This window comes from Lagenorhynchus albirostris, chromosome 2, assembly GCF_949774975.1.
Source record: "Lagenorhynchus albirostris chromosome 2, mLagAlb1.1, whole genome shotgun sequence".
Classification (NCBI taxonomy): Eukaryota; Metazoa; Chordata; class Mammalia; order Artiodactyla; family Delphinidae; genus Lagenorhynchus; species Lagenorhynchus albirostris.
The window spans coordinates 45760713-46018397 of NC_083096.1; the positions used below are offsets into that span (position 1 = coordinate 45760713).

Genomic DNA, 257685 nt, shown 5'->3' on the forward strand with positions numbered 1-257685 from the left:
GGCTGGGTCACTGATTGCCCTGGCCACATCCCTCTCTTCTCCCTCCTCAACTCCTAACGCCAGCTGCTTCTCTGCACACAGGCCCTGACAACCCACACTGTCCCTCCTTTGGCTGAGTCCCATGCTGTCCCCTCAGCCTGGAAGGCCCCTTGCAATGCTCTCCCTCAGGCCTCTGACAACCTTGAGCTTTGATGTCCCCTCTTTTAGGAAGCCCCCGATTTCCAAAGCTGGGCGGCTGCCCCTCTGAGAGCCTCCCGCGGCACCCAGTAATTCCCTGCAGTGCACTTCCCACACTGTCTGCCCCACTAACGGTGGGCTCCTTGAGGGCGGGAGCTGGGCTTGGGTCAACCGTGTATTGCTGGGGATTAGCTCAGTGCCTGGAGTATATACTAGGTGCTCCATATAATCTGTTGAATGAGTGAGTCCCCGACACTGGAAGAGGCAATGCTAAAAATGTTACCTCTGGGCCAACCTAGACGAAGGGGCCCCAACCCCAGCCGCTGGTGTCCCAGTGGAGCTGCTGAAGTGCTACAGTCAGGGACATACTGGCTGTGTGGGAGAGTGTGTGAGAAATGCTGGGGTATATGGCGAGACCTGGCACGTGTCCTGAGGGATGGGTCCTATATGTGCCTGGGGTTGGGAAAGGCTGCCAGAGTCCAGGTTAAAACCCAGGTGAGTGAAAGATGCTAGTGGCAGGCATCCTGGCACAGAGAGGGCACAAGACCAGACGACCAGCAGACCTTCATCCTCCTATTCGAGTCTAATTCAAACTTTCGTGAGAGTGATCACCAGGTTTTCCTAGTTTGGTATTATTATAATTACACTAATGCTTTCCTAGGCATTATCTTAGAGATTACAATACGGCAAAATGCAGCTCTTCCTTGAAGTACTTCAATGATAAAGTAGTTATATACTTTTTCTCCATGTATCTTTCTGTGGGGTGTGTGTGTGTTAGGAAATTGATCCAAATTTAGAGTCCTATAAGGCAGCTGCCTTGTTCTGCTCTAGGAAAATAGATACAGAAAAGCTGGCTTGCAATCTACTGCGAAACTTCCCTTGCTCACTTGACTGTCAAGAGAGAACAGTCCCTGAAGATCTGGACTGAAATGCCAGAAACCAGGGGCTGTTCTATCACTTCTGGGTCTAAGCCCAGGGGTCTCCGAGGTTCTAGAGTTATTCTCAACCCTAGGGACCCTAAGGCAGTTCTGGCTGAGTTCACGGTGTTCTTTTTACTGCCTCTAAGTCTTAGCCAATCAGATGCAACGCCTTGGGCTAAAAACAACCCCTGGAAAGGAAAGAAGGGAGAATTCAGAGTAGAGAGGGAAGACAGTATTAGAATAGGGCCTTTGGTTTAGGGGTGAGTCTTGGTGAATTAAAGCAATTTCTCTGGCTTCGAAGAGATAAGAGCCATTTCCTACATCATCTTGAAGGAATTTGACAGCTACCATGTTAGAAAGAGGCAGGAATCTTGGCAACGGTTTTCATAAGAAAACTGGACATAGCACCCCCTTGACACAGGAAATTCTTTTGATTCTTTCAAGCTAAGTAAGTGAGGGCGGAGGTGGGTCCCCTCTAGGCAGCACCTTTAACAGTTGCCATGGAGACATGAGTCATCTTCTTTAGAGGTTGTGCCTTTAGAAGCAAAGAGAGAAACTGGGGAATTCTTGGGCTCTTCTGACCTTGGAACAAATTAGTTAAATGCCTATCCAAGTCACTACCTGACTATCTAAAACATTTAAGGTCTTGAAAGAGATTCACATCTAGTTTCAATGCTTAAACTAGCCTGGAAAATACAGAGGCCCCAGTCCAAAGATCAAAAAGAGATGTCAAACCCTAGCTCACAAGAAAGGATTTCAAGTTAATGGTCCAGGCATTGTCTTTCCTCCACCTTTGGAGATCAGATTCTCCTAAACTTCTCTGGAGGTTAAGGCTTTTCACCTTAAAAAGATGCATCCTGGGATGAAACAAGCCTTGGGACCCAGGAAAGAAATCAGAGTACTCAAAAGCCTGTTCTGGTCACATCTGATACCTAACTGCAGATACCAGCCTCCTTTTCCACGTGCGGAAAGGATTCCAAGGAAAGAGATATGCGCCTAAAATCCCAAAGCCGTTCCCTTCTGGGCACTAACACCCTGCTAGCCTCTCCTGGTTTGTGTGTAGCTTATCAGATATAGGAAGGCCAAGTAAAACACTCCCCATGAGGAAACCAAGCTGGTGGTGAGCCAAGGAGAGATTCTGGAAAAGGGAGATGCCCCCAAAGGGTTGTTTTCACAGTGTCGCGTTGCAAAGGGCATAGTAGTAATAAAAAAAATTAGGAAAACACTTGAGTGACATCTTTCCTTCTTTCAACATGGCCATTTATGTTGGATATATGAATTCTACACTTAAGATACACAACTTAGAACACGGGGGTAATAAATACACTTCCCAGGACTATTGTGACAAGACAATTATAAAAATGCCTAGCACAGTATCTGACACAGAGTGAGTTTAAAAAATAAATGTTCGTTCCTTTTCCTCTTTCCCCAAGATTAGATTAGATCCCAGATAAGGTACAAGAGTCTTCTGAAAAGCATGGCATAGCTAGTGAGCGAGTCCTAAGGTCTGTCACAAAAGTAAATCTGTTTACCCACAATCCTCATTTTCTTCCACAGCTTTCGACCCTCTTCCAGAGACATACAAAAAGGTGACTGAAGTCAAGGGCATTTTTTTCCCCCTTGGAAAAACATGTCCATTCATTGGTTAAAGGCAATTCATACACCTTATCCATGAAATTCCAAAGGTCTACGGCAGGGACATATTTGCAGGGTGGAAGCCAACTGCCTCACCCGGCTTTATACAAGCGCCGGGAGTGGAGGTGGGGAGGTTCAGTAATCCACCCATGACATTGAGAAGCCATGTTCCTGCTTCGAGCCACCCTTTCATTATGCCCTTAAATATATAGTCCCTGTCCCCAACCAGGGCTTATTCTTCTACTAGGGTTTTAAGCAAAACTTAGCAAAAAGTTTAATTTCTGAGACGTACAAAGAAATAAAGCTCTGAGCATGTCTTCCGGGGGAAAAGCATGCAGGGCAGATTTTATGTAAAACTATAGAGTGCAATCTGATACCTTTTTTTTTATGAGGGAGTTGGGAGGAGGAAGGAGAGAGCCTTAGATACCAATTGTTTTGCCTTTCATAAAAAATACATCAGAGTCCCGGAGTCCAAGATTCAGAGTCAGTATTTTCCTAGATTAAGAATTTGATAATTTTTCTTCCTATGATACTGACAAGACCAATAGACATGGAAACGCTCTTTTAAATTCTTGCCCAGTGTCTAAGCAGGACTTGTAATCAATATGCCAACGGGCCTCATAGGCTGCTGAGGTAAACTGCATAAGAGGTATAACCTCTGTTCTTAGCAGGCTTATGGGGAGAGTGTGGCCCTAAGAGAAAATAAGTCTCAACGAGACTGTGAGGGAGACAAAGTTATAACTCAAACTGGGACCGAAAGGGGGGGCGTCATCATCCCTGGACCCGCTCCCGGGGGCTGTCAGGTTGCAGCTATGGCCGCTTCTGACCCTGGGTGAGCCCCTGACACGGAGGTGCAGGAGGCTGGCACCAGCACGGAGGACTAAGGAGCCAAGGCTCCTCAATCAGGGCATCAAAGCTCCGTCTCAGACCCTGGGCACTGCAGACGGGGAGAGACCTGTCTCCCAGCAGGCTGGTGGGTGGCCGCTGCTATGTCTGAGGGCCGACCTAGTTTTCTGTCTCCAGACTTTGTACCTTCTTTGTCCTAAATAGACCGTAACACCACCCTACGCTCCAGCCTGGGGCTAGGAGGCACCGTGAGGTAAAAGCCTCTTTCAGGCTTCTCTGCCAGTAACAAACACGCATTCAATTATGACAGCAGTACTCCGTGATCCTGAATCTCTGCCAACCAAAAGAAAGCTACGCACATACTGCTGAACTTGTACAATTCTACAACTCAGAGCCCATAAGGCGTGTGTAATCTAGCTGTAAATCTTGCCTACAGTCTGCCCCACCCACTGGCCACTAAAGCAGCTGGATTTTGAATCGCACCGGGCACACAGCCATTGCCCTTCTCTGTCCTAAATGCTTCTCGGTCCGTTGCTCATTCTTTTTCTATACCTCCATCCGCCAGACCATTTCCCTCCCTCCTTCCTTCATCTCCCTGAGTCCTCAGAGATGACAGCCAGCAGAAGCACCAGCTTCTGGATTATTCTTTCACTGTATCTGAGACAACGGGCTTCATGTTCAGATACACAGGGGGAAAAAAAAGGCAAATGTTTTTGCATTAGACCTTTTCAGAAGGCATAAAAAAATAAAGTACAAACACAGATCCCTTGACAATTTTATGATTAAATCCAACAAATGGAAAACAGACAGTTTTGAGCGTTGCTAACATAGTCAAGTATTTCACGCCAACTGGCTCCGTCACCCCATTTCTCAGATCTGTTTCTACATGTACCGAATGTGTCTGCAGATGACATCACTTTTGCCCATCAAAGAGGTACCCCGTGTTAAACCCGGGAGACAGAACTCCAGGTGAAAAGCCACTGGCTCACGGGCACAACACTTCAGGTTTCACGAAACCCCCAAAAATCAGATTCCCCAGAGACACGTGGTTCTGTGGACAAGTGTATCATGTCAAAATGTTAAACGTGACCGTCAGAAAAATGATGTGAGCCTGTTTCATCTCCACGTGGAAGGTGGTGATTTTCTGGGAAGACACTATCTGAGACACCAAATAGAGGAGCGAAATGGAAGACATTTAGTGTTTGCTTCATCCTTGCTGGATAAGAACAAGGAATCTCGGGAAAAGGTCACCCTCGGAACAGTGAACAAGTCACTGGCGCACAAGTTTAAGGTGGGGCTTGGCAGTTCGTTTACAGTTGGGGAAAACTATTTTAGTCACTTGGCCAAAAACCATAGAAAAGGAGGGGACATAAAACCCTAGGCGACTCGAACTCTCCCTGCGTTTTTTCTGCTCGAAGCTGGATAAAAAGCCTGAAATTTTGGCTGCGTCTCTATTTATGTAACAACCACAGCTGCTCCCCCAAATAGCTGCTGCTGCCGGCTGAAAGAAGGAAGGGCTTTTGTTGCCAACGTTTGAGTCCATTTTCTCTAGTGCCTGACTGAGTTTCCTTCCTCTCACTTTCGGCGTGTGCCGGGTCTAAAAGGAGATAAGGAATCTCCCCCTGAACACGTTACTGGTGCCACCAGCTCCGTGGATGGATTTTCAGGTCAAGGCTCATTTTCACAGCAAGAACACACTAAGCTTCTTATTCTGTTCTGTGGCAGGTGATCTCTCAACTACCCAGAGCGTTATTAACTACCCACCTTCGGAGGGTGGCAGTGTGGCTGACGCTGAGGCCTTTCGCGTCCACAACCCTGCAAACAGAGAAACACACAGTGCTTTTGCTGTGTTTCTTTTTGTGGGCCAAACCCACACCTGGACTGCTGGCGTGGCACTGAATAGGGTGCCCTCCCGTGAAAGTAACAAAGAGAACCCTCGTCAAAGCTATCGAACGTGTTAAAAAAATACAAAGGTTATTTTCTCCTTTTGATTGCTATTTACTTGTGACAACATTTGTTAAAAATATTATTTCTGTCTTTGAGAAGAGACCATTCTCTTCATAGAATATGGAAAAATAAACTCTACCAAACCCACAGTTCATGTTCCCCACGACTGCCCGGGGCTTTGGCTTTCGCATCTCCGAATATCATCACCAGTGTCCATGTACTAAGTTTTCTAGTCGGCAAACGCTTTTCACCACACCATCCAGTGCTGCAAGTAAGGGAAAGGAAGTGGCAAGGCCCACGTGCCATTTTGAAGGGAAGTAGGGTGGCTTATTTGCTAACAGGATGAAAGCTAACAGGGTGGTTTCAGGCCCTCCTAAAAAGCCGTGGGACGTCCCCTCGCCTCCTCTGACCACTGTCAGCACTGCGAATGCTTGGTGGGTTATAAATGGGACGGTAGGGAGCCACTAAGGAGTCATTGCTAAGGAGGGCTCGTCTTCCGCACCCAGGATCATCATAAAACACTGAGCTGGATGAATGGGAGAAGACAAGGAAACATAAAAACAGTAAAATGTTTATTTTCTTAGAAAAAAAAGTAGGCAAGAGGGATTCAAAATGATTGTGATCACACTTCCGTCTGCATCGGAGCAAAACTGACGCTGCAAGCTTGATCTTTGATTAAGAGACCCAGGAAATGAAACCACCTGCCGTTCGCTCCTATGTCACTTCCAGGAGTCATGTCACAACATGCTTTTAATCGACAACAGCGTCTCTACTTCTTCTTCACAGAGAAACAAGGCTTTTGCCATAGCAACCGTCCCCTCTCCAAAGCGCGACACTGCCAGTGAGAAGCAAGGCTTTGGACTGCTCAGGGGAAGGCAGGGAAGGAGGAGAGAGGGAAGGAGGCGCTTGTCTTAGAAGCGGAACCGGTCTAGGACAGAAGTTGGATATCTGAGTTCACCACTACCTTATCTTATAGAAAATAGGTTGGAGAGCATCTGTAAAACCAACAGTATCTTTAAGGTGAAATTGCAGAATTTTGCTGCAGACCTGGACACTGAGAGAAGTGAAAAGTTGCAACAAGTTTTAACTAGCAGCAACAAAGAAAGTTCGATAACAGTTTTTTTTTTGTTTGTTTTTAGCAATATTCCTTTGCAAGTTCATTAAGAAACATTGTAATTTAATGGGGCATACGATATGGAACGATCTTCTTTTGCTATAGTGCTGTTCGCTGAAGAGAACCGACCTTTGCAAAGATTTCAACGTGGGGTGTAACCTATTTACACAGTAGTAGCTCCCAGTTTGAGTGGTAGAATTGGTGCTATGTGATATCTTCTTCTTCCGAACAGTAATCTCGACCCTTGAGAGGAAAAGAAAAGAATAAGATGTGACTGAGAATCCAAAGCAAGGCTTGAGATAGTTACTTGCAATCGGTTTTCTCTCAGTATATGTCTCCCTGCAACAGGAGCCAGGCTCCGTCATTGACTACTGAGCACCAGGAAGGTTAAGTCATAAATACGTGCTGGCTGATTTATAAACTGTATATACCTCATAGCATGGAAGTTTTACCAAGCCCCCAATAAGCCCTTATTTTGTATTGGTAAGAACTTATACTAGGCACAGGAAAGACTCAGCCTTTCACCAAGTCATTACCAAATGGATTATCCATTCTGGAGACCAATTTGTCATGAACAGGAGAAACCAAAATGAACAGTGAACCGAGTCCCTTTCTGCTCGGGCTGTTCACACTCCACAGCTATATCTCCAAGCCCAGAACTTATTACACTTCTACAGAGGAGGATGGCATAATCTAGGGATGTCTTAGTTTTTTTTTTTTTGGATGTCTTAGTTTTAATCCACCCTAATGTGGTGGTTTTTTTTTTTTTTGGCCACACTGTGTGGCATGTGGGATCTTAGTTCTCCGACCAGGGATCAAACCCTTGCCCCCCGCAGTGGAAGTGCAGAGTCTTAACCACTGGACCACCAGGGAAGTCCCTTAATCCATTCTAGGTTAAAACAGGGATTAAAAAACAAAGATTCACTGAATATGTATAACATATCTAGGACTATGTTTGGTATGTGTGGGATGCACAAGGAAGGCAAAAATGCTTTTAATGCATCCATCCCCTAACAAAACAGGTTACTTGAGGGCTTAAGAACTATATCCAGCCGTTACTTTTGAACATATTTCATCCTCTCTCCAGCAGGTTATATACTCTATGAAGGCACAGTTAGGCCTGGGATTTAAGCTCCATGTCTGACATCACCGGGCTGTCTTGGTCAAAGCACATGGCTCCTTGGTCTGTAGTCTCTCACAGAGAGCACGGAAACAAGTCCCTGTCCTGCCTGTGTCACAGATAAAGGCTTTGTGTAAAGTCATGTATTCATACTATTTATATCCTTTGACCACTTTCTTTTTTTTTTTTTTAAAGAAAAAAAAAAGAGGAATGTATTGGAAAGATACAAAGGTATCCCAAAGAAGTGAAGGTTCAGTAACCAAGGTTGGAAAGGACAGATGTGGGAACAACATGGACCTTACCTCCTGAGAGTGGCTATTAATGTGCTCTAGTTCCAGTGACTTCCAGTCTCTGTGTCTGTTTGTTGTTTCAAATTTCCTGGAGTGACAATCATACTGGCTCAACTGGACTGAGCCCTCTACTCCTGGATCACACAAGTGTGAACAGGTAACATCCCACGATGCTCAAGTTTGCCGAATGCTCTCTCCATGTTGGGTACTGTGCTTAGCACTTTTCAAGTATTGCTGATTCTGCCACCACAGCCCTATGTCTTATGTACTGTTGTGTCTCCCATTCCTCAGATGAGAAAAACAAAGCCCAGAGAGGCCCAGAAGTTTTCCGAAGTCATAAAGCTTTTACCCGACATCCAATCTTTGGCATGCCATGCACATATCTTTAACTTTCTGACTAGACAGCATAGGTGGTATTTGGAGTTGGTCTCTGCAAACATCCCATGTTAATACCTTAGGGTTTTGCATGAGTGATCAAAGTCCACATCTTCTTTCCAACAGAAGTCAGAGCCATGTCCTGACTGTCTAAAGCGCTTGGCATCTAAGCCTCCCCACGACCTAGACAAGGGCGGGAGAAACATGTGGAGAGTAGGCTTGACCATGGCTATGGGCAGGAGCAAAAACAGCTAGCTCAGCAGCAGTGGAAGGGGAGGGGGCTGACTTCTTTCTTTTTTTTTCTTTCTCGTGATTTTTTTTTTTTTTTTTTTTGCAGTACGCGGGCCTCTCACTGTTGTGGCCTCTCCCGTTGCGGAGCACAGGCTCCGGACGCCCAAGCTCAGCGGCCATGGCTCACGGGCCCAGCTGCTCCGCGGCATGTGGGATCTTCCTGGACCGGGGCACGAACCCATGTCCCCTGCATTGGCAGGCGGACTCCCAACCACTGCGCCACCAGGGAAGCCCCGACTTCTTTCTTTTTAAATACACACTACATGTTTCAATTCTGGGGGGAAAGTTCCTTTAAAAATAAAATTTTCTTTATAACTGGGACTTATTACTAAAAGTATCTAAAACATAAAGAAAATAATAATTTTGCATACAACTACTTCTCAAATGTATGACATGTTTCTTTGTCACAGTATCTGCATATTGGAAGCAGCTCACATTCTCCTAATATTTCAGCATCATTCTAATGCATGACGGTACCACCTGGCTGGGCAGTCATCCTGGCTCTGTGACTCACTAGCTCTGGGATTTTGATCAAGTTACCTCTCTGTGTCTCACTTTCCCCATCTGTACAACGAAGATAACAACAGTACCAACTTCATGTGGTTGCTGAAGATTAAGTGAGTTAATAGTAGTAAAGTGATTAAATCGGGCCTGGCACATAATTTTATACATGTATGTGTGTACACATGTGTACATGTGTGTCTGACAAATAAAAAAGTGCTGCCACACCAAGAAGTCTTCGTGGCCTGCAAAAGCACGAGGGTGGCCCATTCCCGTGCTAACCGGCCCCAGATTGCGTGTTCTCTTTGAATGATTACCAATTAGCAGATTTTGGTTTCTTCTGCTATCACATTGCCAACTCTCACCCCTGCTCCTTGCGGAGTTTTTGAGCCTGGTGTCATCTCCAGGCTTGTTTTACTTGCTGCAAAAAAAAGTCTCCTGGGCAGGGAAGCTGGGTGAGCAATCTTCCTGACAAGAGAAGTGTGTCCCCAATGACACCTCCCTGGTGACAGTGTCCAAGCAGATGGCAGCTGTTGCCTTGGCCCAGACCACCCAGGAGACACTCCCTGAGCCACATGGTGGAGAGCTAGAAAGGAGACCCTCGTGGACCCTGACCGTTGGGAGTTTATTCTCCATTGTGGGCAACAGGACACATCCAAACCTATCAGAAATGTATCAGATGGTGCTCTCCACGTATCCTCAACTCATGGGGCTCAGACAGTAGACCTGCGAGTGGCCTCTGAGCGTCTGGCTGGAGGGAAAGGTGGGCTCATGGAGTTTACGTTAGGAAAGGAGAGGACTTCTCCAGTGTATATGTGGACACACACTGTTGTGAGACACTGGGCAAATCTTCGGGCTTTGGTTTCCTGGGGAGAATCATGGTCTCTGTTTCATAGGGTTGTGATCAGGATTACATGGGAAAAATACCGTTTCTAGCAGGTGGTCAATAAATATTAGCTGCTGCTATTATTACTACTACTGCTATTAAACCCCCTGTTTGTCCAGGCCCTGGCAGGAGAATAAGGACCACCTGCCTTATGGCGGTTGGGTGGGTGAGAACTGTCGTCACAAATGGTACTCTGCCAGGTGTCAGGGAGCCCTTCCTTCCACCTCAGCCTTGCACCCCAGACGGGCCAGAACCCCATGTGCTCAAATAAAGCTTCTATGGCAGACACCTCAATCCCTTCCCTTCTTAAGAAGCCTCAATCAAAGCAAAGGCCTAGGTGGCCAATGTTGGGGTTCAGAGGGCATCTTATCCACAAGGAAGAACTTGGATGCAGTGACAGACAGACACACACACACGTGAACTGGTGCACTCGCTGATAAAGCGGTGTCTCCGACTCTGTAAATGAGTTATAGGGTTAAACAGACCCTCCAGGTTTACTGTCACCATAGGGAAGCGCCCTCTTTTGAGGGACAAATCTCTTGTAAACGCTCTGCGTCAACCCAAACTGCAACTTCCATTTCTCAAGCATTTGCGCCTCTGAAATTATTATAATTACTATGAGAAGGAGAAGGAAAATTGCATCAGCTGCTTTGCAGACACTATTTCATTGGTTACTCACACCAACCCTGCAAAGTAGGTAGGAGTCCTGCGTCCTGTTACTTGTGGGCAAACCTCAGAGAAGCCCAGAACACAGGGCTAATCCTTGCCTCTTTTGTTATGACTGTAGTGAGTTGATAACTGAATTCAAATCAGTTTTATTTTTGTTATTATCACCTGTCAGCAGCTCTGAGAAGCAATTATTTTACGAACAGAAAACTTGGAAATCAAAAACAAGGAGAGTAAGAGCTCCCATGTGGCCAGTGTCATTTTAAGGGGAACCCAAGAAAACGTACTGAAGCAGCCCCATCTCAGCATCACAAGGGCCCCACCTGCACACAGGCTCTACTGGGCCAGATAGGGAGCTTGTTTCTATAATATGACTTCACGTCTCATTGAAATTTTTAAAGAACTATGCTAAAAAGAGAACCTTAAAACCTGCAGCTGTCAGACGGCAGGAAGCGGGAGTGAGCTGGGTTTGGGAGCTACACAGCAATTCTCTTAGTCCAAAGCATGCCCTTTCCCCTTAAAGGGACTACAAAATGGAAGTCTTTGTAAAGACACTGTATGCAGCCAGCATTAGGGACTGTTAGACACAATTCCACCCTTGTGCAAAGGACACACTGAAAGCTACAGACAGCCAGGTCCCCACGAGACCCCACGTGTGGGAAGAATGGAAACGCACGAGGACGCTGACAAGGAAGGGTCGTATGAAGAACCACAGAGGCGTTTTGGTGTAGACTCAGACTCAAAAAATCTCAAGGAGCTTTTTGCCTACCAGTTTCCCTGACCACAGCCCTACTCTGTAGAGTTTCCATGCCCTCTTCCATGTCTGCATTGTTTTCTTGGAAACTGGAAGTTTATGTCAACTCATACATTTCTGAGGTTCTAGGGTCAGGATTTTTTTGTTTGTTGAAATGTCTAGGCTTAGAATTAGCAATATTAAGGTGTAGCAAAGGAAAGGACATTGTCCTAATTCTGCTAGTTTAAAGAGGAACAGATCAAAGAGTGACTTCAAATAAAGGAATTATTCCTCCAAAGTGCCTACAGTACTTCTTCTCCTCAAGCTTACGCAGGCAAATAGTCTAGGGCTGGCTGTCCAGTTTCAGGGGTGAGTTTATCACAGGAGTCTCTAGTACTTCTCTGTAGATGTGTGTGCATCTGGCCTAATACATACACCTCAAGCATGTAAGAGTCAGCTGTGAACTGAGTATTTCCCCAATGGAGTAGACTAGAACAAGATGAAAGTTCCAGAGAGGAAGCAGTGAGCTCCAGTTTCCCCATCTGTAAAATGGGGACAGTAAGACCTAACTTGCAGTGCTGTTGGGAGACTTAGGAGTAATACACATAGGTGTTTGGCAAAGCTTGGCACATGGTACATAATAAATTATAGCTCTTATGATGATATTGAAAAATGAGGTCAACAGATCCAACTGTTAATAAACTGACTATGTGAGAAATTGGGCCACCACTGGATTACTCATCTACATCCAGGCCCTCAAACAAGCTGGCACCTCAGGGCCTGGATGCTTGTCCTTCCTCCAACTTCCTGGCTGGCTCCTCCTGCCTGCAGCCCTCACCCCATCCATCACTTCACATTTTCTAGACCTCTGCTCAAATGTCACCTCACTGTCTTCCCTGAGCTCCTTATATACAATAGCACTTCTTACTCTGTTTCATTTTTATTTATATTACTTATCATTACCTGACATCATTAATGTATTGCTTTATTCCTTTATTGGCTGTCTTCCCCCTTGAATAGATGCATCCAGTGGGCTGAAAGTGTTTTCTGCACTGATGCATCCCTAGGACTTAGACTAGTGCTGGCGACATATTAGATGATCACTAAATATTTGCTGAATAAACGAAAGGAGGAACAGTATCTAGAGAGTTCTGAGATTTTGGAGTTGGAAGGGGACCCAGAGGTCTTCCTCCCCTACCTTGCATCTAATGTAGAACAGACCTCCACTGACCATATTATAGGCAGGGAGCCTTCTCTTTACGACTGGAACATGTCAGATACTTTTCCAGCTACTCATGAAATTGTTCACAGCTGAGCCCAAACCCTGCCTCTCTGTAACTCCCACAGAATGGCACGGTCAGGGCCTTTGTAACCAGAGGCTAGGTCTTCCCAGACTGATAGCATCCTTCGGTCCATTACCTGTGAATAACGAGGTTTCCACCTAGGTCTTACTCCCTTGCATGTGTGTCACTTTTCTCATGTTCTTTTTAAAGTGGAGCCGTCAAAAACATCACCAGTACAGAATAAGATATCCTGGTAATATGGCCTAAGATATGTAAGAATTAAGTATTTGACAAAGAGGGTCACCAGAAATGACAGATTCCAAGAGAAATGATGTGCTAAATCTTAATAATAATACAAAACAGACCATAAAACTGAGCTTCTGTCAAAGCTCTGGAGAAGGAAATAACCCTTAGCCTCAAAGGCATAAAAAAGATCACGTAGAAAATAAAAAGATGAACATATTTCATCATGTAAAAATGAAACTTTGCATACCAAAAGAAAAAGAATAAAACAAAATAAAAAGGCAAACCTCAATGGGAAAAATACCTGCAGCATACAATGTGTAAGTGACAAGTTACATGAGAAGCTCATATCAATAAAAAAAGTTAATGTAAGAGGATTTCAACAAGAGGGAAGGGCACAGAGTGGAAATTCATTTAGAACAAATAAAGTCAGCAAACACACAAATAGAAAAACGGTCTGCTTCAGTAATAAAAAAAATCCAAATGAAGACAATTAGATATTATTTAAAAATAGCGATACCCAATTCTTGGGAGTGTACAATGAAGCGCAGCTCTCATACACTGCTGGCAGCCTGGTAAAGTGGTGGGGCTGCTTTGGAAAGTAATTTGGTAATATGTATTATGAGTCATAAGAATGTTCATACCCTTATTATAGCAATCATAGACATCAATATTAATGATAAACTCCCAAATATATGTTTTTAAAAATATATGCATTTATTCCCTGGGGCTGGAGATGGGAAAGGGGATTGGCTGTATGCTGGCAGGAGGGATCTTACTGATGTGATGAAAATGTTCTAAAACTGGAATGTGGTGATAGTCATGCAGTTTGGTAAATTTACTAAAAATCATTGAATTGTACGTATAAAATAAGTAAATTTTATGGCATGTAAACTATACCTTTATAAAATTCTTAGAAGTGTACAAATATTTTCATTGCAGCATTTTTCTTAGGCATGGAAAAAAACCATCTAATATCCCAAAGAAAAAATGGTTAAAACATATAAAAGACGAACAAAACAACAGGATCGGTCATCCACTGTGTCCGAAACTGGCAGATCCTTCTTGTATATCCTGCATTTCCACATATATTGCTTTCTTCTCTCATACTCCCTCCTCCCCAGACTTCTCTTAGTGGTTACTTAGTCTTACGATCTTGTTCAACATCATAATTTCAAGTGAAAGCTCTAGGGAGAATTGGTCTCTTCCCCTCAGTCATCCTTCCATCCCACCACGTATTAAAAGTAATTTTAGCCAAAATGTTTGCTTCCCTTACTATAGGGGGCAGAACAGAACACGTCTCTTATTCCCCTTTGCCTTTTTTTGTTTTTTTTTTTTGCTGATAAAGCAAAAGACTTTATTGGGAAGGGGCACCCGGGTGGAGAGGAGCAGGGTAAGGGAACCCATGAGAACTGCTCTCTCCTCTTCGTCTTTTTGACACTCAATGGAATCCTTGTGTGGCCCACAGAAGTGTGCTTTAATAAGGCTTATTTCTGCCGGAAGTGTGCCCTGTTATACTCATCATACAGCAGGCTAACTGACAAATGAAGACTTCCCCCTCCTCTCCTGAACCTCTCTGGATGACTGGGAAGCTCCATAGGTTTCTGACCTGTGCATTATTTGAATTCTCCTACCACCTGTCTGCTTCCTTTACATGATTCACCTTCCTCCTCTCTCTTCCTAACTGTGGGCTTAGTGAGTCTGTTTCTTGACTTAGTCGCGCCTCTTTGGTAGCCTTCTACCCTGCACTGTGGGGCAGTCTGGCTTTCTGGGCACCAAAGAACATCTTGATTAATGAAACACAATTATCCCAACAGTATTTGGTACAGACACTTAATGGGCCGTCTTGCTTCTCTGCCCACCTAACGTCTTTTTCCCCAAAACTTTTCCTGCAGGTATCACCAACCAGCGGCAACCTCGGATCTAAGTTTCTATGGGAGCCTGAACATTTAAACTCTGTCGAACCAGGAATACAGGGGCACGAGAGCTGCATTCCACAGCTTGAGCATCTGTGAACCACCAGCCAGAATCCAGAACAAAGATGACGAGGAGGAGGCGGGAAGAGGGTGGAAAAGTGAAATGAAGGACACCCCCCAGGGGCTGCTGTTGAATCCTCCTCCTGTAGGGCTGTGGGCCAGGAGTCAGGCGCCCTCCACTGCTTCCTCGGGGCTGCAAGTGTCAGAGCCTCTTCAGTCAGGGAGTGTTTCAGCAGCATTTTCATTACAGCACAATCACAATTTATAACAAGTTTTGAGGCAATGCCGAAGAAAAGCAAAAATAATTAGCAGTGCTGTTCAAGTCTCCTCCCCTGGCTTATTTCATTAGAAAAATCAATCAAGGCATTAATGGCCAAGCCTGTTTCTAATGAGCTTTATTCTAATTAGACTTGTGCGTTATCATTTCAGTTGGAAAAAGGAATCGTTCGTAATGACCAGTAGGGGTATGACAGCCTCTGACTGTTTTGTTGACCATGTAGAGGAATGATCACCACGGTAACAACCACAGTGACAAGAACCCTAGTATACTGGCCTTTTCCTTTCCAAGAGAGAATGTATTGACTAAACAGCTTTAAAACTCCCATGAAGCGTTTATTATACCCAAATCCTCATTCTACTGATTCTATCCTTCTAAAAAGGATATTTTAGAAGCTTCAAGGGACCTATTTCTCAAGGTCCTGCTTTGCCTGATGTTGGCACTCAGATGACTTCGATGATGCTCCTTTCCCCACGAGGAGGCGAGCAGGAGTGAGGACAGGGAAGAGCAGGGATGGGACTTCCTTGGCGGTCCAGTGGTTAAGACTCTGTGCTTCCAATGTAGAGGGCACAGGTTTGATCCCTGGTCGGGGAACTAAGATCTCACAAGCCACCACATGGCAAGGCCAAAAAAAGAAAAGAAAAAAAAAAAAGCAGGGATACAGAATGCAGGATGCCCATGTCTCTGGGCCATATTGAACCGATGTCCTAGAGCAGGGTTGGTGACTTTCTCTGTGAAGGACCAAAGAGTAAATAATTTAGGCTTTGCATTCTAAAGGGTCTCTGTTGCAACTCAGCTCTAGCTATAAGCATGAAGGCAGCCACAGAGAAAAGTAAAAGAACGAGTATGGCTGTGTTCCAACAAAACTTTATTTGTGGACCCTTAAGTTGGAATTTCACATGATTTTTCCCATGTCAGAAAATATTATTTGGCCTTTTGTTTCCCCCAACCATTTAAACACATAAAAACTATTCTTGTCTGGCAGGCTAGATTTGGCCCATGGGCTGTATTCTGCCCACTTCTGTCACAGAAAATACAATTACCATCTGTAGGTTCAGAGGCTAACTGTCACGGGTTCGGGCCCTCTTCCTAAGAGCTCACACAGCAGAGATAAATTCCACCTTGAGAGACATTTCTCTCAAGATGGGGCCAGGGTTCTTCTCCAAAAGATTGTTTTATAAAATTGTTCTTATAAACCAAAAAACCATCGATCAAAATCAAAATTAAATTAAAACGTTTTCTTACAACCCTGTCTTGCTAATAAATTAGAAAGTTTTCAAGTTTCATTTAAATCTCTGTCCGTATGTATGTCACTTTTATATAGTTTCAATCCTATGATAGACAACAAATTTTTTAATTTTATTTTTTTTACTTGATATTATCTTATAAAAAAATTTCCCTGTTATACCCGATTCCTTATAATGATAAAGAGATACACCATAAAATTTTGCGTAATTCTTTGCAGAAGATTTCCAGGTCATTTGATGGACTTAATTCAAAGAGATGTCTTAAATTAGTCTATTCTCAGGTATAAGAGTTAAGATTTAAATACCACCCCTCACCCCTAAGCCAGGAGAACCCACTTGGTGGACTGGAGCCTCATGGGTCTCCCCTAGGATTCACTTCCTCTAGGACATGAAGCTTCATGGGTCTCCTCTAAGACTCACTTCCTTCAGGACAATGGCTTTAGCAGGCCTGGGATTTCAATCCATATGCCTCTTGACAAAGATGTGCCTTCCAGACAAACTCTTTAGAGCTCTTTGTTCTGAACTAATTGCTTATACCCTAGAATTTATTTTGAACATGGCTGGAGGTTTGGGGAGACTAAGAACACACCTCCTTTCCTTATAGTTTTTAACTGAGAACAGTCAGATGAGAATCAGCGTTCTTGCTGGATTACAGAACCCAGCAGGCTCTCCTTATCCCCTCTCCTCCCACCCCCCTGAGGCCTTCTGGATGGTGACTGACTCACCCAGCCACAGGTGGAGAGAGTAGAGAATGCTGGGTTTGCCCGTCTTAATGCTCCATGGGCTAGCCTACCAGACAGGGGAGAATGTGACAAGTTGGTTCCTTTCCCTCCTGCCTACACCGAGGAGCAACACTGTTTGCTGGACCACAGCGCTCACCTTCCCTTTCCTTCTTCTTTGCTTTCAGAATAGGAAGCACATGCATTTGGCCAGGGAGAGGACTGCAGCTACTGATGGGATGTCCCTGCCCGCAGAAGGCACAGAAGAGTGAACTAGCTAGATACGAGGGAGAAAAGGCCCAGAGAGCAGCGAGGAGTGGGTGTCCTGGGCCCATGGTTGGGGAGAACATGTCCGTTTGGCTTCCTTCCTCTTCCAGGACATGGCTAAGGTGGGCAAGCTGCACCCTAAAAAGAGGAAGAAAAGCAGGGTCCATGGGATTTCATGATGGATCCTGAGGTTTCCATTGGCCTGATGAATCTAATACATTTCCTGGGAATTAACACTTTGGGAGGATAACAACTGGGGGAGGCCCAGAGGACATATGAGAAGCTGGGCAAAGAGAACTAACTGAATTTGTGGGGACTGTTTAGCCTAATAAGTTATGAAGCTCTGATTATATTAAGGCTTGTCACACATTTGATCAACTGGCCAATAAGAACAGCAATGAATAGAGGTTAACTCCATCTGCGGCCATGACTATCAGAGCCCTTGGAAATGGGAGCAGTTTCAAATGAAATTAAAACAGGAGCACTGGGCTTCCCTGGTAGTGCAGTGGTTAAGAATCCGCCTGCCAATGCAGGGGACACGGGTTCGAGCCCTGGTCCAGGAAGATCCCCGTGCTGCGGATCAACTAAGCCCAGGTGCCACAACTACTGAGCCTGCGCTCTAGAGCCCACGAGCCACAACTACTGAAGCCTGCGTGCCACAACTACTGAAGCCTGCGCACCTAGAGCCTGTGCTTCACAACAAGAGAAGCCACCGCAATGAGAAGCCCATGCACCGCAAGGAAGAGTAGCCCCCGCTCACCACAGCTAGAGAAAGCCAGCAACGAAGACCCAATGCAGCCATCAATCAATCAATCAATCAATCAAAACAACAACAACAACAACAACAAAAACCCAGAAGAACTTCAGGTGACTTAGAGCATGGCTTGGTGCCCGTGTATTAGTTCCTCCTGAAGGTTTTCTTCCACCAAACTGTACATATGTGGATGCAGTGGAAGGTGTGAGCAACGCCAGTGACTACTGTGTAATCTGCTTGTTTTCCACCTGACATTTTGTCATACACATATTCCTCTTTTCATAGACTTCTCTGAATTTTGAGAAATTTAAAAGATACAGAAAAGTATAATGAATGTAACAAGCACTGCATTTCAATCACAGGCATAAGAACTAGTAACATTTTATAACATTGCTTCTAGCTGCCACTCTCTCCCTGAAGAAATGAAACTACCATCCCAGTCCCATTCCCCTTCCCCCATCCCCAGGTACAACAATGATCATGGGTTTGGTATGATCATTTTGATACTTTAATAATTGTATAATATTCATAATATACCAAATAAACTATACATCTTATATATGAATGTTTACGTATAAAACAGATATAAATACATGCCATTTATAAATATATCATATCAAAACGTACTATAGTAATGTGTGCACGCACACGTGTATGTATAACTGGTGTTTAATAAATATTTGTTGAATGTCCATCTAAAAACAGTGTATGGTTTTTTAATTTGTATGGTGTCATACAATTCTTTATCATTCTGCTCTATTCCTCTATTCATTTAATAATATGATTTGAGATCTATAATTGTGGAGATATATATGCGCCTGGGTCATTTCTTTTAACTGCTGCATGATACTGTACTGTGGGTCTATAAAGGATTTTATTTATTCATTCCTCTAGCGCTAGGTGCTTAAACTGCTTCCAGGTTTTAAAAATTTTTTTTGCGACTGAGCACAGTATGTATGCTTCAGTGAACTTTATTGCACACATGTAAGAGAATTTCAAGGATATAGACTCATAACTTTAATTGATGGTTTTTATTGGTTAGCATTAATAGTACTTCCTTATATATGCTGGCTACAGATCCTTTTCATGTTTTAAGTATTGCAAATATATTCCAAACTTAGTTTACTAGAAGCTCTGCGTTTGGGAATTATGAGACTTATTAATAAGATAGATACTGACCCATGATACTCACCTGACTCTCTGTGTCTATTTTAAATTTGTTAAGAACCCAGAAGGGAGGCAGAATATGATTAAACATCTCCAAACCTCCAACAACCAATTTCGATAATATGAGCTTAAAGTATTTGGTACTCCTCTTTTGACTCTATTTAGAAAAATGGGATTAAAATGAGGGCAATCTAGAAGTGTCTACCCCAAGAATGCTTTCTCTAGGAATTCTCCACAGAATTTCAAAGAGAGGAATAAGTATCCCACAAATAACAAGATATATCAGAATAAACATTTCAAGAAATGTACAAAACATAATATGTTTTATAATTCCTTCCCAATTGATATAAAGGGGCATGCCTCATTCTTTGCTACAGAGGGTTCTGTTTAGTGGGAGTTTGGAAAGTTGCGGGTAAATCAGATAAGATACTCTCTGAAGTTCCTCCCAACTGAAAACTTTATGCTGCTAGATTAGAAGCTCCCTAAAGGCAAGGACCCAATTTCCTAATTCCTCATGGTGCAGCTCCATGGCCCTGGCTCATTTCTGCGTCCAGAGAACACATTCCAGATAAGCTTGTTAAATGAATCAAAGAAGTTAGTCTTACTGCTTTAATGATCTTGTTAGGGATCCCCTTTCCTAACTTTTTGTTGTTGTTATAAACATTTTAAGACTAGTATTAATGAATATTTGCAAAAGCAGGTTTTAAGCAACCCACAAGAATTAAAAAAGAATGAACCCTCCAAACAGCAAAAATACAGATAGGGATTCAGCTGTACCCGGGCCACTGACTCATGGACTCATTCTGTCATCAGCTCAAAAGCTGGTACAGGTTATTTAATGGCTCTATAAATGTTCACACGAATCTAATTCCTTAACATGTTTATACCACACAGGAGGGAGGTGGGCCAGTACACCGGAAAATATCCTGTTCTAATTCTCTGTCTACAAGGAGACATCTATACCACAGGAAGGCACTTGCTCAAGCAAGGTTCAATCTGATAAGTTCTGCATGTTCAGTTTCAGTCACCACCTCCCCCAAATCCTTCCTCTACAAATGGCCTTTATGATGTGGATACAGGCAACTTCAACCAAAATAAAAGCTACCAATCACAGAGCACATACAACATCAAACACTCTGCTATAGACTCTACATGAATTTTCTTTAATTTCCCGGACAAGTTAGTATTACTATCCAAATTTTTTGGTGAGGAAACTGAGGATCAGAAAGGTTAAACAATTAGCCTGAGGTCACACAGCTACTACTGGAGTGGGTCTTCGGATTTGCCTGGGGTTTGAAGCACAGGCTCCTTCACTTGCTCCGTGCTGCCTCTTTTCTTGACTTTTCTCAGTTCTGTTTCTTGGCACTGTACCTACTACATACCTGCCATGGGGCTCCTAACTGTTAAGAGCCCCTCCTATCACGCTGAGCCCTCTGCTACAGGAGTCTGCCCCATCACACCTCCTTCCTTCGTGTGCTTCTGCTTCTGCTAAGCCCAGTGGTCTTATTTGCCCTATTCCCTCATTCAACAAGTTTATTAAGCCTCTGTTCTGTCCCAGGCCCTGTGCTAGGTTCTAGGCAAACAAAGAGACCCAACTTTTATCCTTAGGGAACCGTCTATGTAATGCTTCGAGTTCTTTTAGAGATTCTTAAATAATAAATTAGCAGTGACAGAGGCTGGTACCCTCTGTCCCCAAGGGCCCTCTGTAGGGCTAAAACAATGCCCCTGGATGCTAAGCGTGAAGAGTGGAAAGGCCATGGGGAGGAGAGGAAACAGATAGCCCAGGAAGAGGAAGGGAAGGAGAAACCGAATGGGAACAAGACAAAAAAACGACACAAGCCAGCATCACTGTCTCTCTGCTCTGAGTGGTACCTTGGGCCACCTTCTTTTGCCCAAGTACTACACCCATGGCAAAATGACACCATTCACCGATTGTGCCCCAGGTTGCTGTTGAGTTCAGAGCACTGTCGGCCTCACTGCATTCACAAAAATGGCATGGTTTTTATTTGTATTCATGAACCTGGACTCTTCTCCTTTGCTACTCCCTGAGGCACCAGGCTGATAGAACCTCAAGAATTCTCTGAAAATCAAGCCCTCCAGAAAAAAGAAAGTGAGCAGAGACTGGGTGTGTTGCATTCTTCTAGGTTTGCTGCCTCCTTTATTTTCCTTGGCTGCATGACCCATGACTAGTCGCTACATGGAATGCTGGGGAACGCTAGGATCCTCAAAGTCCACAGTGTGCACGCACTTCGCCAGTGGCTCCTGCACCAATGTTATCACAGTAACTATTAAGAAGCTATGCGGTAGGGAGAGAAACAAAACAGGGCTGAGTCACAGCCTTACCCTTGTAATTACAGCTTTACTTTGACCAGCGAATGAGGAAAGGTACGTACAGGAGAGAGAGCAGGCAAGGCAGGGGGATGGAGGGGAAGGAGACACAAGGCAGGGTTTGGTTATTAGCAAAATTAAGGCCCTGCTGTGTTTCCCATGGAGCAAGGAGCTGTTTAATGGAATAACGGCAGCCCAGCGCAGTTCCAAAACACACGTGTCAGCAAGAGCATCTCTCTGCCAGTGCTGAAGGCCCTGGTTGTTACGGAAATTGACAAGCTAGTGGGAGGGACATGCTATGACTTCCTCTGTACACATGGAGCAGGCCGGGTGACACTCTTCAGGATCTGATACAACAGTCCCATGTTTCTCATCACTAGTGGCACTGAGGAGACCTTGAAACGCACCACCAGAAAGTAAAACCTATCATCAACTGCAGGTGCCAAATATTATATTCGATTCTATAGCAGCTCTGCAGTTAAACAGTCTACTTCAGGAAGAGTTTATATATAGAACCAAAAATCACGGCTCATAATTACACACAAGTCACTCTCTTTACCAGATGAAAAGCAAACACCTTCGGATCTCTGACACACTGATTCATAGCGTAGTTCAGACTGATCTGACATAATATTAAGAAAAGGAGCCCTTGAAATAAATTTATAAATGCAGACTTACCATGTTTCTCACCAACTAGGTTAGTTCTGGGGCCAAGGAAATCAGGCCACTTCAGGAACCCAAACATTTTCTAAGTGTAAATGATTTTTCAACAGATGTAAAGGTCTATAGATAAACATATTAAAATCAGCTGATTTTAAATCCATCCGCTGCTCTTTCTAAGACATTTCCTCAAAAGGTCACATTGAATAATTCCAGTCAGCAGAGGCGGAGTCTCAAAATCGTACAGGAACATGCGAGTCATGGTGGCACGCTGATAGCTCACCCTCGGGGGGTGAAGTACTATGAGCTATTCTCAAAGAGGAGAAGGGAGCGATGAAAGGAAGGAGAATGGGTTTTCTTGGAGTTATCTGTGCTTACTTTCCTAATTTTCTTTACAGTCAGAGATACATATGGATAAGATCAGACCCTGACGAGACTCGTGGGTGCTCATGGGTATAGCTGGGCCCTGGATCTGAGCAAAGCCCATAAGTGAAATGCACGGGTTCTTTGCCTGGGGCCCGAGGACAGGCTCCAGACAGTTAAAAAACTCTAAAATTTTACTTAAGAATTTTGTGTATATGATATCATGTGCATTTTTATAGGGAGAGTCTTTCTAACTTTTACAACATTCCAAAAAAATGCCCATGACCCAACAGAGCTTAAGATGCTTTTCACGAGGAAAACTAACCAGATGCAACTGGCATTGCACTGAGACATTCTTTAACATTCAGGGCTCTCTCTGAGAGAGCAAAAGACTTCTCAGTTGTCAGCTGTTCTTACATCTTCCTAAAGCAAAATATAAATCCCTGCGTTTGCCTGGGAAAGACAGTATTAATGCAGATACTTAAAAAATGTATTTACTTTTTCTGCTTCTTACAAGTACACAAATATACCGCAGAAAGCACATCTTAAAATCTGATGTGATCTGTCTTTGGTATGATATTCAGAAACTCCTCCACAGGGCCAAGTTTTAATCATCTAGATCTCTTCTTTCTCCTCTAAATACAGTGAAAGATGAGAGTTTAAAATCATTATCTTGCTCTGCAGTAAACTGTCATTTTCTTTAAGCTGTAAAATTAGGCAAATGTCACCACTTCACATAAAGTTCAGGAGCCTGTGAATTGTCAGGGACAACAACTATAGATTGTAATGGAATAATGGTTAGGTAACCAAGTGAAAAAGAATGAGGTAAAGATAAATGAGGTGCTCCCATTGTTTCACAGCATTGTTTTACTCTCCAAAAGGAAAAGCAAAAGTAGATCAGAGCTTACAATGCTCTTTTGAACTCTCACTGCTCTCCTGACAAAAATCTCTCTCGTGGTCATCTCCAGATGCAGCTCAGTGTCCTGGCTTTCTTCACGCCAGTATAGTGAAATGGTGTCAAGTGTCCAAGGATGTCCCAACTGCCTGGTTCACGGACCTCAAGTTTCAGCACTTGACCCCTGAAACACCTACGTTCAATACAGGAGGACCTGACTCACGGTGATAATGGTGTGAGGGGTGATGGAAGAAGGACGCCTCCATTGGTAAAATAATTACCTTTTCAAAGAAATCTGCATTTAAAACTGAGCTCCTCAAGTCAAGGGACTCTTTCCTACTTATTCTGTATCCCTTAGTTCCTATCTGTTTTTCTATCCTGAGTCACAGCATAATGCCTGGCATGCTAAATAATTAAACGATGCTAAATAATTTAGCATCAAAAGCGCTAAATACTTTGTTAATGCATTTTTGCTACTTGCTTTTCTTTGACACCAGTAACTTCTTAGAAAACTGCTTGCCCAGCTGTGGTGCAAAAGTACACTGCAGCTCGGCACCATGATCATTTTTGATTAGAGTAGTCCACATTAAGTTTCACTGTAAGTATTAAACCACCTAGCAGTCCACGTTTCCTTATATTAATGGTACGTTTGCATATATCTTGAGAGAGACAGAACAGAGATTTCTCTTAGTATGGAGAGGAGAGTTGAAAGGTAAATCAAACTATGCCCCGTAGACATTCAATAAATACAAAGGATGAATCAAGGAACGGCAGGTTTAAATCTCTACAGATTCACTCAATTTTGCTTCTTACCAACTTAAGGAAGAAAAGAGGAATTCCTGGACATTTCTGAGAAAGATTATATCTCAAAACTCAAGGCCTCTCAGAATGACTCCAATTTGCAGCATGAAGCTCTGAGTTTAGTTTTTTTAAATCAATCCTATATAACCTAAAGAATAGATGTGAATTGCATTTATGGTTGTCTAAATATTAGTTGGACCAAAGAAATATTTGGCAATGGTAAAAAGTCAGGAAAATGATTCATAAGAATCCAACTTCCAATTTTGATTATATAAACTATCGTGAAGACTATATTAAGCTGAACACATATATTAAAAAGGAACATTTTAATTTGGGGAGGCTTAATGTTTAGATGATACATAGGATAGCATATTCACAAAATTCAGAAGGATGAACTTCAGGTAAGAGAGCAGAAATAGGAAAGTTTGGTTCAGAGAAGATACAAAATTCCCTTAGAAATCTGTAACTGGGCACGTATCACAGATTTAACAGCTCATTTTTGAATATAAATATATTCAATATATAGTGGGAACACTGTATCCTGAATCTACAATGCTCCTTTGTCCAAGGAAAGTTTCATCCAATAAATGATCAAGTTATAAACTTTGCTTTTGTTGTGCTAAACACATCACAGTCTACATCCTGGATGCAAAGTAAGAAGGGAAGTAGAATTTCAGATGGGAACAATGAATTTCAGTTTTGAGTAACAAGAGGTAGAATTTCAATTATGGAAACACACCAGAAAGAGATTAGATCACTTAAAACACCTTGTCAGGGTCTGTAAATGTTTAAAAAGATAACTTACAATTCAGGTCTCAATTTTTACAGACTACCTCTGACTACTAAGCAAATATTTTTGTTGCCAAAAAGCTAGTGGAGGAGAAATAATCCAGAGAAAGAAAAGATCTTCACCATTACAGTAGGAACAAAATATTGCTTTTTATGCTTCTCTTTACTGAAAACAAAATGTTACTGGCAAGTTGAACAGCTTTTGAACCAATATGTGAAACCTGGTAATTATTCCTAGATGATGTTTTCAATCTAAAAAGTCATGCATAAGCTAAAATTTCACTAAAAGTAAAAAATATATATATATATACTCAAATGAGAATGTAAGCATAGCCAAGGAACACTATAGATTAAACTATTACTTTAGTTCATTACCCATTTCTATTTTTCACATTGGTAATAGATGCTGGTCTTTTAATGGTGCATTAGAAGATTATATAATGATTCTTTCAGGAGAGGTCCACCTCAGAGAGGAGTCTGTTACTGAAGTACGGATGAACTTAAGACCTCCTTCACTATCTTCCATTGACTGATATACACATAACCTAGGACTTCATGAAGAAATGCTCAAGGGCCACAAAAAGTAAAAAAAGAAGTAAAAATTAAAGTGGAAAAATTTCAAAGGTAAAATTGGCCCGTGATGCCTTAACCATAGTCGTGATATGTTCTGAATTTAGAATTTAACTCTTCTTCAGAATAAGGTTTTCAAATTATAATTCTCAGATGTATAACTTTAGTATTTAAAATTCACTCCCTGCAGTGATAAATTTAAATTCTCTAAGCACGTAAGCCTTTAATGGTTACCATATTGAACCCTTCATTCAGTTAATTCTCATATGGCACTCTGAGATCATAAGTATGGGTTAAATTTCCACATGAATCAACTTTGTGTCTTACTGTCACTGTAAAAACCACACACTTTTAGAGAAGCAACCTGGAGACTCTGCTTTGGAGTCAGACAGACGTGGGCTGGAATTCCAACACGACGGCTATTAGCCTTGCAAACCTGGGTAAGTTACTCAAGCATGAGCCTCAATTTCCTTATCTGTAAAATGCAAATATTACCTGTCTCATGGCCACTTCCCTGAGGTAAGGTATTGATTGCAACATGTTTGCAACATTTGTCAATAACTCAGAGCAACATTGGGTATGTAGTAGACTAAGGACCTCCCTGCTTGCAGTCTGAGGTCCGAGCAGGGCACCAGGTGCAGACAATACACAGTGATAGATAGCAACGCTCTGTTTCTAGGCAAAGGCTCTTACCAGTCTCTACCTGACTTTCCACACTTTAATGAAAGATCAATGGTAGCCCAGGATCCTGGGAAGCTCTGTTATACATTAAATATTCTCCTAGCCACGCTGTGATGTGTGGACGTTTGTTTTAACTCTAACCATCCCCTTGTAAGAAAAGCTTTGTAACAGAAACCAGAATACCGTTACTCTAACTCATGAGGCAATATTTCCCTTGAAACATGTAATTTTACTTCTTACCTTTTCAATTTTTTCATCCAGCATTCTGAAGAATTCTTGCTGGCTTTCAGAGATGTGCATGCTGAAAAACAGAGAGTAGGTAAGTGCGTATTTCAGTGTTTTCTTAAACCTAGCTCCCTCAGATGAAAAATGCCGAGTCCCTAAACTTCGGGGCAGTCATTTATTTCTTGCAGACTTTTCCACTGAAGTACTCTGAAGTCATACTAAGGATAAATGTCATTACAGTAACCCTGCAAACGTGTTTCCTAACAGTCTATCAGTTCCTATGATTTAAGGAACGCAATTTCCTTTCAACGTACACGTTATTTATAGTGGTGTTACTCGGAGGTGTGTGCCCAATTTTTGCCTTGTACTTAAAACAAAAAGCACAGGCAAGCAGTACATGGCATATTTCAACCCTGTAACCATAACAAGAAAATATATCCTAGTTATTATATTAAAATGTGTATTTTACACGGGCTGTCAGCATCAGCATGGTATTCAGCTGACTGTATAGGTGTGGGCTGGCAGCAAACGAGCCGAGAACTTGACCTGAATATCTCCTGTACTGGTGACAGCACATGCACCTCTTTGGAACTGAAATCCACTGGAACGTGAGAGTAAGTGAGGAGGCAAGTCTGAGTAGCCCTCGCCCTGTGTGCTTACCTGTTCTTTGCTATTTAACAGCATACTTAATGAGATGGACGTGGTTGGTGAGGACAAAACTAAGAAGGTAAGGAGAGCAGAGAGGATTCACGGACAGGAGGGAAAGGGTCTTGAATGGAAGGGTGACTTATGTATTCTCAAATCCCGATGCACTAACTGAGCTCTTTCAGATAAACTGTTGTCCCTGGAGGTGCAGCAGACCCCGCCAGATGGAGCAAACGCCCACCACGGAGATCCTCGTTACCTGTGTGTTGTCTTAGAGATGGTGTAACCAGACAGCGTGAGGCTTACTCTGCTGTTCTTCATGCGCTCCTTTCAGAGAGAAGCCCTAAATCTCTTCCATAGGGACAGAGACAGAACTTTCACTCTGATGAAGTAAATTACCCCCTATCGACTGACTCCCGCCTAGGTAAACGGGGATGCCCTCCTCTCACGTGGAAACTATCAACACAGTGGCATTAATAATAGTTCTTACCTACGAGGGTACACATCGCACTGTGAGAAACAGTCCCTAGGTAACAACTTGATTCTTAAACCCCTTCTGATGGACAAGTTGATGATTGTTGAGTGAGGGGAGGAGACAGAAAAGCATGCTGGGCTGGCTTTACTGTCTTTCTTCAAGATTTAGGATGGGATAATTGGATTGTTTCTCATTTAGTTTATAAAGTATGAATACTAAGGGCTTCACTCGTGGTGCGGTGGTTGAGAGTCCGCCTGCCGATGCAGGGGACACGGGTTCGTGCCCCGGTCCAGGAGGATCCCACGTGCTGCGGAGCCGCTAGGCCCGTGAGCCATGGCCGCTGAGCCTGCACGTCTGGAGCCTGTGCTCCCCAACGGGAGAGGCCACAACAGTGAGAGGCCCGCGTACCGCAAAACAAAACAAAACAAAACAAAATAAAGTATGAATACTTGATGCTAAGATTAATTAGATCTAAAAGTCTTTTCTAAAAGCCTGTATGTTGGGATTTAACTACTACAGCTTAACAATTTCGGCTATTCCTATTTCTCTCTAATTACTAAAATTCCACCTTGGAAAACACAACGCTCCCCTGGAACATTTCTTTTCTATTGAGGTATAGTTGATTTGCAATATTATATTAGTTTCGGGTATACAACACAGTGACTCAAAATTTTGATAGATTATACTCCATTTATACCCTGGAGCATTCTTGTGGCTCCCCGGGGTCCCAGCAAAGCTCTTCTGAGTTAACCCTGCCATCAGAGGCTCTTCTTTCTGTGACTTGTCAGTTTCCTGAGACTAGGGTGATGATGTTATGGAATCTTAATGACAAGTAATCAAACGAAGGAAAGGTGGACAAAATGAGCTCTAGAGCTGAAAGATACACGGCTCCCATTTTAAGTCACTTAAAAAAATAAGCTTCCAAACAATAAACACCTAAGCTGCGAAAGTATAAGAAGGCAAGGTCTTAATTCCCAAACACTTCACCTGCAAAAATGAAATTCCATTACTCCTGACAAATCTTAGCCTAAACACAGTTCTTTCTTTTTTTTTTTTTTTTTTTTTTTGCGGTACGCGGGCCTCTCACTGTCGTAGCCTCTCCTGTTGTGGAGCACAGGCTCCGGACGCGCAGGCTCAGCGGCCATGGCTCACGGGCCCAGCTGCTCCGCGGCATGTGGGATCCTCCCGGACCGGGGCACGAACCTGCGTCCCCTGCATCGGCAGGCGGACCCTCAACCACTGCGCCACAAGGGAAGCCCCACAGTCATTTCTTCATGATCATCATTACTACTTTTCAATTGCACCTCAGGGGAGTGGGGTAATCCTAATCCTCACAGCAGGACACACCCTGGCTAGTAGTTCATGGCTCACTTTTATTTAGTTATTTTTAAAAATAACAGTATAATAAGCACCCATGAAACCAAAACAAAAAACCAAAGCTGCGATTTTTATTTATTTATTTTTTAACATCTTTATTGGAGTATAATTGCTTTACAATGGTGTGTTAGTTTCTGCTTTATAACAAAGTGAATCAGCTATACATATACATATGTTCCCATATCTCTTCCCTCTTGCGTCTCCCTCCCACCCTCCCTATCCCACCCCTCTAGGTGGTCACAAAGCACCGAGCTGATCTCCCTGTGCTATGCGGCTGCTTCCAACTAGCTATCTATTTTAAATTTGGTAGTTTATATATGTCCATGCCACTCTCACTTTGTCCCAGCTTACCCTTCCCCCTCTCTGTGTTCTCAAGTCCATTCTCTAGTAGGTCTGCGTCTTTATTCCCGTCTTGCCCCTAGGTTCTTCATGACCATTTTTTTTTAGATTCCATACATATGTGTTAGCATACGGTATTTGTTTTTTTCTTTCTGACTTACTTCACTTTGTATGACAGACTCTAGGTCCATCCACCTCACTGCAAATAACTCAATTCTGTTTCTTTTTATGGCTGAGTAATATTCCATTGTATATATGTGCCACATCTTCTTTATCCATTCATCTGTCGATGGACACTTAGGTTGCTTCCATGTCCTGGCTATTGTAAATAGAGCTGCAGTGAACATTGTGGTACATGACTCTTTTTGAATTATGGTTTTTTCAGGGTATATGTCCAGCAGTGGGTTTGCTGGGTCGTATGGTAATTCTATTTTAAGTTTTTTAAGGAACCTCCATACTGTTCTCCATAGTGACTGTATTAATTTGCATTCCCACCAACAGTGCAAGAGGGTTCCCTTTTCTCCACACCCTCTCCAGCATTTATTGTTTGTAGATTTTTTGATGATGGCCATTCTGACTGGTATGAGGTGATACCTCATTGTAGTTTTGATTTGCATTTTTCTAATGATTAGTGATGTTGAGCATCCTTTCATTTGTTTGTTGGCAATCTGTATATCTTCTTTGGAGAAATGTCTGTTTAGGTCTTCTGCCCATTTTTGGATTGGGTTTTTTTTTTTTTGATATTGAGCTGCATGAGCTGCTTGTAAATTTTGGAGATTAATCCTTTGTCAGTTGCTTCATTTGAAAATATTTTCTCCCATTCTGAGGGTTGTCTTTTCATCTTATTTATGTTTTCCTTTGCTGTGCAAAAGCTTTGAAGTTTCATTAGGTCCCATTTGTTTATTTTTATTTCCATTTCTCTAGGAGGTGGGTCAAAAAGGATCTTGCTGTGATTTATGTCATAGAGTGTTCTGCCTATATTTTCCTCTAAGAGTTTGATAGTGTCTGGCCTTACATTTAAGTCTTTAATCCATTTTGAGTTTATTTTTGTGGATGGTGTTAGGAGGTGTTCTAATTTCATTCTTTTACATGTAGCTATCCAGTTTTCCCAGCACCACTTATTGAAGAGGCTGTCTTTTCCCCACTGTAAATTCTTGCCTCCTTTATCAAAAATAAGGTGACCATATGTGTGTTGGTTTATCTCTGGGCTTTCTATCCTGTTCCATTGATCTATATTTCTGTTTTTGTGCCAGTACCATATGGTCTTGATTACTGTAGCTTTGTAGTATAGTCTGAAGTCTGGGAGCCTGATTCCTCCAGCTCCGTTTTTCTTTCTCAAGATTACTTTGGCTATTCGGGGTCTTTTGTGTTTCCATACAAATTGTGAAATTTTTTGTTCTAGTTCTGTGAAAAATGCCATTGGTAGTTTGATAGGGATCACACTGAATCTGTCGATTGCTTTGGGTAGTATAGTCATTTTCACAATGTTGATTCTTCCAATCCAAGAACATGGTATATCTCTCCATCTGTTTATATCATCTTTAATTTCTTTCATCAATGTCTTACAGTTTTCTGCATACAGGTCTTTTGTCTCCTTAGGTTTATTCTTAGGTATTTTATTCTTTTCGTTGCAATGGTAAATGGGAGTGTTTTCATAATTTCTCTTTCAGATTTTTCATCATTAGTGTATAGGAATCCAAGAGATTTCTGTGCATTAATTTTGTATCCTACTACTTTACCAAATTCACTGATCAGCTCTAGTAGTTTTCTGGTAGCATCTTTAGGATTCTCTATGTATAGTATCATGTCATCTGTAAACTGTGACAGCTTTACTTCTTCTTTTCCAATTTGGATTTCTTTTTCTTCTCTGATTGCTGTGGCTAAAACTTCCAAAACTATGTTGAATAATAGTGGTGAGTGTGGACAACCTTGTCTTGCTCCTGATCTTAGAGGAAATGGTTTCAGTTTTTCACCACTGAGAACAATGTTGGCTGTAGGTTTGTCATATATGGCCCTTAATATGTTGAGGTTAAGTTCCCTCTACAAAGCTGCGATCTTAACAAGAACCTAGAGGTTACTTACGTCCCACCCATGTGTGTTACTCCCAACTCAAGGGAACCATCATGCCCCTGCTTTCCTTTTACATAGCTTTACTCTATCTCTCTATGTGCTTAAAAAGCAGATGATTTATTTTAGTTGTTTTTAACTTTATAGAGTGCATTATGCTCTGTGTAATGTTGCAGGACTTACTCTTTGTTCTAGTGCTATTCTGCTAGGGTCCATCCAGCGTTGTGCATTGTTGCAGTGCATTCGTTTTAACTGCTAATATTCCACTGTGTGAATACAGTGTTGTTCATCTATCCAATTTCCTGTCAAAGGGCATTTGGGTTTTTTTCTAATTGTTAAGGTGTTCTTACCAAGTGTCAGACACTGCGATAAGAACCAGGCATACGTTATTTCATTTAAGCCCCAGCCCTATAAGACAGGATTGTTCACCAACATTTTTCTTGGAGAAAACTGAAGCTCACAGACATAAGGTCACTGGCCTGAGATTACAAAGTCAGTAGGAATGTGCTCTACGTGGTGCATCAAATGAAGATGTGAGCATTATCTGCCTTCATTATTAATAAATCTGCCATTATCAGGTATGGGATTGTCCTTCCACTCATGGGGAAAAAGCCTCATGTTATTTTATACAGCTGCATAATAAAGAATAATTTCCTGGAACCTATATTATGTCAACGAGTAGAAAAAGTAAAATCCTTCTCTTAGCCCTCCAGAAATATTTCTTAGTTGAATTCCAGAAACCCAATGATCTGACTCACAGTTTAAAATACACACACACGCGCACACACACACACACGCACACACACACACACACACGAGCATTATGCTGTGTGAAGAACAGGGGATTTTCTTCATAATTTTAATGTAAACACATGAGCCAATTTAATCAACTTCTCTGAAAGCTTCAGCACATGTGTGTCTGCAAAGCATGCTATTTCAATGTGTCAAAGTTAAGTAAGTATTTGCTTTAAAGGAAAAAAGAAATTCTCAATAGAGTCTTTTTCTAGAAGCATTTAAAAGGACCATACATCTAATGGCTTGGATGAAAAGATGATTTGGTAGTGTTATCAGGTATCTGCTATCCTCAGAGGCAGATAAAATTAGTGTAGATAAAAGTGATTACAAGTGAAGTGGATCAGGTAGGTTGTGATTATAGCATGACATTTACCCGAGGGTGAAAAAAATCAGTTGTCCCATTATACTGACACTGTAAATGATAAATGGATTTTAAAATGTCCAGTTTTCTTTGGAAGTAAAAAATTCAATCCCTGAGATCATTCACCACCCCTTGAAGAGTCCTAACCACCATATCACAGTAGCCATGGCTGCAGCAGTTCCAGACACTCAGCCAGGTTAAAGTGATTATGTTATTTTTGTCTCAACCTCCTGGGAAGAACCAAAGAACACAACTTTTTCCACTTATGATATTGATTTACATATATGTCATAGTTAAAATTATTTGGGGATGGTGGTGACTGTGTCAGATGTACTTGTGTGATCAGCACCCTTAGGGAATTTGTTCATATTTAGGCAGAACAACACAAAAGAGGTTTGCAGCCTCTGGGATTACAGCTTCTTTGAAGAAAGGGCAGGTAGCTTCAAAGTCACACAAGTGCATTTTATCACCAAGGTAGACTCAGTTTTAGAACAATATAGAAACTACTCATTGTTCTCTTTAGCATTTTAATTTTAATTTAGCATTAATTTTAATTTGGCATTTTAACTGTGAAATACTTAACACATAGAAAAGGAAACATATAATGTTATTTACACATTTTCAAATAATAATAATTAAAGGAACATGCATGTAACCACCACTCAGATTAAGAGATAGAACCTCTGGCCCCATTGTCTTCTATCCAGTAGAAAGAACCACTATTCTGAATTTAATGCCTCTTCATTTCCTTGCTTGCCTTTATTGTTTTACCACGTACATATATATAATATATGGCTTAGCTCTGCCTGTTTTTGCACTTTATATGCATGAAACTGTACATAGGCAGGTACTTCCACTTACCTTACTGGTACAACCTTACATTTCGTGAGATTCCTCTATCTTGATCTGGGTAGCTATTGGTCATTCATTTTCACTGATATGTAGCATTCCCATCGTAAGAATATATCACAGTTTTGTTATCCATTACATGTCTGATGGACATTTGGGTTTTATTTCCAAGAGCTTTGTTTTTTTGTTTTGTTTTTTTTTTTTGGCCATGTCACCGCCACGAGGCACGCAGCATCTTAGTTCCCCGACCAGGGATGGAACCCACGCCCTGTGCAGTGGAAGCGTGGAGTCTTAACCACTGACTGCCAGGAAAGTCCCATATCTTCAAGAGCTTTAAGAGCTCATGTAAACAGTGCTGCTATGGACATTTCAAAATATGCCTGCTGGCTCACATGCACAAGAGTTTCTCTAGGGTATACACCTGAGAGTGGAGCTGTTTTCCAAAGTAATTGTACCAGTTTATATCCCTACATTCTGGTCAACATTTTAGTATCATTAGCCTTCTAAATTTTTGCCAGTCTTGTGGTGTGAAATGGTATTTTTTCATATGCATTAGCTATTCATGCTTCCTCTTCAGTCAAGTGGTTGTTTACGTCTTTAGCCTGCTTTTCTATGAGTTCTGTCTTTTACTTATTGATTCACAGAATTACTTGATATATTCTGAAAACCCAAGTATTGTTAATTATATGTATTGTAAATATATTCCATCATTTTGTGGCCTTTTACTCTCCTATAGTATATTTTGATAAACAGAAGGTCTTAATTTTAATGTACTCACAAAAATTAATCATTTTTCTTAAGATTTGCATCCTTTGCGACTTATTCAAAGTTTTTCCCTACCCCACGGCTATAAAGATATTCCCCTTCATTTTCTTCTAACTGATGTGAAGTGTCAGCTCTGTCATGTATTGTGGGTCTGTTTTGGGTCTCTCTATTTTGTTCCATTAGACTAAATCACACTGTCTCAATTACTGAGGCTTTATCATAAGGCTTGGTTACACGGCAAGCAAAATGGAGCTCACTCTAGAAACATCTTTAGCTTTAAAGACAATATAGGAAAATAGGAACTAGAACTTACTTTGCTCTGGGTTGATGAACTAATCCCGGAATCTCTTTATTAGTTTTAAGTCTTACATTTGAACTGGCACTTTTTTCCTGAAACACATAAACGCACATGTAAACGACAAGATGAGAATCAGCAATTAAACAAGAGCATAAATTTTCATCAACAAAACGTTAGATTTGTTTGGGAGCCTCTGAGGTTGGGGAGGACAGAAGTCCTTACAAAGATGTCACACAGTACAAGGAGAACTGCCGAATATTTGAACAGGGAACGTTGTCATGAAAAGAGCAATTAACTTTTATAAGAGCTATGGCTCCTTTTAGAAAATAACGTGTGAGTAATATTTGCTTTTTAGGTGGAGTTACTGAAAACAGTAAGAGAATCAAAGAACAGAAGATTCTAGTGAAAAAGAACAGCGGTAGTTCAACCACAGCCATTGTTTGCTTGCCCAGGTTAAGTGACTTTGTGCATTTTATTTGTGAGAGACAACTGCAGTTACTGACACATAAAGTTTGCATAAGGCCCTAGCAGTGACAGGGACAAGAACATGACTAAAAATAGCCAATATTTTCCATGTATAATGAATATTGAGATTGAATTTAATTAAATTAATGAAATCAATACTAGCCTGTATTCCAGAAATACTTCTTTGGCTTTTAGCCTGATCTGATTTCTTATTCCCAGTAAACCAGCCACATAGGAAAGAAATACTCTCAAATCTTAAAATACAAGTATATCAGTAAGCACACTGTCTCAATACTACTACTGCTTTTACATTATCTTTAAAAAAATATTTAAGGTGCTCTAAAATTTGCTCTCTAAATATACCCCCGAAAATGAAAGGAAGGACTATTCTAAACCTACTTAACAGGTGACTATATACACTCAAGGAACCTGAGGTGTGGCAATAATTAAAGACCTGGGGTAGGTAGGGGTAAGGAATAAAAAGTCCTGTGGGCCGACCCACCATTCTCACCACAGGCAGACTGATGTGGGATGGCACATAAACAGATGGTCCCCAAATGAGCTCTTTCAAGAGCTCATTATTTCTCCTACGATAGCAGAAGCCACGTAAATCAGTGAAACTGCAACGACGTACATGCCTGGTCGTTTGCTATTTACCATCAAACATGAGCATATCTGTATAACGTCAGTCCTCCAAAATAGACAGTAATTTTGTTTGTGATCTTCCAGGAGAAGAAACAATCATTACAGTTCTTTTGCAGTCTAGCTTACCTTATTTACCTCACACTAAACTCGAGAATGTTTTCATGAACATTTAAAAAGTATAAAATATATACTGTTCCCTCTGCTGATGTAGTCAGTGAACAACAGATGAACCACCTTATTTTTTTACAAAGAAAGTGGGAGAACAATTAGAAAACTTTAATGCACTAAGTCCAGGAGGGCGGGACCCACATCCCTTCTTTACAACTGGGACAACAGTGCCTGGCTAGGGGCCTGGCACTCCATGGGAGTCACTCATCGAATACTGGTAGAACAAATAAATGATGTCAGCACATAATTAACTTTTCTAAACATAGATAAAAATAGCTCAGCTGTAGTCTCTCTGCAGGGCTGAAGATGTAGGTTCCCTCCAAATGAGTCATTTTCTCCCTTAAACTTTATGTGTGCTTGGATTAAGCACTGAAAATGGATGTATTTGATGTGACAGAACCTTATACTTTTTCTCTATTCACATAATTTGCTAAACTCTTTGAACTTAAATGATGCATCATAATTTTAAACATTGCTAAGGCAGGAAAGAGACTTCTAATTCTAAGAATGCAAAGACATATAATTATATTCTGTTTCTATTCAATTTATTAAACTGTACCCTTCATAACTATACTGTCTCACCAAATCTTCCTTAAAAACACATTGTGTGGTTGCTAAAAAAAGAAGGAACTGCCCCAAACAGAGACTCAGTAGATGGGGAGGACACTTTAGGATATCTCAATAGATGGCGAGGACACTTTAGGACATCAGGCACAGACGTGCCCTTCCAGGAAGTGAGAGTACCCAAGGTGAGGCAGAGATGGGGGGGTGAGGGCATGGGGGATGGGGAGGAAGCAGCTGGGGATTTCCTGGTTACAAATATATATATAATTACATAGAGATTTCTATCTGTTTTGTACTTATAATGTATTTGTTTTTACAAATTACCACTCATCAAGATCAGTAACAACTCACCACGTTATTCTAACTGGTTGCATACATCAACTCATTTTAACGTTCACAAGTACATATATATTAATTTACTTTTATGCCCACATACCTCTCTGAGATAGGTATCATTATTTTCCCCATTTTATAAATGAGGAAGCTGAGGCATGGAGAGGTGAAACACTTACTGGGATTCTACAAGTAATAAGTAATAGCGTTGGGATTTGAATCCATGCAGAATGGCCCCAGAGTTCATGCTATTAGCCACTAGGCCAGTAGTCCTCAAAGTTTTTAGTATCAAGACCTCTTACCTATATTCTGCAAATTTTGATACACTTCATTACACAATATGAAAAAAATCACATTTGTTAAAATCAGCATCAATCTCATGAGAAAAATCTTTCCTTTTTTTAATTTTTATTTTTGGCTGCACTGCGCAGCATGTGGGATCTTAGTTCCCCAACCAGGGATCGAACCCGTGCCGCCTGCATTGGAAGTGCAGAGTCTTAACCACTGGACCGCCAGGGAAGTCCCTCATGAGAAAAGTCTTGACAAAAGGTCAAGCTCATAGTGGTGGATACAAGTTTTCCAAAATTCTAATTTTTGTTTAATATTCGAATTTTATGACCAGCAACAAACACTGACAATTGTTTTCTTTGGAGTAACGGGCTCTATTTGGTCATTTTTGAGAAACTCTTTGCCAAATACCCAAGTCTGAATATCCATAATTTGTCTGCCAGGCACTTTTTTTCTACAGTAGAGATGGTGTCCCACAAAAAAACAGCTGCAAGTTCAGCTTGCAACTCAATCAACTGCAGAAGTGCTTTTCCTTGAGATAAAGATCTTATTAAAAAATAAAAAGATATGCATCTAAGATCTAAGAGTTAAAAACTTCAATAATTTCTACTGCTTCATTAAGGGCATTCTTTTTTTTAAGAATCAATTTTATTTATTTATGGTTGTGTTGGGTCTTCGTTGCTGCCCACGGGCTTTCTTTAGTTGTGGCGAGCGGGCTTCTCATTGCAGTGGCTTCTCTTGCTGCGGAGCACGGACTCTAGGGCATGTGGGCTTCAGCAGTTGTGGCTCGCAGGCTCTAGAGCGCAGGCTCAGTAGTTGTGGCGCATGGGCCTCAGTAGCTGTGGCTTGCGGGGTGTAGAGCACAAGCTCAGTAGTTGTGGCACATGGGCTTAGTTACTCCGTGGCATCTTCCTGGACCAGGGATTGAACCCGTGTCCCCTGCATTGGCAGGTGGATTCTTAACCCCTGCGCCACCAGGGAAGTCCCCATCAAGGGCATTCTTAAGTGAAAATAGAATATATTCTTCCACTATGCTTGGTGGTGGTGACTACTAATAACTACTATTAGTACTACTAATAATAGTACTAATATGACTACTAATAAGGTGTGGTGCCAATGCCTGGATTTGTGCTAAGGCACAGGCAGTTTTACCCACCATTGCTTTTGCACCATCACTACAAATGTCAACAGCTATTTGCCTTCAAAAAGGCAAATAGCTTCTTTATTATTAGGAAAATGACTTTGAAGACTCCCTGAGAATATCTCAGGAACCTCCAGGGGTCTGCAGGCCACACCTGAATTATATATAGTGCCTTTCTATTTCTTTTGCATAGAAAAGAACTTTCAATTATTTAATTGTGGTATACGCTTTAAGAAAAAATATTTAACTGCCTTATTGAGATAAAATCTATATTCCATACAATTCCCCCATTATAAATGTATGATTAAATGATTTTAGTAAATTTATAGAGCTGTGCAATTATCACCACAATCCAGTTTTAGAACAGTTAGATCAGCCCCCAAAGTTTCATCATACCCATTTGTTCTCATCTGTAGGCCCCGGCCACCACAGATCTGCTTTCTGTCTCTACAAATTTGCTTTGTCTAGATTCACATAAATGGAATCATACAATATATAGCCTTTTGCATCTGGCATTTTTCACTTAGCATCATGTTTTCGAGGTTCATCTATACTTCAGCATACTTCAGTGTTTCATTTATTTTAATTGCTAGATAATATTCCAATGTATGGATATACTTTATTTTGTTTATCCATGCATAACGTGATGAACATATGGACTGTTTCCAGTTTGTGGCTATTATGAATAATGCTGCTATGAACATTTGTATACAAGTCTTTGTGTGAACATACATTTTCATTTCTCTTGGGTAGACTCTAAGGAGTGGAACTGCTAGATTATATGATAAGTTTATATTTGACTATTTAAGATGTCACCAAACTGTTTTCCAAAGTGGCTGTGTCATTTTACATTCCCACCAGCAGTGCATGATGGTTCCAGTTTCTCTACCTCCCTGTCAACACTTGGTATTGTCTTTTCAATTACAGTCATTCAAGTGGGTGTCTCATTGTGGGCTTTATTTATTTTACAAATTTTATTTATTTGGATTTGTTCTTATATGTCTTTCTATCAGAACACCTAGCACCTTGCTACATGGGAGCATATGTATGCTTACTGGCTCGCTGTATTTACATCAAGAAGTCAGTTTTATATTTGTTTACAAACACCAATTAACTTCTGCTTTGGGTTTGTTTGTTGGGGAAGGAGAAGTTTAAACAGACCTGTCTTTAAAAAAAGAAACAACAGGGCTTCCCTGGTGGCACGGTGGTTGGGAGTCTGCCTGCCGATGCAGGGGACACGGGTTCGTGCCCGGGCCGGGAAGATCCCACATGCCGCAGAGCGCCTGGGCCCATGAGCCATGGCCACTGAGCCTGCGCGTCCGGAGCCTGTGCTCCGCAACGGGAGAGGCCACAACAGCGAGAGGCCCGCGTACCGCAAAAAGAAAAAAAGAAAAAAAGAAACAACAAGCAAACAAACAAAACCAAGAAAGGTGAGAGGAAGGATGAGACTGATGGGAGTCTCAGATGGAGCAGATCCAACAGAGAGGGCTGAGAGCCATGCCACATTTGGGGTACTCCAGGAATAGAAACAGAGAACTAAATTGGGAGATGACGGAAGAGGTAACTAAGGTATTATTTCCCTTGGCAAGAAAAAACTATTTTAATGGCATTTGACACTCATAAAATAAGTACTAAAATAAACTGGGACCAAGCGGGATTAAGATGAAGCCACTGAAAGGGCCCTCAGCAGGCAGTTTGTAGAGCTGTGTTTTTATGATCCATCCATATTGGTATCAGAATCATCTAGGATGCTTGTCAAAATACAGATTCCAAGGCCCTACACAATACCTCCTAAGTGTCAGATTCTGGGATTGCGCCCAGGAATCTGCATTTTAAACAAGAGTCCTAGGTGACTCTTAACTCAAAAAAGTTTGAGGACTTTTATTTCAGAGAAAAGGTACCTTTGTACCTTAGAATTCTCCCTCTTGGCCTTCCACAGAGCAGTTTTCAAACTGAGCCCTGGGGTTCTGCAGAGCTGCCTCAGGGGTCAATAACAAGGTCTCTCAGAGCAGCAATCCCTTGAACTGTACATTCAGGGCCTTTCAACTGATGCTGGACAAAAACATCCATTTCTCAAAAATGTTTGCAAACTAATGCCAGGTAGTGACAGGTTTATTTAAACAGCAAATCAAACAACTTCTCCTTTGCTTGCAATTTTATTTCTTTATGAACAGAACACACTTGTCAGTGTCTAGAGTAAACTTATCATTCTCTTCTTAGCTTCTCTCATGTTGAAGACAGTCAAACCAAAATATATTTATTCTGCTGCTTCCAATCTCGGGGGGCATTTCCTAAAGGGAAAGTCAGAATTCCAAGAGAAACTGACAGCTTCTTTACAAAGTCCTCTTGAACTTCAACTCCTTAATTCTGAAGGAAGCAGCACAACGCATTCAGGGAGTTGAAGAAAGTACCCCACTCCCTGTTGGTGAAGGAAGGAGCTTCTTTCCTCCTATCACTTCTTTGCCTGTGTCGTCCCACTGAGTCTGGGTCCTGGGAGGTTCCCAGAGTTGGTCTGGGTTGGAAGTGTGAGGAGGAATTTCATTTTTTTTTTTCTGGGCCCAACGGCAGGAAGTTCTGTCTTATAAAGAAATCTCAGGGGCCAGATGGATGGAGGAAGCTGGAGGCCTAGAGAAAAATAGTGGGAGTTGGAGTACTAGCTTCTGGAACCTGCTAATGAGGGGCCACACAGAGAAAAGATACAAAAGCACTAAACACGAACTCTCAGTGGGTTTTCCTCTATACAAAGACTCTGTGTGTATGTGCATTTTAACCACTGCATTTCAGAAAGTACCTGAAAACGAGAAAAGGTAAATACTTTAACTAGAATTAGGAGACTTTTGGGGGGTACACACACATTTAAAAATAAGAACACGTTCAGCTATAACATAAATAATGAGTAATCATTCCAGCTTCTGGGGAGTGTCCCATACGATATACTCTCTGAGAAAACAATCTCATTTGATGTTGTACAAATTTGTGTGATTTCCTAAGTAGTATTAACACAAGTAGGACACCACCTCCTTCAAATATAAAGGAATAGTATCTTCTATCTTCAGAGAGATGGTGATTAGCTGAGCCACATTTATTCTACCAGAATTTCTGGATGCTAGCCAATGGCAAGGCCCAAGCTACACAATGCAACTGTTGACTTGGGCCCACCGGTATCATGATTACGTGAGGTCAACATAATTACAATTACCTGTCCATGGAGATTATTAGAATTATTAGTATTTTGTTAGAATTATTTAGTAGTGATGAAATTGGCATGGGAAGTCTCAACTTCATGGAAATTCTTTCTATAAATTAAAATATAACCATGTACCTCATTTTATATCAAGTAAATGTTAAGTGGAGCAAATCAGTTGTAAAGCATCGAGTATTTTTCACATAGTTGTTTCACAAGGTAGATTGGAAACATTTAAAATAATCTTTAAAAAGTAAACAGAGTTTTAAGAAATTGCTCAGAACAGATTTGTTTACCAACAAACCTAGAACCAAGTCTTTAAGTTACTATGTCAGGAATTAAAAGAAACAAGCTACATTCACAGAAAGATAGACAAGATGAAAAGACAGAGGGCTACATACCAGATGAAGGAACAAGATAAAACCCCAGAAAAACAACTAAATGAAGTGGAGATAGGCAACCTTCCAGAAAAAGAATTCAGAATAATGATAGTGAAGATGATCCAGGACCTTGGAAAAACAATGGAGGCAAAGACTGGGAAGATGCAAGAAATGTTTAACAAAGACCTAGAAGAATTAAAGAACAAACAAACAGAGATGAACAATACAATAACTGAAATGAAAACTACACTAGAAGGAATCAATAGCAGAAAAACGGAGGCAGAAGAACGGATAAGTGACCTGGAAGACAGAATGGTGGAATTCACTGCTGTGGAACAGAATAAAGAAAAACAAATGAAAAGAAATGAAGACAGCCTAAGAGACCTCAGGGACAACATTAAACACAACAACATTCACATTATAGGGGTCCCAGAATGAGAAGAGAGAGAGAAAGGACCCGAGAAAATATTTGAAGAGATTATAGTCGAAAACTTCCCTAACACGGGAAAGGGAATAGCCACATAAGTCCAGAAACGCAGCGATCCCCATACAGGATAAACCCAAGGAGAAACACACCAAGACACATAGTAATCAAACTGGCAAAAATTAAAGACAAAGAAAAATTATTGAAAGCAGAAAGGGAAAAACAAAAAGTAACATACAAGGGAACTCACATAAGGTTAACAGCTGATTTCTCAACAGAAACTCTACAAGCCAGAAGGGAGTGTCATGATATACTTAAAGTGATGAAAGGGAAGAACCTACAACCAAGATAACTCTACCCAGCAAGGATCTCATTCAGATTTGATGGAGAAATCAAAAGCTTTACAGTCAAGCAAAAGCTAAGAGAATTCAGCACCAGCAAACCTCCTGTACAACAAATACTAAAGGAACTTCTCTAAGTGCGAAACACACGAGAAGAAAAGGACCTACAAAAAAAACCCCAAAACAATTAAGAAAATGGTCATAGGAAAATACATATCGATAATTACCTTAAACGTGAATGGATTAAACGCTCCAACAGGCTTGCTGAATGGATACAAAAACAAGACCCATATATATGCTGTCTACCAGAGACCCATTTCAGACCTAGGGACACATACAGACTGAAAGTGAGGGGATGGAAAAAGATACTCCATGCAAATGGAAATCAAAAAAAGCTAGAGTAGCTATACTCATATCAGATAAAATAGACTTTAAAATAAACAATGTTACAAGAGACAAGGAAGGACACTACATAATGATCAATGGATCAATCCAAGAAGATACAACAATTATAAATATATATGCACCCAACACAGGAGCACCTCAATACATAAGGCAACTGCTAACAGCTATAAAAGAGGAAATCGATAGTAACACAGTAATAGTAGGGGACTTTAGCACCTCACTTACACCAATGGACAGATCATCCAAAATGAAAATAAATAAGGAAACAGAAGCTTTAAATGACACAATAGACCAGATAGATTTAATTGATATTTATAGAACATTCCATCCAAAAACAGCAGATTACACTTTCTTCTCAAGGGCACAAGGAACATTCTCCAGGATAGATCACATCTTGGGTCACAAATCAAGCCTCAGTAAATTTAAGAAAATTGAAATTATGTCAAGCATCTTTTCTGACCACAACACTATGAGATTAGAAATGAATTACAGGGAAAAAAATGTGAAAAACACAAACACAAGGAGGCTAAACAATACGTTACTAAATAACCAAGAGATCACTGAAGAAATCAAACAGGAAATCGAAAAATACCTAGAGACAAATGACAATGAAAACACGACGATCCAAAACCTATGGGATGCAGCAAAAGCAGTTCTAAGAGGGATGTTTATAGCTATATAAGCCTACCTCGAGAAACAAGAAAAATCTCAAATAACAATCTAACGTTACACCTAAAGGAACTAGAGAAAGAAGAACAAACAAAACCCAAAGTTAGTGGAAGGAAAGAAATCATAAAGATCAGAGCAGAAATAAATGAAATAGAAACAAACAAAACAATAGCAAAGATCAATAAAAGTAAAAGCTGGTTCTTTGAGAAGATAAACAAAATTGATAAACCATCAGCCAGATTCATCAAGAAAAAGAGGGAGAGGACTCAAATCAATAAAATTAGAAATGAAAAAGGAGAAGTTACAACAGACACTGCAGAAATACAAAGCATCCTAAGACACTACTACAAGCAACTCTATGCCAGTAAAATGGACAACATGGTAAAAAATGGACAAATTCTTAGAAATGTATAACCTTCCAAGACTGAACAAGGAAGAAATAGAAAATGTGAACAGACCAATCATAGGTAATGAAATTGAAACTGTGATTAAAAAACTTCCAACAATAAAAGTCCAGGACCAGATGGCTTCACAGGTGAATTCTATCAAACATTTAGAGAAGAGCTAACACCCATCCTTCTCAAACTCTTCCAAAAAATTGCAGAGGAAGGAACACTCCCAAACTCATTCTATGAGGCCACCATCACCCTGATACTAAAACCAGACCAAGATACTACAAAAAAAGAAAATTACAGACCAATATCACTGATGAATATCGATGCAAAAATCCTCAACAAAATACTAGCAAACAGAATCCAACAACATATTAAAAGAATCGTACACCATGATCAAGTGGGATTTATCCCAGGGATGCAAGGATTCTTCAATATATGCAAATCAATCAATGTGATACACCATATTAACAAACTGAAGAATAAAAACCATATGATCATCTCAATAGATGCAGAGAAAGCTTTTGACAAAATTCAACACCCATTTATGAGAAAAACTCTCCAGAAAGTGGGCACAGAGGGAACCTACCTCAACATAATAAAGGCCATATATGACAAACCCACAGCCAACATCATTCTCAATGGTGAAAAACTGAAAGCATTTCCTTTAAGATCAGGAATGAGACAAGGATGTCCACTCTCACCACTCTTATTCAATATAGTTTTGGAAGTCCTAGCCATGCCAATCAGAGAAGAAAAAGAAATAAAAGGAATACAAATTGGAAAAGAAGAAGTAAAACTGTCACTGTTTGCAGATGACATGATACTATACATAGAGAATCCTAAAAATGCCACCAGAAAACTACTAGAGCTAATCAATGAATTTGGTAAAGTTGCAGGATACAAAATTAATGCACAGAAATCTCTTGCATTCCTATACACTAATGATGAAAAAATCTGAAACAGAAATTATGGAAACACTCCCATTTACCACTACAACAAAAAGAATAAAATACCTAGGAATAAACCTACCTAGGGAGACAAAAGACCCGTATGCAGAAAACTATAAGACACTGATGAAAGAAATTAAAGATGATACCATCAGATGGAGAGATATACCATGTTCTTCGATTGGAAGAATCAATATAGTGAAAATGACTATACTACCCAAAGCAATCTACAGATTCAATGCAATCCCTATCAAATTACCTATGGCATTTTTTATGGAAGTAGAACAAATCATCTTAAAATTTGTATGGAGACACAAAAGACCCCAAATAGCCAAAGCAGTCTTGAGAGAAAAAAACGGAGCTGAAGGAATCAAACTCCCTGACTTCAGACTACACTACAAAGCTACAGTAATCAAGACAATATGCTATGGGCACAAAAACAGAAACATAGATCAATGGAAGAAGATAGAAAGCCCAGAGATAAACCCACGCACCTATGGTCAACTAATCTATGACGAAGGAGGCAAAGACATACAATGGAGAAAAGACAGTTTCCTCAATAAGTAGTGCTGGGAAAACTGGACAGCTACATGTAAAAGAATGAAATTAGAACACTCCCTAACACCATACACAAAAATAAACTCAAAATGTATTCGAGACCTAAATGTAAGACCAGACGCTATAAAATTCTTAGAGGAAAACATAGGAAGAACACTCTATGACATAAATCACAGCAAGATCTTTTTTGACCCACCTCCTAGAGTAATGGAAATAAAAACAAAAATAAACAAATGGGACCTAATGCAACTTCAAATTTTTGCACAGCAAAGGGAACCATAAACTAGACAAAAAGACAACCCTCAGAATGGGAGAAAATATTTGCAAACGAATGAACGGACAAAGGATTAATCTCCAAAATATATAAACAGCTCATGCAGCTCAATATTAAAGAAACAAACAACCCAATCCAAAAATGGGCAGATGACCTAAATAGACATTTCTCCAAAGAAGACATACAGATGGCCAAGAAGCACATGAAAAGCTGCTAACATCACTAATTAATAGAGAAATGTGAATCAAAACTACAATGAGGTATCACCTCACACCAGTTAGAATGGGCATTATCAGAAAATCTACAAACAACAAATGCTGGAGAGGGTGTGGAGAAAAGGGAACCCTCTTGCACTGTTGGTGGGAATGTAAATTGATACAGCCACTATGGAGAACAGTATGGAGGTTCCTCAAAGAACTAAAAATGGAATTACCATATGACCTGGCAATCCCACTACTGGGCATATACCCAGAGAAAACCGTAATTCAAAAAGACACATGCACCCCAATGTTCATTGCAGCACTATTTACAATAGCCAGGCCATGGAAGCAACATAAATGCCCATCGACAGACGAATGCATAAAGAAGCTGTGGTACATATATACAATGGAGTATTACTCAGCCATAAAAAGGAATGAAATTGAGTCATTTGTTGAGACGTGGAGGGATCTAGAGACTGTCATACAGAGTGAGGTAAGTCAGAAAGAGAAAAACAAATATTGTATATTAACGCATGTATGTGGAACCTAGAAAAATGGCACAGATGAACCAGTTTGCAGGGCAGAAGTTGAGACACAGATGTAGAGAACAAACGTATGGACATCGATGGGGGGAAAACTGTGGTGGGGGTGGGGATGGTGGTGTGCTTATTTGGGTGATTGGGATTGACATGTATACACTGATGTGTATAAAAGTGATGACTAATAAGAACCTGCAGTATAAAAAAACAAAGAAACAAAAAAACAACTAATACTAAACTTTCTTTGGGTTATTTGCATGGAAATATGTTAATATAAATGTTTCAGACATTACATGAAATTTCTAAAAATCTTATATGTTCTGGTATAATGTTATAAGTCATAATTCTAGTTATTACTTTAAAATGTATATCTCAGAAATAACTAAATTTCCTTGTCAATTGCATTATTATGAACTTTCATCAAATCTTTAACCGTGGTCATTTCTAAGTCTTTTGTCATTTACAGACAGTTCTGGGTGTACTCTGATGCTTTTGCAAAAATGTTCCTATAAAAAGGTTTCGTCTTCAAGGAATTCATGGAGAGACTCTGACAAGTACAGGTTTCTGGTAACTGATTTTACTGCTGAACTGAATGAGTAAGCATTTTCAGAACTCTAACAGAAAACTGATGAATTCATAAAAGTGCTAACAAAAGATCAAGATGAAAAAAGAATTAATTACATGGGACTGAGTGAACTGATGAGGATGATTATATTATTTGTGACTTTCTGTTTGAATAAAAAAAAATCCCACAAGGACTCAGAGGCAAAAAATATACAAATCAGTTTTCACTGCAAAGTAAAGGAGCTGTTACAGTGGAGGATTACTGGACTGAATGTCAATATTATGACACAGTATGCGTGTGTTTCGTGTTTGGTAATTGCAGTCGTTGTTGCTTTTGTTGTGGTCATCCATTTACAATGCTTGGTGTCAGTTTATCTTTGTAAAAATAAAATAGAGAGTGTGTGTGTGAGTTGTGGAAAAAATAAAAAAAACAAGCTATAATGTTATAAATCACACTGAGAATTATAAGTTAAGGATGTTTTCCACAAGATGATGTATCTCCAGGTTTTTCTAATTTCTAAGATGCCGAAAACTTAGGACAGGGTAGGTTATGCTGCAGTAAAAAACAACCCCTGATATCAGTAGTTTAATAATATACAAGTTTATGTCTTACACCTTCTGCATGTCCAGTGCAGGCTGGCAGGAGAGCTCTGCTCATCCTCATCACTCAGGGACTCAGGCCAGTGGAGGCCACGTGTTTACATGTGCTCTCATAATCACCGCGGCAGGGGAGGGGAGGATAGAGTTGAGCAAGGTTAAGTGCTCATATATACTCAGCCAAAGCATGTCACAGGACCACAGTAGTCAAGAGACTGGAGAAAGTACAATCCCACTTTTTTTTTTTCCGGTATGCAGGCCTCTCACTGCTGTGGCCTCTCCCGTTGCGGAGCACAGGCTCCGGACGCGCAGGCCCAGCGGCCATGGCTCACGGGCCCAGGCGCTCCGCGGCATGTGGGATCCTCCCAGATCGGGGAACGAACCCACGTCCCCTGCACTGGCAGGCGGACTCTCAATCACTGCGCCACCAGGGAAGCACAATCCTACTTTTTTGATTAGAAGGAGCAGAACTGGAATATTTACAAATAGCCCTAATGATGACCATAATGCTAATTTTTTTGAAAAGTATATTTTCTTAATCAAGAACTACCTAACATTAACCATTGTGATCTTCCTTTCTCAACAGTCTCATGTGTAAATCCATCAAGTATCTTATTTGTACTAAACATGGAAAACAATTATTGAAACTTCTTGAAATTACTGAAAGGGCCACAATGCCATGCAGAGTTTAGATTTCAAAACAAAGCTGAAAGTAGTTGGTTAGCTGACATTAATAAATTATGTTAAATGCCACCTAGACACAGTAAGACAGAATGGAGACAAAAATCTGTGGTTTATTCCCCCACTCGGAAAATTGCACCGACACCCACACCTACACGTCTCTTGATTTTTCCATTTTTCACTTCTCCTCTCCACCCATCAAATAAAACAAAACACAGGAATGTGAATCATAATCATTGTGATCCATAATAAGAAGACCAAAGATTTTAAGAGTCCAACTATCAATGGATTATGGTCCCTAAAAGATTGCATTTAAGAGCTGACTAGCCCCAAATAAACATGATTTATGCTAGATTTTTCTGGTAGGTAAAAACATAGGCAGAAAAATCAAAATCAAAGTTAACAAAATCTTAGAACAAAGAACTGTATCATCCATCACGCCTTTAATATTTTAACAAATAAAAAGCCATCATTTGTGCAGAATTCCTAACCTTTTCCTGTGGTAAACCAAAATCTTGCAGGTTTTCCTAAGTTGGGAAACTGTAAATGTCAAAGCTAAAAACGAAAACTTTAAATAATCCAGTTTTTCCTACAGGCATGAGCTTTTTTCTTGCATTCACTGTGCTAAGCCAGCCCAAAATCAGACTCCAGCCTTCCTGATCTAGCTGGACATACCCACAACTCTAATTCCAAATATGTCAGTGTCCAGAAAACCTGGTGTATTAACTTCCTATTGCTGCTATAGAAAATGAACACAAATTTAGTGGCTTAAAAGAGCACAAATTTATGATCTTACATTTCTGGAGGGCAAGAGTCTAAAAACAGTTCACAGAGCTGCCTTCCTTCTGAGGCTCTAGGAAACAACCTGTTTCCTTTCCTCTTCCAGCTCCTAGACTTCACCTACATTCCTGGGCTCACGGTCCCTTCCTCCATCTTCAAAGCAGCAGTGAAGCATCGTCTCTCCTCTATGACCTCTGCTTCTTACACCTTCTTTTTCTAACTCTGACACTCCTGCCTTACTCTTCTTTTTTTTTTTTTTTTTTTGCGGTACGCGGGCCTCTCACTGCTGCGGCCTCTCCCGTTGCAGAGCACAGGCTCCGGACGTGCAGGCTCCGCGGCACGTGGGATCTTCCCGGACCGGGGCACGAACCCGTGTCCCCTGCATCGGCAGGCGTACTCTCAACCACTGCGCCACCAGGGAAGCCCTCCTGCCTTACTCTTATAAGGATCCTTGTGATTATATTGGGCCTACTCAAATAATTCAAAATAATTTTTACAGGTCAAGATCCTTAATCTCTTTTCCCATGAAGGTAATATATTTACAGGTTCCATGGATTAGGATGCAGACATCTTTGTGGGGAGGTATTATGCAGCCTACCACTGTTCCCCGTGGCTCCAAAGATTCACACCCATCCCACATGCAAAATACATTCACTCCATCCCTAGGTACCTAAGTCTCAGCCCATTACAGTATCAACTCAAGTCTCAAGTCTTACTTAAATTTCATCAGCTTAAAAGTCCCATTATGTAATTATCTCATTACCTAAATGATCTGTGGTTTAAGACTCTGCCCTCTCGGCCTGTGGCTCCATCTTTGTAGTCTTTCTTCCTTTTTCTTGAAGGGTAGCACGGGTTTGCAGCTGAGTTGTTTTATCAGATTGTTTCCTGCCTACAGAAGTTTGGGAGTGCAACAACCTTCTTTCATTTCACCCTCTCTCTGTTCTTTTCAGTTCAAAGAAGCAGTATTTCTGTTGGTATAACTTCCTTGAGATCCTCATGGGTCTCCTGTGTATGCCATGGGTATTCACTCCATAGCACAGGATGTTCCTCCACAGATCTTTCCTGAATAATCCTATCTCTATTCCTGGCTTCTGCTGAGATGGCTGAGGGAATTCATGCCTAAATCACATGCCTAATCTATTCAAAGAGACATCTGTGTGATTAAATGCTCTGACTTTTTAATCCTTTCCAGAAACTAGCAACATATTGTTCAGCTACACTCTTGGTTTTCTTTCCAGAGCATGCTTTCCAGAGAGTGAATCTCTTAGCTTTAGTGTCTTTTGCAATCTGGGTAGGCTGAGAATTTCCCAAATCATCAAGTCCTGGTTCCTTTTTGATTAAGGAACAGCTCTTCCCTCAATTTACCTCTTTTCTTTTGCATTTTACTATAAGCAGCAAGAAGAAACTACGCTGTGACTTGAACACTCTGCTTGGAAATCTTAGCTAAATAATCAAGTTCACTGTTTATAAATTCTGCTTGCCACAATGCTGTAGGACACAATTCAGCTAAGCTTTTTGCTAGTATATGACAGTGGTCCCCTTTTCTCCAGTTTCAAATAACATCTTCCTTATTTCCTTCTAAACCCTCACCAGCAGATTCTTTTTATTTTTATTTTTTTTTGCGGTACGCAGGCCTCTCACTGCTGTGGCCTCTCCCGTTGTGGAGCACAGGCTCCGGACGCGCAGGCCCAGTGGCCATGGCTCACGGGCCCAGCCGCTCCGCGGCATGTGGGATCTTCCCGGACCGGGGCACGAAGCCATGTCCCCTGCATCGGCAGGCGGACTCTCAACCACTGCACCACCAGGGAAGCCCTGCGGCAGATTCTTGAATAACCATATTTCTACTAGCTGTTCCGTGCAATCTCGGCTTTTTCTATTATGCTCTTTAAAATTCTTCTAGTCTCTGTCCACTACCCAATTTCATAGTCACTTCCACATTTTTAGGTATTTATTACAGCACTGCCATGTTTCAAGGTAACAAAATCTATATTGGTTTCCTACCGCTGCTTAACAAATTACCACAGACTTTTAGATTAAAACATAAATTTGGAGGTCAAAAGTCTAAAATCGGTGTTCAAGTCTTTCTTCCTTCTGGAGGCTCTAGGAGAGTATTTGCTTTCCAACTTCTAGAGGCTGCTTACCTTGACTCATGGCTCCTTGATCCATTTTCAAAGTCAGCAGCTTAGCATCTCTCTTCTCTGACCTCTGCTTCCATCCTTATATCTTCTTTTTCTAATGCTTATCCTCCTGCATCCCTCTTTAAGGATCCTTGGGATAATCCAGGATAATCTCTTCAGGTCAAGATCCTTAGTTTTATCAAAGTTCCTTTTCCCATGTAGGGGAACATATTCACAGGTTCCAGGGATTAGGGCGTGGCCAAATTGGGAGGTGTGGGGGGGGTCATTATTCAGCCTGTCACATCTGCAAAACTCAGTCAGTCATCTCAGGCCAAACAAATATCAAAACCCAGGTTCATGGCTCACAATGAAAAGTCAAACAGGGATAGAAACATATATTAAAAAATACTAGTAGAAAACTATAGTGGAGAAACCCAATGGCCCATTCTTCACTAAATCACTATTTAATGGTACCTATGTGCCAGGCTGTACTAGAGAATCAAAGGTATGATCTTCACCTACTAAAAACAAAGTGAACAGACATTTAAAAAAATAGAAGTTAAAAAGAAGATACAAGTATGCGTGGTGGAAGCACTTGCAATGACACAACCCGGAGGAGGAGATCAGGGAAGCTTCCTGCAGACGGAAAGGCAGGACTGGGTCTTGAAGAACGTATACCTGGCAGGGAGAGAAGAGAACCAGGCATGTATAGCTGTATGGAGCCCGGGAGATCCACAGAGAGCATGGGGTGCCAGGAAGCTGTGTGAAAGATAGGGTGGTGAGGTGGGCACAGGCTGACCCGTGAACGGTTCATGTTGGGCATTTAGATTTTCCTTTGACATAAGGTGGAACTACTGCAGGAGTTTATGAAGCTTCTGTCACGTCAGAATTGTGTTTCAAAGATGGAATCAGAGAGGGCTCGGGGGGTGGGGGAAAATAGGGGAAGAGGATTAAGAGGTACAAACTACTAGGCATAAAATAAGATACAAGGGTATAATGTACAGCACAGGGAATATAGCCGATATTTTATAATAGCTTTACATGGAGTATAATCTATAAAAATATTGAATCACTATGTCATACACCTGAAACTAATATAATATTGTAAATCAACTATACTCCATTGAAAAAAAGATGGAATCAGAGAGCTGCTCAGGAAGCTGTCCCTGTAAGTCAGAAGAGATTCTCTGAGAAGCTAGCAAGACAACAGGGGACAGCACAGCAGATAACAAGAGTATGGGTTCTGCAGTCGGACTTCCTCTTCACTTTCTACTTGTGTCACCTTGAGCAGATTATGTAACCTCTGTGCTTCAGTTTCCTTACCTATGAAATGGGGATAAAAGTTGTACCTACTTCACTGGGTTGCCTGTTGTATAGAAAGTGCATACCAAATGCTAGCTAGCTAGTGCATACCAAATGCTAGTGTTGATAAGATAGCTAATTACTCTGGGAATTAGAGACCAGGGAACAGATTTGAGAGTTATCAAGAAAATTACTGAGTGTCCACTATGTACTAGGCACCTTGCTAAGCTTTGAGGGTAACAACAAGAAAAGACCAATGAGATCCCTGCCCTCAGGAAGCAACTGCAAATATTTGAGAAAAAACTCCAAATGCAAAATGATAATATAAGAATAGAGAAGACTTGAGGTTAACTGAGTGTATACAGGAGATGGAAGAGGAAAAGTATAGTGAAAGATGACAGCCAGATTTTTGGCTTCGCTGACATCAGGAAATGGTGGTGACTAAATGGGAAATAAAGGAGGTTTAGGGTTACTGATTAAAAGGGTGAAATATGGATATAAACAAGTGCTTTTACTTTCTTGCTACAAATGCATAATGGGTGGGTTGACATTTCAAGTAAAGGTATCTTTTTGGGCAAGCAACGGAAAGCTGACACGTCTGTTAATGCAGAAATGATCTGGGCAGTGGTGCGTTTTTCTGGAAGGGAATGAGACGGAGGCTTGAGGGCCTGTTCCTAGATGTCCTAAAGAATCAGAATAAATGAGGAAACAATGCTGTCTTTCTGAATGGGTATATTAGAATGCAATTATTTTTTAGATAAATCCTTTACTTATTACACGTAGTCTATCCATGTGGATCCTAAGCGACATTCACGTAGGAGCAAAGGCAGATGAGAGTGGGGTCACATCTGTATCAGAGGGATGGCAGAGAAGTACTACAGACGGACAGAACACCTGTCTGAAGGCCCAGAATTTACTGGCTTACTTCACAGGGGTGAATCTGACCTCAGACCGAAAGGGATCTAGGTGGTCAAGCAATGCTCCCTCTCTCCCTGGCTCTCATCTCTGCTTATCACCTTGGTTTCATTTTTCAAGACCCTATGGCACTCTGTAATGACCTATATGAGAAAAGAATCTTAAAAAGAGTAGATATATGTATATGTATACCTGATTCACTCTGCTCTACAGCAGAAACTAACACAGCATTGTAAATCAACTATACTCCAATAAAAATTAAAAAGAAGAAAGACCCTATGGCAACCCCAGATTCAATCCTTCCAACTCTGTGACCCAACAGGCAAGAGGGACCCCTGTTAGCTCCAGTTACAAGGATCCCAAGGAAACACTGCTGAGCCTGCCTTTCCTGGCTGCCGACCACTAGGAAAGTGGGGTGGGGTCTCTTAGCAGGAGTCAGGGGGCTTGCTGGGGGAAGAGAAGCAATAGAGACCACAACATCTTTTACTCTTCTGCCTATGAACTCTTTGTATGAATTTCTTTAGAATTTCAATAGAAATTCTCTGTTGCATGTATTATGACTTTTTTTGGTTTGTTTTTTGTGGTATGCAGGCCTCTCACTGTTTTGGCCTTTATGACTTTTTTAAAGTATGCTTAAAAAAATCTTTTTATGTTTTCACATACAGATGTTTTAAGTTTCTGATTGGTGGAAAAGAACTGATTTCTTTTTTTCATTTATTATCTCTTCCTTCACTTCTATGATGAATCCTGGCTAATTCTAAATTTAGCTCCCAGCCCGTACACTCTCTCCTTTACCCTTCTGTAACCTCTTTCCACCAGAAGTCAGAGGAAATGAGGGCAAGTCGTTGTTTCAATAGTACCCCCAGCTGTCTTGCTACTACAAGCATTAGTTCTGCCATGGTACGATTATTTTACAATGTGGACACAGTCACTAGATTTTTATACAGAGACTTGACAGTCAATAATCAAAGCTGGTGTTGTTCCATTAATTGACGTACTTTTAGCCCAGAGCTAGGAAAAGAATGATTGGTCGCAGCTAGCATCTGGATTGAAAAAGCTCTTTAAAATTGAAATATAGTACTTAGGGCAATGAAGAGTAATAAGCACATCCTTTTTTTTTTTTTTCCTTTTGGAGAAATGTGCCGCTAGAAATATCTTCATTCTAAATGTCACAAATAGAATTGATCCTGAGATGCTTTAAAAAGGAGTGTGTTTGACCATGACTGTCTTTATTTGCTTATCTTCTCAGTCTTTCGGAAGCTTTCTAGAGAAGCTCTCATTTTGATCCTTCTCCACATTTGCCCTCAACTTGGGTGTCCATTCCCATCAAACGTCAGAGCCAAGCACCTTGTTATTGACGTGGGACCATGATGGGACTGGGCCCCCTTCGGCAGCCTGCCACCAAGCTGGGGAGAAAAGGTAAGAACAAGCGACCTACGTCCCCAGCTGCTGTCATTTCATATCTCTCTGAGGTTCTTTTATTATGAGGCTTTCAAATTAGGGTTTATTAATGGTGCAATAAGCCTTAGTTTACTAAGTCTACCTTATGTAAAATGGTTTCTGATTGTTCGATCTATTTTCTCCATTCTTCTTACTCTCTAGATCCTCCTACGCAAATAAGTCTTTTTAAAAAAAAAAAAATTTTTTTTTTTTTGGCCGTGCTGCATGCCGGATCTTAGTTCCCCAACCAGGAATCGAACTCACCCCCCTTGCAGTGGAAGCGCAGAGTCTTAACCACTCGACCACCAGGGAAGTCCCACAAATAAGTCTTAAGAGCCAGTTTGCTTGTTCCCTCATTCTTAGCCTCTTATTTAGGTGAAAATCTTTCCCTATCTGAGTATTAGGGAAAAAAAGGTAACTGGCAACGGGAGAAAAATATGTTAAAATACATGTTTAAGAGCTTTAATGAACAACACAGGCCTAAATATAAGGTGATCCCCGTTCTTCCAAATAAAATATCCTCAGAAGTGTGTCTTGGAAGCTTAAATTTATAATCTTTTAGGTATGTGGTTGGAACCTTCAGGTGACTACTTGTAATATATAATTTATTAATTCGGCTACACATATATATTTAAAATCACATACTGTGTAAAAAATCATATTAATTTAGAAATACTACTTTTTTCACACTAATATCTCAGGAATTAATTTAAACTTTTCAGGTGCATCGGACATCGGTGTTTTCACAATCAGAGTCACTAACTTTTTGAGTCTTCTAATGTTTCCATCTTCACTTCTAATTTGTTTGAAATAAAATGCATTTTGAATTTTTGTATGCTGTTGCCTTGGAAATTTAATTCCAAGCCATAAATAAACATTTAGGAGTGGTGATCGCCACATTGTTCACCACTTACTGCATGGTTCTTTCAAAATCACTGTTAAAAGGCTGTTTACAATGACACAGTGATTTTTTTCTCACTTAGAAGCAAAACTGATTCTGTCAGAAGATCTCTAAAAGCATCTAAAGTGATCCCTAACTAATAAAGTCAAGTGTTTTAGGCTAATATGTCTCTCTCAAACTCGGCGTTTACAACAAGAGAGCCCTGTACCACGTGACTCAAATACAAGGTGGCATCACTTTTCTGAAGGATAATTTAAAAAACAAAACAAACAACCCTGTTTGTACCCTGGCATATACCACAGCACTGTGGAAACACCACGTGAAGGCGATTTAAAGGATATCTTTGACCAAAATCCAAGGTTTCCTGCATTAAAGACTTTATGGGATACTGACATAAAATCTCAAATGTGAACCGATATTTTATAAGTTGCCCAAGGTTAGAGTGTTATTGGCTGAAAGGGGATAAGAACTCCGCATATACATCTTTCAATAAGTATTTCACATTCTTAAAAAAGCCAAATCTATATGAATTAAAGAAGGTGGGAGTAACAGTAGCTCATGCAACCTCAAACTTCCCCTTTATGTTCTAATACCTAAAGATGAGACACAGGCCTGGAAGGCACATACAATTTTAAAGACATAGGTAAGAACCTTGGCAATCCTCCCACGGCCGTGACTGAGAAACAGCATCTGCACCTCCCAGACCAAAGCAAGTCAAGGCCAGGCAAGTAATGAGAGGGGAGGGAGGCCTTGAGTAAACAAGAGGGAACAGAGGGAGCAGGTACCACTGGTAAGAACAGTCATCAGTGAGTGCCTGTCCAAAGGCACTCAAACATACATTTTTAAAAATGGTTATTTACGCGCATAATACACACATCCAGTGGTATGCTGGAGCTGGCTCTTACTAGGGAGTGCCAACTGTTAAATATTCAGGAATTCTGTGAGTGAACTGCTGGTGGTTTGAAATCAGCCTTTGTGGGTGTATTTACACTATGGAAATTCACAAATGGTATAAATCAGGACTTTTTTCACCCAGAGACCTGGTTTACCAGCACTGTGTGTGTGTATGCATGTGTGCATATGTGTGTGTATTTTCCCCCTAAAATAAATACACTTTATATGTGGTCAAGAGGAAACCCCAATCCAGGGGAATGTTTTAGATGGACCAGACTGGAGTGTCATCAGGCTATTTTTTAAAAATTGGGTTAAGAGGACCTAAATTCTTGGCTTTCTTAGGACAATGCCATGGCCCTCTCCACAGCATACGACCTCTTCCTGTACTGATGGCAGTGAGATCCTTCTCCATCCCTATATCCCTGTTCTGTCACCTTGGGTCCCAATCTCCAATTACCACCTAAGCAAGACCCGTTTCTATCATCATGCCTTGTAGAAAGCTCTACTTGCCCTCCCCCAAATCAGGCAGCTGTCTATTCAGGAATTTTCTCTGAGAGAACACTTTAACCTGGATATGAATTAGTGTTCTCTGTTTAACCTTCTAAAGAAAAGTTCAGCTCCAGCGAAATGTGAGGCGAATAACAGAATTCAGCTAATGCATGCACAATAGGACATTCAACCCTGCTCTAGAAAATTCTTACACTTCCATTCAATGACTGAGGAGGATGGAAATGCTGCTTCCCTGTCCAAATGAATGAACCACCACCTAGTCTTCTGCTTCTGTGTCTTCCAGACAACTCCAAATCTATCTGGAGACCATGAACAGGAGCTGCAGAAGCAAGTCAAGTTGCATGGTATACTGCAACAGCCTTGTGAAGAAAGGCCAAAAGGCCAAAGAAAACACCATGACGACACCCTCACCCTTCTGGGTGGAAGCACTTCCTCTCCCAGTGTTGTTGGCACAGACTTCTGTGATGGCGCCTTGGCTTACCCGTTCACACATCTCTCTCTTCTTACCACACGAGTTCTAAATGCTTCAACGTAATAGAATGTAAGCCCCTTGCTAGTGTCTTGTCTATCCTTGCACGCAGTAAGCGACAGTGGTAGGTGTTCAATAAAGGTCTGTTTTAGGAAAGAATGAATGAACATTTGCCCTCCTTTACTTGCGTGCTACACTGTTTCGCAACATTAATCCCACTCAGAATATGAGGCTGGGCCCTGAAAAGACAGGAGGATCTCAGGAATGAACTTTGGAGCGGGGGCATGGGGCTGGGGGGACCAAAGGGAAGAAGGAATGGTGCTTTTATTGTAGTTTTCACTAAAATTGTGGTTGGGGCCCCATGGGAGAAAAGAGCAAGGGATAACACCTGTCTGAGCACATGGGCATCATCACTTTTAAGAAGCTGAGTTATAAGAACCTCAGGAGTTTAAAAACAAATAGTTCATTACTTATTTCAAAGAAGGATAAAGAGCTTAACATATGTCATTTCACTCTAAATACCTTTGAAATATTTTCACCATAAACCTTTTGGGTACCAACACACGTCAGCTGTTACTCTCTTAATTATAATACTGATCATGTCACGTAAGACCTACAAAATGCACAGCAAACTAGAGTAGTCAAATTCATGGAGACAGAAAGCATAGGGTTGTTGCCAGGGGCTAGGGGGAGGGGAGAATGGGGAGTTAAGCGTTTAACAGGTACAGAGTTTCGGTTTTGCGAGATGAAAAAAGTTCTGGAAATAGATGATGGTGATGGTTGCACAAAAATGTGAGTGTATTTAATGCCACTGAACTGTCCACTTAAAAATAGTTAAAATAGCTAACTTTAAGTATCTTTTACCCAACTGAAAAAAATGCACAGCCAAGTTTGGAGGGAGTTCTCACCTCCAGCCGCCCCCAAACTTCTTTAAAAGATTTTCCTGTTTGCTTCATCAAATCTATTTTATGTTCTCTCCTTATTTTTATACACTTCAAAATCAACATTAAACAGAAAACAGATTTATGTACCAAGATCTGTTAAAATATTTCCTTGTACGTTTATATAGTCTGCAATCTCAAAGGGCAACTGATATGTCACATAATCCACTGAAAAACAATGAATCTGCCAGTTTGCCCGCACTGGGAGAAACTACACATCCTATAGAAGTTCAGCTATGCAGAAATTTTAACATTGTGTTATTTCACACATGCAGAACATTTTTTCTTTGGCCACACAGTGCAGCTTGTGGGATCTTAGTTCCCCGATGACCAGGGATCGAATCTGCGCCCCCTGCAGTGGAAGTGAGGCGTCTTAACCACTGGACCACCAGGGAAGTCCCACACACAGGCAGAACATTTTAAATGCCCTTGGACTTTGAGAACTCAGAGCAAACTAACTTTTTTTTTTTTTGGTTTTTTTTTTTTGCAGTACGCGGGCCTCTCACTGCTGTGGCCTCTCCCGTTGCGGAGCCCAGGCTCCGGACGGGCAGGCTCAGCAGCCATGGCTCATGGGCCCAGCCGCTCCACGGCATGTGGGATCTTCCTGGACAGGGGCACGAACCCGTGTCCTCTGCATCGGCAGGCGAACTCTCAACCACTGCGCCACCAGGGAAGCCCCGAGAGCAAACTAACTTTGTGAAAGGTCTGTAGGTCTTGATTTGTTTATGATTCCAATGCCAGTCAACTTTAGGGGGAAACATATAACTTTCCAGGGAAAGGCAATAAAGCCAGACTAAAAACGGACAGCAGTTGAGAGGGAACCAGAATGAGTGTAATGATCTTACTGGGGAAGCACCAAACAGAGTTCAGAAAAGAGGTGCATGGTGAGGTTTGGAGAACTGGGTCTCTAGATGTGGCCACATCTTCAAAATCCAGACTGTGCCACATACTGTCTGTAAATTTTGTACGTAAAAATTCTTAGAGCCTCAGTTACTTTCTCTGCAAAATGGGGTAACAGAATGTCTTTTATAAAGCACTAGTGTCTCATGAAATGAGATTAAATATGATAATGCAAGCATCTGGAACATGGTAGATATTGGATCATTTTTTATTACTTTTTATCTTCATGATTTAAAGTTATTTATTACTACAGATACATTTTTTTATAATTATAGTAGTATGCATGTACACTTCTGAAAAGTAACCAGGTCAGCCTCAAAGACTTGTTCTGAAACACTTTTTGGCCTGATACTGTGGGGTATTTGGGAGCAAGGAAGCCGTGTCTAAAGGTGGTCTAATCTGTCCCCTTTACATTGGTGGTAACCATGGTCTAGAGAGATCAGAGGATTTCGTGAAGGTCATACTATTAGTGGCAGAATTAAAAACCTGTTCTTTAATCCAGGGTTTCTTCCTCTCTGCTGTGGAACTTCCACAAGTGGCAGAGTTATAAAAGCAGGTGAATGTTCAAATCATATCTTCTAATTCTGGAAGTAGGTGAAATAAGTGGAAGGTGACTTGCTCTGCCCTGTGATGGCTGAATGCGTAACGATGCCAGCTGACAGTCACTGAGTGCCAGCTAGGTATGAGGTATACCTGAAGACAAATCCAGGGGTACGCTTGGAACATGCTAGGATTGAAGCAATGAATGGATCCTAAAACCTAAACAAACATACCTAAGAGGCCTGAATGGCACGAGCAAATGATCTGCCTCGTGTACACCCCACTACGATGCACCCGCGGGGGACTGTGGTCTGGGATCCCTGACTCTCCGTCCCAGTGAAGCGTGGGACGCTAGTCCGCCGACTGGAAGCCCCGTGCACACAGGCTGGGCATGTGGACTGTGGGCTTCAGGGATATGACAGGGCTTTTTAGCTCAATAACCTCCAAGGGCAGCGTCCTTGGATCTATTTACTTGGGCTGGTAGGGATCCCAGAGAAGGCGCATCTCATCTCATCTTGGAGAGTCTAAACCTCCTTGCCAGCACCCTGGGAACCAGATAGGGGAAGACAACCAAGGACCTTGGCATTCAGAATGCAGACTTTCACTTAAAAGCCCTGATTTCATTTTGGCATCCTAGCCCTCAATAGTACCCGGCTGGAAGGAATGTAGAAGGGGACCTGGGAATCTGCTTTTTACACTGACTTTCAATGAATCCTCTTGTTTTCAGCCCCACTTTCCCCTCCATTTCCAGAGATATCTCTGCTAGCAATTCCTGAGCCTTTTGTTCATTCTACAGTGTAACTGGCTTTCTTGGGTTTGCTAAGTCAGTTTCCTGACTTAGCTTTCCATCTTACAGAATGTTGGTATTTTTTCCTGTTCTTAGTCATAGAGGATTATTGCTATTCTGTAGAGTTCTTTAACTGTTGCTTTATCAGTGTTTCAGAAGGAAATAATGGGTAACAGCTATGATCCACCTGTCCTACCTAGTCTAACGTAGGCACCTTGCATACGTTGTCTAATTCGACAACTCTATGAAGTAGTTGTTATTATCATGCCCACTTAGAGGTGATGAATTGAGTTTCAGCAACTTGCTCAAGGACTCTCAGAGGGTTTGAACTCAGGTCTTTCTGATGTCAGGGCCCAAACTGTAGATCATGACCACATCCAAGCATTCATGGTGAAATAATGATAACAATGACCGTCGATCATCACTGAGCACTCATTAGGAGCTAGGTTTCCAAAGTGTTTGTATTAACTGTGGCAGCTCCCTGAGACAGGTACTATTACTATTAACCCATTTTACACAGGAGGAAACTAAGTCATGGAGCGGTTAAGTAGCCTGCCCAAGATCACAAAACTCAGAGAGTCTGGCTCCAGAGGCTGTGTTCTTAACACTTACCAAAGGCAATTAAACATACTACGTCTACCTCGTGGATTTCCACGATCTGTTTTAGGAACCTCCCCCAGCTATGCTTTTCCTCTTTCCTAGATGACTGACTCCAAAAGAAAACAAAAATCTCTTTACATCAGCCAACCAAAGCAGAGACAATGAATAGAAGACAGCCACAGTTAAAGTAAAATCATTTTGAAAATATTTGCACAAGAAATTATTCTACTAGATTACACTACCCTCTGTTTATAGTTACCTTCAGACATTCAATTCAGGAATAATGTGAAGAATGCACCAATATAACTAGACATGTATAAAAGACATATACTTTTTAGATAGGACATGAGAACTAGAATTTGCTTCCTAGACTGACAACCTAAAATTATATATGCTAGGGGGTGCTGCTGAACAAGTTTAGGGTTTACGTCCATTTGGTGTTCTTAGATTTGCATGCAGTAGTGCTATGGGCTTGTAATTTCTAATTAAAGTCTGTTTAACCTCAGTCTGGTAACTGTTAACCAACACAATATTTCACTGCAGAAGAAATTTTAAAATAAGTTATATTCTTTATATGTACAGTTAGCTCTTATTCATGGCCGAAGCATTAATCACCCATTATTTTCTTTTCCATTTGTATGTCCAAGAACCCAATTAAAAGATAATGAGATGTAGGTGTTAAACCAAAAGAAGGTGGAAATGTCTCTAGGGCATTACGCATGGTGTAAAGACTTGTGTCTTGGGGTAGTTAATGGAATCTGTGAGCTAAAGGAAGCACAAGATCAAACTAGTGGAACCAAAACACTAGAAATCAGGAAATCTTAGTTCTAACTACCTTTGCTCCACAATTAAGCTAAATGAGCTAAATACTTGTTAAATAAATCATGATACAGGAAATACACAGGATTAGGAAGGTTAGCAAGCACAGCAGTGCTTGTGCTGAACTGATACAATTTTGGCCACATGAGCTCAGGTCTAAAATAGAAAATGTGATGTAGTTAATTAAACACATAAAAGGCCAAAGAGCATGCAGAACCACCCCCAAAGGCCACACAATTAGGAATTAAGCATATGTATAGATATATATCTTTCTCTGAACTTTCAATTGTGGTCTAAAACATTATTTATTCTAGACTTGTGCCAAGTTCTACACAAAATAATTTTAGTAGTGGATGTTTAAATTTTTTTGAATGAATAACAATTATCCATTAACTCCAGCACATCACGCCCCCTTATGGAGTAAATGAATTGTTCTGATATTTTATGCAGCTGCTAGAGCAGTGCTAGGCAAAAGGAACCCAGTGAACACTTGCTGATGGACAAATTGTATGGACAGAAATGTGGGCTAGTTCCTATGGAGTTTATCCACGTTGATGGGAGCATTCCTACAGCTCAGGGAGAGCTATTACTCGATCACTGCGGTTTAAAGTTGGCAGTGAACAGCCTAACACCCTTTTGCTAAAAGGACCATTTATTTACCTTCTTGGAAATTACTAAGACAAATGTAATTTTTTTTCCTTTCGGTTCTCAAGATAATTACTGCTCCTGATCAGAAGACCTGACAGATTTTAGAGCACGGAGGCCAAGTGGTTTTTCCTGCTAGACACGAAACCACGTGAGATACTCCATGTACTAGTATTTTAAAACTATTTAGTTTGTGCTTGAAAATAGCTTCCAGCAGCATACACAACACACAGGTCCTTTTTCAGTTGGCAACTCTGAAGCTACTATTCTGGAATATAGACTAAAAAAAGAAAACTCGAAAAGGCTTTTAGTGGGTGAAAACTGATTCTAGGGTGATTTTTTAAAAAAAGAAACTGGGGGAAATACCCAAGTGTTATATTTAAAAACATCCTAAAAATATATCTATTAATAGGCAACATCGGACTTTTGGAACCAAAAGTTACTTCTCAGGGAGCAATTTCAAGAATTTAGGAGAGAAAACATTTTGAATATGATATTGGGGCTAAGACAAGTGATCTGATTATGTCCTCTAACTAACTCACATCTATTGATCCCAAAATGCCAAACTGTGGCTTCATCTTGTCATTGAAAGTGTGCTGTCACCTGGGTAACATCTTATCAGACCAAGGTATACCAAAGTATAGCCCTGCTCAAGGTGGTTTGGCAAGGTTTACCGCGGATCTGCACTCCCTACCCCTGCAGCCATGGAAATTGGGGGGCGCACTCGTGTGTCTTTGAGGAGAGCAGAGGGTTGGGAGATGGAGGCAGCTCTGACTTACATGCAAGTGCCTTCTTGTTCTGCACTGGTAGACTCCCCTTGGACTAGGCAAACCCACTGCCTGGCAATGTATTCTAAATATGGTAAATGTTCTTGTCGAGATGATCTCCACTAAAATTGGATTAGTCCACAAAGGCTGGAAATGATCTCTACTTAAAAGATTTCTCACAGAGAACAAAAATAGCATTGCAAACAAGCCATGCTTAACAAAATTAGGGAAATGAACGTTTTTCAAAAGGCCCTTAAGCAAATCAGAGGGCATCGTTTACATAGACAACTGAAGCACTAATTAAAAATAATTCCCGTTTATTCATTAAAACAGGCAATGTAAAAGCTGCCCTTAGTCACCATCTCTTTAATCTACAATCAAAGATCATTCAAGGTAAAGAGAACAATTAATGTCACGGGGGCATCTTTGCCAGGAACTGGCTCCTTTTAGAGGTGGTGAGTCAGGGATCACAGCATTATATTTGAGGATTCTGGAGGTCATGACTTGTTGGTCTGGGGTGTCTGGAGTTGATGGTGGGGAAGAGGTTGGTTGCACCAGCTGGGATCTCCTTTACCTGCAGAAAAGACACCTAACAAAGACTCTTTCAGCTGGATTCTCCAGAAAGGGGGGTTACTGTAATACTTGAAAGGAAAAAGCCTGAATTTCCTTAAAAGTATTCTAATCTGCCTTTTCTTTTGGCTCACATGAACCAGTGTAGCTTTGCTATCAGTGAAGAGAAATATTACTAGAAACTCTGAGCTTATACACATCAGAGAATCTTATACATTCTAATAGGTTAATGTAACAGGTTTTTCATTTCTAGGTTTGCAAAAATCTTTCACGTCCTTTCTTCGGTTCTTAGAAGCTCCAAACCTGAATTACTCTTCAATTTCATCTTTATTCTCCTTTATTTACTCCTTTGAGCAAAATACTCCAATATCTATTAGGCACTAATGTGACAAGCACAGTGCTATACTGTCTCCTAAGGCAAAGCAAACAGAACCTTCTTTTTTGGCCTCTTCAACTAAGCAGGAAATGTGACGAATCATGATTGTTTAATGTATGTCTACCCTGTATCAGGCAACTTACAGGAATTCTCGCTAACCCTTTAAAGCACTTGGCATTTGACTGACTGCCTGCTACATCAAGTACATGCCAGGGACTCCTTATCCACATGTTACACAGAAGGAAATCCAAGCTCAGAAAACATTAAGCATGTTCACAGAGCTAGGTACTGGCAGAGTCTGAGCTCTCACCAGTCAGACTGACTCTCACCCCTCCTCTCTCTGCTACTCCAGGGTTCCACCTACAGAGGCAGCATTACCCACAAGCAGCGATTGTGCACTAGCTCTTGCCAGGCACTGTCCACAGGTTTTATGTGTGTTAATTGATTTAACACACTCAACAATTCTATGAGGAAATAACTGCTATTATTACAGTCACCATTTCATATGAAGAAACAGAGAGCTTAAGATCCTGGCCTCAGCTCACACAAAGCATCTGACAACCCAGCAACCAGAGTGTACAGCCTGGTGATTGGGAGTTTTCTCCCCTCACAGGGGTGGCAGGTGGCCGCCAAAGGACCCTGTGTTGGGGGTACTGGAGATAGGTCCCTGTACTGCAGTAGATGGTTACACTTGACCTCAGACTGTCTTCCTGCTAGATGCTTCTGTATATTTTGACTTTGGAATTCCTGGCATAGAAAATGGATGTTAAAAAAAAAATCCTAGTGGCTATCCCAGGAAATAAAAGAAATAATCTACAACTTGTCACCTTGCCAAGATCAAATGTTTGGTGAGCCTGAGTGAAATTAGCAGTCATTATTCACACAAATCAGGGCCACAGAAATCATTTACTGATGAACGTTAAGGACTGTGTTCTGCGACACACGTGCTGAAAGTTTCTTATTGGTGAGTGTTGGGGAAGCTGTGAAGTGGTAGCTGAAGAGGAAAACAGAAAGCTAAGGTGAAAACTGTAAGCTAAGCTTCCACTTTAATGACTGCTAATGAATTAGTGAGAAGGGAAGGAAGAGGAGACAGGAAATGGGCTGGAACGGCCTGGCCCTGAGATAGCTGGACCTGGGCACTGCAGCCAGTGGCCCTTAGCTCTTAGCATTCCGAAAACCAAGCGGGTAAAGCAGGACATGTGTTAGATTTTGTATATAGACTTATGCCTGAATTCGTTTAACAAACAGGGGCTTATCCTGATGTCCTTTTAGGACAACTGCACGTTGGTGAAGTTCCACTGCCATTCCCCACTTCATGAGTGAATGGCTGGACCCAAATCACAGTGGGGTTATTGAAAACAATGTTCCTCACTCAGAACATTCTGTGGTAGTACTGCCAAGCTACTGGTGGTGGTTTTTTAAAGTTAAAACAAAATTACTTTAAAATAATCCAAACTAATATATAATCAATGAGCACCAGAATTAATCTAAATACTTCCTAAGTGGAGATTAAAACTGCATGGGAATGATGTTGCAAATGGGGCTTCTTAGGCTAACTCAATACTATAAGAACAATAATAGATCAATTCATGACCCCCAAACTGATATTCTTGAGAGTCAGGGGGCCAAGGCATTTGGTTAAGAATTCCAATTGGATAGTGCAAAGATGGGAGCAGACGGCAGCTCACATACATGCCAAAAAAAAAAAAATCAGTGATAATTCATAAACTGATGTAATGTTTGTCTATGAGGAGAAGCTACTGTTTGAAGCAAGAGAAAGGCTGATAGAAAAAAAAAACCACTAACATTTTCGGGAACAGAGTGGGACGGGAGATGACAAAAGGTTAGCAAATCTTGTGATGCTCAGGCCACTTTTATCACAGTGACTCAGTTGAACAAAAAAAAGAAATAGATTTTCTAAGCCAAGACAGTCTTCCATTCATCTCTTCCTTTCTAATATTATAGCCATCCTCCTTAATAGTAAGGACCATGTTTTTACAAAGCGTGGAGTATGGTTTTTCCCCATAGGAAAGGTCTGGTCCTGTTGGGCCCTGTCACTATTCCAGGATTTCTAAGGCTGGTTCTGTCTTCCCTTCCTTCATCTTCTTCAACATATTAAATTGTTTCAAAATAAAACATAATAGCCTTTTCCGGTTAAAAGCATTATATGGGTATACAAACCTGAAAAAATAGTGAGCAGTGGTCACAGTGGTGGTGATGGTGGAAGCTTCCTTCTTTCTTGTTTTCTTTAAATAAATAGGGGGTATAGCCCCCCGATTCCCTTTCTTTGGGTTGGCCTAGCCTCTGGCAGAAGGCCCCTGCCCTCCCCTCTGCCCAGATCCACAAGAGGCACCAGCCTTCTTAGAACAAAACCTCCTTTACTAGCAGAGGCTCTGTGACTCTCTGCGCTGGAAGCTAGAACAGGTTTCTGGATACGCTTTAAATTGCAAGACGCATGCATGGAACAAGGTCATGCCTGTCAACAGGCACTGCATGTTCCTTTTCTTAGGTCGGGAGACTCAAATCCTACCACTGTGGCTGACCTACCCCATGGCTTATCCAGCTCTCACCTGCCTTGGTTTATTTGTCCAAGAAGCCAAATAAAACTCCGTAAGAATATATACTGTGGTGAACACTGTGAATGTCTCTGTGTGTGTGTGTGTGTGTGTGTGTGTGTGTGTCTGTGTGTGTGTGTCTGTGTGTGTTGGGGAGTGAAGGAGTGGAGTGGGCAATTACTAATAAGAAATACCATTTCTTACGTATCTTTCTAGAGTGCAGTCCAAAATGAAGCAGAAAGGAAGCAGCTAAGCTTTATCTCCCTCTAGCAGCCGTCCTAGCCGGGGCTGAAGTGAGTTCATCTCAGGGGTCCATTGTATCCCGATGGCCTGGAGGGTCAGCGGGCTGTTCCACACAGTGACAATCTGCAGGAGGTACCACGTGGCCTGCAGGGAAGTTATTTCTCCTGCCGGAGGCTCGTTAGCTAATGCCTCAGTGTTGAAGTGGAGCTGTGATGAATTTTTCCTCACTCAGGACTTCTGATCGAGTCAAGCCTCCCACCCCGCCTCACAATAATCTCTCCCCTTAGTCCCAATCCCTGCCCTAGGGATAAAAATAGAAAGGGAGGTTTCACCAGAACCTGAAAGAATTCAGGAGCACAAGGTAGCTCTGGTCCAGAACTTTGGGACAGGAAGGTAACAGGTGTCTCTGCAATGTGGGTGTGAGTGTGTGTGCGCTCATTCCCACACCAGCAGAGAAGACTCACAGCACAGTTCCACGACATGGTGGACTTTGGTGAGGATTCTTCCATAATGCAAGAAGCAGCCTCTGGCTGTGGACATCAGTGCCCTCCGCTTGGGCCCTGAGGGGCTGCGTAGGTGCAGGAAGCAGCAGCAGCTCATGGGGGCTTTGCCTGGCACTGATGGCTTCCTGGGTTTAGGGCTCCAGCAGCAGGTTCCACAGGAAGTCAGAGCAGAGTGAGGGGTAGGGGGAATGGTGCTGCCACATGGTAGTGTTGGGAAAAGTCCCCCATCAGGTATCTCCTGGAAAGCCCTGGTACAGCTTAGAAACCTCAAAATGGTGGGGGTGGGGGGAGTCCTCTGCTCCAACATAGCAGATACAGGCAGAGAAACTCATTCATCCATCTATTCATTCATTGATTCTGCATAAATGGAACCGAGTAGCTCTGAGCAAGTACGGGGAAAAAAAAAAAGACAAAAACCTGGTGCCCTAACAGAACTTTCATTGTAGTGAAGCAAGGGGCAATGCAAATGAGCAAACACATGGATAATATCAAGTCAGGTAGTGAGAAGTAGTAAGAAGAAAATACAACAGGATAATAGAGAGTGGGGGTTGGTGGAGAAGACTACTCTTTAGCTAGAGGTCGCAGTCTCCACAGTTAGAAAAAATGTTTATGTTGTCCTTAGACACACACACATAACATACACTTTTGAATTTAATAGTAAACAATAAAAAAGCTTCAATTTTTGTGTCCATTTCCAACCATCACAATTTAAAGAATTTATTATAGGCCAATTTAAGTTACAAGAAATGATTAAGGGACTGTTCATAATTTTTATTATACTTTTTTATTATACTTTTATTATATTTTTATTATAGATATTATTTTATAAATTATGATACAAAGGAAGTGGACCATAAAGTTTAAAAATCTTTGCTTTACACGGACTTCCTTGAATTGATGTGTTTTATTCATTGGATGAGTGAATAAATGAATGAATGAATGACGCATGATAGCCCGGTTAAGCAGACAGGTTCAAAGCCATCACTTATTAACTTGACTTTGAAACCTCTATTTCTGAAAAGAGGAGTAAAAACCATAAACATAGGATTGTGAGGATAAGATAGCGCCTTTAGAGTGTGTAGCACAGAGCCAGGCAAACAGTAAACGGGCACTGATTTAAGAATAAACAGCAGGATGTCATGTTTGTGAATTCTAAACTATGAATAGTTTTTTAAAATAAAAATTTATTTAAAGACAGACTGTGAAATAACTACTGAGCCTAGGATTATTAATAGAAATCCAGCAGTCATTCTCAAGAAAAAAAATGGCATTAGTTTATTTCTCTTGGATTTATTTTTAAAGTTAACTGTTCTTTCCTAACCTAAAATAATAAAATACATCTTCCTTCATCCTGGTACCTGTGAAAAGTCACATCCAGATTGCATGAAGAATCAAGGAGATATACACAGCAGTCTTTGGGCTCTCTGCACATGTATGAATAGAGATTTGAGATCTGAATGTACAGTGGACATTTTCTAAGTACTATGATGAGTACCAGGCATGGACCTAGATCTTTAGAGATGGATTCACTAATTTAATCCTTTTAAACTAATATGCCAGGAATATATGGAAACAACTTTCCTGAACAGGTATGTCCCTTCTCTAGGCCAAATGATAAAAATGTCTATCTTACTTTTGATACAAATATCAAATACGTCATTGCTGTTGTTTTTCTGATAACCAAAGTAACATTTTCTTTTCTTTTTTTGAAATATTCCCAAATTTCAGCCCTTTATTTTTTTTCATCTTTTAATTCCTATGGGGTTCATCAATTCTTTATCAGTTAACATTCTCATTGACAAAGACCAATTTATGTTAACTATAGTTATATATAACATATCAAGGGAAAATCAGAACACAAGACTTCATCAGCTAAATAGAGTTCAACTCAGTTTGCTGTTATGGAGACAAGATAAATACATTGAAGCATAAACAAAATATTAACGCTCAGAATAACAGCATTCCAGAAGAAAACGGAAAGCTGAAGATACAATAAAGGTCTCTAATTTACAATATGTATAATTATGTAATTTATTAAAATCAACACAATTCATGTACAAAATATTAACATGGCAGCCATTAAGTTTGTTAAGCACTTCAAATACTGAAATGTTAAAACAGCAAAACTACACTAAGCAACTTTTGCATCAAGGGGCCTAATCTAGCTCACTAGTTCAGGCTGAACATTCACTCCGAAGTATTTCTTCAGGCATGCAAAAAACAGGGCTAACAGGTTTAATCTGTTCTTCTCCCAAAAGTGACAATCCAGCAATTCCAAATAGAGTATGAAAAGGATCTACCATATCTCCTGGCCTGTCCGCAAATCCTCCCGTCTCTTCATCTTGACATGCTAAAATGAAACTGCGCAGTTTCTCTCTGTCAATCTAATGAAGCCTTCCAATTATCTTTAGGGAAGCCAACACCCACCAAGAATAGCATACATCTGGTAACTTCTGTGGCCTTCCATTGAGTCCACCTGATGGAAGCTGTCGTTCACAAAGCCACCAACCAAGTAAATCAGAATTTACTCGAAGCAACTGACTAGTAATAGCCAGGAATCCTGCCCAGCATGGGATTCAGAACCTGGCCTGCAACCAAATCCACCATCAAAGTTCATACATGATAAAACAAACTCGATTGCCTTTTCCACATTAATAGCATCCAGCTTCCCCAATAGAGCCAAAGTTGCCACGGCACAAGAGGAGAATCTTGTGTCGATTTCTCCCTATTATATAAAAGTAGATTTTCACATCCCATGAAGCAGCTGGTCTCTCCTGCCTGCACTGTATTCAGCCCTTATCATTTAGACTGGCCCCCTCTGTTCCAGTACTCCTGTACGCTGGTATAACTAGCACAGTGCATGCTGGAACTTCCAGCAGACCATTAACTCCAGGTAGACCAGCTGCTTAGTGGGACCCCAAATATCTCCAGTGAAAGAACCATCTTCTTTCTGTAGACTCTGAACATATTCCACAACTTTATTTACATCAATAACATTACTACTGTCATAGAGAGTAAGAATCTGGACAGCACTAAGAGTGTACAAAAGATGAGGATCATGTCCAATACTAGCACTTATTCCACCACACTCGTGTTGACAAGACTTAATAAATGTCAGAATTTCTTCTCTATTCATGCGAGGTAGCTGTCCCGTGAGATCCATTACAGTATAGATGCCACTCATTCTCAAATATTCAGACATACAGTATTCATAATCATCTTTCTTTGAGTCATAGGATGCTATATAATCTGCATGCTTCTCCACTAATAGGGTGTCGGGTGCATCTGACTTGATAATAACATCCTTCTGCGGTGTGCCCATGTCTGAGACCGAAAAGAGGTAACATTTTCATTGTAGGAAACAAATACCTTGCCCTACCAAGTGCCTTAACAATTTGGAATATTTTCTTTGTTGGTTTTACATCTCTTTGTTTCTGTTTTTTTCTCTCTCTCTTCTGTTTATCTACAAAATTGGAATTATGTAAATAACATTCTTTGAACAAATGATTTTTAATGGCTTACACTATTTCATTTATTTCATTATATGGATAAACTATCAAGTAACCATTAGGTAATATTGGGGATTTAGGTTATTTCCAGATTTCTACCATTACACATAATGCTACAATAGCTATCTTTATACATATCTTTGACAGCCTTTTTCTTCGAAGAATTATTTGATCAATTTGAACATGAGCACCTATTTTCATGGCTTAAAATATTTTCATCCAGAAAGGCTGTAACAATTTACACTCTCAGCAGAAGGATATGAGTGTCTAGCCCACTCTACCCTTGCCAGAATTGACAGCATGATTTTAAAAACACGAAAAAAAAAGGCATAAAAAAAGTCAATTTCCTAGAGCCAAAAATGTATCTTATTGTTTTCTTAAATCTGCTCCCCCTTTTTTTTTGCTACTAATAAGGTTAATCTTCTTTTTCCATGTATACTACACTATTTTCTTTTCTTCTCTTTTTTTTTTTGCAAACTGTCTATTCATGTCCTCTGCCCATTTGAAAAACTGGATTGTTCAGGATATCCTTATTATCTGACAAAACCCCTTTCTATGTTAAAGATATTAATATTTTGGGGGGTAATATTTGTTGCATTTTTTTTTTTTTTTACTGGGTGGTATTTATCTTTTAAACGTTTGCTGTATTTTTTGTTCTAAGGAGTTTCAAATTTGCATATATTAGGCATGCATCATCCCTGCCCTGCTCTGAGCCCTTTTCTGTCCAACTCACATTCTCTCTTCTCAGAGAACTTGCTCCTGTCCAGAGAAGGCAGTGGGTCCTCCCTCCTGCTGGCCTTGGTTGGAATAGCTGGTCCAGGGTGGAACAGCTAGCCAGAAAGAAGCAGACATTGGTTGTGTAACTGAGCCCAGGTCCAGTGCTCAGATCCCTGGTCCTTCTAGAGTAGCTTCTCTGTATTAGCCTTGGGAAGGCCCAGCCCAATCACTGTCCTTCCCTGTGGATTAATCCAAGATCCCTTTCTAGTAAACCCTCCATTTACTTGTGGTATTCTTGGTTTAGTTCCTCACTCTCATAACTATTATATCTTTAATGAAACATGGTGAAATAAAGTAATTCTTTCACTTGTGGTTTCTTCCACTGCTCTTACATTTCAAAATATGTTCCCATCCCAGTATTGGTTAAATAGTCACCTATTTTTTTCTCCTAGATTAAAAAAAAATTTTTTTTAAACCCCACATAATTCTCTATTTCTCTGGAGTGTATTTTGGTATGTGGTTTGCTGAATAATCCATTTCTTCCCCTACTGGTTTGCTGTGTTCCAAGTGATCACCAACTTTGTGTGTGTGTGTGCGTGTGTGTGTGTGTATGTGTCTTTCTGTGTATTTCAGGGCTATTTATTCTGTTGCATTGATTCTTATGCCTGCAGTACATTGTTTTAATTATTGCAGATTTACTATGTATTTTGATATTTGAGATACCAAGTTCCTTTTCGTTGCTCTTTTAAAATTTTTCATAGCCACCCTGTCCAGAATTATTTGGGTTATCAGAATGTATCTTTTGTGGAGGGCTGTGGGGTGGCGGTAATGGGGAGATGTTGGTCAAGGGGACAAACTCTCAGAAGATGAACAAGTTCTGGGGATCTACTGTTCAGCATGGCGACTATAGTGAATACTACTATACAATAGAGTATTGTATACTCGAAATTTGCTAAGAGAGTAGTTCTTAAGTGTTCTCACTACAAAAAAAAAAGTAACTGTGAGGTGATGGATGTATTAATTAACTTGACTGTGGTATTTCACAATGGATACATATATTAAATCACCTTGTATACCTAAGTATAGACACATCAAATATACGTCAATAGAGCTGAAAAAATCCATTAAAAAATACATGTCCTGGTCTTTCGTCATGTCACTGACTAGACTAGACTATCTCAAGCTCTCAACAGCCAGTTATGGTTTAACCAAGTCCAATAAGTCCATCTTCACAAAACTAGAAGAAACTTGACTTCTGGACGGCCAGGTTTACTGCCACAAATTCTGCTCATCAGTCCTGCAGATTAAATCCAGAAGGTAGCTAAGAGAGATTTAGGTAGCAAACGTGCTGTGGGCAGCATTACAATTTGCCTCTTTTTAAAAAGTTGGGTGAAGAAAATTGGGTAGTTGACAAAATTAAAACAAATTAATGTACTTTCCTTTCAAAAGGTTTTTAAAAACAGACGTTAACAGGCCTTACAATCTGATCTAGCACAAAATGCTTTCCTTGATACTTAAATCTTTTTGATACTTAAACATCTATTTATACCATTTGTTTTTATACAACAACATACAATAGTTACTGGTACATTAAAGAAAAATAACCATTAACATCTCCAAGCAACTACTACATTTTGCTTTTTAACTATCATTCTAAAGGCACTTTCTATATATAATTAGGTTTTTTGGTGACGTATATACTTATCTAAAATTAGCACTATATGAATACATAAAACAGAATAATTTTGGGACTTTACTGATAAATTTTTCATTAGAAAGAAAAGTGATGGACTAGGGAAAAAACACCTGCCAGGAACGTCCCAGAACTGCCTAGTTGGCAGTACCATCCCTGCTGCTCCACACCTGAATTTCTACACATCACAAAAGCAATCAAACAAAAAGGCCGACAAAGATACTATCTTACACGCAGAGAATGGGTAGGGAATCCAATGTTATTTCTTTAACAGAAAAAGAGAGACTAAAATATTTTAAAATGCAACAACTAAAATGGTAGAAATGTTAGTATATATGATACTTTCCCTGACTTTATATATTTAATACATATATTTAAATACAGGTTTATTATATTTTAAAACACTGCTGTTAAGAGAGAAAACAAAAGGCAAAGAAAACAGATTTGAGGATTTTAAGTGATTTCTTAGTGATTCTACTTTATCAATTTAAAAGCAGAGTACTCTAAACAAGGCCTCACACTTTTTAGTATATAACTAGAGGGAAAAGAATAAGTCCTCTCCTTAACTGAGATTTTTACCTACTTTACCTACATCATCACTATTATTAAACCATTTTGCAGATAATGAAACTGAGGCTCAGAAGTTACTATTCTAAGGTTACACAGCTAGGGGACTGAGCAGGATTTAAGCCTGGAGCTCAAGTGCTTTCCACCACATGGGGTTCAGAACCTTTTTGTGCCATGGACCCCTCTGGCAGTCTGGTAAAGCCAATGTACCTTTTCTTGGAATTGTGTTCTGAGATTCCTAAAATAAACACATGGGATTATAAAGGACAAAAATTATAACAAAATAGAGTTATCAAAATATTTTTAGGAAAAAAATATGTGATATAGCAATATATATTCTTTATTAATGTATTAAATAAGAAGATACACTATAGTATCTGATAACTATGGTAATTTTGAAGCAGTGATGAGCATTAATATTTCAACGACTTTAACAAATAATAATATCTACAATAACTTTAAAGTACTATGAAAACATCTGATTTCTATTGTTGAAAAGTCACAGGTAGTGCTACTGGTTTGTTGCCTACGTTCATAATTACTGTGTTGTTTTCCTAGACACCTTATTTCCTTCTCCAAAGGAAGGTACCCTACCTATTTGTCCTAATCAGAAATCTAAATTTTCATCAGAGGTTAGTGAAAATAAAGATGTTAATTTGTTTCCCTCAATCATGTCACAGACTTCCTGAATTCTGTCTACAGACCCCTTAGGAACTAGTTAAGTACTCAACGTAGATTCCATGTATACAGCACGAAGACACCTACAATGAAACTGTGATGAGGATGAGTCAAACAAATGAACGTCCCCACCAGAACACTGAGCAGGGTCAGGCAGTATAGGTTGCTGGCCCACTTCTTTCAGGGCCAATGTAACCAGCCTCGCCTTCCCGACTAGTGTGGGCTTGTGCGTGCACATGGGTGTCTGTGTGTGTGTGTGTGTGTGTGTGTGTGTGTGTGTGTGTGTGTGTGTGTGTGTGTGTGTGTGTGTGAGTGTGAGTGTGTGTGTGTGTGTGTTGGAGATGGGAGATGTGAGTTACTACACTTCCAAAAGGCACCTTTACTGTCCTGCCTGACCAGTGTCTGGTACCTGCCGACTCTCTCCTTCACAGTGTGCAGCTGAGGTACCACCACCAGGAGGTGTCAGCAGGTCTTTGGGAAGCACACCTTATTAGGGTACCTGGAGAAGGAGGGAGGGGGAGGAAGAGGAGGAGGGAGGGAGGAGGGAGGAGGGAGGGGGATGGAAGAGGAGGGAGGAAGGAGGGAGGAGGGAGGGGGAGGAGGATGGGGAGGAGGGGGGAGGAGGGGGAGGAGGAGGGAGGAGGATGGGGAGGAGGAGGGGGAGGAGGAGGGGGGAGGAGGAGGAGGGAGGAGGAGGGGGGAGGAGGGGGGAGGAGGGGGGAGGAGGGGGGAGGTGAGGCCCACCAGAGAGTAATGGCCTTCATAGGGCTGTAGCAACCTCCAGCAGTGGTCACGAGGGGTAGCAGTCAGTGGAGTGGGTGCCAGAGGAGGCAGCAGGGGGCAGGTATCTGTTTCCAATCACCTGATTCGCCTGCCTTGCAGCTGCATATTCTGATGCCCGAGGTCAATATTTCAGATGGTCGTCGTGAATGTCAAACAATGTCTGATATTCACCCGCACCACGTTCCTAGAGAACAGCATATTCATTTTGATTGTTCTCCTCATAACTGATAGGATATGTTCACTTAACATATTCAAGTTGAATTAATTTAAGATGTTATCTAAAAATTTAAATACCTGAAATGCTGCCAGAGTAAAAGAGACAAACACATTTGGCTTTATTTTCTCGACTTGGTACGTCGCAGAGAACATTCCTGTGGTTGCGTGCATGTGTGTATGTGTGTGTGGGAGCCGGTCATGGGGGAAGGCACAGACTTTCCTCGTAATTTCCTTACATTTCCTCCTTGGGGTTCTCAGAAACCATGTGCCCAGCAGCAAGCCCAAGAACCTGCCTTGAGCATGCATGCCATTTGCAGTTCTTTGGGAGAGAAAGAAGCATTTATGTGCCTTTAATTGGCAAGGAAGGAGGATCATAAACACAAATTTATACAAGCAAAGAAGGATTATACTTAAAGACAAAAAGGAGGCAGAATAATTCAGACCCTCTGCAAATAAAAGAATGGTACTCCAGTCCAAATTTCCTAGCTTGGCATTTGGGGCCATCCTCAATCTGGGCCTCCTGACTGGTCCAGGAAGACCCTGCCCTGCGTGGTGTGGCCTTTTCTGGCTGCTCCGTCTTCGGCTCAACCTACCCTTCCGCTCACTCTCCTTCTCTAGTCTCTGTTCCTGGAATAGCCTAGGCTCTCTTGTACTTTGGGGGCCTTAGCGGGCAGTTTTCTCTGCCTGGAAGGCTCTGGCTTGTCTTCCTCATCACTCCGCCCCCCTCCCCTTTGTCTGGTTAACTTAGCCTTTAGGCCTTACCCAATCCTCCAGATCAGCCAGCTCCCCTTTGGTTGGGCAGACTGTGTTCGAAATAAGGGTTCCTGATAAAGGTGGGCGAGGGGAACGCTGCTCTACTGGCCAAGTCACATGCCCTGGTACTGGGCTACACACGCCTGGAAAAAATGATTCCTTTGTGTGAACTAGAAACAGGCTCCCTCTGTTGCCGAACTCTGTGCCTATACGCTTGCATATACCTGAAGGAGCTGCCTTTTAATTTGTCCACAGAGAGGGGATGGCTTTTTCTAACTTGCACAAAGACACTGTATATCCTATCATTGGCTCTGCAAGTCTGCCTACTTGACATATGCAACTGGGCTTTTCATTCATAGCACTTATCATCAGTCTGTAGTCATCGATCTGTATGCTTAATTCGGTAGTATCCGTCACTCCCACTCAACAGTAAGGTCGGTTTGGGGAGGGGACGTGGCTTTTTGCTTACGATTCTCTCTCCAGTCCCTAACACAGTGTCCTGGCATAGAGTCGAGGCTAACTGCATATTTGTGGAATGAAGTAATGAAAAGGAGAGCCATGGAGATGCTGTAATGGAAGAAATAACCAGGCTCTGGGCACAATGGAAGTACCTAGCAAATTTACTTACTCTTACTGAATAAATGAGGATTTGAAAGATAGTAAGAAGCAGAAGCTGGCAAGACCAAAACACTGAGTTCGTAACTTCACAACTGAAAGCAGAATTTTCATTGAAGCATTTCACCCCAGGGCTAGAAAGAAACATGCTGCTTCTAGAAGAAAGCAGTCAGGCCAGTCGTGCCTCAAGAGCCTGCCTCCGAAGAAAAGGAGTTTTAAGGCAGGATAGCCAGCTGGGAGGAAACCTCCGTGAGACAAAAACCCAATGATTCATGAGATTCCAGGTAGACCAGGCATCTTGGAACTCGCAAAACTTGTTCAAACAAAAATTCTTGCCCAGTTGGCTGAAGACGCTGAGGCAGAAAGTGTCCACGTGTCACCCAGTCCGTGCGCCACAGGAAAAACGGGCTGCGAATGAACAGCTGGGGCCAGTGTAGGAACAGTCACAGCCCAGCAACTCCTGCCGCCCTCAGGGACTTGGAAAAGAAAGATCAGTGTGGGGCAGGGCTGAGGCACTGAGGGTAAAGGGGCAGGACAACAGCAGTGTTAGGGCAGACGTCTGTACCCCAATTCCAAATTTTAAAAAATTACTCATTGGGAAAATGGAGAGAGGGAAAAAGATGAAAGGTCCATCACCAGTAACAGTTTCTCATTCTAGAAAAAAAAGTATGCTCTGCCAGGTCACATACATACGTTTAAAACATTCATATAAAATATATCATCCTATAAAGCTTCCTCTACGTGAACTCTTTATTTACCTAATAGCATATTTTAAAGATTTTTATAGCTACACAGAGATCTTTTTCCTTTGTTTAACACCTGCAACACATCCTACAGTATAATGTATATTGTAATTTACGTAACATAGAGACGACCATTCAGGCTGGTGATATAGTTCTAGTTTTTGTTTGTTTTAAAGTAGCCACATGTGGTTAGCAGCCTCCAAGGGGGCCCCTGAGAATCTCCACCTCCTGGTTTTCGCACCTTGCATCGCCCCCTCCCACACTGTACCAGTGTTGGTCTATGTGACCCAGAGTCTACTGCAGAAATGAGGGTATGTCACTTCCAAGATTAGGTTATAAAAGACTGTGCCTTCCCTCTTGGGCTTCTCTCACATGCTCGCTCTGTTTCTCTTGGTTCATTTGTTCTGGGGGAAGCCAGCACCCATGGTATGAAGACACTCAGGTAGCCTGTAGGGTGGCCCATGTGATGAGGAACCGAGGTCTCCAACAACCAGGAGAGTGAGCTTGGAGAAGAACCCTCCAGCCCCAGGCGAGCCCTGGGGTGACTGTAGCCCCTGCCAACAGTTTGATGGAAACGTCAGGAGAGACCTTGAACCAGAACCACACAGCTAAACTGCCCCCAATTCCTGAACTCAGAAACTGTGCGAGATAATAGATGTTTGTTGTTTTAAGCTGTTAAGATTTGTGGTAATTCGTTATGCAGTAACAGATGACTAATACACCACATACAGTAAAGTCCTAGCAGTGGACTACTTAGAAAAAAGGTATATGCATTCAAAAATCTGAAAGATATTGCCAAATTGTCTATCAAAGAGTAGTAGCAATTTATAATCCGCCAACAAAGCACAAGAGTGTTGGTTTCTTCAAACCTCAGCAGCACCAGATATGGTCAAACTAAAGCAATTTTGCTAGATTAATGGGTGAAAAATGGCATCTGGTTACTTTGTTTCCTGAATTTCAAAAGTTTTTTGGACACATACCACGCATCATCAGAAATGAAAAGGAAAGGGTGCATTGCAGAGTTCTAAATGATTTCTTACAAAATGACAGAGCGAGCCACCATGCCTCAAGCTCTAAGCCACTATCTTATCATTTAAATTTCTATTAAATGATTAATTTTATAAAGGAAATAACCACTGAAGTTTGAGTCTGGCAGTAGAAGTCAACATCTCGTTTTTGACTGCTTTCTCAAAAACGCACAGAACATTAAGTGATTTCAAGACGTGTGACCTTGAACCTTAAAGCTATCAGCCTTAAATCAGAAGTGATCTAAATCCAAATATTAATTCCCTTTAATGTTGCTGAACCAGAAGTTTAAAAACAAAAATAGAGTGAGTGATGGGGATCAAATGTATCTGTATTTTCCAAAACTACTTAAAGGAAACATCATAATAGTCTCAAACCAAATATGAACTCAACTAATTCCTTCCTTATTTGGCTTCAATTCCTGGGAAGAATAAATGGTTCTGGAAAAACCTCTTATCTTTTACAAAAAACTATACAGAGGACTAGAAGTCAGTGGTGCTTGAGAAGAGCAAAAATAATCCTCCTTACTAGAGAAAAGCATTTGAAATCACTACAGGTCTTCCACCACCAGCAAACTTTGAGTTTCAAAATAATGAAGACAAATATATATTTAGTTATTTTTTTAAATAAATGATATTCCTGATGACATTTCACCAAATTATTAAATACATCTATCTGTTTCTACTGCCAGAAGTCATAAAAAATTTTTTTAGAAAAAAAAATCTACTTCTTGTAACAATACAGTGGACATACTATACCAGGGGAATTCTAGAAAGCTAGAATTCCCCTGGTACAGTATGTCTAGAGCCAAAATATCCAGGTGTCTAGAGCCAAAAACCAAGACAAATTGGTTACAGATGATATCAAATGATCACTTTAAGCACATAAATGAGCAACTCAGAAGGCCCTGAATGGTTATTAAACCAACCAGTTGACTTCTCACTTAGTACATGACAAGTAAGTGATAATATAATTTGATTATCATTGTTGCTTCCCAGGCTACACTGGTCTGAGGAAGGAAAACCCAAGGATGTGAGTAAAAACATGGCCTCCTCTCAGGAGAGGCTCTGGGACCCCCCCCAGGACTCCTCCCAGTTTTCCTGGCAGGGAAACCCGGGGCGGGTATTAGGGCACTAAGGTCTCCTTGCTGCCCTGCCCTGCTCCGGAGTCACCTCTAATGGGCAGCCCCTGCCCCAGCTGGCCCTGACCCGGGTCAGCCTAGGTGCTCCTGCCATGGCTGTTGGCTTCTGTCCGGCTCCAGCCATTCCTCCCCATCCACCACCCCCTCTGTCAGCACTCAGGTCTGTCCTTCCTGAGGTGAGGGAGGGCTCCCTCCCCAGCAGTGGTGCATCTGGGCCACTGCCCAATGGGACCTTGCTCTTTCAGTGAGCCTCAGCCCTCATCTTCAGCTCCCACAGTAAGGTGGATGCGATGCTCTCAGTTCTCCATGGTTTGGGTGCGAGAATGTTCCAGTCATACTCCGTAGCATCATCCTTAACGCATTCTTCCCTGTTCACAGTCTAAGAGTTTTGGATAAGGCCATGGAACTGCAACTTTTTCTTTCCTCCCTAAGTATGCTGTGGCCGTGGAGGCCGGCAGTCTCTGAGCTCTGCAGGACCTCGGGGTCCACTACAGGGGACATTACTCCTTCTCCCCAAAGGTTTGCTGGATCCTCAGGCAAACACAAAGACCACCAGTGCTGTCTCGTCATTGCTACATGATCCCCACACGTACTCTGTAGAGATTTTCTAATGAGCTACCTATGCATAAGCTCACTAGGGCTTACACATAACTCTCTGTTATGCAACAACTCTCTGTTATTATACCCACAAAACTCCACTAACTCTGCATATAGAGGGGATAAAAGATTCTCCTACATGAAACTGTCTCATCCAATAGCAGCTCAGAATTCTGACCTGCTTGTCTGGTAAATCTATAACCTTCTGCTGATAACAAGTAACATGTTCTGCTGAAATACTTCCTTCCGTCCTCTGCATCACTATTGATCCTATACTTTACCATCCTCTAGTGAACACTACTGTGAACTGTGATTGGGTCATTTCAGCTACTAGAGCCAGACTGCCTGGGTGTGAATCCAGGTCCAACTTTTACTGATTGCATGACCCCAGGCAAGTTCCCTAAGTACTTAAAATTCCTTTATCCGTAAAGTAGAGACAGTAAAAGAATCTTCTCTATAGGTTGTTATTAGTAAGAAATGAGTTAAGGCATGTAAAGTGTCTAGAACTGGGCCCGGCACACAGTGTTCGCTATTAGCATTACTATATGAATCGCCTTGTGCTGTACTATACCGCAGGATCCCTAGTGAGATCTGCAGGTGAAATCATGCAGAAGGGATGGGGTTTTCACTCCATCACTTGCCTAGCTGTAAGTGGCTAAGCTGATGAGCCTCCCAACATGTTGTGACAATAACGTGCTGACAAGCTAAAGATGACTGCACCCTGTATGGAGGAGGAATTTGCCTGAAACCAAAAACAAGAGCAGAGTTCAGGCAATTAATCACCCTCATTCCTTTTCCCCCAGAACATTCAACTTTAGCAAATTCAGCAATTACTGCACAAGAGATTGTAAAAGGATGGCTGGCCACGTGGACACGCCACACTTGCCAGAAGCCACGTGGAATGCTGTCACCTTTCCACTCAAGCTCAGACAGTTCTGACTCAGTAACTCTGCACACCAGCCTGTGACACCCGCTGGCTTCCAGATCATTAAACGGAGACACACTCCTCGGCACACCTTTCTCAAAAAGTCAACCAAGATCATGCACTTCCCAGCTGGACTGCCAAGTCTGCTATGCTTATCACGCAAAAGAAGGAATCCAGGGCCCTGCCTTTAAAGTTTTAACTGGAGAACGCGCTGAGCAATTTAGGCTCTCTGGATCTGCAGTGTCATCAGGGGACCACAATGAGATCCCTAAGTAAATATTTAAGGATCTGATATTTTCTTCCTATCATTTTTGCTAGGGTCTGAGCACAAGATTTATATCCTTATTCTGTCACCTGAAGAGATCCAGATAATGTAAATGTCCTAGTCTAGGACCTACTGAAGTGAAGTCATGATTCTACCTGCTGAGATGAGAAGGGCCGGCCAGATGCACAGCAGATCACCAGGTCAAGGCTTATTCTAATAACAATGGAAGCATATTCACTTAGGATGATGCTGTAAGTTAGTCCTTTAGAGAGCTTTACTTAAAATAAATAAACAAAAACCAAACAAATAAAACTAGTATTTCTGGGAGGTGGGGGGTGGTGATCACATACTGGTTGTAATTGGAAAATGAGGAAAGAAGTGTAATCAATATTTCATTTGCGCTGCTACTTACACAGTTGGGCAAAATCAACAATAGACAGGAGGACTTTGGGGATTCCCAACACTCCCGCCCCCAGAGGAGGCACTGTGGATATAAATGGAGGCTCGGGGGCCAAATGACATGGGTTCAAACCAGCTCCTTCACCATGGCAACCATGGCAACTACATGGGCTTCAGTAAATTTCTTAGTTTTTCTGTGCCTCAATTTTCTTACGTATAAGAGGACTGTTATGAAGATTTAAAGAGATAATTTGTGGAATCACTTAGAATACCTGGTGGATAGTAAACATGCAATGAATGTTAGCTATTATTATTTGTTTTTGGAGTTGGCTTTCAAATAAAATAATTTTTTTAAAGTTATCTGAAAATTTACAAGTATACTTTGATACTTGTTTTAAATGGTTAAAAAATGCTAAATATTTGGGGGAAAAACTGGTATGATGGCATTTATGTTGTTCATGGCACTACCATTCACAGGTTACAAATCAAAAAGTCACCATTTCTGCTCCAAGGTACAGGGCCTCAGAACTACAAACAGAACTTTATAGCATAAAAAGCTTTTTTCCAAAACTAGATTACAAGTCTCTATAACTCAAAATACTGAAAACTGCCAGACTCAAGGATATATATACTATGTCTGTCAATTTCTTTTAAAACCTTGGTATATCATATACCCTAAAAATTGTTAAGATGAGAGTTTAGGAATTGGCATTTACTTAAAATATTGTCACTAACTACTATGAAAAGACAACTAAATTGACTTAATAATTTGAGCACTAGTTATTAGTATTTGGGTAAAAGCTTTTAGAAGGGACAAAGAGATGTGTGCATTATACACTGGATTTTTTTGGCACTTATTAACAATAATGGGTTTTTGTTTAATGATTTCACTTTCATGAATAGAGTAGTAACTGTCCCCCACCCCCATCAGAGGTGGGGGCATTTTTTAGTTTCTATTTGTATCAGCCAGGGGGTTATGCTGTGGTAACAAACATCCCCCAAACTCAGTGGCTTATAAACAAGGTTACTTTCTATTCATGCTACATGCCCTTCACAGGTCAGCAGGGGAGCTGTTCCATGTCACCATGTCATGTCCTCACTCAGGGATGCAGAGGCAAAGTGACCAGTAAGCAAGAACTTTGTCGGTCGCCATCAGGCAGAATAGAATATGTAGAATTCTACACTGGCTCTTAAGGTTTTCCCTTAAATGTGACACGTATCATCTCCAACTCATATTCCCTTAGGAAAAGCAAGTCACATGGTCCCATGGGCAAAGAGGTGCCCCATGGACTCAGAAGGAGGAGATTTAGCGAACATCCCCAGTGGTAAACATACACAATGTTAAAAGGAGTTCTGCAGGATCCTTTTACCTTTAAAGGTTAAACATGCAGCTGTAGCTAATTCAAACATCAGCCATAACACGTCTACCTTTACAATGCCCCCTTGCTCTATCCAGCCATATCCTGGGCTGGGCAAAGGAGGAAATCAGTAATTTGTATCCAACAGAAACTAACTTGATTCTCCCTTCTAACTGGAAACAAAACTTGGATATGAAAGTAGTACGAAGAAATTAAGGTCTCAGTTAATTTGTTTCTTGTTGAGTGATAAGGGAAGTATAGAGAGGAACAAATATGTTTCTTTGTTTTCAAGTAATCAGTTTTTTTCACACAGAGAATGTGCTCCATCGGGCTACTCTCCACGGGCTTTACAATGTCACCCTCTGCTGGGCTTTTCTCCGCCTGCCTCCCCTGTTACCAGCACTTTCAAACAGCTACTTGCAGGAAACAGACATGGTCTGAATTTTTTTCACAGGCAGATGAGAAATTAGACCTGGGACTTGCACTTGTTATCATTTATTTTAAAAATGGAAAGGACCTCAAATGTCGTGCCAGGAGACCGTTAGTTGTCCTCAGACATCTGCCCCCCTCCTCCCATATGGAGAGGTATAGATGACAACTATGTGATAGGACAGCACCTCACACCTCTCACAGCTAGCTGTGACCACATGACTAGCTGGCTGAGTGGAAGCTAGATCACGCCTTTTAGATCACGCCTTTGAAGGAATGGATGCGTCTTCCCCTTGGCCCTTTCTCTCTTCTCATTGGCTGGTATGTGGACATGATGGCAGGCGCTAGGGCAGCATTTTTAACCACCAGAGTTAAAAAGCTAATGGGAAGCTGTGTGTTGAACATAGCACAGCAACAGGAGAGAAGGACTCTGAGTCTCTGAAACTATGAAGCTTCTGTGACAGCCCTGGAGTGTGTATGCAAGGACTATATGTAAGAGAAATACATGTTTATAATAAAGTGCCAACTATTTCCATGTCAGCTGGTTCAAATCTCCTGTTTTCTGATGAAGAAACTGAGGCCAGAGAGATTAAAAGACGTGTCCATGGACATACAGCTATCCCCTCTGTAGACTGTACATTAAAATGATGGAAAATGTCTCATCTCTCATGTTAATGGCCATGAGAGTAAAATTTCTTACAATTTCTTTTCTAATGATTTAATGTCATATTCAGCAGAGGGAACAATAGAACTTAATGCTAATAACTACATCACTTCAAGTTTCCTAGGATAATCAACATGTCCTATTAATAGAAATTATTTAATTCAATGTAGATTGCCAGGGTTCAAAGCTAATGGGAAATTCTGAAGATTGAGGAAGCAGTCAAACTCTTGGAAAATATTCTCGAAATACATTTCCCAAAGTCTACCGGAACACAATCAGTGGGTTGTATTGCATTTGTCCTTCCTTCCGAGAAGGGATAGTAAGGCTTCAGATGGAATTTGAATTTGGCTTTGATCGTGTAAGCACCCAGCTTTTAGTACACATACAAGAAACCACAAACTTAATTACCTAAACTGAAGTCCACCCATTGAACCACAGTTGCTTTCAGTTAACTTTTTCATAAGAAAGGAGGAAAAAAATGGTTCTCAATTCACCATTTCTTTGACATCTCATTTGCTGTTTTAAAGTGCCACTCAACAGAAATTATGCTGTTTGACGTGGTTTGAGCATCTGATGCTGTAAAGAGTTGCGAAATGACTGGGAACTGTTTCAAAGAGCAAAATCATCTGACCTTGTTGGTTTAAGCTTTGGATAGTTTATGGAAAATGAGGATTCTTTTTCTCCTTTGGAATATACTTTTAGGAATATACTTTTAGGAATATACTTTTGGAGTTTCTTTTAGGTTCTACTTAGTTGTCCTCGTGTTTGGATGGCTGATAGTGAGTCCTAACATCACAACTAAGACCTCAAGGGACCAGCCAAAGCCATATGGTTCGATTTTATCCACTCCTCTTTCTGATCTCCCACACAGCTGTCCTGAGTCATTTTCGCTGCTAGCAGAAATGACAGCTAGTGTAAGTGGGGTTCACTTTCCCACAACAAATCATTGCTTTTTGCTTCACTTCACTTCTTGCTCTCAAAATCTCTAATTTGGAACTCAGAATTGCTAGAAGGGAACACGTTAATATCAGTTATTTTTTAAAAATCTGATGTCACATACCTGCTTTAAAAAATATCAAGTGCTCCCTGTTACCTAGAGAATGCCTGAGCTTTACCATCATAAGACCTTCAAGTCTACCCATCCTGCCTCTCAAGCCCTATCGTCGCCCATTGCTCCTCTTTGCTACAACTACCTTGGACTATTCTCCACATCAGGGACCCATCCTTCTGTACTTTCTGCCTGGGGTGATCCCCTCTGCCCCCCCACCCATTTTTTTCTCTGAGAAGTTATCTTTTTGCTTGGCCTCTCTCCTAGTTTTTCCTACCTCTACAATATCACTGGTTTACCTGTATTTTAATTATTTATGTATCTGCACCCCCTGCTAAGTTGTGAGCAACTCAAAGAGAGGAATCATATCCTAATTTTACTCCAAACATCTGGTACAGTTCTTGGCACATAGAAGATGTTCAATATATGCTTGCTGAATCAATAGATACTTGGCAATAAAAGGAACAGAAAAGTTCCTGAACTATAGAGTCTAAATCATTAAAATGAAAAAAAACCCTAAATGTGTAAAAGAAATCATAATTTATAATAGTGTCTCTTTATTCCATCTTTTATGTTGAGAGAAAGAAGCAAAAAATTTATGGAGCAGAAAAGTTGCATGAGAGGCAATGGATGTCTTTACCCTAGGAATTAGAAGGCAGAGAGTTTTTGAGTTTCAGCCCCTTAACTCTAGGCAGTTTACAGTTATAAAATTAAAATATAAATCCCACCTCATTCTTAAAAAAACACAAAGTAACTCTCAGGCAACAGTTGGCAAGGAATACTCCTCTGATATTTTCTTTTCCTTTTTAAAATCAGTTTAGAATGGAGATGAAAATACCTGCCGTACTTTCCTCACGGCATGCAAGCTTCCAATGAGCTGGTGGCCGTGAAAGCACTCTATAAACTATAGAATGAGATGTAAATGAAAGGCGTCATTATCCATAGACGGGAAAGAAAGGGAAACAAGTACCGGGCTTCCCTGGTGGCGCAGTGGTTGAGAGTCCGCCTGCCGATACAGGGGACATGGGTTCGTGCCCCGGTCCGGGAGGATCCCACGTGCCGCGGAGCGGCTGGGCCCGTGGGCCGTGGCCGCTGAGCCTGCGCGTCCGGAGCCTGTGCTCCACGGCGGGAGAGGCCACAGCAGTGAGAGGCCCGCGTACCACAAAAAAAAAAAAAAAAAAAAAAAAAAAAAAGGAAACAAGTACCTTTCACTCAACAATCCTCTTCAGAGTGGTTACTGTGGACTAGGCAAGGTAGCAGGTATTAGGGATTCAAAGAAAATATGGAGATCAGGACTGCTCTGGCAGGTTCTCCCCCAGACAGATCTCACCTATTCTCAGGTGTACTCACTCTATAACTGATTCAGTCCCCATGGGTCTGGGTGTCATGGTCTGAGGGAAGGTCTGGATACAGCAAAGGAACAGATGCACCTCCAAGGCCAAGACATGCACCAAATACAGAAGAAAAGGCTCCACGATGAACCACCACCAAGCACCCCTCACTTCGCAATTTGAAAGGGTATAGCAGAGCTGGTCACTTCTTACTGGAACTGAGGACTGAAATAGAAATTAATTTTGCATTTTTCTAATGTGAAAGAACCAACAGCTCCAAATATCACGTTAGCACATTTTTCTAAAATTAATTAATTTATTTTTGGCTGCATTGGGTCTTCGTTGCTGCATGCGGGCTTTCTCTAGTTGTGGCAAGCAGGGACTGCTCTTCGTTGTGGTGCATGGGCTTCTCATTGTGGTGGCTTCTCTTGTTGAGGAGGACGGGCTCTAGGAACGCGGGCTTCAGTAGTTGTGGCTCGCAGGCTCTACAGAGCAGGCTCAGTAGTTGTGGCGCATGGGCTTAGTTGCTCCGTGACATGTGGGATGTTACCAGAGCAGGGCTCGAACCCGTGTCCCCTGCACTGGCAGGCGGATTCTTAAGCAATTTATTTTTAAAATTGTTTATGAAGCATTCGTTCTTCCCTCGCACCCAACCTGGCTAAGTCTTGGATCTACAGGAAGTATTAAAAATCAAAGACTTTGCCTCTTTTAGCATTATGTTAAAGATTACGTTTATTCGTTTATCCATTCATTCATCCTACCAATATTTATTTAGCACTTATAACATGCTAGGCAGTAAGTGAGGTACTGGGGAAACAGCCATTAACAACCAGAGGTGGCCTACAGCAAATATTACGCAAGTAACTTTAATTACCATTGTGGTAAGCATTACAAAAGAGCTGTACGGGGTTCCAAGCGGTACAGTGAAATCTGTGGGGAGGAAGGAAAGATGGTGGAGGGGTAAGAGGATGCTTTCCTGAGGCAAGGACCTCAGGCCTGAGACAAGGGTAGGTGGAGCTGGTCAGGGTAAGTGGGAGAGAAAGCAATCAGGGGTGGGAACTGCAGGACTGCAGGCTCCGGGTGGGAAGGAGTTTGGCCAAAGTGTGTGTGGTGGGGAGGAACCCAGAGAGGCAGCGGGGGGGTCAACCCCTCCTCAGGTCAGAACCTGAGAGCAACACAAAGCCACTGGAGGAAGGGCGTTAAACAGTAACATGATCAGATATGCAGTAAAAAGCAAAAACAAAAGGCGACTTTCATACCTAGGAGAGTGGTAAGAAGCATAGAGAATTTGGACAGAGTTGAGAGTCCGGAGCTATCATGGCTGCAGGGCCCCTTCATTTTATGCATGAAGACACAGCCCCAAAAGTGAAGTCACTTCACCAAGAACACAGAGGGAGAGATACTGGCAGAACTTCCTTTTTATGACTCTTGGTCCAATGGGGTTTTTGTTGGTTTGTTTAATTTTCTCTATAAGAGCAACCTCCACCCTTTAACTGTGAATGTGGAGTCATAGCTTTCCTACCCTTCGAGTCACATCTACATCATCATAGCACTGACTGCTTTCTCGCCACTTTAAACGTCATGATACTACTAAAAAGAGCAGCAGTCATTTATTAGAAACCTGCCCTGTGCCAGGCAACCTGTTAGGTGCTTTCCATATTTAATTTTCATAACAATCTTGTAAGGTGGGTATGATTTTTTACTGTTTTACAGTTGAAAAAACCTGAGGTTCAGAAATATTTTTTAAATTGCCAAGGTCACACAGGTAGTGAAGTGTGATCAGGGTCCACATCCATTTTCCTCTGGCTCCGAACCAATGCTACTATGCCACACACACTCTAGACTGTATCATTATCTGATGCCCAATTCTTGTCTTTTGCGAAACATCAGAATGGGAAGGAAAAGATTTCCTGGTATAAATTTTAAAAAGTAAAAACACCTACAGGAAATTTTCTGAAAAGTTAACTGAGTACATAAATAAATCAAATATATACAGCTAAATACAAGGAGTAGTAAGAACTGAAAAACTTCAGAAGAAAATTTTTATTTTTAATCTACCACACTAACGGCACATTTTAAAAATGCTCCATCGGCCTGTTTCAGGAGATACATATTGGCAACAACCACATGCCGGAACAAGATGAAAAGAGACCCTTCAAATGGTCTGGTCTACAGGCTCAACTAGAATTGCAACGCTGCTTATTGAATAGCAAATGGGATAATGGAGAACAAAAGAGCACCTCTGACAGACCTGATCCCAACCTCCGAACAGGTAGAAATGAAATTTAAAATTAGCTTCCTTATAGTAAACACTCCAAAAATTGAAGAGGAAGTATAAGAAAACAGAAAAAAAAAATCTGGCCCTAATGAGAAAGCTATGTACCCAGAAAAAAAATGAAAAACAAGAAAAGTCTTAGAAGCAATTATCAACGCCCTGAAATAAGTCTTGCACACCACGCGAGAAATTTTCAGGGAACAGCTGTTATTCATTCTCAGGGAAAGAAAAAGAAACATCCCTATAAAGAAACAGGAACGGCAGGATGCACTCACTCCATGACAGAAGCAATAAGATCATCATTGCATAAATATTAAAATCAGTGCTGCAGAAAATTGGGTTAGTCAATCAGAAATAGATAAAAGAGGTACATATATGGAGGCTTGAAAAAGTAATTAGACATTGAAAAAGAGGGTAAGAGAAGATGGCATAAAAGAGGGCATTACAAATTAGGTGACAACCCATTTCAAAAAATAAAAATAATCAAAACATGCAAAAGAATAAACTGGCCTTGGGGTATCATTTTTATTCTTAACTAAATTAGCAAGAGTTTAAAAAAATAAAACACTCATTGCTAGAGAGGTCATCAATTCTGTCCCTTTATCTCGGTGTTGAAATTGGCAGTCTCCATTCACTGCTGGTGGAAGGCACCAGGTTATGTATGTCAAAAACAATAAAACTATTCATAATGGTCAACCCAATGATCCCACCCCTGGAAACTTATGTAAGGAAATAAATCAACAGAAGAAAATGGCTGTATTTAGGGATACGCTTACAGTGGCATCAGGTACTATATGATAATGAAAAACAGGAAATAGACTAATACCCAACAGCAGGATAAAAGCTAAGGAAAATCAATTTGAAGTACTTTTACACATCCATTAAAATTTAACACGATGACTATAAAGGAAAATGGAAAATGATATGATGCTAAGAAAAAACTGGAATGCAAAGTTACACGCTGGCTATGACTCCTGCTCTGTAAAACAACTATTACTTGTACCTGAGTGAAGACAGAAAGCACCTGACAAGAATTCACAAAATTTAAAAACGTGTTGTGATGGTCAGACTTTACATCTTTTTAAATCAAATTTTAAGATGCAATTGCTATAATATGAAATGAAACACAGGTTCCGCACTTTATTAGCTGTACTACCTTAGGCAAGAAGTTTAACTTCCCTGAAATTAGCTTACTCACGTATAAAATCAGAAAACCATATTTCTATCCCTTAGCAGATTAAATTATGTAATAAACACTTACATAGCACTTACTATGATCCTGGCACTGTTCTAAGCACTTTACAAATATTACCTTTTAAAATCATCAAAACAACATTTTAAGATGAAGCAAAAAGAGGTTCAGTAATCCACAGTGACAATAGCAAGAGAACAATAACTTTCACTAGCTTTCTGATGTCCAGGGGATCAAATCCAGCAGTAAAAGCAACTGCTAACATTGACTGAGTGTCTGCTAATGTGAAATGTGTTGTGCTAAGTGCTTTCCTTGCATTGTCTTCTATAACCCTTACAACAGCCCCTTAGGTAGGTACTATAAGTGTGTCCTCAGGATATTCAGGCTCAGAGAGGTTACGTAACATGCTCGTGAGCGAGAGAGCAAAGATTTGAACATGGGTCTGTGGGAGTTCAGAGGCTTCGTCACTACATGACAGTTCGTTCCTTTTTGTTATGATGGTGTACAGTCTTTCAGACCCTGAACCTTGCCACACTTACCTCACTCCAGATCTGAGAGAGTTCTGAGTTGACACCAAGACCTTTTAAGCCCCTGGCCTCTGCTCCTACTTTTCCTCACCTGGTCTTCCTCAAAACTCCTATTCATCCCTCAAGGCTCCTACCTTCCCGGACCTCCAGAGGCACAGTTAACTGTTCCCTTATCTGCTGCTCTTTCAGTTAGAAATTTATGCTTGTAAGTCACCACGTACCATATTGTTTCTACATTTCTTTACCAGCTTGTTTCTTACAGATTATGACTTTCACAAAGGCAAAGACCATGTTTTATACAATTTGGTATACATTGTATTCCTGGCTCTCAGCACAATTTCCAGAACATGACAAGGACCAAACAACCACTTGCTGAATTAACACACACTTCCGGCGCAAAGGATATTCCCAAGAACCACCTGTAACATCAAAGCACCATATGCTATGTAAAAAGGATGGAGAATCAAGAGCCCATATTTCTCAATACTCTTTTTTCACAGAGCTTTGATGCTGAAGGTAGTTTAGCTAAATGAGAATATAAAAGGGACCTCTCTTGATAGAAGAAGGTCTTCTTCTGGGAAGAAGACTTCCAGATGTAGTAAGTTTGGGTTCAGTGTGCATGGTACCATGTGTTTACTCATTAGGCCTGTTAGCCTGCTGCTTGGAAACTGCATGTTCACTGGCTTACCTTCTCCTTCTAGACAGTAAGCTCCTCAAGGACAGAAATGTGGGTATTCCTCATAATCTCCAAATCCAAGGACAGTAACTGTCATGTAACTGACTAAGGAATATTTGTCGAGTGACTGATTGAATGAATGGGGTTGAGACATTTTCTTTCCTTAATCTTGACAAGACAGTTCAACCTGTAGCATGCTCTATTATACCAGTGCCAGACTTTAAAAAAAATCTTCAATTTCCTGATATTCCTAAAATTTTGTGAAAAAATTAAATGAACTAAAAAGGATAAACTACTTGTCCATCTATGTTGAATCTTTCTGTACTCTCTTCAATGATTGGAAAATCACTGCGAACTCTAACCCCATAAAGGATTTATTTTTTTCTCTAAAAAATGCTTCCCACTTGAACCTTCTTTAAAGACACACAAAACAAAAAGATTCATTTGGTGGACATGTTCCCTCCTTATCCTGAGATCAGTTCAGGGCTGAGGAACTATTATTGGAAAGCTCCCAGTTGAAGAAGATGCCTTCAAAAAGGAAAACAAGATGTGGGATACTGTGTGTTCAAAGCTAATTTTAATTATACAGGCTACTAGGGTTACTGAGATATGCCAAACATTTAGCTAATTAGCAGACTCTTGAGACAAGAGAGCTGCCTAGAGCTACACAGTTTTTCCTCATTATGCGTGAGGACAAATTCTAGTTAAACACCCATTATAAATTCACTTTATTTGTTCTTTCTTAAATTCCAATAACATGAGCTAATTTAAACTTGAAAATTAGTCATTAAGACTAAAATGGAGATCTTCCACTTTAAACCCAATGATCCAACATCAGCCACCACATGGGAAACGTTTTTAGGAAAGTAAAAAATTATTAATGTTGATTTTGATACTAATAAGTTCAAAGACCTGAAATTGAAATTAATTAGAAAACTTCACGAAAAAATTCTATGGATGATGTTCAACAGAAGAGTAAAACCTAAGTCAGTAAACACTGAAGTGCCTGGAACTCTCTAGGAGCTGGTTTTGAGGGCATATGAAACACATAGAAATCAGGAAGATAGACATAAGAGGAAAACAGCTATCTTTCGTTAAGTGCTTAACGGTGTGCTGCAGCATACTAGGCGTTTTACAAAAATCACCTAATTCCTCAAATCAACCTGGGGAAATCATTCTTCCTACTTTACAGATGAGAGACCAAGGCTCATGCGGTCTGAGGAAGGTCATCCAGTTAGAAAGTAGCCTGGGCTAGGTTTGATGCCGAAGGTTGCTTTTCTTAGGCTTGTTTCGATGTCATCTTATATCTGAGAAGACTTAGGAATGATGTAATTAGATACATTTAGCCTTTGGGGTATCTGGTACTTATAGAGGTGTTTTGCTCAGGACCCAAGCATGAGGTAGATGTGTCTCTGTCAGCTTTTCTTTTAAAATAGAAAGTAGATCCAAGGACACAATCCAGGTTTCTGAAGTCAGTGGGATTTCCCACAAGGCTTTTCACATAAAGTGGTCCCTACCCATGGAAACATCTGAACAGGCTGGTGGTTGTAGCAGATGGCAGTTCCCAAAGACGGCTGCTATAGTATCTCCCATGCCCTGTGCTCTGCAATATAACCTTGCCACTCCCACATCAAGAGGCAGAGCCTATAATTTCAACCCCTTGAATCTGGGCAGGCTCTGTGACTGCCCTGACAAATAGAATGGGAAGAAGGGCCGCTGCCTCTGGGAAGCCAGTTATCTGGTGAGAAGCATGATTACCCTCAGACCACCATGCTGTGAGAAGCCCAAGCCATGTGGAAAAGTCATATATAGGTACTTGTCAACGGCCCCAGCTGACCTCAGGGCCAACATCCATTGCCAGCCCTGTGACGAAGCCCAGTTGAACCTTAGGATGACTGCAACCCCAGCCAACAACTAAGTGCAAGTGCGTGAGGGACCCTAAGCAGGAACTGTCTAGCTAAACCCAGTTGCTCCACAGAACCATGAGATAATAATAACTTCCTATTTTACAACACTACATTTTTCAGTGGTTTGTGATGCAACAATAATAGATAATCAGAACAGTGGTGGTATTGGTTTCCTTCTATGGGGTGAAGCAACTATTTCTTTTAAGCAACTGGGAGTAGATATTTGGGGGTATATATTAAAATATCATACATCCCTGCCATGGTAGCTAAGCAAATTCTCCTGTTGAGGGTTATTCCTTTAAAGAATTGAGAGACTATGAAAATGTACCTATGTGAACATTCTTAAACACAGTGGGTTCACAGCAAAATTAGATATATTTTGAGTTAGTTTACCATATGGCTGCCAAACAATTCTCATTTTTTTAAAGCAGTAATCAAACACAATTTAGTCCCTGAACAACTTCAGGATGCCAATAACCTGATTTATGTTTGTATTACCTGCCAAATTCCACCTGAGCTGATAAGAGAGAATTCAGCACTAATGATTCTAAAGTAAAAAAATAAAATTTTGGAAACAGAAGGATACTCCAAAAATACTTGTAGGTTAAGTATAAGAGAAAATAATGTTTAGATAAAAACTAAACTCTTTTCTAGGGGATGTCAGAAGGCTAGCACAGATTTAGCCAAATCTCCTCAGCCTCTGGATATATTGTTCAGTTTTTGGTGTTTTTAACAACAACCTTAAGGCCAGGGCAAGATAGTGAATCATGAAAGAAAAATTTACTAATACTCAAAATCCTGTACTTACTAACAAAAAGAGGGCAAATAAAATATATTTCAAAAAACTTTCAATAACAAGGCAAGAATAAAGGAATGATGGTGCTTGATCGATATACTCTAAAACCTGGGCAGTTTGGTTAACTCAAGTTTTCTTTCATTAACTCCAACAATAAAAATTTTAAATCATTGCCACTTTGCTAAATAATGGGAATAGTTTCACAACATTACTTTCATTGGATCTTTTAAAGAATTCCTAAAAAGTAAAGCAATTTGTCCACATGGACAAATTGTTTTTCCCTTCCTAGTTTACAAAGCCCTGAAAAGTTATAGGGCTGCATTCATTCATTTACCACACCACCTATAGCAGAAAGACGTTTCCACTGGTTCTCAACTGAGATGGAAATTGGATGAACGGTCCTTTTCCCTTTTCTCACAGAGATGTGCATTTCCAGAAAAAAAGCAACTAATATTTGTGGTAGCATGAATTTTGTTCTGCTGTGAATCCTTGTGTTTTAAATGCTTTTTGTATAATTTCCTTTCCCTGAGTTGTAAAAGTAATAAATGTTCATTAAGGAGGAAAACAGAAAGGAATTTTTAAAAAAGAAGAATCTTCCATAACCCTGCAACCCAGAGATACCCTGCCCCCATAACTTTTTTTGTTTTTTTGGTCAGTTGACACAAGCAAACTTCTCTTGTGGATTCTTCAGATGCATTTCATGATCTGATCACAAAATTCCTGTGTATGTCACAACACTGATATGGCTTCTGCTTACACAATCAGAACCATAAGCCAATCTTTCTTAATGCTGATATGATTTCTTGGTTTAAAAAAAACCCACAAAATCAAATGATGGAAAAGAAAGATGTCATGAAACAAAGGAATAAAATTATGATCCAACCACACTGAAGAGTACACTGCATATATTTTATGAAAATTTGATGACAAATTAAGATGTTACACTGGAAGTTAATTTTCCATGGAAACCAATGGTATGAAAATAATTATTATAATAACCAAAATTTATACAAAAATAAAACAAAGGAGGTGTTAATAGCTAATGTTAAGTTTAAAATAAAAGCTATTTTTTTCCATTCATCTCTGCAGGTACATGTATCTTTGCCTTAAAACAAAGTAAAATATCACTGTACTACAGAAACGTAGATGCAGAACTATTTAAGGAGTAAAAAAATTCACCATTGCTCCAACTCAGAAAATACTGTTATTGTTAGCAGGTAATGTCAATGTACTCCCCAAACTGAGAGATACCTTAAGAAGTAACTTTTGAGCATATTTTCTATCACTAAGTGAGTAAGACCAATAATATCCAGTTCAAAGAGTTCATCTCAGTTCAGTTAGCGGGAATCACATAAGTTTTTGTTTGTTTGTTTTTGTTTTTTTTTGCGGTACACGGGCCTCTCACTGCCACGGCCTCTCCCATTGCGGAGCGCAGGCTCAGCGGCCATGGCTCACGGGCCCAGCCGCTCCGCGGCACGTGGGATCCTCCCGGACCGGGACACGAACCCGCATCCCCTGCATCGGCAGGCGGACCCTCAACCACTGCGCCACCAGGGAAGCCCCACATTAAGTTTTGATTCTCTCAGTGTGCAACACTGGGTAAGGGCACTCTTCTTCAGGAGTATGAAACCTATTGAATGACCTAAATCTCTCAGCAGTCAGGGAAGCGATGCTGCCTAACCATATTTATATGTTTAATTCAGCACTACTGGAATAACTGATGAATATTTCGAACCTGTTTAAAAAATACTGCTGTCCCAGTTCTTTATCCCAATTGACTGGAAAGAGGTACAGATGGATGGGTGGATGACTGATTCTAGAAGAAGATTTTAATCTGGGATTAATTTCACCTAATGTCATGATTCCCCAAAGGTCACGATTGTTCCCATCTTATGCAATGTTCTTATTGCAATAGCCAGGATCTTGGGTAAAACTCAAACGCAGAATAATAAAGGATGGGCCAACTTAACTGAATAAGATCCAAGGAGGCCATTACTTAGGAATTCCTCATGAAGATATCCAGTTTTATAGTTTCATATTCACGTGTAAGAATAAAATTAACAAATTCTTTTCTCCTGCCTTTTTACCCCTAGGGTCCAATGAAAGGAAAACGTTCAATTCCAGCAAAAATGAAACATAAGAAATATGATTTATTCATTAAATGTTTATTAGTATTATTAGTATTAATATTAGGTCCTGAATAAAACAAATAGGATCTCATCCTTGTGGACCTTGCATTCTAAGTTATAAACACATTTTTAAAAGTGTCAACTCGTTAGTAACCAAAAAAAAGCAAATCAAAACAAAAAGATACAGGGTAGCAACAACTAAAAGTTATAAAGTTCCCCACGTGGTAAAGGGTCAAGAAAAATGGACACTCATACTTTGGTGATGGGAAGATAAGTTGGTAAAAGATTGTTTTTGGAGAGAGGGTAATTTGGAATACATATATAAAAAAATCTCTTTGTCTCAGTCATCTTACACATAGGGATTTATGCTAAGGGAATGACTGGAGATACAAAGTATTATGAAAAATTGTTCAGACGAGAGCACTGGAATCACAAGTAAGTGCTGAACAATCATCGACAGGAAGACACTGGAACTCACCAAAAAAAGATACCCTACATCCAAAGACAAAGCAGAAGCCGCAATGAGACAGTAGAAGGGGAGCAATCACAATAAAATCAAATCCCATAACCGCTGGGTGGGTGACTCACAAACTAGAGAATACTTATACCACAGAAGTCCACCCACTGAAGGTTCTGAGCCCCACATCAGGCTTTGCAACTTGGGGGTCCGGCACTGGGAGGAGGATTTCCAGAGAATGAGACTATGAAGGCTAGTGGGATTCGATTTCAGGACTTCGACAGGACTGGGGGAAACAGAGACTCCACTCTTGGAGGGCACACACAAAGTAGTGGGTGCATCAGGACCCAGGCGGAAGGAGCAGTGACCCCAGAGGAGACTGAACCAGACCTACCTGCTAGTGTTGCAGGGTCTCCTGCAGAGGCGGGGGGTGACTGTCTCTCACTGCGGGGACAAGGACCCTGGCAGCAGAAGTTCTGGGAAGTACTCCTTGGTATGAGGCCTCCTGGAGTCCGCATTAGCCCCACCAAACAGTCTATAGAGCTGGGTCGCCTCAGGTCAAACAACCACCAAAGAGGGAACTCAGCCCCAACCATCAGCAGACAAGCAGATTAAAGTTTCACTGAGCTCTGCCCAACAGAGCAACACCCAGCTCTATCCACCACCAGTCCCTCCCATCAAGAAGTTTGCACAAGCCTCTTAGATAGCCTCATCCACCAGAGGGCAGACAGCAGAAACAAGAAGAATTACAATCCTGCAGCCTGTGGAGCGAAAACCACATTCACAGAAAGATAGACAAAATGAAAAGGCAGAGGACTATGTACATGATGAAGGAACAAGATACAACCCCAGAAAAACAACTAAACAAAGTGGAGCTAGGCAACCTTCCAGAAAAAGAATTCAGAATAATGATAGTGAAGATGACCCAGGACCTCAGAAAAAGAATGCAGTCAAAGATCAAGAAGATGCAAGAAGTGTTTAACAAAGACCTAGAAGAATTAAAGAACAAACAAACAGAGATGAACAATACAATAACTGAAATGAAAAATACACTAGAAGGAATCAATAGCAGAATAACTGAGGCAGAAGAACAGATAAGTGACCTGGAAGACAGAATGGTGGAATTCACTGCCACAGAACAGAATAAAAAAAAAAGAATGAAAACAAATGAAGACAGCCTAAGAGACCTCTGGGACAACATTAAACATAATACAAATGCACAAACATTCACATTATAGAGGTCCCAGAAGCAGAAGAGAGAGAAAGGACCCCAGAAAATATTTGAAGCAATTATAGTTGAAAACTTCCCTAACATGGGAAAGGAAATAGCCACCCAAGTCCAGGAAGTGCAGAAAGTCCCAGGCAGAATAAACCCAAGGAGAAACATGCCAAGACACATAGTAATCAAACTGGCAAAAATTAAAGACAAAGAAAAATTATTAAAAGTAAAAAGGGAAAAACGACAAATAACATACAAGGGTACCCCCATAAGGTTAACAGCTGATTTCTCAGCAGAAACTCCACAAGCCAGGAGGCAGTGGCAGAATATATTTAAAGTGACAAAAGGGAAGAAGCTACAACCAAGACTACTCTACCTGGCAAGGATCTCATTCAGATTCGATGAAGAAATCAAAAGCCTTACAGACAAGCAAAAGTTAAGAGAATTCAGCACCACCAAACCAGCTTTACAACAAATGCTAAAGGGACTTCTTTAGGCAGGAAACACAAGAGAAGAAAAAGACCACAAAAACAATCCTAAAACAATTAAGAAAATGGTAATAGGAACATACATATCGATAATTACCTTAAATGTGAATGGATTAAAGGCTCCAACCAAAAGACACAGGCTTGCTGAATGGACACAAAAACAAGACTCATATATATGCTGCCTATAAGCAACCCACTTCAGACCTAGGCATACACACAGATTGAAAGTGAGGGGATGGAAAAAGATATGCCATGCAAATGGAAATCAAAAGAAAGCTGGAGTAGCTATATACTCATATCAGATAAAATAGACTTTAAAATAAAGAATGTTACAAGAGACAAGGAAGGACACTAAATAATGATCAAGGAATCAATCCAAGAAGAACATATAACAATTATAAATATATATGCACACAAAATAGGAGCTCCTCCATACAAAAGGCAAATGCTAACAGCTACAAAAGAGGAAATCAACAGTAATGCAATAATAATGGGGGACTTTACCACCTCACTTACACCAATGGACAGATCATCCAGACAGTAAAGTAATAAGGAAACACAAGCCTTAAGTGACACAATAGACCAGAGAGATTTAATTGATATTTATAGGACCTTCTGTCTGAAAACAGCAGATTACACTTTCTTCTCACGTGCACATGGAACATTCTCCAGGATAGATCACATCTTGGGTCAGGATAGATCACATCTTGGGTCACAAATCAAGCCTCAGTATATTTAAGAAAACTGAAATCGTATCAAGCATCTTTTCTGATCACAACCCTATGAGATTATAAATAAATTACAGGGAAAAAAACATAAAAAACACAAACACGTGGAGGCTGAACAATACGTTACTAAATAACCAAGAGATCACTGAAGAAATCCAAGATGAAATAAAAAATATACCTGGAGACAAATGACAATGAAAACACCATGATCCAAAACCTATGGGGTGCAGCAAAAGCAGTTCTAAGAGGGAAGTTTATAGCGATACAATCCTACCTCAGAAACAAGAAAAATCTCAAATAAACAATCTAACCGTACACCTCAAGGAACTAGAGAAAGAAGAACAAACAACCCAAAGTCAGTAGAAGGAAAGAAATCATAAAGATCAGAACAGAAATAAATGAAACAGAAACAAAGAAAACAGTAGCAAAGATCAATAAAACTAAAAGCTGTTTTTTGAGAAGATAAACAAAATTGATAAACCTTTAGCCAGACTCATCAAGAAAAAGAGGGAGAGGACTCAAATGAATAAAATTAGAAATTAAAAGGAAGTTACAATGGACACTGCAAAGAGTAGCCCCTGCTCGCCACAACTAGAGAAAGCCCGCACACAGCAACGAAGACCCAACACAGCCAAAAAATTAAAAAAAAAAAAATTTAACAAAAAGAAATGAAAAAGGAGAAGTTAAAACGGACACTGAAGAAATACAAAGCATCACAAGAGGCTACTACAAGCAACTCTATGCCAATAAAATGGACAACCTGGAAGAAATGGACAAATTTTTAGAAAGGTATAAACTTCCAGGACTGAACCAGGAAGAAAAAGAAAATATGAACAGACCAATCACAAGTAATGAAATTGAAACTGATTCAAAATCTTCCAACAAAAGTCCAGGACCAAATGGAAAGCTATACCATGTTCCTGGACTGGAAGAATCAATATTGTAAAAATGACTATACTATCCAAAGCAATCTACAGATTCAGTGCAATCCCTATCAAATTACCATGACATTTTTTTTTTTTACAGAACTAAAACAAAAAATCGTAAAATTTGTATGGAGACAAAAAAGATCCCGAAGAGCCAAAGCAATCTTGAGCGAAAAAAAACGGAGCTGGAGGAATCAGACTCCCAGACTTCAGACTACAGTACAAAGCTGCAGTAATCAAGGCAATATGGTACTGGCACAATAACAGAAATATAGATGAATGGAATAGGATAGAAAGCCCAGAGATAAACCCACGCACCTATGGTCAACTAATCTATGACAAAGGAGGCAAGGATATACAATGGAGAAAAGATAGTCTCTTCAATAAGTGGTGGTGGGAAAACTGGACAGCTACATGTAAAAGAATGAAATTAGAACACTCCCTAAACACCATACACAGGAATAAACTCAAACTGGATTAAAGACCTAAATGTAAGACCAGACACTCTAAAACTCTTAGAGGAAAACATAGGAAAAACATTCTTTGACATATATCACAGCAAGATCTTTTTTGAATCACCTCCTACAGTAATGGAAATAAAAAACAAAATAGACAAATGGGAGCTAATGAAACTTAAAAGTTTTTGCACAGCAAAGGAAACCATAAACAAGACGAAAAGACAACCCTCAGAATGGGAGAAAATATTTGCTAATGAATCAATGGACAAAGGATTAATCTCCAAAATATATAAACAGCTCGTGAAGCTCATTATTAAAAAAACAAACAACCTAATCAAAAAATGGGCAGAAGACCTAAATAGACATTTCTCCAAAAAAGACATACAGATGGCCAAGTAGCACATGAAAAGCTGCTCAACCTCACTAATTATTAGAGAAATGCAAATCAGAACTACAATGAGGTATCACCTCACACGGGTTAGAATGGGCATCATCAGAAAATCTACAAACAATAAACGCTGGAGAGGGTGTGGAGAAAAGGGAACCCTCTTGCACTGTTGGTGGGAATGTAAATTGATACAGCCACTATAGAGTACAGTATGGAGGTTCCTTAAAAAACTAAAAATAGAGTTACTCTATGATGCAGCAATCCCACTACTGGGCATATACTCAGAGAAAACCATAATTCAAAAAGACACATGCACCCCCATGATCACTGCAGCACTATTTACAACAGTTAGGTCATGGAAGTGACCTAAATGCCCATCGACAGACAAATGGATAAAGAAGATGTGGTTCATGTATACATGAAATATTACTCAGCCATAAAAAGGAATGAAATTGAGTCATTTGTAGAGACGTGGATGGACCTAGAGACTGTCATACAGGGTGAAGTAAGTCAGAAAGAGAAAAACAAATATCGTATATTAACACATATATTTGGAATCTAGAAAAATAGTACAGATGAAACGGTTTGCAAGGCAGAAATAGAGACATATATGCAGAGAACAAACATATGGACACCAGCGGGGGAAAGTGGGGGGAGGGGTGATGGTGGTGTGATGAATTCGGAGACTGGGATTGACATCTATACACTAATACAAATAAAACAGATAACTAATAAAAACCTGCTATATAAAAAAAAATAAAATTAAAAAAATTGTTTTATAAAGTATTAGTTAAATTATGGCATATTCAAACAGTATATTCATAGTGTGTATAGGACAGGTCCATTATTTTATACTTAAATTTTATAAGTTAGAATGGTTTAACATTTACAGAGAAGTTGTGAGAATAGTAAAGAGTTCCCATATACCTTTACATCCAGTTTCCTCTACTGGTAAAATCTTAGATTAGGATGGTTCATTTGTCACAATTAATGAACCAAACATTGAAACGATATTCAGATTTCCATCGTTAGGACATCGTTAGTGTCCTTTTCCTGTTACAGGAGTACATCTAGGACACTACATTACATTTAGTTGTCATGTCTCCTTAGGCTCCTCTCGACTGTGACAGTTTCTCAGATTATTTTTTGGTTTTGATGACCCTGAAAGTTTTGAGGAGTACTGGCCAGGTATTTTGTAGACTGTCCCTCAATTGGGATTTGTCTAATTTTTTTCTCATGATTATACTGAGGTCATGGGTGTTGGGGAGGAAGACCACAGAGGTCATTCTCATCACATCATAACAAGGGTACATGCTATCAACATAAACTTAACACTGTCACTGTTAATTTTGATCACCTGGCTGGGGTAGTGTTTGTCAGTTTTCTCCACTCTAACGTTACCTTTCTTGCTCCACATTCACAATGTTCTCTCTCTAAGGAAGTCACTGCGCACAGCCCATACTTAAGAAGTGGGAAGTTACGCTCCGCCCCCTTGAGGGTAGAGTAATACATAAATGATTTGGAATTATTCTGCATAGGAGATTTATCAATTCTTCTCTATTTATTCAATCATTTATGTGTATCAGTATGGACTCATGGGTATTTATTTTTATAATTTGTATAAAGTAAATGCATTGTGCGCTATTCCATATTTATAGCACAATCTAATACTGTATGATTAATTTTCTTGCTTCAATTCTTTCAGCTTTGACCGCTCGGAGCTCTTTCAGTTGGCTCCTGTGTCCCTGTGACATACCCCATCATGTGTGTATATATTGTTAGCACTTCCTAATTTGAGCACCACAAAATACTCTAGGATCATCTTACATATTCTCCAGCCCTATAATCAGCCATTTGTCCAAAAAGTCTTGGTTCCTTTTTTTGGAGAATGGTACTAGAAACAAGATCCAGGTGCTGGGTATGTTTGTTGCTACTGGAGTGTCATTGACTCTAGGTCCTCTCAGCTGAGAGAGCAAGAAAGTGGTGTGTGTGTGTACATGCATATCTACACCTGTGCATACATATACTACAAATACAGGTATCAACACATGTATGTACACACATGTATACAAATATATGCATGCCCATACATGTGTCTATGTTTACACATGTATTTACACATATCTATCAATATTTCTACATGTATCCATCTATATCTATATTTGGCTAAACATTAATTCACACTGATATCACCAACTCTATACCACTGCCACCGGATGCTTCTAGACACCTCTCACTCCAACAGTGAGAAACCTGCCTCCACCATCCAGCATCCACAAATTCATTAATTACAGTGTTTTCAGAATTGTTAACTCTTAGCTCCACTGCAAAAAAGGGTACAGTGCTTATGTAAAGTTCCTTTTACTTTTACAGTCTCCATCCATCATTTCCAAAGTTACTTAGGTCACCCTCTTCAGTGAGGTTATTTCATATACTTGTAATACTGTTAGATTCTTTCATCAGTCTACATTCCATCTTGGGATCCCCTGACCTCTTAAATTTTTTTTTTAAATTTACAAACATTAAAATTCACTCTCTTTGTTGTAAAGTTCTATGCATTCTAACAAATGCATAGTGCATTTTAACAAATGCATGGTGTCATGTATCTACCATTACAGTCTCATACAGAATAGTTTCACTCCCCTAAAAATTCCCTGTGTTTCTCCTATTCAGCCCTCCTTTTCCCACAAACCTTTGGAAACCACTTATCTGTTTACCATCTGGATGGTTTTGCCTTTTTCAGATGTCGTATAAATAGAATCATATCGTATGTATTGTACCTTTTTTTTTTTTTTTTTTTTTTGCGGTACGCGGGCCTCTCACTGCTGTGGCCTCTCCCGTTGCGGAGCACAGGCTCCGGACGCGCAGGCCCAGCGGCCATGGCTCACGGGCCCAGCCGCTCCGCGGCATGCGGGATCCTCCCGGACCGGGGCACGAACCCGCGTCCCCTGCATCGGCAGGCGGACTCCCAACCACTGCGCCACCAGGGAAGCCCTGTATTGTACCTTTTTGACTATATTCTTTCACTGAGCAATGTACACTTAAGACTCATCTATGTTTTTTCATGGCTTAGTAGCTCATTTCTTTTTATCACTAAATAATACCCCATTGTATATAGTTTGTTCATTCACCAGTGAAGGACATCTTACATGCTTCCAGTTTTTTGGTGATTGTGAATAAAGCTACTATCAACACTCACATGAAGATATTTGTGGGATCACAGTTTTTCAATATCCTAGAAGTATGGCTGTTGGACATATGGTAAGAAATACCATACATAGCTCTGTAAGAAATTCAGGTCCACTTCTGTTCAGAAAAAAATTATATTTCTATGTATTTAGGCATAAAACATAAACAGCTGTGATGGGATTTATGACCAATTTTATTTATTTTTTACTCACTTCTGTATTTTCCCAGGATGTTTTTAAGTAATTCAAGCAAGCAGTACATTTATAATCAGGGGAAAATTAATTTAAAACGTACAATTAAGTAAGAGAGTAACAGGAGTAAACCAAATCCAATGGCTCTGTGTTGTTTATCTTGTTTCACTAGACCACCAGCTCCTGGCCAGCAGGGATTCTCTGATACGAGCTTACGCACTGTGACTGTTAAGGCATCACACGGCCTGTGAAGCATTTCACTGTAAAGAGATTCTCTGTTCTTTGTCTACAGCTGGTGTTTCCTGACATTCGTTTTAGGCTCTGTGTTATCTCAGACTCAGGAGAAGTAATGGAACCCTGGTCAGCATTTGGGAGACCCAGATTCCTGTCAGTGTGCCTGGACTCCACTTCTAATAAGGAACGTTCTGTTCTGTTTCTATTTTTATTTATTTTTAAATTTATAAAACCTCTTAGTTTCAGGTATACAGATAAGTGATTCAGTGATGTGTGTGTGTGTGTGTGTGTGTATATATATATATATATATACACACACACACACATTCTTTTTTAGATTCTTTTCTATTATAGGTTATTATAAGATACCAAATATATTAATAGTTCCCTGTGCTATACAGCAGGTCCTTGAATTGTTTATCTATTTTATATATAGTAGTGTGTGTATTTTAATCCCAAATCCTAATTTATCCCTCCTCCCCTTTTCCCCCTTGGTAACCATAAGTTTGTTTTCTATGTCTGTGAGTCTTTTTCTGTTTTCATTTGTATCATGTTTTTAGATTGCACATATAAGTGGTATCATGTGATACTTGTCTTTCTTCTGCCTTGTTTCTGAGACCAACCTTTAAACCTCATCTTCCAGTTTTAGTCACTAGATTCCTGTCTTGTTTCTGGTCTAAGTGCCCTCAACTGTACAAATCCATAACGTATTAAAAAAAAAAAATAGGTTTGCCTCCAATCAAGCAAGCCCTCAAATAATCTACTTATGAGCAGATGTTTTGTCAGTAAATGAAAATCTGCAGTATAACATCACACTCTGACATGAACAAAAAAATGAAACCAGCTCATTAAGTTTTAGACAATATATCTGTCATTATCAGTTGTTTTAATTTTCAAAGAAGGAGGAACTTTGGCACCTATTATCATAGAGTAAATAAATTAGATCTATTGTGAATGTGAAGTAGGCAGTTACAATGGCATCTTCATGTATCTATTATAATGTTGACAAGCTAAACAATACATCCCCCCCTTTCAAAGAAGATGTATGAATTTTTTATGCCTGGTTATTTATTTCTATCTTTTCGGAATGACAGGTATAGAATCCATTGTCAAAATTACCAAGAACCTTTTAGAAACAAATCATGAGGCTGTTGAGTACTATACCTCTGTTAATACTAAGTGTTAATTACTCACAAATAAAGTCTATAAGAAGAGACACTACTCAAAGCCCAGACTCTTGGAAACATTACCACAGTTTTTGATATTCTCACCTCCAGGGCATAAATTATTAATTTTGGGTGAAGCTACCTCACTGAGTTTGCGAATCGATGAGTGAAACTTATATGCTTTGGTTTTATTTTTAGCATCACAGGGGAGATAAGAGAGAAATACGAACAACCTGCAGAAAAGGCACATGACTGTGTTATTGTTCTAGATACTCTAATCGGTGGTGAGCCTTAGGTGGCCCTCTCACTTGTCACTCATTTCCCCCACTCCACTGTTGTATCTGGGCCACTTGGGTAAAAAATACCTAGGCTAAAACAGCGAGACGAATAAATCCAATATCTAAAATGACCATGTGGATCCAACAGAATCAAGGTTTGAAAAGGGCTTCTTTCCATTGTCTATTTAAATATCATGGTATGGCTCTTGGAGAAGAGGCCAAAATTTTAAATATAAGGTATACCTTATACCTTAATATTTAAATATAAGGTATAATTTTAAATATAAGGTTTGTGTTTGCTGTACTTCCCAAAGTTAAACAGGGAAGGTTCTGGAGGATAAATAAGAAGCTATGCTTTACAGGGCAGAGGAGATCAAGGGTTACTATGTTCAGCAAATTTTAGAAAACACTTTGCATCCAAGGAAGGCATATTTAAAAGCAATCACATTTTGCAACAATGCTGGGAAAAGGGAAGTCATTATCAACACCCTCAACCTTTAAATTAGATGAGCAGAGATCTGTTCTATTTATTCTGTAGCTGTAAACTGGCTAAAGAATGTGGCTATCTGTATACCAGAAATTAATGTGCTCGTTTGGAAAAAAACAGCTAAAACACACTAACTACCCAATGAACACTTCACAATGTGCTCCATCAGCCTCCCCATCCACTCACTATTCATGTCACGTCTCTGTGCTTGGCTTCCACTACCCCTTCTGCTTGAAATCCCTTTCCCCTCCTCATTTGCCAATGCAAACTGCTTTCGTTCAAGGCCCTGCTGCAGTGCTAGCTCTCTGTGAATCTCCTCAGATCTCCCAATCAGGGTCCACCATTCCATTCCCATTCTCCCAAAAGACTGCATTAGACCCTTTACTGGAGACATCCTGTGTACGTATCTGTCGCCCCTTGAGTTTCCTGAGTTACACTGGTGCCTCGTTAATCCTTTTTTTCCCGTCAGCACCCAGACAATACTTAGCTGACAGTGAGAACTGAGTACACTGAAATAGGAATTTATTCAAGAGATATACTGTAAAAAAAACTAAAAATAGAGTTATCACATGATCCTGCAATCCACTCCTGGGCATGCATCCGGAGAAAACTATAATTCAAAAAGATACATGTACCCCAATGCTCATAGCAGCACAGCTTACAATAGCCAAGACATGGAAGCAACCTAAATGTCCCTCAACAGATGAATGGATAGAAAGAAGATGTGGTGTGTATACCCCCCCCCACACACACAATGGAATATTACTCAGCCATAGAAAAGAATGAAACAATGCCATTTGCAGCAACGTGGATGGACCTAGAGATTACCATATTAAGTGAAGTAGTCAGAAAAAAACAAATATCATATGATATCACTTATATGTGGAATCTAAATTCCACAAATGAACTTATTTTATAAAACAGAAATAGATTTACAGACATGAAAGACAAACTTATGGTTACCAAAGGGGAAAGGGGAGGAGAGAGACAAATCAGGAGTTTGGGATTAACATATACAAACTACTATTTATAAAATAAACAACAAAGACCTACTGTATAGCACAGGGAACTATATTCAATATCTTATAATAACTTATAATGGAAAAGAATCTGAAAAAATATATATACATGCATATATAACTCAATCACTTTGCTGTATACCTGAAACTAACACAACATTGCAAATTAACTATACGTCAACTTAAAAAATAGTTATGGGAAAAAAGAGAGACGCTGTACCAGGACCCTAACACCGTGTTCACCTGCATAAGGTCGTGTCAGTGTATTAGCATGGAAAAGAGAAAAAGCTATTTGAAATAGGGTTTCAGTCATGTTCTGCTATGCCTAGCTTTTGGGATGATTATAGTAGTTGCTCCAAAAACCACCTTCGATTCATTGATTTCTGTATCTGTTGGGTACAGGTATCCCCTGCTTTTTCAAAGTTCGCTTTACACCACTTTGCTTTTACAAAAGAATTAGTACCTGTTTTCGCTAACCGAAAGAAATGTGAAGAGGATTTTTGCTTTTAGGAAAGAAGGCAAAAAGCGAAAATAGCATTCAGTGTTTGTTCTGCAGGAGCCATTATAAAGGCAGTGCATTCCCCCAGCAGTGAGAGTGGCACTACCACGGCTCCTTCCCCAGAAACTACACTCAGCATCTCAGCATGAAGCTGCTGTACCTGTGAACTGTGTCTGTGCTTTACCTCAATTTATTTTGTGCATCCGTTAGCAAGACGTGTCCGAAGGTAATTGCTTCTTCACTTTGCACCATTCCAGGTTACAGGAACCTTCCTAGTAACACTACTTTCGGATAGCGGGGGGAACCTGTGTACACTTTAATATTGCCCTTTCTCCGAGAGAGAATGAAGTGTGCTATGATGATATATAAGTCTTTCTTCGAGGGGACTAGGTATTAACTCTTACTTAGAACCAGAAGAATGCTGTTCCTTAACTTTGTTTCCACCATGAAATAGCAACTAATCTCAGAAACGAATCTAAGTGGCCTTTTAACTAGTGACAACAATAACCACTATAATTCGTGTTGGACTTTATGTTTACAAAGCACTTTGTGGGTATTCTTTTATTCTCATAACATTCTGTTCCTGAATTAGGAACTCTGCTTCTGTTGAACACTTAAAATTTAGAGGGTTGATTCAACAAATCCCTCCTTCTTAGTGAATTAAACTCTACTCCTGTTCTACTCTAAAATAAACTACCACAGTGCCAGGAGAAACTGTAAGACCTTGAATGTGCCTGGCTCAAGTAACACAAAAATACTAGTTGGATGAAGAATGTTTTCCAAGATCAGTGAAGAGACAGAATTCTTCCCTCCTGTTCCATCTGTGCTGCAACAAAAGAGAAAGATGCTGCCAGAACTAAAGCTCACATGCGCTGTTTTTCTCCCCAGAAACTAAACGGTTCTGGTCAGGTAGCTCGTGTCTGAGATCCTGATGCTGTTTCTCTAATTATCTGGAAGAACCCGAGGCTGGTGCCCATGTCCTATGCATGCGAGAACAGGAAATGAGAATGAGACCACTGAGTTAGAAGCAGGGAATCTTGGGGATGAGTCTTGGGCTAAAGTGATGTTTATGAAGCTGCTCTAGGAAGAGGTTTCTCTTGTCTAAAACAGATGCTCTCAGGAGCATCTTCACCCCCTATCTTCACCTTGGTTTGGGAACCCTCAACCCAAACCAAACCAGAATGTCTGCAAACCAGGAAGTAACTCCTTCAAGTCCAAATCCCACTTCTTCCCACCTCCACAATTCATTCCAGCCCCAGCCTGAGCTCAAATCCAACCTGCACCTTGAAGGAGGGAGGGGAGGGGAAAGGAGGTGCTTTGTAGAGCTTGATCCTTTGTCTGTAATATCAGCTTTACCCTTGTCAGTTTATTTTACCTTATTCTCAAGAGTGCTAGGAATGTATAAATGACTTGGGAAACTGGGACGATTCAAAGTCATGGTCTTTTGCATTATCTGGTTTCCAAAAATAATTACTTGACCTTCCATGTGAGACGAGCACTCAAAGATAAACAGTCACTCCTAAGATCACCAAGAACAACCTTTAAACCAAAAAGTCAGTTTGCTATTATATTAGTTGCTCTGCAGAGTCATAGGATAAGTAAACATGGTCGTATCTGTTAAAAAGAAGAGTTTAAATTGACCCTTAAGAGGGTTCCTCATTAGAGAACACCTGGACGGTAATTATATATCTTAGCATAATAAACACTATTGAGTCAAAGTTTACAATGTTCATTCACATGACTTGTTCCTCACCGGCATATTCTAGAAAGAGTGATATGGTGACTGTAGTCTTGAGCACTTAGCTTTCCTACTGACCTACAGGTAATGAGTGAAATTGCAGACTGTTCTCTGGTTTGCTTCAGGCTGTCAATCACTCCAATGCTTTGGAGAACATTAGCCCCCCTCCAGGGGACTGCTTCAACCACAGCACATTCCGTGGGTCAGAGCCACTTCCCAGTTTTCACCAGCTGAATGCCACTGCTCCAAAGAGAGCTCTGGTAGGTTGCTGGAAATTTTCCTCTTATCAAAGATGTCTCCTAATCTCTAAGTCTTCATTTCTGCAACTGGATGTCCTGACATTTACTGGAAATGTAACGTACCGGAGATGGGTATAGGAGCTCTCACAAACTCAACAGGCGGGAAGAGGGTGTACCTAGAGCTTGATTCATTCTCCTTTTCCACTAAAGCCCATTAGAATGCTCTATTTCTTATCCTGTCACTTGATTGTCCTCAGGAATTGGTGAGTTAGACAAGCATGTTTCAACTCAGTCTTCAACTCTCTGGATAATGCTAAAATCAAAAGCTCACCCAACCATGATATGTCTCATTTGACAGAAAAGTGCCTTCTCATTTATACAAAGATATCTGGAAATAGTGAGTCAAAAACTATTATAATACGTGTAAATCTAGGAAATACATACAAAACCCTAAACTCAAACGCCAAAACCCCCCAAAACAAAAAACCAGCATCAAATGATTCATTAACTCCTAAGGGAGGACAGCTTAAGAATGACAAATGTTAATCAAGGAAAAAATGACAATGTCTTAGCGTGTAGTGAGAGGGAGCACTTCAAAACTATGTCTTTTATTCGTCTTTCGAGAGGGAAGGGGACTGAATAGTGCCAAGACTGGAGTAATTTACCCTTAAATTACTTATATGCAGAACTATTAACCTACATAAAATGAAGCTGGATGATCCTTGAGCTTCCTTGAGCTCCTTGAGCTTGCCTGCTGTTAATCAGATATCAGAGAATGGTGAAAACCTGAGGGTATTTAAGATAATGAGAAAATGACAATCCTACTTACATTACAGATCCCCAGGTATGCAAGTAGTTACTGGAGTTTTGTTATTATTATCCCCTTTAAAAATAAATTTTAAATCACACAAATAATATACTCATATTTTCCTTAAAAAATTAAAATTTTAAAATATTTTTATAAGGATAAAAATCCCCTAACCACCACACCCAATCTAACTCCACTGTTGACAACAGCCAACATCTGCATTTTCTATGCCAGAAACCGTGCTAAGAGTTTACAGGAATATCTTTTTAATTTTCACAAATTCCTGCTACAGTGGGTTCAATTATTATCCCCATTTTGCAGAGGAGGAAACTGAGGCATGGCACACTTATGTCCCCCATTAACTCAGGTGTCCACTCTTTTTTTTTTTTTTTTTTTTTTTGCGGTACGCGGGCCTCTCACTGCTGCGGCCTCTCCCGCCGCGGAGCACAGGCTCCAGACGCGCAGGCCCAGCGGCCACGGCCCACGCGACCAGCCGCTCTGCGGCATGCCGGATCCTCCCGGACCGGGGCACGAACCCACGTCCCCTGCATCGGCAGGCGGACTCCCAACCACTGCGCCACCAGGGAAGCCCCAGGTGCCCACTCTTAGCAGTTAGGGACACATCCATCCAGGCTTTTCTATGGATCCCTGTACATTTATGAGTACTCATAGCACATGTAGGGTGTTGCTGTTTTGTTTCATTAAAAAACCTTAAATGGTATCATACTATACATATCCAATCTACAATTTGCATTTCTCCCTGACAGTTCATCAATTCTAACTCATTCTTTTTAATTGCTGTCTAGTGTACTACAGCTGTAGCATTCTCCTAGTGACAAGCATGAAGGTTATTTTTGATTTTTCACTTATAGAAACAATGCTGTAGTGAAAGTCTTGTGCAAGCTTTCTCATTCACAAGGGCAGCTGCTTGGGTGGATATCAAGATATGGAAGTGCTGGGTGATGCTGAGTGCATGTTTAAATTTCAATAGATACTGCTAAATTGTCCTCCAAGATATGTACCACTAGTATGTAAATACATATTTTCCTATTACCATGCCAAAATCTGATATTATCAATCTTCAAATTTTTGCCAAGCTAAGGAATCATGTTTTAATATGCATTTCCCTGATTACAATAAACGTTGTGTTAGGCAACACCATCTGGACTGGTAATTAAATGATAAAGTGAGTTAAAGTAGGGCAACATAAAAAATGTATATATACATTAAGCATATTATTTATTTTAAAATACACAGATGTGCATTCCCCCTCCCATCTTTTGACACAGGAACAAGGCTTCTCAAGTAAGGGGTCACTGACTGGGGCTCTACATATACTTTCTGCATTAACCACACCCTTATAATGTACATCTAAGATTCCCTGGTTTGGTTTCTTAAGTGAAGTGAGAACGTAAAAGCCTTGTGAAATAATCTGAGTGCAGAATTTAATTTAATTTAACCGTAAGTCTTTAGTAATTGGCTTCATCAAGATTTTCCAAAGCATTTAATTTAATTTTCACAAAACCAGCTCTCTTTCCACACTTGTGTTTCATTGGTTTATATATTACCTAACTAAATTACATAATTACAATGTCATTCACTCAGTATAAGCAGGTTTGGAAACCATCACACTGGCGCTTGGAAAACACCCATTTAACTGAGAGAGCAAAAGCACAGAGGTATTCTAGAGAGTAGCCCACCAGCCATTCTGTGAGCCCACCCTAGACTGAAGTCAGCATTTTTCAGAGGGGTTTGGGAGAGCCTTCTAACGCAGCAGGTTGGGTAAGAGAGTAGCCACTGTACTAGTGATGTGGAACATCTTTTCATATGCTTATTACCCAATATCCTCTACTGTGAACCATCTGTTCATTTCATTTACCTATTTTTCTAGTGGATTAGCCTTTTCTTAATTATTTACAAGTGTTCTTTAGAAATCCCAGTACTAATCCTTTGTCTTTTATGTCATAAATATTTTCTCCCAGGATGTTGCCTATCTATTAACTACTTTTCTGTAGTTATTCTGTCTTGCAGAAGTACTTAATTTTGATCTAATGAAATAAACTATTTTTCTTTCTTTTTTTAATATATTTATTTATTTATTTTTAGCTGCATTGGGTCTTCGTTGCTGAGTGTGGGCTTTCTCTAGTTGCGGTGAGTGGAGACAACTCTTCGTTGCGATGCATGTGTTTCTCATTGCAGTGGCTTCTCTTGTTGTGGAGCACGGGCTCTAGGGCGTGGGCTTCAGTAGTAGTGGCACACGGGCTCAGGAGTTGTGGCTCGTGGGCTCTAGAGCGCAGGCTCAGAAGTTCTGGCCCATGGGTTTAGCTGCTCTGCGGCATGTGGGATCTTCCTGGACCAGGGCTCGAACCCATGTCCCCTGCATTGGCAGGTGGACTCTTAACCACTGCGCCACCAGGGAAGTCCCACTATTTTTCTTTCTTCATAGCTTTTGCTTTCTATGTCTTAAGAAAGCCTCCCCTGCTTTGCTAAGATTCTAAACATATTCTCCTATGTTTTCTTCTAATACTTCAATAATTTTATAATTCCCAGATCCCAGATGAGGAACTTGAAGTTCAGAAGTTTCAGATATTTGACGAAAATTATAAAGCTAGAAATAACCCGGGATCCATATTGATATATATTTATATATAATCTCCAAAGCCAATGCTACTACTTTATACTACTTTCCTGAAGAAGGAATTAAAGTCTGAGAGAAGTAAAGTGAAATACATGGATGTCCAACAGTGGTAAAAATTGGATGAATGCACGTTTGTACTGAGTACATAAATGGTTGACATATAAATGACTCATCAACAGCCACAGAAAACCAGCACAACCTCTTCCACCCACAGAAACTGTGGTCAATAGAATTTAGATGTCCCAAGTGACTGGAAGGGACACGAGGGAAGCCCCAGGTGTCCACTCTTAGTAGTTAGGGACACATCCATCCAGGCTTTTCTATGGATCCCTGTACATTTATGAGTACTCATAGCACATGTAGGGTGTTGCTGTTTTGTTTCATTAAAAAACCTTAAATGGTATCATACTATACATACCCAATACTATTGAGCAACTACCAGGTACAAAATAATAGTTGGACCTCGAGGTCCAACTTCTCTTATTCATACATTCCTCCATCCACATTCAAGCAAACAAAAATATACCGAACACCTAGCACGTCCCAGGTAACAAGCGCCACACACTCATAGATGTGGACTTTGCTAGACTCCTTCGCATGGATAGTCCGCAAGTTCCTAAAGCTTTGCTTGCTCAAAACCAACCTCTGCGTTCGCAATGTACCTTGAGCTGGGGTCATTTAGGTCACATGCCTTCTATCTGCTACCAGAAAGTGAGCCCACTAGGGTGATGAGCTTTACATTATGCTCCTCTGCATCCCCCAAAGCACAGAGCCTAAGGCCCTGACAGTACAGGTGTTCTGTTACTGCAGTTCCTACACTGTCGTGTGATGGACGCTTCACTCCCTCTCTTGTGGACCACATTTGATCTTTTAAGGGTGGGCAAGAATGAGTAATGAATAATGAATGAATGAACACTTTGTATTTTCATCAAAGCCTTCTTAGTGATTTTACCTTTTCATTGAGGTCACTATTTATTCTCACCACTACCGGTCATCTTTCCAGGGGTCACAGTCTTGTTATTACCATTATCTCCTGAGTCCTCTGTCTTCCTTTAATACCTATAATAAGCTGTCAAATCTTGTTGCTTCTGTGGCAACCTTGCCTAAACCTTTTCTATTCTCCCTGCCACTAGCTTGGTTCAGGTTCACTATCTCTTGCAAAAACTATGATGAATGACCTCCCACCCAGGCTCCCCATACTACTCCATAGTACACCTGCTGATTCCACATAAACTTTCCTGAATCGTAATCTCATTCTGACAACCCCTAGCTTAAAAACTTCAAAGGCTCCCATTAATCCACTGAATTGATTTTGGACCTCTCAGCTGGACATCAAAGCTCTGTGTATGACCCCATCTACGTTTTGCCTCTAATTTCCCGCTGCTCTCCTACTGATGCCTTCTCCTGACCCCTCCCGCTCCCCAATCAAACAGGACCATGTGCTTTTTATTAAATACGTGTTAGGTTTTCCATCTCTGTTACTTCAGCCTGGGGCACTCTCCCTCATTCCATCCTTTGAGGCCCATTGTAAACACCAGCTCTTTCATCCAGTAGGTCCTGATGCCACAACAGACAAGATATCTGCCTTCTTTGATATCGGCAGCTCTTTGTGTTGTCTTCTTGGAATCAATCTTGTTTTATTTATCTAACCTTGCTTTATTTATAGTCATTTGGTACATACTTTGTTTACTGCAATACAAGCGCCTTGTGGTAAGAGTCAGTGGTTTCCTTATTTTTGTGTTTATCTGCAGAGTTTGGGACAGAGCCTTGTACACAGAGGCACCCAGTAAGCTACTGGTTGACCTGAACAGTTCCCTCAACTTTACTGTAAGCTCCTTAAGGACAGTGACTTTAAGTACACAGTGTCTCTCAACCCAGGTAAGGGCCTTGTGCATAACAGGTACTCAAAACATACTTGTTTAAGTAATTTCATGGTTCCAGAGCAAGATTTTTCAAAACAGATGTAACACTGGCATTAACCTAAAACATTCACTTAAATCTCTCTCACCAATTACCGTAAAAGAAAAAGAAAAGGAACACTGACTCCAATGTTCATTATTCTTTCCTTTCGTTTTATGTGATAATGCCTAACTCTTATTAGGTGCTTATCACGTACCAGGCACTGCACTCAAAGTTTTACAACAATCACCTCGTGTAATCCTCCCAAGAGCACCATGATGCACTGTCTTTTTCCCCAGTGGATGGGCAGGAGGTTTAGAGAAGTGAAGTAACTTGATCCTGCAATGAGTAAGTGGCAGAGCTGAGATCTGAATCCAGGCAGTTTCTGCCTCCAAAAACCCATGGTTGTCACCATCATGCCATATGCCTTGGTTATGTTTGCCAACCCTCTTAATTTCAACAGTTTGCGTAAAAAAAACATCTTTTAAAAAGTACTTCAAGCCACATCTTAAAATCATTCTTTGAAACATAAGAACATCTTGACTCTCAGATTATTTTAATGGACATAAAAATAAAGAATTGTTAAGTCTATCTCATCCACCTTCCAACGTAAGCTTCAAATTTAGGAGGCTGTTTTCTCAAATGGTATGCATGGTCAGTACCTGATTATGCATCCCCCCAAATGGAGGTGACAAAGGTAACATACTTCCAAATAACTGAAAATCATTTAATTTTGGAACGCAGTCTAGAAATTTCAGAACCAAAAATAACCATTTAGTCCCCATTCTCCCTGTAAGTCTTCATATACTTGAAAACTCCTCTTGGTGGCCTGGACTCTGATTTGCTGGCAGAGTAAAGGGGTGTAGGGTTGACATAGATAATCCATGAGTAAATAGGCCAGAATTTCTCTCTTTTTGAATCTCCATTCAGTCTGCATGGAAACAGTAGCACCAATTCTGACCACAGTGCTGAAAAAGAATACACTAGCACCAAGGAACTGATAGCCTGTGAATCTGAGAGAGAAGGAAAAACGCTGTACTGGCCCTAAATACGATGAGAGCAACACTGAGGAAAAACTCACAAGCTGTAAGATAAAAGTCATTGCCTTCCTTAGGATTTCAGAGATACAAGCATGTGAAGTAGAGATGGACACTAGTAGTTACATCTAAGAAAGAGCCACCAGCGGACTGGTCACCAAAGTCTCTTTAGCCTCCAATGGAAATACTATTACTAAAGATGAGATTCATAACTTAAGATGAAATTATATCAAGCAAGGACAAACTCTGTTCAATAAAATACAGGAGAAAACTGACTACTGATGTTTCAACTACTCAGATCTTCTATTTATCTATTCAAAGCAAAAAAAACAATTCATGTAAAAAGTCTGATAATATTAACTTCACTATTGAGTCATAGCTACCTTTTCTGGAGTTAAGTATTGATGTTAAAATATACCACAGGTATGATGAACCTCTGTGACTTAAGGGATACCTTAAAATCCAAATCCCATTTATAAAGCAAAATTTTATCAGAGTATTTTTCACTCCTTTAAAATGATCTAAAATACTCAGTTGTTGATACTTGAGTTTTTCAAGTTGTAGATCATATGTTCAGAAAAGAACAGAGGAAAAAGAGTGAGCCTGTTATGTTCATTAGTGTATCATGGAAAAATGACAGCCTTAAATACTCATGAGCGCTGGTGAATATTCTGCTGACTCCCTCTGCTGTAGCAGAAATCAGAAAAACAAAGCACATAACGGAAAAAGGAGTTTAAGTCAAGTGAAAATATTTTATGACATTGCAAACTTCTTAAAAATACATTCACTCAAACATGAAAAAAATAGCAAGCAATTAATCCCAAAGCAAAAGAGAAAAACAATTCTGCTCCAACATAACTGAATAAATGCATATTCTTAACAATCTGTAATCTCTTAAGAAATCAGCTAATATGATAACTTACTGTTTGTTTAAGAGTTGGAATATTAAGGTGGAACATGTATATTGATTTGTATTAGAGAAAGAGGTTCCTAATTATCTGTTTCAGATCATTAGAATTCTCACGTTAACTCAAAACCCACAATACCTTAACAGCGTGAATGTGAAGTACAAATTTGATAAAGACCTGCCTTCAAAGTACCTTATTTTCCTTTGAAAGGCAACTTCCTTAACAACACTACGAGAATAATGAAACTTAGCCATTCACTGTGATCTGGACACGAGTTAAAGGATGCAGAGAAAAAGAAAAAAGGTAATGCCCCCACCCCCATAAAACTCATTCCTACTTTATGCTTTTTCCTTTAAATTTAACCATTCTGAAATGCTAATAATTTTGCTACATTTCCCCTGAAACATTCTCTATGAAGACTAAAGAAGGGCTTGTTCAGAAACAAACAGGATACAGGAGTACTGGTACAGCTTCCAGGCAAGCTATAAATAGCAACGGCATTTTCAAGAAATCTCATGCCAGTGTGTAAGCTGCAGTTTAAACATGCAGTGAGGATTTTATTATAATGCTGTCACCAAAATTCATTGTTACATGAGAAATTCAATGCTTACCAAGTTTTCTTGGTTCCTGGCTGCTATTTTTTGCTCCTCTTCTGCCCCATTTTTCATGTATTTGACCTCTTCCACCGGTTTGATCCTATACTCATCTGAGTGCCAAAAAAGAAAAGACATTTTATAACTTTTTTCACAATGGGAGAAAAGTGTCAGTAAGAAAAGTCCAACAGCATAACTTGTTAGAGCCCTTTTTCCCTGCGGCCTTTCTATGTGGTTCATTTGAAACAATCTGGAAGAAGCTTCACCAGCCTCTTTTTATGAGGCGCTCTCCTCTGTCTACTGGGCAAAGCTCAGCACCACGAAGGCAGCTAATGAAAGTGGCACTGCCTGGTCCTTTCACAGAGAGCGGATGGTGGCAGCAGAAACGGAGGTTATTCCATACCTAAAGCCTATTTGGAATTTATACGCATTAGGGCATATCGCATAATGGTTTAAGGAGATTTTTCTCCTTGAGAATATTCGTTCAAAATGCCTGTGGCAGCAACGTTATGCAGTATGTTCACACCTGAATTTCTTTCTTTTGGAAAAACAAAGTAAGACTGAAGAGCTTAACTGATCAACAAATAGATATAAACAATTGGGAACTGAAATTTTCCTGTTGGTGATCCCCATATTAAATGTGGAACAGTCTGCAACGATTTCATAGGATTCATGCAGACTTTAATCTCTCTGTAAAGTCACACACATGAAGAGCCATAATATCACATGGCTCTAACTGGTAGGTATATCTATCACTCAAGGCGGGACAGTATAGTGGACCATGGACGGGACCTGGACTTTGCAACAGCCAGAGAGAGAGTACAACAAACTCCAATATCAAAACACATCATAGAACAAACTTGGGAAAACTTGCAATTAAAGTTCCTCTCCAGGGTAGAGGTTTGGTGATGCCAGTGATGACATTTTCACCAGATTTCTGTCAATAGGAAATGACTTGGGCACACTAAGGTCAAAAACAGGTGTGACTTTGAGTCACCTTTAGTCCAGTGTGTAGGAAAAATCCCAGACATTATGGAATTAGAAAATTTCATCAACCAACAAACTGATGATTGCCTAGCATATGACATGGAATAATGTCTATAAAAGGCTACCTAATAGATGTCTATCACTAGGAAGTTGCAATATATTTTCTTATTGCCTGTGGTTAATTTGCTACAATGACTATATGCTTATATAATTTCTTGCCTTACTATTTATAATACCATTTCCTATATAGTTTCAGGCTTCCTCATACCATCCCTTAACACGCTACCCCCAAAGATGTTTGCTACAGTTAATATTTCTTCAAGTAATTATGCTGTTCCAATGTTTCTCAAAATTATCATCCTTATGAAAGTAATACATTTGCATATATCTGAATAAAGACTCCATGTTCACAGCTGAGCCAATTGTTTTTTCCATCTGACAATTCAAGGTAGTTATTGATTCTGCTTCTTTCTAAAGAAATTAGAAAGACTGGTATGAGGTTACAGTAATGAGTCCTTTAGGAATACCACGTCCTAAATGTATTAACAAGTTAATCAATGGGTTCTGATCCACAATTACAAAATACAGAATTTCACATTCCAATTTGGTACTCAGAAGAGAAAAAAATAAGAGAAAATTAATAAATTTGGCACATTTAATTAAGGATTATTTACTCAGAAGTTGGGAAAGCACTTGTTAATTGAAAAAGAAAAGATACTGCCTAATTATGCCTCCCATACAATTAAACAGAGACAAAAAATAAAGGAAAAAAATAATAGCTAAAGATGGGTCTCCCTAACTTCAGTTTGGAACATTAATATTTATAAATGATGGTTCACTGGGATAATTACTAACATTGAACTGATCTAAATTGTGATCTTAATTACTTACAGTGAGTCTCTAGTTATTTAAATATAAACACACATACATACATTATTTGTTTTGAACACAATTCCAGTGGACTCTATCATTTTGTCTAGAGGACACAAAACCTCACATGATGAGATGGGGAAAGCATAACATTTTAGGACCTAAGCAGAACCTCCTGAAAGAGCCTTCCAAAAGACGGTCCTTTGCCTGCGGCACAGCAAAAGGTTTCGTCTAGAGGAGACCCACCCTTGCCTTGCCCGCTGTCCTCTCCCACCCCTAAGCCACAGCCCACAGTAGACACTCTCTAAACAGCTGAGTGATATTCAATCTTCATTCTCTTTTTATCCCTACAGGAAACACAGCTGAATTCAAAGTATCAATAGTAGACAAACTATTAATATTTTTCTAATATTTTTCTTCAATGAAGAAAAGCTGCTGGCTACATGTCTTTCAAAGCAGTGTTACCCCACATACAGACTTTTTATAATATCACCAATTTAGAAAGAGGATAGGTTTTAGCGTGTCATTAACAAACACGCCTGGCTAGCCAATGCTGTCTTTGTGGAACACGCTATAACTGGATAAAAAAGAAAAACAAACAGCCACGACTGCAAAGCCAGACCTATCATTATTACTTACATAACACACTGCACAGAATCCATCGTGGTATGAAACAAAAAAGCCAGCAAGACCCTTAGATAAACCACAATTTGTATAAAGCAAATACTTAAAAACGGTCTGTCAAGTCTCTCAAAGGCTGGTGCTGGGGATGAAGATGCCCATCTGGAAACAGACAACTCGCCAAACAACGTGTCACACATTTCCATGGCGATGCAGCCGTCAGGAACGGCACTCTGTGTGGACCAATGGAGCATTTCGGGTTATGGCAGTGACACAACCACTACGGAAATCCATTTTTCCTTTTGGTGAGGGCACAGGGGAATCCGTGTGGGACTTTAGCCCCTTCATCAGATCACACACTGGAGGCAACTGCAAGTAGCAGAGCCACTGTTACAAGCCAGAGAGCCCCGCCCGGCAACAGAACCACCTGCCAACTTAATTAAGAGGAGCCACAAGCAGACTGTCTTCCTCTGGCTCCCTCACACCTGTTCACAATTTTTCTTTTCTTCCTGTTGATCTTGTCAGGTGGCTTCTTAAAATGCACGTCAGGAGCTGTAGGCTAACACCCGGTTTCGAACCTGCTCCCCTTTTTCCCTATGTAAACAGTTGCAGGCTGTGCCAGTCAAAATAGATCTGGGGTAAAAGCACTGCTGTGGTGATATTTTTAGCATTTTATTCCTCAGATTCCATCAGAAAGGGCTACACTTTCTGTGGCAGCTCTATCATGCTAAAGACACACTGTTGCCCACCAAATCTCTGTGCCTCACGTTTGACGTAAAGTGCCTCATATATACATATATAAAATTAGGTTTTTAGAACTAGAAGGTGATCAGTTGGTTGGACTTGCTTCAGATGTTATGGAATCATCCCCATTTTCAGGATCCTGTCAATTCTTCCATGGTCAACAACTCACTGGCCCCTATCCTGTCCTCCCAAGTTTTGCAGATGGAAGATCTGCTACAAGGTTACATTTATAAACAACGGAACTGACTTCAAAATGAGTGAATTAGAAGATGAGTGCTGGAGTGAGTTCATAATGCCATAACTATTAAAAGGTTAACAATTCTCATAAAAGTACATATTAGATGGGGAAGGAGGAAGACAGGCAAGGGTTCTAGAAATGCTACTCTTTGAGGTAGGAAGGGATCTTTTTTTTTTTTTTTTTGCGGTATGCGGGCGTCTCACCGCTGCGGCCTCTTCCGTCGCGGAGCACAGGCTCCGGACGCGCAGGCTCAGCGGCCATGGCTCACCGGCCCAGCCGCTCCGCGGCACGTGGGACCCTCCCGGACCGGGGCACAAACCCGCGTCCCCTGCCTCGACAGGCGGACTCCCAACCACTGCGCCACCAGGGAAGCCCGTAGGAAGGGATCTTACAGTTCTTTCCTAGAACGGTGAAATTCGTATCTATTGATACTTTCACACTCAAGTCTTCTTCTGATCAATGACATATGTACCAGAATGAACCTTTCCCAGGACTGTTCCGATTTCAAAAACTCTGCGCTAATGTCCTCATACCAAAACAATCCAACATCTGGGCATCTTCACTGGATTGCTTCATCATCCAAATTTTGCGTGAAGATTCTCTAGTAGACTTATTATTATTATATGCTCAGGAAAATATGAGGACTTGGAACAAGAGGTAAAAGAAGTATTTATAAAAATAAACAAACCAGGGCTTCCCTGGTGGTGCAGTGGTTGAGAGTCCGCCTGCCGATGCAGGGGACACGGGTGCGTGCCCCGGTCCGGGAGGATCCCACGTGCCGCGGAGCGGCTGGGCCCGTGAGCCATGGCTGCTGAGCCTGCGCGTCTGGAGCCTGTGCTCCTCAACGGGAGAGACCACAACAGTGAGAGGCCCGCGTACCGCAAAAATATAAATAAACAAACCAATTAAAAGACCAAACTATTTTTTAGTGTAAACTCAGTTCCCTTGGGTTTCTCCCACTGAACATCCTGTCCTCCATGCTAACTAAATTCAAGTCCCCAAATCCTGGTACGACTTCAAATTCTTGCCTAGGATCTTTCTTTCTTTACTTGGTGAGATTTTTTTCAAGAGGTGAGTATTCACGGTGGCTAAGAGCTTAGCCTCTAGAGCTTGAATGACTAGCCATATGGCCTTGGGCAACTTACTCATGCTTTCTGTGCCTTGGTTTCTTCATTTGTAAAATGGGAATATTTATAGTACCTAATCTCACACATAGAGTCACATGAATTAATATATGAATACACTTAAAACAGTGCCTAGCCCATAATAAATGCTCAATAAACGTCGGCTGCTGTTTTAGAAAAACTGTGCTGGTTCTGCAGGGAACACTATTTCTAAAGCACAAAATCCATCAAGGTATAAAAACAAAAAGCATAATGTAAACATCAAAAATTAATTTAACTGAAAATTCTGACTTAACTATGCTAACAAATAAAGTGAGAAGGGAATATTATCGTCCAGGATAAGCCTTTAGCATTTTTTAACTAAATGCATATAGTGCTTTAATTAAAATAAAACATAATTTTAAAAGAACAATAAATAACTTTTATGACAGGAAAAAGAAAAGTGATCATTATTTGAGTGAAACCAGGGTTACAAGAAAATAATGTTCCTCTATCTTCCTTTATATCCTAACTCAATTATTGCCATTGGCACAGCTCCTAGTCTCGGCCTTCCCTGAGGGCACAAGAGTGAATGGGTGAGGTTCAGGAGAGTCTGAGAACCTACCATGGGCTGGGCTCTGTGATAAGCAATGGAGGGGGTGTGGAGGGGGGAGACAGTGCCCGGGGAAAACCACTGTCTTGGGGGGAGGCTTATGCTGAGAACCCTTCTGCTACCTGGAGCACGTTCCTCAGGCTAGACCGACCGCACGAGTAGGCTGACCCTATTCCACTCCGCCACAGTCCACCAAGACAGACTAACTCTGGAAAACCTTATGCACAAAGTAGAGACTCAGCTGAAGGACCTCACAGACCCGTATCAATTCCCTGAGTCAGGCAGTCCCTTCACGATAATTACTATATCCTCACTTGCAGAAAGTGATTTCGCCCTTTCCAATGTAATAGTTATCATTAAGCAATTTCTAGGGTAATTATGAACTGCTCGTTCTAAATGTTTTGAATATTTCTAAAATAAGGCTTTGGTGCATTTAACACAAAATGCTCTCAGTTTTTTTCAGAGTGTGTCTCAAATCAACCTAATAAAGGAAAACTAATTTCAAAATAAGATTGTCTAATACATGAAGTGCTCATGGCCTAAAAATATAAACTGTTAAAAAATAACAAGCAGGGAAATTATGTTTTCAGACTTCATATCTGTGGAAGATTAAACCCTGGCCACTGGGTTTCCACTAGGGGAATTAGGAAAACTGTACATATTTGTACATATCCCCCTTTATGATATCTCATAATTGAAAACTGTTAATATCACTAAGAGGGCAAGTCTCATATGTCTACTGTATCCTTATTCACTAGTGAAACCTAATGCTTGGATATATTTGAAAATCAGAGATAGCTAAAACATATAGTCTTGCTTCAGTCATGTAAAACTCATTTCAGCACACCCTCACTAATAAGGGGTATTATGCTTTTTAAAAATATGCAATGAATTGAAGGGTGAAAATGGTATCTAATTTTTATTTTAGTTTGATGTTTCAAAATTTACTAGTGATACTGAATACTTCCCCCCGTTTTGATCATTCATGTGTGCCCTTTGTGATATATCTCTTCATATCCTTTGCCTCTTTTCTCTAATTGGAGTTGTAGCATTTTTCCTATTGACTGTGATATGAGCTCTCTGTAAACTATACCAATTTATGGACATACTTCTGGCCCCAAAAGGTCTGGGCGAAAACGCCTCTTGATTTTCATTCAGACATGAGGTGGTGGAAGGAACTAGCTGCTTTCTGTCTTTGAGGCAAGTGCTGGGCTATCCCCTGCTGTCTTTTCTGTGTTTCTTTCCTTCTTCATTTCAGCAATATTCATTGAGCACCTACTGCATGCCAGAGAACGTAGTACTCAGTCCTGGGGTTATGCCTAGGGAAGGGAAGCAGATCCTGTTCTCAAGGAGCTCACAGCTAGTAGGGGAAGATTTAAGAAAATGAGCAAATAGAGTGCAGAGTGTCTGCAGCCATGAGGCAGATGTGTGGGGTGACTGTAATAAGAACAGAAGGGAGGGACCCCCCTAAGCAAGGATGGGGAGAGTCTTGGAGGAGGTGACGTTATCTCACTGGAGCGCTGAGGAACACTAGTGTGTGTGTGGGAAGGACAGGTCTAGGCAAGGGGACGGTGAGTTCAACAACCAGAGGCAGACAGGAACAACTGCAAGTGGTCTAGTACGGCCAACACGCAGATTCCAGGGGGCCTCGAGGGATGTAGAGAGCAGAAGCTGCCAGGGCCAGTGCAGGAAGACCTGGTATGTGAATCCCACCAGAGGCAGGCTCCATTCTGGGGGGATATGGTCTCCCCAACCAGGGCCCAGACTGAAGCCACCGTTACAGGCTAAGCTTCTGTCCTCTGGCCTGTCCTCAACCATCTCCTCTGGAGAGACCCCCAACCATCGTAATCCAAGGCTTTCTCCCTCTCTCTGAAAGAAGGTGTAGCAAAGGTGGAACTTACATGGAGCAGTGGAGGTGGACCAGTCAGGTGAGGAAGGTGAGGAAGAACACACGGAGAAGACTGGCCAAGAGCCAGAGAAAGCAGCCGCAAAGAGTCTCACGAGGGTGGAGTTTTACCTGGAGTCAGCTGGTGGGGCACTGGTGGGGCTGGAGCTTAAGACACAACATCTGCCAGAACCTGTTTCCCGCCTCCCCGACAGGTATGCCTTCAACTGGTGATGGGGAGATATCACAGCATGCAGAACAGGGAGTGGCTGGGATGGGGTGTGATCCATCCTAGGGGCAAAGAAGCTGCCACTGAACCTGATCCCAGCTCCTTCCCCTTTGGCGGGACAGCAGTGAACCACAAGGGACAGAGCACCGGCTTCAAAGGGCCTTTCTCTTCTGGACCTGGCTTGGTGACTTCCCAGCCGTGTGCCGTGGAGGCAGGAGATAGACTTCTCTGGGTGAACGGAGCGCGTTGCGATGCTTGTGCACGGCTGCTATGGCCTCTTAGCATTCTTAGGGTCTTGTCCATGCCTCCGAAGAGGACGAGCTGAGAGGTGTCCACAGCTGCAAGGATGAGAGGGTGGTAAAGCTTCCCTCATTACAGCACCCTTAATAATGAAGACTGGATCTGCAGGCCTCATTCCTGAATCATTGCATCATTTCAGAGGCCAGATAGCACATCTCCTCCATTCATCTGAGGCTCACTCAGTGACCAGGGAACTACTGGCCAGTCGGAACATGCATCTTCTGACACGCTCTGACAAAAGACATGCAATCCGAGGCAAATCCAGCCTGGACTCCTTTAGGAAAGCACATGCAACCAAGGCTTTCCCATGGAGAGGGGGTTTAATGTTTGTATCATACAGTAATAATTCCTAACCAAGAAAGAGAATGAGTGGCGAGCCACTCGCAGAGAGGGAGGGCATGCATGGTGGCTCTGACAGCCATTTACCCAGCTTCTCAAGAGTCCCGCTCTGACTCTTACGGAGTGCTGGTTTTCCACCAACCACAGAAAAGCTGGAGGCCAGCTAAGTCCTCTCTACTATTCTTGGTGCGGTTCCTCTTATCCTTGATAACCGTTCAAGAGAAAGCCTGCCCAGCTGTCTGTCCTCTCCCCTGGTTTGATTTAATCCTCATGTCGGCCCTATGAGGCTGGTATTATAACCCATTTTCCAGTTGCAGAGATTAGTCCTTGATTGGCTGGTCAAGTGGCAGTGCTGGTTCTAACCCAGGTTGGTTGGAATCCAGGGCCAGGCTCCTAACCACGAAGCCAGTTCTTTTTTTAAACCGCAAAGCACAGGAAATAATTACTCTGAGAAATGGTACAGGCATGATGTATGAATGGATTCAGAAAGGATTTGGACATATTTGCAAATCACAGTGACATAAATAAAAGTTATAAAGCAACTAACATTCATGGGTAACATCAGGAAAACTATCAGAGCCTCCCTTGTCAGGCGTCTGGAGCTTCTGTCGGTGGAAGATACCATCCCTGTGCTGCTTAAGTTAGGAATTAATATACCAATCAAAGTAAGGGTTGTGAGACTTTTCATTACAATGGCGATTTGACCACCACTGCATCTAATGGAAGAAAACGGAAGCTATTCTACAGTATACAGTAAATATTGCAATGTCTTTACAAAAACTTTGTATTCTGAAAGATAATTTCCTTTTAAGCCTTCTGTTATACACTACAATTTTGATATATGATCTTAGCATTAAGACCAAGCAACAAATCTAGGATGTCTTCCTTCACTGGAGGTGGAGGAAGAGGAGGAGGATGAGAGCTTTCGTTTATAGATCCCTTTTTTTTTTTTTTTTGCGGTACGCAGGCCTCTCACTGTTGTGGCCTCTCCCGTTGCGGAGCACAGGCTCCAGACGCGCAGGCTCAGCGGCCATGGCTCACGGGCCCAGCCGCTCCGCGGCACGTGGGATCTTCCCGGACCGGGGCACGAACCCGTGTCCCCTGCATCGGCAGGCGGACTCCCAACCACTGCGCCATCAGGGAAGCCCCCTATAGAGCCCATTAAATGTCCCAGATCCAGTTCAGAAAAGCTGTTATACAACAGCCCATTTATGCTCACAGGGCTCTAAGAAAGAGAACCGTCAATGTCTCCATCCTAAGGAAATGTTCACTCATCCAGCTAGCTATACCATCCAGTAAGTGGTGGGACTGGGGCCAGGCCTTGAACCAGGCAGTCTGACTCAGATCCCAGGCTCTTACTTGACTTTCCCACAAACGTGTAGTAAAGTTAATTTCTGATAAAAACAAAAATTCTCTTTGTTTGCTGATTTCCATTACAGAACTATTAGAAAATGTTATCACTATATGGATCCTCTCCCCCAATGGAAGTCACCTTTAAGATAAAGATAAACCTTTTCAGGTCAGGCATTAAAAAATGCATTATGATAAAATAAGATCTAAAATAAATGCAAACAGTTATTTTCTTTTTAGGGGTAAACTATAAGGCACTAACAGCAATTACGAACAGATACTAAGAGAGGGGCTCACATGCCTTCCTCTGTACATGAAGTCGATAAAACTCCAATGTCATTCCACTGTCAAGAGGGCTTGAAAGGAGAGGTGCTTTTCTAGGACTGGCAATAAATTTCTGCTGATTCATTCACAGTTAATCCTTCACTGCTGCCCAAGATCAAGGGTCATGAATTTGCAGGATGGCTGGTCAGGATTAGGAAATTCTATGATCATTCCAGAAACTCTTCCCATTTAATGTGGCTGCCATAGAGTTAACCAAAACATCGAACAATTTGGCCAATGGGGGTGTGTGTGTGTGTGTGTGTGTGTGTGTGTGTGTGTGTGTGTGTGTGTGTGTGTGTGTGTGTGTGTGTGTGTGTGTGTGTGTGTGTGTGTGTGTGTGTGTGTGTGTGTGTGTGTGTTAAGGAGGAAGGACATTTTAATGTTGATCTGATGTAATTCCTTTAACGGGGTTCTGACTTAAGTGGATTTCTGTTAAGGAAAAGATTCTCAGATAATACTCCGGATGCTTAAGCATCCTAGTCCCCTCCCCCTCTCCCAAGGCACCTCACCAGCAGGCCAGACGTGCTTGTGCTCTTTTGTGATGCAGTCTGGCGATGGGGTGAGGAGGTTAGCGGGAAACTGCAGCAGCCTGGATTTACACCAGAAAGAGCAGAGCTAATGAGAAGAATTGGGCTGGAGTGGAAAGTTTTGCAGAAGATTAGAGAGGGGAGATTTTGGAGGTAGTCCAAAGAAAGACAGACAAAAAGTCACCAGAGTGACAGAGAGCTAGAGATTCACGGGAATAGATTTCAGTACATTGTGAAGTAGGTTTATGAATGAGATGCCTCTGGGATTCTTTATTCAGTAAAAATTTAAATTGCTTTTCAGTGATCTTTGGTGATTCTTTTAATATGCCTCTGGACTGAAGCTCACTTCTGGGTGCTACAGCCATTAGAAATAATTTAATGGCAGCAAAATCATTAGCAAGAATAGGAAGAAATTGGATAGAGTTGTTTTCAGTTAAAGTAATTCCCAAGGCTACAAGCACTGCCACTGAATTTTTAAAATGGAAAAGCACAGCTAAAATACAATTTGTGATAAAAGAGTACAGCTTCCCTACTTATAAAAAATATTCATGACTCGACGTTCACTGCGGGTCTCACGAAGAAAGGCCCCAGAAGGCGAGGAGAGAGCTCGTTCACATGTGCATATGAGGGGCGAGGAGGGCTCTCGCCCTCTTCCTCTCTCTCCTGCCAAGTCTCTACCTCTTCTCACAAGAGATTCATTCACATAGAACAAAAGATCACTTCCAGTTGCCATGAATCGCCAAGTTAGATTCCCCTCAGAGACTAAAGTGTGTTCTGACGGCGACAAAGAATAGCTCTTTAGGGATAACGTGTCTGGGTGAGTGGGGGGAACAGCATATTCGAGGACACTTTAATGGCTAGCAGCACAGTAAACAAGAACACACCATCTTCCACACCCTGGTCGGTTTGCACGAGACTATTTTAGTAACACATTCTGCTCAATTTGTTTGTAAGAGATGGCAGCTGTTTTTTATTATTTATCTTTCGGGAAGGATTCATAAGGGCATTTGAGTGGTTCAATTAAATCCAAATTGTGCAGTATCGCAATTGCGAGGTAGGCTCTGTACTGCGAGCCTGAGGACACAGAGCTGACGGGCAAGTGGTCCTCAGTGACCCTCACCCACCATCTATATGTAAGCTACTTAAATGTAGATTACGATAGTGAAAGTTCTCCACGGTCCATTTTGCTTCCTCGACGGGGATGTACAGTAGCAAAAAAGAACTGCTGAATCATTTCACACCTGTTAGAATGGCTATCATCAAAAAGACAAGAAGTGTTGGCAAGGATTTGGAGAAAAGGGGACCCTCCTGCACTGTTGGTGGGATTGTAAACTGATGCTGTCACTATGGAAAGCAGTATGGAGGTTCCTCAAAAAATTAAAAAGAGAACTACCATATATATGATCCAGCAATCCCGCTTCTGGGTATACATCCAAAAAAGATGGTGTCAGGATCTCGAGATATCCGCACTCCCATGCTCACTGCAGCATTATTCACAAGAGCCAAGGTATAGAAACAACCTAAATGTCCATTGATGCAGTAATGGATAAAGAAAATGTGGTACAGATAGCCAATAAAATAGTATTCAGCCATGAGAAAGAAGGAATCTGCCATTTGTGACAATATGGATGGATCCTGAGAGCACTGTGATAAGTGAAATAAGTCAGAGAAAGACAAATACTGTATATCACTTACATATGGAATCTAAAACAGTTGAACTCATAGAAGCAGAGAGTAAATAGTGGTTGCCAGCAACTAGAGCGTGAGGGAATATAAGAAGATGCTGGTCAAAGAGTACGAACTTCCAGTTATAAGATGAGTAAGTTCTGGGGATGTAATGTACAGCATGGTGACTCTAGACTATAATACTGTATTATATACTTGAAAGTTGCTAACGAAATGATCTTAAATGTTCTCAACGTGTGCACACACACACAAAAGATAATTAATTATGTGACATGATGGAAGTGTTAACTAACCTTATTGTGATAATCATTTTGCAATGTATATGTACATCAAATCGTCACGTTGTACACCTTCAATTATACCTTCTATGTCAATTACATGTAAATAAAGCTGGAAATAGTAAAAAAAATTAATTAATTAAATTAAATAACTGCTGTAACTTCTAAGCCTTTGAATGACTTAAATCAGACATTTTCAACACATAGAAAAGTATGAAAGGCCCACACCATTCTATACAAACAGGCCAAAGGAGAATTTGGGAGGACAGTTCACACAGAGACACAGAACCGCCACAGTTCCTTAGCACATCTTCTGTACCGTATTCTTTCAGCTACCTTTCTAAGATACTGCTCGCACCCAAAGGCCTGAGTTAGGTAAAATCTCGAGAGTTCAAAGATCTTAAAGTATAATGCATGGCCTGGACATGTTCCAAAGTTTCTTTTACATGGTGTAAAGAGGCTTTTAACCTGATCAAGGCCAGTGGGTGATAAGGTTCCCCACTGCTCCTGCAGGAGCTGGTAGAGGTACACCCAACGTCTGGGTGTACAAAGTATCTGCCAGACCAGAAGCGCAAGGATTGCAAGCTCACCCCTCCTACACCACCACCATGTCAGTTTCCAGAAACAGCCGACATCACCGTTTGAGGAACCTGTTTCCCGTGGATCAAGCCATGTCACCCACTCTTAGGCGTGGGTTTCAAGCCTTGAAATCCTTTGGACCTCCCCTCAACTGGGGAGGGCCTAGAAATGATTCACTTGTCTCCTTCAGGGAGCTCTATGGGTAGACTTGGCCTTGGCCAGGTCTGACAGTCTACTCCCTACATAGCAGCCAGGGTAAGTCATAACATTAAAACCAAAGTCAGACTACATTACTCCCTCACTCCCAAAACCCTCTCCTGGCTTCTATTACATTTAGAATAGAATCCAGAGCCCACATTTGAGCTTGGGGGCAACACACAGTCTAACCCAGCGGTCCCCAACCTTTTTGGCACCAGGGACAGGTTTCGTGGAAGACAATTTTTCCACGGACTGGGGGGGTGGGGGGAGGGGGGTACGGTGCAGGCGGTAATGCCAGCGCAGTGATGGGGGAGCAGCAGATGAAGCTTCGCTCGCTAGCCTGCCACTCACCTCCTGCTGTGAGGCCCGGTACCGGTCTGCTGCCCAGAGGGTGGGGACCCCTGGTCTAACCCCAGGCTGCCTCTCTGAGTTCATCACCCACCACTCTCCCCACCTGAGGGCCTCAGACTTTTCCTGGGAACCACCCTCTCGGGGATTTGGCCCTGGTGTTCCTCTGCCTAAAACACTGTTCCTGCGTGTTCTCCTGGCCTGCTCCTTCCTTCAGGTCTCTGCTCAACAATGTCAACTGTTCAGGCAGACCTTCTCTGATCTATGAATCTAAAATAGCCACCACGGGGCTTCCCTGGTGGCACAGTGGTTAAGAATCCGCCTGCCAATGCAGGGGACACAGGTTCGAGCCCTGGTCCAAGAAGATGTCACATGTCGCAGAGCAACTAAACCCGTGCACCACAACTACTGAGCCTGCGCTCTACAGCCCGTGAGCCACAACTACTGAGCCCACATGCCACAACTACTGAAGTCTGTGTGCCTAGAGCCCGTGCTCCGCAACAAGAGAAGCCACGCAATGAGAAGCTCGCACACCGCAACGAAGAGTAGCCCCTGCTCACCGCAACTGAAGAAAGCCCACGTGCAGCAATGAAAACCCAACACAGCCCAGAAAAAAAAAAAAAAAAAAAAAGCCACTGTATCACTGTCTCTTGTGTTTGTTATTTTTCTCATTGTGCTCATCCCCACCTGATAGTGTATTATATGTCTTTCTGTTTACTGCCTGGGTCACTACCTAGGATGTGAACAAAATGAGGGCAGTCATTGTCTTTTTACCTGTTACATCCCCTAGTAAAAGCCAGTTTCTAGCAATTGCTCAATAAATATTTCTTGAATGAATAACTGTGATTTTCAGAGTTTTATCTGAGCTAAAAGCATATTGCTTTTCATTTTAATGCTTGGCAACTGAACAACTGCATTAGAGGAAACAAGGCAAGGAACAAAGGAGGAAAGCCGTGGTCAAAACTCAAGACCCAAACACTTTTTTTTTTTTTTTTTTTTGCGGTGCACGGGCCTCTCACTGCTGTGGCCTCTCCCGTTGCGGAGCACAGGCTCCAGACGTTCAGGCTCAGCGGCCATGGCTCACGGCCCCAGCCGCTCCGCGGCATGTGGGATCTTCCCAGACCAGGGCACGAACCCGTGTCCTCTGCATCGGCAGGCAGACTCTCAATCACTGCGTCACCAGGGAAGCCCAAGACCTAAACACTTTTAAATAAAGAGACATTTCTGGAGTGAAAGAAGGCAATGGGAAGTAAAAGATTAATGAATAAATATTGTGTTGAACAGCTGACACAATAAAGGCCAAAATGCTGGGTGCAACATTAAAAATAAAATCCTATTTCATATATAATTTGATCATTTCTTCTTTGGTTATAGATCAAAATCAACAGTGACATTTACACAGTGAAGCATGGGTGCCTGTAGCTAGAAGGGAATTTAAATGCAATTTAGCTTGGCTTGAATGTGGTTTTCAAAATGGAAATGCAACATAATGTGAATACAGATTTGTACCACTTTGCCTTTGTTTTACAATTTGAAAAAAATTCATTAGTTTCACAGATTGGTATTTTAGCACCATGTTTTTTCACTTCACCCTTAATCTTTTACCTTCAGTTCTTAATAGCCACGCACATAGCTTTTGAAAATATATTTTAAATGAAAATGTAGATATCTACTTACATTATAACTTAAGCATGGACTATTACTTTTAAGGAAGTGAACTGCATATACTTGTCCCTCTCTCCACCAATTTCCTTTCCCAGCAATGGCCCTTTTATCTAAGAAAATTTAATTAATACATTGTAATAACCTATAATAGAAACGAATCTGAAAAATATATATAGGTATAACTGAATCACTTTGCTGTACACATGAAACTAACACAATATTGTAAATCAACTATACTTCAATAAAAACTTTAATTATACAACCTTTATAAACCAAAGACCATTTTTATTCATTGTTTAAAACTGTATCATTAATTATATGTTAGCAGAATATTATTTATGCATGTATTTAATATAACAGCCACAAGACTACTATCTCTTTGTTATCCTTTAGAATTTGACTTTCTATAAGTTGTGACTTTCTCTTGCTTTTTTAGAGTCTGGCTGGACCAACACAGTATAGCTACGTTAAGTCAACAACAAAATCACACTCTGAAAGTGACCAGGTTAGAGTCATCAACCTGGGAAAAGTCATCAACCTGGGAAATTACATGTTCCCTTTTGTCTAAATTTTGTTTAAAACTATGTCCTATCATACATTTTATTACCCTTTTCAAAAATAGAACTAACATATCCCACTACTACTTCTAACAAAACTTTACAACAGAAAGTCAGCAATACAAATCTCACACTGACCAGCAACTACACTGTACCAATTCAAGCATCGCTGCATGAAAGATAAACTAATAACCAGCCAGCCAAGATGGAACCAGGGATAGTTAACACCCATATTTCCAGCTTTCTTGCCTTCTACTTGTGGTAATGCTTTGAAGCTACAGAAGATATTGGGGATAATTCTCTCTAAATTTTTAGAAGAAAACAATTATAAAGCAATCAACACTTGGTCAACTTGGGACCATAAAGCTGTTATTTGTTGACCACTACCACCACCATCATTTTTCTTTAAAAAAACTCATCAAAACAGTATCATAGGGCTTCCCTGGTGGCACAGTGGTTGAGAGTCTGCCTGCCGATGCAGGGGACACGGGTTCGTGCCCCGGTCCGGGAAGATCCCACATGCCGCAGAGCGGCTGGGCCCGTGGGCCATGGCCGCTGAGCCTGTGCGTCTGGAGCCTGTGCTCCGCAACGGGAGAGGCCACAACAGTGAGAGGCCCGTGTACCACAAAAAAAAAAAAAAAAAAAAACAGTATCATATATAGTCTTTCCAATGGCCCCGTGGCTCGAAACTGAGACCACAGAGTCCTGTGAACCGTCCACAGTCTGGGAAGCAGGTAAAGTAGAACCTTTGAACATGAGCGCTCAACACTCTCCCACCTAAGTTCAACACTCACTCCCAAAATGTGGAACTGAGGATGACAGAGATCGCCTTGTGGCAGCCAATCTGCAGCAGCACCCAACCACACCCAAGATCTCCAGCCACTGAGTCAAGGACTTCTCTATAAACTGGGCTTCCTGGGCCACAATCACTTGTTTTCTTTGTTTTAATAAAACCTTAAGCCGTATGTAGCCCACTGTGCGCTCTAAGATAGTTACTTCTGCAAAGAATTACTTACAGTAGAAAATGTGAGAAACGAGAGACTGAGAGTCAAGTCACAAAGCATTAAGGTGGCTCAATTTCGAATTAGTAATCTGTCAAGCCCCACATGACTTCTCCTCTTTATGCTATGAAATGAACAGCAAGACAAGGCCCATTAGCTAAAAATAAACCTCATAGAGGGAATTATATCATACTTATTTCCTATCTTTCAATTTATTCTCAATCTTATGTGACCAATTGGGTGCAGGGCTGAAGACAGGCAGAATGAAACCGAACTGTTTAGTGTACCAGGAGTTAGGAAAGTGAGCAATTTCTTCAGAGCCCTGGAGTTAATGTGATGGTTCACGGTGAAGTTGGCACTGAGAAAGCATGAGACAGAAGAACTTTGCTATCAGCAATAATTCCTAACGAGGGAAAGTGCTACACGTGTTGATACTTCCCGTGGCAACAGGTATATGAAAATACAGAACTTTCTTAATAAGCCAGCATCTTGACCACATTGCTTTTCATATTTTATAACCTATGCAGGTGGTAACTTTAAGTTAAAAAGGACTTGAAGATAAAATAGCATGGCATAGTGGCTGGAGGTACAGATTTGGGGACCATGCTGATAGGTTCCTATTGGAACCTACCTCATAAGGTATTCTGAGGATTAAACGAATTAATAAATAACAAAATGCTTGAAATAATGTCTGGCACATAAAAAGTACTAAATAAACTCCTTTAAGAAAGTTTTCTAGGTTATTCTTTCTTTCATAAACAGCATATTCATCTTAAATAGTAATGTTCATCATAGTATGTTTTTGAAAATAAAATTTATTTAATTTTTCAAAAAACTTCCTTTAGAAAAGAAGGAGTAGATATTTGGAAATACAACAGAAGTGCAAAGCACCGCCTAGAGATAATCATCACTCACCTTTCCTGGTAAATACCTAGAGGCTTGTTTTCAGTCCATGACATTCTATATATATGAGTTTCATAACCAGTTTTTCTCCATTTAACATCAGAGCATCTTAGTACAATGAAACGAACAAACAGAAATACCCGAACAAGGAAATGAAGCGTCAACTATAGTAAACTCTACTGTCTTCCTATCCCAAAGTCTAGAGAGTTTAAGATTAATTATTTGATACACTTAGGTTTTCATTTGGTCCAAGGAACTGCAAAGCCAGACAGAGCCAGACATGCAGATGAGTTCCCAGACTCTAAAACAGAGGTGCCCTTGACCTTACTCTGGCTCAGATGTAAGTTTCCCAGACCCTAGTCAACAGGCGCTGGCTCAGAAGCAGGGTACAATAAGAGGGGGTGTTTTCCTACCAGTACTCAGTGATTGTTTGCCAGCAACAACAAAAAGAAATTCAGTGTGAAGCACGGCGCATCACATCTGTGGAGCCCTGAAGTTCACTGTCATGGGATGATCCCTGGCAGTGAAGATGGCACTGAGAGGACTGGGCCAGAGGACTGCCATCAGATCACAGGGTGAGGGCCAGGACCAAAGGGCCCCACATGTATCAGGGCTCCAGCAATCAGTGCTTGATGGACAGACAGCCAGGCTGAGAAAGGAAGAGGTAGGTGATCCAGGGCTTTGTTCTTCCATTAGATTGAAAGTTCCTGGAACAGAGGAACTGTATCTTGTATATTTTTTAAAATCCCTTTCTATGCCTAACAGAATGCCTTCCTTGCTTACCCTTCCTAAAGCACACATTTGTTCACTTAAGTTCTGAAACCAGACACAGCCGAGTTCCCTAGGTTAACATATTACCTGTGTAAACTTAGGAAAGTTGCTTAACTTCTCACCATCTCCATCCCCTCACCTATAAGTGGGCATAACAGCCCCCAGTAAATAATAGATATCATTAATATCAGTTCATTATTATTGAATAACTTACATAGTGGACATTATATTATGTTAGATAAGAGCAGTGTATGATTAAATTAAAAGCATTATCTGCAAGGAGCTCAGAGTCAATGATCATGAACTAATAACGATTTACTGAAGAGTGGCTAGATCTTTCTCTAGAAGGGAAATGTCTTTATTTTCCCATCACATTTCACTCTTCTCTCTACCCCAAATGCAGGCCTACATTAATTTGTCCCATTACCCATGGTACCCAAGGATATTCTGTGCCAACAGACACTCAGTGTAGCACTTTGTTACGTATTTTCAAGTTTCTATTTCTTGCTGAATATTTCCCGTGCATAAATGGTGTCTTTTCTAAAATAAGGTAACTTCTTTGAGGCAGGTCACTTGATTCTGTTTCCTGTGTATCCACCACCCACGAGCACACAGGGCCTGTTTATAAACACTGGTTCAAGTGGAGCCATTCTAACCTTGTAACTGGGTCTATCAACAGCCACTGAATGAGGATTATTACCTTAGGAATACTGAATTGGATGAAGCAATTTTCCTCACTGTTTAGAATGTGTTATCAGAAACACAATTCAACTGTGACACCGATTTATGATCACAAACTACTCAACTGGAAACATTTCACAGCTGAAAGCTCAGGAAGGCCTGGTGGGTGAATGAATGCTAAACCTACTTCTGCTCTGTCCCATGGGGATGGACCTGCTATTGCTATCTCCTACTCTGTCCCAATCCTCCCCCTCTAAAATCTGGGCAAAGATTCAGGGCTCATGTGCCACAACTTCCTACAACATGCCTCTCAAGGCAGTATAACTTGTCTTTCTTATTTCACCAGATGTGAAGAATTGACACGTGACATATGATACATATAAAATCAACTTTGGAGACATCACCAGTGTGCAATAATAAATAACTGTCAAAAAAAATAAATAAATAACTGTCATGTTCTGATCCCTGCATGGGACAAATACCACACTATCATACTTTGTCTTGGCTGGTTCTGTGATGCTTTAATGATAATACAGTCTCAACATGTATGCAAGACCATGTACTGGCATTAGTATTTCAAGGTCTGTAATTATCTAACCTGAGGTGAGGCCGATCATTTAAATAGCTTAAGGAATTAGCATCGAATCTCCTACACTATCTGTCCAGTGTTTTCTAAATGCTCGGCCAGGGCTTCCCTGGTGGCACGGTGGTTAAGAATCTGCCTGCCAATGCAGGGGACACGGGTTCAAGCCCTGGACTGGGAAGATCCCACATGCAGCGCAGCAACTAAGCCCGTGCACCACAACTACTGAAGCCCCTGCACCTAGAGCCCGTGCTCCGCAACAAGAGAAGCCACTAGAATGAGAAGCCCGCGCACGGCAACGAAGAGTAGCCCCCGCTCACCGCAACTAGAGAAAGACCGCACGCAGCAATGAAGACCCAATGCAGCCAAAAATAAATAAAATAAATAAATTTTAAAAAATAAATAAATGCTCGGCCAATTTCCAGGTAACATAATTATGGTTCCTATACTGTCTGTGTGAGGTTTTCGGTGTTTTGAAAAAAAAATTACAGTGTAAAATTTCCAAATATTAAAATACTTGCCCTAATATGAAATTTTCTAAAGTTATTTCCCCACTGGTTTGGTAAAGCTTCCCAGTCTCCCCTTGACATGCCTGATGCATAATGTACCTCTGAGCCTTTTCACTGTCTCTCAGCCTGAAACTCCTGCCACACCTCTGTTCCTTTGTCTGTTTTTCATCGTTTGAGACCCAGCTGAGGCCTTAATCATCCTCTTTTTTTGTAACATCTTTACTGGAGTATAATTGCAATCATCCTCTTTATGAGTCTTTTCCTACTCCTAAGATAAGAGACCCTTTTGCATTATCATCATAGGACACTGACATTTTTTGTTGAGATGCCCATCTGTTGCATCATTATCAGTTCCTAAAAGAAAGGGACCAGATTTAATCCATCTTTATAGCCTCAGTGCCTCGCACCCTGTCTAAGCCACAGGAGATACTAAGCACTTCCCGGACTGAACGAACTGCTAGGTTTTAAATGAAACCAACAAGCACCACTGATCAGACTCTATTTACCTGGACAAACAAGACTATTGTTCAATCCCTGTTGCCCTGGGGCTATTTCCAGTGATAGAGCTCTCTCCTGTGGGATAGAGTTCACATTACCCTGAAAGCACAACTGAAGGCCTTCAGAAGATGGGAACATAAAATTATATTTATCAAAATAAATGGCTGTATTAATGATAAATGTTAGCCACAAAAGAGTTAAATCATACAGGAAAATACAAAAAAAGGCATTAAGCATCACCTGAACCTCCACAATAGAGAGCTTGCCATTGTTAACGCTTTGGTAAACAGTCTTCCAAACACTTCTTTTATGAACTTGCACAGAATTTTACATATATTTTAAACATATAAAATTTACAAACAAGATATGCTGTGTAAAACCCTTTACCGACATGTTATAGACCTCTTTCCATCTCAATAAATAGAGTACCTTAATCCTTAATGGCTGCATTCCATATATGTTTCATCAGTGAGAAAGACCCTTGAGCATAGCCATTTGCATGCTTGTCCAATTATCTCCTTATGATAAATTCCTAGAAGTGGGGCTGCTGGGGCAAAGGCTGCGCTCATTTAAATTTTACATATTATATATTACCATTTGGTGCCCCAGAAAAATTGTTCTGGTTTGACATTCCCAGTTACAGCACGAGACAGATGCCTGTTCCTGCCAATTTGAGTGCTGACAAACGCTTTGTTTTGCTTTGGGTTTTGGTGTGGTTTGTTTGATTGCTAAGAAGTTGAATCTCTTTCTGTATGTTTATTGGCCTTTTAAATTTTTTCTTTTTCAATTGCCTGGTCACAAATTTCATCCATTTTTCAATTGGAGTTATTAGTTCTTTCCTTATAGATTTTAAGGAAATTTTTAAATAGATTTTAGTCTTTTTATACTAGTCATTTTAACCCTATTTGTGTTACAGATATTACTCTCACTCACTTTGACATTTGTCTTTTAACTCAGTTCATGGCGGGTGGTGTGTTTGTTGCCATGCAGAGATTTAAAAATTTTATGTAGTCAACTATTTCTTTTAGGGCGTTGGGTTTTGTGGCATTATGAAGACATTTTGCAACCTAAGATTATAAAAACATTCATTTTTTTATAGTGCTCTTATGGTTTCATATTTTACAGTTCAACCTTTAGATTCATCTGGAAAACTCTAGTATGAAGGGATGAGTTAGAAATTCAATTTTTAATATTATACTTATGAATATAAGTTCATATAAATTCTATAAAATGATTCATATTTTAAAGAATAAAATAGAGTTGAATATGAATAAAGAATAAAACATCAATTGAAATAGTATCTAATTGGTGCATCTTTTTATTTCAGTTAGCTATGAATGCATTTATCCAATGACAATCTGTGTCTGTTGCCTCTTGGCCTCTCCACAGTGCTTCACAAAGAAATGTCCTTCCTTCTATAAACATCCTCACTGTACATGATAAATCCAAGACTAGGAAAATGCTGATCACACCATATACAAAAATACAACACACACACAAATTAATGTTTGATAAATGAAAATATGTTTGCTAACTTCTATGTTGGTACTATTTTTTAAACCACACTTTTATAGTGATAAGGCATATTATATTCACCACTCTTATTCATACACTTTAGTCTTTTGATTTAAAGACACATACACACTCACATTTTACACAGAACATAAGCTGGTCTAGGTCAAAACAGAGAAAGAACAAATCACAGGGACACAAATATTCTAAAATACAAAAGAAAGAGCTAAGTATTATGTAGACAATCAATAAACTTTTAAAGTTTGGAGAATGCCACATCTGCAATAGACTGGTTATGCTTTTTCCCCAGCACAGTCAAGGGAAACTAGGGCCAGATGATGATGATGATGATGATGATGATGATGATGATGATAAATGGGCTTGGGATTTTCCTGGTGGTGCAGTGGTTAAGAATCTGCCTGCCAGACTTCCCTGGTGGCGCAGTGGTTAAGAATCTGCCTGCCAATGCAGGGGACATGGGTAAGAGCCCTGGTCCGGGAAGATCCCACATGCCACTGAGCACTACTCAAGCCCACGTGCCTAGAGCCTATGCTCTGCAACAAGAGAAGCCACTGCAATGAGAAACCCGAGCACGGCAAGGAAGAGTAGCCCCTGCTCGTCGCAACCAGAGAAAGCCCGCTTGCAGCAACGAAGACCCAACGCAGCCAAAAATAAAATAAATTTTAAAAAAATACATTAAAAAAAAAAAAAAGAATCTGCCTGCCAATTCAGGGGACTAAGGTTCGAGCCCTGGCCTGGGAAGATCCCACATACCGTGGAGCAACTAAGCCTGTGCTCTAGAGCCTGTGAGCCACAACTACTGAGCCTGCATGCCACAACTACTGAAGCCCGCGCGCCTAGAGCATGCTCCACAAGAGAAGCCACCACAATGAGAAGCCTGTGCACCGCAACGAAGAGTAGCCCCCACTCACCGCAACTAGAGAAAGCCTGCATGCAGCAACAAAGACCCAATGCATCCAGATATAAATAAATAAATAGATTTATAAAATGCTAAAAATGAATGAATAAATAAATAAATGGGCTTCACTCAGTGCATATCATGTGGCAGGTCCTAATCTAAGGGCTTTCCACTCATTGATACACTGAAGTCCTCTGAAGGCAGTAAGTACTAGTACTGTATTCTGCATACTATACAGATGGGGAAACTGAGGCAAGGAGAGCCTTAGTAATTTGTCAAGACTACATGTTAGTGAGTAGCCGAGGCAGGCTTTGAAACCCATTAGTCAGATTCCAGGCCTGTGCATTCACCACGAGTGAACTTCAGGTTCACTGAAAATAGCCGTAACTACCACATTAGTCTTGCAACATCCTCATGTTAAAAAAAAAAAAAAAAAAAAGCCGAGGCTGAACTCAGGCAGCCAGTTAACAATTGCTTCGTAAAGACTCTTGAGCAAAAGTGGGTTTGTATTATTTTTTAATTATTTATTTATTATTTTTGGCTGCGTTGGGTCTTTGTTGCTCTGCATGGGCTTTCTCTAGGTGTCTAGGCATGCGGGCTTCAGTAGTTGTGGCTCGCGGGCTCTAGAGCTCAAGCTCAGTAGTTGTGGTGCACGGGCTTAGTTGCTCCACGGCGTGGGGGATCTTCCTGGACCAGGGCACGAACCTGTGTCCCCTGCATTGGCCGTGGGTTCGGATTTAATGACAAAGACAGATATCTTATTCCTGAGAGTGGAATCACCCTTCTTCAAGAGTCTGCATCCTTAATTCTAGGCACAGTCCCACTTTTTCAGTTAAGTGAACTGGCGGGGCTCTTCAGTTTCCTTTTGTATCAAGTGGGGATTATAACTGCTCGTGAAAAGGCCTTATAAACTGTAAAGTGTGAGTCTGTGCTTTTGATGCCAGCTAACAATTCAGGGGCAAAGGAAACAGCCACATTTAAGGCTCCAGGTGCAGAAGGTAGGTACTGCGCTTCTCTGTAGAGAGCTGGGGCTTAAATGAGGTCTAAGCACCAGACAGGTATGGCCAGGTGTGCACTGCAGGTGGCTGCTACCAGGTAGGTGCTGCTAGGTAAGTGCAACCTGGCAGGTGCTGATGGCAAAACAGGTCCTTTCTGCCACATCAGCCAGGATTCCAGGAAGAGGACATTGTTTTGAATTTCTGAATTCTTTGACGTCATTCAGGAGAAAATAACTCTGAGGAGAAGTGCTATGGGTACAGAAACCCTCCTACCTTCTCTCTTGTGGCTGAGTCACTTTTTTAGAACTTCCCCCAGCAGAGAACAAGCCTTGCCCACAGCTCCAGTCCTCTGTGCCTTCCACTGGATGGTACCAGGCCACCGGGAGGCACCCAACAGCATCTCTGCTGCCTTCTCCAGGGCCAAATTCAGTCCTATTTTCTGCCTGAGGAAGGGTCCCAGGCAGCTACAGAGAAGACCAGGCACCTAGAGGGGCAAGGGAGCAATTGAAGGAAACCCTCAAGACATAAAACTGAAGTGACACCACCGAGGGCCCTGCCAGCACGTCCCCGTCTATGGCATCTGAGAACTCGGACGGTCCCTCCTCTTGCAGTCAGGCTGCCTTGTAGCAATAAGCGACAGACGGGCCTACTTTTCGGCTTACCTCTGTATATAATATTAAAAGAACACGCTCACGGTACCGTTGGCAAGGGAAGGAAAAATAGCACTTGGATTTTTCTTTCTTTAAATATATAAAGTAGAGTGCATTTCGAGACTTTCTGTCGTAGAAAATTTTTCCAAACAGAAATTCAGACTGACTCTACCTCAGCTCGATTAAATCCTGCATCACGTGGCATTCCAGGGCGGGCTGCTCTGAGGTGGCAAGGGGCCAAAGTGAAGAGGCTGGGCCAGGCTACTCCTGTTTACAACTCATGCTCAGCTGCTAATTACACCCGACATCTCTCTAAGTGCTTTCCGTGGTTTGATCCTCCACACAGCTCTGAGTGGTGGATACCATTATTATCGCTATACTGTAGACAAGGAAACTCAGGCACTGACGAGGCTCCTTGTCAAAGACAACACAGGAAGTGGGGAAGCGGGAAGAAACCCAGCTGGTAGGAGGGAACTCACAATCACTGCCTTACGTGCTCACGGTTTGGGCCTGTCTCCTCTTTCCTGTCAAAGTGATAAGCACCTATCAGAATGGCCCAGGAACGATCTAAAAGCGGAAAACGAAACTAAGATACTGTGAGACCTTCTCTGAGTCAGACACTGGCCTAAGCACTTTCCTGTCGGAAGTGTGAGATGGAAACTCAGGGCCAAGGTGGACTGACTTCTATCATTTCATTAGCCCCATGTGTACTAAAAGCCTGTAAGACCTTTCTGAGGCTCAGCTCAAGACCTTGTGGAATCTGCAAAGACTAAACCCAGGGCCAGGTTCCTCACTCATCTTGACTTAAATATTTTTCAGCTTTTATGACTGGGACCCAGCTCTATCACACACCCATCAAACACTTCTCTTTTAAGGTTCTTTACCAACTCACTGAAAAAAAAAAAAGGACGGGGGGAAGGGGAAGATGTCCTCTTTGACCTTTGGGAAATAACTTCAGAAGTCAAAAGAAGCTTCTGGAGGCCAGCAGGAAAGCTACAGGGGAGGCAGCTAGAGACTACCACTAATTAGCATTGAGAGATGAGCAAGTTAGAGTTTGCTCTACCTCATCTGCCAGGCTGGCTCCCAATCTCTGTCTCGCTCGTGGTCTTGCACTCCGCATGCACCTCCCACCTGGAGAGTCAAAGCACAAAATGAGGGCTGCTGCCTCAGCTGAACCCCTCTCCTCTTCGATTCAATAATAAGTAAACTCCAAAACTGAAACTTGAAAGGGAAGGAAACTGTCAACACCAACACTACCTTCTAATGACTTAAACTAGCAGTATCCAATAGAAATATAATGTGAGTTATGTAAGTACTTGAAACATTTCCAGCAGCGACATGAAATAAGTAAAAAGAAACCAGGGAAATTAATTTTGATAATAGATTTTATTTAACTCAATATATCCAAGATATTATCCTTTCAACATGCAATCAATAGAAAATTAGTGAGCTATTTTATACTTTTTTAACATAGTAAGTCCTCAAAATCGCGTGTGACATTACAGCACATGTCAATTAGGATTAGCCTTATTTCACATGCTTAATAGTCACAAGTGGCCAGTGGCTACTGTACTGGATGGCAGAGAGTTAAACGTTATGCTCTCTACTACTATCTCACAAACACAAACACAGATTAATTCATCTTTAATTAATCTTCACTTTACACAACCAGAAATTATTACAGGAAGAAACAGTGAATTATTACTTTGCTTCCAACTGCTTTGAATTTCTGTATAAATCTATTTTCTCATTTAATCTTCACCATAACCTGTAAAGTTGGTCCCTATACTATTCTTTTTCCCTATAGTATTTTAGATGGGTAACAGATTGGTATAACGCCCTCTCTCTCTCTCTCTCACACACAACACACACCCTGCTATATGTTCTCAATTTATGTAGCCAAGGACCAGATCAGAACTGAAGCCACACAGCAATATAGAGCCCAAGTGAAAGAAAGCTTTACTGCTGCTCTTTTATACACCACCATTCCAGAAGAATTTACTCTAATAATCTAAGCACTTCCACTTAAGGGGACACATACAAACAAGAGGACCGTCTTGGTCCTTAGTCAGTCAAGGCCACTTCATCATAGGGGAGCTGGCATGGTCAGGCCCCGGCTTCTGGAAGCCTGCGTCCTCTCAAGGTCAAACAGTCCCTCCCTCCAGGGGCTTTTTGCAGCTCATAAGACAAAGGACACACACACACAAATAATGAGATTAAACATATAAGCAAATAAACCAAATACATAAGTATGTAAAAATATACTCTGGGATGGCAGGAAAGAGATTCTTTCTGAAGTTATTAGGAAAGCTTTATGCAAATTTGGAAAAAGAGCAGGATTTAAAGAGATGAACGCAGGAGAAAGGGCCCATGCCAAGCAGAGGTCATGGTGTATTTGACCTGGAGGACACAGGCATACAAAGTGGTCACAGGGTGAGCTGTCCCTCTGGCTGAAGAACAGGGAAACATGAGGGACAGAGTATGAAACAAGGCTGCCAAGGTGGGTAAGAGGGTAAGAGCCATCGTCAGAGGTCTTGAATGTTCACTAAGGATTTAGGATTTTACTGTCTAAGAACTGAGTGCAGGAGAATTAACATCGACAAAGGAGTACTTCAGAAAAACTTGCTACCATCTGCAAGGGTGCAAAAAAATTGAGAGTTAAAAACAAAAGCAAAGAAGCAAACAAACAACAAAGAGGACTAATGGAGCATCAGTTCAGAGGACCCTGCGTTATTCTGGGTTATGGACTTATAACAACCTAAACTATGCTGGTGGTAGGAAAAGTGATGCTAGGAGAGAGTGAGATTCACAGGTCTGGGAACTGGGAGAGACAAAGGCCTCAAGTTTAAAGCCTCTGCAAGATTAAAGTCTACATTACTGGAAGAATGATGGCAACCTTCACGCACATAGGGAAGTCAATATAACTGAAGAGTTTCCCCCCTTGGGGATGGGCAGCAGAAGAGATAATGATCTCAGGTTGGATATGAAAATTTCCCTAATAAGGCCTGAATCTGTTCTGTGCACCTACTTTAATAGTCTAAGTGAATGATGGTTGAAAGAAATCCAATAAGCACCTGGCTTTTCTTAGAACTTGCCTTACTAGTTCCTGATAACTTGAGCCTGTTGGTCACTTACTTTATGCAAGCTGGTCTTGGCAATCTGCTCAGTTGTCCTCTGAATGACCTCAGCAGATATGCTGATCACTTTTCACATCTGCCCTAACCACTGAGAGAAGGAAAATTCCAATTTGGAGATGGAGCTTTCTGGCCCGGCTTTTACTTCTGAAAGGGCCACAGAAATGAGACACAACTTTAGATCTGAAACTTTTTATGCTCCTATACTTAAAGTAGAAAGAAAGTCTATAGGTCAACGTCCGTGATAAAGTTCCTTGTCAATGATCTCCTGAAGTCTATGAAATCTAGGAGTCAAGATGCCCATTTGTCAGTTAATCCTCAATGGTGGAATATTCTATAGCAATTCTGTTCCACACATTTTAAGTGGTGGGTCTCTGATACTGAGCAGGGGCCTGTGGGGCTCCTGGGCACAAAGCCTTTCTGTTTCCCCCATTTCTTTGATTACAGGAAGGAGCCTTCGTTCAGCCTCCATGACCTTCCCTGAGTCCCAGTGGGCAGATTCAAACAGTTGTTAATTAGGGAAGGGAGGGGATGGGAGACCAGGGAGAAACAAACAGTCAAGAGAAACAACAGTGCAGCCTTGGGGCAAGGTCCTGGCTCCCCATCAAGGGATACAAACAACATCTTTGAGCTGTTTTGCAAATACTGAAACCCCCTCCAGGTGGGAGAAGTTAACGATGGTAGCTACCCACAAGCATGTAGACCCCAGACAAGTTGGAACCTGAAGGTTGATGACGCTGACTCCTACTTACCTCACCACCAACCCATCAGAAGAATGTCCACAAGCTCATCATGCCCTCTTTGAACCATTACAATAAAACTTCTCACTATCCTCTCCAAGTGGGGACACATAGTTTTCCGAGGCAGGAGCCCGCTGTGTCCCCCTTTGCCTGGCAAAGTAATAAAGCTATCCTTTTCTACTTCACCCAAAAATATGTCTCTGAGGTTCAATTCAGCACCGGTGTAGAGGGAAGCTGAGCTTTTGGCATCATCTCCTAAATAACCAAAATATCACAGAGACCAGAATGCTTCATACAAATGGAAATTACTATTTGTAAAAACACACTGCTTATCAACGCTTCCCAGCATGTTCTTAGAAGCTATGAAATTAAATGAACACTTTTAGGAAAAGGATCGAATGTGTGTGTGTACACACACTCAGAGACATATACTTCAGAGCTATCCCCAAATGTGCCACCTTTCACAGACTTGGTCAACTCTTCAACAACATGTGGTAATAACGTCTTTCAAGCATTAAGCTTTTGAAAAGTGAATGAGGCCATTTTATTCGGTGGAAAATAGAGGCGTGATTTAGAAAGCAGAACATAACTGTCCAGGTTGGAATACAATCCAGTCATGAGTTCTCATTGCCTCTGTCAATGGGTGTGGTAACCCATCTCCAAAGACAGCTCCCAGCAGTTCTTCCCCTCCCAAAGGCACAGACTCAACAGACGGAGAGCCTTTGTGCTCCCTTGACTCTGGGTTGGTCTTGTGACTTGCTTTGCTCAACAGAACACGGCACAAATAACATTCTTGTACTTTCAAACCCAGGTCTTAAGAGGCCTGGAAGCTTCTACTTCCTCTCTTGGAAGCTAGCTGCCACATGAAAATTTGACTACCCAGAGGGAGAGAGGTCTGAAGCCATCGTGGTCAGTCGAGACCAGCTGAGCGCCCAGCTGAATGCAGCTGCATGGCTGAGTCCAGGCAAAAAAAAAAAAAAAAAAACAGCAGATGAACCCTAGCCACCCCACAGAATTGGGAAAAATAATAAATCAGTGCTGCTAAGTTTGGAGTCCTTTGCTATGTGATAATAGATCACTGAAACAATGGGTGACAAAAGATATCAAATGGCGAAAAGTGAGCCAGATCTACCATTCATCTGTGACCATCTGTGGTTCTATTGGGATTTTGTAGACTTCTGCTTGCAAACTAATTCAAGTGGAGAAACAGATAGGACCTTCTCTTGTCATATTCAAACTCTAGCATTCAGTAACATCTAGGATACTGGTACTGACGTTCACAATGGATTCTGACAATTCTACTCCCAGAACCCTGTAGGGCTAGGAAAACTCTCCCTGGACTGGTACATGAAGCTCTCTCCCTCCCTGTATTCCTGCTTTATCTAACACAATGCCACAAACCTGCAAATGCTGATGTAAGAGAGAGTAACAAGATGACAAATGCTGGAGTGAATGAAACTTCAGTGTGAGTACCAGGAGGATGAAGAGAAGCTGGCAGAGGCCTTGAGTGCACTTTATGGCATGGAGCCACACAGACAGCAATGACTGGGCAGGCATGGGGTAGACTGAATTATTAGCCCCAATTCTTGACCCTTCTCTACATCCATACCCTTGCCATGAATGTGCTGTGGTCAGATGGACTTCTCTGCCCCTTGTCTTTGAGCCTGTTCATGTGACTTGATTTAGCTAGTAAAATGTGGGTGCAAGTGACAGCATGCCAGGTCTAAGCCTAAGCTTAAGAGGCACCATGTGTATCACTTATAATTTTACCCTTTTGCAAAAGAAGAGCATACCCGCCCCCCGCCTTGGCTTACTGGTCCCAGGAGGAAGCTGAGAGAGACACGGAGCTGAGCCAATCCAGCTGACCAAGCAACTCGTGATCAAGAAAGACATGATTATTGCTGAATGCCACTAAGATCTTGAGGCTATTACCCAGCAATAGTTGACTAATACAAGACTCCTTTATTAGATGCTAACATTTGCAAACTACACATGGTACTTTAGAACAACAGAACGCCTTCTTAGCTATAAAAGTTGTAACCATATTAGCAAATGAATGGTTAGATAGTCTCACTGACAAGCAAAATATTAATACAATATACTGAATATCACTAAATTTTTGCTCTCACAAATCTAAGGTTACCTTTCTACAGATTGTAATTTGGTATTCCACATTCTCCATAATTTAATAACTCTAACTTAGTTTTGTACACAATTCCCTCTCACTTATATTTTATATTACATTCGAACTGGATTACTTGTAATTCTTGAATATGGGTCACATCACGTCTAGGCTTTCCCCATCTAGTTCCTTCCTACACCCTTCATCCGACAGGTTTAGATTCTCCAGTCCTTTAGGGCCAGGGTCAGCTGTCACCTCTATAAGAAATCTGCTCTGATCCCACCTTTTAAGGCAGTCTCTCAACCCTCTGACTCTTATCACGATGTGTATGTCTTTTCCTTTTCTGGTATTTGGCTTATTCTGCCTCATAACACTTCTTCATCCTCTTATGAACTCCTAGAAAGCAAGGTTTATCTCTGTATCCTCCATGGCATTTAGCAAAGGGTCTGACACACCGTGTACCGGCCAGTGAATACTTTTTCGCGTTAAGGAATGAGTGACGGATGGGAGGCAGCAGGAAATGACATTGAGAAAGAAATCTGGACTTTGGAGTCTGAGACATCTGATTCTACCGCTTAGTAGCTGAGTAACTTTGGATCAGTTAGTCACACTGTGCTCAGCTTCCAAATCTGTAAAATTAAGATGGCACAGATTTCACAGGATTGTTATGAAAATTCAACATGAAAATGAATGTAAATGCTTCTTGGTGTCTGACATATGGTGAAGGCTCCATAAGTCGTAGCTCTAATTACAAAAATGACAATGACATAGAACCTCACACAGAAGTTAATTTAAACAAATCCCTGATATTAGATTATTTCCTCTTAAAAGTTAAGTGTTTGAGAGTAACAGTAATGACTCTAGTTCCCATTAGCTGTTTTCCCAGAAGGTGTGGTTTCAAAGAGCTGGATTCTACTTTATTAAGATGCTCATATGTCCCTCTTCTCCACAGTTCTTGTTTCTATTGGTAGTGACCACTAGAAGCAAATTTGTTCCAGGCAACAAATACATCTCCTTAAAACAAACCAAAATGAAATCTTCCTCCGTCCATATACATGAGTCCACTTGTAACAGAGCATTACCCCTTCCACATTGTTCCCAATTCTTCCCCAGGGGACTGAAACAACCAATGCAATGGATCAAAAGCTAGAGATTGAAATGCAATAGAATTCCTTGACAGAGACTGAATAGTGCAACTTGAGTTGTTGACATGTAAACATCATTGCAATGAGGTTCTTTATTGAATAAGAGATGTAGAGGTGCTTTTATGAATAAAAGTACCATGAAAATGTCAAGTCTTGGGTATTATTGTTAAAGTAATTCAGCAAAAACTGCTTCATCTGCCTGGACTAACTGGAATTTTGTACAAACCCATAGCCACCCTGCATCAGGGTAATCATTGATCTTCCAAAGGACAAACTCAAGGTTAGGCAAACTCAAAAGGCTGTAAGTGGCCAGGCATGGAACGTCAGTGAGTGAACTGGGCCTGATGTGCGTTCACAGGGAGGGCTCAGCCGTTTACTGGAGGTCATACTCGGACTGAACCAGCAACTGCTACCCCGTTCCACCAACTGTTTCCTAAGGAAATGGAAAATCAGTGTTGTCAGACCTTCTCAAGAAATTTGGGGTTTTGTGTGAAACATCCTGATTTTTAAAGGCCGCCTTGCTTTTTTATTTTAAAATTCTCTGGGGGCCAAAGAAAATATATTTGTAAACCAGATGTGGCCATGGGTTGGTAGTTTGTGACCTCTGCACTAGATAGTCTCAAGTCACTATGAATCATCACAGGATGGTTAAAAGACGATTTCTAAGTTCACTGTAATTGTGTTTTTGAAACCGAGAATTTCTAATTCACAGAAAGAGTAATTCCTTATAAACTTATAATAAACTCCAAAAAACATGTCATTCCCTCCATTATAAATCCTTGCCCGCTTTTGTACCTCCATGTGCTCAGTCCTACAGTTCTGGACCAGGACACCCTGTGGCCACTGTCCCGTGCACCTGTTTATGTCCTATTAGTTCTTCAAAGCTTGATTTAAATGTGAGCTCTGCATAAAACCTCCATGATCCTCCTCAAAGTCTTCTAGGTATAAATTATGATGAAAACTGTCCAATGTAAAAGATCTGCCTTGATTTTTATCATCTCTCATCAGCCCTCTACCCACAACCCCCATCACCCCTGCACCCCACCCCGCCCCCCGGCAAACAGAACACAGGAACACTGCAATTGTTCACATGAAAGGCCTGGATGGAGGGGCCAAGGATGAAACTCAACTGCACTTACCACCAAACACGTCTCCATTCTGGTAGTTCTTCCCTTTCTGGGCTTCCTCTTCATTTTGAACAGTGGCAACATGCTTCGCAGAGGCACAGCCCATAGTCTCATTCGGTCAGCTTCAGCCGGGCTGAACTGCAAAGCATCTCTACAGACACGGGGACATTTTCTTCTCTTTAGACACAAGGAAAATCCACCTTCTTGCTGAGTCGGTCAAAATGTGCGCACCTGCAAGAAGAGAGCGCTAGATCAGAATGTGGGACACGAAGCCAGTGTCTCAGTCTCCGTGGTGATTCCCACCCGACCCCGCTGGACTGGGGTGCGACCAGGCGCTGAAGAAGGAAATGCAGCACGGGTCACTCTCATCTGACCCCCACTTGAAAAGCAAGGTCAGAAAGCCTGTGCCCTGCACAACACGTGGTTGGACTTTTTTTTTTTTAATCTTTATTGGAACATAATTGCTTTACAATGTTGTGTTAGTTTCTGCTGTATGACAAAGTGAATCGGCTATATGTATACGTATATCCCCATATCCCCTCCCTCTTGCGTCTCCCTCCCACTCTCCCTATCCCACCCCTCTAGGTGGTCACAAAGCACCGAACTGATCTCCCTGTGCTATGCGACTGCTTCCCATTAGCTATCGATTTTACATTCGGTAGTGTATATATGCCCATGCCACTCTCACTTTGTCCCAGCTTAACCTTCCCCCTCCCCGTGTCCTCAAGTCCATTCTCTATGTCGGCATCTTTATTCCTGTCCTGCCCCTAGGTTCTTCAGAACCTTTTTTTTTTTTAGATTCCATATATATGTGTTAGCATACGGTATTTGTTTTTCTCTTGCTTATTTACTTCACTCTGTATGACAGACTCTAGGTGTGGCTGGACTTTTTGAGGAGCTAAACAATTTCTATTTATTTATTCAAATAAATATTTGAGCACTCCTACTTGCCACACACAAACTTAATGGGCTATATAGGTTTGCTAATGTTCCGGAATCTCAAAAAGCTTCAGAGGGAGGAAAGGACATTGATGAGATCCATCGAGTTCCAGAGGCTGGAAAAAGTCCTCCAACCTCCTCATCCTGTCCTGCACACAGGCCAGCTCCTCCTAGCTCCTCAGATTTTGCCAGGAGGAGGTGGGTTGGAACATGGGCTAGCATTTCCAGTGGGTTCCATAAATGATTCAATACTTTATTTTACTTGAGGCGATACTGTTTGGGAAGGAAGGAGATGGGGGAAAGGACTTGAATGTACTTTTTGTCAATTTTCTGCTTAGTTAGCTGAATGCTTTAAGGACTGAGCAGATGTAGGAATATGAAGGGAAGAAAAGGAGGTGCTCGTCCACCTCTTTCAGAGCCTTTATGCCTCTGTTTGACCTCTACTAAAGGCTGCAAGCGCATTTATGGATAAACCACAAAGGAGATAATCCCCTAGTTAACTGGAGTGAATTTACCTTCCCCTGCCCCACTCAAGGTCACCATCCAAATTCTCAAGGTGTGTCATGCTCAGGTTGCTCATTTTTATTTATTTTTTCATCATCCTTATCAAGCCATTCCAGTCTTGTAGATGTTCACTTTGAAACATCTACCGATGCCTTCATCTCCATCCATCCCACTGTAACACAGGCCCTTACCCTTCACATCAGCACCCATACTCCACTACTCTCCTCTCCGCTTTAGGAACAACTGACGTTTCTCAGTGTCAAGAACAGTGCTACCCAAAGGAAGCTGCAAGTTTTCTCTTCCAACAAAATTGGTTCCCCTAAGCCCTCCTTCCTAGAGCATTGACCACATCTATGGACAGAGAAATTCTATCATTTAAGCCACCTAATCTCAGCAAAGGGAAATTTTCAAATTAGCCCCGTACTAACAGATAATTCTAAATCAATCTAATAAATGAACTTAGATAACACAGGTAATGATCTTACATCAAGCCAAGCAAATACAAATTTCAACATCAACTCAATGGCTATAATACTAACCATGTCTTTGTATAGTTCTCCAGACTAGTTTCTATCACTGGTTATATAAAATCATTAACAGAAAGTATAGGGTTAGTTGATAATGTTTTACAAACAAGGATGATTTTTTTCCTAGTTAATGCTTATCAGTTTCTCAACACTATTAGGTAACCTCATGTTAACACATCTTCCCTTTTTTAAAGCTATATGGAAAACACACACACAACTCTTCTGATGATAGTTAGCAGCAATGTCATTAAAGCTACAGTATTTCCACTGATGGTCTACTCATATTCGTCTATAGAGCTCCCGGGCCAGATGGGGGAGATGTGCTGACTTTTTTTTTTAACCTACACAATACAGTGTATTAAGTGCCACGATAAATGATTCACAGGAATCTATGGCAATGTAGAATTCAAGGAAGCAGATTAATGCTTGAATTAATGATGACTGGGAAAAGGCAGGAATTAAAAGAAGTGATATTCTGTAGGGTCTTAACGTTTGGTAGAAACTTGCCAGGCTGAAAGGACAGTACCATCATCCAGATGTGAAGAACTGCCCGAGCTAAGACACTGGAACTTGGAAGTGCGTGGCGTGTGTGTGTGTGTGTGTGTGTGTGTGTGTGTGTGTGTGTGTGTGTGTGTGTGTGTGTGTGTGTGTGTGTGTGTGTGTGTGTGTGTGTGTGTGTGTGTGTGTGTGTGTGTGTGTGTGTGTGTGTGTGTGTTCAGAGGGGTCAAGGTCGGGGCGGGGCAGGGAAGAGGACTGCACTGCTGATGCTTGTGATGGCCCTGGAGGAGGCCTTGCTAACTTTATCCAACTTTAAAGATAAACTATAAAACCTCCTAAGATGTAGGAAGTCCATTTGATCCAAATTTGAGCACACTTTGAGAGACATTAAATTAGTAGTGCTGATATCCACTCTGTCGACCTACCACAGTTTTTAAAGAAACAGCGCTGAAATATGAGACAAGAAGGATAGGAGACAGGAATCAGTTCTAAAGGCAGAAGGGAGAAAACTCCTCTGTAAGCAGGTGGCTGCTAAGGGTTGTTGCTGCTGCCGCGTGGCCCATCTCCCTCGTTCCCTTTCAGCATCACCACGTAAGGTGACAGGTGTGGGCTCCCAGAATGAATTCCTTACTTTTCAAAAAGGAATGTGGGGGGGCTTCCCTGGTGGCGCAGTGGTTGAGAGTCCGCCTGCCAATGCAGGGGACATGGGTTCGTGCCCCGGTCCGGGAGGATCCCACATGCCGCGGAGCGGCTGGGCCCGTGAGCCATGTCCGGAGCCTGTGCTCCGCAACGGGAGAGGCCGCAACGGTGAGAGGCCCGCGTACAGCAAAAAAAAAAAAAAAAAAAAAAAAAGGAATGTGGGAAAACCACCTCACACGTACATAGTACACCGCAGAGCAACCCGAAGTGAGAGGGGAAACCTCGCCTCCCCTCCCAGTCTGTTGCCGCCTCTTCAGAATAAACAAAGTAAAAACAGGAAGGAGAGTGGGAAACCCTAGCAAAATCCAGAAGGACAGTAGAAATCCGAGACAGTTTACAACCCTCCTCTCTGGGAGTCCTCTTCCTTTTCTGTTCCTCATTCCTATTTCACGCTGACAGCCTCACAATCTACCCAAGAAGTTAATGTAAGAATCAAAGACGTGAATTACTCTTTGCTATTCCCGAAAAGCACTGTGCGCTGTTTCTTCTGTTTTAGAAGTTCCGTTTGTAGCAACAAATCTTACTTGAATTAAAAAAAAGTTGAAGTCACATGAAAATCAAACACACTGCAGCAGGCAAACAAAAATAAAACATAAAAAACCTTTTCAAAGGACTTCTCTATTATTCAGGCATGGAAGTGAGAGGCATGTTAATAAGCAGATTAGACGCGATTCTAATTAGACACATCCAATTCAAGTGATGACTTGAGAAGTCTTCATTTAATTATATTTTTTAAAAAGCACTATCACTCGGGGCTTCCCTGGTGGCGCAGTGGTTGAGAGTCCGCCTGCCGATGCAGGGGACACGGGTTCGTGCCCCCTTCCGGGAAGATCCCACATGCCGCGGAGAGGCTGGGCCCGTCAGCCATGGCCACTGAGCCTGCATGTCTGGAGCCTGTGCTCCGCGACGGGAGAGGCCACAACAGTGAGAGGCCCACATACCACAAAAAAAAAAAAAAAAAAAAAAAAAGCACTATCACTCAATGTGAGTTCTCTCCAAATCACAATTAGGTGCGGGTTTTGTTTTTGAAACACACACATTATGTATTTTATAGCAGTAAGTTAATTTTAAGAGTGAGGTTTTCAAGTTTTACAACCTTGACAGAAATATATTTTAATATTTTGCCCATTTCGAAGGAGATAATTATGAAGTTATCTGAGAGGCAGAGGATCTCCAACACTCAAAATTAACCATTGGTCACTGGGGAAAGTTTTTTACTATGTCATTTGGATTCTGCACATAAACAATTGTCCATCCATTCATTCATTTAATCAACAGATATTTATTGGAAACTACTAAACCGACAGACACGTTTTTGGCAGACACTGGGTATATAGAGATAAACAGGACAAGATACAGTGTCCTCCCCAACCATCCCCATAGAATATGAACACTCAGAGAAAGGTGATCGTGAGAAAGACCAGTTTCACAACAATGTGGTACAGCAACTGCTGGATAAATATAGGATGACAGGGTAGTTCACCCCACAGGCACCTGATTCAGCCTCGAGATTGGGAATGTCAAGAAAGGTTGAGTTTGAGTCCCGAACATAGCTGAATAAACATCATTAAAACACTTCTGAACTGCATCTCTTTTATAGCCTGATGTAATGTCAAGGTTTCATTTCTACTGAAAATTCTCTTAACTAACCTCAATCTAACTGAGACCTCAAATTGAGGAGACCTTCAGAAATGTACCCCTAATTACTGCCACCATCATCTGCTCAAGCAAGTTTCCCTTCAGTTTCTACTATCCTTCACATAAATTCGAGCATATTTTTTTAGCTTCCATTTTTCCATTAGTTTTGCTCAGCTTTTCTCTCCCAACTCCCACAACATCTATTCATTCACCTCCCTGATACCAGCCCACTTAGAGAGATAACTGAGGGTGCAAATGAGCATGCAGAGACCGAAAGCAACAAGAAGATCTGAGTCTCGTTCTCACATATTGTTATTAACAGCATGCTATTTCTGAAGTCACAGATCACAGTGTGAGAATTAAACTGAAGCATCTCTTTGATGTTTGATGGAATCTTCTAATACCAAGTCCCACTGAGGATGATTTTTTAAAACTAAATAATCTATATGATAGGATCACTGGGCACCTCAAAAACACGGGCTCCAATTAATAGCCCACGGCTTTGTGTAAAAATCTCCCCAAGTGGCTATATTATCCTATATCATGAAATTAGAAGCTGTAGTCCCTTCATAATGCTATGCATTAACCTCATACAGTGCCATCTTTATAGAATAATTTTCTTGCTTTGATAAAATACATTAGCACATCTGTAAATCCAATTCAAAATTTTTCCAAAAGACTAAAAAACCTTCAACTGTGCACGTTTATCCCTCCTCTCCTTACACTATGCCTCAAGACTCTGCAGACTATTTTAGATATCCTAAGGGGAATTATTGTTCCAGGACACTTCACATTATAACCTGAGGATGTTCTTTTCTGTATACAAGTAAGTCCATTACTTTTTTATGCATGTTATATATGTGTGATACATTTACCCTTTTATAAGAAAAGATTATGGATTTATGATGGCTTTTTTCTTTTTTTCCAGTGCAGATGGGTTTCTTTTTATTGTTTCAGCTTTATTGAGGAATAACTGACAAAACTGCAATATACTATATTCAACAGGATGATTCAATATACTATATACATTGTGAAAGGATTCCCACCAAGTTAATTAATACATGTATCCCTTCACATATTTACTTTTTTTTTTTGATGCATCCACAAGTTCTATTCTTTTAGCAACTTTCAATTATACAATACAGTGTTATCAACTACAGTCACCATGTTATACCTCAGACCTTATTCATCTTATAACTAAAAGTTTGTACCCATTTACCAGCCTCTGCCTATTTTTCCCACTCCCCAGCCTCTGGTGACCACAATTCTACTCTCTGTTTCCGTAAGTTTGACTTTTTTATTTTTAAGATTCTACATATAAGATTCTGTCTAGCTTATTTCACTTAGCTTAATTCCTTCCAGGTTCATCCATACAGTTGGGAATGGCAGGATTTCTTTCATAATCAGGCTGCATAATATTCCTCTGTGTGTGTGTGTGTTGTCTCACATTTTCTTGATCCATTCATTCACTGAAGGACACTTGTTTCCATACCTTGACTACTGTGAATAATGCTGCAATGAACATGGGAGTGCAGATATCTCTTCAAGATAATAATTTCATTTCCTTTGAATATATATATCCAGAAATGGAATTGTGGATGGCTTTTTTCTTTACCTTAACTTTTTGAACTGGAAGCATAATTTCATCAAAAAACCTACTTTTATAAAATTGGGAAGGAATAAAATATGCAAAATCTGTTTTAAGAAAAATCAAAGCAATATCTGACCTTCTTAAAAAAGGCTATGGAAAATATTTCTATTTATGTAATATTATGGATAATTTCACTTTCCACCAATTAATCATGTATTTTTTAATTTTGGATGGAAAAGCAAAAAAAACTATAGACAGTTTCCTTGTCAAGAAGGACACTTCCGAAAAATGAATTAAAAGTGATAAACTCCATAAAGAAATCCTAGGCCAGAAAGAACACGAAGACACCACATGCAGCTTGGAGGGTTGGAGAAAATCGAATTCTGATTGCAATGGGTACAGAGAGCTATGAAGTCAGCAGTTAAGAAAAGGATAATAGGCACATTATTATTAGATCAGGAGCAAAGTACCCCCTTTCTTCTTTTGATTAAAAAGGGAAATCAAGACAAGGCAACATCTAAAAATTCCTTTCTTTTATTGAAGAAAGAGCCAACATCTAAGCTTCACAAAGAAAAATATATACATATAAATAACTAATCAGTCTGTTTGCCCATCTGTTCTGCTTCGCTGTAATGAGTGTTAATACAGCAGCCCACTGGGGGGAAGAAGAAAGACAGCCTGAAAGTGATTCCTAATCTTGAAGCTTTGGTATCCTTGGGCTACTGTTAACACCATTTCACATTTCATTGTGCATGTTAAAGATAATACACAAAGAGATGTCACATTTGACGTGAGGATACTCTGGAAAAGTCAAATCTTCCTATCACCCAGCAATTGCTGGCATCACAGAAGATATTTATTCCTCGTATCACACTCATTTAGTGGCATGACAATTGACAATATGCTATTAACGCCAAAGAAACAGGAATATCTGCTTCTGCTTTCTTTATGGGAAAACGCTCACTTCCACAAGTAATAATTGTACAGAGGTGTCTCTCCGAAACATAACAATAGTAAGTCCTATGCGAGATGATACATTTTTGTTGGGTCTCCGCAGTGAGGTATGAGGACAAGGAGACAAGGCGACAAGTGGAAGGAGCACTGGAAAGGGAGTGGGGATGCTGAGCCCTGGTCGCAAGGGTTACATGCCTGCCTCAGTACCAAGGCTGGGCTGCCTCTCTCTGAGTCTCTTCCTTTTTCAATTTTTTTTTTTTTTTTTTTTTTTTTTTTTTTGCAGTACGCAGGCCTCTCAGTGTTGTGGCCTCTCCCCTTGCAGAGCACAGGCTCCGGACGCACAGGCTCAGCGGCCATGGCTCACGGGCCCAGCCGCTCTGCGGCATGTGGGATCTTCCCAGACCGGAGCACAAACCCGTGTCCCCTGCATCGGCAGGCGGACTCTCAACCACTGCGCCACCAGGGAAGCCCTGAGCCTCTTCCTTTTATTCTATGACCTACCTGAACTTATGTCCAAGTGATGCTGAGGATGAAATTACCACTTATAAAAAGGCCATTTCTCACCTAGACTCGGTTTATTTAGAAACTTTGTTTCAGCACTTACCCAATTAGGATATACTTGCAAATTTTTTTTTCCCAAAATATTTCAGGAAGCCCTATGAGGTCTAAAGATTTATTATGTTTTGGCCCAAGGGTGTTGATTTCAATTGTGTATCAAGTGAAAAAATGAACAAGGCTTAGCTCTCTTATTTCCTCTTTTCTATTCTGCCTTTAATGGATAAAAATAAAAATTTTAAATGTTTCTTATAGAGAGCTGGATAGAAAAAGCTTGTGGAATAATTGTTCTTCAGCTAAGGACTTAGGAGTTTGGTGCCTTTACCCTGTAGCGGAAAACTCTATTCTTGTATTACCTATATGTGTTCACACAGTTCATGCATGGCTGACACTACTTCTGTGAAGGCAAGAGACGAAAATACCAGATCTTGATTAAAGCCACCCATCCACACCAGGGTGAACCTATGCAGAAGAATTAGGCCGTTTCTGGATTTGCTCCTCTGTGATCAAGGCCAATGGCGGCTATTCATGGACTTTTTGAGTTCTCCTTCTTTTCCCACCTCCAAGACTCAGAATACCAAGGGGATTTGCGGGAAGCTGCCAACCTGCATCAGTGGGGAATCTTCTGTACCAAGACACCCATGACCAGGATCTTTTGACAGCTGTGCTGCTGGTTCAGCATGTCACTTGGGACAAATCCATGTGATTTCCTTGTCAGTATCCTAGTAGTAACGGCTGTTTTCCTTCTTTTTTTGGATTGTTTTGAAAATCTAGGTAGATTATGAAACGCTGCGCAAAGCACTTATAAAATGCAAGGTAATGTTCTGTGCATACTCTGCTCTGCCAGGTGCCTGGCATTACCTATCAGACTCATGGCTTTTCAGGAGCACTGGGTAGAATCAGTTTGCCCCCATATGTGGCCCTGGAGAAAACGAGAGAAAACAGTTGGAAAGGAAAAAATAAAAATCAAGAAATGACTAGAACATGTAAATAGAATAAGTATGAGTTACTTAAAAAAGCACAATTTGATTCTAATCTAAGCAGATAAGTCATGATCCTTCCTGAATGGCCAATGAAGGACATCCTGGGCGACCTGTGTGTTGAAATGCATTGTGAAGAACAGATAACGATTCCTTGCCTTTGAAGGGCCAGCATTCAGAAACGGCTAACAGATCATAAACATAGTAAAGTAAAGTAAAATAAAGTTCCAATGACTAATGGACATGGCAAGGAAAATAGGGATCAGAGATGTTCTTCAAAGTCATAGGATATCTCAAGCTAATTAAATTAGTGCTTGTCTCAGCTTTATTTTATGCAACAAGAAATGTAGTAACATCCAGCAAATGTGCTACTCTTAGCAGACCCTTGGAAAGAGACCCTCGGGTAAGAGACCCTCATTTACCGAGGAGGAGGACAGTGAAACAGATGTCACGTCAGTCTTGAGCAGCTGATCCCCTTTAACAACATAAACTAGAACAGAACTGCAGCTGGATTAATCCCTTGGAAATCTGGATGTTACTTTCGTGGTGCTAAGGACAAGGGTTGAATGCCACTGACCTTTGTCTGATGCACACACTGGAAAAAAGACATGGGATGTTTTCCTTACTGAATTACAAAGACTCAACTTTTATACAAGGCTACTGTAGTCCACATTTCTGATTCAATTCAATCTCTAAACTTAATGCAGAAACTTGTATCTCAGCCTTAAACTGGTTACTGTGGTAGATACAAAGAAATATGACCAACAGATACAAAAGGTACAAATTACCCAAACTAACCATTAGAAGCAAACGTGAGAATTGTATAAAAACAAGAAAAGCCTGCTGCTATTTTATTTGTGGATTCTGGTGCTAATATTTGAGTACATGTATGTTTAATATCCTCAGAATTATAAAAACTTTGAACGAAGCAATGTAGTAACACTTTGATGAGATGCGAACACTAGAAAAAGTGTTTCTCTCAAAATATAAACGTGCATTCCTCTTTCCTCTCACAATAACCCCTTTCCTCCTTTTTTCCCCTCCCTACTAAAACAAATGAACTCATCCATCAGAGACTGCTGCAAAGTCTGGCCTAACAGTGCTTTCTTTCTCCCGGTGCTCTGCCTCAGGCCACACAATCCCAGGTCTGAGAGGAAGTCAGCAATGACCCATCACTTGCCTGCTGGACTGAGAGCTGTTCACTGAAATGAGTGTCCCTAAGGGAAAGCCTTGGCCATCTGAAATTCTGCCTGCTAGAACCTTCAAGTTCCAACCAGAACAGCTCAATTTCTGGAAGTGGCCCAGAAACGTAGAGAAAGCAAACAGATAAAACCACTTTGTTGGTGAAGGACTCAGTCTCCCTCTGTTACACACACACACACACACACACACACACACACACACACACACACACAAAATTCTAGAGATGCAAAGATTACCTCCAGCATTTTGTGATTTTGTAAAGGAAAGGAGTTGTGTGGCTTTGGGCAAGTTATTGACTTCACAGGGCCTTGGGTTCTCATTTACAAGATGGGATAAGACTGCATGAATTTTGAGGGGAGCAGATGAGACGATATATGTAAAGTGCTTAGCACAGCCCCTGGCAATTAGTAAAAAAAATCAATACATGATAGTTACTGTCATTATCATCACCATCACCATGACTTAATGGGATGGTGATGAACTTTACGAAGAAAGGGGCAGAGGCAAAAGAGACTAGAAAGAAGAGATGGAAAGAGAGATGAGAGGTAAACTGTGGCAGCTTAGTTCTCCTTAGGAACTAAACCAAAGATAAGCAGGCAGGACCGAATACAGACAGAAGCCAAGAAACAGCAGCTCTGCAGCAGGAGAGGCTCATGGCCCCACTGCAGCTCCTGCACAGAGAGCCCTGAGCAGTGCCGTTGTTTCTGCAGCACTGGGGGTGGGCAGGCCAGCCTGTGTGTGGACATGCCAGGGCTGTGAAGGCAGAGGCCGCTGTGTGCAGACAAATCGAAGGTCAGTGAGCTCTCCCACACTTTGTCACAGCCTGGATGACTGTGCCACTCACATCTTCCACTCTTAGGTGTTTATGTGTCTGTGTCCTTCACCAGACAGATTTCCAAGGTCATGACCATGTCCTAATTATTCCTCTCTAGATTTCCTCTGGCACAGGTCAGGCACACAGTAGGTCTGCAATATATGGTGAGCAGATGAATTCTCTTAGAAACCTCTTTTCACAAAGAGACATGGGGGGCTCTTAAAGAAGGGAGCTCTCACGTGAAAAGCTACTCAGCATCACTAATTATTAGAGAAATGCAAATCAAAACTACAATGAGGTATCACCTCACACCAGTTAGAATGGGCATCATCAGAAAATCTCCAAACAACAAATGCTGGAGAGGGTGTGGAGAAAAGGGAACCCTCTTGCACTGTTGGTGGGAATGGAGGTTCCTTAAAAAACTAAAAATAGAATTACCATATGACCCAGCAATCCCACCACTGAGCATATACCCAGAGAAAACCATAACTCAAAAAGACACAGGCACCCCAATGTTCATTGCAGCACTATTTACAATAGCCAGGTCATGGAAACAACCTAAATGCCCATCGACAGATGAATGGATAAAGAAGATGTGGTACATATATACAATGGAATATTACTCAGCCATAAAAAGGACTGAAATTGGGTCATTTGTAGAGACGTGGATGGATCTAGAGACTGTCATACAGAGTGAAGTAAGTCAGAAAGAGAAAAACAAATATCATGTATTAACACATATATGTGGAACCTAGAAAAATGGTACAGATGAACTGGTTTGCAGGGCAGAAATTGAGACACAGATGTAGAGAACAAAGGTATGGACACCAATGGGGGAAAGTGGTAGTGGTGGGGAGGTGATGAATTGGGCGATTGGGATTGACATGTGTACACTGATGTGTATATAATGGATGACTAATAAGGACCTGCTGTATAAAAAAGAAAATAAAATTCAAAAAAAAAGAAGGGATCTATCTCTCCTCCGCCTCAGGTCCTAGGTCACCTGCGTGGTCAGTGACCTCTTTAGCGTATCACCAATAGCTATAGTTAAAAATGGTCATCTGAGCCATGAAAGACAATTTAAAATTATGTTCAGTATATACTCCCTAAAAAGATAGGAAGGGAGTTATATGTAATATTATACTAGTATAATGGAATCTTGGAAGCATCTGGCACTTGTATACTTGTCCCTAATCTGCCCAAGAAAACTGTGCTATTTATTTATTTCAACAACCATTTTTTGGTAACTTGTTTAGTTCTCAACATTTCACTAGGGACCAGAGATTCCAAAATGGATAAGTCAGCCAACCTTGACTGTGCATGTCCTGACTGTCAGTTAGAGTCTAGAGCCGCGCTTCTAAAACTCAACCATCTGAAAAATCAAGGGTTTGGTTTTGTTTTTGCTGAAATTTAAATCTTTGCTAAGCTTTCCATGACAAGGAACTTTTTAAGGACGATGTCCTCAGAGGGCCAAACAAATTGAAAGTATAAATAACCATTTTCAGGTAGCACAAATCAATGTCCCTTTAAAAAACAAAACGAAAAAAAGCACTTCAGTTCTCATGCTGCTCTCAAGAAATGCATAGGACTTTTGGGAACTTCATCGATTTTGTACAGCTCAGTCAAAAAACGCATTCTGTGTGATCATCTACTTAAAGAAAACAAACGGTAAGAAGCTGAGAGAAAACAGACCTAGGAGGACAAAGCAAAATCAGGTGAGGAATAACCACTCCTCCCTAATGTACCAGCAGATGCTGTTCTGCTCCTGACGAGTTCATTCCTGACTCTGCACTGGGCAGTCTTTCCACATACCTACCATGGTTTCGGTGATGTTTAGTGGGGTTTGAGACCACAAACACATAAAGGGAGGGTAAGAAGCTTTTCCCTGGCCTTGACGTTCATCTTCAGCCATTGAAAAGCTATTGAGGAACATCTAGGATTACAGGTTATGAGTTATTAGGACCTTGTAAATGTTACCAAAATTTGCAGTCTACTCTAAAACAGTTATTTGAAATCAGCCCAAATGTTCCCCATTTGAAGTAGCGTAATTACTGAACATGGTGTTCCTTCCCGCTTGTCCAACACAAGGTACTTAGAGAAAGAGACCAGAGGGACAAGCCTGGTAGGACCCGACTGGGGCCCACCAACAGGAGACCATAGCTCAGCATCCAGACAACCTGGCCAGCACCTCTTGGCATTAACACTCTCCAAGGATCCACCTTCAGTTCCAGTCTGACACATGAAGGTTTCAAGTCTTTGTCTGAAAAAGAGAACTAAATGCATGGCTTGATGGTAAACACTTCTGTTGGAGAAAGACATGGCAGAAATGGGTTACGTTTAGGGTCTGACCCCGTTCTATTCTAACAAGGCCTTTGGCCAGCTGTCATCTCTGTGGGACCTCTAGCGGGGTCCAGGCTGAGGCAGTTTTGGTCCTGGATATGACAAAGGCACATCTGGCAAGCTGCTTAGTATTCCCGTATCTGGGAGGAAGTCACGCCCATATCGTCTCTATGACATCACTGCCATTACCACCCTAGGAATGGTACTGCAAAAATAAAAGACATAAATTTTCTAATTCCAAGATCTCCCTGAAAATGTTAAGGAATTTTTACGATTCACAAATTCAATTTTGTATTTGTAAATCGTGTTCTGAACCCTTTAAACCTCTCACCATTCATGAGCATTTTCCAGGCCACAGATTTTGTGTCTTTGCTGTTTTGAGAAAGGAAAAAGTCACAAGGCAATGTCCAATGGACATCAGGATGGTCCTATTGGCAGTTTTAAAAACATCAGAACATGATTCAAATTTTTAGTAAAAAACTGTACTTCTCATAAGTTAGTAATTATCCCATTAATTTTCTACAACTAAGACAAATTAAGATGCTTATTGCATTGATTCTGTCAAGTCCTTCCCCTGGTCCAAAACCCTCCAAGACTCACTCTGCCTCTAGGGTAAAGCCCAAGATACTTGGACTTTCAAGCTAGACACGGCCTCAAGGACCACTGAGGTCAAGGTTCTTAATTTTACGTATGAGAAGACTGAAGTCTAAGGAGCTTAGGCAACTTACTCAGGGTCCCTGAGGACCCAGACCCATGGACTCACTGTTGCCTCTTGCTACTGCTCCAAGGTAACCAGCATCCTTTTCATCTCATCAGGTGGGTCTCACAGACCACCCTTCTCCCTCGATATTCTGCTCACATGCCTGCCTCTCTACTTCTGCTTAAGTCTTTACTCTTCCAGGAAGAAGACTTCACACCATTTCATGCCTTCCTTCAATCCTCTCTTTCCTAAACTCTTACTTGTAGAGTCAATTATTTGGTGTTTCTCAGGCATCTCTCTCTAAATAGACACTAAGTACTTGGAAGGCAGAAACCATCTCCTGTATGTCTCCCCTGCTATGTTGGAGGCCCAACTAGACAGAGTAGGAACTCAATAAACCCGCTTCAAAATAGCCAGCAGCAGGCTGGCTTTGTCTTCCCACCTCTGCACCTGCTATCCTCTGCCTTGAAGGTTCTCCCTCCTTACCTCTGCCTGGTTGAAATTCTGGTATGAGCTGTCCCTCCCCAAAGGTCTCAGAATACCTGATAGAACCCTTCGCAGCCCTCATATAGTGCAGAATATTCTTAATTCCTAACTGCCCATCTATTGGTTCCATAAGTCTAGGGTATAAACTCCTTGGGAGACACAGATTATGAGTTTCTTGCTTCCTACTGTATCCCTAGCTTCTAACAGTGCTTAGCTCAGGATATGTGCTCAGGAAATAAATAAGGAATGAAGGCCCCCAGAAGAAAGTCTGAACTCCTCATGGAAATCAAGGCTTTCCATGCACATCTCCAATCTCATCCAGCTTTCTACAGGCATATTGCTCTAGCCAGTCTAGTCTTTAGCTACTAACCCCTGAACATACTTTCATATTCTAACCCGAACTGCCTCTGGCTCATGGTCTCACCTTAGATAGAAAGCCCTCCTGTTATTCATCTCCGCCTGTTTTCAAATTCTACCCATCCTTCAAGGTCCAGAACAAGTCTTATCATCTCTAAGAAAACTTGCTCCAGGCCACGCAGATCTTCCTCTTCTCTAAATTCATCAGCATGTGTTCACATGGCTCATTCATCGCCTGTTCATGCTGCTGCAAGTCCACAGTTATCTTTCCATCTCGGTGGAACCTGGCCTGTGGAATCCCCTTTCCTCTGAAGTCAGCTCTTACCTCTCCATTTAGGACGTAATTATATACATGGTCTTGGGACATCTCCTGCACCATTGTTTTATATTGTTAACTGTTGTCTTGGTATCCTAGTCTACTTATAAATTTTTCAAGGCAAGTCATGCTTTCGATGTCTTTGATCCTCTGCAATTCTTTGCACAAAGTAGGAAATTAATAAATATTCGTTACTTGACATGTTAGCTAGAAAGCAAAGATATGCAGGAGGAGAGAACTACGAAAATTATAAAAAGTAACTTTTGCCAAAAGTGAAGTTGGAGTTTCTGATTATTAGAGGCTGTCTAATAAGGTCAAATGGTGATAGTATAATTACACCATCATTTGGTAAAATTACTCTCTGAATAAAGGTTACTTTTAAATAGAAACTTTTGTCCATATGATAAAAAATTATGAATAGAAAACAACAGAAAAGGAATAAAAAAGGAAAGAAATAAAAACATATACCCAAGATTCACACACACACACACACACACACACACACACACACTCCCCTACCCCTACATCAGGAGGGCTGGCTGTAGCACCCACAACTGCATCAGCTGACTTTTATGACAAGGTCTAGTTCATGACTGAGTTAACATCATGGCTTTCTACAAACGCTTGCCCAACAACTACCTGAACATGAACAAAATAATTCTTCCAGAGTTGCAGGGAGAGGAGGGAGGAGTACCAATCTCTTTTTCCTACTTGGCCATAAACATTTCCTTACAGTAATTAGTTTTTGATGGACTGTGCCTAACTATTTATTTATTTTATATCTCACCATACTCCGCCCCCCCCCCCACGCAATGTGTACAGCAGCTGCTTTCAACCATAAATAGCAACTTTAGAATACAAATGCTGTGTTGGGGGATCAGTAATTCAGGGTTCAGTAAGCTAGCAACAGTATGTCAAGACCTCCTAATCTACACCCTCAACTACCAAATGGCCACACACCCCCAAGACACGGGCCTGTAAACCCACTGTTCAGATCAGGGTTGGCTAATCACAAATCGATAGTGGCCAGCAACAGAAATATCACAAAACAGAGGAGCCTCTTTGCTGGGCTCCAAAAGCCAGGGGATAAAGGGATATAAATAGGAACCTAGGAAGCACACACACGACTAGGAACTAGAGGCCACAGAGTTGCCAGTTAGGATTTGGTCCTAACTGGGAAAATCCAAGTTAGTCAGCATCTAGAACCCTCTAACAACCCCCACCTCACATGGGTTTTATATGCCAAAGGCTGAACACACGTTTTAGTGAAAATGAATTTTAGTTCCATTACCAGGAACGTTCTCCTAGCTGAAGACAAGAAGGAGAGAAAAGGACACTTTAATTTTTTTTCTAATAAATTAATGAAAACTGAATTCTCATCTCTGAGACATATTACCAGAAAGAAAATGAAGACTCATGCCCTCCTCCCCGTTGTTTAGTTTGGTTTTATCATCACCTCATCCATCTCGCTTTAATGGACCTGGGGTTTCTAGGGGCATTTGTAGTGAAGGGTCCTCCATTTCTTAAAAAATATACATATTTCACTGGTTTCCTTTCCCTAGCCAATAGTGAAGGTCATGATATAGGAAAGCAGCATAACAATGTGGTTTTTTTGTTTTGTTTTGTTTGCGGTACGCGGGCCTCTCAGCTGTGGCCTCTCCCGTTGCGGAGCACAGGCTCCGGACGCGCAGGCTCAGCGGCCATGGCTCACGGGCCCAGCCGCTCCGCGGCATGTGGGATCTTCCCGGACCGGGGCACGAACCCGTGTCCCCTGCGTCGGCAGGCGGACTCTCAACCACTGCGCCACCAAGGAAGCCCAACAACGTGTTTTTTTAATCAACCACTCCAGCAGTGGCAAAAAGAAACGAAATGTGGGAGGCTGTATATTAGTATATCAAAGAGAAAGTGAAATTCCCCATAGGGTGACACGATCATTTGTTTTCCCCAATGAAGCAAACAAATGAAATAGAAACAAAACAGGAGCCTACCCTTCATCATTCATGGTGTAATGAGTTCTTGCGATTAACCATTCTCCTTCCTTGTTACACTCACTTCCAAAAAACAGATGTACAATGACATCAGCAAAACAGTCAAAGATCATCAATCTGGAAGACAGGAAATGCAGCAGCTAGACTTGCATCCTCTTTAAACATGAGCTGACCCCTGGCTGGTGGCTCTGGCTCTGCTGTGCGGGAAACGGGCTCACCGATAAGAGGTATTTGGGTAGCAGCAGTGAAAAGGAGGATTTATTGGTAGCAGTACCCTAGGACAGGGAGACCCAAACCTGCCACGGCTCTCCACACCAGGTGGCCGCCTATACAGTGTGCTTAAAGTCAAAAATCTTAGACTCATTGAATCCAGTAAGAAGTATGCAGTTGGTACTTCTCCCCCCTCCAACTCAACCACCTATTATTAGAAGCTGGACACCAACAACATTCTGTCAAGAAGACTCAAGACAGAGTATGTAAGACATGGGGGAGCCTTGTCCACTGACATTAGGACAGTCTAGTAGATGGACAAGGCTACCACACTGGCATACAAGGAGCACCCAGTTCAAGTCCTGATTGACTGGTGCTCCGAGGTCCTAAGCAAGAGGTCTGGCCGACAGAATGGATGACGTGGGTGCTCCTGGGTCATGGGAGTAGGGCAAGGTGCTGATACTGAGAACGCTACCCCTGGCAGTGATGCCCAGATGACGGCAGGCATGCAGGCATCAACATTTTCTGGAGAAAAAAATGGAGACAAAGAAGACAGGGAAAATGGAGGCGAGTTGGAGATATGGAAGGAAACTTGTCCTCAATGTCAAACAGTGATGGAGAGCTAGGGAATTCAGGGCCCCTGCTGGTATCACTGACATAAGAACAACTGATGCTTATATACCACTTTACCACGTGTGGAGCCTTTCACACACGCTGGCTCTGTCGATCTGCCAGGGTCTTCAAGCAGATGATTCAGAAGACACTGACAACGCAACTCTAGACGCCAGTAAAGTTAATCCAGATCTAGGGCACCCCTGGCTGGAGAGGTAAGAAAGGGGAAATGCTCCCTTAGGTAAAGGGGTAGTCACCCCATTTTGATTTCCTCTGCTTGAGAGTAACAGGGTTTTAGTGAAAAAGCATCGATAAGAGTATCAGAGCATATTCAATGGCATTTACAGCATCACTGACCTTGTTACCTCTGCAACTCAATCTCTATTGAATGTCTACTGAAGCTGCGTTTTACTGGGGATGTAAATATCCATGAAGGATCCTGATTCTCCTGACAACGGTAGCAGTTGCTTGAAGGAGCAGAGTGAACACTTGGACTGGGGGACACACTGCGTGACTTCCCTCCACGGCTTGCTAGTCCCCCACCCCTAACCTGTTTCTATCACTACCTACCAAGATGATTTTGAATGAAATCTGTGGCTAAGATGTCTAGAGAAAAGCAATGATGGTTTCCAGCATAACAGAGAGGAAATGCATTGTTCTCTCTAGGATGCGCCCTCGCGCTCTCTGCTCTCTTGGTTGTGGAAAGGGCTGTGCAGGTAGTCCCGGTACGGAAAAGTCCTGAAGAACAGAAAGAGTTGGAGAGAAATGGGGTGCAAGGAAAAGACATGCTGAGCAGCCGTCAGGGTGGAGGAGCCTGGAAACCACCATAGGAAAAGTGAAAAGTAAGGGGATGGAGGCAAAAGCTTTTACCACTGCTTTCCTTGCAAAGTCAACTCAATCCCTAGACTCCACTCTAAGTGTCGGGTTTCTAGGAAGCCTCCTGTGATCTCTGTTCCCTGCCCCCACCGCCCGGGTGCCCTCAGCTCTTCCAGCACTTCCCACACCGCGTCCACACTGCCTGCTCATGTCTGTCTCCCAAACTAGACCATGAGGCACAGAAGCACAGACTCTCTTATTCACCAAAAAAACCCAGAAAATAATAATCTATCCCCAACTCCTAGCACAGTCACTGTTGCATAGAAGGTGTTCAACACCCGTTTGCCAAACAGTATGAATCTTAAACATGGAGATGTTAATAAACAGCGGCCGTAACAATCCCAGGGCAGCTTTGGAATCTTAAACCAATACAGAGCACACAAACTAATAAAACCCTCATGAAAAGATGCTCAACATCACTAATTGTTAGAGAAATGCAAATCAAAACTACAATGAGGTATCACCTCACTCTGGTCAGAATGGCCATCAGCAAAAAATCTGCAACCAGTAAATGCTGGAGAGCATGTGGAGAAAAGGGAACCCTCCTGCACTGTTGGTGGGAATGTAAATTGATACAGCCACTATGGAGAACAGTATGGAGGTTCCTTAAAACACTAAAAATAAGAGCTACCATATGACCCAGCAATCCCACTACTGGGCATATACCCTGAGAAAACCGTAATTCAAAAGGACACATGTACCCCAACGTTCACTGCAGCGCTATTTACAATTGCCAGGACATGGAAACAACCTAAATGTCCAACAACAGATGAATGGATAAATGATACATATATACGATGGAATATCACTCAGCCATAAAAGGGAACGAAATTGGGTCATTTGTAGAGATGTGGACCTAGAGCCTGCCATACAGAGTGAAGTAAGCCACAAAGAGAAAAACAAATATCGTATATTAACGCATGTAAGTGGAATCTAGAAAAATGGTACAGATGAACCTATTTTTGTAGGTTGCAGGAATAGAGACACAGACGTAGAGAACGATATGTGGACACAGCGGGGGTGGGGGAAGGGGAGGGTGGATGAACTGGGAGATTAGGTCTGGCATAAATACACTACCACGTGTAAAATAGATAGCTAGTGGGAACCTGCTGTATAGCACAGGGAGCTCAGCTCGGTGCTCTGTGACAACCTAATGGGTGGGATTGGGGGATATAGGTATACATATAGCTGTTTCACTTCATTGTACAGCAGAAACTAACACAACATTGTAATAGCAATTTTACTCCAATAAAAAAAAAAAGTGAAAAAAACAAAGTCACTCAGTCACTGGGAAATAAACAAGGAGAGCTGCGAGCAGTTTCTTCAGTATTCCACAAGGCCAAATGAGGCATTTTTATAACTGGCATCAATTCCCTAAGGGTACAGGTTTCACACGTTGTACTCCTTGACCTAAAAGTGTTACAAGCAAGCTTTAAAAGTGTCTGACTAACCCTTCACCTTCCCCAGGAACAACTTATATGTTAGAAAAATATAGCCCATCCTGTTAAGGTAATGAATTTCTTAAATGTCAAGCTATTTACTAAAATAAATTACTCCCCAAACCACTTTCTAATCTACCTTTCTAGTGAAGACAGTACAAGCTGATAGGAAAAGTCATCTATCATGTGAGTGTTCCCCTGCAGAAACAAGATTATTTCATAACATACAACACAACGTGATATGCATAAAATGCAGTCAAATAATGTTTAAGTAAATATGATTATTACTAAGATACCCTGCAGTTTTTTTTTAAAACATACACTTTACTCAAGGAATGGCAAAATCTTTGATAGAATTCCCTATAAAACAGAGACACATGATAAAGCTACGAATACTACTCTAATTCCTATTTATTTAAATTTGCCACAGACTCATTTATGCAAGAGTTAAATTTCTCGCTCTCTCTGAAGTTCCAGCGTTCTATGATCATTTTGTTTCCTGACACAAATTTTAAGGCCCCTTAAATTCTGACTTAGTCTAAATTTGATTCGTTTAAAATTCTTTTTATGGCATACATTTAGACATGAATTAAAATTAATTCTGTTATGAGAAATTTCCAATCGCTTGTGATAACTGGCAACAAGCCAGATTGTTGTAAAAGCCAGAGTTGGTGTAAATAAATGAAGATGTTAAATTGAAATACTTTTGGAGCTGTTTCAAATTATAGCAGAGCCAAAACCATATCCATTTACCATTCAGTACACATATGCCAAGCATAATATATAGTTTTTTATTGCTTCAAATAGTCTAGATCTAGCAGTGGATATGTTAACTCCGTTAGAGAAGATTCATTTTATCTGTTTCCCCATTGGGACCCAACACAGATGAATGAATGACTAGAAGATTGTAACAAACCTTTTCCCCCTATCAATCTTTGGTTAAATTCCCAAAGAGAAGCAAATATTAGCAGAAGATGGACAAAAGGCCAAACGCCACTGGAACAATCTGTACTCGACACCACAAAATAGTAATAGTTCTTCTACTGAGATCAGTTAGCCAGGCTTTAAATACTTTGGCCCCCAGCCAAAGCTCCATGAGGGCAGGACCATGAGTCTCCTAGGGCCCAAGTATCGCCCACACCTAGCACAGGACACTCGACTCCACTTACAAAGGCAGGATGGAGCAGTTATAAGAACCCACGCTTTGGAGTCAGACAGATTAGGGAAGAAACAGGATCTACTATTTACCAGCTATGAGACCCAGGGAAAGTTAATTAATCTCTTAAACTTCAGTTTCCTCTTCTATAAAATGAATATAAAACCATCTACCTTGGAGGGTAGTTCTGAGCATTTGAAGCAGTGTCTACAAAGCAACTACCATGTAGGCACTTAGTAGATCCTTATAGAAGACAGCTCTCATTATAAATAAGGGAATATGTATCAGGAAGTACACATGTCATTAAATGATAAAAAAGGCTACGACTGCCTAAATGATATTTACACTAAGCTTCACTCCCATAAAAATGCCTCAGGACACTCAAAACTGATACAATCTCACTTTCCCTTTATCTGTTACAGCCTGTAACAAATCAGACTGAAGATGGGGAAGTAAGCACACTGACAGCTGGCAAGATTCCCATCAAAGAGGCACAAAAAAGAACTATCAGCAGATGCAAGAGTCCAGCCACGCAGCACAGGGACAGCGGCTTTCAGCTGACTGAGCCCCCAAACCAGTCTTCACGTGGATGATCACAAAGAGGTCCGATTGCCTGCAGCATATTGATTCCACTTCAGAAAGCAAGAGAGAATCTATGCAAAAAAAACATTTCTATCCTACTAGTTCGCCTCTACCACCCGCAGCTGGAATCCAGGTCTCTTTCCTTTGGGTTCTCGTAGCACTTTGCTTGCTTCTCCACCACAGAGCTCCTTACGGTTTTTCTTTTTTTTTTTTAATTTATTTTTTATTTTTTTTAACATCTTTATTGGAGTATAACTGCTTTACAATGGTGTGTTAGTTTCTGCTTTATAACAAAGTGAATCAGTTATACATATACATATGTCCCCATATCTCCTCCCTCTTGCATCTCCCTCCCTCCCACCCCTCCAAGGGGTCACAAAGCACTGAGCTGCTCTCCCTGTGCTATGTGGCTGCTTCCCACTAGCTATCTACCTTACGTTTGGTAGTGTATATATGTCCATGCCACTCTCTCACTTCGTCCCAGCTTACCCTTCCCCCTCCCCATGTCCTCAAGTCCATTATCTACGTCTGCATCTTTATTCCTGTCCTGCCCCTAGGTTCTTCATAACCATCTTTTTTTTTAAGATTCCATATATACGTGTTAGCATACGGTATTTGTTTTTCTCTTTCTGACTTACTTCACTCTGTATGACAGTCTCTAGGACCATCCACTTCACTACAAATAACTCAATTTCGTTTCTTTTTATGGCTGAGTAATATTCCATTGTATATATGTGCCACATCTTCTTTATCCATTCCTTACAGTCTATTTGGTGTTAGTCTACATGTCAGGAGAACATAAGCTTCTTGAAAGCAGGTAACCATTGTTATTCATCTTTGTTCAGTAAGTGTTTGCTGAATGTGCCAATTTTCCTCTCAAGATGACAGATGCAATTCTAGTAACTTCTACGTCCCCAACAAGTTCTCTCCTACGAGTAAGAAACTCAATTCGGGACACACTGTAAATATCCGCAGCTTACTGCTTTACTCAACAACACCATCTTCTTATGGAGCATTTATTTACAATTCTAACATTTTGGCAGCCATGTTATCATAATTATAAGGCAAGGCATAACATCAAACCAAATGATCAGCATCACCTTTTCCACCAAGCTGCCCCAGATAACTTCGCTTGGTTAGGTCTTCTCTCTCCTTCCAAATGCTGCGACCATTCATTCAATTTTTCAGTCAACATTTACTGCTGCTGTGGGCCAGCACTAGATTAGGCACATCTGGACATATATATATATCTATACAGATAAAAGTATTTGCCTCCAGTGGAGCGATTGTTAGAGAGTAAAAGAGATGAGCAAGTAAGAAACTGTGATACCATGAGATGGTTGATACGGCTAGCATAAAGCCAAATAACAAAGGATGCCTGGACGGATTCAAGAAAGACTGTGCAGAAAGTGGGATCTGAGTGGACACTCGGAGACTTTCAGCAGGAAAAATATCAACTCTGGGGCTTGTGTTATCATAATTGTTTCTAAAGGGGAAGAGTGGGAATATTTTACTATGAAAGAAGATAAACATATCATAACCTTTCTGAAGATCAAGTTTCTATTGCAGACGTGAACTCTTCATGTTGCCTTTAAGCTGTTAGCTATGATAATGAAATTACCTAACTTGATTAATCAAAGAGGAAGTTAAATTTAAGCAGGAAGCAATGAAAAGACATCACGTGTCAACCTGACAACTCACAGCAAGTAAGAACCATGTTCCAGTGCATGCATACACACACACACACACACACACACACACACACTCTCTCTCTCTCTCTCTCTCTCTCTCTCTCTCTCTCTCTCGTATATACACAGAGAATTATGCAGCTGCTTTTTATTTTGGTTATCATTGGAAAGTTTATTGGAAATTCAGCATAAAGGGTTTCTTACGCTCTGACCTCATCTTGTACAAGCCATATTTGTGATACAGCATATCAGGTCCACTGATCTAAACACAAATGACATGATGAAAGGAGAAACAGCCCAGAGAAAAACAGAACAGAATGAAAACACTCTGATTTTAGGGAAAGGCTGATACAATGAGTCTTCTTCAGTCTGTAAAGGTAAAGCTCCAAAGGGGACAGAAGGGTGTAAAAGAGGGAAAAAGAACTTGAGTAACTATACACGCTACACACATCAGAGAATTACGTAGCTTCCTGATGTGTTCCCAGGGTCTATTAAAAATTTGACAGTGAGAACCCAAAATGAAGACTCATAATATCCCCAAATCTGAATGTTATACATTCATCTAATCATAACCTCTTTCAGCAGATATTTATTCAGGGCCCAGCATGGGCCAGGAGTAATTCTAGGTGCTTGAGATCTGATGGGGACAAGAAAGACATGGAGCCTTAAGTGGTCACTGTGAAAGAGATTATGGTAAATCTTGATATTAGCAACCCCAGAAAGGTAACCATTTATGGTTGTATTTTCACTGCTTTCCCCAAAGAGAGAAAATAATGGAGCAAACACAACACCATAGGGAGAATGAATAAAAAGAACATAGATATATAAATATATGTATATGTATACCCTTATCACTTTGCTGTACACCTGAAACTAACACAATATTGTAAATCAACCATACTTCAATAGAAAGAAAGAAAGAAAGAAAGAAAGAAAGAAAGAAAGAAAGAAAGAAAGAAAGAAAGAAAGAAAGAAAGAAAGAAAGAAAGAAAGAGAGAGAGAGAGAGAAAGGAACATAGAAAGGGAGAAAAGAAAGACTGATTCTAATTTGCGGGTGGGGGAGGGAAGCTGGCTATCTCACAGCTACTTTCTAAGACTTTATTTCTCAAACTGTGATCTAGGGACCAACAGGATTGGGATTCACCTGGGATCCTTTTAGGAAAACAGAATCTCAGGCTCCACCCTAGACCTCAGAATCTGCAATTCTAACAAGATCCCCAGTGACTCGTATGCACAAAGAAGTTTCATAAGCACTGTTCCAACAGGTTTTATTTACAAGCTGAATTACAAGACAGGTCACCTTACATTTGTGGCTGAAGGTGACCTCTAAGGCTCCTTCCAGCTTTGAGACAGTACAGTGACACTGGCCCCGAAAGTCTGGAGAGGGCTCACTTAAGCCTTCTAAAATGTCAGGTTAGGGACAAACCTACAAATACTGGATGCTCTTTACAAAGTGGAACTTGGAGGAATACAAAATTCTGATGACAGGATAGTTATAACAGACATACACGACCCCTCACACTTCATAAATTCTAATCCCTAATGTCAGAATCTAGACCGTTCTGAAATAAGGATATAATTAACTTATTAAAAATAGCCTATATAAAAGAAATATATTTACTACCCCCTAATTCCTCCAAAGAATGTCAGTATCTGAGAACAGTTTGTTACTTGCTTGGGATCAGTAATTTATAATTCTAAGGAATTTAGGGAAACTGCACCATGGTACCAGACAATGTTGAGAGATCCTGTCTCTTTCATATGTTTGAGACTCATGGGTTATGTTGCCCACTGCTGTTGGATTTACCACTAAATTTACCTCTAATTTATCTGTGCCTGTAATTACTGACTTGATTTACACCAACTCTGATAATAGATTATCCATACAAAATTCAAAGTTCCTCATCTACTCAACCATATCTTACTGAATGAAGTGTATCAAATATACCAAAAATATCAAAACTTGAGTGCTTCCCTGGTGGCACAGTGATTGAGAGTCCGCCTGCCGACGCAGGGGACACGGGTTCGTGCCCTGGTCCGGGAAGATCCCACATGGCGCGGAGCGGCTGGGCCCGTGAGCCATGGCCGCTGGGCCTGCGCGTCCGGAGCCTGTGCTCCGCAACGGGAGAGGCCACAGCAGTGAGAGGTCCGCGTACCGCAAAAAAAAAGCAAAAAAAAACTTGAAATATTCCTAGCCTTTCCTTTGATTTTCAGCTTCAATTACTGTATAAGGATTACGTTTTAAATATACGCAATTCCCTACTTACTGTCTTTCCAAAAGTAAATAAAACAAAAGAAATTCACTCTCTATATGAAATTTTTAGTGTTTTCCTTATGGATCTGCTGCTATTGGTTTATGTTTAGCATAAAGCACTCGGAGTCCCCACATGATGCATGTTAGCCTTCTATTCATACAATGCTGTGTTTCTTTTTTTTTTTTTTAATAAATTTATTTATTTATTTTTGGCTGCATTGGGTCTTTGTTGCTGCGCACAGGCTTCCTCTAGTTGCGGCGAGCGAGGGCTACTCTTCCTTGCAGTGCATGGGCTCCTCCTCATCATGGTGGCTTCTCTTGTTGCGGAGCACGGGCTCTAGGTGCACGGGCTCAGTAGTTGTGGCGCACGGGCTTAGTTGCTCCGCGGCATGTGGGATCTTCCCAGACCAAGGCTTGAACTCGTGTCCCCTCAATTGGCAGGCAGACTCCCAACCACTACGCCACCAGGGAAGTCCCAATGCTGTGTTTCTTGTTTTTCAAGTTTAGAAAGAAATTTCAATCCATCTCTCCAACCGCCAGAAAGAAAGATTAAATATAACCTTCTCTTCTCTTTCGGAGTTGACTTTTCAAAATTGCAATTTAAAAACCCATTCTGGGGGAAGCTGGAGAGCAGCCTCCTTAAACTCTGAGGTAGACAAAAGCTGTAACATATCGGGCACTCGCTGTCCCTTAATCCCTGAAGTTTCACACATAAAACTAACAGCTATTTCTTGAACAGCAAGTCAAACACGGCAGCTCTGAACAAATAACCTAATAAAAAAAGAGTTTGGGTTGGGATTTCTTTAGAGATTAAAGACTAAAATAGGTGGCGATGTCAAAGAAAGTCAAGGCTTTGGAACAAAAGGGGATATTAACATCGGTAGGTTCAGCAAAAGACGGAAAAGACAAAACACTGAAACACAGACCTATGTTTACACTGGGTTGTCTCCTTTAGGAAAACGAGACAGTAGTTTCATGAGAAACGCGGATCTAGCAAAAACGTGTTCCTTTGAAATCTTATGGAAAGCAAAGAAAGAATTGCAAAACAAAAGCAAAGCACAGGCAAAGGCATGGCTTTGGGCTCTACCTGCACTTAGGGCAATGCTGCATTTACCTGGGGCTCCACGGGTGTCAGCTGAGTTCTCCCCTCTGCTCATAGAATCTCTGGAGGACCGAATGGGGCTCAGTTCTTCCAGATGAGTTTGGCTACAACACAACTCTGGCATCCTCTCCCCGAAGTGATGTGGGCTGTGGCCCTCACCACTTAAGAGACATTTCATAGTATACTTCCCAACTCTAAGATTTTTCTAGAAACAGGCTGTGGCTCCTCGTGAGGCAGCTTGTTTACCACTGAGGAGGGAAATAGCCGAATAGACACCAGTGGCCCCTGGAACATAGCAATCCTCTCAGCAAAGGGCTTTATGCTTCCTTCTGACTGAAAGTTTTCCACTCACGAGGCCAGGGAAAGGCCAGCCACAAACAATAGAGGTGAGGGAAAACTACTAAATTTTTAAAAGGCTTTCAAAATTGCTCATCAACTAGAGCAGTTTATAGTAAAACCGTGCTGGGTCACAAGAAAGACAGAGAGAGCTCAAGAGGGGACAGGCGGAATCGACAAGCAAGATACAGATTTTGTTCCTACCTCTTAGAACCCGAACAATCCCACCCATCTAGTGTGACACCACAAACAAAGTGATTCACAGAAATTCTTATGTGTTATTTAGCTAGAAAAAGGCCAAGCAAAGTTTGTTCTGCGCCACCAGGCACACAAACAGGTCCGTGAAAAGCTATACAAATCACAGCCCGGCTACGTGCAAACAACGCATGTGGTGGTTACACCCTCTTCTGCCACCAGTCCACGCTGGGGTCAGGCTGATAATACACAAGGCAAGTATGACCTTATTTCCCAAGCAGAAAACCACAGAGCTTACTTTGGGGCAACCCTTAATGTTGCTGCTTCTGATAAACACAACATTATCCAGTGACCCACATCCGACGGTGACCCCACCAATGATGTGCCGTCTCCCTTTGGACTGGTAAGACCACAATTGCAAAGATGGGGAATTTTGCTCTGCACTAGGCTTTGGGGATTCTAGAAACCAAAATCTTTCTAAAGGGAATAAGCCTTTCATAGGAGACATAGTGGTGATAGCATCACTCCCGCCAACCGAACCTTCTACCTTTTGTTAATGAGAAGTAAGTTCCCTCCAAGAAGCAGTCCGTAAAATTTTCACCAGGAACACTTCTGTATCACACACACACGTCTAGGCGTTTAAGATGCATTCTGTACACTACCCAGAGGGGAATTTCATTTAAGGAGTTGGCTTCGACTTCTGATTTCAATGTCACGAAATATTTCACCTTCCAGGGAAAGCAAAAGATCACTTGGGGATTGGCTGGCACTTTTATTCATCTCCAGTAACAAACTAACATTAACATCTATTTCTAAAAATGAAATTATTTATAAAGGATGTAATCACTCAATGGAGCATGTGCTCCTGAAGTTTATAAACATGGAAAACTTCCGCTTTCAGATGCTTATCATTTGCTAATGCCCTTTTTGTGAACTTGGAGAAGAGGCTTCCAGCGCTGCAAGATACTCACTTGGGGGGTAAAATCAACTGCTAACTTTTAATTCATTTGTTTTTGAACATACTGTGTACCCATGCCTAAGTTTTTAGAGAAGTGTGTGTGTGTGTGTGTGTGTGTGTGTGTGTGTGTGTGTGTGTGTATAGAGTTTTTTAGAGCCTCAAAGCACAATATTACAACTGTTGATGAGCAGATTGAGATTAAAACCAATGTCCCCAAATTGGGTAAAAATAAAAAATTTTAAAAAGAAAAGGGCATGGCGATTATTTTTGTGTCATTCATTTTTTCAAATCACAGCTTTAATAAGCAATTTTTATGCTAGTGAATTCAGAAGTCAACTGACACTTCTTTTTTCACCATCCTCATTTCTGATTTTAAAGAATAAAAGAACTCATTAGCACAGAAAAATGAGTTACGTTTTCTTCCTGACCTTTATAAAGCCTTTCATCCAGATGAAATTTAATTAAGTTCAATACTGATATGGACACAGCAGAGAGCAGGAAAGTTAAAGAAAAGGACAGGCAATTTGGTTATATGTTTATGTTGGTAACCTTTATCTAGCTATGTGTGTTTGCGTGTGTGCGTGCGTGTACACCTTTTGGGCATGCCACAACCTACCAGGTAGGTACCTCACCTCTGCTGCTTGTCACCATAAAACTCACAGATTTCTTATTCTTTGTATGAAAGCATTGTTGATATCCATTAAGATGCACATACTGTTGGGCTAACAACATATTCTACCATTAACCCTTCCCTGATTTAGTGCTCCAGGTTAACTGGTTAGACACCTAGCAAGTTCTGACTGGGGGCAGAGGGAGTCCGGGAAAGGGCAGCGATGAGCACCCTGCCTGGGGAGCATTGGGCTTGGAGGGTCCCAGAGAGGCCTGCACACAGTGTGGAGGCCGTGCTCTGCCTTTCACTGACCCCAGGGAATCAAGTAAAGGGGTGCTTCTCTGATGGAACCCTGGGCAACGAAACTTGCATGCAACCTCTGTGCACCATCCCCTCAATGAATGTACCAGGCATCCACCTACGACCTCACTGTGCTGTCTTCTAAACAAGTGACTCATACACCTGGAATCAAAGACACCACACACCCTGATCCTACCATAAAGATACCTCCCTCCATCTTGTGTTCTGTCCACACCCCACACACCAGACAGAAAGACTTTTATGTGGTGTCCCAAATCCGGTGTAAGCCTTGCTTTCCTATCATGACTAAGGGCTAGCAGATCCTGCCTTCTCCACCATGGACCTGGCAGGATGAGGTTACTAAACACTAAAGGAAAACTATATGGAGATAACACAGTTAGACATAAACTCACAGCTGCTAATATGCAGGCTTATAAAAATATAAGCAATAGAGATCTTAATTTTGAGATAATGTTGTGATCATGGACAAAGCCTTTTCTGACTAAAACTGCTCTCAGAATACTTAATTAATAATTTTCTGGGAAAACGGCTCCACTATCAATATTGAGTTCAGTGGCTCCTGGGTAGTAAGATAGTTAAACTCCAATTTTCATTGCTAAAAATACTACAAAATAAATTGAAAATAAAATTCAATCACCCTAATTCATTTTAAAAATACTTCAAAATAAGTTGAAAATAAAATTCAATCACCCTAATTCATTTAAAAAATACGTATATGTAGGCAAGATGTTTAGGAAGAGAGTAGTCTTATTTCAAACCCTTTACTCATATTTTAAAGGGGTCACTAGGAAATGGGAGGGAACAGGAATCTAGCCAATATTTTATAACAACTATAAAAGGAGTATATAACCTTTAAAAACTGTGAATCACTATACTGTACACCTGTAACATATAATATTGTACAGTAACTATACTTCAATTTTAAAAAAGGAGAAAAGAAATGGGAGAGAACAGAGGAACCTAGAAAGAGCGGGAAATAATCAAGTCACCAAAGAAAAACTTGTGCTGGAAAACAGTCTCCCACCTCCCCCTCCCAGTGGCCACTCAGGACACCTCTCTCTTCAGGAAATGGGATCCAAGAGGAAAAGGAGCCCTGCGGTCTCCCTGCCAATATCTCCTTGAAAGAGCTCAAGGTGGCACCCACATGAAGGAAAGAAGGTCTCTGGGGACCAAGGCCATGCAATCAGCAATCACTTACTGAACACTCATGCCCTCATGACTGGGCAAAAGCTAGAGTCTCAAAGATGCTACAAAGGTAATAATGGGTTAGCTGATAGCCTGTAAACAATTACAAGGCAATTAAAAACAACACCACTTAATGGTAGTTTGTGCAAATGGCAGAGTGAGCATTTGAACAGCTCCCAAGTGCTCTAAGAGGAACATCTGGGATGCCTCTGAGAGAGGAGTTATCCTAACAGCTTGAAGGGTAAAGCCGTACTTCCCATGTTGATGAGTAAGGTAGGCTGGTGGAAGGGGTGTTGACCTCCAGGCAGAGTGAATATGTAAGCAAAGCCCAGGAGATCTGACGACTATGTTATGCTCTAAATATGTCTGAAGAGGAGTGTCAGGAAATCAGGCTGCTTAGGGAGACAGGGGCTGGATAATGAAGGGCCTTGCAAGACCTTGTAAGCCACTGATGTCAACAGAGAGGTGAAACGATCAGATTTTTGTGTTAGCAACATCATTTCTGGGAACAGAAGGGATTGGGCTGAGGGCAAGAAGGTTGGTAACAAGGATTCCAATGGTAGTCTAACAGCCGGATGAGAGATGGTGCATGTCCAAATCAAAACACTGTACGGAATCTAAAAAAACAAAAGGTTCTGGGCTTCCCTGGTGGTGCAGTGGTTGAGAATCCGCCTGCTGTTGCAGGGGACACGGGTTCGTGCCCCGGTCCGAGAAGATCCCACATGCCGTGGAGCGGCTGGGCCCGTGAGCCATGGCCGCTGAGCCTGTGCGTCCGGAGCCTGTGCTCCGCAACAGGAGAGGCCACAGCAGTGAGAGGCCTGAGTACCGCAAAAAAAAAAAAAAAAAAAAAAGGTTCTGAAGAACGTAGGGGCAGGACAGGAATAAAGACAGACGTAGAGAATGAACTTGAAGACACGGGGAGGGGGAAGGGTAAGCTGGGACGAAGTGAGAGCGTGGCATGGACATATACACACTACCAAATGTAAAACAGAGAGCTAGTGGGAAGCATAGCACAGGGAGATCAGCTCAGTGCTTTGTGACCACCTAGAGGGGTGGGATAGGGAGGGTGGGAGTGAGATGCAAGAGGGAGGAGATTTGAGGATATATATGTATGTATGGCTGATTCACTTTGTTATACAGCAGAAACTAACACACCGCTGTAAACCAATTATACTCCAATAAAGATGTTTAAAAAAACAAAACCAAAAAAAAAAACACTGTACCAAATAAGAAAAGGACACACAAAAAAAATATCATTAAAGAGGTAAAATAATAGGGGCTTGATGATTATTTAGGTGCAGATGTTCATGTAAGGAAGAAAGTGAAATCTAGGCTACTTCAGAGGTATTTGCCATGAAGAACAACTGGGTAAATCGTAAAACTATCACCTAACATGTTATCTTTGAGGTGTCAGTGGAGATAAAGAGCGGACAAATGAATGGACAGGACTGAAGCACAGGACAGAGTTGTGGACCAGTGATCAGATCCAAGCTGCGAAATGTGCAAGTAGAAGACGACTCCATGAATGTGACTGTGGAGCACAGCGGCCAGTGGGGTGGTTGTTAACCTTCTAGAATCATATGGACCCTTAAAACTCTGGTCCATGCCAAGAGCCTAACCCCTAAAACATGCACATTTGCAAATACAGAAAAGGCACCATATTTTAGAGGAAGTGCATCTATGAACTCACAGATTAAGTATTCCTAGTATAAAGCAAGAAGAGAAGAGGGCTTAGATGGAGACAGTTAAGAAACAGGGCACAGAAGAAGAAACTGCAAGAGCTGTCAAGAAAAATTATGCCTCTGCAGTGACTGCAGATCACTCTTTCTAGAAATGTCCATGAAATAACAGGTTGTATACACAGACAGAACTGGGCTTCAAAGTAGAGTTTTAGTTTGGTGTTGTTTTTTTTAAAGAGTTTTTATGGAAAATATCGAACATATTCAAAATAGAGAGAACCGTAGAATGGGGCCCCTTGTCACCTAAGTCTGAACTTCGAGAATTATAAACTCATATCATTTCATTCCTAAATATCAGTATCTATCTATAAAAGACCACACTAGAAAAGCATAACCGTGGGCTTCCCTGGTGGCTCAGTGGTTGAGAGTCCGCCTGCCGATGCAGGGGACGCGGGTTCGTGCCCCGGTCCAGGAGGATCCCACATGCCGCAGAGCGGCTGGGCCTGTGAGCCATGACCCTGAGCCTGCGCGTCCCGAGCCTGTGCTCCGCGACGGGAGGGGCCGCAACAGTGAGAGGCCGGCCCGCGTACCACCAAAAAAAAAAAAAAAAAAAAAAAAAAACACATAACCATGCCAACACTATCACATCTTAAAAAATACTAATAAATCCTTAAAATCGAGTATCCAGTTAGTGTTCAACTTTCCCTAATTGCCTCATATTTTTTTCAGTTTGTTTAAATCAGGATCCAAATAAGGTCTACACATTGTAACTAGCTGACGAATCTCTTTTCACCTATAGGTTCCATGAATGTCTTTCTTCGTCTTTTTTTTTTTCCTACCCCTTTGGTCATTTATTCTGTAAAGTTGTTTTGTTTAATTTTGCTGATTGCATCCTTGACGGATCATTGAACATTCACTTTATTCCTCTGTGTCCTATATATTGGTACTCGAATATAGAGGTTTGATTAATTCAGGGTCGATATCTTGGCAAGAATACTTCCTAAGGGGGTGGTGAGTTCCAACAGGAGATCTACAAGCAGGATTTTGTAAAAGATGGAGCTGACAAATCATGCTTATCTGCTCTGGCACAGAAGCCGGTGAAAAAGGTGAGGCTGAGGCACAGTAAAAAGCACAGCAAAGACGACAGTGGATGATGAGAAAAGAAACAGAAAAATATAAAAAGCAACTGCTTCCTCTACTCATCAAGCACCACGCTCTCGGACCATTTCAAGCCGCCCTGAGCATCTCTCCAGAGCATCAAGGTAATAACCGGCACTCATCACAGTAATCCTAAAGTCATAAAGAAGAAAAGACTACATTATTTTGCATTTACTTTGATGAAAAGTGTGAAGCGTTTCCTGATTTTTAAAAAGTCTATCATTAAAATTTTCAGAATTAGAAGTTTCTATGCTTAAAGAATTAATCTCTCAAGAAAATTCATGGAAGAGGGAGCTCTACCATATAACTCATAGGGGTAACTATTTTGTCTTATAAACACAAAGTCCATATAATGACATCCCTCAACCCCACAAGGGAAATATTTAGCCGATAATATAACACTGACGTAATTATTACAGTAAAACAGTAATACGGAGCAAGATCTAAGGTTATGTATACCCTTTTAATTAATTTTCACCATGATCCTCACATGACATTCTTTTCTAGGGACCAAAACTTTCATTTTACAAAATGCACCCGTAAGAAACAGACCTCCATTAACTGATGCCCCCTAAGGGACACATGCATTCTGTCAACCTGCCCTCTGGAAAATCTGTCTCATTGTCTGTGACTTTTCTCCTGTCCCTGCCTCAAAAGAACAAATTCTATTTGAACATCTATAGCAAGTATGTTCCCATTCACTGAGTGTTCCTGTGCACTATAATTACCCTGCCATTAGGAACAAATGCCAGGCCTAAATAAAAACAAAGCATGGTTTAATTTAAAGTGCAGTAGTATCAGGTTAAAAAAAGGGCCTCATATAAATTAAGAGGTTTTTCATTATAAAATTTTATATTCTGAAAACTTTCATCTGAAAACAAGCCTGCTCAAAACATTTATAAACACATTGGTGAGATTATTTTATTAGGATTAATGGACAAGTTAAAAATCAAGGAGTGCTTCTCAGATGCCAGTCCGGAGACCCGTGACAGCCCACGGTGAAATGCAAAAATACCTGGGCAACATATTAAATTCTTCATAAAACTTCACTCATCCATCATGGCTTAACTAAAACATTATCTCTGCTGGGAGGTCTTTCCGCACCTATGGTAGTACTCATCTGCCATCTTGCTATCGTCCCACATGGAGTCACATATAATATTAGAGCACAAAGCACACTACACATGACCACTGAACAAATACTGTAACCATACTAGGTGTTTACACACTGAGGATATGACAGGTGAGATGGAATCTTCTCTGCTTGGAAGAGTGCTCTCTTTATCTCCCCAGATAGGGAACTATATTACGCCTTTGTACAATACTAGCATAAACCACTACTCGGTGTTCATCGTGTGTTTGTCAAATGCTTGGATGAAGCACTATCCTTAGTTTCCTCCTAACAATCTTGCGAGGTGGACGGTAGGAATGTAGACTACCTATTCATTTTTACATGAGGAAATCAGGTTCAAAAGTAATGTTCCCTAAAGTCTCACAGCTAGTAAGTGGGCCCCTGGAACCCAGTCCGTTTTGAGAGTAGATAAAGATAAGCAAGAGGACAGATGGATGGAGGTAAAAGATTCAGAATCCTCCTTTGCAGAGACTGTGCCGACTGGGCCCTGGCACCTCTTTCCAGGACTCCCTCACTGGGAGGCAGAGCCCTCCGAATGGATACAAGTTAAACTAATTGGGATGGAAGGTATTTTAGGAGGTTGAACCCAGGCACTTCAGGCACTGCTTGGATTTCAGTGCCTGATACCCCCATTTCAGGGACTCCAGACCAGTGGGAACCCATCCCTTCTGCAGCTCTGGGAAAGGGGGATAGTTAAAGGGTCATGATGGAATAGACAAGTACTAGGGACTTAAGTACTGTCCCTCCAAGGAAACATGAACGGTGGGAAGGAGAGATGTGTACCCCAGAGGAATAAATATCCAACAGTGTAATTCGCAGGGAAAATGACTTGGGGTGAAGAATCCTCCCAACTGCTCCTGAAAAAACACCAAGCAGTCAAATTGTCTTTTACAGGTACGGTGTTTATAAAGGAAATCTTGCTTTGAGGGCTCCAGGAGCCCACCACTGGGTATATACTCATGATGAACGCTACTGGAGATGAAGTCTCCTTCTGAGACAGAAGGGAGGAAAGTTAACATGGTATTTATAGACTTGTTAGCCGGTAGAATATAAAATCTGGCATCCAGTGTCGAAAACAACTTTGGATTTTAAAACCAGATAACTATTCACATCAGAACAGCTATTGCACTCTCAGTTCCAAAACATTGAAAAGCAGGTTAGGTAAGATCTAACATTACACATAATAATCTCACCCAGAGCTATTTATGCAGGGCACACAGGAACAGCCCAGAGAAATCAAATAAATTTGCACGTAAGGAGTAGAAACGCTAAGTATATGATTAAGGGATTTTGCACCTAAACCTTAGGGAAGATCCTGCAAGCAGGGGAACTCCGTTCAGGAAAATGCTTTACTTAGCTGGTTTATTCATGTTTTCTTCACATTCAAAGCCCAGCGTAATACTATTGTTATTAACTGACTTCGAACTACAGCGCTTCATATGAAGGTAGACAGAAAGGGAGAACGGAGCAGAGATCAAATAAATTAAAATGTCACACTCAGCATTGAATTATTTAAAATGTTGATCTCCATGTTAAATTCTGAGTCACAGGCAACAAACACACAGAGCACTCAACGATCCAATCCACTGATACGCTGCCTGTCACATTCCTCTGCTTTAGAACTTTTTCTTTTTCATGTACACAAATATTTTTGTTCAGCACAGAATGTATCCAGGAAGATGGAGATAAAGATCAACTGCAGAAGAATAAGAGTTTTAATGTTAACAATCAAGCAAGTGGGTTAGGGTCCTCACAATATTTCTAGATCTAATCAAAATCATGACCCAGAGAGCAAAAATAACTTTCCCAATCAGATCATGGGATTAGAGCCAAACTGGCAAATGTCACAGGGAAACTAAGGTTCAGTGTTGGTAAAGCTCTAACAATTGTAGCTAGAGCTGCCCTGTCCCCACAGGTTAGCGGCTTAAACGAAGGAGGTCATCACCCTTTATGAGGGTTAATTAGTGCTAAACACTTTACAGATGTCACATTTCATATAATCTTTATCATAATCCCCTGTTCTCCGTTGTACAGATGAGGAAATAGAAACTCACAGAGGCTAGTGACTTGGCTATCGTCACTGCTAGTAGAAGGAGAACTGGTACTAAGTCCATCTGACCCTAAGATCCTTCTCAACTCAGAGATTCTATTGTATGATTATGACAATTATTATTCACAATTGCCATTATACTGAATATTATGTGCAAGGCTCTAAGCAATTTATGTACATTCTCCCATTTAATTTAATCATCACCATAGCAATATGAGGTATTATTATTCCCATTTACACATGAATATATTGAGGTTAGAAGGGGTGAGTAACTTGCAAGGTCATCCAAGAGCAGGGGAAAAGTTGGGATTCTATTTGACCTAAAAATCCATGGTGCCCTCTACTAGGACTGTTCCATCCATCGACCACAATATAACTGAATGGAGTTCAGGAGTTTGGCTGTGACATTCACTGACATCTACTCATAATATTACTAACGATTATCGACCCCTATAAACATCAGTACCTGCTGGACATGAAGCATTGCAAAATGGGCCTATACATTTCTTTTATTATTGTCAAATGCTTTAACAGCTTCTAAACCGAGTCAAAAAACTGAACATTATCTTGGGTTTATAGCAGCTTTAACTACACAAATAAATTTCCAACTAGCTCAGAATTGTGCCTTTACTAGACAGTATAAGCAGCACAGTGGTTAAGATAACTAGCTCTGCCTACTCATCTATAAAATGGGGATGATATCACTTATCATAAATGAAGTCATGAATGTGCACAGCATTGGCACATGATCAGCACACAACATTGCTACTGCCCTCTTACTTTGGAATTGGGTCTTTTAGGTCGAGTAAGAATAACAATCTAAGAAAATAGTGAATAAATTCAAATTGTGTTACAAGACACACAAATATAAGCCTGGAATCAAACACCTGATTTGGGGCAGGTCTGATACCTCATTTCTAGACAAACCAGATATTTCCCTCTTTTTCAAAAGGAACATAAAAAAATTAAAATATTCCTCAGTGTGTGAAGGGTTTAAGGAAAGAACTGAGGGAATTAATTAATGGAGAAAGAGAAGTAAAAGATGCAGCATAGTTAAGCAGGGAATGAGAAGAAGCATGGTAACTCACTAAAAATAACTCAATCACAAAACCAAGAGGAAGCGGCATTGAGGTAAAAAATGAATACGTATCCTGGGAATGGAAATTTCCACCAACCAAAAGAAGCAGCTTTCTTCTATCAGAAGACTTATAATTTTAAGGAGGTACTTCTCCCCTGACACTCTCCAAAGGGAGTAGGTGGAATTTCAGTTTACCCAGGATGTTGGGTCCAACCAAAAAAACATCAGATAGAACCCTTCAGTTCAAATTACAGGGAGAACTTGGTAAGATTTTCCCCCGGTATCTTTGATGTATCTCTGGCACCAACATTCAAAAGGAAATGCAACATTTCTAGGACTTGATTTTCTTGCAAAATGTAGAATCTGGCTGGTCTCTCAGCCAGGCTCCTTTAATTGAGAAAGGTAATTTTTTTAAAACATAAATGCTTAATGCATAACTTAATACATACTTTTAAGGGACATACACTTCAAAAACTTTACAAAGCACTCCCCTCTCCTTCATACATATATTTATATATGTGTGTGTGTGTGTGTGTGTGTGTGTGTGTGTATTTGTTGTTCATATTATAGCCTTTAAAGTGTCAGAAATGTTTTCCCAAACTTACTATATTAGAATGTTTGTTCAACTTCTTAGTAAACTTCTTTCAAAGAAGCTTTTAGAATCATCAGATTTCCTCAGGGCAAATATTTAGACAGTTTCCTCTAATACTAAAAAAAGAAAATAAGGAAATTGACATAGTTTCTGGTGCTATTCATCTTAAGGCAAGTCTCAATCATGCTAATTTCTACCAAAGCAATCAATATCTATTGTGGAGAAATCAGATATCACTTCCTACTGTCCTCTCCCAACAACCATGTTAAATCCAGCATAGTGGACCCTCACTCTCATGAGACTCCACCCCAATCAAAACTGGGAAAGTAGAAGAAACAAGTCTAATATTATTTGGGGGGAAGGGGGGGTTCTTTAGATAAATTGATTTGTAACCAAGCTGAATTCTTACTTTATTTTCATTTCTTCTAAGTTAACAACCACAAAAACCTTAAGAAATCATCAGGCTCACTTCTCCTACTTTTTCATAACATCTTTATTTTGACCACCTTTGTAACTCTAAAACATAATATTATGCCCAAGAATGCATTGATATGATGACTCTCAACTGCTTTACAAATCCAGGCATTATTGGACAATATCTATTTTAACTAACCCACAAAATCTTTCCCCCAAAAATGCAACCTCTGACTTTTCCAGCGTCTTATAAATGTGTTTGTGTTAATAAAAGAGTGACTTAGAGCAAGGGCTTTTAAGTCAGATAGTTCTAGGGTAGGGTCTGGACTCTGTCACATACCAAATAGTGTTACGCTCATTGCACAGATGAGGAAATGCCCTTGAGAGATAAAGCAATCTGCTTAGGATGGAACAGCCAATGAGTGGCAGAACTGGAACTCCAACCTGAGCAGTGTGACTCCAGGCAGCCCAAAGATGTAACTTATCAATGAGGCTTTAGCAAGAATTCTCTGTGGTTATTTCTCACCGAAGAGATCCTTGTTGCATTTAAGGCAACCATATTCCTGGGCTCTCTCCCAGTTGTAAAGGACTTTTCAAGGGCCTAAAGTGTTCAAGAACAACTAAACACAGCCTACTTGTTAAGGGGCCCGCAATCTAGTAAAGGACTACAGTCTACCAGGAGTGTTTCCTAAAAAGATACCACCAATGTGCCAAGATACAAACCCCCAGCTCTGCGCATCCGCCCCAACCCAGGCTCCCCTTCCCATCTCTAGCCTTGAGCAACCTTGTCTATGAACCCCAATTTGCCTTGCCCAGGTGATCAATTTTCTACGGGTCCCGTGAAGTAGAAAAAGATCGGGAAGCAGTGCCCTATGGTACTAGAGGGGCCAGTCTGCTCTGCCTGCACCAAGTCAACCAGACAAAGCACTGCCACAGAAGGAGAACCAAGGGACCGCCCTGGGTGACCTAGACAAGCTCCAAGATCCCTTCTGGCTCTCAAATCCCTGAAGGGGAAATATCATTGGCAAATGAAATTTTTTCTTGGAATGGTACCTGCTCAGGACTTCCAGGGCAACCCAGGGTTGGGAATTAAGCTAAGTTCTCTATGATATTTGTCAGAAATGAGGAGGAGAGTCAATTCTGAGAGTGCCTAAGAACGCAACCTCTTTTAGCCTTCCTGGTTTGTTTTCCTTTCCCCTACTGGAAAAGGTCCGTATAGTGACGTTATGGCTGCAAATGGAACCTAAGTTCCTCTGCGTCCCACCCAACAAGCACACAGACAACTTGGTACCTCCAGCCTTCCAGCCCACCTTCACCCTCAGCTGCGGCTATCTTTCCATCCAGGGTGTGACACCAGGGAGAAAAAGTGAAAAAGATCCTCAGGTAAGATAGGAATCAAACATACTGAGTTAAGATAGGAGGAAAAACCGAGCCAAGGGAAGGTCTGGATGAAACTTATTAGAGAAAGATTTCCTTATTTATTGTTCTTTGCTTGCCTTACTGAAACAAGAGCTTTGAAGAGAGGAGGAGGGAGAAGCGAGAGATTTCTTCCATGATGGGATTGAAACATTTTAATCACCTGAACAAAAATGTCAAGAGGGTTTCCTCACCCCATGCTAACACCCACTCCCACAGGATTGCTCTTTCATCTAGTCTCCTCTTCCCCACAAGGCACAGAAGATGCCCTCACCACCACCGCCAGCTTTTTCCTGCCCTTCAGGTCTCAACTCCAAGATCCTGTCCTCAGAGGGACCTTCTGAAGTTCCTTCCCCTCTCATGCCCCAGTCACTCAAGCTCACTGTCTCAGTTTACTGACTTTACGGCACCTGGTATCTGAAAGTATTGTGTGCAATTGTTGTTCCTTGGTTACGGATGCTACCCCTTCTTAGAACAGTTGTTCCAGGGCCTTCATCTGCCTTGTTCACAGCTGAATTCCCAGCACACAGACCAATGCCTGCTGCTGCTGACTGATCAATGAACGACCAAGGGAGAGCTAGAGGGGTAACGGAGTGGGAGAAGGCCCGGGAAGGGCAAAGGGGAGGAAAAGGCAGCATGTGTTCTAACAACAAGTCGATTCAGTGGGGCACGGAGCGGTATGGCACAGATCAGATCGATTTTCTGACCTTCAGGGAAGCGTGTTGCTAAGTCATGGGCTCCTGGGAGGTGGGTTCCAACGCCACTCTGCCTCAGACCACGCAAGTGATGACTTCTCCTTACGCTGAGCATTTCTAATGGGAAGCCAACTTTGCCACGCACTCCCCTGTGCTCCCTGTGTCTGTGCACTTGCCAACTCTCCACACTGACCACTCCCACTTCTTCAAATCTCAGATTTCCCCCGCTGCTCTCAGCTGATATTTATTACACGCATAATAAAGAAAACAGGTGCCATGAAAAGAGAATTAGCCCGTCTTTCCGATGATAACGCCACCAACTTCGCTGCATCTATTCCACATACTCTGCCTTCCGGCTAGTGGCCATGCAAGTAGTATTCCTTCTGCTAATGCCAACCTCCCCTCCCTTTCTCACCTGACCAAGGCTGTCTCTCTTGCATCATCCTCTTTCTCCTGCATCATCAGCACCTCCCTTTCTGTTGGATCATCCTCGTCTTCACATCCTACTTTCTTCCCCTCATAGCCCTGTTGGGCCTTGGTCCCCAACATGCTGCTATCCTTAGATGTTTACAGTTCTTCCCATAGGTAATGGGAGCCACTGGAAGCATCTATGTAGGCAAGTATTAATAGTATGTTCAGATCTACACTTTACAAAGATAAGGGACATCACATATGCACTGTATATTTTAAATCAGTCCTTTCTCAGTCCCTTGCAAAGAGGGAATTGGGAAAGAAAGCCTTCTGCATACCTACCCTTCTCTCTGCTGGCCCAGCACTACTCTTGGTAGCCTGAGCAGAGAGAAAAAGGGTTTTCCATGGCTATGGCTTCGGACCAGAGCAGGGAAGATCCAGGATGAATACCATGCACACACATCTTACCCCAACCCACCTCCCCCTGCAAACAGGCAAAGGGCTGCCATATCTGCTGTACCACTGGAGGCCAAGAGGAGATGGTCATGCACTGCTGCCTTGGGCTGTGGCAGACATCTACCTGCCTAAGCAATGGCCAGAGTGAGGATGAATCCATGGCTCTGAAGAAAGTTCACCCACCTACGTCTGGGGACAGCTCAAAAACAGAGCACTACATATGGTTCCTCACTCTACAAACTTGAGAGAACAAAAGCATGTGCCTCTTGGGTCTGACTTGGATACCACTGATCCTGAACTTTAGTGCCAAAATTCCATGACTGAATTAAGGTTTAAAACATATATTCTGAAACTTTTCTTTTGATATCAAATACAATAATGAAAACCAGCAAATTCATTATTCCATATTCTCTTTTCCTTCACTCAAATCAGGAAAAGCAAAGCAGAAGACTCCCTAATAATCTTAAGGATTTTGCAAAACTCTCATGTTCTCCATTTATCTTCACCAAATATCTTAACTCACCAAAAGCCTATAAATTTTGCAAGAATGTAGAGCTGTAAATTTCCTTCTTCCTCGCAGAGGCACCAGATCTCAAAAGAAAGGATGATGAATGGGTATAGTTATAAATACTCCAAGGCTAATGAGAACCAAAGATGAACTGTAGAAAAATCTGGTATTTGGGGATATAGCTCCCGGCGTGTGCTTGAATTAAAAGGTCCCGACCTCACGTAAATTCCAGAGCTATTTTATCAGATAAGAAAAACAAAGCCCAAAAGGACTCATAAATTACTGTACATTGAAATTTCACCAAATATTATTTAGTCAAGAGAAGCCTATTTTTCAAAATGTAAGTAACTGACTGCTAATTGAAATATAAATTACATTTATGGACATTTTAAGGATTTTATTAGAATGGTTGTTTGCCACTTCATTAGTAGTGCAGGAAAGAGAAACGTTAATCAAAGCTCCACAAACAGTAAAATGTGAGGAGGGACTCAGAGTGCAGAACATTCAGTGGAACATGAGGCAGACTTGACTGACTGAAAACTTTCTTACTATCTGATAGATACTTTTGTGCAGTATTACCTGTACCGAAATGTTCCCAAGATCACAGATTATAGGCGGATGCTGCCAGGGCTGCCAGATTTAGGCCGAAAAAAAAAAAAAATCACCAGTTAAATTTGCATTTCAGATAAACAACAGATCATTTTTTAGTATAAGTATGTCCCAAAGTATTCCACATGTGATATACTTACACTAAAAAAATTATTCATATGTTTTAATATACTGTATTTTATCTGGCAGGTGGTCTGCTAAGGTGCTAGGACATTTCAACTGAATATTGGAAGGACAGCAGATCCTTCTAAGTACCTTGAGTTGCCCTCAGACCAAAATCCAGTCACTCTTTCATGCCAGATGGCACCAAATGTGACTAAGCAGACATCTCAACACAACATCCATGGCAACACGTTCAGAAACTGTCTGCCTGCTTTCCTAATTTAAGTTAGAATCATACAATTGCAGAATTTTAGAATTGGAGACTTGCACAGATTCCTTTTTTTTTTTTTAAAGAAAAAAAATTATGTCATTCCCAAGTGCAAAGAACTTTCCTACAACCAATTACCAACGTGGGAGTGAGGAGAGTGATGTGAGCACCATATTTAACCACAGGAGAGCCAAGAAGATTCCGGTGCCTCTCCACTCCCAGAACTTATTTATTTTCCCAGTGTCAGCAACTTATTAAGGGCCCTTTTCACAACTGGTGATATAAGCAGAGGAGAATTGGACTGTGAACTCTTTGAGGACAGGATGGGTATTGAATTCATCTGCGTAATCCCAGAGTTTGGCACTCGGTGGGCACTCAGTGAATGTCTGATGAATGAATGCGTGATGGTGTATACGGTCTTGAGTCACCAAGACCAAATGTGTGTTGGTTGGGAGAGAGAGTGAGGTGGGGAAAAGCAACGCGTAGGGAAGCCTGAGGGCAGGGTGATGGAAGAAGGCAGGATGACCACAGCTCCTGCCCCAAGTCCATCTTCCTAACCGAATCCCTTTGTTTGTAATCCCCCCAATAATGGTGCAAAGATGTCATCACTCCCTGCATGTGGGTTTTCAGGAAGGCAACCTGATCTCAGCCCAGTGTCTGCTCAGAGCCAGCTGCCTGCCCTCTCTAGGACCACCTTATCCACCACAAGCACAGGCAGTGGCCCATAGGCTCTCACCGAACTACAGAAACATCTGCAACGAGGGGGGAAAACATTGACTCCAGAACACAAAAGGAAATTAGAACTACCAAAATTAGCAAATGTTTGCTTAAATGTCTACAAAATATTACTTTAAGGCAACAATCAAATGCTCACACAGTTAAATATAAAGGATATTTAATATAAGATATGGGTACATGTTATGAATTAGGATACACTGTGACGTATGACCAGCGCTGTCCATGCTCCTTCCTCCCTCCCATCTGAAGCTATTCTAATGTCAATGACCTGGTAGAGCACGTAGAGCAGGTCCCACAACGTTTGGAAAAAGAATCATTTCTCCTGGTCCCTCCTTGCCTCCTATCCTCTTCCTCCTCAAAGCTGCTCGCTGCAGAAATGCCCTGATTTTAAATGCTGCTTCATGCAGCGAATCTGTTTACCTGTAGAGTTTTATACAGTCTTCTACAGCGAGGTGCCCTACGGGACAGCTAAAGAATTCAGTGTAAGTTTGCTGGGAAAAGTTCTAATGGTTGAAGCACAAAAAGGGGCACAAATATTAAAAATGGCTCTTAAGGAGCGCTCCCCACGTGTAAAGTACTGTGTTCCGGGAGGGTACTGACACCTCGCGACACCCGCTGAAGTGGGTGGGACCAATGGTCATCTTCACTGTACAGCCTAGGAAACTGGGACCTAGAGGAGGCTAAGTACCTTGCCAGAGGCCACACGCCGAGCCAGGATGTAAACTTGGAAAACCTGGTCCTGTTTTAGATATCTCATTGATTGCTCCAGTCCTGGAGTCAAGTGGACAAAGGGTCATTGCCCAAGAATGATTCAAACCTGTAAAAATGTTAGGATGGCCATGCCCAAAATGAGCGAAGTCTGGGGGGGAGGCGGGGAGAAAAGAAAGACAACCAAAGAGATTTTTCCAAGCAAAGACGATGGGAAAGATAGAAAAGGTAAGATGCACACTTCCCAAACTGAAGGCAGAGCTATTGCACCTATTATTTGGGAACTGGAGGATCACTATATTAGAAAGGAAAGCTTCCGAACGCCAGGAGCCAGAGGGAGACACCAAGTTCATTCATTTCAACCCCCCCCCCCCCCCCCCCCGCCAATTTAAAACAATGGGAAGCCAAAGCCAAGAAAGGTTAAATAACTTGTTCGAGATGGCCCAACTGAAGAGTATTCCTGCCTTCAGACTCCACTCCAGGGTTCCTTTCCCCCAACTAACTCCCTGGGCCTGCTGGTGAGAAGTGAAAGGCCAAATAACTTTAAAAAAAAAAAGCAATCCAGGACACATAGAAGATCCTGACCTCAGAGCCTCTCTAGAGAAATCTTTGGGGATCCCCAAAGACTAAGGAAAGGAGATAGAGGTGTTTTTTTTTCAAATAGGGTAGATCCAGGAAACTAAACCATAGAAAGACTCCTGTCCAAGCCATAAAGGAGTTTTAGCAGATTTTTGCAAACACTACACACTAATAATTCACTAAGAGTATCACGTCAAGTTAACTTTATATACGGTGTTTGACAGAGTTCTTGGTGAGCAGGAAAAGTCTGGTCCACTTTAGGTGTCAAGATTTAGGCAAGCTACGTGGCAGTTTGATACCTGGAGTTGAAAATGGCAAAATATGGGCTGGATTCAGCTCAAACATAACCTTCTCAAGACACCTTCGCCAGCCCCACCGCAGACCTGGAAACCCCACCCTCTCCACTCTCAGAGGCCTGTACACTCACTCTGTGAGCAAAGGTGACATCTTCCTGTGGCTTGTTTACCTGGTTGAAACCCCTAAGTGGTCTGTGAGTTGATGGATCCAAGGCCCCTGCACACAGGAGAATCCGGAGAAGTGTCAGTCCAGTGAATGAATTCGTACTTCTGTTTACAGAGCCGTGATCTATTGAGCGCCTGCAGTGTGTCAGGCATTGTGCTAAGTACCCAGTGTGCCTTGCTTAACAAGACACACAAGGTCCCTGCCCTCAGGGAACTTAAGAGTCTTGTGGGAGGGATAGGCATAAAGTAAATAATTATACAAATAATTATCAGAGTTACTAAGGGAAAGTACCAGATGCTTCGTGAGGGTGCACTTCTCTGAGGAATGACATTTAAGCTAAGAATCAAGATAGGAACTAGCAAATTAAAAGATAGGGGGAGGAACATTTCTAGAAGGAAAAAAGAGCCCTTTCCCTCTAACCCCCATAAAATCCCCAAGGTAGGAAGATACAGGGTGCTTTCAGAGAACTGAAAAAAAGGCCTGTGGGGCTGGAATAAGGAAGCGTGCACCCCAGTAAGGAGACAGGGCCAAGCATGAGGGGCAGGCAGGTCCCATTGAAGATTCCTGCCCAGAGAGCAAAGAGGCATGTCACTGAAGGGCTTACAGCAGGGGAGCGACATGATCAGACAGGCTTTTTTAAAAGACCACTCTGGCTGTGTGTGCAGAATAAACTGGAGGGGAAAGTTGGAAGGAGACCAGCTAGGAGGCTCCTGCAGTAATCCTGGCCAGTTCTGAAAGGACAGACAAATTGACAAGAGCACTGTTCTGAGGAGTCACCATTATATAACAATAACCCAAGAGTTCATTCAAGCTTGGGCAACAACTTGAAGGAAGATCTTCATCACACAGGGCCACAATAGCTCCTTAGCTCCACTCCATCCATCCTTTCCAACATCTTTATCTTGATGGGAATAAGGTCAGAAGGGAAACTAGCAAAGCTGCTAGTACATAAATCTAGGAGGAATGGCTATGAACTACTATTTGACTCTCTTGTAGCCTCAGGGAAAGAGAAGGTTCATAAAGATGAGAACTATAAGGTCTCCGTTCTCAAGGAGCTCTCAGGAGGCTAGTAGGGATATCTGAGCAAAACAAATATTAATACAAGGCCAACTGAGATGAGGGCTATAATGATGCTATAAACAAAGTTGTATGGGGACTTCCCTGGTGGTCCAGCGGTTAAGACTCCACGCTTCCACTGCAGGGGGCACGGGTTCGATCCCTGGTCAGGGAACTAAGATTCTCACATGCCACACAGTGCGGCCGGAAAAAAAAAAAAAGAAAGGAAGAAAAGAAAAACAAAGTTGTATGAACACACACTGGCAAGAAAAAGTTAATTCTGGCAGGGAAGTAAGGGAAGTTTTTTTCCCCAAAATTTGCTTTTGACTTTGGCCTTCAGGGCTGAGTAACATTTTGAGGGGTTGGAGGAGGGCAGGGAGGGAGGTATTCCTGGGAGCAGGAAAAACCTGCAAGAACAGAGAGGAGCAAGTCTGCTAGAGCCCAGGGGCAAGGCAGGCCCCAATCCACGTTCTAAAAAAATCAGGATTAGCATGAACTTGCGGTTTACAATGCCCTTCCACATATACTGTCTAATTTGATCTCACATCCACACCGAGGTCAGTAGGACTGGTTGTGATTGACATCTGAGAATACTGACGCTCCACTGACCCAACCACATGGGATAGAGCCAGCAGTCACAGCCAAGTGTTCCGGCCCCATGCATGAGCCTTGTTCCACTCTTAACCAATGAGACCAGATAAAACCAACAGTGCAACATTTAATAGAAAGAAAAATAAAGGCCACAATAAATTTTTATAAAATTTCAGAAATGCAAGGTGACCACAAGCTCAACACATGCTCACAAATACTACACTTCAGCCAATGCAAGCTTCTTTAAGATACATATATCATTAAGAAATTATTTAATAATGGCCCTTCTATGACCATGAAGTCAGAGAGCCCTCACTTTGATTTCCAGCGCTTGCACTTACGAGCTGTACGGCCATGGAGTGGAAATGACTTCCCTCCTAAGTGCAGTTCCCCCGTCTTCAAATTGGAGTACTAAACCCATCCTGTAAGGATTATTGGGAGACTGAACGGGAAGATGCAGGTAATGAGGCTGGCACGAAGCCTGGCACATTCTGTTAATGTTGGCCTTTATTAACTCTCATTACAGCTCTCTCCCGAGGTCGGAACACATTTGAGACACCTCACTCAACTTCTGGTTCCACATTCTGTGAGAGAGAGTGAAAATTTATAGAATATTTGGGAAGGGTTATCGGCAGAGAAGGTTTGAGAGGGCACTACCCTTGCAAGTATGGACACCTAAAGCCTGAGTTCTCGTCCCAGTTTAGCCACTACCTAGCTCTGTGATCTTAGGCAAGTCACAACTTAACCTGTGACTCAGATCTTACCTGTAAAATGATGAAGCTTAAGCTATAAATTCTAATTGACTTCTAAAGTCCCATTCATGTCCAAAAGTCCTTAAATTTTATAAATCCTGCCTTAAGAGGACCTTCTAAAGGAAGTAGATTTTCCAAAAGAAGAGAGAAGAAGCTGCATGGTAGTTTTTAAAATAATAAAAGCAGTCACATAAAAGAAGAGCACACTTAGTGTGTTTTAGAAGAAATAAGGAGAAAAGTACGACCAGTAGGAGAGAGGCTCAAAAGCAAGCAGCTTTTGGCTTAGGCTAAGGAGAAAGGAACTTTCCAACAATAAAAATTATTCAATAATGGACATGTGATCATTCAAGACTGGAGATCCTCAACGGCAGAACAATATTGCATTCACCTTGCACTCTCGTCACCTAGCCCAGTAAGAGGCACAAAGGAAACCCTTAAGAAAGGATGGATGGATGGGTAGATGGGAGGGTAGGTGGGTGGGTGGATGGGCGGGTAGATAAGTGAATAGGTGGGTGGATGGATGGGAGGAACGGAAGGAAGGAGGGGATGAAAGAGGAAAGAAGGAAAGAAGGAGCTGCCTTAAGAGGTAGTGAACTTCCCCTTGCTGGGTGTGTTCCAGCAGAGCTGGATGACCATCTCTCTGTAAGGGGTGCTGCAGAATAGATTTCTATCCCGTGTAGGAGGTTCCACTGAAGGTCTATGTGATATTTACTTCCTCACTTTTCTCCCCACTAACTCATCCTACATATTTTTGTCAGATTAATCTTCCTAAAAGACAGTTCTGTTGATGTCACCCTCCTACTCAAAAACTTTACTGGCTCCCCATTGCTTATTCAATTAGGTCCACAATCCTGATATCTGAGGGCTTCGTTTGACTTTGCCTTAAGGACTTCTACTCATTTTTCAAAACCCAACTTGGATATATCCTCCGTCAAGAAAATGACCACTCTTCACCTTTCCCCCACAGTTTATCTGAATCGTGTCATTGCTGTATACTATTGCACACAATTATAATGCATTTGGTGACAGTTCTCTTCTATGAGGCTGTGAAGCTCCTGTGTGGGGGAGGAATCTTTACCTCTGTACTCCAACAAATAGCACAGAACCTGCCTTTCAGCAGTTATTCAATAATAGTAAAATAGGAATTATTTATCTGAAACCAGGAATTCTGTTAAATTCAAGATATGCAATATCTTCCCTGGATCTTTATAACAACTCTATTGGCCCCATTAAATAAACAGGGAAGTGGAGACTGAAGGGAAGATAAATAATTTGCACAAGACACAAAGCAAATAGATGGCAGGGGCTAGATTCAAACCTGGTACCGCACACCCTAAATTCCTGGATAGGAACCACTCTACAGTGCTGCTTTCTGGGCAGCAAGACCATCCATGATAGCCCAAACATGTTATCCATTTACTCATTCAACAAGCATTTACTGAGCCATTAGGGGACAGGTTCTCTATGTAGAGGTCCTGCCCTCAAGAAGCTTACAGTTCAATGTGTGAAACAGACAAATCAACAATTATGGCACAGTGCAATAATGCTATCAGAGAGGTATGTACAAAAAGAAAAACATTTCAATCAAATTGGGAAGACAGGAAATACTAATTATAGCAATGATTTCCAATTAACAAGCACCCACTGCATGCTAAACAAGGGTGCTGAAAATCATATCACAAGGCTTTACAAATAAATAAGCTGTGGCCCAGCAAGGTTACAGTGCATTTAGCGTTGAGACAATAGTTTCTGGTGTCCAAGTGCCATTGTTCTACCCTCAGTACTGTTACTTTCTAGCTGTGTGCCCTTCAGCAAGTTACTCACGCTTTTTGCCCCTTAGTTCCCCCATCTGTAAAATGGGAAGAATAGTAGTTCCTATCTCAGAGGGATGCTGTAGTGTTCAAAGACTAAACCTATGCAAGGCACTAAAAATGCCTCCTGGTATATAGCGTTACGTAAATTTCACTAATTATTACATAACTGACCAAGAGCATTGCACGTAAATGTCTGATGCCAGTACTCACATCCATTTCACACAAAGCCTTCCTCCAGAATGCACCTAAGACAAGGTGATGCTTGAGCTGGGCTTTGAAAGGCAAATGAAGGGATAAGAGCAGGGAAGGGTATGGTCAGCTTTGGGGACAGCCAACATTCCACAATGCCTTATTGCTGCACTACTGCTCATTCTTTTCTCTGCCTGTCCTTCTCCAACAACCCTGACCCACTGAAATCCTATCCATCAGCCAACAAAGCCATCATATTAGACTTCTTCGATGAATGTGCCCCTGATCTCCTTCCCATGCACTTGGTTGATACCTCTCTGGTCAGGGTTAGTCTTATGTATGCGGTTGTATTTATACACTTTCATCTACACAAGTATGCACACACATGTATGCATATAAACAGAAATCTTCAAGGCTTCCAGAATGCCTCACATTCAAGGAGCAGGTACTTTATAAAGCCCCACAGATAATGTTCTCAGCTCCAGTTCAGAGATATTTGTTTTACTAATTACCATTCCAGAGCTGAATTTAGAAACTACCCCCAAACTGCAGACAGCTCCACTGTAAACAATATTCCCTAATCATCCTAACTCATCATGAATATCTCACTGATGGGGGAGGTAAACTGTGATTTATTATTTAAAACTGTGACTCCATCTAAATAGTTTAAAAAATGGACAAGGAGAACTTGAAACTAAAGAAACTTCTCTCAAACACACATTTATCTGAAATTGTCACATTTGCTTTCTTGGCTTCCTTGTAAGCTGGGGTGGAAAAAAGCAGGAAGGAATTTTATATTAAAAATTATCAGAAGCATAATAAAAATTTCCTAATGACATCCTATGTCAAATGTTGTTTTATTTTAAAGACTGAAGGAATTTTATTTTTCTCATGGCCAACTTTCTCACCGCTATGGCCTCTCCCGCTGCGGAGCACAGGCTCCGGACGCCCAGGCCCAGCGGCCATGGCTCACGGGCCCAGCCGCTCCACGGCATGTGCGATCCTCCCAGACTGGGGCATGAACCCGCGTCCCCTGCATCGGCAGGCGGACTCCCAACCACTGCGCCACCAGGGAAGCCCCTCATGGCCAACTTTTGATCAAACACCTCAAGAATGCAATCAAACCAAAGTATAACAGCAGGTCAGAGGGAAAGTGCAACAAAAACGGTGAAACTGTGTAGTTAACAGATGAAATGGACAAATATGAATTTCATCTCTTTTCCCTCTTTCAGTCTAATTATAGGAGTAGGCAGATTTGTGATCACAATATAGTCAAAATAACAGAAAAGTAGTAGAAAGTTCAAGAAGATCCAAAATTAGATAATCAGCTCTCCTTCAAAGAATTAACTTGGCCTCTCAGCATTGATTAATCTCTATTTATTACAGTTCTCCTTATTTAAAAAAAAAATCATGGGCTTAAAAATACTTAGAAAATTGAAGAATTTTTTTTTTTGCCTTTGGGTTTTTTTTAAGGCATTAGCTTATTTTTAACAACTTCAGTTTAAGCAAAAGGGAGGATAAAAGTACATTTTGATGCAAAATAAGACATATTGAGGGCTCTCCAAAGGAGAAAGACTGGGGGGGATGGAATATTGACCAAGGTTAAAAATAAAAAGGCCTAACAGGAAGGCAAGTCTACCAAACTAAGTTATTTTTTCCTCCTAACAGTCTAAAATTAGACACCTCAGCGATGCTTGCTGTCTTTAGGTAAAAAACGATATCACAAACCTCCCTTTTTAACAGCACTGAAGTATTTTGGTTCCCCAACTTCTTGACAGCTAACTTCACAGCTAACCAGAACTAGAGAATTTAAGTCTAATAAAATGTCACAGCCAACCTAATGAAATCTCATCTCTTATCTGAAGTATCCAATCTATAAACCCAAAGCTCTGTGGACAAACACCCCAAAAGTAATTTTAGGCTACAAAAATGCCTCAGCTTTCTAGCCCCCAAAGACACATTGTTAGTAAAACAATGGAATCAGCATTTCTCCCCTTCTTGCACAGCCTAAAGCCAGGTTCTCAGGCAGTAACAGGATATTTGGAAGATTTCCTTCCCTTGGGGATCTCTGACACCCATGGTGGTGCAAATCCAAATTCTATTCTAACATGAAGGGGTTAAAGGTGACCCCCAAGATCTATACTTTTCATCTCCACTGCTCTCTGAGCAGCAGCCAGAGTGATCCCATTAAACCTAAGTCAGATACTGTCAGTCCTGTCCTCAAAACTCTCCCTTCACCTTCCCTATCAGAGTAAAAGCAAAGCCCTACCATTGGCCTCCAGGCCACTACATATTCTGGCCCCTGTGCCCTCACCTCCTGCCCTTCCCTTTGCTACCTACTCCAGACACACTGGTCTCTCTCTGCACTGGCTGTCCACACCCCTGACACCTGGAATGCTCTTCCCCCAAATATCTGCATGGCTAACCCTGTCACCTTCAGATATTTGATTAAATGTATCCCTTCCAATTAGATTCATTTAAAATCACATGGCTGGGCTCCCCTGGTGGCATAGTGGTTAAGAATCCACCTGCCAATGCAAGGGACAAGGTTCAAGCCCTGGTCCGGGAAGATCCCACATGCCACGAAGCAACTAAGCCCGTGCACCACAACTACTGAGCCTGCGCTCTAGAGCCCTCGAGCCACAGCTACTGAGCCCGCTTGCCACAACTGTTGAAGCCCGCGCACGTAGAGCCCGTGCTCCGCAACAAGAGAAGCCACTGCAATGAGAAGCCCGCGCACCGCAACGAATAGTAGCCCCCGCTCGCCGCAACTAGAGAAAGCCCATGTGCAGCAACGAAGACCCAATGCAGCCAAAAATAAATAAATTATAAAATCACATGGCCTTTAAGCTCTATTTTTTTTCTTTTTTCCATGGTACATCACGTTCCAACAAATGACACAACTGACTTATTTATTGTTTCTTATTTATTGTCTGTTTCCCCCAGCTGGAGTAAACACTCCTTGAGGGCAGGGATTTGCCTGTGTTGTTCAGTGATGTATCTCATGAGCCTAGTATGTAGTAGGTCTTCAATAAATATTTGCAGAATGAATGAATAAGATCTTTTCTTGCTCTTACTTCTTACGATTCCATGAAGTATCCAGTACTTCCTGCTTGGTAAGCTGGTAACCAGTTATTTCCCCACAGAAGCCAACCCATGAGACTGAGTCAGTACAGTCAAAAAACATTGGATTAGTTGCACCATGTATTGAGAATTTGCCATGGGCCTGATACCTTTTTTTACATGTATTTTTCTCATTTAATCTTCACCAAAAGCCAGTTAGAAAGACATTCCATTCCTCCCTATTGTCTTAAAGAGCCTAAGGAAATTCAGGCTCAGAAAGATTAAGTAACTGAAGACCATGCTGCTATGAAAGCCTCTGTTGGCCTTTCTACAGATCCAGCACAGTCTGACACCCCATTCTTCCTCCTTCGTTTTAAGATGGATTCACTTCTTCAATAGCACCAGATAACAGAGAGACCCCATGGACGTGTTATAGAAAGAATCCAGAGTGCAGTTAATTACACAGAGAAAACCTGGACTAAAAAAAAAATGCAATAAAATTTTGTGAAAGAAACTGTACTTTTATAATACAACAGTCACTCCTATGAAATCATTCTGTTACTGTTACAATCAAACCCACAGTAACAGAAAAAAAAGGGAGATGGCATGACCTACTAACTTCAGCACTGGTCTCCCTGAAGACTTGTTGTGTGACCAGGATGAACAGACTCCTTCACTAAGCCTCAACTAACTGGCGTGAAGCCACCCAGCCTATGTACTGCCTGCAGATTTTGAAACATGATGACAAAAATCCATCTGCAGAATGAATGAATTTACAAAAGAAAAGCACTCTGTAAGTTCAATTATCTCCTGATCACCATTTCTGAGGTTGGTAGTAGTCGTTTGAGAGCCATTACCCAAGGCCAACAGAGCAAAACCTATGTCAACTCAGGCAGCTAAGTCCAGCAGCCCCCAGACAGTGGCAGAAATAGAGTAACTCTAACGGAGGCTCTTTTCTCTGAATCATCTCAGTGGTGGACCGAAGTCTTAGTTGCCACCAAGCCACAAAGGAGACAGGGTCCATAAGCAAAAGTTTCTGTTAGGGTCAGCTTCTTTTCAGGCAGAGGAGGAAGCAGTCCAAACCCACTTCTATGGCTCAGCGTAGGCTGTGTGGTTAGGCAAGGCCGGAATGTCCTCCCCAAGCTACTGTCACCACCTTAACCAACTTCTGAACTACAGACACTGGGAGGAATGGGGAGAAAGACCAACCGAGGGTTCTGCTGATTCCCACACACAGAGCATGACAATGTTTTGTCCCCAGCGAGACCTGGCCTTATTCCAACACAGTTCATTAGACCTTCTACACAGATTCGCCTGGTGGCTTCTCAGACATTCCATAAGAAAATATCTGCTTTCACCTTTCCCTAGATGCGAGGTGGCAACCTCAGTGACTAGGGACAGAAGTAAAAGGAGGATCTAGCAGACGCTGATGTTGGAAATTGTCTCATCCACATGAAATGTCTGAAACTTCAACGTATCCTATGGATAACTGAAGTTTTTCTTTCATTTGACAATTCCAAATTATGAGCTCAAATATCTAAAATTAGGCTACACATATAAATGCCAAGAATTCCTTTAGTGATAACTGTTAAAAATCCCAAATTTAAAATGCCTGCTTAAACTGTTTTAATCAAGATGGCAATCCTTAAGTCTTAATTTTTGAAGTCTCTTATTTGCAGACATTTTTACTTTATTAGTAATGTAAAATAAACACGCCTTCCCTAGAAAAAAAAATTTAATTAAAAGCCTTCACAAGTATTCCACAACTACTCTGAGAGCTGTCTTGACGCATGGATGTCTTTGGGGGAGGGGAGTACTTAGGCTCTAACTAACTGTACTTGAAAAATAGCATTGTCGCTATGGAAGCAGCTCAAAATTTTGGCTGTTATTTCTTACGCTAGCAAAGGCCATATTCTTTATATGCGATTCTTCTTTTCACTGCAAAGGGCTTTGACAGTAATCCACCTAGTTTGTAGCCAGCCCTGCCTTGCCTAGGCAGTCACCCTTCCCTCTTACTGTTCAAGCACCACTCTTTTAGCTGAGCCACAAACATGCAGGTAGAGTACAGATGAACCGGAATATGAGCATTCACCAGCAAAAGAAAAGGGTGACTTTCATTCATCAATCATTCGTTCCTTGGAGGAATCATAGACAAGGCCTATTCAGGTTCCTGTCACTGGTGAAACTGGCCTAACTTCCAACCATTCCTTGGGTCTTTTTGGACCCATCATTGGCAACTTGTCAATCAAAATGGAGTAAGCGTGACCAAGTTTTGTTTTAAAACAAATGCTTCAAAAATGTTACATTTAAGAGTATCAGCCTTTTGGAGTGGTCACCTTTAGAAACTAGTATTTCTTCCAGTGACATGACGAAGAGGGTTGCTCAAATATGTTTTGAACTCCCATTTCAATAGCTCAGTGACAGTACACTGTCATTCTCTGAAGATGTCTTTGGGATGCAATCAACAGGCATTCCGAGCCACGCTTGTCAAATAAGGTAGGTTATCATGTTGAGTAATAGTGTTTTTCATAAAAATGAGGTGTGACCGTAAAAGTGATAAAACTGGTTTTCTTATGAGGATCATAACTAGACTCTGAAGGCAAATACAAAAAATAAAAAGAGTTCAAATCGTGTTAGTTGATAGATATTCTTGTTTTTAAGCAGTGGCAAGATCTTTGGAATTAGTACAAAATCACCAAAGCTACCTTGAAGACAGTGTTTCCCATTTGGACACACATATGTGAGTATATATAATAAGTTAAATTAAATGATTAATTTCTGCCAACGGCCTCCAAATTTAACATTTTGATTATTTTCCCAAAACTTAATTTTTTTCCCACTATCTTTCTCATAAGTTAAAATCATTCACTGACAGAAAAAAAAATTAAAGTATATGATTCTTTCAAGGAACAAGTGGATTGAATGGATAAAGAAAAGTCTTATTTAGCATCTTAGAATTGAAATGGCTCTAGAAAGCATTCACCCAAAAGATACTTACTGAGCAAATACTACCAAAGAGAGAGATGTTCAGTTTTCCGGGAATAACCATCTAGAGCTCCTTTCAGTAAATCCTCTCTTAAGGAAGATGATTTTGCTGCTGTGAGTTTGTCCCTGGCATTATTTTTGGCCTGGGACTATTATTTCCATGTTATCCAAGTTGTTTTCAATAAGTGAAAGGGAGAAGGGCTTCTTATTATATTCATGAGGAGAAGACTCAGGAAGGATCTACTTACTCTGTTATGATACTGAGGGAGTTTCCCCTGCGATGGTGAGATCAACACTTCTATCCTAGGGCAGGTTGGGTGGTACTGTCAATATTAAAACCCCTATTCCAGATAAATTCACCTTCTTGAAATAATTAGTGCTCCAGGAATAAGATGAATTCCAAATCTATTTGCACATGCAAATCAATTGGCAGAGAGTAGGCTTAATAGTTTTCTAGATACCTGGAAGTAGGGTGCTGCTGTAACAAACACCCAAAAATGTACATAATGGCTTTCTAATTTTATTTATCTTTGCTCTACAATGCCTCTGATAATTTCTCCACTCTTCTATTTCATTTTTAAAAGCTTTTCAAAATCTACTAAATTGATTTCATGACGCATTAATGGGGCACCTCCCATGGTTTGAAAAACAATGATCTACACCAGGTGTTTCTGACAGTGTGACCCACAGACCACTTCCATCAGAACAGAACATGAAAAAAAAAAATTTCTGGGCTCCATCCCATACCTACTGCAACAGATTATCTGTTGTTAAAGCCCAGGACCTGTCACTTCCATAAACTTTCTAGGTGATTCTGATGTGCAATGAAATTTAGAAACTCATCTAGACCCCAATCCAGTCATGAGTTATAAGGCAAATAGGTCCAAAGAGGCTTCATGATTTTTCAAGGTCACATTGCTAATTAGTAGTGAAGCCAACAGTGGGGATCCTTGTCAGCTGTATCCCTGGGTAGTGTTCTTTACGTACATAAAGACCACTCATGCCCATCTGTGATCCAGTGTCCCAAAACTTTACTCGATGGTCACGCTCACTGCTGTATCTCCAATGCCTAGCACAGTGCCAGGTGTGGGTGGAGATAAGGAAGAACCACAGAAATGTATGTCGTATCATTTTGAAAATTAAAGTTCAAAGAACACAAGAGTGCAAAATCACACATATGGCCAATCCAACAACCAGCACATTGTTTAATAAGTACTGATCCTCATCAAATGCACCTCTGACTTACAAAACAAATTATCTCCAAAATTGAAAAATGAAATAATGGAGGCAAAAGTGCTATGCTTTCCCTCCACGGAAGTAAAAAGAAAACTTTACATAAATGATAGAACAGTGGCCAAAAGAAGCAAAAAAATGAGTAATGAGAAGCATCACTTTTACTTCCTAAATCACAAAACTTACAAATGGTTTTCTCAGATTTTAACAAAGGAACAGTATCAACAAAAAGCAAGTCAATCTAGCACACTAAAGCTATATGTAAGAGAATAATAATAGACCATGGAATTGGAAGGTTTACTGCCAAATCCATGGTTTGGTTAGGCTTTGTGATTTTGCCTTTCTAAAATCAAATTTTCCATCTGAAGGGCTCCTCCAGTTAGTTCAGGTTTACATGGGTCAAGCTTTAGTCACAGCCACAGGAATACCTATGGCATGACCAGCGATCTCTGAGGATTCCACCGAGTAATGTTTGCTCCCTCTTCCAAAAACAGCCCAAGGATGGTTTTCCCAGAGTCTAAAATCAAATTAATCCAATATGCATTTATTGAGCAACTATTAACTTCTGGGTCTAGTGTTAGGCTTTTGGAGAGTGGGAGGAGATACAACCAGACTCTGCAGCTCTCAGGTCACATATTCTATTACAAAGATTTCCCGGTGTCTGCATAAGTGTAAGGTTATTATTAATAATCACTCAAGCAGGTACACAATGGCCAACGGATTTACCTGGAAGAAAGAAGGAAGCAGCTGCAATGTGCACACAAGGGGACCTTTTTTCCCCTGGGAAATATTCAAATGTGAGGCCGAGTGACCTTCCCTTGCCCTTCCTCTCTTTCCTTCCAACTTCTCTGTCAAACTATAGGTGAAAAAAGAGGTTTGAAGATGTCCCCACCACACATACACTCATACACACAGGCCATATTTCAAGGGCAGAGAGAATTCTTCACAAGGCTCTAGGGATCAGGGCAAAGCTGACACACACTCTCACTTCATTTCCTGCGTCCCTCTCCAAGACTCCCTGCAGTCTTCTCTGTAAACTCGTGGTCGGTGAGACAGCCAACACCAGCTACAGACTCAATGACTCCCGTTACTGAGCGTTTTTCAGAAACATACTCTTCTGATAACTCAGGTCTGACCAGAACTCCTTCAGGGACTTACTGGCAAGCTCTGCAACTGGTCAAAACCACAAAGAGGCTTCCCTGGTGGCGCAGTGGTTGAGAGTCCGCCTGCCGATGCAGGGGACACGGGTTCGTGCCCCGGTCCGGGAAGATCCCACATGCCGCGGAGCGGCTGGACCCGTGAGCCATGGCCGCTGGGCCTGCGCGTCCGGAGCCTGTGCTCCGCAACGGGAGAGGCCACAACAGTGAGAGGCCCGCGTACCGCAAAAAAAAAATCACTGTAATTCATTTTAATTTACGGAAATATATTCACTTGGAAATGGACTGGCTTTCAATGTTGTTTCAACACTGCACACCAAATCACAGGTTGAATCTAAGACATTTCTTGTGCTATTACAAATTTGGTCAAAATCATTCAACATGTTCAAAAGTTATGACTAAAGTATGAAATCCAAGATATCCACCTGAAAAAATCCTTAATCTTAGTATAACCCTTCCTCCCAAGACAAATTCTAATGTCCTGAAACATTTTTAACTATCCGGACACAGGCATAATTATCAGGACACTGCTTCCAAAGCCATATTTCCTAGATAAACAAACTATTCACAGACCTTTTATCTATTACAGTTCTTTTTTTCCTTTTGCTGACCAGAACAATAAATTCTTTAAAAAGAAGAATCTTGAAGCATATTATTTATTTATCATTTTAAAATTTAAGAACAGATGCTTTATTTCTATTATATTGAAAAAATAAATTTCCTACTGTTCCTACACTTTCTTCACCATAGTCTATCACTTTTAATTCTCATAAATTTGCCAATTTTTTATACTTTACCCTTATTCTGCTATAAGTCTTTCCCTTCCATTATACAAATTTATATAAATGGTTTGATCCCCTTCTGTTGATAGCTAACTCTGCAGTGCTGCTTGAGAAAGGGCATAAATAAGAATAAAGCCAACTGAGAGTACAGTTTAGAACAGTAAAATATTACTCAGAGAAAGGAAATGAAACAATGAATACCCAGAGCCCCTGGAGTCACCATAACATTTAATTCAATTCCGCATGTATTTCTCGAGGCCTGCAGTTAACCAGGCAACGTGTTAGGTAGACAGTCAGCTTACAAATTTGTGGTGGGCCAGGTGGACTGAAACCCTCACTCTGCAGAGTTATTAATGGGTCTGTAAAGAGCTGTTAATTCATGACTAAGAGAGTTATGTTACTTTGTTATAGATCACTTTCTTGCTCTTTCTGTTTTAATTCACCAAAATCCATTACGAATTCCTTTATTCCAATAGAAGACCTGAAAAATCTATCTGCAGTCATTTCCTGCAGTCCTCCCATCCCCCATCTCAAGCCCACATTGCACACCCCACATACATTCCATTACTACCTCATTTCATTTACTTCTTCCCCAATACTGGGAGGTAATTTCTTTCTTCAAAGGCTGAAGATCAGAATCAATTCCAACACAAGAGCCCACTCACTGAAAAGTACAAAGAGAGCAGCTTCCTGATCCCTCAGCTGTAACTCACCTGGACCAAGGAGAAACTACAGCAAGTAGTTTACCCAACTGCTGGCCTGAGGTCATCCCTACACCACAAACACCAATGGAAACTTTCTTTGAAAATTGAGTAAGAATGAAAAAAAAAGTGCTGAATAGATGGAAACTACCCATATTTCACCTTCTCAACTGAAATAACTCTTGGTAGTCTTGTACTGAAAGAACACTGACATTCAAACCCATTAGTTCACTGTGAGAATAGCCCTGTGACTAAGGAACAGACTTTGTTCTAAAATTTTCTGGTGGGTCATTGTCAGAATTAAAGAAAAGGATCCCAATTCACCATTTTTGTTATGCATGAGACTTCATCAGATTGGGATGCAAGAGAAAAGGTGGTGAAATCTGACCACAACAGCTTTTTCAAAGGTCATACTATCCGCAAAGGATGGTTAAAGCCTTCAGGGGAATGTGCCTTCACATTCTATCTATTTAGCAGTTCAGTGACTATTCCTATTTCTAAGCGCGTATCAGGGATTTCTCATTCCTCACAAATACCTAACATAGACAAAACATTTTAACCTACAGCTGAATTTAGCAACGCTCCGGGCCCTAGCAAATGACCCAAATAATAACCCTTTGTTGAGCTGGATTCAAAATAATGAATAATGAATTTTAAAAATCAAGGTAAGAAAAAGCCCAGTGGAGTAGTGTTTTCTCACCAATACAATGGGTCCCACTGTTGAGACACAGAAGTCTCTTTGGGGGCAGGGTTTTGCCAAGAAGCACAAACCCTCCACACCCAGGGCTTCTGCTGCTGTCGAATAAATTCACTCACCTTCTCTGTTCATTCAGCTGTCTGTCTAGTTGATGAAAAGTAATGTTTCAGTTCAGGCTTTATGTTTGATTTGGAAATAAACTACCACCAACAAAAATAAACCATTCCTGACTGTGATGTTACAATATTAGCATACATTTTCCAGTTTTAATAGAGCAATTCTAATGTATTACCAAGCGCATCGAGTTATCTACCTACTCAGCAAGGAAATAATGAATTGCTATGATTTCGATTTAGGACATGGTTCTCATTCTTAGCTGCCCCATCTCAGTATTAATATCATTGAGTTATTAATTCTCCAACTGCTCTTTCTTGCATTGACCGTAGGTAACAAAAGGTAGAGCCAGTCTAGTAAAAAGTGAAAACAAGAACTCTGACTTCTTGTAGCCCACTTGACGGTTTCTAAAACCCTGATGATGGAAGGTTACGGCTCCTTTCCTCACCTGATACCCGTTAGCTCGTCTGCTATGGAATCCCTGTGCCCATGCAGTACAAAAACCAGACCCTGAGTCCTCTTCATCATGACGGCCTTATCATGACTTATCAGTGCAAGGAAGACACAGAACTTTTTATTTTAGACTTCTTTACACTGGATAAAAAAAGATAAATGGCCATGTCAAACACAATGTTCATTGGGCATCATGAATGATTTGCTAGAGACCTGGTATACTTCCTTAAATGCCCCAGTCCTACCTCCCACCCTAAAAAAAAATGGCAATATACTTCAAAGGTAAGAGGTTTATTAGAGCTATCAAAATAACCCAAGATGATGTATTTTATTGACTTCAGAGAGAAAACGGTGTTTGTCGATTTCTGAACTACTGTGCATGCGTTTGTTTAGCAGATGCATTCACGGCACTAAGTGGAGGTGGCAGAGCACAGGATGTGACCCGTGGGGAAAGTTCTGTTCAGCTTAGAAAGAAAATCTTACCTGAGAGGTTATCTGAGTTTTTCATATTAAATGTTACCAAATGTAGCTGTAGTCATTCAATTATGGGAAATACCATTTAGGTACCTATTTAATTTTTGCGCACTCATTTTTAGACATGTAAAATGTTACAGCCACTGTTAGTTCCACATCAAAGACTCAATTCCATAGAGAAATGGGGGTGAGGGGGGCAGTGTAGAAAGGAGGAAAAACCCCACTTAATCTCACGAATGCATCCAAATTTAGACCACAGCCTCTCAGAGTTTCTCTTACTCTTTCACATGCAAGCAGCTGGCCCATTAAAGCACAACGTAACAGAGTGAGAGGCTCAAGTCCTTCCGGAAGAGTCCTTTAAAGGAGCAATCAGGAAAATACAGTCTGAATGTGTTTCTGTAAATTACAAGGTTATCTTCAGGCTAGGTGGGCAAGCAGTGCTATCTGAACTGAATTTCCCTCATAATTCTGACCCTCTTTGCCACTTAACAAATAACCTGCTACAAGTTCTAATAGAAATGTTATTTTCCAAAGAACAACACTTGATCATAAACACCACTGCTCTTTTTATTCTCTTCCAAGGCCATTTCTCCCTCACCCTCACTCTAATGCCACCTTTGTAACTGACAACATCTACGATCCAAAGAAGAGCCCTCAAAAATCATTATTATAGGATCTAACCAAGTACCAGAAAACCAGTATAAATCTCACAGGCATTTCATTTTCTGGTTATACTCATTTTACTTCCTTCCTAATCACAGGAGTTTATTTAGTTTTATTTGATTCCTTTTTAACTTTGTTAGTCTTAGCTATTATGCTTTTTAAAAAGTGAAATATCAAAACACATGCAAGGGATTTTATCTTCACACAGAATACCGTAGAGCTCTCATTTGAGATTATACAAAGGGCAAGTCTATTTCTTGACATGAAAACCTAAAGCAAACTTGATGAGAGTTCAAATATAATGAAAATAGAAGAAAGATACAAGGATGGCTTCAGTATCACTATAAAAACCATCCTCCTAAGGCTCAGAAAGGCACACACACATCCACAGATCACAAGATGTGATGCGGATTCACCATCTTCACTTGTACACTGACCTTCTCATTGTTATTAAAAAAATGGTTTTTACCACATACGTTCCCTTGAAACAGCGAGTCTAATAGCCCCCAGAGAAAGAGGCTGTGTACATTTAGAAGCTACTGTCATCTCCAAAGTGAACGCACAGTAATCTAAAGAGGAATGTGCCATTGGACAGAGATTCCAAATAGCTCTGCATTTAATTTCTACATAACTTTAGGAAGTCACAAATCCTGAGTAAGCCAGGTTACCTAGCAACCAAATGCTCATTTGAATGCTCCTTCCCACCCTATCCCCTTCATCAGCTGTGTTCTCTCCTGAAAATACCAGTGGAAAGAAGGGGTAGGAATGGGGGAACTTTGAAGCCAAACATGATGTAACTTCAAAGCATAAGAACAATTATTAGTGCTGGGTCTGATAATTATATGCCAAATAACGACTCAGATAAAAGACCAGGAATACGTTTCATTTGTTGATATCACAATTTGGGATACGTAAGGTAATTCTTGAAGAACCAAGAATAAAAAAAGGTACACTACCAAACGTAAGGTAAATAGCTAGTGGGAAGCAGCCGCATAGCACAGGGAGATCAGCTCGGTGCTTTGTGACCGCCTGGAGGGGTGGGATAGGGAGGGTGGGAGGGAGGGAGACGCAAGCGGGAAGAGATATGGGAATATATGTATGTATAATAACTGATTCATTTTGTTGTGAAGCTGAAGCTAACATACCATTGTAAAGCAATTATACTCCAATAAAGATGTTAAAAAAAAAAAAACTAAAAAAAAAAAAAAAAAAAAAAAACAAAAGGAAAAAAAGGTTTTAAAATTTTGACAAGCTGGAGAGATACACACAATCTTAATGCCAGAAGGGGAAATGGGCTGCAAAGGTTTTGCACAGGCATGGTCAAGAGAGGTTTTAGGGTTCAGGCTAATCTTGGGGATGGAAAATTAGGAAAGGCTTCAAATCAGAAAACCAGCAGAAACCCTGGCAGGTCTCCCACTGCCCAGCCAATCAAATTCTTTAAGGCCACCAAGTGGATAAGAGGACCGACCTATCACACAGAGGGGAAGAGAGCAACTGCTTAATGCTATTGAAGACAGCAAACTTAAAACTGATGTTAAAAATTCACAGAGGGCTTCCCTTGTGGCGCAGTGGTTGAGAGTCCGCCTGCCAATGTAGAGGACACGGGTTCGTGCCCTGGCCCGGGAAGATCCCACATGCCGTGGAGCGGCTGGGCCCGTGAGCCATGGCTGCTGAGCCTGTGCGTCCGGAGCCTGTGCTCCGCAACCGGAGAGGCCACAGCAGTGAGAGGCCCGCGTACCGCAAAAAAAAAAAAAAAATTCAGACATTGTGAAGAACTGCCACACTAGAATCAGGGATTTCCTTCTCCGAAATGTTAAGGCTAGAAATACAAACTTTCTGGGACAGGCCTCCACTGAGCAAAGGATAGATCAGTTCCTGAAGTTCTTAAAAAGATATTCTGGAATATAAATTGGGAACTATGGGATTTGGGGTCAGATAAGCTTTCATGAAAATCCCATCATGTATTTCCTGTGTTGACTTTCTGACAACATGTATTCCCTGTGTGGCTTCACATGGGACTATTCTCTAGATTACATGAGTTAATGTACGTGTTGCATCTGGTGTATAGCATATGCTTCATAAATGTTTGCTATTTATGATGCTGTCCCTTCAAAAATATTCTCTCTCTGAATAAAGTTTAAAACTGGCCATGATTATATTTTGCAAAAATGGTACCCAAAATAATTGCCTGGTACCAAAAAAAACCTGCTTCAGTGTCAAAGAACCCATGCCTCTACCTATAGTTGTACCTGGTGATGTGACAGTCACTTGTGTGTGTATAACACACAGTAACATATTTCTTGCTGCCCGACCGAGACACTAAAAGCAAACCCGTCTTCAACTGTTATTCCAGCCAATTAAAAAGTCACTGTCACTAAATGAGACATGGTAAGAGCCAAGTGTTTCACATCTAACAGAAGTTTTTGTTGAGCATAAATTTAATTATTTGAGTTTTGGTTAGCCTACTCCTGAGTCTGGATTTTTGTTGTTGTTTTGCTATGAAATAATCACATAACACATGTACAATATAATGTATATTAAAAAAATGCTTATGTAGCTACCTGCAGAACCTTACAAGCACCTTGGAAGTTCTGTGTGTAGCCCTTCCTAACCACACCCTCCCCTTTGCCCCCAGAAGTAACTACTATCTTCCTGCATTTTATGTTAATAGTTCCCTTGCTTTTCTTTAGTCTACCCATACATGAATCAATCCTTAAACAATGTATTGCTTTGGTTTAGCACTTTTTTTGAATTTTACATAAATGGAATCACACTGTATTATTCTAGATCTACCTTGTCTCTCCACTCATCGTGTGCTTGTGAGATTCATCCTTATGGATACACACAGTTGTAGGTTACTCCCACGACTATTCATCATAAATGTACCACAATTTCTTTATTCAGTATACTGCTGATTGACATATAGGTTGTTTCCAGTGTTTTGCTGTTATGAACAGGGTTACTATGAGCATTCTTGCACATGTATAAGTTTCTCTAAGGCACTGCCTCCCAACCTTTTTCACCATCCAATTTATATAGAAAATGATAATATTAGAATGGCAAACTGAAGTTATTAGACAAAACTGCTCCCACTCCAGGCTTGGATCTGCTCTGCTACCTTGCTCTGCTACGCTGAAGGCTAACGGGGTCAGGGGACCATCTCACAAGGCATTCCAAATGTCTTTCAAAAATCATATACTAATTTATACTGTCATCACCATTGTATGTATATTCCCTTTGCTCCACATTCTTGCCCAATGCGTGATGTTGACAGACATTTACCAATCTACTAGGTATGAAATGGTATCTCAACATGGTTTTAATGTTAAAACATATTTATACTGCCTCTATGATTAAAACTGTAGGGTACTGGAACATGAAGTGACAAACCAATAGAAGAGAATAGAAAATGCAGAAATATAGCTAATTAATTACTTATAGCAATTAACTATAGGATAGGGGCACATCCCAAATCAGTGGGGAAAAGATGAACTTTTTAATAAGTAAGTGGCTTGTGATTTCCAAATAGCCATGTTAAAAAAAAAAGAGAGAGAAAATTGGGTCCATTCCCCAGACCATACAGCAAAATAAATTCCAATGGTCACAGATTTAAATGTTAATTGATAAAACCACACAAGTGCTAAAAGAAAATATGAGTGACTATCCTATAACTGTGCTGTCCAAAATGAGAGTCATTACCCATACATGGCTACCAAGTACCTGAAATGTGGCTAGGAACTGAATTTGAAGTTTTAATTTATTTTAAATAATTTAAATTGAACTTAAAAAAACTGACACTCAACTCAGTTATTAGAAAACTTTTACGTACACTTAGAACAACTTGGTTAAGTGAATTTACTTTTTCAACTGTAAATTTTATAGTCTAAATACAGATTAAGTATTTACAACGAAAATTTAGTGACCACATTGAGATGTGCTAAGTATAAAATATACGTCAGGGCTTTCCTGGTGGCGCAGTGGTTGAGAGTCCGCCTGACGATGCAGGGGACACGGGTTCGTGCCCCGGTCCGGGAAGATCCCACATGCCACGGAACGGCTGGGCCCATGAGCTATGGCCGCTGAGCCTGCGCGTCCGGAGCCTGTGCTCCGCAACGGAAGAGGCCGCAACAGTGAGAGGCCCGCGTACCGCAAAAAAAAAAATAAATAAATAAATAAAATACACATCAGTTCTCAAAAATTTAGCATAAAAAAATGTAAAATATCTCATTAGTAATTAAAAATGCTGATTACTTGTTGAAATAACAATATTTTTGATATATTGGCTTAAATAAAATATGTTATTAATTTCACCTCTTTCTTTCTACTTCTTTTATTGTGGCTGTTAAAAATTTACATATGTGGTTCCCATTATGTTTTGATTGGATAGTGCTGCTCTACAATCTAGAAGAAAAGTTTTTCCACATCCTGATTCAAATCCAAGAGGCAATAAAGAAAAAGACTGATATAACTGACTAAATCAAGGAAAAACAATTTACACTAAAAAAACCATAATCAGAGGAAAAAGACAAATGATAAACCGGGGGAAAATTGTCAAATGTTAGGGATAATATCCCTAGTATATAATATTCCTAATACATAAAAAGCTTCATAAAATAAAGGGGAAAAAAAGACCTAAAATCCTATAACAATCGGCAAAAAATATGAAAAGGCAGTTCACAGAAAAAGAAATGCAAGTGGCCCCAAAACATATGAAAAAGAACGCAAGCTAGCTCATAATAAAAGAAATGCAAATTATAATCACACTAAAGTATCATTTAAATGGCAATGACCCAAAGGTTTTTACAACATGTCTACTGGTAAGACTGTGGAGTAAGAAGGCACTCTCATTACCTCTGGTGGGAATGCAAAATTGTGTAGCACCCACAGAAGGGACTTCGGCAATATTGAACAAAACTGCAAATCTATTCATCCTTTGACCCAGCAATCCCACTTCTAGGGATCTATCTAAAGATAAACGGGCAAGAATACATACATAAATATTCACAAGGCTATTCACTGCAGCACTGTTCATTCAGCTGTCCACTGAGCTACGGAAAAATAATGTTTCCGTTCAGGCTTTATGTCTGATTTGCAAATAAAACCCCACCACCAAAAACAAATCATTCCCAATACAATGTAAGAGCAAAAGACTGAAAATAGCTATATATCCAAATGAACAAAGTTTGGTTTATTTACACAGTGGAGTCTCTGAAGTTGTAAAAGGCACTAAGAAATGTTCATATATGGCTTCTGAGTGATCTCTGAAAAACACCATTAAGTGCAAAAGGCAAAGTGCGTAACTATAGTAATGCAACCTTTTTTCTAAAAGGAAAAAATAGAGATATGTTTGCTTACATTAAATAGAAACAATATGCACATATGTATATATACATATGTCATACATACACCATGTACATACAAAAACATATCCATACACAAACATATGTATATATCTATATCTCAGTAGCTAGATATACATACTTATATATTTTTCTAACTTTGTCCACTTGAACAGACCTAGGAACAATGACCAGCCCAGAGGCAATGAAAACTACTAACACCCGTATTGTGGTATCTAAATACCATTTACCAATAAAAAGATCTGGGACAGGAAAAGTACTAGATCAGCCTGAAATACCTTGTTGTACCACAAAGTAAAGACGTCCTCAAAGACCACGAGAGTCATATCAAAATGATTCAGAAGCCAATTTAAAGAGTCTCCTACAGGCCAAAGATAATTTGAACTTCAAAAGAAATAACTTCAAAGGACTATAAACACATGAATTGTGCTAAAATCTATGAGCTCATAATGATACTTTTAAAAAAACCTCATTGGTCTTCTTTGGAAGATGTTAGAAAGTCAACTCATAATTCTGAACATTATTTAAAACAGAGGGAACAAAACTGAGCATTAATTTTCCTATATCCCGAGGTAACCAAGTAATTGATGTGGAAAATTTCTTCTTAATAGAAAAACTCCAGCTAACAAATGCAGAAGGGATGATAGAATATCATCATTTTTCAACTGTTTCTGAAATAATACATCTAAGCAATGGCCAAAGTGGTTTTTGAAGGGCCTGGGGAAGCTTTATAATGGAAAGGTCAGGCTGACAACACCTAAATCCACCAATTAGTCTTAACCTCACAAATAAAGAAACAAGAAGGCCTCCTGATGTGATATAAGACGAAGTACAGAAGAACACTTTCTATGAGGTACTCTTGCCAAACTACCTGATCAAGCTTCCAGTCTAGATCAAACTACAGGAAATATTGGAAACTGAAGAATACAGTGAAGAACACTAAGAAAGAAGATGCAATCGGCAAACTACAGAATGCAGGGAATCCTATAGATTAAATCCCTGTTTCTTTAACAAATAAACTGCTAGGGGAGAAAAAGAAGAGGGAAAAATAGAGAAAGGAAGCCTATAAAGAAAGACGGGGACTTCTCTGGTGGCGCGGTGGTTAAGAATCCACCTGCCAATGCAGGGGACACGGGTTCGAGCCCCGGTCCGGGAAGATCCCACCTGCTGCAGAGCGACTAAGCCCGCAAGGCACAACTACCGAGCCCACACACCACAACTACAGAAGCCCGCGCACCTAGAGCCCGTGCTCCGCAACAAGAGAAGCCACCGCAATGAGAAGCCTGCTCACCGCAATGAGGAGTAGCCCCTGCTCGCCGCAACTACAGAAAGCCCACACAGCAATGAAGACCCAACGCAGCCAAAAAAATAAAAACATAAAAATAAATTAAAATAACATAAAAAAAAGAAAGACGGGGGGCTTCCCTGGTGGCGCAGTGATTGAGAGTCCGCCTGCCAATGCAGGGGACACGGGTTCGTGCCGCGGTCTGGGAAGATCCCACATGCCGCGGAGCGGCTGGGCCCGTGGGCCATGGCCGCTGAGCCTGCGCGTCCGGAGCCTGTGCTCCGCAACGCGAGAGGCCACAATAGCGGGAGGCCACAACAGGGAGAGGCCCGCGTACCGCAAAAAAAAAAAGAAAAGAAAAAAGAAAGACGGATGCATCTCTCAAGTGTGAAACAAATTAATCATTAAAAAAAGTTTGGGCCCACCAGGAAAATTTGGTTACTGACTGCATACTTGATATTAAGAAATTATCGTTAAAAGTTTTTAGGAATGATAATGATATTGTGGTTATGTTAAAAGGAAAAAAAGCTGCTATCATTTAGAGATATAATCTAGTATACACAGACAAGATGACATAGTGTCTGTGATCTGCTTCAAAGAGAAGCAGTAGGTGAGGGGAAAGGAATGTGTGTGTGGTGGGAAGGGCAGCGGGAATGGCGAAAAGACAACTGCCCAGGAGTCGATAATTAAAAGCCTGACTTTAGAGTCAGAAGGCCTGGATTCCAGTCTCAGCACTACCACTAGCTGGCTACAAGACCTTGGTCAAGGTCCCAGAGACCCTAAGCCTCAGTTCTTCTTTATCCATAAAGTAGAGGTAACAGTCGTAGGTTCTTCATAAGGTTGTCGCAAGCATTAAAGACAATGCACGTGAGGTACTTAGCACAGCACCTGGGTACAGAGTAAGCACTCAATACGTGTTAGCTTTTATTGTTACTATTGTCAATTATTACCACTGATATTCAAGATCACGAAGCTAGAGTTAGGAGGTAGTGGAAAAGGGATAAAATTTGCTGAATCCAAAGCCCACACTCTTTCCAATACATTTATGATGCTGCCCCCATCTCCATCCAGGGTCTCTCAGTGGAGACTGAGGACAAGTAACAATTCACTCTGCAACAAGAGTCTCTATTTCTACCACAAACCTTTACTGACATTGCTACTCAGCCTGGCTTCTGCAACTAGCCGTCCTTTGTCACAATGTTGTCACTCAACGTGTCCTTACTGTGGATGGCTCCTCATCTGGTGGAATGTAAACACTCAAGTGTTTTAAGCCCTTTATAAATCACTATGCACAATCATAAATTCACAATGATTAAACACTGTGTTATTTCATCATCCTCCCAAAACACGGCCTCAGGTTTTTACTGCACCAGGTACTGGCATAAATTATATAAGGCAAACCTCAGAATCCCGACATATAAAACGAACAAAGTGATAAAACTTCAAACTTTGCATGCAGCATGAATATAATAATACTAAGTACCTATATCTTGTTATCTCCCATAAGGTAAATATTTCCACTTCTATTTAATAATAGAATTACAAACTCTGAGAAAAACTCTTCAATGCCATTTTACTTCTTCATGGAACAATTCTAAGCACACACCAATTCTTGATCCGTTCTCTCTTCCTGACACCACCTGCCTGGTTCTCTTGCCTCAGTGAGGCGCCTGCACTTTTCAGTCTCCTTCACTATCCTTTCCATCCACAGCCCATAAGAGTTGGTGTTCCCTGGAACTCATGGTTCAGTGTTTTCCTTCCATAATATTTACTTTCCCTGGGCAATCTCATACAAAACCATGTAGCTTCAACTACCACAGATTCAAAAACTCTCTCTCATTCATTCATTCAACAAATATGTGCTGGGCCCCAATTGTGTGGTAGGTGTCCTGGGGACACTCTCTGTTCCCCTCCAGTCTTTTACCCACACTCACAAAGGAACCATCTATCATGCAAATTATATGCTAAACAAATTATCTCTCCCCTGTTTACAATCTCTCAACGCCTCTTATTTTGGGCAATGAGTCCAAACTATGTACTGTGAAGCCTTGCATGGTTGATCAGTCTTATCTTGCATCGTGCTGCAAGATGCAGCAGCTCCAGCCACAATGACCCACACCCACGTTTCTCCACATCACCGTGTGTCCTCTGCTGGAATGCCCTACTTCATCTTCCAGCTGCCCCCAAATCCCTTTATCCTCAAATGCCAGTCTGTGAATTAGTCTACGAATCCATAGTAAATGAGGAAAAACAGCAAACCAATGTTGGTCCCCCAGTGTTTTTGGAAATGTCAGCAATACCCTAGGGGACCCTTGTGCAGCTTTCGAGTGTCATCCAGAATACCTCCTTCTCTGTGAAGCCGTCTATGACTTCTTTATGTTGGGGAATCGTATAATTCATTGTCCAAACTGGGAGACTTTTGAGGGCAAAGGGGGTGCATTAATAACTATGTTGAACGATGGGCACAGACCAGGACTGTCCCAGGGAGACAGGGTGCCGGGTCAGCCTACCTCTAGACAGAGTTGGCTGCTTTCTCCCCTCAACTTCCAAAGCACCTTGACTCTTTATTTACGACATACCATGTGCTTGCCGATTCCCACACTTGTCTGAGAAGTCCACAAAGTCAGGGCCAGGCCTTCTTATCTGTATCTCCAGCATCTCTCCAGTGCCAGGCACAGAGATGACACAAAGTGTCATCAACAAAAGTAAATGTTTGTTTAATATATTATCTAAGAGAGTAAGAGAGATTAGATGCTTTAACCTTGGGCAACAAAGGAATTAAACAATTCCCATTATCTTTTCTCATTCCTGAGAAGCTCTACTTCCTCATTTGGTTAAAGAGTTTGAAATGAGAGCAAGGTCTTCACAAAGAAAAATTCTAAGCCTCAGACCAATGACCAGCTGTCAATCAACCAACAGCTACTTATTCAGCATGTTATACTCTTAAGGCCCAGTGGGCACGACAGAAGAGCTGATAATTCGGTGGGGTGACAAATAAACATAAATGAAGACCAAAACTAATAATGAAATAAAATAAACAACAAATAAGTGTTGCAGGAGTTCGTGGAAGCCAAGGGAGAAACCACTCTGATGGTCAGAGAAGACGGTCCCTGAAGGAGAAGGGATTTGAACTGAGACTCGAGAAATGGCTTGGACCCCAAGAGAAGCCACTGAGGGAGGAAAGCTCAAGGTCGGGCAGGGGTGGGTGTTCGGATGGCCACCAAGGGTAAGCAGAGCGTTTGTTTTGGGAGCTGTACCTAGGCTGTCATGGACTCCTGGCATAGAAACCAGAACATCTGAATTTTCAGTAGATGTTAAACAACTCAAAGAGGTTCCTGGATTCTCACCTCCTTCCTCAAAATAGTAATAGTATCCGCCTGAGACAGAGTTAGATATTATGTAGCTTATTCCTTTATAACCTTTTAATTGTAAGAACTGTTACAAAATTATCTTAGGAAAATTGCTTTTGGCAGAACTTTCAGATAGAGCTGCTGAAGTCACCCCTTGGCATGTATTAATTATCTGTGTCTTTGAAAAGTTCTCTGCAAACCTCAGCCTGAGCCTGCAGCGTCTCCTTACTCTACATCTGGCCTTTCAATCCTCTCCTGAAAGAAACTGTAGTGTTGATATAGGAGCTCCCCTGCACTGTCAACGACATGTGTAGATCTCCTTGTCAACTGTGGGGTTCAGGGAGAAGCTTTTAGCTGTGCCTGTGATGATACACACTGCATCTACTGGATGGTTGAGTGGGTGTCACCTACTCCACCGGCATCTGTGATGATGGGTATGAAAAATGCCCTCACAATCCAGCATAGACCACCAACCTCTCATTCTCCTTTACCTGCTCAGGGAAAAACATGTCACCACGTAAGGTAGAAAACGTCCTAATATATGGTGTAACAATAAGCTGAAACTACTGCAAGAACCACTGCACTCAAATAAAACACAGATCCATCAAAGAAAGGGAATTCTTACTTAAAAACAATTGTCCTCGTTTAAAGCACCTTCTTCCAAAAGCCCTGGAGCACTCAGGATATTGCGTAACTAGTGCTGGATCTGCTTCTGAAGTACCGTTTTGTAAAAAGACCAATCTAAGTTCGTATGCAATGAGTCAATAGGCTGTGTTTTTCCAGTAGCAGTCCTCTTTCTCCCACTGACCCTACTGGTAGGGCCAACAAAGGTTATAAATGTATAAGGGAAAGGAACAATGTTAGGTCTTAGCTAAAGACTCCTTGCTTGGTAGAAATGTGTCAAGTGAGCTTATAAAATGTTCATGGAGAGCAGTAAAACCACCACAAATGAGAAAAAATTTGGTTCAAATCACAGTAATGTTTATTTAACCAACATTCATTTAACCAACATTTATTTAACCAAAGGAGAAAAAAATAAGGTATTGAGGATGAAATTAAACAAACCATTCTACTTCTGTGATTAGTAAGTAGATTTGGGTGTACAGGAAAGCCTTTCAATGGTGCCATTATGAAAATCTCTGCAATGCTTCTCAAGATATGTTGTCCAATCTTTAAAAATAACAATAGTCACCTAGATATTCCTTTATCTATTATCCAACATAGGCTGTAATAGCTAAGTGAAGCGAAGAAGCAAGTGCTTCAGCTACGATTAAAAGGCTTAAGAGCCTTTAAAAGTCAAAAATATTGTGCAATCAAAAGTGAAAACAAAAGCAGAAAGATCCCCAAACTTGGGGGTGTTCTAACTCCATTCTTCTAAAGGTACAAAGCATGTATGCGGACTTCAACTCATGAATGCTAAACACATCTGCTGAGGTGGCGTGAGCCTGTGAAACAGGCAGAGGCAGGCATGTGCTGGAAGATCTGAGGGCTTGATGGAGAGAAGTGGGTGGAAGGAATAAGGAAGGTGTAGGGGGCAAAGTAGGACAAGGCAGAGGGGCCCTGAGGGTAGAAAGGAGAAGTGGCTGGAAGCAGAAAGTCTACACTTGAGCAGAGAGGCGGGAGGAGTCAGAGGGAAAGTGGGCCTGGAGATGCGGTTCAAGTACTGGAAAACGTCATTCGGAAACACACAACCCAAGTCTTGCAGGCAAAAGTAAGGTGGTGGGAGAAGCAGGAGAGCCTATGGATGAAAATCTGTGGGACAGAAAAACATGGAAACACTTCAGAAAGGACAGGTAGATGAAAGGGACGCTTGGCAAAGGGGCAAGGTAAAAGGCAGCCCAAGGAGAGCGAACAGATGTAGGGGCAGAGCCACAGAATGAATGCTGGCAGGTTGAGTGTGCTCGCTGCATGAGACAAGTCTCAACTTTGCTTGTTTTATTTTAGAGGGACCAGCAGCGAATAGCAATTACGGCTCCCTTGAGAAAATCCAGTAAACCAAGAGGTGGGGCTACCTGTGAGCTTCCCCAGGACCTCTCCCCGACTCCCTGATGCAGGCATCTTCTGGGAGAGACCCCAGCATGGAAAGCCCTGAGTGCTATGGCTGTAGTACAATGCCAAGTAAGACAAGGGTACATGAAAGAACTCTGAAAACCATAAAGCACCCTATAAATAGGAAGCATTGTTATTCACTGAATGCCTCGGACAAAAAAAGGAAGACCACAGTCACAATCAGGAGTGAAGAAATATTTGTCAACTACGGATATTATCTATATTCCAAATCAAGATGACCCTAACTAGAAATTCCTATTTGAGAAGACGTTATGCTTGGTATGTTTACTTTCCTGTCCAATACTTCTCAACATTTAAAAACCCGACCTGAGGCATAATATGGAGCTCTTGATAAACTATCCTACTGATTTATTAAAATGGAAATCCGCACCTAATGCATTTCCAAGGAGGTTTTTGACACATTACAGATCTTAACTAATTAGGTGAATTCCATTCAATTCAATCACTCATTGAGTTATTCCAAGTGCAAGGTAGTGTACAAGCCGCCATGGGGGTTGCAGAGATGAGCAAAACAGTCTGCCTCTAACTACCTAGTTCGGTTAGTTAATCTTCTCAGTTTCCATTCAGATTGGGGCAGCTGCATCTCCTCTCACAAGTATAGAGAGAAAGCAATCTTGACGTTATGTGACTACCCTACAAACTAGGAAATGCATTTTCCAGGAACACAATGAATTAAAAAGGAAAAAAAAAAAGGACTTCTTTTTTTTAATGTATTTATTTTTGGCTGTGTTGGGTCTTCGTTTCTGTGCGAGGGCTTTCTCTAGTTGTGGCAAGCGGGGGCCACTCTTCATCGCGGTGCGTGGGCCTCTCACTATCGCGGCCTCTCTTGTTGCGGAGCACAGGCTCCAGACGCGCAGGCTCAGTACTTGTGGCTCACGGGCCTAGTTGCTCCGCGACATGTGGGATCCTCCCAGACCAGGGCTCGAACCCGTGTCCCCTGCATTAGCATGCAGATTCTCAACCACTGCGCCACCAGGGAAGCCCAAACAAGGGACTTCTTAATACCTGGTGACTGCGGACACTGCTGTGTGTTCATTTCCATGTTCATCCTAGCCCAGTTTACGTGCAACCACTCTTGCCCTGATTGCATAACCACAGCATGTCAAGTTGTTTCTTGTTGCAATTGTAACTTGTAAAATTAAACTTCATAACTGAGGGAGTCAAGCAAAATAATTGCCTACTTTAAAAATATGTATGCATATAATTTACATGTCACTTTAGATAAGCTCTTGATTTACGATCTCTTAAAGTCACAACCGTCACCAACTTTAAAATACAGTTTCAGTGTACAATTCTCCCTGCACACAGGCCCTATCCCTGTCTTCTCAGTTTTCCAAGTATTATATATTGATCTATTGCAATCTGCCTTTCATGGGTTTTTTGGTTGTTATTTTTTTTTGCGGTACGCGGGCCCCTCACTGTTGTGGCCTCTCCCGTTGCGGAGCACAGGCTCCGGACGCGCAGGCTCAGTGGCCATGGCTCACGGGCCCAGCCGCTCCGCGGCATGTGGGATCCTCCCGGACCGAGGCACGAACCCGCGTCCCCTGCATCGGCAGGCGGACTCTCAACCACTGCGCCACCAGGGAAGCCCCTGCCTTTCATGTTTTAATGAGAGCCTAAGTAATCACAGCTTTTACTTCTTCTCCCAAGCTCCAAGCCTTCTAAAATTCCAAAGATGTCCAAAAATGCACTTGCTTGTGCCTCACAGGGTTCCAAATTCTATCGATAAGTTCACGTGAAGCTGGTGATACTTATCACACTTAAGACCCTCTGTGAATAATCTCCTGCCCTCTCCTTTTCTAATGGGTGGTACCATGATTCTTTCTCTCCAACCTGGGGCATCTCATTCCCTGACAGAAAATAGCTAGAAGAAAGGGGCCACAAGGAGCCTGGAGCAAGCCACTCAGGATGTGACAGTCAAGTCTTGCCTGGTCAAAAATCCAACACAGTGCTGAGGCACCATCAACCTGGAAATGATATTCACAATGGGACACACCACCTTCCTCCTGGGTAGAGTTTCTGCATCAGTCACAGCAAATAGTGCCAATTAACGAACAAGCTTTTGATGTATACCCTGTGATTCTTCAAGAAGCTCAAACCACTTCAGCTGTGGCCTATTAATTCCCAGAAATCCATGCTAGATGATAAAGTGAGATCAGGGGTGAGAGGGTAAAGGGTAAATTACTAGCCAATAAAACAAAATTATCAGCTCTCTCAACCACTGAAACTGAGTCAGCTGAAAAGGGAAGCTAGAACCTCAGGATCCTTCTAGGATGAACTTTTCCTCCCTACCAACCAAGTCCAGTTTTTCTTGGGAAAAATGCCCGAATGGAGATAAGCTTGACAACAGAAGCACCCCACTCCTTCGCAGGCATCTGCTCATCCAAGTGCTGAGTCCGCTTGTCTTTGTCGCTTTTCCGAGTAGCCCTCTGGAGCTGCTGGTTCTCTGAACCCAGTTTGCACAGCAGGAAACACTAAGGGAGGTTACATTTCAATGCTGCATTTCTGATCCGTGAACTGCTAGTTTAATGCAGAGATAAATACACTCAGCTGTCCTATCACTGGCACTTACTACTTTATAAGCAGCAAAAGAAAAATAGATAATTAAGTCTAAATTAATTTCCATGCCTGATCAATGGCATTTCCAAACAGCCAACACAGAGCATGTTCTATTGATCCTACAATCCAGCTCTAGAAGTATGAAAAAGGGGGGGAAACCCCCAGATTGAGCATCTTGAACTTAAAGACCCTTCAGAAACATCACCTTCTCCCCCCAAGAAAGCTAGAGTAGCCCAGGCCCACTCTACCCATAATTTTTTTCAATCCTGGTACATCCCAATTCTACCAACTGAAAGCTTATTCCATTAGGTAGAAGGTGAGCCCAGCCCATGAAGTAAGGAAGTGTTCATAAGATCTGTCTGTGTAATGAACGTGTCATTTCCCCAAACTGCCCAACTATTTCCTTAAAAAAAAAAAAAAAAAAAAACTATTACATGGAATTTATGGTGTCAGTCCCCCTCCCAAAGTCTGAGTCAGAGTATATGTGTCTTTAGTGAAGTTCTGGGTGACCAGGGTGTATCACTTTCAGACTTGCTCCAATAGCTGAACTTAGGGCCGTCTTCCAGCCACGGTACAAAATAAGCAACTATCTATTTCAAAACAATTTTCCTACCTCACATGCGATGGGAGATACCTCATACATAGGTCGTCAACTTCCTACTGGAAAACAATCACTTCTATCGCAAACTGTGTTTGTCACCTCCCAGGATTAATGCGTGTTTATGTGTATATATTTTTATCCTTGACCGTGCAACTCTTGGAGCAGAGAAAGCCACCCCAATTTTTACCATCGTGCCTGAAACAATTCAGAGCTTTATAAGAGGGATGAATGGGAGATGAAAGGCTCTAAGCCCAGGGGCTTCTCTCACACAAACAGTAAGTAGAAAAAAAAAAAATCCCTCCGACAAGGGGGTGGGGGCAGGGTGGAAGACCGGCGAAGGACGTCAGGCTACAAACCAGAGGCAGCTGCGGCGGCCGCACTTCGCGAACTGCCTGCAGAAGGGAGTGAAATCTTTCCCCAGTACAATAACCAGGCACCCTCTGGCTGCCTCGCATGGGCACGAATAATAAATACATCGAGGTGGGCAAATCGTTGCATCGAGACAAGTCACCCCAAAAAGGTCAAAACTTCAGAAATCCCGGGGATCACGGCACCCACACAAACACATCAATCAGTCGGAGCGGGAGAAGAGACTCGGAGATTTAGCAGAGAATTCTGAATTTTGCTTTTTCTTTCAAGCTCTGGCTTGCAAAGTACGGCGGCTACAGGCAAAGCTCGAGAGGAGCAGGAAAGGCTGAGGGCGGCGGGGAGTGCGGATGGGAAGGGAGGGGAGTCGAATCCCAGACACCCAGGCCTCAATGTGACGAAAGTCGTCAGCAGCCCCAACCGCATCCCAACCCCTCCGCCCCGGCCAGCAGACGCCCCCAGCAGCTCCCCCCAACCCCAGCTTCCGTCCCCGCCAGCCCCGCAACGGCAGCGGCGGCGGCGGCAGCGGCAGGAGCAGCAGCAGCAGCAGCAGTAGCAGCAGCAGCCCCGGCCCGGGCCGCGCGCGCCGGCAGCGCCACGACCGCGGCTCCCATCCCCGCCGCGCGGCAGGCACCCCACAGGCCTCCCTCACAGCCCACCCGGGCGCGCCCGGAGCGGAACCCGGGCGGGCTGCGCCGCCAACTCCCCCCGCCCCAGGTCGGCGTGGGCTCACGCTTACCTTGGGCGCTCGCGGGGGGGGCTGAAGGTGGTAAGCCTCCCGCCCCCCGCCCGGATCCTCCTCGCTTGTTTTCTTCCTCCCTTCTCCTCCTCTTCCTCCTCCTCCTCCCCACAGTGAGTCCGGGTCTCCCCCTCCTCCCAGACGCCGGGAGTAAGAGCCGAAACCCCCGAAGCCCGGCCCGCGTGCGTGCGTGCGGGAGGCGGCGGCGCGCGGCCAGCTCTCCAGTATCTGAGCGCGGCGCGCGGCTCCTAACTAAAGTGTGAAAGAAGCGGCGGCCGCTGCACGGAACGTCCCCGTGGGAGTGGGCAGGGAGCAAGCCGGAGCTGGTGGGGAGCGAGCGAGCGAGGGAGGGGACCTGGAAAAAGGGAGGGGGAGGGAGGGAGGGGACCTCCTCGCCCAGTCACTCACTCGAGGGGCGGGGGCAGCCAGACACTCCCCCACCGCCGGCCCCTCCCCGCGCCCGGCTCCCGCGCGCGTCCAACACCCAGCCTCGCCCCTGGGAACGGCCTGCGGAGGCCGCGAGGGTACCGCGCACCCCGGAGAAAGGGACCAGGAGAGCGGGTCTGCCAGGGCTGCAGAGAGGGAAGGAGGGTGAGGACGGGCGTGTGTGTGTGAAAGCTGCGTCCTGGGCCTGACACCCGGGCGGTGGCGTGGAAGCCACGGGGCAGCTCGGAGGCCGGGGCGGCCCAGCTTTGCGGGAAACCCAAGCCAGCCCTTGGGCCCAGCCGCGGGGCTGCGCCTGCTGGAAGCAGAGGGAGGGAAGGCCGGGCATCCTCGCCGCGCCGCGCGGCCCCTCCCTTCGCTGGACCGGCGGGCGCTGCCCAGCAGCCCCGGCCCCTGCCCCGCTACCCTGCCCTGGAGCCGCGGCGCCTGCAAGATGAATGAAGCGTCGGCCACTGGGCAGAAGCTGCACTGGGGAGGGGAAGGAGACACCGCCTGAGACTTCGCGCCCTGCGCCCCCTCTTTGCCCCTCCGGCCTCTTGGGACTAAAGGGCGGAGGCCGCGCCTGCAAGGCGCGTTTGGGATGATTGGGGATCCACAAAGATCGCCGCCCACCATTTTACCTGCTCAGTTTTTTGTGGACACTCACAAGAGGTCAACCAGTTTCTCACCCTCTGGGAGAAGGTATTTTTTCTTCTTTTCCTGGGCATACTGGGTGTTTCGTGTGCGCCCTGAATTGATCTTTCAACATTGATAGTGGTTGGATGTCTTTTGTGTGGCTTCCCCGCGCTTCGCTGCTCCTGCATTGCCCTAGACACGTGAGGAATGCCAGGCCTCCAGAGTGAGGACACCCAAGAAAACAAAAGGGGCAAAAGATCCTCCCTGGGTCCCGTGGATTACACACAAACCGAATCATTTCTTACTTTGGGCCAAGATGAAGTTGGAAAACAGGAAAGGACACATCGGAGCTGTGACAGTGATGAGACACTTACTTGAAAAGCAAATTCATAATTTAGTTTAATGAAATGAGTTAATAACCCACCCATAATGTCTAGGAAGTTGGCCTTTTTGAGCAAAAAGAAAAAAGAAAATGGTTTTCCAGTGTTTTTACTTTTTTAATTTGAAAGGCTGGTATCACATTGTTTTTGAAACTCCTTTGTATTCCATTTTTTTTAATTATCCATATTCTAGTTTATTTTTCTCTTTGGAACCAGAATTCTTTGTAATCTGGCCTCCTGAAGAGGAGTGGTTTAGAAGGGCTGGTAGGCTAATTAGGATTCCAGTCAGGCACTGCAGCCGCCATCTCTGTTACCTTAGGTGACTTGTTATTTCTTTCAGCCTTCCTTCCCTCATCTGTAAAATGGGATTGGTGATACTAGTTCCTATCTCATAGGCATGTTGTCAAAATAAAAGGAAAATAAAATGAGGTGGCAATGCATATAAAAAACTTTGCATAATGCCTGACACATGGTAAGAACTCAATAAATATGAGCTGTTCTTTCAAATATATAGTTTAATCCCAGATTTGGTAATTTGGTAGACTTTTTTTTTTTTTCTCTTTGCATTCCTTCTTAAAGTTGGGAGTGAAAATCCATCTGCTAGGTTTATCCAAATGTAGTCAACATTTCTCTGGGGTTTTTAGGCCACTCCTAAAAACCTCCTATGGTAAGATGAAAGAAGTATATCACTAAGATGTGTGTGTGTGTGTGTTTATTTACATATAATTCTATATAAAAGGATGCTTGAGGATAACCAGGTTTTTCTCCTTCCCCAATTCTCTCCTTCCCTCACTACCACCTGAATAGACCAAGCTCTATAAATGTTGACCTGTGTTGTAATCTATCTTTTCAGGGCTCAGAACAGTGACTGGCACCAAAAATTTCTTGAGAGCAAGGCAATGTAGGTCTCCTCTGAATTGATATCCTCAGAAGTAACGGAAGGCCACAGAGCAAGCACTCCATAAATGTATAAGTTTACAAAATCCATACTATGAACTTTTAAAGCAAGTTTTTAATTATTCAAAATAATACATGTTCACTGTGGAAAAATTTCAGAAACTCAGCCAGGTATGAAGGAAATAAAAATCACCATAATCCTACCCTCCAGAGAGAAGTACTCAGTAAGTGCTTCAAGTATATCCATTTTCCCTTCATTTATTTCATTATTATTCAATCAGCAAACGTTTGTTAAGAACCTAGTTTAGGGACCAGACATCTTCCCAGGGCTGAGAACAGGTGGTATGTTGTGTTAATTCTCACTAGAAACTACTCCTTAGAAGCAACATTTTATGTGGTAGTAAGGTTCTCAGGATAGTCACAGAAGTCCATGAAAGGAATCCCATAATTAACCTATAGTGCTGACCAGAAACAATCCAGGTTTTGTAGGGTTTGAATCACTTACAATTTGGGGAGCCACTTCCTTAGATAAGGAAGCTAAAAGTGCAAAAGCCCCCTGGGAAAGGCTCATGTGAATAAGGTGTCGTGGAACTTAAGCCCTTTTTGCCTCTCAGTAAACCCTGTTTGGTGCTGGTATTTCTGTAGAAATTAACTGCTCTGATAAACATTTTTTTTAATGTGAACATTCATTTCTCATTTACCTGGGATCCCTGGGGCACCATTCCTTTCTCCCCCAAATGTGGAGGACATGGGAGTGGAGATTCCCATCACCACCACAACCATGACACACACACATTTTCTTTCTTTTTTTTGTTTTTTGGGCCTTGCCAGGGGGCATGCAGGATCTTAGTTCCGAGACCAGGGATTGAACCCTGCAGTGGAAGCTTGGAGTCTTAACCACTGGACCGCCAGGGAAGTCCCCTGCACACACATTTTCTTGCACGTAGCCACAGCAGGGGCAGTGGGACCATGGGGATTCGGGTAAGGACTGCAGAAGAGAGGGTAGGAAGGGTACAGTGGGAGGGGGGGTGCAGACAGGATGGGCCTCTGAGGTGCTGCAGAGGCTTGGGTATGTACCCTAAACCAGTGGTCCTCAACCTTTTTGGTACCAGGGACTGGTTTTGTGGAAGACAGTTTTTCTGGAGGGCGTTCGGGCAGTGAGGCAAGCAATGGGGAGCAACGGGGAGTGGCAGATGAAGCCTAGATCACTCGCCAGCCGCTCACCTCCTGCTGTGCGGCCCTGTTCCTAACAGGCCGAGGATCGGTACCAGTCCATCGACCGGGGGTTGGGGACCCCTGCCCTAAACCACACAGCAGGAGTTGCCTGCACATCTGTTTGGTCAGCACAATCTCAATCTACTATACATTTGTATTAGACTGTGCTAATTACTTCACCCCTCTGTGCTTATGTATCTTCAAACACTCTAAATACAATTTTCAAAAAAAAAAAATCTCTTTTGCCCAGAAAAGTTAAGTTTTAACCTTCAAAGGCACTTCTTTCATAACTGATTTTCTTTTATTTCTAAAGCTTTAACTTATAAATATTTGGCTCTATAGAACCATTTATAACACATAAGTTTGAAATTTTTGTTTCCTATGTTTCTTTTAAGTACAGCATTATGGATTGAATGTTTGTATCCCCGAATTCATACGTTGGAGCCTTAATCCCCGATGCTGGTGGTATTAGGAGGAGGTAGGCCTTTGGGAGATGAGGTCATGGTGGGGAGCAGGAGGCCTCATGGTGAGATTAGTGCTCTTATAAGAAGAACCCAGAGAGCTCTCCTCCACTCCGCCTCTCCCCACCCAGAACACAAGCAAACCGGGAAAAGGGCCCTTACCAAGAACTTGACCGTGCTAGCACTTTGATCTCAGACTTCCAGCCTCTAGAACTGTGAGAAGTAGATATATCTTGTTTAAGTTACCCAGCCTGCGGTATTTTGTTTTAGCAGCCCAAACTGACTAAGACATATAGGGTCCCTTTACCACTGACTGTAAAAAAAGAAACCAATGAAAGTACAGGTTGATTGAATAAAAGATAGTAAAATCTATACACTGCTGCCTCCTATAATTTCTCATATGAATTTAAATGAATTCAATTTATGTGATTTCTTTTTTCTTTTTTTTTTTTTTTGCGGTACACGGGCCTCTCACTGTTGTGGCCTCTCCCGTTGTGGAGCACAGGCTCCAGACACACAGGCTCAGTGGCCATGGCTCACGGGCCCAGCCGCTCCGCGGCATGTGGGATCTTCCCAGACCAGGGCACGAACCCGTGTCCCCTGCATTGGCAGGCGGACTCTTAACCACTGTGCCACCAGGGAAGCCCTATGTGATTTATTTTAAAAAAGCTTCCAATCTGGTTAATTTTTCTGAATAATCAAGTCAAAAGTAGCTTTGGCAGGATTATTCAGAAACAAGTGATCCTAAAATAAGTACTACTCTGAAATGTGCTTTCTTTGTACTTGCTCCGTGCAATAACAGCTAACACTGATTGTCTGCTGTGTGGTAAGCATGGTATTATGTAATTCATAATGTACATGAGCTAACTCACTTCATCTTCCCGGCAAAGCAATCAGAGAGATATGAATATTATCATCATTCCCATGCAGATGTGGAAATGGAAGCACAGAGGGGTGAGTTAATTAGCACAAGGCCAAGATTGATTTTCATCAGTCAAATGCCAGAGCCCACATTCTTAACTGTTGGAAACATGTTTTCTCTTCAACCTTTCCCACTCTTATACCTCAGTCTAACTCCTACAATGGCTGAAGAACCCCAGCCTCTGAGTTTCTGAACCTTTGGAAAATCCATAGTTGCTCTCACTTGCTGAAATTTTACAGACTTATACTACTGGGGTCCTTCCATATCTTTATGGTGGCATCAAGATCAGTAGCTATTGATTTGAGACTAGATAGTTGTGTGTGTGTGTGTGTGTGTGTGTGTGTTTAAATGTTTAAATCTTCTTTGGGGGTACCACAGTGCACGTTACCCAGGTAATGGACCCAATAAGCAGTTGTGGATTGAGTGTTGTTTTTGTATTTTTCTTATAATGGTTCATCCTAGTGACACCACACAGCTCCTTCTGAATGGTTGGGGCTACATCAGAGCAGGGAGTTTTAAAGTCAGTGCTAACAACTTGCTAATGGTTCTAACTGGTCTCTCAACTATGTGTGAAGTACTACTCTGAGTAACCTGATTTTCTAGATAGGAAAATTATGATTCTTACATCTGTTTTTTTTTTCTTCCTCTGGTTTCTCCTTAGGGTATGTATTTTCTTTATTTCATTTTCAAAATTGGAGTCGATGAAAACATGGAACATAGTCACTTGGAGCAAGAAGTGTTAGGAATCCACGACCAAGGAGTGAGATTCAGCCACAGGTCAAAGAGAAGAATGGAGCAGAGGGAGGGGAACTCCCGGTACCCCCACCCCCGCCCCCAGGCTGTCTGCTTCCTCTCCTTGTTTCACGGCCTTCTCCAGATAGCGGAGGAAGTTCGCTTTCCAGCTTGGAGCCCCTTTTCCCAGGTCACACAACAGCTCCACCACTGTGGGTGTAACAGATGCATCTCCAGACGCTGAAGTCATCGGTTCTTACTGGTATCCACTAGAGTCCTATCTCGCTTCCAGCTTATATGTGCTAATAGTATTGTTATTTCACGTGTTGGTCTTGTCTCTCCAATCAACTGTAAGCTCTGTGAGAACTGAAGACCTTGATGTTCCTATAGCACTCGAGCCACGCAGTGGGAACTCTATACAGCCTCAGGAGTAAGGGTTGCTATTAACTTATTAAGTCACTATGTGGGCTCCTCTTAGTGACAATGGAAAGGAAATATTGACATCCAGAAACTTCAGCAACTGTGATATAACCAAAGGAATGTGGCTAAAGTAGAAAAGGAAATTGTGTGCGTGTGTGTGCGTAAGTGTGGGTGTGTGTGTGAAAAAGAGAGAGTAAAAACAGAAACAAACAAAAATTTTTCATCTCCATCTCAACTTTCCCTCTTTGAAAACCCCCTCTCCTTCCCCTACTCCCTTTCAGAAAGTGAAACAATATTGAGGAGGTAAACATAAAAAGTTGCAGCTTCCTTCACCATAATTAACCAAGAACCCCTAAAAAAGCTAATAAGTCATTACCTCTCATTACACTGCAGTTCAAAAGCTATACTGGTTCTGATGTTATGGACTGATTTCAGATTCAATTATTGAGAATTAAAGTTTTTATTTTATTTTATTTTTCTGTTACAAAGTGTTAGTTTCTTTTTTATTTTCAGTTGAGATATAATTGGAGAATTAAAGTTTTTACAAGTTAATGGAAAATATTGCTGTCATTGAGATATCAACAACCTACTCTTTTCAGATCATATTCTTAAAGGAAGGAACTGAAAAATTCCAAAACAAGTGTTTCAAGTGGTTTTTGGGTGTTAGTGTATATCAAGCAGTTTTCTAATCTCCCCCACATGTTTTAACTGATTTAAGCCCCCCTGCAATGCTATAAAGGAATAAAGTTATTAGGAATATCTCCATTTTCTAGAGGCGAGATCTGAGGAACAGCAAGGTTAAGTAATACGGCCAACACCAAGCTTACCCCAACTAATAAGTGACAGAGCTGGGGTTTGCTCTTAGACCTGGTGCTTAGACTACACATTGACGGTGGCCACTGGGCACAGAAAAGAACAATTTTATCTTCTGGAATCTGCTAGATGATAGGTAGCCTCAGTACACTTTCCGTCTTCTCCAGAGTGGTCTTTATCACTTGCGAGGGGCCAGAACAAGAAAAAAGGATTAACCCTGTCAGGCCGTGACACCTGCTGGCTAATCAGAAGCTTCCTGTGGGTTCTTCTAGCCAGAAGACTATTGACAGAGGTAGGAGATTACAGCGCAAAGGTGGCTAGAAGGCTTGAGACATGATGATATTTCTATGCTTCAGCATTCAGTTTAATTAAATCAGTCCTTGGTCCAAAATACCTCTGTCGATGAACAGCTGTGCCTTATTCAGAACGCTCAGTGTCGATGTAAGGTAAGCATTAGCATGAACGTTTAAAATGCTTTCACCAGTTTGAAATGGTGGCTTTATTCTTTTCCTCCTTTCCTCCTTGCTTAGTTCTGCAACCCCAGTCCGGGCCTCAGTCCCTCTCTGCTGGACTCTTAGTCAGTCACCTTGGCTTCAGACTCTCTGGTTGAACACTATCCTTGTTGCTGTCAGAGTCCCTTCTCTAAGGCACAGATCCATTTAGCTTACATGCCTCCAGCTCTTTGATGGTCCAGGATGAATTCTAAACTTCTCCATCACGACACAAAACCTTCCATAATTTGGCCTCTGCTTACCTTTCCAGGCCGATTCTCAGTTCCAGTCGCTAACTGGATGGATGATGGCCCAGCTACCCAGCTGATTTGCTGTTTCCCATTCCATATTCTGCTGTGTTCTACCCCTGTGCCCTTGCTCATGTCCCTCTGTGTAGAATACTCAAACCCCTACACATATCAAGAGCTTGCCTCTCAGCTGATCCCAGTATTCTCTGCCACTCACTAGCTCTGTCATGTGGGGAAGACATCTTGACCACTGAGCCCCAGGTTCTTCATCTGCAGCAGAGTGACCATACTATGTATACAGAGAATTAGAAATAAAGGCCTGGTGTTTGGCACACTTAGCTATTTGTAGATGGCTACTGTATCATCACTTGTTCCCTGTGGTATGGCTTAGAAGTCATTCGTTCTGAGAAGCTTTCCAAAGTCCCCCTTGTCAGAATTGAGCTCTTCCTCCCCCACTTCCTATTGAAGTTTTAGGGTTGTTTTAAAGGCCTTTGAGATTTGGTTTATTTGTTATAGTACTTAACCCATTCTGACTAATACATGTCAAATACGTCTCTTGCAAATTGTACAATTCAGTCGTTTTCAGTATATCGACATGACTGGGCAACCGTCACCACTCTGTAATTCTGGAACATTTTCACCACCTCAAAGAATAGGAGGGTTCCAAGTTCTCCGCATCTTCCCAGACGCTTGTTATTGCCTGCCTTTTTTCTTCTAGCTGTCCTAGTGCGTGTGAAGTTGTGCCTCATTGTAGGCTTGATTTGCATTTCCCTAATGACTAATCATGCTGAACACCTTTTCATGTGCTCTTCTCGTGAAGCTTGCTTATAATGGCAATTGCTATAGCCAGCACCTGGTTACCCTTTACATTCCCTATAACCTTTTGCTGAAAGCTTTGTAAATGGTGGGGCTCAAATTGTGTTTCATGAATGAGGTATTTATTCCTAAAATCACCCACTAGGTATCCTAATATGAACTGACTGTGGAGAGAAGAGAGAGAACAAAGAATGTATGGAGAGGGCTTCCCTGGTGGCGCAGTGGTTGAGAGTCCGCCTGCCGATGCAGGGGACGCGGGTTCGTTCCCCGGTCCGGGAGGATCCCACATGCCGCGGAGCGGCTGGGCCCATGGCCGCTGAGCCTGCGCATCTGGAGCCTGTGCTCCGCAACGGGAGAGGCCACAACAGTGAGAGGCCTGCGTACCGCAAAAAAAAAAAAAAGAATGTATGGAGAAAAGAATAGAGCAAAAAACCCCAAAGAATACAGTGCCTATTATTCTGAGAGTATCCAAATTACATGTTAAATAATACTTTACAGCTATTAAAGATATCCTGATATTTCTACCAGGTGATTTGCTTTCATTGCATTTTCCCCTCGATTAGTTGGGCAGATTCAATAAGGAGGTATTATGTAAAAATTAAAACTTTTTGGTTTTAAGTGAGAGAAAAAAAGAATTAAACTGGAAAATGTAATTTTCAACTCATGATAATAATTGAGCACAAGGGCTTAACTCCTTCCTGCTCCTTCAAAGGAATTTTTAAAAATAGGAGGAAATCTGTAACTATCTGAGAAACTCAATTAAGATGCTACCACAATCCAGAAAAATCTAAAAAATATTTGTTAGATACTTTCTTTAAATGAAGTGAGACCCATTTGAAAGAAAATAAAGGCAACCCTCAATCCGCTAAATGCAAAAGCAAGACCCAAGGAACTAGAAGAAGGAGTTTGTGATGGAATCTCACTGTCACCCATGCAGAGAGGCTGGAGCTAGACTTGCCACGGAGTAGTGAATCATCCCTACAAACCTCTTGGAAGTGTACCAAACAGCCAAGTGCAGAGTCAGATCCCACTGCAGTAGTGCTCAGGGCCAGGTGGTAAGGGAGATACTGGAGAGAGAGCCTAGCCCAGGCAATGGTGGGCTACCCCACAACGGGCAAACTCCACCCCCCAGTAGAAGGCTCCCACTCACCAGGGCTGCCTGCCTTCCTTAGAGATCCATGCTTGAGTCTCATGTCCACCTTGTCAGGTTACTGCTCTGATTGGTATAAACTGGTCCCTTCTTCCTGTGCTGAAGAAAGTGGTGGTGTTTTAGTTAGGCTTTGTTCATTGTAAGGAATAGAAGCTTAATCATACTAGCTTGAGTTGGAGGGACTAGGAAGAATTACTGTAAGACTTTAGAAAGCATCATAGGAAGCAGAGTCCTTCTGGAAATTCAAGGACAGGAACCCTAAAATGATTAGGCCTCGTGGACACCAGGGTAAGGAGCCACAGCACGAACCCACAACTGATGGGGTTCCATACTGCTCCTACATGTCTGCCCCACTGTAAAGAATTGTCATGCCTCCTAGGAATTCTCATCACAAGGAAAATATTTTTTTTCTTTTCTTTTCTTTTCTTTTTTTTGGTATCTCTGTGAGATGATGGATGTTAACTAAATTTATTGAGGAAATCATTTCACAGTATATGTAAGTCAAGTCATTACACTCTGTACCTTAAACTTATACAGTGTTATATATGTCAGTAAAACTGAGGAAAAAACAATTGTAATGCCAGTGAATGAGAATGATATTATTATTGGTGATATATCAAATAGACTCTAATTCATATGTACGCCAATCACAAATTTAAATATTTTATGAGTAGTAGCAATTTACTTTTCAAAATACCACACAGTAGTTCACAGTGGCTGAGATCCACAGTGGTCAGCAAAAGAGAAAGGCTGGTATATTTCCCAAAGTAGAGAAATGTATAGGCCACATTCTTTGATGGCAGTGCAGTAAAACTGGAAATGAATCAAAAGGAGATTTTTTAAACCCACAAAAATTTAAAAATTCTATCCTTGTGTGTAATAAAGATGAAAATTCAAATAAATGGGAAAGGCTAGATTATGCTATAAATAGTGTTGGAACAAACTGGTAACAATTTACAAAATGACAAAATTAGATTCTTACCTTGAGAAATATATAAAAATAAATCCCAGATGGCTGACATTTTTAAATGTGAAAAGTAAAGTCACTTTTATATTCTTTTCAGTAGAAAAATAAACAAATCATAGGTAAATTTTTATGTAATCTTGAAATAGGTAAGGTTTATCTAAGCAGAAATCATAAATGAAAAGATCACTAGTTTTGAATGCATGAAACAATTGTACATTAGAAAAACATCATAAACAAAATTAAAAAGTAAATGACACATGGGTAATATTTGTGATATATTTGATAGATAAATGGTTAGGTCATTAATATGTAAAGAGTCCTGTAAACCAATAATAAAAATGCACAAATTTGATAGAAAACTGGTCAAGGATGTGAAGAAATAATTCATCAAAGATGAACTATAAATTACTAATAAAATAAATAGTTAAATATTACTAGTGTTTAAAGGAAATAAATTAAAAATATGATGCCATTTTCTCCCTAACTGACAAGGGTTTTTTTTTTTTAAATACTGTCTTTAGAGTTAAGGAAGGTTTAGGGAAACAGGTACGCTTATATGCCACTGATAAAGTAATTTATCAATATAGATCAAAAGCATTAGAAGATTGCATGCCCTTTGCCTTAGCAATTACTAGCCTTCTAGGAATTTATCATAGGAAATATTCAGAGATGTATGCTAATACATACCGTGCTAAGGAGTTTTTAATGATATGGGGAAATGTTTGATACATTATACTATAAAAAAAGGATATCAAATTATATGTTAGCAAGATCATAAAAAAGTTAAAAGATATATGCTCTGAAAAATATTAAAATGTTAATGATTTCTGTGGTAGAATTTGGGGTGATTGATTTTAAAATATATTTCTTCATTTTTCAAAGAGCACATTTTACTTTTATAGTTAGAGAAAAAGGGTATTGAAAACAGTCTACTCCTTTAAGAATCTTTCCCTAAGAACAATTAAAGAAGTATAGCTATTGGGACTGAAAACGACCTTTAAGATTTTTAGTTCAAACCCCCATTCTGCTCGCTGCAAACTCATTTAGCATTTATACTATAATTAATACGTTTTGAGATTGCTCTTTTTTCTTTAGGTACATACACATATACATTCATATATATGTATATATATGTATTTGTTTATCTAGAGTTTTCAGAGGAGTGTCGTACAAATACAAGACCTTAGTGGACAGGTAAAGAGACAGTGTTCTAAGGATGTAAGGATGAGAGGAAGGAGTGGCTGGCTATTTTAAGTCTTTGCTCCCTGGCAGGGAATATTCTGGGCATGCTTTTTTTAGGTTGATTAACGGCCTGTTAGATACCCTCTACCCGGAGATGGCTTCAGTGGCAGACATTGGGAGGCACTTGCAGACCTCCAACCAGAGAGAGCTCAGTTGACCAATGCCCCAGCTGTTGCACTCTGAAACCCATGGCTGAGTCTGTGCAGAAGTCATACTTCCCAGTGTCTGTGCCCAGCCAATGGCTGAGGGCAGCAGCGATACTAGCAGACCCATTCCTGGGAGACACAGGACTCCTCTGACAGCCAGCTTTGCCCCCAGGACTCTCCACTCTTTGCTGAATCCTCAGACTGCTCGGCAGCCTAGAACACTTCAACCCAGCTTTCCCTTCCTCTCTCCTTCACTGCTGCTCAGACTTGCCCTCCCAGCCTTCTCTGGGCTTCTCCCTATTTTTTCCTCATAGAAGCATTTTCCCTAATAAAATTTTTGCATATTTAATCCCATCTTGGCGTTTGCTTTGTCAGAGGACCCAAGCAAACATAACTTCCCAGCAGTTTTGAAATCCTGAATATTGCTGCCCTCCCCAATCTTTAATGTCAGCAATTAATTCAAATTTGAAATGTGTATGGGTCAGTGCTAGCTTGTGGAATACATGTGTTTGTGACTAGCACTCTCCACTGTATTTTAACTCCTTTGAAGGCAGACAAAATACACTGACAAGCTAATTCGCATTAAGAGAATTAAACCAAAAAATCATAAAAGCTGCCATTTTGCCCTTTTTTTGTAGGGGGAGGGGTGGTGTCACATATTCTCCAGAGCTTGGGTTAGCCTGTGTTAGAAATATTAAAATCATGTGGTTTCAGACTATGGTTTCTTAATCTCTCTTTGTACACGTATAGTTGCATCTTTCCTTAACATTTCCCTGTAGAAATATAGCTCGATGGGGTACAACACCTTTAAATGCTTGACATAACCATTGCTAACTGAACCCATGGGGCAGAAAATGCTTATTTAAATGCAGTCATTTCAAAGTCCTTCGCACTCTCAGCTATGAAACAGCTGCAACCTTTTGTTGGCAGACACAGCCTGTCAGGAAGTCACCTTGTGATGCACTGTTACAGCTAGACGGCTGTAACCCACACTCCTGAGGTTCAGAAGTGGCCAACAAGCTGGGGACTGAGCCCTCCATGGTGTCACTTCCCCTGAGGGTGGGGGAAGATGCACCTTATAGGTGATAATGATCAGTGGGCTTTGATACACAATATGTGCTAGTTCTCTTACCCAGCACCATAAACATTCTGAAGTGCAATCCTGTGGACCATCCAGGTTGACCACCACATTCCTATAGGTAGGGGATTCAACTCTAGATCTGGGCTCCAAGTGAGAGAAGCTGCCATTTCTACTGGATGTCATGCCTCTGAAGACAGACAAAACACAGTGACAAATTTCTGTGAGAAGCGACCAGTGTTCCCTTCACCACTGGGACTGACCTGCTGTCACCCCCTCTTGAGTCTTAAGGAGAAGAAGCCATAAAGCTAGTCAACAGAAGATTCAAGATTTCAACCCACGATTTTCTGATTCCAAGGGTATGATTCTTTCACAATACTCACTGGATGAAGAGCCAGAGGCTCTGGCCTGCACAGATTGCCTGCACTGCTCACTGCTGTGCCACAGCCTTCAAGCTGTTTTAGATCCAACTGGGCTTGGCCATCGGATATGGGGGTGGAAGAGCAAAGACTGCAGCAGCTTATATGTATTGAGGCTTCCTGTGTCCAGGCCCAGTGCTAAGGGTTTGACCTGAATTATTTCCGTTTGATCCTTACAGCATCAGCATGGGGAAGGTGCCATTAAAATATAGACTTATATTCATTAATATAAATTAGTTTGGAAGCACACAGAAGCTTATGGAGTTTAGGTCCTTATTCAAAGTCACAAAGCTCCAGATTACAATATGGGCTTATGTTTTTTACATTTATTTATTCCATACCCTTCCAAAAAAGGATTCGAGGTTGATAAATCATATCATAGTGATCAATCATAGAAGATACTTTTACAAGGAGAAATGACTTTAGTGGAAAGTGAGGGAAGGATGATTCAGGGCAGCCTCCAGTAAACCCGGCTACTACAGGAACCAACACATCTAGGCTAGTCTGTGTCAGAGACTAATTTAATTTAGGTTGTTAACTGTAAATTAAGGTCATATTTTACTGGATTGTCCATGCTTGGGGTTATTCATCACTCCTCCCTTTCTCACACCTGTCCAATCATTTGGAACTTAATCTCCTCAAATGTGGCCCCTTCTCTGCTCTCATCAATGTTCCCTTTTCAGGTTCTCATCATCTCTTGCTGAATATGGAAGTAGTTTCCCAACACTTTTTCCTCCCTCTGTCCCTTTTTTTCTCTACACTATCACCAGAATCCTGTTGCCTTTGCTTCCTAAATGTCTACCTTTCAAGTTTTTCTCTGTTTCAACTCAGAACCTACCACGTCTTGCCGGGATAGTGTAGCTATTTAATCTGTTTCCCTGCCTTTTGACCTCACTCCACTCCAATCCACCCTTTACATACCAATTGGGAAATATCAATTCTCTGCTTAAAATTATTTAGTCCCCTTTGGTGGATCAAAGGGCACTATCAAAAAAGTGAAAAGGCAACGCATGGAATGGGAGAAAATATTTGCAAATCATATATCTGCTAAGCAATTAATATCCAGAATTCATAAAGAACTCCTACAATCCTACAACAAAAAAGGCAAACAACACAATTAAAAAGGCAAAGGATTTGAATAGACTTTTCTCCAAAGGTGATAGGCAAATAGCTCATAAGCACATGAAAAGATACTCAACATCAGTCCTTAGGGAAATGCAACTCAAAACCACAATGAGATACAACTTCACACCCTTTAGGATAGCTACTATCAAAAAACCCACGAAATAACAAGTGTTGGGGAGGATATGGAGAAACTGGAATCCTTGTTTATTGCTGGTAAGAATGTAAAATGGTATAGCTGCTGTGAAAAACTGTTTGATGATTCCTCAAAAAGTTAAACATAGAATTACCATATGATCCAACAATTTTACTTCTAGGCATATACCTCCCAAATTAAAATCAGGAACTGAAACAGATACTTGTACACCAATGTTCAGAGTAGCGTTATTCACAATAGCCAAAAGGTAGAAAAAAACCAGATGCCATCAACAGATGGGTGAATTAACAAAATGTATGTATGGGTAGATAGATAGACAGACAGATAGATAGATAATAGATAGATAGGAAGAAAATTCAGGCTTAAAAATGAACTTCTGATACGTGCTACAAATGGGTGAACCTTGGAAACATTACGTGATGTGGACTGCCACAAAAGGACAAATACTGCATGATTCCACCTATATGAGGTTCCTAGAATAGGCAAATTCATAGAGATTGAAAGTAAAGTAGTGGTTGAAAGTAGAAAAGAGTCTGGGGATAGGAGCGGGAAAGTGGGGGAATGTATGTTTAATGAGAAGAGTTTCTGTTTGGGATGAGGGTGTAAAGTTCTGTAAAAGGATGAGGGTGATGTACATACAACATTGGGAATGTACTTAATGCCACTGAATTGCACACTTAAAAATGATTAAAATGTTAAATTTTACGTTATGTATATTTTACCACAATAAAAATATTATTTACTGTCGGGGCTTCCCTGGTGGCGCAGTGATTAAGAATCCACCTGCCAGTGCAGGAGACACGGGTTTGAGTCCTGGTCCGGGAAGATCCCACATGCCACGGAGCAACTAAGCCCACGTGCCACAACTACTGAAGCCTACGCTCAAGAGCCTGTGAGCCACAACTATGGAAGCGCAAGCGCCTAGAGCCCGTGCTCCGCAACAAGAGAAGCCACCGCTATGAGAAACCCGTGCACCGCAACGAAGAGCAGCCCCTGCTCGCTGCAACTAGAGAAAAGCCACACAGAGCAACGAAGACCCAATGCAGCCAAAAATAAATAAATGAATTTATTTAAAAAATATATATATACGTTATTTACTGTCAACAGGATAAACTCTAGACTACTTAGCATAGCCAGTAAGACCTTTCATGTCCTCACCTCCGTCAATACCTCCAGGTTCCTCTCCCACATGTCTCCCTGACTATGATAAGGTACTTGAACTATGCTCCTTTCACCGTGGGGTTCCATGCCATCCTCCTTCCTTCAAATCTCAGCTCAGACTTCCTCCTCCAGGAAGTCCCCCCCTTGAGTCGTCATGTTTAACTCAGCTCCCCATATCTGCACTTTCCATATTACTTAAACAAACTTCTACTCATCCCTCAAGATGGAAATTCACTGTAGTCCCTCTGTGAAACTCTCCTTCCCTTTCTCAGACAGGGTTGCTTGTCCCAGGGTTGCTTCTCATGGTGTTCTCCCTGAGTGTATGTCTGTCTTCAAATTTCCCCTTTTTATAAGGACACCAGTCTTGTTGCATTAGGGGCTCACCCTACTTCAGTATGACCTCATCTTAACTAATTATATCTGCAAGAACCCTATTTCCAAATCAGGTCACATTCTGAGGCTCTGGGGGTTAGGACTTCAACATATGAATGTGGAGGTCACAATTCAACCCATAACACCACCTCATTTATCCCTCCCAACAGCTCATTTAAAAATTTGTCATTATTCCCATTTCACAGAGGATGAAATTGAGGGCTGGGGAGGTTAAGCAACGAACTCAAAGTAGAACAACCAGTGGGTTGCAAAGCTCAGATTCGAAACATGGCCTGTCTGATTCCAAATTCCAGACTCTTCTCATTATATAAGCAAAATACCTCTATTTACAGTCTCTGCCTTATTTCTTCTAGGCTTAGTAAATACATGTCAACTATATTGAGCCTGGGCCTTTTCACTATTACATAATGAGTTAGTTCCACATCCAAATATTTACTGAGTGTCTGCTACTGTAAGTATTTCAGGCACTGAGTTCAAAGATGACTTGAAACGTGGACCAGGTTTCAAGGCACTTAAAATTTAATGGGAGAGACAGACATATAAGCAAGTCACTGTTTCATAAGGAAATATTAAGTATTAGGCTGAGATTCAAGCAACTCTGCTGTGGAAGTATTAATACTAATTAATGGGATTCAGCCAATAATTTTTGTGTCGTCGCACAGGTGACAAGGGACTGCAGGAAGCACATTTAACCTGCAGGTTTCCTTTGCTCCAGCACGTTGTCCTCCTTCATGGGACTATTGGAGAAGCGCTATCCGCTGAGGAATTAATTTCTGAAGCAGAATGAGCTTCAGAGAAGCCTGATCTTAGCGTGATGCTCCTTTCTCTCCTTTGAGGTCATTCTACCTTTCTCAGGGAGAAGGATCTGGTTCTGGAGACATTTAATCTTAGTATGAAGTGACTCACTTCTCTGAGACAGATGATGAAGTTTCCACAATAAAACAGGAAGACATTTTCTTCCTTGCCCAGGCTCACCCTGAATGTCACAAATCTGCCCTTCCCTGGGGGAAAGTACACTGGATGTTGAACAAAGCCAATCTTTACCCCAGATCCCAAAGTCAGTCTGCTGGATGAAATATTTCTGACAAAGACACTTCTTCAAAGCACTGTTATATACAGTCCCTTGCCTTTAAGTCATCCAGTAAACTAATTACTATAGAACTGACATGACCGCATAGCCCTCTTAAAATGCACACACACACAGACACACACACACACACACACACACACACCCCTATGCGTCAGAAACTCTTAATGAGCAATGATGGAATTCTTTAGGCTTCAAAGAAAGATCTGCTTGCAGACATGAAAATATCTGCTTTTAAAAAACTATTCACAGGATCAGATCACTTAAATTCTGAAATTTCCAGAGAGAGAGAAAGCACAAGAATCGGAGCAAGAGAGGAGAGAGGGGGCACCACATTCTTAAAAAGGGAGGGGCACTACTTAACACTCGCTGCTTTTAACTAGATGTGGCAGAGAAAGAATAGTTAGTACTTGGGTTTCTATCTCCAAAATGGAGCCTCAAATATCTCCAAGTCTCTAAATCCTTCTTGACATGCTATTTGCAAATATAGTTTATTCATGCATTTATCCAACAAACATTTATTGAACATCTATTACGTGTAGAACACGTAGAGAAGGTTTTGACAGACTGATGGTTATGGTAATGCTCAATGTCAATGTTAACAACAACAACAACAACAGATAAAAAAAATGCCCACAGTGGCTTTTAAGGCCCATCTTTCCTTGTACCTGTGTCTGGTGTAAATGGCACTACCATTCTGTTTTATGTTGATGAAATATCAAAGTCAGTGGCTCACTCAGGTCTTCATGAATAAGAGTGGTAAAGTACTTAGGGAGACATAGTCTGGTGTTGGAGACAAGCTATGTCTGTAAGGGAAGAAACTAAGAAAGGAATGAGTAAAAACATTTTTCTCCCAACAGAAAATTCCCCAGTACTAAGATGCATGTTTTTGGAGTAAGCAACCACTTACTACAAGATTCTTCCACATCTGTTTATATGGCTAACACAGATGTATTAGTTGGGATGCGTTTGGCTGTAAGAACAGCTAATCCACCCAAAGTGGCTTAGATAAGAAGGACATTTATAATCTCACATAACAATGAAATATGGAGGTCAGGTGGTATCCGTGTCTTTAATTCAGCAGTTCAGTGAGTTCATGGGGGAATGAACTCATGGGGGAATTCATGGGGGGATACAGATTCTTTCCCTCTTTCTATTACACCATTTTCACTGTGTTGGCTTTTGGTTCCAGACATATTCTCTCATGGTTGCAAGATAATTACAGCAGCGCTAAGCATCATATTTTCACAAATCTATATCCAGTGGCCTAACGAGAAACATCTTCCTTTGTGTTCCTTTTGAACAGCAAGAACTTCCCAGAAGCTCCCTCTACTCTCATAATTGTCCAAAATTATGAGTCACATGCTTATTCCTAAACCAATCACTGGCAAAGGAAATTGAATTACCACAATTTATCTAAACCGACAAGATTGAACCCTGGGGACTTCCCTGGTGGCACAGTGGTTAAGAATCTGCTTGCCAATGCAGGGGACACGGGTTCGAGCCCTGACCCAGGAAGATCCCACATGCTGTGGAGCAACTAAGCCCGTGCGCCACAACTACCAAGCCTGCGCTCTAGAGCCCGCAAGCCACAACTACTGAGCCCGCATGCCACAGCTACTGAAGCCCGTGCACCTAGAGCCTGTGCTCTGCAACAAGAGAAGCCACTGCAATGAGAAGCCCGTGCACCGCAACAAAGAGTAGTCCCCTCTCACCGCAACTAGAGAAAGCCCACACGCAGCAACGAAGACCCAACGCAGTCAAAAATAAATAAATAAATTTAGTAAAAAAAAAAAAAAAAAAGGCTGACGAGGAAACCCTTTTTTTAAAAAAAAAAAAAAGATTGGACGCTGTGGGAGCTGGAAAGGAGGCCAGCATCCCCTGAAGAATATGGCTATCTGATTCCTGAACAAAATGGAAATACCTATAGCAAAGAACACAAGGCAGTAATTGGTGGTGGGAGGGAATGGGTATAGGTATGCAACCAGAGGGACCACCACAGAGTTTCAAAGCAGAAGTACCTACAGGCAAGGAGAAATTCCATTAAGCGGACCTTCTCTGATGAACACTGGGCTCGACCTTGCCTCACAGATGAGCTTCTCTTACAGGAATGAGTTTTGCTGATCTTTAGGTTGGCTGCTAAGGACACCCTGTGCTGTATATTCTGCTGGTTCATATTACACCACCTTGACCTGAAGCCAAGTTATGCATAAGAGTTCTAAAATGGTTTATGGCTAGGGTAGGCTAGCTGATGTCATTTGTCAAATGTGGCACTCTAGAATTATCTTACCACTATAAAACCATGCAAAGGCTTTTCCACAGAATATTTATAGGAAAACGTGTTTTTGAAACAAGAATGAAACACCCTAGAACTTACTCCATGTGGAATAATGGAGTAACGGACCCAGCCCACTGTAGTAGTGGTAAGAGGAGTGAGGAAATAGTGACCAGTGACCAGGTTTAAACCCAGTGAAAAAGGAAATATGGGTGGTGATTCTTGAGTTGGTCCTTCCTTGTAAAACTGAAATTATGAGCTTCTTTGAAATGGACAAGTTTGCTTTTCATATGCAAATTACTCAAAGGTAGATGGGACCTATTAATATACTTTAAAAAATATTCCTAGTATACCTAACATAGTGCTTTACATGTAGTATGAATAGCTATCTTTTGATCAGTGGATTGCAGTGAGATTCCTTCATAAAATTTTCAAAACAGGAAGAGACCCAAATTTACTGGCTACCTTGGCAATATCATTAGTATTAAAGCTTACTTTACAGGTGCAAAACCTATCCCCCAAGTTTATACCAGTGGTTCCCAACTCTGGCTATACATTGAATCACCTGTAGGTGATTCAGTACCTATGCCTTGGTTGCATCCAACAGTCTTTCATCCAACAGCTGAAAAACTATTAACCCCCTACTATGTGCTAGGAGAATGACATAATTTCACTTATCCTGACAACAATGCTATTATTATCACTCCCATGTTATAGCTCAGGAAATTGAAGGTCAAGAGATATTAACTTACTAGTATATAAAGCTAAGAGATGATAGGACTATGAATCAAAGATTTCTATCAACTACACTGTGTCCTAGAAAAGCTTAGAATTCTGTTTAGAAATGGATGTCTCCCAGAGTGAGTCTAAAAATATAATAAGCACTAAAAACATCTATTTTTCCCCCCCAGTGGTTCAATTCAATTTGTTATTGACTGTGTTTCAGGCTCTGTGCTACAAAAATACATGCTCTATTATCCCTGCCCTCAGGGAACTTACAGTCTAGTGAGAGAAACAGACATGGGATGAAACCCATACAAAGTCAGAGGAGGGCCTAGAGACCAGAGCAGTCAGGCCAGACTTCAGAGTAGAGGTCCTTTAAGGATTCTAGTGTCCCAGATGGACAAGGCTTGGGAAGGTTTGCAAGCAGAGCAGACAGCACTGATATTCCAGCATAGGCAAGTCCCAAATGGAAGGATTTTACTGGCTTGCAGAATCTTCCTGCAGACCGCAGAGCTCACTGTCGCCTTGGCCTCTGCTGTACAAATGAGACAACTGGGCAGCTAACAGAAAAGAGGCCCCTGGCTCAACAGGCCAGGAACAGCCAGTGACCACAGCAGTTAGTGTATAACAGGAAATGTTGGTCCAATTTCAGTGAAATGAGAAACTTTCAACTCTAGTTCATGGTTTTAGGCAGTCATTTCCAAGCAAAGTTATTAAAAGAAGGGGTTATTTAAATTAATGATTAGTGTGTTGGATGGAGAGTTGTAAGTGAACATGTGATAATGATCAAAGTGTTGGGTTTCATAGAGCCGCTTTTGGCCAGAACAATCCGAAACCACCAATTTTATATATGTCTGATTTGCCATGTGGAGTTGAGGAAGCAGGCAGGATTCAATGTCGTTCCCTGATCTTAGTTTCAAGAAACTAATATTTTCACTTATCATTTGAATTTGTTTTTAAGGGTCGAGATGCAGGTGAAAGCACTAGGCAAGAAATGTTTTCCTGATTGACCACTACTGTGTTCTGAGGCTACAGAGATGAGTAAAACAGAGATTTGTGACAAGGAATTCTCAGCCTGGGCCGGGAGGGGAGAAGGGCACACGAATAGATGATCTCAGTACTAGGAATTAAATGCTGATGCCAGGTCAGGACAACATGAGAAGCCAGAAGAGGAACCCCTAACCCTCCAGCGGGATTCAAGGAAGGCTCCTGGGAGGGACAGAAAGCTTGCTCCTGAAGTCTGACGGGGATCCCTTTGATTATCTCTTTGTGACTGTCTGTCTGCTTCTCTTACTGCAAACAACACATCTGGTTTGACCTGGCTTTTAGTAACTTAGGTATATAGTCTTAGAGAAATTTTATCATCCATCACTGAAGTGCACCTGCACCTGGGGAGGTAAGTTGAGAACAGCTTCAGGGCATAAAACACCAGAACCCAGAGAACAACAGAGCCCAGAGAATGTACTCACCTAGAAAGAGCTGAGGGGTTATAGGGAAGCATTCTAGAATTTTTCATTTAGATCAGGCATTCCATTTTTTATTCCATATGGTACCTTTTAAAACTTGGGAGATGGTAAGGCAGGAATAAAGACACAGACCTACTAGAGAATGGACTTGAGGAATGGGAAGGGGGAAGGGTAAGCTGTGACAAAGCGAGAGAGAGGCATGGACATATAGACACTACCAAATGTAAGGTAGATAGCTAGTGGGAAGCAGCCGCATAGCACAGGGAGATCAGCTCGGTGCTTTGTGACCGCCTGGAGGGGTGGGATAGGGAGGGTGGGAGGGAGGGAGACGCAAGAGGGAAGAGATATGGGAACATATGTATATGTATAACAGATTCACTTTGTTATAAAGCAGAAACTAACACACCATTGTAAAGCAATTATACTCCAATAAAGATGTTAAAAAAAAAAAGAACATCTCAAAAATAAATAAATAAATAAAACCTGGGAGAATAATACATGAGCTTTGGCGAAAATTTTGGAAAATGAAGGAAAAGTACAAAGAAGAAAAAATCATTTATATTAATACAACACAGAATTAATCTTTTGGTATATTTTCTTCTAAACTGTTTCTTTGCATATACAGATATATAGGTTCTAGATAACTGAAATGACACTGTATGTATATCTATACACAGCTTCTTTCTGATCATTTAATATTACTTCATATGAATTTTCTCATGATTTCACAATTTCATCAAAATTTTTTCCCATGACATGGTTTAATTACTTTAACCATTCCCTTTCTCTTTAGATATCTAGATTTCTTTCCTAGTTTTTGGCCATTGTAAATAACATGATAAAAAATAACATCATACATACAACCTTGCCCTGGTTTGCCCAGGAACTTTAAAGGTTTGGGACACATATTGCCAAAATGCTTTCCGGAAAATCTATACCTTTGCCAGTATTAAGTATTATTATCCTTGAATTTGTACTAAAGTGATAGGTCAGATTGAGTATGTCATTTTAATTTCCATGTATTACTGTAGTGCTGACCACTTTTAAATGTTTTTCATAGCTATTTTTACTTTTTCTTCTTAAAATTGTCAATGTCTTTTGCCAATCTTTCCATTGAGAAATTACTTTTCTTGTTGATTGTATGAATGCTTTGTAAATGAAGGCTAGTAAACCTTTACATATTAATGAAAATATAGTCTTACTTTCTGTTTGTCTTTGGGTTGTTTATGTGCAGAAGAGTTTAACTTTTACACAATAAAATCTGTAATTTTTTCTTAATGTTTTAATGCTTAGATTCCTTTCTTAAATGTGGGCAAAATAAATACTATTCATCTAAATTTTCTTTTAGTTTTTTTAATTAAAACTTTTTTTTTTTTTCTGTACGCGGGCCTCTCACTGTTGTGGCCTCTCCCGCTGCGGACGCACAGGCTCAGCGGCCATGGCTCACGGGCCCAGCCGCTCCGCGGCATGTGGGATCTTCCCAGACCGGGGCGCGAACCCATGTCCCCTGTATCGGCAGGCGGACTCTCAACCACTGCGCCACCAGGGAAGCCCAAAACATTTTTTTTTAACTTTCTACATTTACCTCTTAAATCCCTCTGGAATTTTTTTTTTTTTTTTTTTTTTTTTAGTATATATTTGGCTGTGCCAGGTCTTAGTTGTGGCATGCGGATTCTAGTTCTCTGACCGGGGATCGAATCTGGGTCCCCTGCATTGGGAGCGCAGCATCTTAACCACTGGACCACCAGGGAAGTCCCGTCTCTCTGGAATTTAGTTTTGTTTATGGTATGCGGTAAGGATCATGTACATATTATTGAGAGAAGATTCAAAACGAAGGCAATGTTCCAAAACAGGAAGGGTCTTTCATTCTCTGTAAGTGAAATTCAGTAAGAATCAAAGAGCACAAGAAATCGGAATTAACAGGGCCAAAGTTATGTCATGCTGATCTGAAAATGCAAATTCATTATTTTTCAAATGCAAATTGTTTACTAGACAAACTCTTTCAAAACCTAGAGCATGTGGGAGAAGATAATATAAGAGGGCCCTTGATATTTATTTATCTATTTTTTCCTTGATATTTATTTATTCAATGTATATTTATTGAGCACTTAGGTGTACCAGGAACTGTTCTTGATTGGGAAGTGACTGACATTACAACTGCTATGTTTGAGAACACAGTACCAGTATGTGCTACTCTATGGAGTAGAAAAACATTGTCAATTTAATATGTTTCATATGTTTGCAAGATGCAATTCTTCTAAAATATAACTAATTCAGAAATATCTTATTATAGGGCATAGCAATGGTATGAGGGAATGCAATGACAGAAGTTTCTGGCAAACTCTAAAAATTACTTAAAAGGGAGAGAGGAAGAGTAATATTTTATCAGGTCTTACCCAAGGATGATAATATTTTTTGGTATTATGGTCATTAGAAAGTGATACTATGTAGTGGGTTGGCAAAGTTGTACTATATAGTGGGTTGGCAAAGTTGTACTGTATAGTGGGTTGGCAGTAGTTTCCCAAACGTAGGAAATATTCTGCAAAACCATCAAATTCCCTTTGGGATTATCCACCCACACTTCTCAGTAGTCTAGGTTCTTTTTTGGGTATCAAATTAGAACACATTATCTTGACCCACTAGGAAACTGCCTTCATTGAATTCTGCCTATGGCTTATGCCTTTGGCATTTACTGAGGGATAGCCTTAAGAGGTTCATTGCTGCATGTGTCACAGAAATAAGGACACTGTCTAACAACTCACTCATCCCTCATGTGACAATCCATCCAAAAACTTCCTCCCTCCCTCCCTCCCTTCCCTACTCCCTTCTTTCATTTCCTTTCTTCTTAACTTCTGAATCCAGTTAATTTATATCAAGTTCTAATGACATTAACTACATAAAGCCATGCCCCTCCTCTCATCTTGACTTCCTACTCTACTTTATAATTCCTTAGTTCTAATTTATTTTCACTTGTGTTATTTTATTTCCTAAATTTTTTTTTGTAATAGGTCATTTGCTCTGGTTCCATTCTTACCAAATAATATTCTGATAAATTATTACTTCCTAGGTATTTTGATTTTAGGAAGAATAGCCATGGCAGAAAGGTTTTATCTTGCATACCAGTCCAGAGCAATGGCAACGGTTGCCTGGAGCACTGTGTTAAGAAGGAAAGGATGCTTGCTTAATTAGCAATGTCTGCTGTGAGCATGCTAGGAGAAATTGTTGACACGTCTACCAGGTATTTGACATCTATGTCTTAAACAGAATATGTGAATATTCTAATAACAAGCAAGCATAAACAAATTAATAAATGTCTTTCTGATTTATAAACCAGTGATTTGTAAGTATCATTAGCCCAAATCCATTCCCCAAAGCATGACCATAGCTATGTAAAATGAAAAAAAATTGCGTTCCTAAACTTCATATAGAAATGGGCTTCTTTTCATAAATCTTACTAGCACTGGCTTCCTGAACAGGTAAAATGGGATTCTTCCTAGAAGGAGAGATTTAAGGAACCTGGTCCCTAAATCTCTCTCCCACTGGCTTTTCAATATATGAAAGTGTACAATTTAGAGATACATTTCTTTAGAGTCTAAAAGCTAGCTCTTAAGGACTCCTGTTCTAAAAGAAAAGTAGTCCTATAGAAGGGTAATACTGTAGCTCTTACCAGCTAATTGATTGGTTGACTGACAGTTAAGAAGAAGATGGGAGAGTATGAGTAGCCAGAAGAAGGAGGGACATCAGAGCTAGATTTTGCTTATTTCACCGTCTTGCCTGGTTTGTCCAACAGCTCACTTGAGATGAGCAACGAGTAAGCTTATAGATGCATCATTATTGGCCCTAAACAATTAGGCATGCAGTAATTCTCTAACAAGTAGTTAAAAGGAATATACAGGTAACCGTTAATGATCAAATAATAACTTGTCATGTGCAGATGGAGAATTCTTAAGCTTTTTAGTAGATAATTTGTTATTCAACTTCTCTCAAATCCAACAGACATATTTCTGGGAGGAGCTGCTTTTTAAATTGAATAATAGGAAAAATGGACACTACCACTCATTTATTCATTCCTTCACTGCATTCTGTGAATAAGTTGATCAATGTTCCTTCCGTGCTTACAGGGGTCTGGTACAGTGCAATGCTATTCAGGATGCAAAAGTAATGGAAGACACAGTTCCTGCCTCTGAGAAGGTTACATCTGGGTTGGGAGATGAGTGATTTGTACATGAAACAACTGGGGAAAAATACCGGGCCGGATAAAATCAAGTGTTAGGGTGCTGGGCTCAGATTGCAAGCGCTACAGAAATTCAGAAGCAAGAAAGATCACAGTAGGAGAGAAATCAAAGAGCAGTCACTCTGAAAGAGATTGCAAGAAGCCACTCTTCCTGTCTCAGATGTCAGCAGTAAACTCTGCGGCTCTTATCACCCTGGGAAAGACTGAAATCAAGACTGTGTGATATTCCACACCTGCCCTGGACAATTCCAGCACACCCCACTCTGAGAACAGCATGCTGACCACCCAAAGAAGGAAATCAACTACCAACTATTAAAAGCTCAAAAATAATTCAAAAATGAAAAAAAGAAAACAATTTCTATTTCTTGGTGTGTAAGTTCTTTGTGATGAATTATGAACTTCACTATTCTGTTCTGTGAATTAAGATTTGTATCTACCACACCCACAGACAAAGTCAGGTTCATTTTTGTTCAAATTTAGGAAACTGTTGCTACAGTTCCAAAATCTAAAATGCAGTCCATATCTGAAGGTATAAGCCAGCTGTTTGGTAGAATGTCCCTCGATTTGAGTTTTACCAATTGTTTCCTCGTAATTAGTCGTTTTGTGTTTTAGAACTCAATTTCTACTTTATGCCTCCATCAGGCCCGTCCCTTGGGTAGGGTAACTGAGGCAGTCATTTCAGGTCCAAGCTTGAAGGGTTTATCATTAGGTGCTACCCTTACTCCTGTTGACTAAGCATCATTGGAATTAAATTTTCAAAATCCCTATCTTTAAGGACGTGGGGGGGAAGGGGAGGGTGGGATGAACTGGGAGATTAGGTTTGACATAAACACATTACCATGTGTAAAATAGATAGCTAGTGGGAATCTGCTGTATAGCACAGGGAGCTTAGTTTGGTGCTCTGTGATGGCCTAGATGGGTGGGATGGGAGGGGAGGGAGTTCCAAGAGGGAGGGGCTATATGTACACACATAGCTGATTCACTTTATTGTACAGCAGAAACTAACGCAACATTGTAAAGCAATTATACTCCAAAAAAAGAGAGTATCTCAGAGAGGCTATGAGAGATGCTAACAGAATGGACCCTTTCAAATATACTCTCTTGGTTGTACCCTGACCCCCGCTTCCTTCACCCTTTTAGGGAGGGTGTTGGTCCTGTCACTACATGATGGTGAAGACACTCTAAGTCCATTTGGAAATGTCACCACTTTTCCCCAGTTCATGAGTGAGTTCTGGAGGCTTCTGGAGGAGCTAGGTAGTCAGGGTCTGAGGAGGGGGATCTGCTCTACAAACTGATTTCTCCCCGTAGGTGTCTACTGACCTGTCACCACCATGGTTGGTCCTTGATGCTTGGTTCATGCAGGCCACTTTGAAGATTGTCTCCTTGGTCCTTTCTGGACTGCTGGCTCTTTCTACTACTTTCCTATCTCTCTCACACACGGACAGCAGAAAACTTGGTGAGTGAAACTAAACCCCTGACTTCCAAGGCCTTGCTGCCTCCCTAGAGCCCAAAGCAGGCCGAGCCTTTCTCTGTATAAATCACTGACACGTGTGTGC

The 257685-nt window shown here is 41.4% G+C and overlaps 1 protein-coding gene and 1 pseudogene across 3 annotated transcripts; both read right to left on the bottom strand.

The window, feature by feature from the left end:
• Window positions 1-6080: 6080 nt before the first annotated feature.
• Window positions 6081-230384, bottom strand: C2H1orf21 (chromosome 2 C1orf21 homolog). 3 transcript variants are annotated; one of them, XR_009537220.1, is made up of 7 exons: window positions 230056-230384; window positions 151346-151564; window positions 118618-118712; window positions 34733-34809; window positions 26762-26822; window positions 22441-22545; window positions 6081-6882 (listed from the first exon to the last, which is right to left on the bottom strand). XR_009537220.1 is itself a non-coding variant. In XM_060131782.1 (6 exons), the coding sequence occupies exons 2-6, from the start codon at window positions 151437-151439 to the stop codon at window positions 6844-6846; spliced, it is 366 nt and encodes a 121-aa protein (XP_059987765.1). In that variant the 5' UTR covers window positions 151440-151564; window positions 230056-230379; the 3' UTR covers window positions 6081-6843. The 3 variants fall into 3 exon arrangements, 1 of the variants encoding a protein (XP_059987765.1); XR_009537221.1 differs by lacking the exon at window positions 230056-230384 and adding an exon at window positions 179420-179554; XM_060131782.1 differs by lacking the exon at window positions 22441-22545 and having other exon boundaries at window positions 230056-230379.
• LOC132515792 (geranylgeranyl transferase type-2 subunit beta-like) lies at window positions 70006-71420 on the bottom strand (annotated as a pseudogene).
• Window positions 230385-257685: the final 27301 nt, after the last annotated feature.

Excerpts from the sequence above, each read along its gene's own strand:
- C2H1orf21 (XM_060131782.1), bottom strand. The coding sequence starts at position 151,439 with ATGGGCTGTGCCTCTGCGAAGCATGTTGCCACTGTTCAAAATGAAGAG. Across the intron at positions 26,823-34,732 it reads GTTCATCAACCCAGAGCAAA|CATGCACATCTCTGAAAGCC; the intron begins GTAAGTTCTAGT and ends TCTGTTTTTCAG. Across the intron at positions 6,883-26,761 it reads TGGATGAAAAAATTGAAAAG|GGTCGAGATTACTGTTCGGA; the intron begins GTAAGAAGTAAA and ends TTTCCTCTCAAG.